Source organism: Manis javanica, chromosome 5, assembly GCF_040802235.1.
Source record: "Manis javanica isolate MJ-LG chromosome 5, MJ_LKY, whole genome shotgun sequence".
Classification (NCBI taxonomy): domain Eukaryota; kingdom Metazoa; phylum Chordata; class Mammalia; order Pholidota; family Manidae; genus Manis; species Manis javanica.
The window spans coordinates 84,102,351-84,386,977 of record NC_133160.1 but is presented as its reverse complement, the minus strand read 5'-3'; the positions used below and the strand labels follow the sequence as shown (position 1 = coordinate 84,386,977).

The following is a 284,627-nucleotide window of genomic DNA, read 5'->3' as shown; positions in this document are numbered from 1 at the left end:
ACTGTAATGGGGTATGTGGGGGGGACTTGGTGATGGGGGGAGTCTAGTAAACATAATGTTCCTCATGTAATTGTAGATTAATGATACCAAAATTAAAAAAATAAAAATGGATGGCAATAGGGGAAATTTGAAGAGTCTATGGATTCTGGATATTAAAGACTTACTGTTTTTGATGTGATAATACCATTGCTACATTTTTTTAAAGGAGTAATATTAGAAACACATACTGAAAGATTTATCAGTGAAATAGTAATGTCATAAGTATTTAAAAAACAAAATGAGTCTCTTGGAAACTAAAGGCAATATAGCAGGAGTGGAAAAATCGTGAAGTTATCTCCCAGGAAGCAAATCCAAAAAGGTGAGAAATAGGAAACTTTTTTCAGGTCTGGGAATCCAACATCCAAATATTAGTAGTTCTAGAAAGATAAAACTCACAGGAGGAAGTGACCAAGGAAATTATTCAACAAAATTTCCTAGAACTGAAGAACTTGAGTTCTTCCCTGAATATCCAGCTCAACAGATAAAAGGTGAACGCACAAAGCATAATGTTAGGAAATTTCGGAATACTGTTGCCCAGTGTTCTGAATTTGTTTGGAAATCCTACAAGCTTCCAAAGAGAAGAAGGAGAGCTCACAAAGAACCAGGAGGAAAAATGAAAATATCAGGAAAAACACCAACAGCTAGAAGAAAAATGGAACAATACCTTCAGAGCTCCAAAAGAAAAGCATTTCCAACCTAGTAATTGGAATTATCATACACCCTCTCTCAAAGAAATACTGGAGAGTGATGGTGAAGGGATATCCCAGGATGACTGCCATGTACCAGATCTAGGGGAACATCAGTCAGAAAGTTCCCCAAGAGGTTGGAAGACCCCTGGAGAGCTTTGTTAAGAAAAAGAAATTGATAGAACATCTGATGGGAATGACCATACTGAAAATGATTCAGACACCTGACAAAGAGTTTGGGGTTAAATCAGTGTTAATTACTAGAAAACTAAGTCATCAAAAAGGACACATTTATCATATCCTTTCTGTACACACTACATTTCAGGGTAATCAAATAATCTATGAGAGAAAGGTCGTACTGACAGAATTTCAGACGGAATATTGGCATTAAAAATCACTATTTTGAATATCTGATGAGGTGATTTATATATGCAATATACGCAATAATCATTAGTGGCTACTAAGTGTATTAGATAAAAGGTAATGTGATGGTTAATAGTATGTGTCAACTTGACTGGGCCACAGGGTGCCTAGATATTTGGTTAAACATTATTCTGGGTGTATCTGTGAGGACATTTCTGGATGGGATTAACATTTCAATCAGTAGACTAAGTAGACTGCCCTCCCTGATGGAGACGGGCCTCATTCCAAACAGTTGAAGGTCTGAGTAGAACAAAAAGATGACTCTTCTGCAAGTAAGAGGGAGCTTCTCCTGCCTTACTGTCTTGAGCTGAGACATTGTTCTTTTCCTGCCTTCAGACTCGAACTGCAGCTTTGGCTCTTGGGTCTTTCAGACAGGACTTGGACACAGACAGGAACTGCACCATTAGCCTCTCCTGGGTCTCCAACTTGTTGAATGTAGATCTTAGAACTTTTCAGCCTCTGTAATCATGTGAACCAGTTCCTTATAATAAATAAATATCTAGCTAGCTAGCTAGCTAGCTAGCTATCATCTATCATGTGTCTGTACAATGGTTCTGTTTCTCTGGAGAACCCTGACTAATACAGGTAGGAAAAGGAATTTTATAATGGAAGAATCAGGCTGACACCACCTGCATCCACTTATCAATCTTAGCATCTCTAAAACTGGGACACCAGATATCATGTACCTTAGAATGTGATATAATAAGAAATACTCAGCGGTAATTGTCTTAGTTTGGGTTGTTCAAGAACAGTCATGGAGAAAAGGATTCCAGTACAAGTCATTTACTTTGGAGGTGATCCCTGGGAACACCATTGGTGGAGTAGGAAAGCAATACAGGAAACAGGAAGGAAGTCAGTAAAGAGTGTGTTATCAGGCAGCCATTTGGGGTAACTGGAACTTAATCCCACTTGGGCACTCTGAGAAACTTTGTTGAACATGTGCTTCAGATTATATTGCCTGAGTATGTGTGTGTGTGTGTATTCAAGGACTACTGCCAGGGAGTGTTTATTCCCTGGTATTTTGGATTGTAATGCAGGTAGGTAGAGAGAGCACTGGTTCAAAAGAAAGCCCATGGAAGTATATTCACAGGTGGAAGTCAGAATGGCATGCTGTACAATAGTAAGGGCTGAAGGGCTATGGATAGAGCACCAGAGTGTTTGTTATAACCATCTATAAAGTATATATCATATAAGTATATATCATACTTAGTCATAATAATGTGAACTATAAATATAAACCTTAACAAAATTGCAGTATGACTAGATGAAGAAGTTGAGGGGATGAAAGGGATGTGTGTGTGTGTGTTGGTGATAGGAGAAGAAAGAGGGATAAATGTCCATTATCTACACTGAGAAACCAATAGATATGGCTTAAAACATAAAGACAAGAATAGCCATACACACCTATTTCCAGATATGGAGATATATACCAAGAGCTTAAAGACTTAAAAGTGGTTGTTGCATCTAGGAAAGGAGAGTTGGGTGAGAAGGGAATGATGACCAGTGATTTGCTCTTTATCTTAAAATTCCTTATAGAATTATTTGACTCGAAACTAGTTGGATATATAATTTTGACAGACATGTACAAAAAACTTCTTTTTTAAATAAGAGTGAATTAAAGGTCAAGTGAAATTAGCATGTGAGAACAATGCTTAAGATATTTGTCCTAAAAAAGGAAAAGAGAAATGACATATAGATGAAGGACAATACAGAATCAAGATGAGATATTTTAAAAAAGAAAGGAGAAGCAAGAGTAAATTTCATGCTGATGAGAATGATCCAATAGAGAGCGAGAAGATAACTGATCAATGGAGGTCCTTGAGGGTTGGAATCCAGAGTACAATTGATGATGGGCCTTTTATTGAGAGGTAGGCAGTTCTTGCAAAATAAAGTAAAAGTAGAAAATGACACAAATGCCAGCCAATTTGTATAGGTGGTGGGAAGATGAAGAAATTTTCACTGAGGGCTTTTACTGTCTCATTCAAGTATGAAGCAAGGTCTTCAGTGAGAAAAGACCATACTTTGAGAACTACTGCTCTAAATAATGAATGGGCATTCCTAGATATCTAGGAGTAATTTAACAAAGACACTGAGATACTGTCCTTCATAATTTAACTGTATGTTCCAAAAGTCATCAAAACTAAAAAGAACAAATTAAATATTTTAAGCTAAACTAAGGAGCTATAAAAATTTGGAAAGCCAGAGCAAAGTATATTATACCTTTTTGGTTATAGAGGTATTCTCAGTAGCATAGTAATAGTTAGGTAAGTAATCATGGTAATACTGTAAGTCACTTACTTTGGTAATATTGGGGCATCAGACTCAGAAATTCATCTAAGATAAACAGAATTAAAAAGATGCCACACAAGCTAGAGATTAATGGTCTCTAGGATCTTATTCACCCCTCACACTCGATATTGTTAAATTCCCACTAGCTGAGAAACTGGTGTGATGATTTAGAAGCAGACAGGGATATTTGATTTCCATTTGGAAGGAATCACGGCAGATTCTGGAAAATTCCATTAGTCCTACTCACTTCAGGACTCTAGAACTTGCCATAAGTCAGTCTGTAGAGAAAATTATCCCTCTAGTTAAGGCAGTTCCATTTCTCCACATTTTGCATGTGTGGAGAGAATATATAAAGATATGTAAAGGCACATCTAATCCACCAGGGGTATATGATTAAATAAAGAACAAGATAAGAGAAACAGAGCTGAAAGAATCCTTAAAACATCATTTATCAATTTCATCTAAAGGATTTCCTTTTTGTTCTTTCTTTCTCTAAGAAACAGCTCTCAAGTAGTGAATTTCATAAGACCAGTAAATTACTAAAAATTGTTATATTGTAAAATTATGGCTTATCCATAATTCAAAGGAGATCTTCACAGTGAATGGAAATAACTTGCTTGAATTCTGGGTTTTCTATTAATTATATGACCTCCAGTGAGTCACTTAACTTCTGGGTGAGTTGGTTGGATAAACTTATCTCAAAAGATTCTTTCAGTTCTAAAATTATTCTAGGTTCTTAATGTAAGTTTCATTTGTACCTGAAAATAATACTCAAAACCACAATTTATCTATAAGCACCTTACTATATGTAAAACGTTGTGTTGATAATTTCTACATGTTAAAATAGCTAAGCAGTAAATAATGGGAAGCAACACCAAACACAGCATATATTCTTTTCCCTAGATCTTTTAGCATAATTATGATGCAGTTCATCCATGTTGTTGTATTAATAGTTCATTTCATTTTATTGATTAGTATTCCCTTGTGCTTAAGATGTTGTTAAATTAACATTTGTTAAGTAGAGCACAGGGTGCTATATGGTGAACTGTGGCTCAACAACAGACTACAAGAAAACTGAAATAGAGAAGTTTATTACTTATAGGTCCTGGAAGATGTACATGGCGCACCTTGAGAGGCCACATGGGGAGGACAAGGCAGGGTGCAGAGAGTGAGAGAGGCAAGACCTGGGGCACGTGCCTTTATTAGGGTTCATAGGTATACTGTTCTTGGGTTCCCAAGCTAAGGCCAGGTTGGTCAATTCAAACCAAAAAGAGTAAGATTTTGGTAAGTTCCATGGGGGTCATGTAAGGGGATACAAGAGGGAAGTCCTGGGAGGCAGAGAGACTGTGGGTCACAAGGGCTATTGGGGAAATCATATCAGGAACATATGTTTGCTTGTGACTCTGGGGGCTGTTACCTAGGGCATGTGGTTGCAGAGGGGGGCTAGTGTCAGTTTAAGGCTCTCACAGGCCAAACAAAATGGGTATCAAGACAGCAATACCACGGAGTGGCTTAGCTAAACTCTCAACATATGGATATACTATAATTCATTTATTCATCTGTGGAGGGATATTTGGGTAATTTCTGTTTTGGGCTATTGCAGATAAAACTGCTGTGAACATTCATATGCAAATCTTTGGGTGGACATACACTTTCCTTTCTCCTGGGCAAATATCTAGGAGGGGAATGGCTGGGCATTCCTACCACATGGTGGGCATAATCAAATTTTTGAATGACTGCCAAAACCATTTTCCAAAGCGGTTATACAATTTTACATTCCTGCCAGCAGTGTATGAGAATTGTTGCTCCACACCCTTGCCAACATGTGCTGTGGTTGGTCTCTTTAATTTTAGTCATTGGAGGAGTATGCAACGGTATCTCATTTTGGTTTTAACTTGGACTTCTCTATTGACTAATGATGTTAAACATCTTTTCATATGCTCATTTGCTCTCTGTATATCTTCTTTGGTTAAAGTTCTGGTCAGATCTTTTGTCCATTTTCTAATTGAATTGTTTGCTCTCTTATTACTAAGTTCTGAAAATTCTCTGTTCCATCTCAAACATTTTATTTTTCACCTCTGAAAGTTTAATGTGGGTCTTTTAAAAAATATGTATTTTCCATTCCTCCATTTAGTGTGAGCTATCTTTCCCCTACCTGTTTAAATAGGTGAAATAACTATTTTAATGTCCTTATCTACTAATTCTATCATCTGTGTTTACATGTGTTTGTGTTGATTCATTTTTCTCATTATGGGTCATATTGTCCTTCTTTCCCACCCACCTTTCCTCCTTTTCATCAGACCCCTGATGTTGTGAATTTTACCTTTGAATGCTGCATATTTTTATATTCCTATAAATGATCTGGAGCTTTATTCTACATCACTTAAGTTACTTGGAAATAGTTTGATCCTTCCAAGATTTGTTTTTAGCATTATTAGGTGATACCAGAGTAGACTTTAGTCTGTGACTAATTGTGCCCCACCACTCAGAATATCATTTTAAGTATTTTTCCCAATACCAAGGTTTTCCACTCTGGCTACTGGGAACACAATCTATTTTCTGCGGGTTGTGAGCTCCGGGCATTTTTTTCCTTTGCTTCTCTCGAGTAATATTTTTCTCTGTCCTACATTAGTTTCCTGGCATGCCTTTGCTCAGGTGGACTATCTGCCATCTCTGGAGCTTTCTCTGTGGCAGCTCTCTCCTCTCAAGTACTCTGCCCTGACTCCCAGACTCCCAGCTCCCCTTTCCTAACTCAGGAGACCGCTGGTCTCTCTCTGGATTCCCCCTCCCTGCACTGTAGCCAGGAAACTCTCTCCAGATAGTAAGCTTTCTAGGGCTTTCCTCATTTATTTCCCCATGTCTCCAGGATCACTGCACTGCACTGCCTGGCATCCAATGTCTGTCAACCATTGTTTCATATAGTATTTTGCTGGTTTTTCTTCAGTGTTTCAGGTGGGAGAGTACATCCCCTCTCTGATACTTTTGATACCAGAGGTAGAAGTTGCTTCCTTATGTGGTTACCTTCATAGTAGTAACTTGTCTGCTTTTTTAAAAAAGTTCCACCATTGAAATGCACATCCCTAGACAGTGTAATTTAGTCATGACAATTTAAGAAGTATAATATGTTTTTTAAATGATTTTAATCTGTACATCTACTCCTCCATCCTTTTCATTTCCTTACAGTGCCACTAAAGGGGAATGATGTGCTGACCTAAGTAAACTCGGAAATGAGTAGAATCTGTAACTAAAAGCAAAAGGAACTGCACATAAGCCTGTACTAGTTGATACCTTTGAGGCTACAGGTTAACAATTCTGATGCAGCTGGACATGTATAACAGAATCAAACAAGGAAGTGGGTGGCACAAAGTAAGAACCAAGTTTCTCACTGTTGAAGTGGGATTCAGATAAGCAAGGAGTGGAGTTGGAAGAAGGCTAGAATGATTCATCTGGCAATAGATTGGAATTGGAGACATTAGTAAGAACTCATGTTTAACTTAATATAAATACAGATTATTAATTATAGAAATATATACAGAAGTGATACACACATATGTGTTTCTTTGTCAGTTGAGAGGGCTCAAAAGACAAAACACTCCAGTAGCCATGAGTACATTTAATGCCCAGATCTTTATCATTTTCTAATATCATTTCCAATGAAAGGAGCCAGTGTTTCTTGGAGAAATGGTTGGGTCTAGGACTAGAAAAAAAACATACAAAATGAGCCTGGAACATCTTAGTGTCAGAAAATCATGAAGTACAAAAAACAAAAGCAAAACAAAACCATAAAACATAACATTCATGCAGGTCTGTCAAAGGAACATAGAAACCAAATGTAAGAGATCCCAATTGACAAAGCTGGAACAATTTGAGCAACAAAAAAATAAAGTATTGAATTATCACTAGTAGGAAATATCTGTGAGCCCATATTGATATAAATAAGTGATTGAATAAATAAATAAATAAGTGAGGAGAGGAGACAAATATCCAAAGTAAAGGAATTCCCAGTAACATATAGATATTTGACTCTCAAAGATAGGGAGCATAAATCTCCACCCCTTAAACATGGGCTGTGCACACTTCCTTCCAAATAAGACATTATAGAAATGGAGATAAAAAAAAGTAACTTCACAGTGAAGAAACTTGATGAACCATACAACCACCAGGTAATCAGGATGAACATCAAAAGTGATAAATCATGTTGGTAGTATGTAGTCTTGATGTGATATATTGAAAATGACATCTTACCTCTGTGATCTTCCTCCAAAAACCCATAATCCCAGCCAAGTCATGAGGAAAACACCAAATTCCAATAGATGGGTAACCTACCACATGCCTGACCAGTACTCTTCAAAACTGTCTATGGGATACCTTAGTTAATGAGGTTTTATTCTAAAGATGGGGAAGGAAAGGGAAAGAGGGAGTGTTTTCAGCAGACATACAACCAGGATAATGAGGAAATAACACCCTAGGGATCCATATAATGGAAACTCATTCATTCTCTGCCTCTGCTTTTATTGCTCCTACCCCTACCAACTAACTGAATGATTTTCTCACAAACGGCCCAAGTGGTAGAATCTAATTTGGTCTGCCTACCACAATCCAATTTAGGCTATCCCTGTTGATAGAAGCTCTCATACCAGGATATCTTTTAAGTTGCTGGCCAGCCTAAAGATAGTTGCTTTGGGTCAGGTGCCCAACTGGAGTCTAATCACCTATGACCAGAGATTGGGTTCCGTAGTCTAAAATACAATAATTAATTCATTAGGAAGCCCTTAGATGGGGGTTATAGGTCAGGAAGAACCTCAGAATGACATACTCTTCTCTTACATAACAGACCTGGTTTTTCCAAAGTTTCTTCCATTGGACTTCAATTCTTTGTCAATGTGTGTTTTCTGAAAAAGTGTCCTGGGATAAATCTGATTCAATAAATATTTATAAGTGATTCCTAAGTGCCAAGCACAGTTCTATGTAGTATTTGGAAAAGGCAGGTTAAACAAAGTAAATTTCTATACAGTAAAATACTTGCTATTTTTAGCTAGCTGTTATAAGCTCAAGAGAAGGGCTATAGTTTCCACTGTCTCCAGATTTATAAAACTGGGTGTTCTTCCGAAAAGCATTGCTTAAGCCTCAGATTTTACAAAAGATACATCCTGAGAAACTCTCAAAATCACAATTCCACAATTGAGGATCCAAGAAATGAAGTTGTCAGCAAATACATGAGCTGCAGTGACTAGTCTGTACAAGGTACCTCCTCTCGCCTGATGAACCTCCCCCTCCTGGTATTCACACCCTGTGGAATCCTCTCTCACATTGAATCCAGCAAATCCTGTCACTGACTTTAGCAGAATGTGGCAGAAGTGACTGCCTGTCAGTTCTAGGCTTACACATGACCATTAAAGAAGTCTGGCTATCTTGCCTGAAAAACTAAGTGAAGAGGCCGTTTGGAGAGAAAGAGGCTCTGATACTACGTGGAAAAGACCAACGAATCCACCACAGGGAGAACCAGACCCGCAAATATCTGACCCCAGTAGAGCTCTCTCAGCCAGACCCATCATTCAATCCGTCCTACCTGAAGTAACAGACATGTGAGTGACAAAGCTGGACTACACATTCCAGTTTCAGTAGGGAAATAAACAAGCCATGACCAGATCTTACTCCACAGAACTGTGAGGCATGATAAAATAGTTGTTGTTTTAAGCCACTAACTTTTGAACTAGTTTGTTAGGCATAATAGGTAAATAAAAAGTACACAAACTGTTATGGAAAAATTGCATAAACTTAATGTATTGTCCCTAAATTATGTTTATAGATACATACTTGTTTCAGAAATGACCCATTTTAGAGGAAATACATTAGATATTTATTTATAAATACTTAAATCATTTCACTGGTTACTACAGTTTCTTTCATGTATTTTTTAAAATAACTGCTATATCAAAAAAAGTCAAAATCAAATAAAGGAAGCTATGAAATATTTAATCACAGAGAAACCAGCTTAATTGTGCATATTTCTTAAACAAAATTAAAATGCTTTCATACAATAAGGCACTAAGAAAAATTGGATTGAACTTGAGACATCCATTTGTTTATAACTGACAAATCTAATTTAAAAACACATCTACATCTACTCATTTAGGCTGCAACAAATATCAATAGCAATTAAGAAATTATAAATTGCTAACATAAAAACAAGATCCTAATTTCAGTCCGGGACTGTCACCCTTTATTTACAAGCTTGGGTATACTAATTACATACTCTACAGAAGGTAAAATGTTTTTTTCTCTCCTCCTCCTCTTTTCCTCTTCCATTCTGCCCACCCTTCCCTTCACCCCTAAACCTTTTCTCCCTGAATGTCCAGAATACTAAGTAGGTAACACTGGTCTGGGTTTTTGTCAAGTGAGATTCTGAGAAACCCCTGCATTCATTTCAGACAAGACAGTGAGAAGCCCCAGTGTTGCACTACTATGTTGGAATACCAAGACATCTTCCTCATTTTAGGACTTGCTGCTTTCTAGGTTGAGTAGTCTAGCAACAGAAGATGCACAGGATCCCAAATCAGCTCTCCACTCCTTACACGCTGTACTTTTGGTCAGCTATATTGGACACAGCTTTTAGATAATCACACAGAATTTAATCCATATAGTAAGTGAAACTCACAAAGCAGAATTGTAGAATAAGAATTTAAATATTTAGGAGTGTTTTTACTTTGGAATTATAGAAACACACCTCAAGATAATATGAAAAGACACACTAAATAACATACCCAATGAGATACAAAGTTAATGTTGTTAAAGGAAAAACTAGAAAAAAGGAAGGCACTGTGGAGCATCAGAGACAAAGGCTCTCCTCTTCAAACTGGCGTATCACAGTGTTTGCTATGTTCTAGATGTTTGTGTCCCCCAAATTCATATGTTGGCTGGCTACTCAGCTCCAAGGCCCCCCACCATGATGCGCAGCCTGCTGCACCTTCCTCCTGGCCAGCAGGTACCCGCTTGCAAACCGGCAGTCCCTGCCTTGGTGTCAGGCCAGGTAGGGGAAGGCCCCACCTACAGCAGCTACTAATCCAAAGCACAGACTTATACCTGTATGTTCAGCTGACTGGTTCTGACAATGGAGACAGGCACAGCAACTGGGAAGCAGGAAACAGCTCTTTCCTCCATCAGTGCCACTCCCCTGTGACCCCGGATATCACTCCAGGGGCTGAACAGCTCCAGAGAGTAGAGTTTCTGGGCACTAGAGGGCACCACATACAAATATGAAATATCAAACGAACCTGGTTCAAAGCAAAATCCCACAAACTCCAGAAAAATGGCCAAGTGAAACTATGCTCATCAATCTTCCTGAAAGAGAGTTCAAAATAAAAATTGTAAACACACTAATGGAAGTACATAAAAATATTCAAGAACTCAGGGGCAAATTTAGGATGGAGATTTAATCATTAAAAAATTCTCTATTTGAAATGAAAAATACAATGGAGGGATTTAAAAGCAGATTAGATGTAGGAGAAGAGAGAGTAAATGGAATAGAAAGTGAAGAAGAGAAATACAAAGAAGGAAATAAACAGAGAGAAAAAAGGATCTCAAAGAATGAAAGAATATTGAGAGAACTGTGTGACTAATCCAAACAGAACAATATTCACATTATGGGGATATCAGAAGAAGAAGAGAGAGATAAATGGATAGAAAGTGTCTTTGAGGAGGTAATTGCTGAAAAGTTCCCCAATCTGGGGAAGGAGATAGTCTCTCAGGCCATGGAGATCCACAGATCTCCCAACACAAGGGACCCAAGGAAGACAACATCAAGACATATAGTAATCAAAATGGCAAAGATCAAGGATAAGGACAGACTGTTAAAAGCAGCCAGAGAAAGAAATAAGATCACATACAAAGGAAAACCCATCAGGTTATCATCAGACTTCTCAACAGATACCTTATAGGCCAGAAGGGAGTAGCATGATATATTTAATGCAATGAAGCAGAAGGGGCTCAAACCAAGAATACTTTATCCGGTAAGATTATCACTTAAATTTGAAGGAGGGATTAAACAATTGCCAGATAAGCAAAAGCTGAGGGAATTTACCTCCCACAAACTGTCTCTACATTGTATTTTGGAGGAACTTCTATAGCTGGAAGTATTCCTAAGGTCACCAGAGGAAATGAAACCACAGTAAAGAAAGAACAATTAATTACTAAGCAGATGCAAAATCAAATCAACTACCCCCAAAGTCAGTCAAGGGATAGACAAAGAGTACTGAATATGATACCTAATGTATAAAGAATGGAAGAGGAAGAAAAAAGAACCTGTAAGTTGTGCTTGTAGTAGCATACTAAATGAGTTAAATTACACTGTTACATAGTAAGGGAATTACCCTGGAACCTTTGGCAGCCACAAATCTAAAGCCAGCAATGGCAGTAAGTACATACCTATCAATAATCACCCTAAATGTAAATGTCTGAATGCACCAATCAAAACATAGAGTCACTGAATGGATTAAAAAAACCAAGATCCATCTATATGCTGCCTACAAGAGACTCACGTCAAACCCAAAGACATACACAGACTAAAAGTGAAGGGATGGAAAAAGTTATTTCATGCAACTACAAGGGAGAATGAATTCAAAAAGACTGAAATTGTACCAACCAGCTTCTCAGACCACAAGTGTATGAAACTACAAATAAATTACACAAACAAAACAAAAAAGCCCACAAACACATGGAGGCTTAATAACATGCTCCTAAATAATCGATGAATCAATAACCAAATAAAAACAGAGATCAAGCAATATATGGTGACAAATGACAACAATAATTCAACACCGCAAAATCTGTGGGATGCCACAAAGGCCATGCTAAGAGGAAAGTATATTGCAATACAGGTCCACCTCAGGAAAAAGAACAATTCCATATGAAAGTCTAAACTCACAATTAACAAAACTAGAAAAAGAAGAACAAATGAGGCCTAAAGTCAGTAGAAGGAGGGACATAATAAAGATTAGAGCAGAAATAAATAAAATCAAAAATAATAAAACAATAGAAAGAATCAATGAAAGCAGAAGCTGGTTCTTTGAGAAAATAAACAAAATAGATAAATCCCTAGCCAGACTTATCAACAAAAAAAGAGAGTCTACACACATAAACTGAATCAAAAAGAAGAAAGGAAAAATCACTACAAACTCCACAGAAATACAAAGAATTGTTAGAGAATACTATGAAAAATTATATGCTAACAAACTCTGTAACCTAGAAGAAATGGACAACTTTCTGGAAAAATATAACCTTTCATGGATGACCCAGGAAGAAACACAAAATCTGAACAGACCAATTACCAGCAAGGGAATTGAATTGGTTATCAAAAAACTACATAAGAACCAAAGCTCTGGACCAGATGGCTTCACTGCTGAATTTTATCAAACATTTAGTAAAGACCTAATACCCATTCTCCTTGAAGTTTTCCAAAAAGTAGAAGAGGGGGTAATACTTCCAAACTCATTCTATGAGGCCAGCATCACTCTAATACCAAAACCAGACAAAGACATCACACAAAAAAAATTACAGACCAATATCCCTGATGAACATAGATGCATAAATACTCAACAAAATATTAGCAAACCAAATTCAAAAATATATCAAAAAGATCATCCATCATGATCAAGTAGGGTTTATTCCAAGGATGCTAGGATGGTACAATATTTGGAAATCCATCAGCATCATCCACCAGATCAACAAAAAAGGACAAAAATCACATGGTCATCTCCATAGATGCTGAAAAAGCATTTGACAAAATTCAGCATCCACTCATGATAAAAACTCTCAACAAAATGGGTATAGAGGGCAAGTACCTCAACATAATAAAGGCCATATATGACAAGCCCAAAGCCAACATCATCATACTTAACAGCAAGAAGCTGAAAGCTTTTTCTTTAAGATCAGGAACAAGACAAGGATGCCCACTCTCCCCACTTTTATTCAATGCATTTCTGGAGTTCCTAGCCATGGCAATCAGACAACACAAAGAAATAAAAGGCATCCAGACAGGTAAAGAAGAAGTTAAACTGTTACTGTTTACAGATGACATGATATTGTACATGATTAAAAACCCTAAAGAATCCACTCCAAAACTACTAGATCTAATATCTGAATTTAGCAAAGTTGCAGGATACAAAATTAATACACAGAAATCTATTTCATTCCTATACACTAATGATGAACTAGCCGAAAGAGCATTTAGGAAAACAATTCCATTCACAATTGCATCAGAAAGAATAAAATACCTAGAATAAACCTAACCAAGGAGGTGAAAAACTTATTCCCTGAAAACTACAAGACACTCTTAAGAGAAATTAAAGATACCAATAAATGAAAACACATTCCGTGCTCATGGATAGGAAGAATTAATATTGTCAAAATGGCCATCCTGCCTAAGGAAATCTGCAGATTCAATGCAATTCCTATCAAAATACCGAAAGCATTCTTCAACTAGAGCAAATAGTTCTAAAATTCATATGGAACCATAAAAGATCCCAAATAGCCAAAGCAATTCAGAAATGAAGAATAAAATAGGGGGGGATTATACTCCCCAACTTCAAGCTCTACTACAAAGCCACAGTAATCAAGATAATTTAGTACTGGCACAAGAACAGATCTGACAGGGCAATGGAACAGACTAGAGAGCTCAGATATAAACCCAAGCATATATGGTTAATTAATACATGATAAAGGAGCCATGGGCATACAATGGGGAAATGACAGCTTCTTCAACAGCTGGTATTGACAAAACTGGACAGCTACATGCAAAAGAATGAAACTGAATTACTGCCTAACCCCATATACAAAAGTAACCTGAAAATGAATCAAAGACCTAAATGTAAGTCATGAAATCATAAAACTCTTAAAAGAAAACATAGGCAAAAATCTCTTGAATATAAACATGAGCAACTTTTTCCTGAATGCATATCCTCAGACAAGGGAAACAAAAGCAGAAATGAACAAATAGGACTACATCAAGCTAAAAAGCTTCTGTACAGCAAAGGACACCATCAGCAGGACTAAAAGCCATTCTATGGTATGGGAGAGTATATTTGTAAATGACATATCCAACAAGGGGTTAACATCCAAACTATATAAAGAGCTCACACATCTCAACACCCAAAAGGCAAATAACCCGATTAAAAAATGGATGGAGTATATGAACATACAATTCTCCAAAGAAGAAATCCAGATGGCCAACAGACACATGAAAAGATGCTCCACATCGCTAATTATCAGGGAAATGCAAATTAAAACCACAATGAGATATCACTTCACACCATTTAGGATGGCCAGCATTGAAAAGACTAGGAATAACAAATGCTGGCAAGGATGTGGAGAAAGGGGAACCCTCCTACACTGTTGGTGGGAATGTAAACTAGTTCAACCATTGTGGAAAGCAATATCGAGGTTCCTCAAAAAACTAAAAATAGAAATACCATTTGACCAGGGAATTCCACTCCTAGGAATTTACCCAAAGAAAACAAGTTCTCAGATTCAGAAGGACATATGCACCCCTATGTTTATTGCAGCACTATTTACAATAGCCAAGATATGGAAGCAACCTAAGTGTCCATCAGTAGGTGAATGGATAAAGAAGAGGTGGTACATATACACAATAGAATATTATTCAGTCATAAGAAGAAAACAAGTCCTACCATTTGCAACAACATGGATGGAGCTAGAGGGTAATATGCTTAGTGAAATAAGCCAGGAAGAGAAAGACAAGTACCAAATGATTTCCCTCATTTGTGGAGTATAACAATGAAGCAAAACTGAAGGAACAAATCAGCAGCAGACTCACAGACTCCAAGAAGGGACTAGCAATTACCAAAGGAGAGGGGTGGGGGAGGGTTAGTGGGGAGGGAGGGAGAAGGTGATTGTGGGGTATTATGATTGTTGCACATGGTGTGTGTGGGGTCACGGTGAAGACAGTGTAGCACAGGAAAGACAAGTAGTGACTCTGTGGCATCTTACTACACTGATGGACAGTGACTGCAACAGGGTATGGGGTGAGACTTGATAATAAGGGTGAGTGTAGTAACCACATTGTTTTTCTTGTGAAACCTTCATAAGATTGTATATCAATGATACCTTAATGAAAAAAAGGAGGAAAAAACTAACATGAATAAAATCTTTGATAATTTTACTCCATTTTCTCTTTGTGTGTTACATACCTATATAAAAATAAGGCCAACTTTTTTTCATTTGGACATCAAGGTAGCAGTACTATAAATGTTTATTAAAGCAGAATTGTTAGGTGAAAATCTGTATTTTGTTTAACCAATAAGATAAGCGGAAAGTCTTTTGGTTGAAATCATTAAAGTGGATTTCAGCTGAAAATGACTTACTGGTTTAGGGAACTGAGAAGTCCAGGTGCAGTACAAGCTTCAAGCAGAGCTGATTCTAGATACTCAAGGGATATTTGCACTCTGTTTTTCTTTCCATCCTTTGGCTCTCCTCTCGTCTATATCCTCCTTACCTCAGGGAAGTTCTTACCAAGAGTATCGGTTTGGTTAGCAGCGTCTCCAGGTTTCTGTAGCAACCACAGCAGAAAGAGGAGAACCAGAGAGATGCGAGTGTGCCGCTAGGAAATGTCCTGGGCCTCAGCCTCACTGCTCGGTCTGGACAGTGTGCCTACCAATTCTAGAACAAATCAGAGCTGGGGAGGAAGGATAGTACGTTGTATGTTCTTACTGGCCAATCTGAGCCATAAGTCTTCTAGAATTTGGGCAGGAGTAGCAGAGCAGAGGATGTTATCCCATAAACACAGGAAAGATGGGGAAGGGATGATTCACTGAGGAAAGCTGGGAGTTCCTTTGCCAGTGTAAGGAAGAATAAATGAATACTTGGAAAGCAACATCTTCACATTAACCTGCTTAATTTTTTCTTTATTACAAAGATACACAACAAGGCGGCAGTGCTTGGTAGTTACTTGAATTCTGAATGAGACTTATCCAGTGAAAATTAAAATAGATTCCAGAAAAGTTTAAGTACTATGGAAATAACAAATAAGTCTCAAAATAATGTACCATCTGAGCAGCTGGTCAAAGAATCATACTACTGAAGTTTTAAAGGTGATTCCCTTTATGTGCCTCTTCTGGTTTATTACCACCTTTTGAGCACCCATTCCCTGTCTGGGCAATTTCCTGCCTTTGATCCACCCCCACGTGGCAGAAGCCAGAAAACTCACTCTCGCATGCTCTTTCACAGCCAGGTTGTAGGCACAGAACCTAGGCGCTCCCAATCGCACCCATGTGAGACGTCAAACCAGAATTGAGCTACGTGACAAGGCAAGGACTGCTAGAAATGCTTTATTTTTTTGGCAAAGGTAGCAGCTGAGATGTCATCTTTTGTGGTCAGAAGACAGAAGTCCTGGCATCTCATGTCCAGAGTGAGTGGCATGCACTACAGCATCTAATGTCTTTGGAGCCTTTACTGGTACAATCTTTCCACTGTGTCTTTGCACTGTCTTCCCTATCTAACTGTGTCCAAATTTCCTCTTCTTCTAAGGACATAAGACTTGGTGGATTAGGCTCCATCCTAATGATCTCATATTAACTTAGTTACCTTTTTTAAAACTTTATCTACAAATACAGTTCCATTCTGAGGTACTGTGGGTTAGACTTCAACATATGAATTGGGGGTGGGACATAACTCAGCCCAGAATAGTGCATAGTTGTACCAGTGGTTAGAAAAAGGACCAAGAGTTGAAGAAAAGAAATTTACCATTACAACCAAAGAAGCAGTCAATAAACACACTTTACAGATGAAGGCAGAGTGCTGTAATAATTTTACATGAAAGACAAATGTATGTACCAAAGTTCATCCAGAGGACAGCACATATGTAAAAGGGAAAAACTGAGTAACTGTTACATGAGTTCTTCAGGGCAAACACCAGATCCAGATAATAAAAATAATAAAATTTGGTCAAAATTATTGGGATAGTTGACTAAACAGTCTATCTAATGTTATATAGTGACTACAGTCTAAGTTCTGTACGTATTTTAGGAGGAAGAATAGTACATGGATTAAAAACATGGACATTGGAGCCAGACTCTTGGTTTAGACAAATAAGTTTTTCCACTTGTCAGTTTTGTAACCTTTCTGTACCTCATTTCTCTCATCTTTAAAATGAAATTATAAAGCCAAATATGTATTACATGCAAGGTATTTAAAATATCTGGCACTCACTAAGTCCCCAACAAATAGTAACTTTTATTATGTAAAACAAAAATCCTTCAAAACTTGTAAATGTAAAATACATTTCATTTTTACATTTCTCATCCAGTATTTTTAATGACCAATTGCACCATTTTCCTACACCCTCAAAGATTTGACTCTAATCCTTCTCCTCATCTGCTTTACTCTCCCTAAAGGATCCTGTGCATTTGCCGTTTTTCTATTTTCTATACTCATTCATTGCTGTCCTCACATGTACATATACACACATCTTTAGTGACTCCTTCTTTCTTTCCTTAATTTTAAAAACTGCTAAGTTACCTCAGGAAAGTCTCTCTTGATATGGGCTATAATTTCAAAGAGTCCAAATCTTAACTGCATTTTGAAATAATCTGTTTATATTAATACTAATTTTATGGGGCCAATTCTAAAGGTGCACACTAGATGGCACTATTCCTAAACTGTGCAGTTTTCTTAAATGGTTTTTAATTATGGTAAATGCTTAAAATCTCAGAATGGGAGTATATAATTCTTTAATTTCTACTATTTCTCATTTTTTATTGACATATAGTTGAATAATATCTTAAACATTTTTTATTTTTATTTAAAAATCAAATAAGTCTTCGGATCTCTCCATTACAGGAAATCTACGGTGGCACACTCGTGAAAATAAGGTATTTCTTTTCATGCATTGCATGATTACTAATCCTTACCACTAAAAAAAAAAATAGAATATCATTTTTCCCCTAAAATAACACAGATATAAGTTGTGTCTATTTATTAGCTATGCCATATTCTGTTTGTGGCATTTAACATAAATTTAGTTCTTTGTCTTAACTAATAAATGTTTACTTAATTTCAGAGATCCAGAAATGATATTTTACATGATATATGTAACGGAAGGATGCATACATTTTTTTCTTCTGGTGTATGTTTTCTTTATGGAAATTTGAGCTCAGCGACTGGAATGTAATAGCTGAGAATTTACTGATTGTGAGGATGAGGGAGAACAGAGGCATTTTCCTTGAAAAGGGGATTATATAAATCTGCCTAATTTTCCTTAGGAAATTAAAATGTTAGCTGGGACTTGATCTCTGGTAAAACTGTAAAATTTATTCAATAAAAATGCATTTTATCATAGTTAAGGAAAGGAGCTTTTAATACAAAGTTCATCTAGGACTCCAAAACAAAAATGGGCAAAGGCTATGAATAAAAACTAAAAATGCAAGAAGTCAATTATCACATGAAGGTTGAAAATCACAAGCATTAAAAGAAGCAAAAATTAAATGCCATTTTGTTAAAATATTTGCTTTCCCTCCTTCTAATGTTGAATATTAGAGAATAGTAACAGCTTGAGTTTAAACCCCAGCTCAGAAATCTATCTAGCTATGTGAACTTGGTCAAACTTTTTGGCCTTCCTCCAATATAGTTTCCTAATCTGCAAAATGGGCCAGTCTGGAAAAAGAGTTTTAAATGGGTTAATACAAATAAATTTCTTAAAAGAGCACCTCACTGAAATAATAGCACTTTGGGAATACCGGGCTAAATAAAATGCTTTGTTAAAATTTTTTCTAACAGAGTACCTAGCACATATGTGTTTATGTAACAGTTATGTTAGCACTATATAAATGTTACCTAGTATAACTATTATAACTTTACTTGTAGAATGAAGGTTTGAATACAGAATATTACAGAAATAAACAATGGAATTATTTAAAATACAGTGTAATTAAAGATAAGCAGGTAAGTCAAGACTAACATGAATAAACTGACTTGAAAAATAACCAAAAGGACTTTCTAGAAATATAATTGTTAAAATTTTACAAAAATAAGTAGGTTAAATAGGTTTTAAAGATGTATAGAAATAAATAGATATATCAATAATTATCATAAACATAAATGACCTAAACTCACTAATTAGCGACAGATTGTACAGTTACATAAATATTTTCTATTAAAGTATTGCTGATATACAATATATTATGTTGTTTGAAATACACAACACAGTGATTCAGCAGCTACCCATTTTATTAAATCTTTACCCCTTTAGTGCCATTACTATTTGTCAGCCTAGTAAGATGTTACAGAATCACTGACTATATTCTCCATGCTGTATTAGTCCCCATGACCAACTTATATTGTGATTGCAAATTACTGTGCCACTTTATTCAATTCACCTTTCACCTCCACCTGTCCCTATCTGCCCCCCACTTTGTAACCACCAGTTACTTCTCAGTGTCTATTAGTCTACTGCTATTTTGTTCCTTCTGTTTTGCTATGTTTTTATACTCCACGAATAAGTGAAATCATATGAAATGTGTCTTTCTCTGCCTGGCTTATTTCACTAAGCATAATACCTTCTAGATCCATCCATGTTATTGCAAATGAGAGGATTTATTTTCTTTTCATTGATGAATAATATTCCATTGTGTAAATGTACCACTTCTCCTTTATCCATTCATCTATTGATGGACACTTAGGTTGCTTCCATATCTTGGCTATTGCAAATATTGCAACAATAAAATAGGGGTGCATATGTCTTTTTGAATTAGGGATTTTGTTTTTTCAGGTAAATTCCTAGGAGTGGAATTACTGCATCATACTGTATTTCTGTTTTTAGTTTTTGAGGAACTGTATTGCTTTCCACAGCAGTTGCACCAATTTACATTCCCACCAACAGTGTAGAAGGATTCCCATTTCTCTGCATCCTCACTAGCATTTATTTTTTGTGTTGTGGATAGTGGCCATGCTAACTGTTGAATAAAAATGGTGATATCTCATTGTGGTTTTAATTTGCATTTCCCTAATGATCAGCTGTGTGGAGCATTTTTTCATGTGTCTGTTGGCCATTTGTGTTGTATCCAATTCTTCTTTGGAGAATTGTCTATTCAGGTCCTCTGCACATTTTTTAATTGGGTTATTTGTTTTTTGGGTGTTGAGGTATATGATTTCTTTATATATTTTGGATGTTAACCCTTGATGAGATGAGTCATTTGTGAATATGTTTCCCCATACTGTGGGATGCCTTTTTTGTTCTGCTGATGGTGTCCTTTACTTTACAGAAGCTTTTTAGGTTGATATAATCCACTTGTCCATTTTTTATTTTGTTTCCCTTGCCTGAGGAGATGTGTCCAGGAAAAAATTGCTCATGATTATATTATACTATAATCTAAGAGATTTTTGCCAAAGTTTTCTTGTATGAGTTTTATAGTTTCATGTCTTACATTCAGGTCTTTGATCCATTTTGAGTTTACTTTTGTGTATGGAGTTACACAATAATCCAGTTTTATTCTGACATATAGCTGTCCAGTTTTCCTAGTTGTTGAAGAGGCTGTCATTTCTCCATGGTATATTCATGGCTCCTTTATCATATATTAATTGAACATGTAAGTGTGGGTTTGTAGAGCTTTATATGAAGCATAATCCCCCCAGCTTTGTTCTTCTTTCTCAGGATTGTTTTGGCTCTTCAGGGCCTTTTGTGGTTCTGTGAGAATTTTAGAACTATCTGTTCTAGTTCATTGAAGAATGCTATTGGTATTTTGATGGGGATTGCATTGAATCTGTAAATTGCCTTGGGAAGGATGACCATTTTGGCTATCTTGATTATTCCTATCCATAAGCACAGGATAGATTTCCATTTATTGGTTTCTAATTTCTCTCATGTGTTTAGTTACGTATATTCCTGGGTATTTCATTCTTTTTGATGCAAATGTGAATGGAATTGTTTTCCTGATTTCTGTTTCTGCTAGTTCTTTGTTAGTATTCAGGAGCACAATAGCTTTCTGTGTATTAATTTTGTATCCTGCAACTTTGCTGGATTCAATTATTAGTTCTAATAGTTTTTTGATGGTGTCTTTAGGGTTTTCTATGTATAATAACATGTTATCTACAAATAATGACAGTTTAATTTCTTCCTTACCAATATCCTTGCCTTTTATCTCTTTGTGTTGTCTTATTGCTGTGGCTAGGACCACCAGTACTATGTTGAATAAAAATGGTGAGAGTGGGAGGAAGAGATTAAAGATGGTGGCGTGAGAAGAGAGACAGAGGGTTCCTCCTAAAACTGGATACAATTAGAAAATTTAATTGGCGCAACTAATTCTGAGAGAGCAACAGGAAAGAGGACAGCATCAGACTGCAAACACCTGGAGAAAAGAGCAGACCTCAGCGGGGTAAGAACCAGAGCTGTGGCTCCACAGGACCTGAGCCCTTCCCCCACCCCAGCTCACCAGCAGGAGGAAGAAAAATGGAGCAGGGAGGGAGTGGAAGGCTTGGGACTGCTGAATACCTAGCTCCAGAGATCTGCTCTGGGAGCACAAACCTACATGTCATGGTGCTTTCATGAGACTCGCATGACTACCAGGGTGGAAAGTTAATACAGGCAGAGTTCTCGGGGAGACAGATTCCAGCTGCTTGTGGAAAGCAGGGATCCATATCCCGCTGCTCTTGGACAAAAACATACCTGTTGGCTCGGCCCACTGGCTCAAGCAGTGGAGACAGGCACAGCAGCTGGGAGGTGAGGAACAGCTCTTTCCTCCCCCTGGGCACCAGTACTGCTCCCCAGTGACCCCCAACATTGCTTCAGGGGCTGAGCAGCTCCAGAGACTACAGCTTCTGGACACTAGAGGGTACCATACACAAACATGAAACACCAAAGGAACCTTGTCCAAAGTAAAATGATTAATACAACTCCCGAGAAAGATTTAAATGATATGGACCTCGTGACTTTTCCTGAAAGGGAGTTCAAAATAAAAATCATCAACATTCTAATGGAGGTACAGAAAGACATCCAAGAACTCAGGAATGAATTCAGGTCGGAGATCCAATCATTGAAGAGCACAATGGAGGGTATTAAAAGCAGGTTGGATACAGTGGAACTAGAGAAAAGGAATACAAAGAAGCTGAGGCACAGAGAGAAAAAAGGATCTCTAAGAATGAAAGGATATTGAGAGAACTGTGTGACCAATCCAAGCGGAACAATATTCTCATCATAGGGGTACCAGAAGAAGAAGAGAGAAAGGGATAGAAAGTGTCTCTGAAGAGGTAGTTGCTGAAAACTTCCCCAATCTGGGGAAGGACATAGTCTCTCAGGCCATGGAGATCCACAGATCTCCCAACACAAGGGACCCAAGGAAGATAACACCAAGACACATAGTAATTAAAATGGGAAAGATCAAGGATAAGGACAGACTGCTAAAAGCAGCCAGAGACAGAAATAAGATCACATACAAAGGAAAGCCCATCAGGCTAACATCAGACTTTTCAGCAGAAACCTTACAGGCCAGAAGGGATTGATATGATGTATTTAATGCAAGTAGAAGGGCCTGGAACCAAGATTACTTTATCCGGCAAGACTATCATTTAAATTTGAAGGGGGGATTAAACAATTTCCAGATAAGCAAAGGCTGAGAGAATTTACCTCCCACAAACCATCTCTACAGTCTATTTTGGAGGGACTGCTATAGATGGAAGTGTTCCTAAGGTTGAATAGCTGTCACCAGAGGTAATAAAACCACAGTGAAGAAAGTAGAACAGCTAATTATGAAGCAAATGCAAAATTAAATTAACTATCCTCAAAGTCAATCAAATGATAGACAAAAAGAGCAGAATTTGATACCTAATAGATAAAGAACGAAGGAGGAAGAAAAAGGAGGAGAAATAGAAAAGAATCTTTAGATTGTATTTGTAACAGCATACTGAGTTAAGTTAGACTCTTAGATAGTAAGGAAAGTAACCTGGAACCTTTGATAACCACGAATCTAAAGCCTGAAATGGCAATAAGTACATACCTTTCCATAATCACCCTAAATGTAAATGGACTGAATGCACCAATCAAAAGACATAGAGTCACTAAATGGATAAAAAAATAAGATCCATCTATATGCTGCTTACAAGAGACTCACCTTAAACCCAAAGACATGCACAGACTAAAAGTCAAGGGATGGAAAAAGCTATTTCATACAAACAATAGGGAGAAAAAAGCAGGTGTTGCAGTACTAGTGTCAGAAAAAATAAGCTTCAAAACAAAGAAAGAAACAAGAGATAAAGAAGGACATTACATAATGATAAAGGGGTCAATCCAACAAGAGGACATAACCATTATAAATATCAATGCCCCCAACACAGGAGCACCAGCATATGTGAAACAAATACTAACAGAACTAAAGGAGGTAATAGAATGCAATGCATTCATTTTAGGAGACTTCAACACACCATTCACTCCAAAGGAGAGATCCACCAGACAGAAAATAAGTAAGGACACAGAGGCACTGAACAACACAATAGAACAGATGGACCTAATAGACATCTATAGAACTCTAAACACAAAAGCAACAGGATACACATTCTTCTCAAGTGCACATGGAACAATCTCCAGAATAGACCATATACTAGGCCACAAAAAGAGCCTCAGCGAATTCAAAAAGATTGAAATTCTACCAACCAACTTTTCAGACCAAAAAGGTATAAAACTAGAAATAAATTGTACAAAGAAAGCAAGAAGGCTCACAAACACATGGAGGCTTAATAACACCCTCCTAAATAGTCAATGGATCAATGACCAAATTAAAATGGAGATCCAGCAATATATGGAAATAAATGACAACAACAACACAAACCCCAACTTCTGTGGGATGCAGCAAAAGCAGTCTTAAGAGGAAAGTATATAGCAATCCAGGCATATTTAAAGAAGGAAGGACAAACCCAAATGAATAGTCTAACATCACAGTTATCAAAATTGGAAAAAGAAGAACAAATGAGGCCTAAAGTCAGCAGAAAGAGGGACATAATAAAGACCAGACAAGAAATAAATAAAATTGAGAAGAATAAAACAATAGAAAAAAATCAATGAAACCAAGAGCTGGTTCTTTGAGAAAATAAACAAAATAGATAAGCCTCTAGCCAGACTTATTAAGAGAAAAAGAGGATCAACACACATCAACAGAATCAGAAACGAGAAAGGAAACATCACGACGGACCCAACAGAAATACAAAGAATTATTAGAGACTACTATGAAAACCTATATGCTAACAAGCTGGAAAACCTAGAAGAAGTGGACAACTTCCTAGAAAAATACAACCTTACAAGACTGACCAAGGAAGAAACACAAAATCTAAACAAACCAATTACCAGCAAAGAAATTGAAGCGGTAATCAAAAAACTACCCAAGAACAAAACCCTCGTGCCAGATGATTTACCTCAGAATTTTATCAGACATACAGAGAAAACATAATACCCATTCTCCTTAAAGTTTTCCAAAAAAATAGAAGAAGAGGGAACACTCCCAAACTCATTCTATGAAGCCAACATCACCCTAATACCAAAACCAGGCAAAGACCCCACCAAAAAAGAAAGTTTCAGACCAATATCCCTGATGAAGGTAGATGCAAAAATATTCAACAAAATATTAGCAAACCGAATTCAAAAATACATCAAAAGGATCATACACCATGACCAAGTGGGATTCATCCCAGGGATGAAAGGATGGTACAACATCCAAAAATCCATCAACATCATATACCACATAAACAAAAAGAAGGACAAAAACCACATGATCATCTCCATAGATGCTGAAAAAGCATTTGACAAAATTCAGCATCCTTTCATGATAAAAACTCTCAACAAAATGGGTACAGAGGGCAGGTACCTCAACATAATAAAGCCCATATATGATAAACCCACAGCCAGCATCATACTGAACAGTGAAAAGTTGAAAGCTTTTCCTCTGTGATCGAGAACAAGACAGGGATGCCCACTCTCCCCACTGTTATTCAACATAGTACTGGAGGTCCAAGTCATGGCAATTAGACAAAACAAAGAAATACAAGGAATCCAAATTGGTAAAGAAGAAGTCAAACTGTCACTATTTGCAGATGACATGATATTGTACATAAAAATCCCTAAAGACTCCACTCCAAAACTACTAGAACTGATATCAGAATACAGCAAAGTTGCAGGATACAAAAATAACACACAGAAAACTGTGGCTTTCCTATACACTGACAATAAACTAATAGAAAGAGAAGTCAGGAAAACAATTCCATTCACAATTGCACCAAAAAGAATAAAATACCTAGGAATAAACCTTACCAAAGAAGTGAAAGACCTATACCCTGAAAACTATAAGACACTCTTAAAAGAAATTAAAGAGGTCTCTAACAAATGGAAACTCATCCCGTGCTCTTGGCTAGGAAGAATTAATATTGTCAAAATGGCCATCCTGTCCAAAGCAATATACAGGTTTGATGCAATCCCTATCAAATTACAAACTACATTCTTCAACGAACTAGAACAAGTAGTTCAAAAATTCATATGGAAACACCAAAGACCCCGAATAGCCAAAGCAATCCTGAGAAGGAAGAATAAAGTGGTGGGGATCTTGCTCCCCAACTTCAAACTCTACTACAAAGCCACAGTAATCAAGACACTTTGGTACTGGCACAAGAACAGAGCCACAGACCAGTGGAACAGAATAGAGACTCCAGATATTAACCCAAACATTTATGGTCAATTAATATTTGATAAAGGAGCCATGGACATACAATGGGGAAATGACAGTCTCTTCAACAGATGGTGCTGGCAAAACTGGACAGCTACATGTAAGAGAATGAAACTGGGTCACTGTCTAACCCCATACATAAAATTTAATTAGAAATGGATCAAAGACCTGAATGTAAGTCATGAAACTATAAAACTCTTACGAAAAAAAACATAGGCAAAAATCTCTTTGACATAAACATGAGTGACTTCTTCATGAACATAACTCCCTGGGCAAGGGAAACAAAACCAAAAATGAACCAGTATGACTATATCAAGCTGAAAAGCTTCTGTACAGCAAAGGACACAATCAATAGAACAAAAAGGTACCCTACAGTATGGGAGAATATATTTGTAAATGACAGATCCGATAAAGGGTTGACATCCAAAATATATAAAGAGCTCATGTGCCTAAACAAAAAGCAAATAATCCAATTAAAAAATGGGCAGAGGAGCTGAATAGACAGTTCTCCAAAGAAGAAATTCAGATGGCCAACAGACACATGAAAAGATGCTCCACATCACTTGTCATCAGAGAAATGCAAATTAAAACCACAATGAGATATCACCTCACACCAGTTAGGATGGCCAACATCCAAAAGACAAACAACAACAAATGTTGGCAAGGATATAGAAAAAGGGAAACCTTCCTACACTGCTGGTGGGAATGTAAATTAGTTCAACCATTTTGGAAAACTATATGGAGGTTCCTCAAAAAACTCAAAATAGAAATACCATTTGACCCAGGAATTCCACTCCTAGGAATTTACCCTAAGAGAGCAGGAGCCCAGTTTGAGAAAGACATATGCACCACTATGTTTATCGTAGCACTATTTACAATAGCCGAGAAATGGAAGCAACCTAAGTGTCCATCAGTAGATGAATGTATAAAGAAGATGTAGTACATATACACAATAGTATATCACTCAGTCATAAGAAAATAACAGATCCTACCATTTGCAATTACATGGAAGGAGCTAGAGGGTATTATGCTCAGTGAAATAAGCCAGGTGGAGAAAGACAAGTACCAAACTCAGTCATAAGAAAATAACACATCCTACCATTTGCAATTACATGGAAGGAGCTAGAGGGTATTATGCTCAGTGAAATAAGCCAGGCGGAGAAAGACAAGTACCAAATGATTTCACTCATATGTGGAGTATAAGAACAAAGAAAAACTGAAGGAACAAAACAGCAGCAGAATCACAGAACCCAAGAATGGACTAATGGTTACCAAAGGGAAAGGGACTGGGCATGATGGGTGGGAAGGGAGGGATAAGGACAGGGAAAAAGAAAGGGGGGCCTTACAATTAGCATGTATAATGTGGGCGGGGGGCATAGGGAGGGCTGTGCAACACAGAGAAGACAAGTAGTGAGTCTACAGCATCTTACAATGCTGATGGACAGTGACTGTAAGGGGGTTTGTGGGGGGGCACTTGGTGAAGGGGGTAGTCTAGTAACCATAATGTTCTTCATGTAATTGTAGATTAACAATAATAAAGTGAATATAAAAAAATGGCGAGAGTGGTATCCTTGTCTTGTTATTAGATATTAGAGGAAATGCTTTGAGCTTTTCACTATTAAGTATGATGCTAGCTGTGAATTTGTCATATATGGCTTTTATTATATTGAGGTACATACCCTCTATATGCATTTTATTAGAAGTTTTTATCATGAATGGATGTTGAATTTTATCAAAGTCTTTTTCAGCATCTGTTAAGATGATCATGTGTTTTTTTATCCTTCCTTTTGTTAATGTGATATATGATGTTAATTGATTTGTGAATATTTTACCATCCCTGCATACCTAGAATAAATCCTACTTTGTCATGATGGATCATGTTCTTTATGTATTTTTTTATTTGGTTTGCTAATATTTTGTTGAGGATTTTTGCATCTATGTTCATGGTCTATAATATTCTTTTTTTGTGTGCTATCTTTGTCTGTTGTTGGTATTAGAATGATGTTGGCCTCTATGAATGACTTTGGAAGTATACCCTCCTCTTCTACTTTTTGGAATACTTTAAGTAGGATGGGTATTAGCTCTTCTTTAAATGTTTGGTAAAATTCAGCTGTGAAACCATCTGGATCAGGATTTTGTTTCCTGTAGCTTTTTATTACTAGTTTGATTTCATTGCTGGTAATTGCTCTATTCAGTTTTTCTGTTTCTTCATGGGTCAGTCTTAGAAGGTTGTATTTTTCTAGAAAGTTGCCCATTTCTTCTAGGTTGTCCAATTTATTGGCATATAATTTTTCATAGTACTCTAATATTCTTTGTATTTCTATGGTGTCCATTGTGATTATTCCTTCTTTGTTATGATTTTGTTTATATGATTGCACTTTTTTTTCTTGATAAGTCTGGCTATGGGTATATCTATTTTGTTTATTTTGTCAAAGAACCAGCTCTTCATTTCATTGATTTTTTTCTATTATTATATTCTTCTCTATTTTATTTATTTCTGCTCTGATTTTTATTATGTCCCTCCTTCTACCAACTTTGAGCTTCATTTGTTCTTCTTTTTCTAGTTTCTTTAATTGTGAGTTTAAACTCCTTATTTGGGATTGTTCTTGTTTTTTGAGGTAAGCCTGTACTGCTATGTACTGTACTTTCAGAACTGCCTTTGCTACATCCCACAGATTTGTGTTGTTGTGTTTTTGTTTTCATTTGTCTCCATGAATTGCTTGATTTCTGTTTTAATTTGGTCATTCATTCATTGATTATTTAGAAGCATGTAGTGCTTCTTATTGAGGTTCTTTTTGTGGCCTAGTATGTGATCTATTTTAGAAAACATTCCATGTACACTTGAGAAGATGAGTATCCTGCTGCTTTTGGCTGGAATGTTCTGTAGATCTCTGGTAGGCCCATCTGATCTAAAATATTGTTCAGTGCTTCTGTTTCCTTACTTATTTTCTGTCTGGTTGATCTATTAATGTGGGTGGTGTATTATAGTTTCTTAAAATGAATGTGCTGCAGTCTATATTTCTCCCTTTAATTTTGTTAGTATTTGTTTCACATATTTAGGTACTTCCATATTGGGTGCATAAATATTTATATTGGTGATATCCTCTTGTTGGACTGATCCTTTTATCATTATGTAATGTCTTTCTTTGTTTTGAAATCTATTTTTCCTTACATAAGTACTGCTTCTCCTGCTTCTTTCTCCCTATTATTTGCATGGAATATATTTTTCTATACCTTCACTTTTAGTCTGTGTATGTCTTTGGGTCTGAAATGAGTCTCTTGTAGGCAGCATATGGATGGGCCTGTTTTTTATCCACTCCACCACTCTTTGTGTTTTGATTGGTGCATTCAGTCCATTTATATTTAAGGTGATTATTGATAGATATGTACTTATTTTCATTGTATTGTTTTTGATTGGTGCATTCAGTCCATTTATATTTAAGTTGATTATTGATAGATATGTACTTGTCATTTTATTGTTTTCTGGCTTTTATAGCTTCTCTCTGCTCCTTTTTTTCCTCTCTTATACTCTTCTTTTGTTATTTGATGGATTTCTTTTATGTTGTGATTGGATTTCTACTTGTTTGTTTTTTACTGTATCTATTGTTGGCTTTAGTTTTGTGGTTACCAATGTTCCAGGATAGCTTCCTTACTATGTAACAGTCTATCTTAAATTGCTGATTGCTCTATTTCAAACACAATCTAAAGGTTCTTTCCTCTTCTTCTTCCTCCTCCATTTTATGTATTAAATGTCATTATCTGCACTTTTTTGGTATCCCTTAACTGATTTTATGAGTAGCTGATTTTGCTTCTTTTGTTTTGTTAATTTTGTACTGCTTGGTAATTAATTGGTCTTCTACCTTTACTGTGGGTTTATTTTCACTAGTGAAAGCTATTTAGCCTTAATAACATTTCCATCTGCACAGTCCCTTTAACATATCCTGTAAGGTTGGCTTAGTGGTGATGAATTCCTTCAATTTTTGTTTATCTGAAAATTGTTCAATCCCTGCTTCAAATTTAAGTGATAATCTTGCCAGGTAGAAGATTTTTGGGTAGAGGTCCTTCTGTTTCATTACATTAATATATTATTCCACCCTTTTCTGACCTATAAAGTTTCTGCTGAGAAGTCTGCTAATAGCCTGATGGGGTTTCTTTTTTCTCTCTGGCTGCTTTCAATACTCTCTCCTTATCTTTTATCTTTGCTCTCTTTAATTATTATATGTCTTGGTGTTTTTTTCTTGGGGTTCCTTTTGTTAGGAGCTCTCTGTGCTTTCTTGACCTTGAGTGTCTATTTCCTTCCCCAAATTAGGGAAGTTTTCAGCAATTACTTTCTCAGAGGGACTTTTTATCCCTTTGTCTCCCTTTTCTCCTTCTGGTACTCTTATTATGCAAATATTGTTCCATTTGGATTTGTTTCACAGCTCTCTTATTATTGTTTCATTCCTGGAGGTCCTTTTTTCTCTTTTCTTCAGCTTCATTGTTTTCCTGTTCCCCTAATTTCTCTTGATTCACAGTTTATTCAACCTGCAATAATCTACTCTTAAATCCCTCCATTGTATGTCTCATTAGATACTGTTTTCTCTGACTGGCTCCTTTTCAGATCTTCTATCTCTTTGTGGACATCCTCACTGAGATATTGAATATTTTCCTGTAGATCCATGAGCATGTTTATGACTTGTACTTTGAAATCTTTATCAAGAAGATTGGTGATCTCTGTTTCATTTAGCCCTCTTTCTGCAGTCTTGTCTTGTAGTTCTGTTTGGAACATACTCCTCTGCCTCCTCATTTGTTAGGATTTCTGTGTTTGTTCCTTTGTATTAGATGGCTCTGCTATGCTCTCTGGCCTATGGAGTAATAGCTTTATGAAGGAAGCATCCTCTGGTGCTCAGAAGCTCAAGACTCTTTACTCTCCAGTGTGGGAGCCCCAGCTGTTGATGTGCAGTGGGTGGGGCCACCTGTCTGGCTTCTGTAGTAGTCTGAGTTTGGTTGGGCAGTTTGCTTTGGCCATGCCTTTGTGATCAGCACAGAAGTCTCTTTGGGAATCGCTGTGGATGGGCCACCCTCTGTCTGGCCTACAGCAATGGTGGAGCTGCACGGTTAATGGGGTGGGTGGGCTGATGTATGGCTCTATCCAGGCCCAATGTGCAACACCAGGCTTGGACACCTGCAGGGAGGAAGGGACTCTTGGGGCTGGCTCTTGCAGATACGTCCCTGGTTGGGCTGAGGTGGAATTTAAAAAGCTGGAAGAGAGTCCCTCTGTCTACCAGGCAGCAAAGTGGGTTGTCTGCTAGCAGCACACACTGGGAGGAGCCTTAGGGCTGTGTTGCCAGTGAGATGGAGCGTCTGCGGTTCCTGAGAGTTCCCAACGTGTTCGGCTGAGGGAGGCCTGGAGAGGTCTTATCCACCTGCCCTTTCTCTTGAGAAGAGAGCTCTGTCCAACACTCTGGCACCCCTCCCACTGCTGAGAAGTCTTTCAGACTGCCCACTTTGTTTTTGTCTCAGGGGGACCAGTTGAGCATGCCTGTTCTCCACAATTGGCTAGAATCTCAGCCTCTCTGAGTGTTCCACCTGTCCTTGGTGTCCAACCCTGCTAAACACCAGAACTCCATGTAATGTGGGCTTATGCTCCTAGAGATCTCCAGAGCCAGGTGTTCAGGGTCCTGAGCTCCTACCCCCTTGCCACTCTGTTCCTCTTTCTCCTGCCTGTGGGCTGGGATTGGGGGAGGGCTGGGGGCCCACTGGATCATGGGTTTGCCACTTTACCCTTTCCTGTGAGGTCTTCTCTTCTTCTCCAGATGTAAGTAGTCTGTTCTGCAGTCTTTAGGCTATTTTCAGGTTTAGTTGTATTTGCTGTATTTTTGTATTTTACATGGTTTTGGGAGGAGGTTTCTGCCTTGCCTTCCTACTCCACCATCTTTTTCTCCCAGAAGTCATACAATTATATTTTTTAAAATACATCTAAATTCAATACTGGTTTAGAAGAGAGAGATATAAAACATATGGACATTTAAAGTTGAAAATAAAAGTAATTGGAAAATGTACTTGGCAGGTACTAACCAAAAGAAACCATGGTGGCATGTTAGTATTGACATAGGTTTTATGATTTTAAAAAACCCAAAACATTATTAAGGAAGTCTGAGCTCATCAAGAAGCTATAGCAATTTAAATTTTGTATGCATCTGATAATAGAGCCTTAAAAATATAAAGCAATAATTGATAGAATTATTGTAAGACATTAACAAATTTATCACATAATAGAAGCTTTAATATCTATTCACTAATTTTATTCAATAAGTGTTTTTGAGTGCCTGAACGCCAGGAACTCCATGCTAGGAAATAAAAATCTCAAGCTTTTGAAGTTTATATTACAATGAATGGAGAGAGAAAAACTACAAATAAATTCAATAAAACTCTAAAAATATACCCAGGATATCATGAATTCTGAGATTATAGAATGGATTATTTGCTACCATCTACCACTCAATTCCATAGGCAGAATGAAGGGTAGGAAAAGAACTTATCTTCTGAAGTTGGAGAATGTTGAAAAAGACACAGAGTGGAGGAGGGAGTGAGGCAGAAAAAATAGTAAAAAACCCAGAGGGAAAGTTGAGTTTGAATCCTGTTTGCTCAGTGGTGCTATCTAGCTAGGAATTTCCTGGAATCACTGATGTTTTTCTAAAACGCAGTCAGCTACAGACCCTGAGTCATTCCCATCAGTAGGTATGCTGGAGTGGACAATCACCACCAGATGGTGCCAAAATGCAGTGGGGACTCAGATGGAATTGGATTGCGAAGCAGCAGCACCAGATCTGTGCAGGCTCTTCCACTTACTTTATTAATCTCACACTGAAAGACAAGAAAAATAAAGACAAAAGGTTGGAAAGGAAGACAAAGGACTTCACTATTTCACAAATGATATGATAGTCTCTATTAGAAATCTAAAAGATACCTTATTAGAAATACTAAGAGTTTATCGTAAGAGCAATATGCAAAATTCAGTTGCATTTCTATAAAATTTAAATACTCAGCAAAGATGTCTATAACAACAAGCCCATAGAAAACATAATTTAAAAAGGAATTCCATTTAATAGTTCTAACATATGATATGTAAAATTAATCTAATAAAAGATGCGTAAGATCTATATAGAAAAAAACTACAAAACATTATAAAAAGATGCTCAGAATACTAAAGTAAATGGAGAAATGTGCTATGTTCATGGAAAGGAAAGCTGGATTAAAACACACACACACACATGTATGTTCTTCCTAAATTGACCTACAGAGCTAATGTAATTCCTATCAAAATATCAACAGAGGTCTTTGTGCACATGACAGCTGATTCTGATATTTATATAGAAAAGCAAGAATATCCAAGGCATTCCTCAACAGAAGGAGGAAGTTGGGCCAATTGGACATTGAAACTAATCATGAGCCATGATAATTAAGATAATGTTGTTTTGGAATGGGGCGTAGGGCCGGAGGATAGGGGTGGGGGCAAATGACGAATTGAACAAAAGAGAGTACCCAGAAAGATCCAAGAACATAAGGAAGCTTGACACATGACAGAGGTGGCAAAGCTGATCAGTGAAGCAAGTTCATATTGAGATCAAACAACAGGTGAGTCTCTACTGATAATAAATTACTAGGGAACAAGGAAAAGCTCCCCCTTCTAGTAGAATCTTTAATGAAGAAGAAAAATTGTCATTTAGCAACCATCATATAAATAATTGATTCCGAAAAAATTGTCACTAGATACCAAAACTATTGGGTCAAAATCTGAATAGGATAGTTACATATTCTCAAAGTATCTCTCCACAAATTATTTATTAATTACAAAGGGGGAAACAGTGCCTTTTGAATGAATAAACTTGAAAGAGATTACTTTAGCCAAGTAATCAAAGTTGACATCACCAGAAATGGAGAAAATTGATATTAAATGCTTCCTGAGCATTGCAATGAAAAGGACGCAACCTTACTTATATAGCATTCCTGCCAAAAATTCATGATTTAAATCTAATTATGAAGAAAGTCCCATGAAGAAAATCCACACTGAGGGACATTCTACAAGAAAATTGGCCTGAACTGTTAAAAAATTTCAAGATTCAGAAACAAATATAGTCTGAGGGACTATTCTAGATTAAGTGAGACTAAAGAGACAACTAAATATAATATTCAAATAAGCCTGAATTAGATCCTGTGGCAGTGGGTCCAGGTTAGGCGGAAAGGAGAGTGCAGTAGGATGGCTATAAAGCAATTTTTATTAGGATAACTGGTGAAATTTGAAATGAACTATATATATATTATGTATTAGTGTTAAATTTTCTGATTTTGATAACTGAATGACCTTGTTTTTAGAAAATATACACAAGGGCATGATATCTGCTATTTATTCTCAATTTAGACACAACAATAACAACATTCTTAAAGAAAGAGACAAGAAAACAAATGTGGCAAAATGATAACGATTGTTAAATTTGGTGAAGGGTATACAGGGATTTTTTTGTAAGGTTATTTAAGCTTTCAATAATTTTGAAATAAAAAGCTAATAGCAAGGAAATGATAAACACAAAACTGAAAACATGGTTATCTCTGGGAGTGAGAGGAGGCCAGAAGTTGGGAAAGGGGGGAAATTAGATGATAAGATTGTGGACATTCACGTTATTACTTAGCTTTAACAATTACATATACATTATATATTTTTGACATATCAAGTATTATATTTTAAAAGATAAGGGAAAAACAAAGAAAAAAGATAACAAGGCATGAATCCGATGTATCTAATGAGCTTGTGTATGAATGACCTGTGTACCCTTGAGTATGATTTTTTTCTTCTCAGAGGTTCAGTTTCCTCACCTACAAAAAGAAAATAAAAGATCTACTGTGTAGTTTTGTTGTAAAGTGCTTGGCCGTACATGCTTATTAAGTGGCAGCCGCTATTGTTATTTTTTTCTGATAGGACAGAGATAAGGGGAGTACACTTACAGTGGTAGGCTTGCTAAATGTGATAGAAGTTTAGAATGGGCTTTATGGCCAATTGGTAAGGAAATCATCTAGGAAGTAAAATAGAGTAAAAATTGGAAATCATAAAATTGTTACTGAGTCAGTGAACTTTGTGTACTTTTTCCTAGCTGCACTCCATAATTTGGACATAAGACTTGGAAAAAGAGCCCAGATATTTTTGTTGGAAGGTCTAGAGAAAGGTCAGTGAAGCAGAAAGGGCTGCTGAGAGTGGGGCAGATATAATCGGTCAGGACATACTGTGTCGGAAGTCCTGGATAAGCTTTCTCTTATCCAAAATTTTGAGAAGGGGTCCACTGTTTAGGGAGAGTGGAAGATACAAAATAATATGATTATTTAGGAGATTAATTAGAGACAGTGTATGAAAGCATACCTAGCAGAATTATGATTTTTCCGGTACAGGATAAGTTAATCCATTCCTACCTTTCTCCATCAAATAAAAAATAATTCTTACATGATGTATGCCTACCGGTTGGATAAATTCTGCAATAGTTTACTTAGTTTTTACATACTAACAGTTTTAAACAAATTACAAAAAAGCAACAAGGAGTAAAGAAGAAAATATGTATTGAGCAGCCACTTCATCCAAATGGATATATCAAGATATACAGCATACATATATCATTCTTAAACATAAAGATAAATACCAGAAAACATAGGGAAAGGATTAGAAATGGAGAAGTGAGACTGGGCACTAGAATGTGGGTCATTTTTTTAAAATTACGTTTGTTAAATCCCATTATTTTAATTATATAAGTGAAGAGTTTATCCATGGGTTTATATTCTGTGTTTTTCAACAAGTTTAAGCCCTTGATTGAATTTGATAAACCAAAACAAACAAAAAACAAAACAAATTATCAACAATCATGTATTCATTTAATATTATTTGGAGATCTGAATAAAGCAAATTTTGTGACTAAAAATAGTTTAAAGCAATGAGACAAAATGCTGTTTTGTTTTCAAAATAAACATGCCCCTCTTGCCTCTACTCCCGTATTAAGTAAGATCATGCCTCCCATCCTCATAAAGAACACAACTGTTCACTTTTTTTCATTTCCAGACTGAGGATCTTAGCGTGTCTCCTTATTTCAATCAATAAAATGTAATGCATTCAATCCAAAATCTTTTCTGCCTGGCTTTCAATCCCTGCTCTTCTCTCTCCTAGCCACCTACCTATGTCACCTTATTCTCCAGTACATCACAACAGGCCCCATCTGTTCAAGCTAGATGGATCTCTCAGAACCATGCATACCCTGGGCCATGCTGCTTTTATCTTTTGGGTCAAGCTAGTATCTGAATACCTAAATGTTACCTGAATACCTCTGTACCTGGTCAAGGCCTTCTTGTCCTTCAAAACCTGCTTCAGGATTGAGACATTTCTTATCATAATTCTGCTATTTTATCATCTTTGGAACTTTATCATTAAAATTTCAAAATACTTCTCACAGAGGAGAAAAAGAAGTGAATGAAAGTCATCCTTTATGACCTTCTCAGGCAAAAGGAAAATTTTAAGAACTGAAATTTAAAGAAATTCAAATATTGTGCTAAGTCTATTGGGCTGGCATAATACCAGCAATTTTCACAACATGGTGTGCTAGTGATTTTTTTCCAGCATTATAGCATTCTCTGTCAAAAAAGGACTGTCTTTTTGAGGAACCTAGTCCCCAAAATATGAACACATACAGAATTTGTCATTGTCTCTTTGAAGGGATAAATAGCAAATCAAAGCCAGCTCAAGATTAAGTCAATAAATATGATAAAAATGTATTTTTATATTGATCTTACCTGTTGATTATTTAAAGGTTACCATTTTTGTTGTATTTATTGCACAAAAAATATAATAATAATGCCAAAGAAAAAGGAAAAAAGTTATCTCTACTTCCACTACCCAAACTGTTCTTACTTTTTCATGTTCTCTTTCATTTCTTATCCCTATACATACATAATTTTACATACAAATCATTCTACTTTTTACTCTTGGTATTATGTTATAAATATTTTCATGTTGTAAAACCTTCTTGAATACATTTTAGTATTTTTGCAATAATCCATTAATATCTGTATAATAATTCATCTATTGCAGTACCATGATTATTTGTGTGTCTCTCAGTCAGTTATAATTCTTTGCAAATTTTTTAGTAAGCTGTGAGTAAATAGGCCCTCTCATACACTGGCAATACTTAGCAAATTTTAAATGCACAAGACCTCTGACCTAGCAAATATACCTCTCTTAGAATCCATCCTTAAGAGGTAATTACAGAAGTGTGTAAACATATATATTCTATTTGCTACACTAATAGTAAAAATTGGATATGATCTTAATTATCAACAATAGAGTGACAGCTAAATAAATTTTGGTATACTTATGTGTAACATATTATATGGTCATCAAAAATAATGAGCTAGTTTTGTTTGGGTTACTTGGAGGATATACATGATAAACTGATGAATGATGGGGCTGGATGGGAAAATAACTTTCAGATAAATAAAGCTAATTGTCAAAGGAAAAATACTATGCGTGGGTATTTATAATGAATATATACAGAGATGTTTGCACGTACATAAGAACTAGATCTGGAATAGAAATAGTAAAAATAAATTAAAAACTGCTAATTATCCTGCTAATTTAACTAAATCCAATTAGAATGAATTTGAATGGTCTAAATGATCTAGTTTTGCTGACTAGATTTTCCCTTAATAATATAGTCAATTTTTCTCTTCACTTTGCATCTGATAAACTTAGTACAGAGGTACTTGTTTATAAACTGAAGTGACATATTTCATGATTTCCCAGTAATGCTAATCCCTATAAAACAAATATTTGCTAAGATTATTTTTCAAATAGTTTCTCAAAATTTTGTACTCCTCAGAATATTTTTATTCACTAAATAAACATATTCTTGCTTATATTCTTGTGTGGGAGAGTTCTTTTTAAAACCACTCTAATTACCCATATATTTATTTTACAAGTGGGATTATAATTATTGTGGCTATATCATTTACCATGGAAAGAATACAGTGTTTTACTACAAAAGGTCACCAAAAGCCCTTTAATTCTGATATGTCTTACCCTTGAGTCATAAAAACAGGCTAGGATTATGAAGAAAAAAGATTAGAAGGCAATGTTTATAATCAGGCAAAATTATACCCTAAACTGCTACAAAAATAAGTCTTCTACTATGATTTTAGATACCTTAATTTAGCTTTGCTTTGCCTTTGAAGGCAAAAACTCCCTATACTTTAAACAGCTTGTAAATTTTAACTCTACTCTCTTATTGAATTTTTCAAATCCCAAAGCCACTATTTGTTGGGTTACAATAGCATTTGTAAGTGAGGCCCCTCACTAATTTTGTGTATGTACTTGCCAACTACCATTTCTAGAGCTAATTTCCATACTAGTGACCAAAGGGTAAGGTCATAATAAACCAAGCAGGTAGAACAAATGCAAGAGAACAACACTCTTCAAGATCGCTGTCTTTCTCATGTCTAAACTTTAAATGTGCTAAATAAAATGGAAAGGAGGAGAAGGTGGAGAAACTGTTTTTCTCTTGGCTTATAAAAGATTGCTCAAGTGTCTACATTAAATCTCAAAGGAAGCCTAGGTAATTAGCTATTAGTGCAGTGACTGCAAAATGAAAAAAAAGTAATCAGATAAATGTCAACATAGATTTCCAAAAATCTGACCCGTGTGTTTCTCAGCCCCAGTACACATTAGAATCACCTGGAAAGCTTTTAAATAATATTCTGTCTTAATGTCCTACCATGAGGCCTGAGCATTGTCATTTTTAAAAATCACCAAGAGGAGTTTAATGTATTGGAGGCGGAGGACCTGAATAGACATTTTTCCAAAGAAGACATGCAGATGACCAACAGACACATGAAAAGATGCTCAATATCACTAATCATCAGGGAAATGCAAATCAAGGCCACAATGAGATATCAACTCAAACCAGTCACAATGTCTGACATCAGTAAGACAATAAATAACAACTGTTGGCAAGGATGTGGAAAAAAGGGAACTGTTGTACACGGCTCACAGGATTGTAAATTGGTGCACCCACAATGGAAAGCAGTATGAACATTCCTCAAAAAACTAAAAATTGAAACACCATATGCCCCAGCAATTCTACTTCTGGGAATTTACCTGAAGAAAACAAAATCACTAGTTTGAGAAGATATGTGCACTCCTCTATTTATCACAGCATTATTTTCAATAGTCAAAAATACAGAAACAACCTAAATGTCCATCAATAGATGGATGGGTAAGAAGTCATACCTGTGTACAATGGAATATTGTATTACTCAGCTATAAAAAGGAATGGAATCTTTCCATTCACAACACAGATGGACCTAGAGGGTATTATACTATGTGAAATAAGACAGAGAAAGACAAATACCATATGATTTCCCTTATATGTGGAATCCAAAGAACAAAACGAATGAGCAAGCAAACTAACAAAATGGAAATACACTCACAGATGCTGAAAACAAACTGGTGGTAGCCATAGGGAGGTGGGTTGGGGATGGGTGGCACAGACGAAGGGGGAAAAGCTAGTGAGAATATCTGCTATCTCGATCTGTGTGAGGTTACATGAGCATATACACATGTCCAAATGCAACAAGCTGTACACTAGATCTGTGCTTTTTATTGTATGTATCTCAGTTTTAAAAATCATACTCCAAAGTTAAAGGAAATTATTTGTAGATTATTAAAAAAACTAATTAAAAAGTTAATTTGATCCTTTAAAAGAGCACTTTCACAAAAACTGAGAGGTTAATTTTAAAAAGCATAAACAATATCTTGGACTTTATTTGAATTTCCAAATAATAAATACTACTGCTGGCATTACAACCAACAGTAACATATATATATTGGTCTGATACCAAAGTTAGAGCTAATCATTATGTTTCATGAAGAAAATCTGTGGAGTACATATCACCCATTATACAATATTGATTAAAATACAAAAAGTTTTCTTTCCTCAGATTTAAAAGTAATCTCTATTCAAAGGCCACCTGTAAAAAACTCATTCTTTTTGAGAAACCTGTAGCATTTATATTTACTCTCCTTGCACTTGATTTCTTGAGAATTACAATGCTTTCCCAATTATGGGTTAGCTAAAGGAGTTCTTATCATCTAATAACTTTGGAATAGTCCACTACTCATATATATATAAGTTGTTTACTACCGTCAGCACTGCTAGTAGTAATAATGATTATGATGAGACAATTCCTTGAGCCCTATGATATGCTAGGTCCTTAATGTATACTAAACATTTTAAATTTTATCTTACTTAATCTTCACAATTAACTTATTTTTCATATTTTTAAGAATGAGAGGACTGAGGCAAAGAAAGATTTTAAAATTTTTCCAAAGTGACAGAATTAGAAAGTGGCAGAACTAAAAACAAATGTGTTCCTTTTTCTTTTCCTTTTTAATTTTTTTCCAATTTGGAGATCTAAGACATTCTAAAGTACAGAAAAGTCAAAAAGAATAAAAAGACTGCCCTGAAGGATAACTGTTGAAGAATTTTCAGTGTGTTTCCTACCCTTCTTTTTGCTGTGCCCTTACACCAGTGTCTGTGATCTTAATCACCAAGCTCTGCTACACCTATATGCTTCCCTCTGTGTGTATTCAAGTCTGCTCTTCTAGAGGTGCCCTGGTTATTCTCTGTCCCCCATACCTAGGCTCCAGTTAGAAGTGCGCACAAATGCCTAGGGAATTACATCTCCCTTCCTATCTGCCCATGGTCACCATTGCCTCTGCCCTGTTATTCCTTATCAAAAAACTGGTAGTGGAAAATAAGCAAAACCCAAATGATCAGACAAACCAAGGCTTTCTTCAAAACACACCAAAGTAACATGAAGAATCATTGAGAACCCATATCTCAGGTCTGAGTGTAGAGAAAGAGTGTTGAGTTACAAGTTGTCATCAACCCAAGTCTGTGGGAAATGGATCACATGCAAGATGGAATCTTTAAAGTTCAATAAGAATCTAATAAAGTATGCTTTAGCCTCTAATAAACACACATACACACAGAGCTTATAACTGTCTCTCTAGTGACTTTCTTCTTGAGTCAATATTTCTGAAACACAAATTTCAGCAAGTATAGATTGCTGTAACTTCTTTGAAGGGTATTTTGGAAGTAGCTGTAAGAATGTAAAGTATACTTACTCTTTAATCAGCAGTCTTATTTCTAGAAGTTTTTTCTTCACACCTACTCAAATAAGTACTTAAAAAGAATGTACCAGGACATTGTTAGAGCATTGTTCATAATTGAGAAAATCTAGAAACTGCTTGTGTGTCCATCAGTCAGGAACCATTGTAGGTGACACAGAAGCAGTACCTGCCCTTGTGACGTTTCATTCCAGCAGATGTCTAACTTACTGAGCAGTAGCCGTCTTGGTCTAAAGCACACTCTCTGAGTTTGCTTTCTGGAACCACTCCTTTGCTACCTCAGATACTATCACTGACAGATCATTAAATTAGCTTTCTTTAAAAATGCTGGCATAGCAGAAAAATCTAAATGGAGGACTAGCTAAGTTGGTTCATTATTTGTTTTGTTTAAATATTCCAAGAGAACCATAAAATAAATGCACCTTAAAAAACTTTTTTCTAAAGAAGCTCCTAAAATATGCTTTTCTCCTCCCAAAGGGGCAAGGAATTCACATCCTCTACCTTCTAGATTCTCTTGCAATGACAGAGGCAGCTGGCTATCCAAGTCAGATTTTAAAACACCAGACTCTGGGTCCTTCCAGAACTTCCCTGGCTTTTAGAAATTATGGAAGCATGTGTCAAAGAGTGAAATTTCTTCATAGTCTCTCTCCACAAGCAGAGAAGTTCTGGCATGAGGATTATAGTACAGCTATACACTGAACATCAAACATTTCAGAATGTGACTGTTGGGAAGGAAAATTTTTTCTCTGCCATTCAAAGCTTCTTCTGTCTGACCTAAGAATAAAATTGACATGAGACATGAGATTAGCAGGAGAAAATTAAATTAAATTTCATACATTTGGGGACCCTACATGTGTGACAGGTTCAAAGCAGAAAGGTTAAAGGAGGTATATGTGCCATCCTGAGCTAAGGAATGGGACAGGGGCCTGTGGCGTCAAAGGGGAGGAGGGCAATTCCAGGGCAATGAGAAAAGCAGGTGTTTGGTGACTAGATGTTTGCCCTGCCTTATGGGTGGCTCACTCAGATAAACTATTCTGGTGATAACTCTTATTTCTGGAAAGCCCCAGTTTAGATTTTGCTAGGTAATTAAGAGAAGAGCAAAATCTTCTCTTGAGTCCAAAGGGTCTCATGCTCTACATGAACAAAACATAGCTTTTGGAAGGGATTGTGCAACATCTATTATAAATCTTTCAATAGGGATTACAGCCAGCCATTGTGTGCACTTCCTAGAAATTGTCTACCCCTTTCACTAAAGGGGAAGATGGGAAAGATCAAATAAAAATCAATGTTTGACTATATATTTACTTTAAACAAATACATTATTATTACTGTATTTCGTATGGTAATCTATATGTAACAACCATAAGAATCATGCTAAAACTTTTAACAAAGGATAGAGAATATCCCATTTTAGACTAAGGCATTAACTATATGCAAATTGGATTCCCAGAGCTTGAAAACAATTTGTCCAGGACAGCCCCTAATATCTTACATCAACTATAAATTTCTATATCAAACCATTTCGATAGGGCAAAAGAACATGTCAGCATCACCAAATCTATTGTGTTACCACAAATTCAAAATAAGTGAAAATGTAGAATCTTAAGGTTGGAAGAGATCTTAAAATTTATCTGCTCAAACCATCCAACACTCTATAGCATTCCCACCAGTTAGTAGGCATATATTTGTTGAGCATATACTATGTCCCGAGTTCATAATAGGTGATTTTAGCCTATTCTGAGGAGAATGTCCACAAGGAGGAACTCCCCACCTCCCAAAGCTGCCCATTCCTCCTTGCACAGCTCTAACATTTAAGTGTGAGCTTACAGAAATACATCCTGTGAAACGGTGCTTACCATGTTTGCCACTGACCTCCCTACTGCAAAGAATCAGTGTCCTGTTTTTAATTCCATGTTGTTTGAAGTACCTGGAGCACTTGGCATTAGTGACCACACATTTTTTGAACTTCTGGTCTAATTTCATTCCACCATCACCTCCAAATTAGATCAGGTCCCCTACGTAGAACTATTATAGCTACCATTTATTTTTCCTACAGAACACTAATGAGAGTTAATGAATAAATGCTTAAGAGCATGGGCCTTGGGGCTAGACTTCCCAGATTCAAATCCTGCTCTAACATGTACTAGCCACATGACTTTCTGCAAGTTTTCTTTATATTTCAGCTTCCTCATCTATGAAATAAAGATAACAATGGTACCTACCTCACAGGTTATGAGTAGTAAATAAGTTAATATTTATAAAGTGATTACAACAATGTAACTAAAATACTAAGCATTATGTGTTTGTAAGTTAAATAGATTATTTGATTAAAATCTGTGGTCTCCACTAGATTATAAGTTCCCTGAGGATAAGAAATCACGTCTATTCTGCTTAACATTTTATGTCCACTCCTAGTTCTGTGTCTTTTTATGTAAAGGTGTTTGTTAAATGAATGAATAAGTGTATAAGCAAAGGAAGAATCAATGTAAATAGGATAGATCTTATTGTCTCATTAAGTGTGTACACCCCGAAGGAACATCCCACATCTGGCCCATAGTAGTCGCTGGCAAACACCTGCTCTAGACAATTTCCCTGGAATGTTCCCTCCTTCTTGACAGCACTCAACTCACTGCCCTTGGTGTCCTCTCAAATTTCACATTTCTGGTTACACAAGCTGGGCTTTGAGAAATACCTTTGATCCCTTCAGTCTTGGGAACCTGAATAGATAACCTCTTTCTAGCAGACTGAATGGGCTCCCTCCTTGGCATATAGTATGGCCACTTAATACCTCAGTTGGTATCCAATGGGTATCATAACCTTGACATGTCCAAAACTGAGTTTTGGATATTTTCTTCCAAACCCTCCAGTGGTCTTCCCAATCTACATTAACAGCAACCCCATTTTTCAAGGTCTTCAAGCCAAAATTTTGGTGTTATCCTAGACTCTCTTCTCTCCCTCCCTCCCTCTCTCTCTCCCCACCCCACATCCAGTCCCTAAGCAACTCCTCTTGGTTTAACCTTCAACATACATCCAGAATATCACAACTTCTTCTTCTATTGCTTGTCTATACCACTATTTGGTCTCATTTAGTTTCTTATAATGGTCTAACATGTAGTCAACCTTTCAAATCTCCCTTCCTTGGCTTATTTTTCTCCTTGGCATTTATTTCTAACAAACTATATATTATACTTATTTACCTTTTTTATTGTTCATCTGAGCTTAAGTGAGGCAGGAATTTTGGTTTATTTTGTTCACTGATGTATCCCCAAGCATTTAGAATGCTACCTGTATGGAGTAGACTCTCAGTAATATTAGTTGCAATAATGAATGATTCTTGTTTATCCTCCATCATCTAGGGTGTTTTTCTTACCTGCATGGTTGAGACTTGGTCCCAGGATAGTCCATGTTTAGCACCCAGAAATGGGAAAGAGAATAGAGGAATATACATGTAGTGTTTCAGGGTCTGAAATGGGAAATTACACACATCAGTTCCATTTATAGTCTATTAGGGCAACCTTACATACGTGGCCATATGTAGTTGTAAGGAGGTTTGGAAATAGCACTCCTAGCTTATAAACCATAGGCCCACCTACAACTCTATAATTTAGAAGGGTGGAACAGAATTTGGTGGACAGCTGGCATTCTCTACCTTACCTGTTATTTACATAGCTCATTTTATCCGGAATGACTACTCAACCCACTTTGGAATACCAGAAATAAATTACAGGTTGAAGGTAGACCAAGCTGTTCAACAGTGTGCAAACTCAGAAGACTATTTTATAAGCCATTGATCACCATTTTGCTCATTAAAGTATCGTTGAGGCAAATCCCATTTGAAATTGAAAGAATCTGCCATGTCCCAGTTATTCTTACTAATTGCTTTAGACAGAAACTGCCAAGAATACATGGGCCGTATCTTCAGACTTTTATTGTTTTATTGCTTAGTGCAACCTGCAAAAGCTATGCAAAAATAATATTGAGAACAAAGGGAAAGAGAAGTGTGGGTGAAAATCCCTGAGATTGTGTAATGAAAGAAATTTGTGACTGCATTTTCTATTCTTACCTCTTCAATTTCTAGAACTCCTAAAATAACAAAACAATGGACTAACTCTTCTTTTAATGGACCATAGGCATCTATGAAATGACCCCCAGACAACTGGATGATGTAGAAGCATGGGGTGTGGAAAACCTACAGTCCAAAGTTCAAGCATAGATCTTTGCAGGAAACATAATCTCAGGTATTGAAATTAATCAAAAGACTAGAAATAACATTATTGTGCTTTTTGTAAAATTTAAAACACTTAATCTTTTTAAGTCTTTTAAAATCACTTAATTGGAGTTAATTCCCACAGTTAGCAGATAGAATTTATGTTCTTTAGTGTCAAAATTGTAACATAACACAAAAAAGCATTTGTTAATGAGGCCTACTCTTTCAGCAAATAAAATGTATTAATACCTGAAAACAACCATGGTTCATATCAGAAAGGTTTATTATTGCCTCACTGCAAGAATTTATATTTTATGCAGTATGTTTGTTACTCTGCCAAAGAATCCAAAGAAATAATTTTAAATCGACTGCTTTTCCTCCACTTTTCACTGTATCCCATGAAGTGTATTTAAATAAAGGCAGCTGGTGGGAAAAAGTGAGAGGTGGGGCCTGTAAATTGTACACACAAAACTAATAAATGTCATAACTTCAAATACATCACCTTCTAGATATTTTCTTCAAGTCCCTTTTGAAGGGACTTTTTAGATAACCAACTAAATGTTGGATTTCTTTTGATTTTTAACTTATTAATATGTAAAATATTAACATCTAGGATATACAAAGTTAATTTTTAGTTATTATTTTAGAAGTTTCTTTTCCTGATTATAGCTATATAAGAAATCTCAGTTTATTGATACACCTTGATGCTCTCAGCATTTACTTTTTATTTTTAAGGGCATCACAACCTGTTTTGGGTAGATTATAAAGAATCTTTACATACAGTAAGACTCAAAACAACAGAAATTAAAGAGCATTTTCCATTTCAGTGATACTCTAATATATTTTAACTGTAACACCAAACAAAGCACCAACACAAACTGCAAAATCAGAAGCGATCTCTATGCAATGCTAAATAAAATGATTAGTGTGGGCAAACCCTTTACTTCTTTTTAGTACTCTTGAATATTAATTAATAAACCCTTGGAACTATACTTTTAGGGATCATTCATTCATTAAAATATTAGCAGGTTATCTAAATGGGTCCTTAAGTTTCTTAAAAACTAAGTAACTTCAAAGATAAGTTAATTTTGAAACAATTAAACATAATACAATGCACTTGTAATCATTTGGGCTCTGAATGGTAATCAGATTTACCTTCTTACCTCTGTGCCATTTTCACAGCTGAGAAGTGCTCATTTTCCTTGTACTCTTGTACAGAATTATCTGGGTTTTTAAAATGGGATTCAGTGGGCAATGAAGAATCAGTAGAATAATGAAATATTGATGTAACCCTTGGTCTGTAGTGGTTTTGTTTATATCACATCTTATGATTACAGAGACTAGTCTAGCTGGCTATATCCACTCTCCATGGCCCAAGACTAGCCTGGGGATATGAATGGCCTGACTGTGATGTCTAGACAACCACCTTCACAATACTTTGGCAAATGGGACTTGAGAAATATTTGTTCAAACATGTACAGTTTGATGGATCCAGTCCCCATCTGCTATTAGCTTTAGAATCATTTGTCTTTGTAGCCATACTTCTAGATGTTAAGTAGGTTATTACTATTTACCCATTTTTCTTAAGAGGAAAGGAAAATTATTTTCTTGTGAAATAAGCACATAATAGGTATGTGCTTAATTCATATTTACTCTTTTAGAACTGGACGCTGTCGGTCATCTTTTGAGCAGTGTGCAGAGTTCACTCACATACTCTGGGCATTCCTAGCACATTTTTGTTCTCATTCTCAATCTTCTGAAACAATTAGTCCATTGCCTCTCCCACCCATTCGGATTCAGTTTGTGGTTGTGATCTGTAATATTTACACAAAGCCAAGAATTTATTATTCTTCTGACCTAATACATCTGATCATATAACCCATCTGGTAGTCTGTAAATAATGCTTTAAGACAACAACTTCCATTTTAAATATTTGATGGTTGAACTCATAAAAACATAGCTTGAAATGATAACCCTTTTCTCTACTAAACCTTGAGGTTTCCCCTGGTTCACTGGGGTTATAGGTTTTGACACATATGGTATTTATACTTCCTACACACCAAATTTAAAAGAAAAAGAAATGACCTCCCAGGTGAAATGCAAAACATGGTGAATTACATACTTACAAAAAGCATCTTATGAGGTGTTTGCTCCTTGGGATTATTGTTAGGATCTTATCAAAAACAAAACCACAGCCCAGGCTTTCCAAATGTGGGCAGCACCACAGGCATTCTTTGCAGTGTTAAAGATTTTGTAGCTTGGTATATTTTGATTACTTTTTCCAAAGAAACATGTAGGCAAAATTTTTTTCTCAAGCCTAAGAGAAGTGTCCAGCAAGTGAGTTATTTAAACTCCCTGCCTACTTCTTGTACCTGGGAGTGGGAGGGAAGAGCTTGCAAAAAGAGGTTCTGTTAGGGCAAGATGTTGGGTGAACAACTGCCTTCAGAGTCACCTTTCAGCAGGGACGGTATCTGGCTCTGCCTTCCTGGATGTTTGCACATGTGTTGATGTTATTTGAGGTTGGAGGGAAATCCAATCTACATGAATTATTTGCCTGCATGATTGCATTCCTTTCTCACAACCTTGATAAAACACTGTCACCATCAGTGATGACCTACAAAATGTGTCCTGAAATGTGACCTTGTTTCTGTCATTGCACCAAGGTCACACTCCAATCCCTGTTCACTTTAAAGAGCTGCTGCTAAGAAGCACTATCATTCAGGTTGGCAGCTGGGCACACCCCCAATCCATCTGCCCACTATAGATCACTATGACACATGCTCTATCCTTAGGGTAAAATCACAAATGCTCAACCTGGCCTACAAACCCTGAGCGGCATGACCCTTGCCTACTTCCAGTTTCAACGTATAACCATCTCCACCTCAGGCACCACAGGACAACCACCCTGACTTTCTTTCAGTTCCTTGAAAGGGCCAAGCTTCTCCCACAAGACCTTTTCGGTTCCTTCAGTCCAGAATGCTTCCCATCTCCCCAGTGCTCAACCCCCACCCCACAAACTCTCTCTCTGTGCTATCTCCCACACCAGGCTTCATCTCATAGCTTAATGTCATTTACTCAACATATGGCCTTCCCCAACTCCAAACTTAAATGAGACTCAGCCATAAAAATGCCTACAGTTATTCTGTATTTCTCTTTTGCAACCCATATCACTATTTGAAATTATTTGTTTACTTTTGTAACTTTGTTTTAAAGTTTTTTCCCCTCACTAGGTTAAAAGCAAACTCCACCAAGGTAGTCTGAGTCTCTCACCACTGTAAATCTTGCCAACTAGCATATAGCAAACACTCAATAAATAATTACTAGTTGAAAGAATGAACTTCATTTCCACATTGCACGTCAAGAGGAAAAGTCTCAGAACATGGGGCAAACATTTTCCAGATTCTCACTAGCCTATGATGAAGTTTTTGAAAAGGGTCAAGATATGCCTTTTAATTTTCATGGGAGCCAGCTTAAACCCAGATATTGATATCCAGTCTTGGTCACTCAACCATCCTTCAGAAGAACAACTAGCTGTTTCCCTGCCTAGCAGGAGAAGGCTAGGTATAGGGAGTCACAAAGTCCCTGTGCCCTATAGTCAGAATATATTTGTATACTTCCTTCTGTTCTCTGCATGGATTGTATACTTTCCTCACTTTCTTATAGACACTTTCCTCCACTTGTACAATTAGAAGGCATTAAAGTATTCCCAATAACTGTATTTATGTCTTCAAATGTTGTTAGGTGGAGACAAGGAATGTTACATTTGCAATGTCTCAAATCAAATTGTCATATATTGTTAAGCCTAAACTCCAAGGAGACCACATTATATAATTGCCAGATCCAGTTCTTTATCTACAGAGTTCTCTAAATAGGAGATCACATTATATACATACCAAGTCCAATCCTTTATCTACACAGTTCTGTAACTAAGAGAGCTTAATGTGCATACCACTACTCTGTTGCAGGATAGCTGTTGCCTCAAGACCTTATGTAGCTAGGGACAAACATAGCTGGAGCATGTTCAAGCTAGCAGTGTCGCAAGGCTGATATTGAAAACATGGAACCCTATCTCTTTCCTTTTTCAAATTTCTGCCCATATCATAACCTGAGGAGAATGCTGCTCAGTTATAAGGAACACAACCTGTGAGAGCAACTTCATAGCCCTCTGTGGGCAGTCATCTGTGGAGATGAGCATAACCCTGGAACTGCTCCTATTAATAACTCCTAGTCCTCAGCAGGCACTGGGTCACACGTGCCCTGTCCACAGCTGGCTTCTGACCCATAGCTGTAGCCACACAAGAGATACCCCTTAGCATCCTGCAAGCCTAGTAGCAGTTACAAATAAATTATTTTTAGAAATTCTCACTCTAAGCCAGCTGACTTTACAGTTCTTGGGCCATTTGTTTTAAGTATAGTTCCCTTGCAGTTCCTAATAGGTCTTGGCCATACATAATTTATGGCTTCTATTTTAAAAGTGCTATCAGAAATCAATAAGAATATAAACACACCAGCTGTTATAAATGTCCTCACAGCAACTGTCATCTCGTGCCATGCTACTCTTTCATATACATAACTAGAACAATTGATGTCCTTTTTATGTCAGTTCTTTTGTTCAGGTTGAGTCACAGCTGAGTGAAGTATTAGCTAGTGTTCAGGAAGAATACTCAACCCTGGGACTTTTAACCCAGGATGAGTCAATTAAAGCATAGTTAGAATTCAGCAGTACTATAGGACAGTTGAGATTTCAATATACTAAAGACAGTATGGATTTTTGTTGGGATATTTTTCCAACCAGAAAATCTAATTAAGTTACTACCACGCAAGTCTTTTTTTTTTAGATTTTTTTATATATATATAAATTGAAGTCTTTGACTATGTTACATATATTTGGTAATTTAACATTACAATGTGTAATTGCTTTATTAATGTGTGACCAATACCTTCATTAAGTCATTCAGTAAACATTTATTAAATGCCTACTATGGGCCAGTAACCATGCCAAATACTGGTATTACCACAATGAGTAAGTCTCCACCCCTGCCTTCAAGGTGTTTTTGGTCTACTCCACATGCACATTTAAATTTGTCCCTAAACTTTGGACTGTAGGCAATAGGTTTCACTCATCTCTATGTTCTCAGGGGTATGTATACTGAGTGCCTGGCACACAGTAGGTACACAATAAATGCTTGTTGAATAAATTAGTAAATGGATAAACTAATAAATAATTAAGAAACAGAAGCTACTGAACAAATGTTTAATTAAGTATTTAAAGATCCAGGTCCCCTAGAGACCACCAGACCAAGAAGTAATATTCATTTTTCTCTCTTCTTTGAGTCTAGGAAACGGAAGAGACACTCTTTGCCGCCATTCCTACCATTTGACTCCCACCCAGCCTTCAGTCACTATTTTCCCATGAACACATTATGTCCCCTTGTTCTTTCATTTGTTCTATATATAAAGAAAATTGTCTGGAGTAGCATAAAGACTGGGGCATTTGATTAAATAAGCAGCTAATTAGCCAGGGCTTCCTTCCCTTCCATTTCCCAAAGCAAGTCACAGTCAGTTAATGTCAGATTTTGATTTAAGACTCTTTTAATTTATGCATTTCCTTCTGTGAATTTATTAAACCAAAACTGTACTTCAGGGGCTCCATAAATCAGGTGCATCCTCAGAAGTAGATGTAAAACAAAGATCAATCAACTCCTTGTATTAAAAATCCATGGTGTAAATGAACTCCACGTTTGAATGGGACACCTGATTAGTCTGGGGTTCTCTACCAACAATGACTGAGAGTCACCTTATCCCACTGAGTCTAGGAGAGCCTGTGTGACTGCTCATCAGGTCTCCAAAGATACTAAGGCACCCAGCTTTGAGCACCATTCCCTGGACCCTTTCCCAAAGAGTCTCAAGAAGAAATTGGGCTTTTTCAACTTAAACTGTGGGGAAAGTTCTAAGTAATGAAAAAGAATGGTCAACATAGAGTCACTTCTCTGATATAGATCATTAGCCTGGATATTTTTGTTTCTGAGTGTAAAGCAATCACAATTCACAAATCATATGACTATCAAGACTATAATAACTGTATGGAAAAAAAAATCTTCAAAGGGTTCTTTGATAAAAAAAATATTCATTCATTTAACTGAAAATGTACCTACAAAGTGGCAGGCAACAAATTAGGAGATAAAGGTGAATGTGACCCAGTTTCTGTCCTGGAGGGACTCACAGTTAAAAAGGAATAATTCCAAATAAATTAAGTGCTATGGAAGAATTTATACAAATTGCTCTCAAAGCAGAAAGATAAGAGCAACTTCTATTTCACACAAAGGTGGCTATGTTAGCTCAGTGCATAGGAGTGGAAGCTCTGAGGGCAAATTATCCCACCCCACAGCCCACCATCAAGCCTCATAAAGTATGAGCATCAAAAAAATGAGTTAATACAGGTCAAGTACTTGGTAAATACTTAACACTTGTTAGCTCCTCCCCACAAACTAAGATACCTGACTTGTTCTATCACTATTTGAAACACTACTTTGCCCCATGTGTAACTCCATTTTTTTCCTCATTATTGGATATTTATTCTCCTCCCCCAAGTCTTTACTAAAAATCTAACCACATACTATTGTTGTGCATTAACTGCTGAAAGTTGTTTCCAAGACTAATGAGGATATTTCCAAAAAAATAACAAATCAGGCTTGAAAAAGCCTAGGTCCCAAGGGCATGGCCAATTGGAAGTGGCCCTAAGTGCAACACCAGGGAGCACTCAAGTCTCCCAGCATCTAGGTAACCAGCTCTTTCAGTACACAGAGCTACACCATTGAGCCCCAGGAGAGACACAGGGACTCCAACTGGCAAATTTCAAGGCTGGATCCCAAGCAGTTTCAAAGACCTATCTAATACCAAAGCCAACTTGGGCTATATTTTGGGGATGGGGTGGGGGCATTTTCCCACTTCCTCATTTTCTATAGGGAGGGGGGAACTTTCTCAATTCCAGCCCTAGGAGAATAGAAAGGACTGGGAACCCTTCTGGATCCTGTTGACCACCCACCAATGCCCTCCCCAAGCAAGGAGGAATGATGTCTCTGATTGGTGATGTGTAGAAGAAGGATCAGAACTTATCTTCAGTTTCTTTTCCTCTATTTTAGATGACTGGTCTCAGGATATTATGGGTTGAATTGTGTCCCTCTAAAAAAGATAACGCTGAAGACATAACCCGCAGTATCTCTGAACCTGACCTTATTTGGAAATAGGGTCTTTACCAACATAATCAAGTTAAAATGAGATCATTAATGGGATCGTTACTCCAATGTGAATGATGTCTTTATAAAAGGGAACATTTAGACACAGATGGGCACACAGAGAGGGCAGGCCATGTGAAGAGACAGGGAGAATAGCATGTGACTATGGAGGCGGAGATGGGAATTATACTGCCACAGCCAAGGAACATCTCAGGCCTCCAGAAACCAGAAGGAGCAAGAAAGACCTTTCCCCTGCAGGTTTCAGGGGAGCATGGCCCCACCAACACCTTGATATCAGACTTCTAGTCTCCAGAACTAAGAGACAGTAAATTTCTGTTGTTCTAAGACACCTAGTTCGAGGTACTTTTTTACAGCAGCGCTAGTAAACTAATACTCAAAACAAACCCTTTCTCTGCTCACTCTGCTATAAATGACCTGCCCCTACAAAGAAAGCCTGCATGTCCATCTTAGCCTGTGACTGACAAGCTTGAATCAAATGGGGGTGAGGTGAGTAAGGCAGAGGGGGTGGGTCCTATTAGCAAACCCATTAGCAAGCCTCCTTCTCTAAACAGCTTTTATTGGTAATACAGCTAATAATCTGATTGGTGTCTTATTTTTCAACTGTTTCTGAATTTGAAGTAGTGAGACAGGCCTAATTTTCTAAGCTAAACTCTAAATGTAGGCTGAGGCACCTAGTTTACATGTATTAACTCATTTAACCTTCAGAACAGTCCTATCAGGGTGTGTCCTATTAAGCCCATTCCTTAGCCATGAAGAAATGAAGTAACTCACAGATGGAAAAGGAATCCTGGGACTGGGTTGTAGGTGGCCTGAAGCCAGAGTCTGTCCCTGTGGCCTCTGCAAAGGCTACATTTCAAGGAGCAAGCCATTAAATGGCTCTATTTAAAAGCATCCCATAGTCAAATACACGAAGAGAACCCTAGGTGAAAAAAAGTAAACTTTTATTTAATCTTTCCTGATTTTTCTCAGAGCTTTTACAACACAAATGCACCTTATGACTCTATTAACATAAGGAGTACAGCATTTGACACAGAGCAGTTTTGAATTATCTCTTGGGCCCAGTGTTCTGAGGAATACCACCTTAGGAGACTTTAAGAGAATATTTCGGGTGGGTGGTACTGTTTTTTTGAATACAGTTCTAGGATTTTAAAATTTTCTGTATGCCAATCAAAATCCTCAAAAATATCTTCATTTGAATTTTACACGGAGTTATGTATGTTTACATAGGTAAGGCAGGGCCTTGTGATACAGAGGCTGAAGCTGATGCATATTGAAGCCCTTGCAATACAAGACAGCTACACCAGAGGCACAACACAAGGTCAGCAGAAGGAAAGGTTCAGTCTCAGAGGAAAAAACAACAATTTCATAGAGGAGTTTGAGCAGGCCTTGAAGGATAGATGGAACTTCAAGCAATCATTCTGGATTGACTACTTTAAGTCTAAATCAGTTCTGCTCCAGGATGGGATCAGAAACCCTGGAGACTCTAGAAGTCTATAATGATCCTAGAATTTGCACTGGGGCATTATTCCTACAGCCAAGCAGAAATCACAAATTGGTAGCCCCTAGAAAGAATGTGACCAGAGGACTCCTGTCTGGCCAGCACAGTGTGGCTGGTGTGCATATACATGTATGTATGTTTGTATAAGTGAAGGTTTAATTTAATCCATGTATTTTTGGGTCCCACCATCACTCCCACTTTAACTACCTGTCTGGCCATGGAAGCATCAGTTTCTCCTCTTGGCTGGCATAACCACAGGCCATAGCTAAAGGATGCGACAGCTTCGCTCCCTGTCAACAGGTCAGTAAGATGAATAGTATCAGCGAGTTAGGTCCTTGATGGGGAATACTTACGAAACATCCCTCTGGAAGTGGTTGGCTGATTCTTTACAAGTTAGTTACCACAACCTCCTTCCAAAATAAATTCCCTATCCAGGATAGTGGCATATGTCTGTGCTTTAGCACTGCCTATAGCATTTGAATTCAGGAATTTGATAATGGATTATACTACATTAAACTCGGCAGATCTGTCATTCTCTTAAATATGCTGGGAAAAGGAGAAGCATAGGATACCAAGTAATTTAAAGCATAATCTTTAAAAATCATTAGATATTATCTGCAGGCCAGCTAAGTCATTTTCCCTAGGGACTTTGTATATTTGCTTTTGAAATATACTATGTTTGGTTATTCTTCTGTTCTAGTATGGTTGTCTCATTAATGTACAGAAAGCAAACACTGTACATTATCATTATAGGCATTTGAGTGCAAAAAAATTTATCCCTACCTACAATACTCTTTGTAGGGGTGTGACCACAAGAACTCTTTTATGCATCTTTATAAATGTGGTCATACAAGGTCTGGACAAAGATACCTACAGAAAGCTTTTGTGAGCCTCTTTTCTCTTCTTCTCAAGAGGGACAGAGATAGGAAATCATTCTTTTCACTCCCCAGATGGAATTCAGACCTCACAGCTTTAAGCTATGCTGCAAACAGAACTGGTTTTTCCTTCCGCTTGCACAGGCATTTTCCTGGTGAGGACCCTGTAATTCTGAGAGATCATAGGAATCTGCAGAACTGTGCCACAGAAACACCCCCAGCTATACACTTCCTAGCTTTCCTGCCTCTGAAGGCCTGGGCAGAGCAATGTGTCAGCTGACTGGCTCACAGGCTAGGCAGACACTCCTCTGCCTGTGCAGAAATGCTGTCTAAACCTTGCCTTCCTCTCCCTGTTCAGGAAACCGTGCTCCCGTGTACTGTGCTCAGAGAAGCGTACATTTAAATGTTTGTTAAGTGAATGGAGAGTGATGAGTTGAAATGGGTGGGGCAGGAAACTTAGCTTTTCAATATAAACCCTCCAGTATTTTAATTTATTATGGGAGTTTTATTACTTTTATTTTTTTTTAATGTTTAAATGCACCCTTGAATGTTTGGGCTGCCCAACCTTTGCTCCCCTTTGCAGGCAAAACTTCCCAAAAGAGCCTCCCACACTTCCCTTTTTCCCACATCTCCCCCTTTCACCTCCCACTCAATATATTTTTAAAAGTTACAATGTGTGACCGATTTTTATTCAGTATACACATACAGCTCTTAAATATTCAACTGTCACTAAAAGGCTTTACTGAGAATTAACACTCCTCTGCCAGTCCACCATCCTCTTCCCCAGCCCCTCCCAGGAGAAAAATCACTTTCAGCTTTTTTGTTGTTGCTACTATTTACATATTTTTAAATTATGGGATTATACTGCTGTTTCTTGATCTGTCTAAAGTGTTCTCTATACACTTCCTGTCATAAAAGACATACTCACACACATACTTCCCTGTCTTCTTCATCCTTTCAATATAGCCATACTGTAATTTTTGGATAAGTCAACAGTCATTTACATATTATAATCAGTAAGTATTCACTGTTCAACCCAAGTTGAACATTATAATTATTTCATACATTTTATTTTTTCTGACATTGAAATTTTTCTATTTCTTAACTTCCCATATGTCTACTATTTATTTTTTTTCTAAATGTCCTAATATATCTGTGGAACCTCTGCCAATAATTTTCCCCAAATGTTTGAACACATCAGGTCCGTTTTTCCCACAATGGCCCCTCCTAAAGCCCTCTGACTTTTGCTTCAGCTGAGGGAGGTTGGCTGCCATCTAGAGGCCTGGTGCCTGGCTCTTCTTCTCTGTTGGGATCCGCCTTTTATTAATCAGGGTGGGATAACTACTATTATCAACAAATCTCAAAATGTATGCAAAGACACAGTATTAACTTTTATTTCTTGCTCAGTGCCATAGCTGGAATTGTGTTCCCCCTAAATTCATATGTTGAAGCTTTAGCCCTAATGTGACTGCATTTGGAGACAGGGCTTTAAGGAGGTGACAAAGGTTAAATGAGGTGATAAGAGTGGGGTCCTAATTGGATAGGATTGGTGGCCTAATGAGAAGTGGAAAAGAGAAAGATCTCTCTCCCACATGTGAGAATACAGTGCAAAGGCAGCTATCAGGGCCAAGAAGAAGGCTTTCACTACATACTGTATATTCCAGCACTTTGATCTTACACTTCCAGCTTTCAGAACTGTGAGAAATAAATGTGGAGTCTGTGGTATATTGTCATAGCAGCCTGAGCAGGACTAAGGTAGTACCTTTTTATGGGGTAATTCTGAAAATATTAGTATCTGTCAGTCTTTTCTTAATTTAGGTTCTCCAAAGAAAGATCCTCCAATCTACAATCCATTCTGTTGACAGAATTCCAGGAATAGAGCAGGGGAAGGGAGTCCAAGAACTATAATTCAGTATGAAACTTTTCCTTTAATCCCCATCTTTATGACTCCAGGCCTTGTCCTGACCTTTCACTGGGCTTGGGGTCCCAAAGTCAAGAGTCTCTCTCTAATCAAACTCCTCCAGAGAATAAAACTCTCTGGGCAGTCTGGAGGCACATGACGATGTAGTCCTCTGACTGGGTCATGTAAGGAAATGGATCAGTGAACTCAATCATTGCATAAAAACTTTCAGCTGTTTTCATCCAGGCACATTCCCTCCACCTTCTGCAGCACCTGCTGAATCCAAGTGCAGAACATCTAAAGAGTTCTACATGGAAATCTGACTTGTTCTTCATCAAAATTCCTCAACCCTGCCATTGCCTGTGGGTACTAGGTGTATATCCCTTCATTCCGCCAAGTCAAGTCACCTTCTACTTCTCCGTATGCTTTCCATCTTCCAAAACTGTACTGACATTGTTTATCTACTGTTTTCTCATTTCCCATTAGTTTTGACCCTGTGGGTGATTATCTCCCATTAGTCCTCTTTTCTTATTTGGTGGAGACGTTTTAAGGTGCTGTTCCCCAGTATATTCTCAAGCCACTTTGGCAAACTCCATCTTAGTTTCCATCTCCCCAGAAAGGGTTTTTACCAAGGTTGGCAAAGATCTCCATTGTTGCCAACATGCCTTTCTATCCTCACCTTACCCAGCTGCATGGCGGGAGGTGACCCTGGTGACCCCCCTCTCCTTCACACAGCGCTCCTCTCCAGCCTCTTCTGGTTTTCTCCTACATTACTTGTTCTAATTATCTGCCTCCTTATTGGCTTCTCCATGTCTACCTGATGTCAAATGTTGGAGTTTCCAAGATATTAATATTGGAACTTTTCTTTTTCCTGAGTAATTTCATGCTTTTTCCATGGGTAATTTCATCCATTCTTATAGTTTTAACTACTGTCCAATCCCAGATTTTATTTCCAGTCCTCACCTTGCCTCTGAGCTACATCTATCCAACTGCCTATTGACATCTTCTACACATCTAGTAATTACTTTTACTTATTCAATCAATATTTATTGGGTACCTACAATTTTCCAGGGGATAATCTAGGTTCTTGGAATATATTAGTGTCAAATGTCTCTCATTCATGATGCTTATATTCCAGTGAGAGGAGACAAAGATTAACAATAACCTTGAAAAAGAGTCATAGTATAATAGAAAGTTATAGAAAAAAAAGAAAAATGGAGTGCTGGAGTTGGAAGAGCAGTTGTGATTTTAAACAGGGTGAACATAGACGTCACTGAGGTACTGAAATTTGGGCCAAGACTTGAAAGAGGAAAGGTCACGAAGATATGTATGGTATCTGTACGAAAAACATTCCAGGCAGAAGAAAGAGACACTACAAAGGCCTGAGGTGGGAGTGTGCCTGACATGTTCAAGGAACAGCCAGGAGGCCAGCGCAGCTGGAACAGAGTGAGCAAGGAGGCATGTAGATGAGCCAATGACTTTGGCCTTTACTCAGTAAAACGTGGAGTCACTGGATGACTCTGAGTTACAATTTTAAGGATTCTCTTGCTGTAGTGAATAGGTACTCTAATGGCATATTAGTGACTGTCTTGCCAATGGATTTCAGCCCAGGCAAGTTTACTATGGATTCAATGTGACCAAAGAAATTGATAGCAAAACATTCTTGGGGTGAAAGGGTTATACCCAACTTTATTTCCAGGTGGCAAGTCAGTCACCAGAATCCCATTCACTCAGAGCGAGTCTACATGCAGCAAGCCATTCTCTGCCTCTGGGCTCCTCTATCTGCACAGCCATCCTCCGGGTCTCTCTGCACAGTTGTCCCACACAGCCGTCCTCAGGGCTTCTGTCCTCGGTGCTGCCACCACTCCAGCCTCTGCTCTGCTCTTCTGCAGTCTTGCAGCCCTGCCACCATGTCACACCCAGAGCACTGGGCGGAGCTCTTTATATAGAGTCAACAGCCATGTATTGCCCACAGGTGTGCAGTGAGCTAGTCAACCAGGGCCAGGTGAGAATCCTGGCCACAGGAACTCTCATTTTATCCACAGTGACACAAAGAAGATCAAATGGGACCCTAGTGAACACATTTCAAACTTAACATATACAAAATTGAATTTTTAAATTTTCTCCCCTAAATCTATTCTTTCCTGCAGTCTTCCCTAGGTCAATAATTGACTCTGCACAGAAGCTAAGGCTAGGCACCTGTGAGTCATGCTTGTTTCCTCCTTTGCTATCACCTCCTCCCTAAATCCTCATAAATCCTATCCCTAATCTGTGAGCTCCTCCTCCTCTATAAACCATCATCCCTAGTCAACAACCATTGTCTCTTGCTTCAAAAAAAAAAAGATAGCAAACAAATCAGATAAGGTCCTGGCATCAAATCTGTGACAATTACTAGGGGTTCCTGCACTACAGCTCCCAACAGCTACAGGGACATATCTTCTGATGATTGGGGGACATCGCTTACTCAGTGACCCTCTTACCTTTGTATACCTCAAGTCACCACCCTCCAAAAAAGAAAAAATTTTTCCCATTAATTATTCAGTTTTCTTCTATTTTATAAAAAGTGTGCTGGGGGGGAATGCTGAATGATCTTTTAAAACAATTCATTGTGATGGAAACCACCAAAACAATACAAACATCAAAAGGAACAGCAATAAAATTTTCCATTTGGGGAGAGAGAAAAACACAACTATTAAAGCATTCCTTTGCCTTTCTTCTCTACCACCCAAGTTCTATTTGTACTGGACAAGGCCAAACAACATTTTTGCCTTGTTGGGAACTGCAGGGATATTTCCATTCTTCTGTTTTTTTTCCCAGACCACAGCAGTCCTCTTCTAGTTGGTTGCCTTCTGCTTTTCATCATAATCACATTGGATTTCTCTCCCTGTTTTTTCTAGAGAATGTCATTTGAGTGCATATTTCGGTGCCCCCAAGATGAAGAAAATTTTAGTTGAGCAAAATTTTTATCACTGACTATTACTCAGTGAAGCCAGGTTGCCCCAAGATAAAAAAGAATTCTTTCAGCCATGTTTTCATTTTGCTGGAACTATGCATCTACCTTTCGGTCATCGGTACTGTGGAAGACTTCATGGGAGCAGTGTTAAGGACCACCTGATTGAATGGTGGTCTCAATTTGCTTTGCTTCATTGACTGTTTCATTCATTTCTTAATGTTTCTGTAATTTGAAGCATTTCTATTCATGCAAAGGAAGAACAGTGTAGTGGTTCTGAAGCCAGATGCTTAGGTTTAAATTCCAGCTTGGCTGCTCCTTAGCTGTGTGACCCTGTCAGGTCACTTAGCCTTTATCCTTCAGTTTCCCTATACTTTTGCCATATAAGTTTGAGATACACCCAGTACACTCTAAGTGCAATGTAAAGGGCTAGGTGCTAGGTGTACTTTTGTTGCTAGGGATCAAATGATAGGCAGGACCATCTTACCCTATGGAGCTTTCTAGCTGTGAGACTTAAGCAAATGTTAACATAAACCTCAGTTTAATTATTTGTAATCAGGTGTCTCCCTCACCGGATTGCTGTGGGAATCACATAAGATATGCCAAGGAAAATGCTTAATGGGTGTGATGAATATTAAGCACTTAATGTGAGCTAATATTAACTAGCAAGAAAGGCAGATTATTAAACAGTCTACAGGATGTAATAACTTAGGATAGGAGGAGTTTAGGGTGTTACAGGAGAACCCCCTAGGATATCTATATTGAGTCCTGATAAATAAAGAGGAGTTAGGCAGCAGAAGAAGAGGAAGAAGATTCCCAGAAGAGGAAGCCTAGGAGCTTCACCAGTTTAAACAAATGAGAAATTTAACATAGTGAAGAGTGGGAGCTGGGAGTTGCAAAATTTTTAAATGGAGTGGTAGGCAAAAATTAGGTCATAATACACCTTTTCAACTGTACTTGGAGGGGTACTTTATCCTGACAAATGGGAGAAATGAGAAGCCATGTAATGGGCTCATGTAGAGGAGTGATAAAACCAGATATGGTATTTTCCAAAGAGCCTGACTGATGTCTGCAGAATACGGAATGGAGTGGAGGGGATAGAGGGGACCAGGACTGGGGGCAGGACATCAGCTGGGAAGCTGCTGCCAGATCTAGGTTCTCAGTGAAGGATGGAAGGTGTGGACCTGGGACAGCAGGGAGACAATGGGAAGGAGAGACCTGGTGTCCTTCCTCAGTGCTACTGCTTTGATGGGCACTCCACGTCTTCAGTTGGGAATTTTCTTTTTCATACATAGGCTGCACTGTGATGGTTTCTTTGGCTCACTTCCTGTTACCTGCAGAGAGGGGTATTATTTGTCCTGAAACTTCCCAAAATATCCTGCCACAGCAGCAGGTGCTGGAGGAAACTTCACCAGCGTTTGCTAGTTTGCGTGCCGCTCCCACAGAGAGAAGAATTCTTAATCCAGTATTGCTTGAGGCTCGTACCATTCATTTTGCATGCTGCCATCTGGAGCTTCCCCCAGATGGGTCATGTGACCGTGTGCTGCAGACATGATTAGGATTGCAGTTTTCCACCTAGAAAGTTAATGTTTACCGTGCCAGGATGAGAAGTGCAAGTACTTCTTCACAAAATAAAGTGAAGTACAAACTTCTTCACCGCCTGACTGCACTTAACAAACTAACTTCAGAGTAATTCCTTGGGAATAATTTAGGTGTTGGGCAGTGGGGAATGTGTAAACTAGCTCTTTCATAGGAGCCCAACCTACGCTGATCACCTAACTCACCATCAGAGTTCAATATGACTCGGCATAATCTGATACAGAGGTTGTGGGTTGTGATAAAATAAGCAAGCAATAAATATCTTATTCAAATAAAGAAAAGCCATTTTAGAGGTTATTGGCCTTTTTTTCTCCTAAGCCATTATGGGATTTGGGGAGGAGGAAGTGCATGGTTTGCTTTTGTTTCTGTTGTCATCTTTGCTCGTTAGAAACCCTAATCAGAATAGCCTCAAGCAAAATATTACATAAACGGGGTGAATTTGGACAGCACATTCCACTTTGTACCACTCTTTGCACTAGCAGTCTTCAATGCCTTCACCTGCTACTTCCTTGGAAGCAGGAGAATGAATGAACTAATTCACAATAAGACTTCAGTGTGTCTTAGTGTAAGGTGGACCCAGTACCAGGAAGCCAAAGTGACCTTAGACTCAGAAGGCCCCAGGAATTTGCTGAAAAACATGAATTTGGGGTCATGAAGATAACAAGAAGTGCAAGTCAAAACCAGTTCAGTTGAGGTCAGTGTCCAGTCTGGGAGCCAGGAACAGCAAGTCTTCCTCCCCTCCTCTCCTCCTGTAGTCCCCTGTGCAACTTGAACGTTTAACTTCACAAACCTTCTAACAGCCTAATGTCAGATTTTTAACTGCCACTGCCATAGTAAGCTTCACCCCCATGGTACTTAGGCAAAAATTCTCTTTGGCCAGAATTGGGCTAAGTCATATCACTTGGGACTGTGCCCACTCCAAAATAATAAACTTACAAATCCATCTCCCTGGAAACATTGGCCTAGTACCTACATTTCAAGTTCATGGTCTTTATGCTTTTCCTAGCTTTAGGGGCTCTGTAATCTAACTTGAATTCCATTCCTTCATTTGCTAAATTAAACTTATTAGGCTTCTATTTTATGCTAAACATTGTTGTTCTCAACATTGGCTGTACACTGGAATCATTCAGAAACCTTTAAAAAATACTATGCCTGGCATAAATCTGCAAAGAAGTAAAAAGCTAACCTTTTCAAACAATATGGCTTCTCTCTCACTTACCACTTTACATCTCCCTGTATGGCCCCGGAAGATGACTGGTTAGCCAGAGACGGGTAAGATTCCTCAAGGGAGGAACAACCTAAGACAGGCACAGTTGCAGGGGGGCCATCAGGTGAGAAATTGGGGATCAAAAGTGGTGAAGCTTAGAAGCTCACCCCCCCTGTTTTGGGAGAAATCTTCTGCATCCGTGGATGTTTTAATGCCTTTGTCTAGCTCGGATTAACACATAGTCTACAGGCACACACCTGATCATCTACAATTGCTCTCTTACAACACTAAACTATGTTTTCTACGTTTATCTTGCATCTACCTACCACTTCAGCATTTTATTAAAAATAAAAATAATAATAATAATAAAGGGAGAAATGTGGGATCCACATATAAATTAAGTATAAAAATCAAACGAATATGCATATTTGACCTGATTGTTTACAGTCCATAATGCGTGATCAAAACCGAAAGTTTCTGTGATGACTGCCCTTATACTGTTCACCATGTAAGAACTTATTCACTATGTAAGAATTTGTTCACCATGTAAGAACTTGTTCGTTATGCTTCAGAAGATTGGAGACTGACAAGAATTAGGCTTGAGATGGATTAATGATTGTGCATTGAGCATTGACTCCCCTATACAGAATTTTATTGTTAACAACCATTTGATCAATAAATATGAGAGATACCCTCTCAAAAAACAAACAAACAAACAAACAAAAAAACACAGCAGCTCAGATTTGGTCCCTGTGCCATAGTTGGCCTGTAGATTATGACACTTAATTAGAGTAGAATTGGCAGAATTATTTACAAGGCTAAAGGGTATCATGAAATTGTTAGATAACTGAGAGAATGTCTTGATAATTTTGCCATTGATCCTAGCATCTTCATTCTACTAAGAATGTCTACTAAGAAGAAGTCACTTCCTTTCTACTTTGGGACTTGAGCTGATGTTTTATTCTAGATTAAAGGATAGAAACTGACAAAAAAAAAATACTATGCCTGGGACCCACCAGAGATTCCAATTTAGTTGGTTCATGGAGCAGTTTAGGCATCAGGAATTTCTAATGCTCTCCAGGTGATGCTGATCCACAGGTAAAGTTAACGACCACTGCTCCAGATACTAGAGATACAGCAACGAACAAGACAAAAATGGCAGTGCTCATATTCTAAGTTCAAGTTCTGCCTGTCTTACTACCAGCTGCCTCAATTCTCTTGCCAGCTTATCCTTCTACTAAACTTGCTCTTCCATCTAACCACTCTCTACTCAAGCACCCAGGTGTCCTGGCACACCTGAGTTAAACATATAGCTCTGCTGATTGATTTCATTATAAATTTATAAGCTCCATTCTCAGCTTGGCTCTCAACACTGGCAAAATGTTTACTTATCTTTTGCCAGCTTCCTTTCTCATTTCTGATAGCAGATATTTCAAATCTTCATCTTTCTCTGAAGACCCTATATCAAGATCCTGCCTCTCTCACAACTCAACCTCTTATTTAACAAAGAAAACAGCAGACAGGATAGTGAACCATCAGCACTCCTGCCTTAGCATTTTATATCTTCTCTCCCTGTATCTCTAATTTCTCTCTCTGGCCAGATCCTTCTTTACTCCCTACAAACGTGCTCAGGCATCTGCCTGTTGAACTTGCTTACAATCAGTCTATTCCCTCTCCTTTCTTCCACTGACATTTCATGAAAGCCTTCTCTGTGCTTGCAGCCTCCACCTCCAGTTCTCCACTTAGTCCTCCTCTTCCTCTCCTCCTCAGTCCACTTTAACTCCTTAGTACTGGCAGTTGAAGAACTGCAATTTGGCTTCTACTGCTACCATTCCACTGCTGTGCTTTCCAAACTTTCCCATGTCATAGCAACTAGAGAAAATCATCACGTTTATTTGGTATTCTAAGGACAACAATTAAGCTCATTTTAGCCCCTCCCAAGTATGTGTGGATAAAATGAGGGTTCCTGTGGCCACGATTCTCACCTGGCCCTGGTAGCTTGCTCACTACACATGTGTGGGAAATACGTTGTTACTGACTCTCTATAAAGAGCTCCGCCCAGTGTTCTGGACACGGTGGCATGACTATATTGCTGAACCCTTGCAGGAGAGCAGAGATTGGAGTGGTGGCAGCACCGAGGACAGAGACTGAGACAACTGCAGGGGTAGGGAGGTCCAGAGGCAGAGACTAGCTTGCTGCATGCTGACTTGCTCTGAGTGGATGGGATTCTAGTGATTGACCTGCCACCATGGGTACAGAGTTGGGTATAAACCCTTTCACCCCAAGAATGTTCCATGGTCATTTTTCAGTGTCATTGAATCCACAGTGAACTTGCCTGGGACTGAAATCCATTGGCAAGACACCATGTCAGGTACTTAAGGGGCTTGTTTTTAGCTCCTCTGCAGTCATCCACAGCTCACCAGCCTACCTTGGTACGCCAGGTGGGATGCTCTGCACAGAACACCAGGACCTCACTGGCAAATGCAGTATCTGCTGTCTGTCCTCATCTGTTCATTGCAGAGTTTACTGATCATGGACATTTTTTGTTTAAAATGACCACAGTTTGGCCAAGGTAATGTGGAACTGGAGGCCAGGAAGTAAGTAGGTGGACAATGAGAAAAGCAGGCTGCTTTCCTTTCACATCTCCTTGATTCAAGGCCAGTTGTTTAGGAAAACTCTGCCAACAACAGGCACAGTCTGGGAGTCCGTGATAGATTATGGGGCCGGAGAAGGTCATTTGCAACAGGCAAGGGGCTCCAGAGTCTTAAATGACTAAGCATTTGGTAAATTGTGACACTTGAGAATTATTTTGTGTATTACTGTACCCCTAGAATGTTTTCACAAATTAATTTGAGACCATTTAGGGAGACTTTGCATTACAAACCTTAGGGTCATTATTGTTGCACATGTGGTTTAACGTTAGGATTGTCCAGGACATACATGCATACTGCTTACCTCTGGTGTTTGGCCTCTTTTTCTGCCAGTTGTTGCTCCCTGTAAAGGTAAAGTTTGACTTGACAAAAAGAACATTTTCCCACCAAACCAACAGGGAACAGAATGTTAACAACTTGGCTACAGTTAAGCTGTATAGCAGTTGGTGTGGTGGGAGGGGGTTTGGGAGAGTGATTGGTTAAGCTAAATTCTGAGGTCATTGGTCTCTGCAATTTGCCCAGTGATGCCTCCTCTCATCTGGGCTGAGAATGCTGGAGTTCACTGCCTTGAAAATACTCTACATAAACCCACTTGTCACATACTCCCAGTACTCTAAGTTGTGCTGGTGACCCTGTTTTTGCCCTTCCAGATGCATTCTCACCCTGCTCAGCCCTGTTCTCTAGCCGTGGACACTGAACCTTTAACAACTGCATCATCTGGGCTTCCTCACCCTTCAGCTTTGGGTTTTGGTCAGTCACCAGCAAGAAATCGGGGGCCAGGGAAGAGAGATCAGGCTCATTGTCCCCATTCCCTCCCCTCTTGCTGTGGTTCTGAGTGGCTACGCTCCTCCATGAAAGGCCACAGCTCCTGTCAGGAAGCCCCTTTTCACAGTGCTAGCTCTAATCTGCAGCTGGAACCGTCTTTCCCTCCCTTCCCCTATAGGCCTAGAGGTGGTAATGACTTCTTATGCTTCCTATGGTCCCTGCATGTTCCATCATTGTATCTTTGTACTGGTCTGACTATGCCTTTTACAAAGAGCCTGTATATTAAACACTTTTTAATTAAGCTCTGTTGGTTGGTCATCTTTTTCCTGCTAAGACCCTGACCATATGAGCATATGTATAGCCATTTGCCTGTTGTTCAGAATTTCAGTGACTACGAATTATATTATTAATTATAATTACTGTTATTATTCTGTTTCCTATTAACTTTTTCTTTTAATTTAGTTATCTATAACTTAAATTACCTAACAAGTTTCAGAGGATGTTATCGTAGGGATGGAGGGGCCATGGGACGTCAGCAGCCAGAAGCTGTTGACACTGGTAGAGACACAAAAGAAAATAGGACATTTTTATTGAAGTATCATTGATATACAGTCTTATATTGGTTTCAAGGATACACATAATGAACAACTATTAGCCATATTATTAAATCTTCACCCCCACTAGTGCAGTTAGCATCTGTCAACACAGGAAGATGTTACAGAACCATTGGCTGTATTCTCCATGCTGTACTGCCATCCCCGTGACTAACTTGTATAATGATGGAGAATTTTTGTTTCCCTCACCTGCCCCAACCCCTCCCCCATGGACACCACCAGTCACTTCTCAGTGTCTATATGTCTACTGCTGTTTTGTTCATCCTGGATTTTTTTTTTCCTATTTCACAAATAAGTGAAATCATGTGGTATTTGTCTTTCTCTGCCTGGCTTATTTCACTTAGCGTAATACCCTCTAGGTCCATCCATGTTATTGCAAATGGTAAGGTTTCTTTTTTACAGCTGAATAATATTCCACTGTGTATATGTACTATATATTCTTTATCCATTAATCAATTGATAAACATTTAGGTTTCTTCCACATCTTGCTATTATAAATAATATGGCGATAAACATAGGGGTGCATGTATCTTTTCAAATCGGGCATTTTGTTTTCTTTGGATAAATTCCTAGAAGTGGAATTATTGGGTTGTATGATGTTTCTATTTTTAGTTTTTTGAGGAACTTTCATACTGCTTTCCGCAGTGGCTGCACCAACTGATATTCCCACCAATGAGTTAATGACATATGAAACTACTCTGGATTCTTTTCACTAACAGTATTAGTATGAAAGCAATGTGTTATTTCATGTTGAATTTATAGATTGTAGATGATATATACTTTAAAGGCCACTATGTGAAAATACACCTAAGATTAGAGAGTTGAAGAAACTGAGAAGTCAAAGGTTTTCGTCCATGTTTACTCATTCCATGTCTCTTTATCCCTAATTATATTGAACTACTAGGAAGTTGTAAACAGGATTGATACAGTATTTATTACATGTTTGAGGTCATGGAATGGATACTTTCATATAGAAGGCACACCATTGTGAAATTATTACCTCCCTTTATTATAGGAAAGACTTGGATAAACAGATGGACTTTATACCTGTCTAATTTTAGCTCAAACTAAAATTAGACATTTTAGTTTGAACTAACAGCTGAAAAGTCAAGTCTGCATAAAGTTAGCATGTCCTCCAGTAATATCATGTTCCTTCACGTTTTAAATTGGAAAAAAAATCTTGTAATTGGCAATTCAAGTCCCACTCCTTTTAAGAAGGGCAAGTTGAAGTAAGGTGATACAGTCATATGCTGTGCCCTAATTGTGTGGAGGAAGATGTGTGTGCCCATTCTCGTTGGAATAGAACCAGGCAGAGCAATGAGAGACAGAGGCAGCTGATGAAGGAAGTGAGTGTTGCGTGGGAGGCTAGCAGGCTGTCCAGATGTGCCCTACAGGGAGTCACTTTCCTGGTGTGAGCACCCATCTGTAAAGTCTGGTCTTTAGTTTGGTAGGTTTAAAATTCAACTTCACCAGAATATCAAGGTGATTGACCTTTCAGAGACTGACTCACAAGAATTATAGTCACAGAACACTCTAAACATCAGAACATAGCTATTAAGCTTGTTAATGCATTCTCTTCCTATAGGCTAGTTGGGGCTGGTGACTGTCACACAGGAAAGACTGGAAGTAGGATGGTGGGGGATGACCCTCCCTATTGCAAAGGAGACTCTGTCTTTCTGGCAAGGCTGTTTAAAGCTACTTAAATCCCCTCTATTCTCCTTTCCTTCCTCCCTCTTACCCAACTCCAGACAGCCTTATAGTCCTGGTAACCCCTTCCAAGATGGCATGGTCTCTAATTGAAGATGATGGCTAATATTTCTTTAGGAGGCATGTAATTTGCTCAACTACATAGAAAAAAAAGGATAGAGAATTATTGCCTTAGGCTAAAATTTCCCAAATTTTGCTCAACATAAGAAACATCTTGGGCACTTACTTAAAATGGAGTCTAGCATCCCTCCCCTGAAGATTCTTCAGGCTATGCATAAGCTCCACATGATGACAATTCATAAGAAACTGGCAAGTTTAGGCTCTTGCTTCTGGGCAAATCCATCATGGAAGCAAATCAGGCCTCCTTTTTGCTGCTGCTGAATTTTCTAAGGCACCTATTCCACTACCAGCCAGGAGACCCTCAGAACTACGTCTGCCATTTCTCATGTGGTCCCAACACTTATTCCCTTATGGTGGAAGGGAAGTCATACAATAAAGACAAAGCAATCTCAGTGTTAGCCAGTCAAGTGTATACACAGACCCAGCCCTCACTTCTGATTCAAGTACTATATTTCAACCAACAACATTTCCCCAAGTGGTGGATGTTTGAGATTGTTCTCTCTAGATCATCAATTTATTTCCTTTCCATCCCTGCTACATCTATAGTGTTACACTATCCTACTTGACCCCCTGGTTTCTTACCACAGTAAGTAGCATGTGAACCACAAACCTCCACTCCTACCAGAACTCTCTTCCCCAAGAAAAGCTGTTCGGTACTTATAAACTAAATTGATCTTGCCTATTCTCAAAATTTGTCAAGATTTGTCGTTCATTATCAAGTATATCTAAGTGCAGGTGATTACGACTAAGTTAGTGGGTTTTGATCCTGAGGAAGGAAAAAGGGAGGAGCAGAGATCCTCATAATAATTTGGCCTCTGAATGGAACAGCTAATATTAAAAGAGACCATTTGCACAAGATTAACCTCCTCTTGACTTATCTCCTGAACTTTATTATGCTAAATAAGTATGTCTCCATTGCAACCTTGAGTTACATTACACAAGACCACTTTCTATTACCCTGGCTTTGAGAAAGGATAAGGCTCTCTGCTCTGGAAAAGGTAAGGGATGGATGGGTTTAGGGAGAAAACTTCCCCACCCTACTCACATCCCTATTTCATCTCTGGGTACTTATTTCCATAATACTCTATGGTTCCCCCCTCCCACCAACCAATCTCCTTGATCTACCCATCGCTCTCTAATCCTTCTCTTATATCCTCTGAAATCCCTACTTTATGACCGCAAACTCTCCTATTTGCTCAATCACATTTCTAAATATTCCCTATACTTTGGGGGCTTATACATCTAGGGACATCCTTTCTCTGAAACCTGCCAAGGCTGTCTAATTATCTTCTCACACTCTGTGTACCAGAGCTGTAAGTTTAAGTGTGTATCTCTTTGATTTATGGAGATACTTCTAGACTGAGATCATGCCAGGCTTTTGTGAAATGCCTTGCTCCTTTGAGGCATTCATGCCTTCTCTACCATCCTATTCCTTTCCTCATTCCAACTCGTTATTAACTGCTTGGCACCTGATCTACAGTCTCTCTTCTCCCTGTGGTCTGGCCATCATTCTGGGTGACTTCAGCATCTATGAGAATTACTCTTCTAATGCCCTGAACTCTTCTCTCTATTCCCTCCACCACACTCATTTACTCTCAGCCACATTTCAGGCCCTGCCATTGCCCTAACTGCTCAGATAAGTAGTCCATAAACCTCACCACCTGATCCCTTATGTTTTATTTTATTTATTTCTATTTAAAAAAATTTTTTTCTTAAGGTATGATTGATATAAACTCTTATGAAGGTTTCACATGAAAAAACAATGTGGTTAGCTACTACATGATCCTTTATGTTTTAAACTCGTCCATCTAATACCCCTGGTTCACACGTTCCACAACGTTGCCAGACCTCCAGGCCACTGACTCTTCCACTCTTCCCTTATCCGTCATTCCTGTCCTCTCTTTGCTTCTCTCCCTGACCCCCTTTCATTCCCTAGTGCATTGTTTCATTGACACCATCCTAGACTCCCTTCCCACTTTGCCCATCTGTTCCATCTACCACCCCCTTTTCTCTGCTCATGCCCAGGTGACTGAGTGTTGCCAGAGAAAGACTGTTGGTACCATGATAGCGCCAGCTTCAATTCAGTCTTTAATGCCCCCTGTCAAATTTATGAAGGTTCTCTACTTACTCTCCACTTCAGACTATTTCCATTCTTTCTAAAACCTCCCACCTATTTTACTTCCTTATTCATAGTTGATGTCATCTTGCGGCTGGCAGAGTGGGCCCCCAAAGATGTCCACACCCTAATCCCTGGAACCAGTGAATATATTATATTTCATGGCAAAATGGACTTTGCAGATATGATTAAGATTATGGGCTTTACAATAGAAAGAGTATCCTGAATTATCCAGGGGTCCCAATTTAATCACATGAGTCCTTAAAAAGGACTTTCTCTAGCTGAGGCAAAGAGAATGTGGCAGGAGGAGAAGTCAGAAAGATTCTAGGGTGAGAAGGATCAACATCTCGTTGCTGGCTCTGGGGTGGAAGCCTCTGGCTGCTAAGAGTGGTGCGCAGCTGGGAAAACAGAGACCTCCGTTTTGCAACTGGAAGAAACAGATTCTGCTAACAACCTGAATGGGTTTGGAGGCTTGCCAGGGCCTGCTGCTGAAGAGCCCAGCTAGCTAACACCTTGATTTGGGCCATGAAACGCAGAGCCGAGAAACCAGCAGAGAAGTCTTCTTCAGACTTCTCTGCGGGACTTCTGACCTACAGAACTGTGACCTAATGTATTTGGATTGTTTCAAGGCAGTAACAATTTGTTACTGATCATTTGTTATAGCAGCAATAGAAAACTTATGCCGACCTTCTAAATCACAGAAAAATGGAAGCAAGGAAAGGAACAATTTCAAATTTCTACAGACATAACTTTGTCACTCCCACACTTCTGCCTTTTCCCTTTGGTATTGGAGAAGCTGTTTCTTCTCATCTTCCAAGCCATTCCTTCCTAGTGCATTCTGGATACCGTCTCCTCTGACTTCTCCTGAACCTAGTCGCTGGTTATCCTCCACTTGTCCCTCTCTTCATTTCCTTCACTGACTCCTTCCAAGTAGCTCAATCAATTATAAGATAATGAACTTGAGAACATTTTCATCACCCCAGAAAGAAACCTATACTCATTAGCACCAACTCCTCACTCCCACCAACCCAAATTGTATTTTATAAAGTTATCCTGGTAAAAGCTTTAGCACCGCTTATAGCTCAGCACTCCAAGAAGCCAACTCACTGGCCCCCAGCTGACCCCAGCTCTTCCTTACCCACTCGATCAGGATTCCACTCCACCAGTGTTACTGAGTCCTTCTAGTGAGGCCGACAAAGACTCTGTGTCTCCAAATGCCAACAGACTTCTTCAGTTTTATTTAACTTGCTCTCTCCAGAGCATTTGGTACGGATGGCCATGCCACCTTTCTCAAAAAGCCTTTTACTCAGTATCCTCGACACAACACCCTCCTGGTTTGCTCCCTGTTGCTATAGTTATGCATTTTTTTTGTCTCACCTGTAGTATTCTCCCTTACAAATTGGGCTGTCCCCTGTACCTCTTCTCACTCTGTACTCCCTCTCTTGGCCATCTCATGTTTTCCTGTGGCTTTCTTATTATTTACATGCTGACTATTCTAAAATTTACATCTCCAGTGGAGCCTCTTCTTTGAGTTCCAGATTAGTATTATTAGCTGTCTACTTGACATCTTCATTTGAGCAAACCACTTCACAAACTTATATTTTAAATTCATCAATTTCCTTCACAATTGTATCTTGGCATTCCTTATCTTAGTAGGGGCACTACCATCCATCCAAGTGCTCAAGTCAACAAATTAAAAAAGTAGGAGTGACCTTTGACTCTATCTCCATTTCTAATCTACAAATTCTATTATACTTCAAATTCAGTCTACTTCTTACCTGCCCGTCACCACTCTTCCAACACAGACCACTGCCATTTTGCACCTAGATGCTATAAATCTGGTAATATACCCTCCCCCACCTTCCTCTGGTCCAGAAGTAGCATGGGCAATAATCTGAATAAAATGTGGCACACAGTACCTCTCATTTACCTTTTTGAATACTCCATATACTTTTATTTAATACATAGTATAGTAGTACTAACTAGAAAAAAAAGGTAGTCTAAGAGTTTTCATTAATAGAAAAATGTAAAAATACTATACTAAATCACATGGAGTTTAAGAATTCCACTACCAGATTTCAGAGAGACTAAGTATACAATTACACACATGCACAAACACATACTTTTTTTGGCACACCAAGGAGCCACTAATATGGTAATTGTGAGGAAAAAGTACATGATACAGTGCTATATTTTTAAAAACCCAAATAAGAATCCTATGTATGAGGCTATTGAAATTATCTGAAACAATAGAAATCTAAGGAAAGAAGATTAGATACCAAAATGCTAACGGTGGTTATATGTTTTTCTTTTCCATTTGCTCTATAATACAGTAATATTACCTTATTTTTAGATAAAGTTTAAATAAATAAACATGTTTTAAAAACGAAAAATAGAAGAGTATTGTTACATCGGAAGGGTTATATCCATGTAGATGTGCTTTAAGGAATGGTGGTCAAAATTATGAACTTTGGAACCAGAAGGTCCTGTTTTTATGCCCTGATGACGCCAGTTACCTGAGTGTGATGTCAGGAAAATGACAATCTCTCTTAACTTTGGCTACCTCAGATGTAAAGGAGGATACTGTGAGTACCTAACTCAGATGGTTGGTGAAAGGATTAAATAAAATAATCTAGGTAAAGCAATTTGCACAGTCCCTGGCATATAATAAGTACTCAATAAATGGTAGGTGTGTGCTCTCTGGATGGACCTGGCACAGGGTGAATATCTGACACCCCAAATCCAGGTGGTGAACAGCCTTAATCTCTAGTTGTTCTGGGTGTTAATGTCTTTCTAATAGACAGTAAACTTTTTTATGGTATGAACTCATATTCATGCCTTCTAAATTCTAATATTGCTTGTGTTGTTCTTTTTAATTTCAAAAGTGATGCAGGGTCATTTAAAAATAGTCCACAAATACAAGTTTCCCCCCACACTCTGCCCTTCTCTATCTCATTGTCAAAGGGTAATATATAGTTTGATTCTGGATTTTTCAGGCCTGGTGGTGTTTGCTTGACAAAAACGGTGTGTGTGTATTTGTGTGTTTTCCCTGTGTCTATGTTTTTCAGTTAACAAGGACAGATTTCTAAGTCAGAGACTATGGAAATATTTTATTCTTTTTTTTCATTGTCTACATAGTATCCCATATCATGGAGTTACTTGATAATTGGTTTGTTTTTAAAGCTTATTCCTTGGTTTATTTCTATATTTCACTCATTCAATAATTATTTGCCAGGCACTATGTTGGATCCTGGGAAAATTATAAAGAATGTTGCAGTAAACATTTTTTTTTTAAAGCAAACTTTCCCATTGCTCAGACATATATTTAGAAAATGCACATGGTGATTCTCAGGTAAACAACATGGTCACAAAATGGGAACCCAGGACACATTTGTTGCTTGAGTCAGTAACTTACCTACATCCAGAGCAGGAGTTATTCAAAGAGAAGTACTACTGATGTATGTTTTCCACCCTCATCAGTATGTTTTATCATTCCAAAGAAATATCTATAAAATTTGATTTACAGTACACACTGGTTTAGGATAACAAAAACTGACAAGAACACCCTTGTCAGCCCTTCCTCTCCTTTAGAGCATTCTGTCCTATTATTTTTGACTAATAAGGAAATTAGTAAACTTTGATACATTGTAAGAACAAAGGGTCCAGATAAAAATGTTTAAAAAAGAAATCACCTCTACCAAATGGTTTCCCTCATTTGTGGAATATAACAACGAAGCATAACTGAAGGAACAAAATGGCAGCAGACTCACCAACTCCAAAAAGGGACTAGCAGTTACCAAAGGGGAGGAGTGGAGGAAGGTGGGTGGGGAGGGAGGGAGAAGGGGATTGAGGAATACTATGATTAGTACACATGGTGTGGGGGGATCATGGGGAAGACAGTGTAGCACAGAGAAGACAAGAAGACTCTGTGGCATCTTACTACCCTGATGGACAGTGACTGCAATGGGGTATGGGGGAGGACACGATAATAAGGGTGAATGTAGTTACCACATTGTTTTTCATGTGAAACTTTTATGAGTATATATCAATAATACCTTAATTAAAAAATTGTATTAAAAAATCACCTCTTTCTATAAGAGCGACAAGTTACTTTTTCAAAACAAATTAAGATGAATTATTTGCTTTCTCATATATTGACAATGAATAGCATGGAACAACTGCAGGTAACTCGATCACATTATACTTTACATTTACTGGAGGATATTTAAGTGGTATATATAATAAAATCACCTAGTTCTGTATTTCACAGTATTTAAACTGAGGCACAATAGTAGCCACAAATTCAAAACTACCCATTTAACAGCCTCCCATACAGACAGTGGTCTTCCTATGATGCAGCTGCAGGATGTACATCATGCAAGAAGGCAGACAGGATGTCAAGCTTTTTGGGGTCTTTTTACTTCATTCTTCTACATAGTCCTAAAAGTCCATGCCATCATATTTTGAGATCTGTAGAAAATCTAATTCATATATCTATATCTATATCAATAATGTTCAAATATTGGTGTCATAGAGTAGGTTGTAGGTGGGATATTCACCCTAACTTGCCTGTGACTACACATTTGGATCTAATCCCTCTGTGTTACCCATAGACAGGACACCCAAGCTTCTGATTACATCTGTGATTGTCTATTAAAATCTGTTGGTTTGAATTTCCATTTACTTTGCCTGCATCCTACCAAACCAATCCATTTGGTATTGCCTTTTGAGGAAAATGCCTGGGCTTTGTAAAATTGGAAATCATCTCTTGAAAAGGAATAATAAATCTAAGGAAAATAAACTTCAATTGTTGGTGTTCTCTTCTGGGTTCTTAACTTTCTGTAGCTTTAAATGAGTGCATTTTCCAGAGCAAGGATTTTAAAACTTTGGCTAATTTCAGGAGCCTTTTCTTTTGGGGGAAACTTATATAGTTATACACTACAGTTGTCCCTTTCGGGAATGTAGTGTTTTTGTTTGCTTGTTTGTTTGTTTATGTTACTGTAATGTTTGATTACCACAGACATGTACATACATGATTTATGCACTAGACATCTAGAGATGCCTCTCAATTATTTTTATTATATGAAGTCACCTAAAAGCCAGTGCAAATCCTAAACATAATTATCTTGTTTGGAGGAACAAGTTAACATAAAATTTCTGTCAGTTTGGCCAAAGTCACTAAAGATTTGGCCAAATTCCCTCAGATTCATCCCAGTTAGAATCTGAAGCTGCCACCGTTTACTTTGAAAACTGCCCAGCAGGTGTATGAATAACAATTCCAAGAAATGTAGAGCTTTGATCATTTTTAAGACGGTAACACCCCTTCTAAAAACAGTTTCTGAGCTCATCAAAGAAACCACACACAGCCGCCTTGTGCTCCAAAAAGTACGGAGAAACCCAGTGTTCAGTAGAGCAAAGAACTGGTCTTTCACTGTTTATTTTGGTTACGGTTTCTTACCCTTAAAGAGAAGCAAATCAATTAGCAGGTCAAATGACATGGTGGTTAGACACTGAAGGGAAAGTATTATTAGTCTCATTATCTTGGAGCAGCCATCCAGCGCACACCTAGAGTTGCCACGGTGCCAGTGAGTAACCCTGCCAGGCAACCCCGTGAGGTTAGGAAAACTACCTCTCTGATTTGGGCCCGGGCACCACCCAGTGAGTAAGTGCGGGAGAGCCCAAGCCCTCTCACAGAGACCCAGAAAGCAGCCCCTGAATGAGGCGAGGTGCGGAGGTGAGGGGGCGCCTTTCCCAGTCCCACCCTTGAAAGTTGCTGGGAGTGGCACCCCGAGAACTTTCCCAGATTGATCTCTGTTACCGCTCAGGGAGGTCTGCTCGGGCCCTCAGCCTTCCGCCCTAATCCAATCGGGGCTGCCGGCCAAATCCCTCCTTCCCTGCACCTTTAAAGGCTGGGAGAGGGGAGGGTCGGCTGCGTTCTTCTTAAGAAGTCGCACCGGTTTTTCGAGCTTCGCTCCGCGCCCCGAGAGCCACGGCAGCGGGAGCGGGCGCTGCTGCCACCGGGCCCGCGGGTGAGTCACTGTTGGGAAATGGAGGGGGCGGGCGAGGGTGTGAGAGAACGAATGATGTCAGGGGCGCGCAGGGCGGCGGGCGGGGAGAGCGGCCGCGGGCCGGGTAAACACGGAGCGCCGCGCCCGGGCCGAGCGGGCGGGAGACCCGCCCTCGGCGCGCAGGGCCGTCCTCCGCCGCGCGAGCCCCGGCCGTGCTGCAGCGCCGCCGGGAGCGGCCTCGGGGGCGCGGCCGCGGGAAGGACCCGGAGAGCTGCTTCCCTGGAGGGCCCGCAGCGCGGGCGGGCGAGACCCCGAGCAAACTTTCTAGCGCCTTCGGCCCCTCGGTGGCTGCGGCGCCGGCGCCGTGCCCTAGCGGATCCCCGCGGGAGCCGGTGCCTTCGGCTGGAGCGGCCGGAACCCCGGCCCGGAGCGGTAAGGAGCGCCCGGAGGAGCTGGGGAGGCAGCCCGGCCGGCAAGCGGCGCGCTGGGCGAAGCGCGTGGAGGGGAAGGCGGGTGGCAAACAGGGACGTGGCTCTAATTCGCCCCGAGCGCCCCGCCCCAGGGCATCCTTGCTTGATTTTCCTAATAGAGGACGGATGTGCGGCTTAGTCTCCTTGCTCTGAGCAGTCATCCCATTCATTTGCAACCAGATTGGATAACTAGGTCCTGACGTTCAAAGGACCTAGGTTAATCTGTAGGTTGTCCAGAGCCACTCCGTAGGTCAGGGCTGAAGTTCAGGAGGGGGAGGATGGACTGCCTTTTTATTTTTTGAGAGGCACCTTCTGAGAATGGGTGAACAGTAATAGCCCAACTCTGGGCTCTGGGCTGCCAACACTGAAACCTTTCAACATTAGGCATTCCGGAGCTACTCCCCTTAAGGAAGGGAAGGCTTGGTTCTCAGAGCAAAGAGCCGGGAGTGACCTGTCTACCACTCTGAAATACGGATAATCGTTAATATACCCGCGGCTAACTCTTGAAACAACTCAAATGTTATGCCTGTAATCTTTTATTTTTATCATTCTTCGCCATTCGTCTATTTCATCCTACCTGCTCTAAAATAACCTTAAAATCATTTGACATGTTTGTTAAATTTTTTAAGAGATTCAACTGTTTAGCGTCTCATTTTGGGGGAATGGATTCTGAATTTAAACTTTACTTCAAATCCTTGGTTTCTGTCTTAGTCTCATCTATTTAACGGTAGGTTCTCAGTCACATTAAACACGCTAAACAGTAAAATGGGTTGGAGCTACTTAAGAGAGTATTAATGAGGACCAAGACGCAAAAGACCTATCTCCGTGCCTCACCACAAAGCAGACCCCAACAAATTGAAACTATTTAAATATAAATAATAATGTGTCCCAGCTGACTTACATAATAACCAATTAATTTCCACAAAATTTCCTACTTATAAACTTGGTGGGCCGAGGTTTAGCATGTGAAATTCTTTGGCAAGTTCCTTGGAGTGTGAAGTGATGTCCTCAGGAGGTTTCAGTGTGGGTACCTGGAAAGTTTTTTGCTCCCACCCTATATCAGGGGGATTGCCGTTCACTGTTTTAACAGAGCAGTGACTGAACGTGAAAAACCTGGGGTCTATAGGTAGACTGGATGTGTGGAAAACTCTTCAGTTTTACCCTTAACTTTGTTTCTTTTCTTAAAAATAAGCAATACAAAAATTTCCTTTTTATAGCCCTTTCCTTGGTTTGCTGTTAGTCTTCCTTCACAACAGTCTCTGGTTGAAGTTCTTTATACAAGTTAATATTTAATTTCATTTCTTTAGTTTCATTTTTAAGTAAAGCTGGTTTTAACTTAGGAATCTGGAGCAGAAACCCTGGGTACCTCTGGGTTGCTGCCTCCTGCTCTCAGTTTCTTGTTGCTCTCTGGGATTCTTAGAAGAGCCCTAGGAAATACTTGGGAGGACAGCAAGTATTTGTTCTGACATTATTCTAAACATTTGTTCTTATAAAAACTTTTAGGGTCAAAGGTCGCTAGGGATGTTTTCTAGGGTGATGTAGGAGGACGTTGGGTGCTGGAATCCAGGAAATCTGAGGCTTGCTGGGTAGTAACTTACTAGTTGTCTTACTCTGAATAAGTTACTTGAATCCTCTGGGATTCTTACAGGACTTTTAAACAAAATATAGGAGGAAAAAATAGAAGTAATCTTACATCTGTTAAACAACGGAATACATTTTTTGAGAACTTTTCTTTTTAGCAGAATGCTAATGCTACTTTGAAGTGAGATATTTTTAATTTTGTTTGTTTTTATTTGTTTTGGAACAGTTACTGAGAATTCTAGACAGTTTCAGACTAGAGTAGCCTGTCCACCTTTATCTCATTTTCTTGTGGGGGTGTTGAAACCTCTATCCCGAACTACTACAGTCAGACATTTATTTAGTTCATTCAGTTGATGAACATTTAGTAAGCAGCTATTATATTCAGCCACTCTTCTAGCTACTCTGATGCTGTCATGAAGGAGACACTGTAACTGCTCTTGAGGCTTACTGTCCAGTAACAAAAGCCCCTAGCCTTTGATTATGGAGAGGGAATAAGAGTTAAAAAGGAGGAGAGGGGTGGGGAGTTGGGAGGAAAGTCATTAGTCTACATAGACTGCCTCCCCCAGATGATGCAGGATCTAGTGACTTTCTAAGGGGTCTTAAACTCTTGAATTGGGACTCATAAATTCTTATGAGGCTGAATAATGTAGGTATGCCTTGCTTTATTTACCCAATGAAAATATGATGGACAAGTTTAGCCACTAAATTGAAGAGTTTTAAGTGAACCAGAGAAAACTTGTTTCAATGAAGTCTGAAAGATAAATTCAACTGAGTCAAAATTTATTTACTGTGAGCAAAGCAGTGTGGTAGGTTTTTAAGAGAATAAACACTGTGTGTGATTATTCCAATTTATTGTTTTTTTTCCCCATGTTACAAGTAGTATGTTACTTACGGAAATTTAGAAGTTACAGGTTAAACCAGGCATCACCTAGAAAGTTGATGTTACAGCCTCATTTTTTTTTCACATATAACACATGTGGACATATAACACAAAGTACTGACAAACATGTTTTGAGCTTACTGTGAGCCAGGCAATGTGCTCATTTCTTTATACACACAATCTCCTGTGATTCCCCACTCCAACCCAATGAGGCAGATACTATTATTATCCCCTTTTTATTGAGGAGAAAAGTGATCTAGGGAAATTAAATAACTTCCCTATAGTTGCACAGCTGGAAAGTTATTCTCTACAAAACTGTGTTCATTCTCTAAATACTATTTTCTAACTTACTTTTTTTCTCACTCAATTACGAACTTCTCTATATCACTAGAATATTCTCATAGAGTGTCTTTTATGGTTTTCTATTATATGGCTGGATTCTGACTTGACTAATCCTCTATTGTTGGACGGTTACATTGTTTATAGTTTTCAGTATTTTGAGCAACTCTGTGTTAAGTATCCTATCTATATTTATCTGCATATCCATGTCATTCTGTATTTTAAAAATTGAAATATAATGTTTAATTTAGCTGCTGTCTTTTTTTTTTTTACCATATTCAGAATTAGAAAACTTTCTCTGTTTTAAAATTTAAGAGTTTTAATTTCTGTGTTGCTTTAGTGTTTCTCGTAAGATTTCAGCAATAGGATCAACATTCTCTGTGGAGCTACACAATAGGCAGTAGCTCATTATTCAAGGGATTATTTAACGAAAACAGAACACAAGCTTTCTCAAGAGCTATCTGGGTTTGTATTATTGTTACTAGCAATAAAAGTAAACTGCTTTTGTGGGGAAATATAGCAGAATGGAACAGTGCTAATTTAGGTCTCTAAAAGAAATTACACTTCTACAGTCTCCGCCCTTAGTACCTACTAAGGAACACAGTTAAATTTTGAAGATATTACATTTAACAGATTTATTGCTAGGTTTAGAATAAGGTCCATCACTTATGAATAGGTCACCTTTTTTAAAACCTACACATTTGTTGTTTGATCTCTTAAAAAGCATGTAATTGGTAAGACATTTCTGGATTAGTTTAATGAAGGGGCAAGATATTTCTATTAGCTAACCTTCATTATTGTTATAAACCATTTCTTCATTTAAACATTCTCAGGTTTTGCTATAATATCATACCCTCTTTGTTACTTTGAGTCAAAATTTTAATTTTGCTTTGGGTTTATATTTCCATTTCCAATGCTAGTTTCTTTATTCTTACTGTTTTGATAAAGGATATTGTAATATGAGTGGTGGTCAATTCAACCTCTTCATACAGAAGCCCAGATAAGTTCGATTTATTAATTTCTAACAATGACTTGTAATTCAACGTGGAACGTGAAGAAGCAGTTGATAGAATTAAAGGATAAATAGGACAGCCATTTGCTGATTGGTGTTCCCTACTGCCAAACCCTAATTTGATGATTTGCTTAAAATTTAAAATTCAGACTTAGAACTTTGCATCTTAGTTTGGTAGTGTCACTAAAAATTTTCAGACCAAACTTGTATACAATCTTAGATTTTTTTTTTTAAGCATCAACTAATGGAGTGTTTCTCATAGTACATCTTTTCTTTCAATAAACCTCTTTATGCTATTCAAAAGAAAAAGCAAAACCACATACTAAAATTGTTAAAGAAGAGAAGGGGTGAAAGGAGATGAAAGGCAACAGGTTCAAAGCCAACATGTCAGAAAAGACAGCGACAGCCCACTACTGAAAGTCAAATCAAGAATAAGACTAGTTGGGCCCTTCAGGTAGGTGTCACTTCTCTGCCTGGTAGTGCCATGCTGAGGTTCGTCTGTAGTGACACATTTCAAGATCAGACGTCAGGGCTAGCCTCAGGCAAAATTAGGAAGCAGATGAAATACCCCCTTAGGACATCCTTAACTCTAAGTTTACCTGGCAGTACTTGCTTTATTCAAGAAAATGCTCAGTGAGTATCTGAACAGAGGCAAATTGCTATCCAACTGAAAAAGTGGAACTACAGGACTCACATTTATGAAAGTTGGAGGATGTATATCTACCCCTGAAATTTAATCACTTCTTTTAATTAAGATGATTAGAAATGCAAAATGCATGATAAGAACTAAACTTTTGAAGAGCTTTCCTGCAAATTGGAAGGGACTGAAGGTGGGCCAAGAACTGTAAAAAGAAAGGTGGGAATGTGCCAAAGGCAAATTCTGTGACCTTGGAGGCATGTACTTACTCCCAAGGCCTGCTGGAATTGGCTCCTCCCATTGGACCCTGGGTCAAGTGTGAGCCTGGAGGGGCCAGGCTGGCAGGGTGAAGCATATGTCAGAGGCCTCTCTGGCCTGCTCTGCTGGTGAGAAGCATCCTGGGAGGGTACCTCTTCACACCCCCACCACCTCGATGGGTTAGGATACTTTTCCTCACCTGGGAATTACTTTAATTAGATAGTTGATCTAACACCTAGAGAAAATGTGAAGGAATGACTTTTCATTTAGGGGTAGGGAAGAGGGTTGAAGAAAGAGTAAGTCTTTCTGGATCGTGAGCCACCTAACTCATTGCGGTACCATGGAGGCAGTCTCTAAGATAGCAGCCCATCTTCAAAGAGAAGCAGAGACCTTTCAGAAAAAGACTTACAGCAGCAGTTGAAAGTGAATTTAAGTCTCTGAAACAGAGACATCAGCTGCTCAAGTTCGTTCTCCAAGTTTCACCACACCCTGGAGCTAGGTAGTTTTGTAAAATCGCATTGTAAATAATATGGTAGATACTCTGTGATAGGTTCTAGTGAATATTAAATGAAGTACATGCTCTCTAAATCTTCAGACAGCCTTGCAAAATAGAGATTTGTGTTCTCTTCCCCTGGAGGTAGGGAAACAATTTAGAAAGGTTAATGCTTATGGCTGCAGAGCTGGTAGGAGGTGGAGCAGGGATTTAAGCCAGGGACAGCTGATTCTAGTGCCTATGCACTGCCCAATATCTCCCAGGGCATTCTGTCATCTCTCCTCTAGCTTCAGAGATATGGCCAGTTTTAGAGGATGTATTTCAATAGGGGATTTGTATGCTTATCGCCCCATCTCCTGGAATGCTCCTCTGGTCTGTACTGACTCGGGCATGAAGTCATGCCAGAGAGATGAATCCCTAAAGGATCAGTTCAGCCAGCTTGGACCTGAATCCCCACCACCACTGACCACTACTAGGTGACTCTGAATAACTACCTCAGGTGAGCCTCCATTCCCTGGCTGTAAAATGGAAACAAAGAGTACTTAATTCATATAATCACTTCATAAAGTATATAACTGTATGTGTGTAAAACATTGAGGGTAATATTGGCTCATGGTTAATACTCAGCGGCTTAGCTATCCATATTTTTTGCATATAAGCTGCACTTCTAATTTTGAAAACTAAGGGTTCAATCCTATTATCTCAAAAATGAAGTTTCTCATGCTTTCTCATGAAGATAGCTTGTTTTGTCTTTTTGTCACATCTTGCCTGTAATGGTAGGCTCTGGGTCCTATTCCTTACCTTCCCCTCCTCCTTTTCTTTGGGGTTAAAATAAAATTATGGAGTTGTTTCTATACTGCCACTGAATTTGAGAATTTTCATAAGAAGTATATATATATATCAGTTGTGAATGCTGAAAAGCTTTCCAGGCTGCAGTCGCAATATGCCAGCCCTCTGAGCAGATGCTGGTAGCGATAATGCAGCACAACTGCTACTGTCCCTTCCAAAGCTCGGCCTTCTGAGGAGTATTGTACCATGAGCACCACTGTCCCAGAAAATGCTGGGCCCATTAAGAATCACAGACCCTACTGTCCTCCCCAGTGCTGTGCATATTTCCTTAGGAGGCCCTGAGATAGTTTGTTTAACACAGCTGCTATTGTTTTCTGACATGTGCATTTGTTCAGCAAGTTGTTTAACCATCCAGTTATTACTACCCTGGTAGTTGCTACCAAACTTTAATAGCAACAAAGGGCATTGTTTTTGTTAGATTATATATGTATGTGTATATGATATCATATCTTCTATGGTGGATTAATTAGTACAAGAAGTACACTCCCTTGAAATATAGTTTGGCAAGTTATAAGCAGCAAGCAGGAACACTTAAAATTTTATTTACCAAATACTTAAAGCTTTTCACTCTGTACCAGGGTTCCTTGTGAGCACTTAGAACTTGATCGTTTACTTCTCTGAAAACACTCTGATATTATTACTCCCATCTTAAGGATCCCCATTTAAGACGCAGATAGGTTAAGTCAGTTCCTTGAGTTCACGCAGCTAGCATGAGGCAGAATTAAGTTTTGAAAGCACACAGTTTGGCTGTAGAGTACTGCACTGTTGGTTGTAGAATCTAATACGCATCTCACAGTGTTTGCCTCATTTTGTTCCTGCACATGCAGTTTTAGCAAACGAATCATCATACCTGTCCAAACATGCCATCAACTGGTTATGATTTACCATGTGAAGAATTAAGCTAGGTCATTAGGTCATGTATTTCAGTATTGCTCTTGAAAGATATTGATGCTTTATGTTCGATATGGTATTATCAAGCATTTCTCTCAAAAATTTTTGAGTGCCTAGTCAGGTGTGGGGTTGAGTCTGGAAAAGGAGCCGTGTGTTCCCCCTTCCCTAATTAGCCCACTCGGTTCAGCAAGAAAAGCTGCAGTCTTAGGCCTTCTACTCTTATTGATACTCATCTTTTAAATTTTAGTTTCACTTATTCTAATTTAAAAGAGTTAAGAATCCTTATTGGAGAAGAGTAGCTTGTACATGTGAGATTTCTTGGACTGATTTCTAATTACTGTTGGAGATAATAATGATAGGCAGAATAATGAATTCCAAAGATGTTCACACCCTAACCCCCAGAACCTGTGAATCTGTTATGTTGCACATACAGCAAGGGGGATTCAGGTTGTTAATCAGCTGATGTTAAGATAAAGAGACTATTCTGGTTAGCTGGTGGACCTTATGTAATCACACAGTCCTTATAAGGAGAAAAGGGAAGCAGAAGAGTCAGAACCAGAAAGCTGGCATTGTTTAAAGAACTCAGATGGCCCCTGCTGACTTTGGAGTTGGAAGGGGGCTGTGAGCCAAGGAATGCACTCAGTTGCCAGAGCTGGAAAAGGCAAGGATATAGATTCTTCCCTAGAACGAATTTCTCAGAAAGGAATGTCAATCCTGCTGACACTTTAATTTTAGCCCATTTGAGACACATTTCATGTTTCCAACCTCCAGAGCTTGTAAGAAAATAATTTGTGTGTTTTAAGCCATTAAATTGGTAGTAACTTGTTCCTGCAGCAACAGGAGACTAATATAGAAGTTACCAGAACAAACTGTGTTTTGATTTGTTCCTTATACCAGTCCAGGGAACAAACTACTTAACCTCATGATATTGTTATGGGCACATTAGGTGTTGCATGTGTTTACATTTGGGGGGGCTGTTTTATTTCACATGTCAAATTAACCACTTTGGGGGCAGAGGGAGTTAACTTGATGATTCTATACATTCTGATACCTAACAAGTATTTTTAAATGACTATACCAAGGTTTCAGCAAAAAGTCTTATTGATTCTGGAGCAAGTAGAGCCACCTCGGGCCTTTTTCATCAGTGCTGTCTAACAGAAATGGGGCTCTGCAGCCCACACGGTGGTCATCATAACCCTGCATTTGTTTGGGGTAAGATGATAGTCCCAAACTGGTGGTGATGATGCTGGTGGGGATCATCTCTTGAGTTTTTACTCCATATTCCCTTTAAAATTTTTAATTTGTTATTTGCTCTACTTGCCTAGCAATGTTATTATGAATTCTCTGATAGCAAGGGCACATTTATCCCAAACTGTAATGAACAAAACAAATAAAAGGTGATATTCATTGGCTCAGCTGTAGTAAGTACCTAGAGGGCTCTAGGCCTCCAGAGTAGATAATACCTTGAAATCAGAATATCATTTACTGAAATTAAAAATAACAAGATTTATCATAATGAATGGGGTTCGTTTTTGTCTGTTTTTTAATGCACTTCTCCAATAACAATCTTACATTGTGATTTGGAGACAAGCTTCTGTCAGTTAAGGGTCTCCCCTTTGTACAATGTAGAAATAGCAGCAGTGTAAGAAATAAAATCTTGGGAATTTTCCTGTTTTAAGAAATGAAGTGAGGGCTAATGTAGGTTTTAAAAATTTAATTGTATGATTATATATATAAATTATATGTAAATATATAATTTATGAATTTAAAATACAGGTTATAATTTAATTACATATTTAAAACATTTAAATTATATAACAAAATTTAATTTAAATATAATTTAATTATATATAATTGTAATGGGTGGAAAATTATCTGGATGGTATAAACATATAGCAGTTTCTAGGGGAGGAGAGGTATATACGTATATATAAGTGGGATTGATTTCCTCTTATAAATGTGAAGGTTTGGAAAAAAATTCAGATGTGGATGAAAGAAAGTTTTGGTCTGCATTCTAAAATTCTTTCAGAAGAGATTTTTTGAGGCCTGTACTTCTCTAGTCTAGAAACTTCTTGAACCCTGGCCATGTGGGTGCAGTACCTGCACAGGACTCTGACTTGCTTGTATTTCATACTCATCAAGCAGTTCTTGGTTAATAGTTTGTTTTTCCCTGCCAATATCTCCATGTAAATGGCCAAGCAAACAATCTTCACTAGTACCAGAAGGTATCTGTCCTGTCTCCTAACCATCACTGATAAATTATAGATTGGTATTTTCTATTGTATCTTTTCTAAGTATAAATCAGAGCTCCAGAGCTTATCTCTCCTGGGGGAACTGATGAAATAGTTTCTGAATTTACCAAGACCAGCCCCTGGACCAATGTGCTGACCTGTCCCCCAGGAGGTAACCATCCTTAAGAACCCAATGTTGTGCAGTAAAGATATTACATGAGCTACACATGATAGTCAGATATGTAATTCCATTTTTTCCAATAGCCACATTACAAAAAATAAAAATGAACAGGTGAAATTTACCTTAAGAACATATTTTATGTAACCCAATATATCACAATATCATTTAGTTATCAGTTATAATCGATATAAAAGTTCTTGAAATCTTTACATTTTTTTCTGAATCTTCAAAATCTGGTGTGTATCCTGCACTTAGAGCATATATCAGCTTGGATTAGACACATTTCAAGTACTTAATAGCTCTGACCAACCTTATCCTTAAACAATACCCTGCATGAATCTGAGAATAATCCCTTCATAGCTGCCATCCAATGACTGGTGTACTGTATTTAAAAACTGACTTATTTCATGGAGTCACTTTCGTAAGCACCAGAGAAAACTGGTCCTGGTCCCTTTTGCTAGAATGAGTGAACAGGGTGGATGGTACAGTGAAACGTCTCTCTAAGGTTATCTGTAATGTGAGTTTGTGAATTGTGATGCCAGGAGGTGTGTCTCAGCCTAAAAATGAAACATTTAAATTATTAGATTCATGCTTATATAGATGACTGTTCATATGTCTTTGTGAGCTATGACACAGTGTACAGCACCTGGCCTGATTCAGCCCTGGGGCCTCACCACATTTAACTACTCTCATCTGTCACCTCACTGTCTACCCATTTGTCCACCACCATCTTCATCCTGTCCTTGTACTGCTTATATGTCTAATGTTGTTTACCAATTTGTGCTCTTGTTCAATTGCTTATTGTGACCATTTGGGGAAAAGGCCACTGTAAAACCTACATCAGAGAAATCATTACTAGATATCAGATGTCAGCAGGCCAGGAACAGATAAGATTAGAATGTAGGAAGACACAGACACATTATGAGGAGGGAGGGAGGGAGCAGGGGAGGGGAGGAGCAGACAGGGGGCAAGTGGAGGGAAGGAAGGGGACAGTGTAGTTCTGTAGGGGGTGGGGGAGCATAGATAACTGAAGGGTTTAGGAAGGATTTCCTAGCAAAAACTCCCCCCAGCCACTAGGTAAACCGGTGTTCTCACCATGTTCTCGAGAAGATTGCTTTGGATTTCATAAATGTATTGCCTTATTCAAATCCCCACAAATGTTTATTCAAACTACACAGATGGCTGAGACAGTCCCAAGACCTCCTCAATGCCTTCTGAAATTGCTTAATGCATTCAACACAATTTTTGGATACTTGCTGTGTGCTAGACTTTATTTAATTCAGTGAACAATAGTTAAGGTTTCTACCCTCCCTAATGGAGATTGCCTGAGTTGATGTGTTGAGAGAGGAAAAGGGGCTATAAAGGGAGTCCAAGTGGATAATATGCAATTTAAACCAATAAAGAAAATTTCAGATTTGGAGCGTTTCTTTGAAATGAGAGTGACTGGCCAATCCTGCTCTAGCACAGTCAGGAAAGTTTGTGGGAAGAGGTCATACTTGCACTGAGATGTGAAGGGTGAGAAGGAGCCAGTAAAGGAAAGAGTATATGCATCAGCCTGGGGAAGGAAAGCACTGGGTTCCACAGGGAATGGCAGGGAGGCTGATGTGGCTGCAGTGACTGAGCAGGAGAGAAAGAGGTGAAAGAAGGTGGCGGGGCAGACAGGACAGACCAGGTTGTATAGGGCTTGAAGACTTTGAAAGGAGAAGGAGTCTTATTCCTAATGCAGTAAGGCATTGTGAAGTGATCTAAGGAGAGGGACATGATGTGATTACATGTGCAGCAGACTCTGCCTGCTGGGCGGGGAATGCGGGAGAAGGGAGGAAGAGTGGAAACAAGGAGATCAGTTATGACGCTATTGGCAGTCTGCTGCATAAGAACTGAGGTGGCCTGGAATGGGGTGGTGTTACTGGAGATGGAGAGCAGTGGACGGATTCAAGAGGTTGGAGACAGACTCCACAAGACTTATGGTTAGATTTGAATGTGTGACATGAGAGAGCAGGAGAAATCAAGCAGGACTCCTAGGGTTTTGGTGGGTGAGAGGGTTGTAAGGAGTGGAGTTTTTTTTGGCCATTGGTTAGTGTAGGTTGCCTGTTAGTCATACTAATGGAGGTTGAAGCAGAGTTGTCCACACAAATAGTATATAAATTATGGGGGATCTAGAATCACTTGGGTGTTTTGTAGGAAGAGAAGAGAGACAGAGATCAGGTCCTGAGCAATAGCAGAGTTAGTAGAGGAGTCCATGGAGTACCCAGCGAGGTAGGCGCCGACGGAACGGAGTGTTTTACAGCAGGACAGAGTCATCAGCTCTGCCCTCAGTTCTTGAAGAGTTGGGTAAGAGAACACAGGGCTGGTTGGGTTCCAGTGTGGAGGATTCCTGTAAGTGGTGATCTCATGGAATCCTTGTAGAGAAGTGATTTAAGGCAGAAGTGAAGTGACCTCCAGTGTGCCCTGCTGGGAGCTTTCCTCACTCCTCCCCTTCTCCGCTTCACCCCCTTCGGTGTCTCCTCTGTGCTGCAGATCACCTAGACCTTGCTCTGTCACTGGACTACCATATTGTCTTAATGGTTTTCTGTTGAAGTTATGTTCCTTCTAGTGAGCTTCTTTATAGCAAAATTTATACTTTTTAAAAATGTCATAGCATGGTGCAGGCACTCACATGTTTTCTGAGTTAAGAGTTGAGTACTTTCAAATAGTGCTTGTTTTGCATGTACTCTTTACCCCTGTGTTGTATCCGACAGAGGCCGATGAAGAGCCCAGGTTTCCTGATTCTCTGTCTGCTGCCCTCTGCCTTCTGCAGCCGCTGCCTTGCCTGGGCTGAGGCTGTTTTTTGCCCAGCTTTGCCCCCTTTTTCTCCCTCTCCCCCACCCCTCCTCTTCCTCTCGATCCTTCCTCACCTGCTCCTCCCTCTCCTCCCCTCTCCCCACCAGTTGCCAGAGGTTGATTTAGAAGCTTTGCTTAGCTCTGGTCTCAACTCTAGCACTCCCTTCTTGGACATTTCACTTGAACCCTGGAACTTTCTTGAGAGCCACATGAGGAAGCCTGTGGAAACCATCTCCCATCTATTTCAGAATCCTCCTCTCTCTCCCACCTGAGTTCTTTGGGTAATGTCATCTGCAGCTACTCCATACAGTTTGCTGTTTTAAAACTTTTACCCCCTTGTATACTAAAGTGTCTTAAAGGCATAGTAGCAACTGATTATAGCAACTTCAAAAGGGTTCTTTTTAGCAAGTTTTCCCTTTTGTGTGTTTGCATGGTTATTTTCCACCAAGTCTGTGCACAACTTTTTTCCCTCTACATTACTTCCACCAGCTTGTTTTTCACTTCATTATCCTATGTTTGTGACACTGCAATTACACTAGCCACTGTGGAGATGGTATTATGTGTATTGCTAATAATGGAGGATTATTCCTTTAGGTGGAACAGTAGAAGCAGGAGGATATAGATTTTGTTTTTGTACAAATGTTTCCTAGTAACAACAATAAGTGGTACTAGAGACTGTGGTGCAGAAATGTCTGTATGGGGTCAGCATACATTTTTAGTAAGATTGGCTTTTTTTTTATTAATGTGTCATTGATATACACTCTTATGAAGGTTTCACATGAAAAACAATGTGGTTACTATATTCACCCATATTATCATGTCCCCCCCATGCCCTATTGAAGTCATTGTCCACCAGTGTAGTAAGACGCCAGAGTCACTACTTGTCTTCTCTGTGCTACACTGTCTTTGCCATGACCTCTCAACACCATGTGTACTAAAGATAATACCCTTCAATCCCCATCTTCCTCCCTCCCGACCCACCTTCCCACACCCCTCCCCTTTGGTAACCATTGGTCCCCTCTTGGAGTTTGTGGGTCTACTGCTGTTTTGTTCCTATAGTTTTGCTTCATTGTTACACTCCACAAATGAGAGAAATCATTTGGTACTTGTCCTTCTCCACCTGACTTATTTCACTGAGCATAATACCCTTTAGCACCATCCATGTTGTTGCAAAATGATAGGATTTGTTTTTTTCTTATGGCTGAATAGTATTCCATTGTGTATATGTACCACCTCTTTTTTATCCATTCATCTACTGATGGACACTTAGGTTGTTTCCATATCTTGGCTTTTGTAAATACTGTTGTGATAAATATAGGGGTGCATATGTCTTTTTGAATCTGAGAACTTGTTTTCTTTGGGTAAATTCCTAAGAGTGGAATTCCCAGGTCAAATGGCATTTTTATTTTTAGTTTGTTGAGGAACCTCCATATTGCTTTCCCAATGGTTGAACTAATTTACATTCCCACCAGCAGTGTAGGAGGGTTCCCCTTTCTCCACATCCTAAGATTGGCTTTCTTAAAGAAAATACTGATTTAAGCTTCTAGTCCTCTTATAAAATAGACTTAAAATAGACTCAGTCCCTATTTAATACTTCACTATTCATTCTTTAATTTATGTCTTTTGTTTAATAGGATGTTGCCACATATGGACCAAATCTTTTGTGGACTTCTACAATCCATTTCTTAAAATCTTTTCTTTTTTAAACTTTACTAAAGGAGACACATTTTATATTGTTCATCTTTTGCTTTGTGAAATCTTGCAGTTTTCCATGAACTTTATAAAAATTAAGGTGATCATGTGTCCTGGTTTGCCCAGGACAGTCCCAGTGTATAGCTATTGTCCTGTGTAATTATTAAGATTCTTTCACTCTCAAAACTGGCCTCTTAGGATGCTTAGTTTGTATGGTCACCCTAACTAAAGACCATGTTTAACAGAAAACTGAGGGAATGCACTATTCTATATATTTTTTGTTTTAATCCACATAACTTTCATATATTGATAGGTAGATAGAGATATAGATGAATATATCTATGGATTATCTACACATATGCATATATATATACATGTGTATATGTATTATTTTTTCTTCTACCAACTAAACTTATAGTTTAGAACTTACTAAATGTCTTGATTTTATATATTTATATGTGTGTGTCTGTGTGTGTGTATGTATAAGTAGTTGCAAGTCAAAAGAACTTCTCATATTCCTGATACCTTCATGTCAAATTTTCATTAAGATTCATTTCACCGAAATAATGCCCGACCTGGCTGCTCCCGATGGGCAGGAACTATTTCCTGGGGGCAGTACTGTCCTCCAAACATTAATTGTTCTGGTTTGAAATAACTTCCCATATCTCATGTTTGATTTCCCTCTGCCCAGTACACATGCTCACCTCTTGTTCACATCAGGTCTTTCCTCTTGCATATGGAATAAGGATATGTCGCAGATTGTTCCAATGCCTTGTCTCTGTTAGCAGCTTAGTTACTGATACACCCAAAGGTAGAACAACAGCCACTGGAATAAGGAAGGAAAGGTCTTCTAAAATCTTGAACACCTTGAAGAATGAAAAGTGCCAGTTTTATATTCACTGTTACATTTTTAAAAAATACGTACATTCTTACCCTAACCCCTTCCCTTAATATCAAGTTTATTATTGGAAAAACTCTGAAAATCATACTAAGATTTTTGTAATTCATCAAAGATCCTTGGGAAGATTTCCAGCAGATTATCTTCTGGGTGCAAGGGGACTTTGAAGTGGTTTTAAAAGAAAGTAAGAGTCAGTGAATTACTGGTATTGGAGACAATTGTTTGGGGTTAATCTCTAGAAAAGGGTCCTGGCATACCCTTCAGTATGTTGGGAGAATATAAATTGGTGAACGGAAGGACTTGGCAAGAACCGGCCAGCCCCTGTCTTGTGCCAGTCTGGGTGCACTGCTGTAGACAGACATGGCCATTGCCTGCATGGAGCCCACCAACTTGCATGCAGACATGCAGTTAAAGCAAGGCAGCAAATAATGCAGTTAGACGCCACAAAAGTGAGTCAGTAGTGCAGAGAGATAATAAGAGAGCAGACTTACTTAAGTAGTGAGGAAAGGACTCCTTAGAGGAAGGAAAATTAAGGTCAGAAAGTGAAGGATGAGAAGATGCTGGCCATTTGCAGTTGTTAATCTAAGCAAAACACCCGTGATGGGGTATCAAGGTGAGACGCAAGTTAAGTGTCTGTTCAGGGTGATTTAGCCAATTAGCAAATAAGAGGCTCTCTCTGGGTTCCTCTTTCAGTGTTTCTCAACCTTTTTCATTCTTGCCTTTTTTCTAACTACTCCCTCCCCCCTCTGAAATTGTAATGCCTTTGGAGGACAACAAGCCATTTTTTCCACCAATTAGAGCCCCAGTGTTCCCCATTGAGTGTGCACGCTCTATCAATTATTGTCTGAGCAGGGGAGACAGGGTGGGCCACTCATTTGGGGGCAGTCCAAAATAGGCTTTTATTGCGTTTAACGTGGTGTGCTTGGATCTTCTACTGGATTGTAAGTTTCTTGAGGCCTAGACCATCTCTAATAGGGATCATAGTAATAATAGATGCCATTTACCCTAACACTTTTTTTTCCTTGAGGTTGGGAAGGGTGAAACAAAAATGCTGGAAGTAGAGCATGAAAAATCCTTAAGTGGCTTAGTCTCATTTTATATTTAGATGAAGAAACTAAGATTACTAGGAAGATTGGGAGTAATCAATTTCTTTAATCCAATCTGATGCTATTTCCAGGACACTCTTGGTAAGGACCAAATCCAGAAATATGGTAATTGTCAGTAGGAGGAGCTCAGATTTTCTTGTTTAGTCTGAAGATTTGGATGTGCACAAAGTTGTGATTTTAGGGAGATTAATTTGGCAGACTCTTCTAGTACTCTTTTATACATACCTAAGGACATGGATTTATCAGAATAGGTCATGTAATATATTAGGTTGGGGAAAATGCAAAGACTGTATTTGGAATTCACTGAAGGAAGCTATAATCTGGCTCTTTTTCTCTGTATCTGTTTCTGTGTGTTCATTCTGAGAGAGAGAAGTTTAGACCAAGCTAGCTACTACTTAACTGCGTAACATTCATGGAAACTGTAGAGAAGTGTACGTGTTTAAGTGAATGGTTTTACAGTTTCCTACTGAGCCAGAATGAGTTTTGGAGGTAGGCTAATCTATCAGATAGACTTAGAAGTTTGCAGTGGTTGCTTCCTTTTATTGTTTCTTCATCGACCACTAGTCACACGTATATCTGAATTTTTTTTCAAGATTCTTTATTCAGTGGTGTAAAAGTCATCTTCCCCTCCCCACCTTTATCTTCCTTTTTTTGTTGTTTTGTTTTTCTTCTTGAAAAGTCAGTAGTAGGTGAGCAAGAAGCAGGAAAACTATGAAACTATAGCCAGTTGGATGTAATTTATTAAAGTCCTTTCTAAATGGTTTAGTGGAAAAGACAAACAAAGGTAATAATATACGATGTTAGTCCCTACAGTTCATTTTTGCCTATTTACACAGGCTGTTAAGCCCCTGCCCTACTTTGCTGTCATCATTAAGAAAATAAGTCTTGATTTTTTGTTCTAAATGATGTAGATGCATTTTTAAAACACTATTAGGGTTGTATACATACTCAAATTTTTATACAAGTAATTAATTAGGTATTTTTAAATTCTAAGAATCTTTTAATTCCTTTCAACATAAAACCTAAAAGAAATACTGACAAAATGCTTTTTTGGTATCACTTGTCCCCAAAAACATTTTTAGTCATTTAAATGAGATTTGATTATATTTTAAAGAGAATTTGGATTGACTCTTTCTTTAACACATACAGCTTTAACACCCATAGAATTTAATACATATTGCTGTCTGATGAGCCAGCCTTATTATTAAATGATTGTTTATAAACCACAAGTGTTATTAATAGTTTCTAAATATTGTGTCTGGAGATGGAAATAGTGGAAGTAGAGTGGTGTCAGCTGTGAGTTGCCATGGACACAGTTGTCAATGAGAAGCAGAATAAGCTGAGTACGTACCAACACCAGGACATTGGAGACAAAGCCCTGGGGCTCAGAGTCTTAGGGTGGGCCTCCATCCTAAGGATGCTCTCCTTGGAAGAGCTTAAAGATCCCACACTCTTTGGGTTTGGACTGACCTGTCAGTCACCATGCAGAGGAGTGCTGCTTTACCAGCGGCGTTCAGGTGATCAGCCAGGCTCTGTGAGCAATTCTGAACTGTAGATGTAAGTTCACAGAAGCCTTAAGGAGACCTTTTGAAATTAAGATGGTATAATTTTAAATCACAGTATGAAATTTACATGGAATTTTTGTGAATGACACAAAAATACCTTTTGGGAACTGCCATTGTCCTGGACTCCAATTTCTGTCTTACTGGCAATTATACTTCAGGTTAGCTGTATCTTCTTAACTGAGAGCAAGGTTCTTGGTTAGGTTCCTTGAGGCAGGCAGCTTGGGAAGTCTCCACTTAGGGGGCTCCATTAAAGGTAGTCTTTGGCTCTGAGAATTGTTCTTAAGGGAGATCCTAAAGATGTGCTTTTGGAAGCAGAGCCAGTCTTCTCTTAAGTGGGGTTTCATCAGGGTACAGTTCTGCAAATGGCATGTCACAGATTTGTGCTAGTCTGTGCACTGAATTAAGCCTTTAATTTCAGCCAAGAGGTGTGTTCCGCCGTGTGGTGTGGAAAGCATTGCCCTCGTGTCAGATGGAGTGAATACATACGTAGAATATGAGAACCTGTGGGGCAATGGTAGAATTACGAATCTAAACCAGTTATACCACAAGATAGAGGGCTGCCCTGACCACTGAAGTTGCATCAACATCAAGCCTTGTTTAGAATGTGCTCTATGTTTCAAAGACTTAAGTGCTTTTGAATTATAAGGCAAATTTAGATCAGTGATTGTGTCTGCCCAAATTGTCATTGTTCTTAAAGGACATCACTTGAGGCGGGTGCTGTTTTGCCATTAATGTTCGAGTATTGCTTTATAACTTAAATCACAATATTTGGTGTCTATCTCATTTTTATTTTTGAAGAAAAATTATCGCTATCTTAAATAGAATGAGTTTATAGGTAATTTGGAGAACTTTTTTGAGTAATAGGCTATATTTTTTTGGAGCAGTTGAAGGTTTACAGAAAAGTTGAGAAGAAGGTACAGTTCCCTGTGCTGTACACCATCCCTGCTCTCCCCTATCACTAGCATCTTGCTTTAGTGTAGTATTTTTGTTACAATTGATGAGCCAATATTGATAGATTATTATTAACTAAAGCCCATAGTTTAGAGTTCCTCCTGCTGTATATTGTATGGGTTTTGACAAGTGTGTGATGTACCCAACATTACAGTATCATCTAGAATGGTTACACTGCTCTAAAAATCCTCAGTGCTTCACCTTTTCATCTCTCCCCCCAACACCTGGCAACCACTGATTTTTTTACTGTCTCTCCATTTTTTCTTTTCCAGAATCCCATATAGTTGGAATCATACTGTGCGTAGCCTTTCAGATTGGTTTCTTTTCTTAGCAATTTACTAAAGTTCCTCCATGATTTTGTGGCTTGAAATAGCTCAATTCTTTTAGTCACAGAATAGTATTCCATTGATACCTCATAATTGCTTTATCCATTCACTTATTGAAGGACATCTTGGTTGTCTCCAGTTTTTAATAATTATGAATGGACTTGCTATAAATATTTGTGTGCAGGTTTTGGTATGGACATAAGTTTTTAACTCCTTTGGGTTAATACCGAGGAGCCTGATTGCTGGGTCATGTGGTAAAAATGTTTAGTATTGTGAAAAACCACATACTGTCTTTCAAAGTAGCTGTACCATTTTGTGTTTCTACCAGCAACGAATGAGAGTTCCTGTTGCTCTGTGTCTTTACCAGGATTTGTTGTGTCAGTGTTCTACATTTTGGCCATTCTATTAGGCATGTAGTGGTATCTTCTTCTTTTAATTTGCATTTCTCTGGGACAAGTGATGTGAACCATCTTTTTATATGCTTAGTTACCATATTTGTATTTTCCTTAGTGAGATCTGTTCAGGTCTTTGAATTATTTATTAATTGGGTTGTTTGTTTTCTTATAGCTGAATTTTAAGAGTTCTTTGTGTATTTTAGGTAACAGTCCTTTAACAGATGTGACTTTTGCAAGTATTTTCTCCCAGTCTTTATAGTTTTGCATTTTACTTTTAGTTCTATGATTAATTTTTGGTTAATTTTTGTGAAAGGTGTAATATCTGTGTCTAGACTCATTTTTTGTATGAATGACCAGTTGCTACAGTACCATTTGTTGAAAGGCTATCTTGACTTCAAGATACTGTCTTTGCTACTTTGTCAAAGATCAGTCGACTTTATTTATGTGGGTCTATTTCTGGACTCTATTCTATTCCACTGACTCGTTGTCTATTCTTTCACCAATACTGCACTATCTTGATTATTGTAGCTTTATAGTAAAACTTGAAGTCTGGTAGCCTCAGTCTTCTGACTTTGTTCTTCTCCCTCAAAATAGAGTTGGCTATTCTGGGTCTTTTGCCTCTGTGTATCAGCTTTAGCATCAGTTTGTCAATATCCACAAGATAATTTCCTGGGGTTGATTGGGATTGCATTGATTCTATAGTTCAAGTTGAGCAGAAGTGACATCTGTCCATATTGAGTCTTCATATGTATGAACATGGAATATGTTTATTTGGTACTTTGATATCTTTCATAAGAGTTTTGTAGTTTTCCTCATGTAGATCTTGTACATATTTTGTTAGATTTATATCTAAGTGTTTCATTTTGGGGGTTGATAATGTAAATAGTGTTTTAAATTGTGTTTTAAATTAAAAATTCACTTGTTCATTGATAGCATATATGGGAGTGATTGACTTTTGTATAGTAACCTTGTGTCCTGCAACCTTGGAATAATTGCTTATTAGCTCCAGGAGTCTTTTTGTGAGTTCTTTTGGATCTTCTACTTAGAAGATCATGTTGTCTGTAAACAAAGACAATTTTATTTCTTCCTTCCCAGTTTATATACTTTTTATGTCCTTTCTTACTTTATTTCATTAGATAGGATTTCCAGTATGATGTTAAAAAGCAGTTGTGAGAGCAAACATCCTTGCCTTGTTCCTGGTATTAATGGTAAAGCTTGGAGCTTCTCAGCATTAAGCATGATGTTAGCTTAAATTTTTTGTATATGTTCAGTTGAGGAAGTTCCTTCCCCTCTATTCCTAGTTTAGTGAGAGTTTTTATCATGAATGTGTGCTGGATTTTGTCAGATGCTTTTTCTGCATCTATTGTTATATTCATGTGATTTTTGTTTAGCCTGTTAATGTGATGTATTACATTAATGGATTTTTGAATGTGCAATCAGCTTTCATACCTGGTGTAAATCTCACTTAGTCATGGTATATAATTCTTTTTATACATTGTTAGATTCAATTTGTTATTATTTTGTTGAAGATTTTTACATCTGTGTTCATGAGATATTGGTCTGAAGTTTTTTTATGTCTTGTAGTGTTTTTGTCTGGTTTTGGTATTAGGGTTAAATGAGTTAGGAAGTATTTCCTTTGCTTTTGTCTTCTGAGAGAGACTGAAGAGAGTGGGTATAATTTTTTCCTTAAATTTTTGGTAGAATTTACCAGTGAAGCCAACTGGGCCAAGTGCTTTCTCTTTTGGAAAGTTATTAATTGATTAAATTTAATAGATAAAGGCTTATTCAGATGTGTGAATTTTGGCATATTGTGTTTTTCAAGGAGTTGGTCCATTTCACTGAGGTTCAAGGTTAATCAAGTTTCTGGGCATACAGTTGTTCATAGTATTCCTTTATTATCCTTTTACAATGTTCATGGGATCTATAGGAACATCCTCTCTTTTATTTCTGATATTAGTAATTTGTATTCTCCCCCCCTTTTTTTTTTCTTAATCTGCCTAGAAGCTTCTTGATTTTATTGATCTTTTTGAAGGATTAACTTTTGGTTTCATTGATTTTTTTTTTTGAAGCATGGTTATATACAATCATATTGGTTTCAAGTATACAACACAGTAATTCAACAGTTACCCACATTATTAAGTCCTTACCCCAACTAGTGCAGTTACTATCTGTCAACATAGGAAGATGTTACAGAATCATTGGCTATATTCTCTATGCTGTACCAACTACCATCCCTGTGACTAACTTTTATTATGATTGAGAATTTTTGTGCCCCTTTATCCCCCTCACATGGGTAAGTCTAATACTATTTTGTTCATTGTTTTGTTTTTAGATTTCACAAATAAGTGAAGTCATGTGGTATTTGTCTTTCTCCACCTGGCTTATTTCACTTAGTATAATATCCCCTAGGTCCATCCATGTTGTTGCAAATGGCAGGATTTCTTTCTTTTTTATGGCTTAATAATATTCCATTGTGTGTACATGTACCACCTCTTCTTTATCCATTCAGCAATTGATGAACACTTTGGTTGCTTTCATATCTTGTGAATAATGCAGCAATAAACATATGGGTACATACATCTTTTTGAATCAGGGATTTTATTTTCTTTGATTAAATTCCTAGAAGTGGAACTACTGTGTCGTATGGTATTTCTATTTTAGTTTTTTGAGGAACCTCCATACTGCTTTCCACAGTGGCTGCACCAATTTACATTCCCACCAACAGTGTAAGAGAGTTCCCTTTTCTCCACATCCTTGTCAACACTTGTTATTTCTCGCCTTTTGGGTAGTGGCCAGTCTGACTGATGGGAGCTGATATCTCTCTGTGGTTTTGATTCGCATGTCCCTGATGATTAGTGATGTGGAGCATATTTTCATGTGCCTGTGGGCCATCTGTATTTCTTCTTTGGAAAAAATGTCTGTTCATTCCTCCACCCATTTCTTTATCTGGTTAGTTTTGTTTTGTTTTGTTTTGTTTTGGTGTTGAAGCATATGAGCTCTTTATATATGTTTTGGAAGTTAACCCCTTATTGGATAAATCACTTATGAATATATTCTCCTATTCTGTAGGTTGCTTTTTTGTTCTGTTGGTGGTGTCCCTTGCTGTACAGAAGCTTTTTAATTTGATGTAGTCACACTTACTTGTTCATTTTTTATTTTGTTTCCCTTGCCTGGGGATATGTGTCCAGAAAAAAAAAGCTCATGGTTATGTTCAAAGATTTTTGCTTGTGTTTTTTTCTAAGAGCTTTATGTATGGTCCTACATTTATGTCTTTAATCCATTTCAAGTTTATTTTTGTGTATGGAGTTAGACAGTAATCCAGTTTCATTCTCTTGCATATAACTGTCCAGTTTCCCACCACCAGTTATTGAAGAGACTGTCTTTTCCCCATTGTATATTTATGGCTCCTATATTCTATATTAATTGACCATATATGTATGGGTTTATATCTGGGCTCTCTATTCTGTTTCATTGATCTGTGGGTCCATTCTTGTGCCAGTACCATATTGCTTTGATTACTGGAACTTTGTAGTATAGCTTAAAGTCAGGGAGCATAATACTTCCAGCTTTATTCTCTCTCAGGATTGCTTAGGCTATTTGGGGTCTTTTGTGGTTCCATATGAATTTTAGGATTATTTGCTCTAGTTCACTGAAAAATGCCATTGGTATTTTGATAGGGATTCCACTGAGTCTGTAAATTACTTTGATAAGGATGGCCATTTTGACAATATTAATTCTTCTTATCCATGAGTATGGGATAGACTTCCATTTATTTGTGTCCTCTTTAATTTGTGTCATGAGTGTCATAGTTTTCAGAGTACAGGTCTCTTAACTCTTTGGTTAGGTTTATCCCTAGGTATTTTACTCTTTTTGATGCAGTTTTAAATAGAATTGTTTTCCTGATTTCTCCTTATGCTAGCTTGTTGTTAGTATATAAGAATGCAACAGAATTCTGTGTATTAATTTTTTATACTGCAACTTTGATGAATACAGTTATTAGTTCTACTAATAGCTTTTTGGTTAAGTCTTCAGGGTTTTCTATATATAGTATCATGTCTTCCTCAAATAGTGACATTTTAACTTCTTCCTTACCAATTTGGATGTTTTTTTATTTCTTTTATCTTGTCTGATTGCCATGGCTAGGACTTTAAGTACTATGTTGAATAAAAATGGTGAGAGTAGACATCCTTATCTTATTCCTGATACTAGAGGAAAAGCTTTCAGCATTTTGCCATTGAGTATGTTAGCTGTGGGTTGAGTTCTTGTTTTCAATTACATTTGTTTATACACTTTTATTACTTTTCTTCTACTTTCTTTGGATTTAATTTACTCCTCTTTTTCTGGTTTCCTAAAATATAAGCTTTGATTATTTTAGATCTTTTCTAATATATGCATTCATTGCTATAGCTTTTCCTCTAAGTACTGCTTTTGCACAAATTTTGATAAATTGTTTTCATTTTGATTTAGTTGAAAATATTTTAGCATTTCTCTTGATGTTTTTCATTTACCCAAGTCAGTGTTAATTAACAGTGTGTTGTTTAACCTCCAACTATTTTGAGATTTTCCAGCTATATTTGTTACTGATTTCTAGTTTAATTCTACTGTGGTCAGAGAGAGAGGTAACATTTATGATTTCTATTCTTTTAAACTTATTAGGGTGTGTTTTATGACCTAAGATATGGTCTTTCTTGGTGAATGTTCATGTGAACTTGACAAAAGTTGTATTCTACTGTTACTAGATATAGTCATCTACAGATATCAATTAGGTCCAGTTAATTGATTGTGTTTTGGGGCTCAACTATGTCCTTATTGATTTTCTGCCTGCTGGATCTGTTAAAGTGACTTTTAAAGATCACAACTAGTAATATCAGAAGCTAAACTAAAACTAGGGCTCCTGGCAGATGGTAACTATAAAATAAAAATTAAAAAACAGGTCTCCTGGTTGTAATAAAGTAATCTTTCCCATCTCTTTCCACCAGGAAGCCCCTTTGCTTCTTGTTTCATCATATTTCCCCACTGCTTTCATTAGAGAGTGGCTCACCAACTAATAACATTATTACAGTTTAACCAAAGTACCATAAAATACAAAATGAAAAATGGATGTGCCTATCCCCAATAGAGAGAATGTACATGCTTGCATTTCCTTTACACATTTTTGCTTGTTTAGAAATATAACGGAAACTGGGATTCCTTATTTTCTGTAAGGATGAATTAGAATTAATTCTTTACTTTTCCCTATAGCAAGCTCTAGACATGTTAGGGAGGTGGGGGAGAGGGGGAGAATCTCAAGTGTTCTTTTTCCATGTGCTAAAGTTCATCTTCTCTTGAAGGTGCCATGTTCTAATATTAGGGTGGCATCCAAGATGTCCAAAACCTGTGGATAGTACTCTGAATGAAAGAGAGTAGAATGGTCATTAATAATGACATTCATAATGTTTACTCCTTAAACTTTTCCTTCCTCCATGTGAGGTGTAGCCTCTGACCATGCATGACTTAGAAGCTCAAGGTAAAAGCATGTGGCTGACTTATTTCCTTGGTCAACATCACTATCCCATTTTGTGACAGCCCACTAGAGCCTGTGTGGTAACTCCAGTTCCACCAGCAGGACCTCTGGTTTACATGTTGATGCTCACTTCTGGCTCCTCCCACCAAAAATGTGTTCATTATCCCAGGCCTCTGGGTGCTTTGCTTCATCTTCCTTTATCTTGCTCAAGGTTCAGTTGCAAAAAGTTCTAGTAGCATGCACTTCATTTCACTTCCTTCTTTCTTCTTCCTCTTTTCCAGTTATTCCTGATACTTCAACTGTTCTTTTATTTATTTGCACACCAAATAACTCCTTGGAGTCTTGAGAGTTTACTTTCTTGACTATCATTTTGTTCTCTGAACATCATGCTTCTTCCAAGACCTAAAAGAAGTCCTTGAAAGATGTTGCTTGGGGGAAATAGAGGATTATGTCAATACGTCAATATGTAGTTTGCTTTGAAATTTCTTGGGAATGTTGGAGACCCGTTGGGTAAGCATGGCTGAGATGGGTTATGGTGCTCAAGGCAAACCAGGCAAACTCTTTATGAAAGAGTTAAAGCAAGTATAAATTATTCATTTTTTACAAAAACAAGTTTCTCACAAGAGAAGCAAACTGCTGATAACTAGTGAGGAGGCTAAACAACCTTGTAGAAATCTTAAGAGCAAGGACAGCAAAAGATTAGTAAGGAGAAAAAGAAAAACTAGAGGGAATGGTTACAGAACCAAGAGAATGGCTGAACCATTGACTACAGAACCACTGACTGGCTGGGCATCCAAAGGAGACTTCCTAAGCAAGAGCTGGAGAGTTAAAAACTTAGCTTTAGCTACATTATTCAGGTGTAGCTAGACTGCTCTTCTGTTAACCTACTCAGGTATATATATGCTGCAGGATCCTTGCTATTTTGATTATAATACTTACGCATATCTTGGGGAATTGCTCTCTGCCTGGCCAGAGGTGAACTCTCTGGTAACCACTTTCTAATAATACCCCCTTGCCAAATTTCTTCTATCTTAACTTATATTTATCCATGTCTACTTTCATTTTTATTTCTAGTTTAATTTTAATTTGAAAGGCAGTTACTTTATTTGAGCAAGAGTAATAATCACAGTAAATATGTACAATTTACTTTACTTCTATGAGCTCTATAATTTTGTTGTATTTAACTGGAGAGGCTAACCTCTTTGCTACTTGGTGGTACTTTACCACAAATATCATCTTGCTAAAAAGATAATTTTAAGTTTCCAGGACAGAATTTTTATTTACTTACCCCACACACAGTGACCAAAATGAAAAATCAGGTTTATTATTTTTATCCTTTGTACATAATGTTATTAAATAGTCACAGTAATTTTTTTTAAGACTGTTAATATGGTAGCCAATATTTGGAAATTTGTGTTGGGAGTATTACCCTCATTTTTAACTTTTTAACTATGTAACAACTCATGTTTATTTTAGAAAAATTTAAATCTGGATGGGCAAAAAGAAAATGAAAGTCATCTATAAATTCATCATCTGTCACTCTTTTGCAGTATCTTTCCAGCATTGTGTTTACACATGCAACTTTTTAAAAACAGGGTAATAGGGTCATAGACATATTATTTTGTACTCATGGATACATTCATGAACCTTTTGTCACTCCCCACTAAACGTGTGGTAAAGAAGTATTTCTGTATTCCATTGTATCAATGCATCCACCACAGTTTATTTAAGCAGTCCCTTATTGTTGGACATTTAGTTATTTCCAATTTTTCATTGCTATTAACAATCTCAGAAGCTCAGAGGTAAATCTTTGTTCACATTCTTAAGGGTGTTTGTAAAATGTAAGAAATGTATTTCACAATAGTCCTGGGGAGCAGATTGGTGATTTTGTTTTCGTTTTCTTCTTTTGGCTTTTGATTTTTAGTCAATTTAATATGTGAAAACCTGGTATCTCACTTTTTTGATTTAAATTTCTTTGCTCACCAATAAGGTTAAAAACCTTCTCACTTTCAGTGTTAAGGTATAAAGGGGTTATTTTCTTTTGCTGCAGAAGGTCTGAAAGCATTTATAAAAACTAAATAATTAAGTTTCTCTGTTACAATACTATATGACTTTCTTGTCATTGCTTATGACTTTTACTGTAAGCAGTTGAGGAGTTCAGATGTAACAATAATAACGTTGTGTCTTGAAGGAAAGAACTAGATTGGCAATTGTTTCTTCATAGAAAACCTAACAGAAAAACTGTAGGAAGCAGAGGTTGCAAGACACAGGGCTTCTTAATCTGTTGTTCAATCTTCCTTTCTGGGCTTTAAAAAAAAAAAGAAAGAACGACTCCTATTTCTGGGATGTTTTGAATGCACTCTGTATTAGGCTGAAGGAAGTACACAGTGACCTTTCAAGATAATTTTAAATTTAAGAGTCTATGACTAGAGAACACTATTTGAGTTCTCATACTACAGTTTTACTCCTAAGGCAGCATCTGCATTAGTGGGTCATCTCTCCCTCTCCTTTGACCTCCCTGTCTCATTTATATCTGCCATATGTGCTTCCAAGGACTTTGCTTCTGAAAATCTTCAAGGCATCAAACCTGTGGATTTTATAATATTAAAATGATTTCCTTCCTCCCTCCCACCTATATAGGATACTTCAGTGACTAATTTATCTTACAAGGAGCTTATGTGGGACTCCTCAGGAACACAGCTGGCTATCTTACAAAGAGAGACTTAGTCAGTGAACAAATACCCATTAACTATGTGCCAGGAAGATAGTAGAAAACCTGACAGATGTGGTCCCTTTCCTCACAGAGTTTGCAGTCTGACAGAAAAGAGACAAATAAATTTGTATCAATAATTGACTGAATAATTAAAATAAGCAAACTGCTATGATGGAGAAAGTATAGAGTAATGGGGAGCAGGTGAAGGGGGTCCTAATCCAGTCTGGAAGAGTCCAGAAAGTCTTGTCTAAGAAGTGATCCTTGTCCAAGGATGCATAGGGAGTAATTTTACAGGCCATTTCTTACTCTTCTTCCTGCAGAATGCTACACTTAGTTCCTGTGAACTGCAAGAGATTAATCTATTCCTGCTTGCTTTTTGGTGGCTTTAGCAATAGTTCTTAAGTATTAAAATAAAAATGCATGGCTATAGTTGAGTAACAACTTTAAGAATAATGCTATTTCATCTGAAGAAAAAAATCTTAAATAATTAGCCTTAAGAACTACATACTTTGCCTGATGGAATGAAAAGAAGTTGACAAATCACTGGGATGTCGGCTTATTCATAGGACTTGTGGAATAGCCATGAAAGTTCAGCAGCATTATGTCTTCCGTGTACAGTATGGGCTCTTCTGAAGGAACAAAAGTCCTTTTCTAGCTAAGATTTGCACTCTAATAACTGGTCTTTAAAATAAAAATCTACTTTCCAGCTTACACTGAAGTGTGCCTTAACCACAGTGGCTTTCGTAATTTGGAAAAGTTCCATGTTTTAACTGTTAAGTAGAGTCTGAGATGACTGTGACAAAAGGAATATTCTGACTTGTTTAATCCCCTGAGATGTTCATGGCTATTTTTTTGCCAGACAATGATTCTCAACTCCATTAGACTTAAAAACAGATACTTCTGGGGTAAGTCATTTTCAGTGCATCAGGTTACTTAGAGCTTTTTATATGGCTGTATTTTGGCCATCTCCTTATATTAAACAGTATGTTCCACAAATCTGAAACTGTCTCCTCTACAGCTCTTGTGAGAAGCATGGCTGAAAGAAATGGACATAAAGGATGTATTTCTTATGTAGTTGTGTCTCTGAAATGAGCCAGACCATCAGAGTTGCTTATTTGTATCACATTGCCTTGGCTCCCTACCAAAGAAACTCTCTATAGAGTTTTGTTCCAGAATATATTGAGGATACAATGAAAACCTATCATGTGGTGTCATACAATGTGCCGTTGCTCATTGCCTCTTGTGTGCAGACTCTAAGTGAGCATACTAGATGGAAGCATCAAGAAAACTTTCTCCCATGGGGACCCAAACAGTTTCCTACTCCCCTGTCTCCCAACCTATGCACATACAGATACAGAGACACACATGCACATTCCACGTTTGGGAAGTTTTGTTTCTTCTCTTTTGCTGTATCTACAAAAGAATTGAGAGCAAAAATGCAGCCCAGTTTTTGTCACATTGTTAGACCTAATGAGTACACTCTATAACCCATGGTCTTTTTGTCTCTATTTTAGTCATTTGACAAAAAATGAAAATTCATAATATGCAGGTGCTATTTCTAAGCTCTTTGTAAATTCCTTCAGTAATCTTAAAGATCCTAAGAAGTTGCTACTGTTATTCCCATTTGCAGATGAGGAAACTGAGGCACAGAGAGGTTAAGTATTGTGCCTGGAGTCACACACGTGCTGAATATGGAGCTTGGTTTCAGAATCCTTGTTTATACAGCAGCCCCATCCCCCAGCCTTGCTGCCTCGGCAGTAATTTCCTTATCAGAAGTGGGTGGGATGATATTTGGCCACAGGAAGTACTCTTTCCTCAAATATCCAGTGATCAAGAACCCCTATATTTACCTGACTCTCTGATGCAACATTACTCCCCTTATACTAGTCTTTTATTTTGTAAATCACATCAATTACCTTATTCCTTTATGAAGTTACACATGGTACATATATTTCAAATTAAAATAAATCATGAACTTCTGTGACACCTTATAAAATTGGTCTTAACATGACACTACATTAAGATCTGTACCAAAAGTTTTTGGATCAGTAAGCATGAATTTGCATTCTGTCATCTACCCCTTTGTACCCATTCTCCTTCTTGACAAGGGCATGCATATTGAGTTTAACTGGATGAAGCCATCTTGATTAGCTAGGTGATTGAGCAAACTCTAAGCTGATGATACTTTAGTATCATTAATAGTATGTTATGAACAGTTATCATTGTCCACAGACCTAAGTTATGGCCTCCAAGAGCAACTATCTGTTCTTCTTTAATTTGATTTTTGCTTACCACTGAAGAAATAAAATATTGCCCCGTTTTATGAGCTACTTTAACTTTCAGCCTCTCCCAGTTTGACACATTTGGCTTGTTTCTATATATCACTGTGTGTAGATACATGAAAAGCATTGAGCTTTTGGGTTGTGTCCTAGGGAAATCTTTGTTAGCTTGGTTCTTACTTTAGCAGATATTTATCTAAGTTAGTTTGACTCTTGACTTTATAAATAGGTAAGTAAATTGATCTTTATGATAGAGTAGCTCAAGTTGGCAGGTACAAAGGTTAGCCCATGAGATCAGTGATGAGTGTTAACACAGCAGCCAGTCACTAAAGCCTGGGACAGGCATACTTTGAGTCTGTATTTGTAAGCCTTTGATATTATGACCCCTTTGATCCATGTACTACCCTATTGAATATGAATATATAATAATTTCTTCTAATAGTACCTCAGTGTTCTAGAAATGTCTTAAATATGGGAAGCCTCTGAAGAATTTAAAGTAGGAGAGTAAATTTTTAGAAAGATCAATGTGGAATATTGGGGGCAGGGAGAGATTACTATAATTTAGTGGAAGTATCATGGGTCACATTGATGGGGATGGTGGGGGATGTCGAGAGAACTAAAGAGCTGGAGTTAGGTCCTAAGTGAAATGAGGCAAACATCCTCTGAGGATGGGGTGCTCTTTCCAAAAGGGTCAGCATGCCCCACCGAGAGTATTGTATGGTATCTGTAGTGTAAGACTACACTGCTTACCTGTTATTATGGGCATTACTGGAACATAGTATTTTTGACCAATTGTAGTTTATTTCATCTTTACATAGCGCTTCAGATATCCTTGTGTTCTTATAACACTTTTATTGAGATATAATTCAAGTACTATTAAATTCATTCTTATAAAGAGTACAATTGAGTGGTTTTTAGTATATTCATGGAGTTGTGCAACCATCACCACTAATTTTAGAACATTTACATCACCCCAAAAAAGAAACTTTATCTCCGTGAGCATTCACTCTCCATTCCCCAGTTCCGTTAATCTGCTCTGTCTCTATGGATTTGCCCATTCTCTATATCTCACACCTCGCAATATGTGGTCTTTTGCAACTGACTTCTTTCATTTACATAATATTGTCAAGGTTCATCCATATTGCAGGATGGATCATTACTTCATTCCTTTTCATTGCCAAGTAATGTTTTATTGTATGATATACCATCTTTTATTTATCTGTTCATCAGTTGATGGACAATTAGACTGTTTGCACTTTTTGGCTTTTATGGATAATGCTGCAGTGAACATTTGTGTACAAGTTTTTATGTGCACTCTCATATGGTTTTAGTAGTTAATATGTGAGGGCTAGTGTTTCCATTTTTCTTGGTGATATACCTAAGAGTGGCACATGCATTCTTCAGTCTCTTCCAACAGATGAGTATTTTGGTGAAAGTTGTATCTCAACTGACAATCAGTTTCTGGTTGCAGATGGGCATACATCCTGTAGCTATTAAGCATAGAATTTAATGTAATTTGTTGGGTGATTAAAAGATACATGTATCAACTACCAAATCGTGTGTGTGTGTGTGTGTGTGTGTGTGTGTGTGTGTGTGTGTGTGTGTGTGTGTTCGTGTGTTTGTGTGTTGATCTCAGTCTTTACTCTCAGGATATTTATATGGTGGTTCTATGAACTGTAGATCTCTGGAAAGTGGTGTATATTTTATTTCCACCCACAAGCCAAATTTCAGCTACTAAAAATTCATTATAAGAGGGAGAAAGACACATGAAAAGATGCTCCACATCGTTAATCATCAGAGAAATGCAAATTAAAACCACAGTGAGATATCACCTAACACAAGTTAGGATGGCCAACATCCAAAAGATAAACAACAACAAATGTTGGCGAGGATGTGGAGAAAGGGGAACCCTCCTACACTGCTGGTGGGAAGGTAAATTAATTCAACCATTGTGGAAAGCAGTATGGACGTTCCTCAAAAAACTCGAAATAGAAATACCATTTGACCCAGGAATTCCACTCCTAGCAATTTACCCTAAGATTGCAGGAGCCCAATTTCAAAAAGACATATGCACCCCTATATTTGTCACAGCACTATTTACAATAGCCAAGAAATTGAAGCAACCTAAATGTCCATCAGTAGATGAATAGATAAAGAAGAGGTGGTACATATACACAATGGAATACTATTCAGCCATAAGAAATAAAGAAATCTACCATTAGCAACAACATGGATGGAGCCAGAGGGTATTATGCTCAGTGAAATGAGCCAGATGGAGAAAGACAAGTACCAAATGATTTCACTCATCTGTGGAGTATAAGAACAAAGAAAAAACTGAAGGAACAAAACAGCAGCAGACTCACAGAACCCAAGAATGGACTAACGGTTACCAAAGGAAAAGGGATTGGGGAGGGTGAGTAGGAAGGGAGGCATAAGGGGGTAAAGGGGCATTATGATTAGCACACATAATGTAGGTGGGGGCATGGGGAAGGTGGTATAGCACAGAGAAGACAAGTAGTGACTCTATAGCATCTTCCTATGCTGATGGACAGTGACTGTAATGGGGCATGCAGTGGGGACTTGATAATGGGGAGAGTCTAGTAACCACAATGTTGCTCATGTGATTTTATATTAATGATACTAAAATTTTAAAAAAAGAGGAGAGAGAGAGATGAATAGGTGGAGTACAGAGGATTCTTAGGACAATGAAACTACTTGTTAGGGTACTTTAATGGTAGATATATGTCAGTACACATTTATCCAAACTCATAGATGCACAACACCAAGAGTGAACCCTAATGTAAACTATGGACTCTGGGTGATCACATGTAGGTTCACTGATTGTAACAAATGTACTACCCTGTGCAGGTTGACAGTGGGTGAGGCTAGACATATGCTGGGACAGGGAAGATGTGGAAAATCCTTACTTTCTGCTTAATTCTGCTATGAATCTAAAAAATAAAGTCTATTTTAAAAATGCATTTAAAGGTTGCAGCAGCTGTATGTATTTCAAAGGGAATCTTCCACCATTCTGCTTGAAGGTAACAGACTGTGCAAGGCACAGCAAGCTGGGTTTCCATAACACAAATTTGCCCTGTGTGTGGGCAGTCCCTCCGCCTGACCTGCGATGCCCTTGGTGATCTAGCCTCTGTCCTTCACTGCACTTGTCTACTCCTGCGTCACAGTGCTCCAGCAATGCTTGCCTTCCCATTCTTTAATCTAACTTGGCTTATTTCTGCCTCAGTTCCTTCGAACCAGCTGCTCCTTCGGCCTGGAGTGCTCTTCTTCAATGGCTACCCCTGCCCCTCATTATTAAGTCTTAACTTAAATAGCATCCCCTCAGAGAGGTTCCCTGACAGCTTGTTCTAAATCAGCCACACCAACCTTGCTCTGATTCTGACCTCTCTCAGTGGCATTTCTCACAGTGTTCTGACTTATCTACCTGTTTGTTCCCAAGTTAAAATGTGAGCATCATGAGGGAAGGGAATTGGCCCACCTTCATTGCTCCACCTCTGAACGGGGTCTGACAGGTATTAAATAAATGCTAGTGGAATGAATGGCCATGTTGCTCTTCTCCCCCAAAATGCCCACACCTGTTAGAGCTTCTGTTTTCCTGGTAACTCTTCCAGCAGGGCAATGTGAGAGTGCTTCATTTCACCCTCACCCCAAGAAAACATTAAAAAGCATCATTCTCATTTAAGCTCTCTTTCTGCCTTTTAGAGCTATCCTCCCCTGCACACACCACTCCTCGCAGGGTCTGAGACTGGCATGCTCCCTACTGGGAGCCAGGCTGGGACCCCCGCTGTCATCTTCAGACGGTAGGTTGGCCACTCCCAGGTGCTGTGTCATAGGTATAATTTGCATCAGCAGACGGTTCATCACCGACCAATTGTCCTGCAACTTCTCTACTGTCTTCTTCCCAGTGAAGACACTTCAGGGATGCCTTAACTCAGAATAAAAAACTTGTATTTCATGCTCAGGAGAGTTTTAGATTTCAAGCTGTTTCAGGTGAGTGGATGCTTCCTCACTCATTGGATTGTGTCTTACATGACAGCAAGAAAATAGAAGTAACACCAAAATTTCCTATCCTCTTTGCATTGCTGCCAATAAAGAACACTCCGCAACCTCCTCATGGGTGCATTAAGAATGATTTGTGGCACTCAAAACCTTCAAAGAAAAGTCAGCTGTGCCCCTACTCAGCTGCATTACTGAAATTATTACTGGAGGTTAGAGATGCTCACCAAGGAAGTAAGTTTTCTCTTTGATGATTGACATTTTACAATTCAGTGCAGTGTCTAGACTAATTTAATCTCATTTCAAGGATAATTTTATTCTTGAAAATAAAAATAACAGTTACATTTTTAATGCAAAATATCTTCTCTTTTCTATAGCTGTGGATACCTTAAAATGGGGGCTGTTGCACTCCTATGATTGTCATTCTTTTTCATCATCACTGATTAGTGTGATGTCTTCCTTAAAAGATTTCAGCCCTAAAATGAACTCTAGGGCCATGTAATCCAAAGTTAACTGAAAACAAATTTTTATGAATATATAAGTCATTGTTCAGCACAGCATTCTATAAGCTTATTTGTCTTCTGTTAAATTCAGAATAATTCTAGGAATGTTGTTAGGATTAGACCATGTATATTGGGTTACACTAGGAGTGACAACTACTTCTAAATAGCTGGCCACAGTGATTTCTCTCCCTTTGCCTGGTAATGTCTATTTCACTGCAACTGAATGAAGAATTCATTTATTCAGCAAATACTTACTGAATAATTTCTGTGTGCCAGGTGCTCTTTTCAGTGTTGTGAAGGCAGCAACAGAAACCTCCTGCTTGAGTGGAGCTTTTTTTTTTTTTTTTGGTATCATTAATATACAGTTACATGAGCAACATTGTGGTTACTAGACTCTCCCCATTATCAAGTCCCCACCACATACACCATTATAGTCACTGTTTATCAGGATAGTAAAATGCTCTAGAGTCACTACCTGTCTTCCCTGTGCTATACTGCCTTCCCTGTGCCCCCCACCCTGCTACATTATGTGTGCTAATCATAATGCCCCTTTTCCCCTTATCCCTCCCTTCCCACCCATCCTCCCCAGTTCCTTTCCCTTTGGTAACTGTTAGTCCATTCTTGGGTTCTGTGAGTCTGCTGCTGTTTTGTTCCTTCAGTTTTTTCTTTGTTCTTATACTCCACAGATGAGTGAAATCATTTAGTACTTGTCTTTCTCTGTCTGGCTTTTTTCACTGAGCAAAATACCCTCCTGCTCCATCCATGTTGTTGCTAATGGTAGGATTTGTTTTCTTCCCATGGCTGAATAGTATTCCATTGTGTATATGTACCACCTCTTCTTTATCCATTCATCTACTGATGGACACTTTGGTTGCTTCCATTTCTTGGCTATTGTAAATACTGCTGTGATAAATATAGGGGTGCATATGCCTTTTTGAAATTGGGCTCCTGCAATCTTAGGGTAAATTGCTAGGAGTGGAATTCCTGGGTCAAATGGTATTTCCAACTTGAATTTTTTGAGGAACCTCCATACTGCTTTCCACAATGGTTGAACTAATTAATTTACATTCCCACCAGCAGTGTAGGAGAGTTCCCCTTTCTCCACATCCTCGCCAACACTTGTTGTCTGTCTTTTGGATGGTGGCCATCCTTACTGGTGTGAGGTGATATCTCATGGTGGTTTTAATTTGCAATTCTCTGATGATTAGTGATGTGGAGCATCTTTTCATGTGTCTGTTGGCCATCTGAATTTCTTCTTTGGAGAACTGTCTGTTCAGCTCCTTTGCCCATTTTTTAATTAGATTATTTGCTTTTTGTTTGTTGAGGTGCATGAGCTCTTTTTATATTTTGGTTGTCAACCCCTTATCGGATCTGTCATTTATGATTATATTCTCCCATACTGTAGAATGCCTTTTTGTTCCACTAATGGTGCCCTTCACTAAACAGAAGTTCTTAGTTTGATATAGTCCCACTTGTTCATTTTTTCTTTTGTTTCCCTTGCCCGGGGAGATATGTTCACGAAGAAGTTGCTCATGTTTATATTTAAGAGAGTTTTGCCTATGTTTTTCTAAGAGTGTTATGGTTTCATGACTCACATTCATGTCTTTGATCCATTTCGAGTTTACTTTTGTATGGAGTTAGACAGTAATCCAGTTTCATTCTCCTACATGTGGATGTCCAGTTTTGCTAACACCAGCTGTTGAAGAGGCTGTCATTTCCCCATTGTATATCCATGGCTCCTTTATCATATATTAATTGACCATATATGCTTGGTTTAATATCTGGACTCTATATTGTGTTCCACAGGTCTGTGGGTCTGTTCTTGTGCCAGTACAAAATTGTCTTGATTACTGTGGCTTTGTAGTAGAGCTTGAAGTTGGGAAGCAAGATTCCCCCAGATTTATTCTTCCTTCTCAGGATTGCTTTGGCTCTTCGGGGCCTTTTGTGGTTCCGTATGCATTTTAGAACTGTTTGTTCCAATTCGTTGAAGAATGCTGTTGGTATTTTGATAGGTATTGCACTGAATTGGTCAATTTCTTTAGGCAGGATGTCCATTTTGACAATATTAATTCTTTCTACCCAACAGCATGGGATGAATTTCCACTTATTAGTGTCCTCCTTAATTTCTCTTAAGAGTGTCTTGTAGTTTTCAGGGTATAGGCCTTTCACTCCTTTGGTTAGGTTTATTACTAGGTATTTTATTCTTTTTGATGCAATTGTGAATGGAATTATTTTCCTGATTTTCTGCTAGTTCATCATTAGTGTATAGGTATGCAACAGATTTCTGTGTATTATGTATCCTGCAACTTTGATGAATTCAGATATTAGTTATAGTAGTTTTGGGGAGAATTCTCTAGGGTATTTTATGTACAATATCATGTCATCTGCAAACAGTGATAGTTTGACTTCTTCCTTACCAGTCTGGATGCCTTTTATTTCTTTGTGTTGTCTGATTGCCATTGCTAGGACCTACAGTACTATGTTGAACAGAAGTGGGGAGAGTGAGTATCATTGTCTTGTTCCTAATCTTAGAAGAAAAGCTTTCAGCTTCTCACTGTTAAGTATGATATTGGCTGTGGGTTTGTCATATATGGCCTTTATTATGTTGAGGTACTTGCCCTCTATACCCATTTTGTTGAGAGTTTTTGTCATGAATGGATGTTGAATTTTGTCAAATGCTTTTCAACATCTATGGAGATAATTGTGTGGTTTTTGTCCTTCTTTTTGTTGATGTGGTGGATAACATTGATGGATTTTCTAATGTTATACCATCCTTGCATCCCTGGGTTGAATTCCACTAGATCATGGTGTATGATCCTCTTGATGTATTTCTGAATTTGGTTTGCAAGCATTTTGTTGAATGCTAGCAATGCATCTATGTTCATCAGGGATATTGGTCTATAGTTTTCTTTTTTTGTGGTGTCTTTTCCTGGTTTTGGTATTAGAGTAATACTGGCTTCATAGAATGAGTTTGGAAGTATTCCCTCCTCTTCTGTCTTCTTGGAAAACTTTAAGGAGAATGGGTATTATATCTTCTCTAAATGTCTGATAAAATCCAGTGGTGAATCCATCTAGTCCAGGGATTTTGTTCTTGGGTAGTTTTTAAATTAGTATTTAATTTCATTGCCATAAGTGGTCTATTTAGATTTTCTGATTCTTCCTGGGTCAGTCTTGGAAGGTTGTAGTTTTCTAGAAAGCTGTCCATTTCTTCTAGGTTATCCAGTTTTTTAGCATATAATTTTTTATAGTATACTCTAATAATTTTTTTTATTTCTGTGGTGTCCATCATGATTTTTCTGTTCTCATTTCTAATTCTGTTTATGTGTGTAGATTCTCTTTTTTTCTTAAAAAGTCTGGCTAGGGTTTTATCTATTTTGTTTATTTTCTCAAAGAACCAGATGTTGGTTTCATTAATTTTTCTATTATTTTATTCTTCTTAATTTTATTTATTTCTTCTCTGATCTTTATTATGTCCCTCCTTTTACTGGCTTTGGGCCTTATTTTTTTCTTCTTTTTCCAGTTTCAATAATTGTGAATTTGGACTATTCATTTTGGGTTGTTCTTCCTTGTTTAAATAGGCCTGGATTGCTATATACTTTCCTCTTAGAACTGCCTTTGCTGCATCCAACAGAATTTGGGTCGTTGTGCTGTTGTTTTCATTTGTCTCCATGTATTGCTTGATCTCTGTTTTAATTTGGTCATTGATCCATTGATTATTTAGGAGTATGTTGTTAAGCCTCCATGTGTTTGTGGGCCTTTTTGTTTTCTTTGTACAATTTACTTCTAGTTTTATACCTTTGTCATCTGAGAAGTTGGTTGGTACAATTGCAATGTTTTTTAATTTACTGAAGCTCTTTTTGTGGCCTAGTATGTGGTCTATTCCTGAAAATGTTCCTTGTGCACTTGAGAAGAATGTGTATCCTGCTGCTTTTGGATCGCGTGTTCTGTAGATATCTGTTAAGTGCATCTGTTCTAGTGTGTTGTTCAGTGCCTCTGTGTTCTTACTTATTTTCTGTCTGGTGGATCTGTCCTTTGGACTGAGTGGTGTGTTGAAGTCTCCTAAAATGTATGCATTGCATTCTATTTCCTCCTTTAATTCTGTTAGTATTTGTTTCACATATGTCGGTGTTCCTGTGTTGAGTGCATAGATATTTATAATGGTTATATCCTCTTGTTGGACTGACCCCTTTATCATCACGTAATGTCCTTCTTTGTCTCTTGTGACTTTCTTTGTTTTGAAGTCTATTTTGTCTGATACAAGTACTGCAACTCCTACTTTTTTCTCCCTATTAGCTGCATGAAATATCTTTTTCCATCCCTTCACTTTTAGTCTGTATATGTCTTTGGGTTTGAAGTGAGTGTCATATAGGCAGCATACAGGTAGGTCTTGCTTTTTTATCAATGCTGTACATCTGTGTCTTTTGATTGGTGCATTTAGTCCATTTACATTTAGGGTGATCATTGATAAGTATGTACTTATTGCCATTTCAGGCTTTAGATTCGTGTTTACCAAAGATTCAAGGGCAATTTCTTTACTATCTAACCATTTCACTTACTATACTATTATAAACACAGTCTGATGATTATTTATTTCTCTCCCTTCTTTTTTCCCTCCTCCACTCTTTATATGTTAGGTGTTTTATTCTGTACTCTTTTGTGTTTCCCTTGACTGATTTTATGAATAGCTGATTTTATTCTGCATTTAGTTAGTATTTGGGTCATCTACTTTCTTTGCTGTGGTTTTATTTTCTCTGGTGACAGCTATTTAGCCTTAGGCATACTTTCATCTAGAGCAGTCGCTTTAAAATACACTGTAGATATGGTTTGTGGGAGGTAAATTCCCTCAACTTTTGCTTATCTGGGAATTGTTTAATCCCTCCTTCAAATTTAAATGATAGTCTTGCTGGATAGAGTATTCTTGATTCAAGGCCCTTCTGTTTCATTACGTTGAATATGTCATGCCATTCCCTTCTGGCCTTTAAGGTTTCTGCTGAGAAGTCTGATGATAGCTTGATGGGTTTTCCTTTGTAGGTGATCTTTTTTCTCTCTCTGGCTGCTTTTAATATTCTGTCCTCATCTTTGATCTTTGCCACTTTAATTATTGTATGTCTTGGTGTTGCCCTCCTTGGGTCCCTTGTGTAGGAGATCTGTGGACTTCCATGGCCTGAGATCCTATTTCCTTCCTCAGATTCAGGGAGTTTTCAGCAATTATTTCTTCAAAGACACTTTCTATCCTTTTTTCTCTAATTATTCTGGAGCCCCTATAATGCAAATATTGTTCTGTTTGGATTGGTCACACAGTTCTCTTAATGTTCTTTCATTCCTAGAGATCCTTTTTTCTCTCTCTGCCTCAGCTTCTCTGTATTCCTGTTTTCTGATTTCTATTCCATTAACAGCCTTTTCCACCTCATCCTGTCTGCTCTTAAATCCTTCCATTGTTTGTTTCATTTCTGTTATTTCCCTCCAGAATTCATCCCTTAGCTCTTGAATATTTCTCTCTAGCTCCATCAGCATGATTATGACTTTTATTTTGAATTCTTTTTCAGTAATATTGGTGATTTCAGTCTCATCAAGCCCTCTTTCTGTTGCTTGAGGGATTTTAGATTGAACAAGGTTCTTCTGCCTTTTCTTGGTGATGGCAGTGGTCGCTGGCGAGGGGCGCATTTGTCAGCTGGGACAACAAAGTCTCTTCCTGCTTGCCACTTGCCTTGCCTGTCCCTGCTATTTGTGCCATTTAACCACACACAGGAAGCAGCCTCTGGGTTAACCCCCAGGCTGCAATGGGCGGGTCTGCCCTCGGGATGGCCTATGGCACTTGCAGGGGTCACTGGTGAGTGGTGCATGTTCTACCACAATAACAAAGCCCCTTCATGCCTTCCAGACTCTGCACCCATTTCCACTGTCTGTGTCAGTCAACCATGTGCAGGGAGCAGCCTCTGGCTCTGGGCCAGTTAGCCCTGCTCAGGGAGAAGCTTCTGTGTTAAGCTGTGTGGTTGCTGTAGGCAGCACTGCTCTCCAGCTGATCTGCAGCAATGGCAGGGGCAGCCAGCTTTCTCTCAGGTGCTGGCAGGGATGAAGGAACGGCAGGCTGCTTATCACCGTGAGGGGCCTTGCAGCTACATTGCCACTCAGAGCGATAGGGTGACAGAAGTTCATTAAAGTTCTCAGCCTGCTGGGCTGAGTGTACCAGTACAGTTTTATCTGCCTCTTAAACCCAGTTTCTTTAAGAATTTTAAAGTCTCTTTTTTTCTTTTGTCCCAGGGCAGCTGGCTGTGAGAACCTGTTTGCAGTCTTAGTCTCAGATTTTACTTTTCTGCTCCTCTAATATCCAGAGCACCATGCAATGTGTGTCTGTGTTCCTGGGGCAGATTACTAGGGCTGGTTATTTATCAGTCTTGTGCTTCCACTCCCTCCCCGCTCTGATTCTTTTCCTCCCGCCAGTGAGCTGGGGTTGAGGGAGTGCTTGGATCCCGCCAGGTCATGGATCTGCACCTTATCCTTTTCACTGAGATGTTGGGTTCTTGCAGATGTAGCCTGGCTTGTGTACTGTATTTTCTGGTCACTGTTTTAGGAATAGTTGTATTTGCTGTACTGTCAAAATACATATGGTTTTGGGAGGAGATTGCAGCCACCCTACTCATGCCGCCATCTTTGGGTGATTCTATGGAGCTTTTAAGAAGCTCCCAAATATCCTCAACAAACAAATGGGAGAAGGGCACAGCAGAGAACCTGACTCACTCTCAGGTGTCCTGTTGAAACCCCCTTCAAGAGGACAGACAGACATGAGTTGAAAGGAGACAGTTGGGACCTGATTTGGAGAATAAGATAAAGCAATACTTTGGTGTAGTTTAATCACTGCAAAAATATAGAAGCTTATTAGAACAATAAAAAAATAGCAGGTTGATAAAACTTTGGGTTAAAAAGGATTATTTTTCAAGTATACCATTTTAATACTATTTTACTTTCAAGTTCACAGATTCTGCCCAATTTTGCCCCCACCATGCCCACCCTGCCTCTGTTGTCAGTGTCTAATGCATGCTTCCAGAGTTTCTCTGTATACAAAATATGAATATTTTGAATATATATGGAAATATATTGAAAATTTGCACAAAATATGAATTCATATTTGTCCCCTTCATAAAGTAACAGATAATAAACTGTTCTTCTGTGCAACGTATGTCTTTCTCCTAACAAATCAGTACTAAGAGAGCATCCTCGTTCTTTTTTTTTTTCAACAGTACAGAGTAGGCCATTGTATGGATGTACCACAATTTAAATAGTGACCTATTGATGGACATTTGGGCTATGGCCAATCCTTTGCCCTTAAACAATGCCACAATAAATAACTTTGTACACAGGTTGTTCTGCCTGTACAAAATTACTTGTGTATAAATTTGCAAAGTAGAATTACAGGTCATGAGGTGTATAAATAATTTTAATAGATATCTTGTCAAATTACCAGAAGGGTAATTTTCCCAGAGGGGTTTTGTCTTATTCTCACCACTGTTAGAAACTGTGAGAGTGGCTGATACCTGCATCTGGACTTCTTGCCCATCTGGTAGGTTAAATGGTTTTGAGAGCAATTTCAGTTTAGGGATATTATTTGTTCAGAACTTTCAGTGGTATTTTGTAAAAGAGAAGGCTCAGAAGAGTAAACAGAAATACAGTTCAGCTCTTTTCATTATGCAAAAGGATTACTAAAGGCCATCTTAGATCTTAATTATATAATTTAAGACAATGGTTGTCCATGTTTAAAATGCTGCATTTTAAATACTGAAAAATATAGAATAAAACTGCTTCTCTGCCTCATGATGTACCTAGGTGATCTGCTAAGAGTGAGACCTTTCTCCTACCATTTGGTTCTATATTATACCCAACTGAAGTAAGACAGTATACAAAAATGAGTTCACACAGCAGGCCTGGGACTGCTTTCCTTGGAAAGGTCCTCTTTCAAGGTTGGCCCTGGCTGGCATCTGGAAACAGATTTGGTAAGAGTTCCCACCATTCCCTGATAAGAGTGGCTCACCATACCTAAACTATTCATGCAAAAAATTTGATTTCTATTGAATACTTGTTTGCTTTCCAAATATGAAATTTGGGTACATACCTAGGAGAAGGTTTCTATGTGACCGGCTCCAATAAAAGCCTCAGACACTGAGTCAATAATGAGCTTCTTTGGTAGACAATATTTCCAGGTGTTATCAGAACTCTTTGCTGGGGAAATAAAGCACAGCCTGTATGACTCCACCAGGGAGGACCCTTGGAGGCTTGCCCCTGGTCTCCTCCACTTTACTCTGATGTGCCTTTTTCCTTTGCTGGTTTTCCTTTGTATCCTTTTGCTGTAACAAATCATAACCATGAATATGACTATATGCTGGGTCCTCTGAGTCTTCCTAGTGAATCACCAAACTAGGAGTGAGTTTGGGGACCCTGACTCAGAAAGATTTTAATGTGTCTGTAGTATTAGTGATGAGTAACACAGGTATTTTCAACATACAGTTAATTGACCTTTGACATTATATCTTAACTTGTAGTCTGTGTTCTACTTTAAAATCCTTCAGATTTCTGAACAGTGCTTTAACATTTACAGCTAACAGAGGCAACAAAAAGGCTGCTGGGTATTGGAGGGTTTTACAATTAGTGGTGAATCCACAATGGTTCATCTGTCCTCCTATATTCAGGTTTAAAAGTTTCCTGCTTTAATTTTCTATGATTTGATTGTTAGATAATTGGCTGTAAATTACTCAAATTCCTTTGAATCCATAGTCACAGAATTTTAGTTAATCTGATTTCTAATTATGTTCTGATTCAGAAGTTTATCTGCAAATAAATAGTTCTAGAAACTTCACTTAGAAGAGATCTATGTCCAAATAGGACATAAGGTCCAAAAATTGAAATAAAGGTTTATTTTTGCATAATTGTATTGCATTAGCTTCCCATTTTAAGTTTTCAGATACTCAAATGGAAAACTGATAAAAGTGTTAAACATAAAGATTTATTTCTTTAAGCTGCTTTTCCTAAACAAAATAGATGGCATCTAAGGACAACTATTCATATTTATATGGTTTATAAATATTAAATATAGTCCAGAGCAGTGGTTTTTATACTTTCAGTTAACCAGTCTATTTTTTATAATAACTAAGATTGAATGATATTGTGGCAGCCATTGTTCTTAGTGTTTTATACACAGTACTTCATTTAATTTTCATTGCAACCTTACGGGATAGCTACTAATAACTACATTTTGAGACATAGAAGGTTTAGCAATTGGCTAGAATATGGTAGAACTAGAATTCGAATTCAGGTAATCTCTTCTCATAGGCTGAGCTCTTAGCCACTCTGTTTTCCTGGGTTACATGGTAACATCTCACTGGTACCACAGAAAATTGGCTGCATGGCCATCCTGCCCAAAGCAATTTACATATTCAGTGCATTCATGGCATTTTTCAATGAATTAGAGCAAATAATCCTAAAATTTATATGGAACCATAAAAGACCCCAAATAGCCAAAGCAATCTTGAGAAAGAATAAAGCTGGGGGGGGTATCACACTCCCTAATTTCAAGCTATACTACAAAGCTATAGTAATTAAAACAGTATGGTACTGACACAAGAACAGACCCATAGATCAATGGAACAGAATAGAAAGCCCAGATATAAACCCACACATATGTGGTCAATTAATATACGACAAAGGAGCCATAAATATAAAATGGAAAAAAGACAGTCTCTTCAATAAATGGTGCTGGGAAAACTGGACAGCTATATGTAAGAGAATGAAATTAGATCACTGTCTTATACTATACACAAAAGTGAACTCAAAATGGATTAAAGACTTAAATGTAAGACAGGAAACCATAAAACTCTTAGAAGAAAACATAGGCAAGAATCTCATGAACATCATCATGAGAAATTTCTGGATACATCTCTCCAGGCAAGGGAAGCAAAAGCAAAAATAAACAAATGGGACTACATCAAACTAAAAAGCTTCTGCACAGCAAAGGAAACCCTCAATAAAACAAAAAGACAACTACCATATGGAAGGATATATTTTCAAATGATATATCCAATAAGGGGCTAACATTCAAAGTAGGTAAAGAACTCATACAATTCAACACCAAAAAAGTAATAATCCAATTAAAAAATGGGCAGAGGAACTGAACAGACATTTTTCTAAAGAAGACATACAAATAGCTAACAGACATGAGAAGAAATGCTCAATATCACTAATCACCAGGGAAATGTAAATCAAAACCACAATGAGGTATCGTCTTATACCAGTCAGAATGACCACCATCCGAAACACAAGAAATAACAAGTGTTGGTAAGGATGTGGATAAATGGGAACCCTCTTACACTGGTGGTAATAAATTGGTCCAGTCACTGTGGAAACAATATGGACATTCCTCAAAAAACTTAGCACTGTATGACCTAGCAATTCCACTTCTGAGAATTTACTCAAAGAAAACAAAATCACTAATTCAAAAAGACATATGTACATATATGTTCAGTGCAGCATTATATACAATAGTAAAGATATGGAACCAACCCAAATGCCCATTGATAGATGAATGGATAAAGAGGATGTGGTGTGAAACAACATGGTTGGGCCTAGAGGATATTATTCTAAGTGAAATAAGTCAGACAGAAAAGACAAATACCATATGATCTCACTTATATGTGGAATCTAAAAAGCAAACCAAAAAAAATAAAATAGATCCACAAATATGGACCACAGACTGTTGGTTACCATAAAAAAGGGGGTGGAGGATGGGTGAAGTAGGTGAAGGGCATAAAGAGGTACAAACTGCAAGTTGTAAAATAAGTTAGACATTTGAGTGGAAATACAACATAGAGAATATAACCAAAAATGTTGTAATATCTTAGTATTATAATTGGGTAACAACTTTTTGTGGCAAGCATCTAGTAACCAAAAAAAAAAGAACCTTGTACATTACCCTTGGGTAGAGGGATGACTTGATTGTTTTCTCTGCTGAGTATAAGAAATACTTATCTCCTTGGTTTCTAAGTGTCAGGAATCGTAATCATTATAAAACACTAAACTGAGCATATCACTCTCTGATCCCATTATCTTGAGGGCAAAATCCAAATATATAACAAGGCACTTCAAGGACCAGCCTTTACCCATTTCAGCCAAGCTGACTTTCCTTTTGTTCTCACACGTACAAACCATGTTTTCCTTTGCTCCATAAGGCCTTTGCACATACTGTTACTCTGCCTTCAGTAACCCCACCCCACCTTGCCTGATTCCTCATCATCCTTCAGTCTGAGTTGAGAGACCCTTTCTTCAGGAAGCCTTTCCTGAACTTCCTGACCTAGGGGGTGGGAGTGAGGTATGCCTTGGCAATATGTTCCTATAGAGTCTGGATTTTAACTATCCAGTTATCTGCCCCGCACCCCCATATTATAGTTATTTGTTTCCCCAGCTAGATGACAAACTCTGTGACAGCAGGGATAAGGTCTGTCCAGTTCACCTGCCCATAACACTCACATATCTAGATGAAAGTTAAATAAGGTTTCTAAATATGAGGCAAAAGAAGTGGTAACATAGCACAAATGCAAGCAACTGTGTTTGTTGTCAGAGATGAGGCTCTACTCCTGTATAATTACTGGAAATTTCCACAATTATATTATGGAAACACATATTCTTTTATTACTGAAACTTGTCTTAAGTGGGTAGTCAGCAACAAATTCATAAGCTTAAATCCTAAACTTTCTGCTGCCCATTTTTTCATTTCCCAAGACTAAACCCCATTTTGGGGAATCTGAAGAATGGAGCTTTGTATCCCCAGGAATATACACAAACTCAAACATTTTTTAGGGCTGAAGTGGGTTCACTTATCAACTATGAGCCTCACATTGGGAGAACCTGCTTTGGACATGGTTAAGAACTTAGAAATACTTTGGAGAGCAATTCACCCCCATACTGTTTGCCAGTAGTAATTGTAACCTTCAGTTAGCCAGTTCTAGGTAATGAGAGTATCCTTTTCTTAAATCTGCTATGGAGTTTGTCTGGTGGACTTCAAGAATTTTTTAGACCTGGAAAGATTTTTTTCCCCTAAAATATGCCTTTCAAAATGAAAGTATTTTTGAGAAGATGAAAGTTGTAACATATGTTTAAGATGAAAATATTTGCAAAGTAAATTTGTATACCCCTTTTATAGCTGTCAAGAGCAACATAAAGTTTATATCATTAGACTTTTTATGTCTAATATCTACAGGTAGATATCAGACATACTGGAACCCCTATGTTAGGATGAATATTATTTGATGAAGGGAAGAAAAAAGAAAACTTTCCAAATTGTATTTGTATCCTTCAGTCCATAAGCATTAAATAAATTTCGGATATAAGACTTTCCCCCTAAGAGTAGAGGTAACATTTGGGCACATACTTAGGTCTTGCTTTCTGTGTCTATATCAGGCATGGCTGAAAAGGACATAAACAGTATCTGGTATGTGTTTGTGTGGCTTTTCTTAAACCAGTCTTCTCCCTTTAAATACTTAGTGCATAAAGATAGCAAAGAAAAATGGTAGATCCATAGAATATTAGGGGAGTAATAATATTAGTGGAGAACTGACATGAAATGCAAGCTGAGCACATGCACTAACTTGAGTTTGAAGACAAAGATCAGCGAGGTGACCTTAGGCCAACTGTGCCATCTGTTTATATTCATGATGGCATCGGAGGGTGAACCTCCTTCAAGTCTGAAGTTACTTATATTGTGTTCATCAGTTCTTTCAGGTAAAAAGTTAAGTATTTAAGTGTACATTTTTTCTGGCCTCTAATGTGACCCACCAAGTGAGTCAACCCTCTGGTTGCCTGGAAAAAATTCTTTCTTGACTGTGAGGTCAGAATGAGTGACTCAGTGCTGTTAAGGAATGTTATATTAACTGAATTCATGAGACAGCTAGTTTTTGTAGGGATGGCAAGTAACTTCCATAATAGCATATAATTCCAATTCACTTTATATGTAAGAATCCTATAATTTCAAAGTTTTTCCTCAGGACTCAATAGGAATAATAATGTAGCCTATATTTCAGCTACCGGGATCTGTTGATTCTATGCACAACATACTACCTTTTGAACTCCCTGACTTAAGAATTGAAGGAACCTGTACTGTAGTGACGTGGGAAAGAACAGTGTGAAAGTTAAGCATGAAATCAGTAGTAGTCTAGTACTAGGAGGAGGTTGTGCTGAATAAATATCTGCCCTGTGTCTGCTCATACCTGTGCCTGAAATCACCTTCCTCCTGCCCAACACAGAGAGGTTACTAGGCAACAGGAGTGATTCAGACAATCTAAACACCTCACTACAGTGAAATGTCCTTCTGCAATATTTCTAGGAAATGGCCCTCTTTAGTCACTGGGGAGTGGTGTAAACATTCACACTGGCACTGAAGGCATCAGATGACCCAGAGCTAGCAGCCATGTAGGGAAGGTGGGGCCAGCTAATACTGGAAAGGAAGTCACTTGACAGAGCAAACACTGATTGTTACCTGCTGGTAACTATGGGGAGGAGGGGAGGGAAAGGTGAAATCTCTTCCTGGAAGGACTCATGGAAAGGAAATCCTTTGCTTTCAGTGGGAAAAAAGCATTCCTAAATGTAAAAAATTAGACCAAGACTTCAGAAAAATCACAACATAGCATGGGGGCTAGGAGCATGAACTCTGGAACCAGATTACTTGGATTCAAATCCCACCTCTGCCCACTTGCTAGATTTCTGTGGGTCACATGGAGGTGATAATGGTACCTACCCCATAAAGTGGTCGTGCTTATTAACATGTTAGTATTTGAGAAGCACCAAGTCCATTATCATAAGCCATCATGCCCTCTACCTTCTCTCCACACAATTCCCTAAGATGTGGGAACAGAATTGTGGAAAACGGAAGGAAAAGCCAAAGATAGGAGAGAGCTTTTCAAGGATTCATCTATTCTTTGATCATTTTAAAAACTGCAGTGATACAGGGAAGGCAGTACAGCACAGAGAAGACAAGTACTGACTGTCGCATCTTACTATGCTGATGGACAGTGACTGCAGTGGGGTATGGGGGGGGGGACTCGATAATATGGGTGAATGTAGTAACCACATTGTTTTTTTGTGAAACCTTCATAAGTGTATATCAATGATATCTTAATAGAAAAAAGGACTACATGATAGAAATTAGAATTATGGCATCTTACAACAACCCTCTCTAAGGTTTTCAGCATTACGTAGTCTGAAAGTTTTTGATATATTGAAAAACTACATCTGTATTATGCAGGAGTAGGGGTGCAGAGACTGCTTGGAGACTTCCAGGTTATCTGTAGTGTTCTGAAGCTATAAGTGGGTTTTTGCTTAATTGTTTTTTATACCTTATATCCCCCTTTTAATATAAGATACATTGTAACAAAAAATGCAATCACACAATGTAAACCACTGTTAAGTTGGCTGAAATTTGGGGGCCTTGTGTTACATAATGCAGACACATTATGACTTATTTAGAAAAAGGAAGGTACCTGAGGTTCTTTGGAGAAGAATGAGATACATTCAGAGTCTTTAAGCGTGTGAGCTGATATACTCAGTCACAGCCATTCTAGTGCCTCTGGGTGCTAGGCCCTGGGCTGGTGGCCAGCACACCGACACAAGTAAGACCAGGGCTGCCGTTGCACCTCCTCGCCCACCTTGCAAAAGCCCTGTGGAGGCCAAACAGTGCAAAACCCGTGCTGGGGGAACACAATGGGAGGATCGTAGATAAGGTGGAATCGCCCCAGCATTCAGTCCCACTCTGATCTTTTGAGAATTCTAATGCCCATTTAAAATTTGTTGTGGCTATTGATAATGTTTGGACTAACTCCTGCCCTTTGCAAGTAATGGTGTTTGTGACCTGAAGTGAGCAGAGTTAAGTAGGTAGATGGGGGATTAAAATGGACAGGACCTGGGGTGATTGTCCAGGAACAGAGGGCTTTTAAAACTGAGATGATAGTAAGATTTTATTTACCTTGTAAATAAACTCCCCAGATGGAATTTAATCTTTTCCTTTAAAGATGCCCCCCACCAACCCTAATGCTTTTGACATTTTTAAGATGTGCCTCTAACATAGAACCAGAATGTCATTGTGTGGTTTCAGTGGCTGCCAATCTCCTCTTATGTTTATTGCTACACATCATGCTACAGGAGATATGATAAAAGCAAAACTAAACTAAACTAAAAAACCCAAAATCAGAACATGAAAACTGCTAGGCTGTTATTTCAATTTTTTTTTAATATAGGGTTTTTTTATAGCACATGTATGTTTAAAAAAATTTCAAGTGATTATTTATAGTCAAATGCTTTTATTTATATAGGGTCATCGATGGAAATTGAATTTAATGGCAATAAGAATAAATATGGAATTATATCTTTTTAGCTTCCTGATGCTAATTGAACATTGTTATTATATTTCCTGACTACCTCTTGGCCTGATATTCAGGTTTAGAGAAAGTGCTTTTAATCATCCTGTTTTTCTAAACTTGCTTCACTCTGCAGAAAGCAGTTCTCTTCTTAGTTTGCTCCCAAGGATAGATCAGTGCTAAATTGAATAGAATAACTACTTCATAGATTTCTATTCACTACTGATTGTCGAGCTTGGTGTTTTTAAAGGCTATTTTTAAAAAAAAAAGACTACTCTACTTTTTGAAATTTTTATTTTTGGTTTTCATCTATATACCTAGACTTATAAAATTCCTGTCCAAGCTTTATATAAAACCAGTCTTTCTTTCCCCCCACATTTTATGGTTATTATTTGAATTTCATTTCATTTTTATTTCTATATGGTATACGGTTTTACTAAACTTCAAATGTTATTTCAGGGACTTCTCTCATTTTTAAATGTTTTCATTGCTCCTTGGCCTTTAATTGACTTCTGGTTGGAAAGGGCAGGGAAGTTACTTAATCAAAAATCCTTTGAGGAGAGGAGCCAGATTTTTCTTCTACCTTCCTTAGTACTTAAAGCCAAATTTTGCACAGATCGGAAGGCCAGAAATAATTCTGTCTTCTATGTTGGCTGTTCATTTATTTGCCTTACTTTGACCAATGAGTGTAACAGTTACTTCATATTTAAACCTCCAGTATCGCTTATCTTGAGTTTGGTCACTCTCATTCATTAAACTCAGAGCACAGTTTTTAAAATTGTCTTTATCTGCAGTTTCTATCCTACTTAAGATAAAATTTCTGTATCAAAAGTGAAATTAAATTCCAGATCCTTATTAGATATTTGATAGTTTTAACTTTTCTGTCCCCACATAATGTCTGTTTTTATTTTTCTTGTGTTTATAATATTGCATTGTTAAACCTTTACTTAAAAGCTTCCTGTGAGTCAAATATTTCATAGAAGACAGCACTGGGTTGATCAATTAAAAAAAAGTCCATCATGAATAGCACAATTAGAATTATACACATATGCATTATTTTGTTCTATTAGAAATGGAGAAGAATTCAAAGGCAAAAATCTTTAATTGAGTAATAAATCAGTCCTCACCCTTTTCTTGCAGATAAACCCAACAGAAGATATTATAATTTAGTACAATTAAGTCTCTTTTTGAAAGTTGACATTACAGGGAGACTAATTTAATTGTATGTATATTTCAAGTTAGGGCTGTAACATCCAATAGTTATTAGTGTATCAGGCTTTCTCAAGCAGGAACAATAATGTAAACTTGTCCAAAATACATTTTAGACATGTATTTTTTCTTGGAGTTAATTGATGCTGAGTGAAGACATGAAATAAAGAGATTTCAGTTGATACACGAATCTCTGAAAGGCAACAGTATACATGGTTTCTGATAGTTTTAGCTGTAAAATAATATGCTTATAGTGAACATATTTTTCAGTGCAGACTATACACCAGTGTAGGAAGGAAAAAAAATCTCATGTTCTAGCACTTGAACAGTCATTCTTAATATTTCAGTGTACTTGTGCTCCAACTTTTCTGTACATTTTTTACATACTTGAAATTATACGAAATAAAATACTTTTTTAAAAACAGAAAGACATTCTCCCAGTACTTGTATAGGTAAAATACCCCTTAGATGTTTCCTGATCATAAGAATGATTAATGTGGAAAATTAGCAAATACAATCTAGAATAAAGAAAAAGTTAAAACCACCCATACATTCATCAAGCAATATGAATATTTGGTATATTCAGACTTTTCTCTATATATATTTAAGATCTTTACACTGTTGAAATCATACTATTTCTTCATCATCTATTTGAAAATACTTTTGTATCTAGATACATGGTTGAATATACTTTCACCACAAAAAATAGCTGGAGAAAATAGGAAAGTACAAAAGAAAATAAAAATAATAGGTAAATCCTTCCACCAGCATTAATACCTGATACTCCTTTTGGTGTATTTATGAACTTGGTTTTATAAAATGCATACATTTACACTTTTTTAAATGTAAGAATGTGGTGTTGCTTTTAAACAGTAAGTTTAATGTATTTCATGGATGCTTCAAAATGTCTACTGTAGACATATACATGTATTCCGTGAATTTTAATGTATTTTATAAATGCATCTAAATGTCTCCCATGGACATTTAGATTATTTTAATGTTTCACCAAATATAATTTTGTATAATGTTTTTCTGTATGTAAGACATGTTCCAAAACAAATTCTCAGTAGTTGGGTTACTATGTCAAGAGGTATAAGCATTTTTGAAGCTCATCACATGCTTTAAAAGAGACAGATTTTCAAAATAAATGTACCAACTTATGATCCTAGCAGTAATTCATTGTAGTTTCTGTGATTCTTTCCAATTACAGCTTAATTTATATTTTAATGAACTTTGTTTCAAGGTAACTTTCTAGTGTTCTTATCCACAGTGACAATAGGGTAAGAAGCTTGTATGTTCACCTGTCAATGAGACATTCTGTAGGATCTTTTTATTGTTAGTAATGGGGGACACTTAGTCACAGGAATTCTTTTGCCTAAGATTTGTCAGAGGAGGTGTAAGGGACATCACCTCAAATAGAAAGTAAGGAAATGAGTTCTGGCTATGAAACCAACTTTTTCCACTGCCTCTATTTCCTTTCCTGCCCAGGCTCAACTCACCCCATGGATCTCCCCCAAAATATTATTCTCTGTACCCCTTATCTCTTCCTGTGTTTTCTCAGTGACACTTGAGGGTAGACCTCATGGGTTAGGCTCCTGAAATCGCCTGCCTTTAACACAAAGAATGTGACAAGGGAAAGATGACTTAATGTGCAAGAGAGCCGAGGCCTCGCGTGGACACCATGAGTGAATAAATAACCATACTTATAATGTACTTGCTGTATTATTTATATATAATTTATTTATATTTAATATCATTACATATTGTTTACATATAATAGCAGTTTCTGACTTTTTTTTATATTTCACATGCTAAATGAATTTTAATTGTTGTTGCTTACTATTGCTATGGTAGCAATGATTTAGTGTCCCCAGACTTCCAGCGCCCGGTCATTGTGGAACAGCACCTAGCCCTCATCCCTACCACAGTTCAGTTTTCCATTCAGATACTGGGGGCTCTCCTGGTTTTGATGACAAGGACTGATGCTCGCTTCTAGCGCCTCTCTGCACTCCCCAAGCTATAGGCCCCCCTGTCAGAGCACGTGTCTTACTTTGGGCATCTAAGAACCATTTAAGTGCAGCTCTCATGTCTCTGCTTTTCCATGTTTATTCTCTTTTAAAGCTTCCTTGTAAAACTTTTATTCTTATTCTGCTATCCCTTTTTTTTCCCCCCCCAAACTCTTTTCCCACTTTTTCTAGTCTCCTTGAGGGACAGCTTGGGTATGTTGGAATTAAGTTTCTCATGTTACAGTATTCCTAAAAGAAATTAAAATAAGAGCTGTGTATCCTGTTCTAGCTTTTTGCTTAAGGGAAACAGGCAATTGGCTAAGGATCACTATATAATTTTTGATGAGCAAACATCCATTTTATGATCATTATTATACCAACAGCCACCTGTGCTTTGTGGTGGAGTGTTCGGGCTCCGTACAGAGGACGTTGTAGTAGAGTAGCAACAAAAAACACATTTGCTTATTAGAAACTTTTCTTTGCAACTCTGAAGAAATGCAGTTGATCGCAAAAGGAAATAAGAGTCTTGACTGAGCTGTTCTCCCCGTTTTGAGAGAAATGAGTCAAAACATTTTGATACACACACAACTGAAGGTTCCTGGATCATTTGTTCTTGCTAAAGACATTGGGATTTAGTTCTAAACCTCATCTCCCCTAGCAGAGCATATGTCTGATGACAATCATTCAGAATATCTACTCAGTCACTAATATTTCCTAAAACAATATTTAAATACTATGATGTAAAACAAAATTTCTTTAGTTCCTTCAAATGTAATTTTTTAAATATGCAAACTTGTAAAAATTATAGAAATGGACACTTTGTGGCAGTTTTTCTTTTCCTCAATCTGTTAGGATAAGTGGAAATTCAATAGACAAATGTACTTATATTTCAGATTCTAATATAACAGTCACTTGCATTCATTAAAATTGTTAAAATAACACTGTTAGAATCAGGATTTTAATTTTAGATTACTCTTATTGCCTTTCCCCCATGTGGGCCATCTCTTGTGTTGGGGTATCTGGATCCTTCTTTATAGACCCAACTTTAGGAAACATAAATTATCATTATTAGATTATTTGTGGAAACCAAAGTCTAGATTAGGAGCATTGGGCAAAAAAGTGCTTTTGAGAAACAAATAATTTATTTAAATACAATTTAGTATAAATTCTGAGAGAAATTACAGCCGAATATAGTGACCTTAATGGCTTTGGAGAAGGTATTACTTTTTATAGCCTCATACCATTTGAAAGCAATGGCTTACTCATTCAGCCAGTAGTGAAAAAGAACATTTTTGTAGTTGGCATAAAAAAATGAGAAATGTCTGTGGAGACCTCCTGGTCTTCCAGGAACTCTTCTTGTTTTTTTCTTCTCTAAAGTGAAAACCATGCTCTGTCTTGGGGAATCCAGGTGGGCCGCAGCACAGGACTTTAAATCACAGAGTTGTGCAGCCTTCCTGCACTCTACGAACCTTTGTCCTCTACCAAGGCCTGTGTAACACCACACCTAAATGCAACAAGCAGATGAGATTAACCTGCTGATGGTGCCTTCTTCATAAATTTTTATTGTTTAATATTTGCTATAAGGAAGTGCTTCCCTGAGTGTCTCAGTGTATTAAGCTAGTTCTTTAACTTGTTTAGTTGGCACAGAGCACCAAACAGAAATAGGAGAACCAGTAACCCACTGTATTTTAAATGCATATAAAATGTCTAATTCAGACTTTAGACCTCTATGAGGAACTGCGTTTAGCGTGTGTCTGGGTGTCACTCCAGCGGCAGCACTGGGGCTGAGGAAGCTTCCCCGGCTGAAGCCTCTGCCCTCTGCTGTAAGCACAGCCATACTAACCGTGCACCTGGCTCACAGGGTCTCTCCCTCCTGTCATCTTGCCTTTGCCTCCACACTGGAGCAGGATTATTGAACTCCTTTCCATCGATTCTTGCTTAAAGAAGATTTCACTCAAATCTCAAAACAAAGTGGTAATACTCTCTTTTAATGCTCTAGTAAATAGCAAGCAAAGTTTCAAGATATCACTTTTAAATTCCCATTTCAGTAACTTCCTAAACATTTTTCCATGCAAACATTTTTTGAAATTGAAGAAAATATACACATAGTTTGGTCACCACATAGTCTGGTCACCACATAGTCCAGAGAAATCAATGGGTATGTTTCTAAACAATCTAAAGTTCAGGGAATAAAGGAGCTTTATGAAAGTAGGTAATTATTTTTTAAGGAACTTCTTATTTCATCTCCTGGTTTTCCTAGAATAAAATATTATGCTTTCAGATCTAAAAGAATTTTTTTGTTGATGAGGAAACATACTGTTGACTACAATTACTTAGAATAAGATCTCTAATATCATTTTGAAAATGGTATGTGGTTTGCAGAGTATGTATAATGTTAAGCTGTCAGACCCAGCTTCCGTTTTTCTCTTTCTTAGACTGGCAACTGCTCTTAGGAGAAAACATAAGCTCCAATATCAGGCTTAAATATCATTTAAAAATGTTAAATGGAGTGTTTTCTATGGTTTCCAGAAACCTCTCACTTGAAAAGGTAATCTGTATAGGCTCCTGGTTCAGAGTAATAAGTATAAAAACCTAAGGGAATCAGTTTCTAGGTATATAAATCTTTGGGGTATACAAGGAAAGCTAGGAATGTAGAAGCAGATAATTATCAGTGTTGTTCAGTTAGGCTGTTAGATTTAACTTGCTGATAAAGCTCCCAGGGAGTTTATACCAAACAAGTGCTGGCTGCTTTTGTTTGACCATTAAACATGCAGCAGGTCGTGCTAGTTTCCTGGGAAGATTCTAGTGACCAAGCATCTATCCTGTAAGGTTTCTCAGGTAAGAGTACAAATGTCTGGGGTTTTTTTTTTTTTGTTCTTTTAATTTATTAATTTATTTTTTTTATTAATCTACAATTATATGAAGAACATTATGTTTACTAGGCTCCCCCCTTCACCAAGTCCCCCCCACATACCCCATTACAGTCACTGTCCATCAGTGTAGTAAGATGTTGTAGAATCACTACTTGTCTTCTCTGTGTTAAAATTACAGGGGATTTCTTTTGCTCACCTGCTAAAACAGATAAGCATTTTAACACAAACACAAGCCTTCAACTCAACTTCTTCTAGTAGGTCATGGTTGTATTTTACATCATTGGCTGTAAGTGCAGAAAGGAGGAGTGGGAAGTAGAAAATTCAGGCCTAATTCTTCTGCTAAACACAGAAAACACTAAGACAAAGGAGGAAGAAATCACCAGGGGAGTCCTCCTCCCCACCTCCATCCTCCAGAATTTTCTCTAAGCTTTCCTGGAAATATCGGGAATGGAAGGGGAACAAGGTATGGGTTAAGTATAAGCCAGCCTTTGGGAATAATGCATGATGTGTCCCCTGCTCCACCCCTTAATTCTGAGAACCTCTGATGTATATCCCAAAGGAAATTTAAAGGATTATGTTAGATATTCCATAGTCTTTGACCTTGTTTCCAGCCCTCTTTCACCTTCAGATTCCCAGTCAGCTGGTAGGTCTGTCGTTCTACCTGTTTAACCTACCTAATGTGTCTGTCTGGTCTGCCTCTCTATCACTCACTCACTCACACCATTCATTTATGCATTCCTGCACCTCACCGCATGTTCCACACTGTCCCACAGAGCACTGACTTGTCTTTCCTGTGGTTCACCCATCTACAATTCTTCAGCTCCCATGGAGAGCTGCTGTCCCTTTACCCCCTGGGCAGCACTTTTGTCTTTCCAAAATACACTGGAATCAGAGCTGATCACTGGAATTCTCCAGCCAGCAATAAGAAGTTTAGCAGTTAAGAAATAGAAGCCAAGTTTTAAAACATCCAATGGAACATTTTGCAAGTCTAATTTTAGTTAAGGAACTTTACTCTATCAAACTTAGTCAAGTCAGACAAAGTTGATACAGGCCAAGTACTATTCCACCCTCTCATTATGCTGCACTGTGAAATCCTACCAGTCCCACAATTTTTGTTTTTCAAATTTGCCTCAGGCTAATATTTGCTCTGTGTAAATAAGTATTCATTTCAACAGGTATTAAAATATCTACCTCACCACAGTGACTGAATATTTTTAGTGAGAAAGAAAACAGATGATCTTTTTTTCTTATAATCCAGCTCTTAGTAAATTTTGATGACTTCTACTAGAGAAAATCCATCTATCTTTGGTCACTTCATATTTGTGTAGTTACAAGGTTTTTTTTGGAGCATAGTTTTACACAGATTTTGTTAAACAGTCTGCTTTTCATTGGCTGGTTCTCTGATCTTGTCTGTAGAAAATTTAGAAATGTAAGTTATTTCAGAATCACCGCTAAAGAGGTGAGAAGCATTCAGCTGTCAAGTACTACACTGTAAAGAGATGAGTGAGCCTGGGACATGGTCACAGAGCTTGGGATAGTCCTTGGTTTTCTAGTTTTTCAGAAACAACTTATCCCAATAGGCTGTGTCTTTTTTTAATAGCTTGATGGAATTATAACTTACATACCATCACTTGTTTTAAGGGTACAATGAAATGATTTTTAGTAAACAAAGAACTGTGCAACCATCATTATTAATTTTAGAACATTTCCATCATACCCCCAAAAAATTTCCAGCCTATTTACAGTCACTCTCCATTCCCACCTGCAGCCCCAGGCTACAGGGTACAGAATTAATGTTTTCCAATCTACTTTAACATGCAATAGTAAATAAGTACCAGAAACCCAAATGTCTGCCCTTTACCCAAGTACATCTCTCCCAAAGTTCAGAAGTAGTCACTGGTAGCTGCTTTTTCAATTCTAAATCTTTCACATTTAGGGAAAAAAAACTTTTTCCCAATCCATTCTTAAAATAGTTATCACCAAACTATCTCAGAAGCCTGCCCATTTCCCTAAGTTAAATCTGTCACACCTATACAGATGTGGGACCTAGTCGGAGTATAAAAACATAATGGTCCAGTGAGGACTCTTTCCCATGTGACTTCTGGGGGGAAAATATCTCATGAAATATACATGGTAATGTTTAGTAAGCAGTGGATCTTTTCAGTTTTCAAGAACTTGTTAGTAAACATATTAAACAAATTTCATGGGTACTTCTAAATAGAATCCCCTGACACGTAAGGTGACCTTGTATCTGTAAGCATTTTAGATTTTTATTAGCAAGGTAAGTTCTAAGACTTTTAATAAGGAAAAGATAAGGTGTGTTGGTCTGAAAAAACTGTATGGGTATGAAATTTCTTAGCTGAACTGATCCTATTAACATGAAGTGATATACTTATAAATGTAATATGGTGGTTTATTAGTAACAGTACCTACAATTAATGGCAGATACAGGTAACAGGAAATACTTTAACAGGCTTCTTCTCCCCACCCCCACAAGCAGGGTGATTATATATTAATTTTTTTCTAAGTTTATATGAATTTTTGCAAAATTACAAAGATAAAAAAGTATAATGTTATCTAGAGGACTTTCCTCTTTCTCTCTCTCTCTTTTTTAAAGTTACATTTGTCTCTTAATCTTTTTCACTGACTACTGTTGACCTAAGTGTAGTGTGCCATCAAGAGCAGGGACTCCAGAGGTCCGATTCCTGGCTCAGCTCTGGACTCTGCTACTTGTCTGTCTGAACTTGGGCATCTCACTTCATCTCAATTTAAACCATTTCCTAGGGTTGTTATGAGGGTTAATTAGACAACTCACAAAACACAGTACTTGTCCCATAAATAACATTTGCTGAGAACTATGATTTTGTGGCTGTTTTTTTCTTAGTTTGACTTTACAAGGGCTTTGGGGCAACAGCTGCCTTTTCTTTTTAAGGTCTGAGAAAGCTTTTGTGTCTGTTAAGGAACTTACCAAGGGTTTGTTTCCAGTGATTTTTCAACAATAAGATTTTTTTCAAGACCTAGTTTTTCTTAAACCCTTAAGCTCAATGTATAAATTTATTTTATTCATAATTCCAACTTGCAAATGTTAGGAACACATTTTCTTTGATCAATGTTTAACTTCTACAAAAGATTACATCTTTTTAAACATTAAAATCCATATACAAACTTAGATAAGTCTACTTAATTTTTAAACTATATTTATATATGTAAGACATCTAACCTCCTTAATCACTGCAGAAGCACAAGCAGGCCAACATACAATCTGGCTAGCAAAGCATTTCGAAGCCCTTCGACAGGGCTCGTGTCTATGCTCCATCTCCACTGCAGGATATGCACAGTGAGCCTCAGGTCAGGACTGCTGTAGAAGATGTGTCATGAGTTTCACACTTGTCCCTTTTCATATAGGGTTGAATATCTGCCATGGCCCCTTCCCTGTTTTTTTAAATCATGACCTCTGATATAAATTATTGAGCTCCTATATCTCCTATTCAGATCTAAGTTTGTACATAATTGAATACTGCATCCTTCTTATGTAGTATTTGCATACTTGTCTTGCAGTTTTGTAGTTAATATATCAAAACATAGTAAGGTAATAGAAATTTATTTACCTAATCCCCTGTTGTTGGCTATTAGCTTATGTCCAGTCTCATAAATAGCTGTATTGAAAGCATGCTTGTAAAAGTATTTTGTTTATGTCCTATTTCCTTTGGATAAATTCATAAAACAGAATAACTAGGTGCCATTACCCCAATATTAGTTACATAATGTAATCTACCTACTGCTGTAGACCTGCTGCTGCTCCCATTTTTACTGCCTGCTGAACTTCAGAATGATTTTACCAGATTACAAGAAAAATTCTATTGGGATTACTAAGAGAAAATGACTAAGGCTATATATTGAAATGGTGGTATCAAACTCTATATAGTATAATAGAGGTGACAGAAATAAAACAAAGAGGCAAAATGATGTATTTTATTGTAATTGACAAAGAGATTCTAATGTTCCTTAAGGGATGACAAGAGGAGCAAGAGTGGAAGACTTTTTGTTAGTGATGCTAGAACACATCACAAAGCTCACAGTGATAATGGCACAGAAAGAAGGTAGCTGTATAACTTTCTATTCTGACTATTGAATACTTTCTCCCCCACAAATCAAGAGGACAGAATTTTACCAAATGCCTTTTTTACTTCACTCAAGATGATCGTACCTCTTCTTTCTACATATGGGTAATGGGAAATCATTTCCTAATTTGAAATCTTCCTTGCATTTCTGGATAAGTCACACTTGGTTCAAAAAAATACTAACAGAATAGTATCGGTGTACTAAAAGTTTCAGAGTTTTGCACTCATCTTCAAAGGAAGATTAGTCTATAGAAATCTTTAACTTTAAAAATATTATCTAAGAACTTCTAGTACTTGCAGCATAAGAGGATTTGGAAAGCCTTCCATCTGCTTTGTGCTCTGGTATGGTACCCTAAACAAGTGATGTAATGGATTGCCATCCACTGAAAGGCATGATTGTGGCTGTTCTCACTCTCCAGATACTTACTGGTAAGAAAGGATTACCACATGCATGAGTATGTTGTAATCATCATCTTGATGACAAACACTGAGTCCCAAGATTGGTTGACACATGATGAATGTGCTTTGTATATTTAATCTTCTTAATGAAATCCCAGGGAAAATATCAATCCTGCCACTAATGACAATAAAGTGCCCTTACTCCCAGGAGCACAAAGCTCTTCACGATTAATTATTTCAGTCATCCTCACCATCGTCCCATGAGGTGAGTGGCAGAGTGCTTCTGCTTAAAAAAAAAATAACTAATTGGATTTTCTCCTGTTCTATATTCTATGTTCTAGAACTGGGAGGCTACCTTATAAAGACCATCTGTATGTCTGCTGGTGGACCTGGGTTTCAAAGTCATGAGCTGCTGTCACATATGAACAGGCTAGGAGCACATATGGAGTAGAAACATTGGAGGGAGTTTGGATGGTAGCTCATCAAGATGCCCTGAGCAGGTTGGCCTAGAGTAGCACAGAGGCAAAGCCTGAGCCAGGGCTCTGGTGCCTCTGTTGAAGTGCTAATAATCCATGGTGCTAAATGTTTCTTTTTGAAAATATCTCACTGAGGCACCTCTTCCCTGTACGTACTCTTCCTCCAACCTTGCACTAGAGTACTACAGAGAGTATCTGCCCATCCTGTCTTCCAGAGAGGGGCACTGGGCCCTTCTCATCCTTCTCTCATGTATTAGTTAGTGGCTGGTAGCTCTTCACAAGGACAAGAGAAAGGTGAGATGTCTGAGATTCTCACTTAATACCTCTTAGCCAGCCTCGACCCTCCAGTGACCCTGTTTCTCTCCAGCCAGCTTCCCTCAGGCTGTTGCTTCCCTAGAAATGGGCAGGGTCTCTGTGGACCCATCTTGTCCAGGGAGCAGGGATCCGACTGAAGCTACATCTGGTCTAGCGATTCCTCATCCTTCTTCCCTTTACAGCGTGCCACCCAGTCTTCTCCAACAGTGTCGTCCATTCAGTTCTGTCTTCAGTTGGACTATAAGCTCTTGGGGTGAATATTCTGGCCCCGTGTTTGGGTTCTTTTTAACCCCCTTTAATTGCTCCTGCATATCCCCCAGTGCTGGGGTGTTTAGATGCACAATAAACACTTGTGGTTAATCTGTTTTCCTCATAACTGTCAAGTAGTGCCTGTAGATACTGACTGCACCATTTTAACTTCTTTTCCTTTTTCTTTTATTAAATAAAGGCTTAGCTGTCACCACATCGAGTTTTTCCTCCTCTTTTTTTCCTGAAGTTACCCTGAAAGGAAGAACTTCAAAATGTGAAGAATTATGCTTAAGTTGTGCAGTGTACTCAGGGTGGGGACTAATTACAAGGTTTAAAAACCTTTTTAGGTGGGTAGTTTCTGTACCATGACTAAAATATTGCTTTCCTAAATTGAGAACAGCTGTGGCCATGTTGCCAGCAAGTATAAAAGAGTTAGTGACGGTGCTCTGTGTCATGAAGAAGTCTTTGCTCTCTGGAGCTGGTGGATCTTTAAGCCAAAGGCACCCCTTCCTCATCGGTGTCGTGGTGGGTAAGTGCCCTGAGCTGCCCCTCTGGGGGCCAGTTTCTGTTGTTTGGTACAGAAATTGTACTGGCTGCATCAAAATGGCGTCAGTTACTAATTTACTATGTCAGTTGTTGTAAATTATCTTTCAAGTAACAGGGAGAATCTGTTGCCTAAAGGAGATGTCGCTAAGGCTTTGTGTATCTTCTCACTGTGTTATTTTGAAGGCTGTCAGTGTGCATGTATATAGTGTGCATCTCTGACTACAAAAGGTGGGGCTACTTCAAATACCTTGAATGTGTGGTTCTTGAATCTGTTCTGAAAAATGGTCACTAAAATAGACTCCAGTTTTTTAATGAGAAAATATAAAATTGACTGTTTTGACAAATGCAGAGAGTAACAATTATTCAGTGCATGTAAGCAACTTGTCACTGTTTTTTATTGTTTCTTTAAGCTTCATAGAAACGATGCATGCAGCCTGAGGAAGGAATGGTGTGCTCTCTGGGGAGGTTCTGGCTTATCATGACTTCATGGTTAGCAATGAGTAATCATGTCTGATAAACTGTTTGCAAGGTTGTGTCCTGACTTTTATTTCAAAAAAATTTAAAAGGAATTGATTATTAAAATGTTCCTATTTTCACTGACATCAGCTCAAAGAAAGGGACAAGCATTCCAAGATAAAACAATTCAATATTTTACAAATAAACTCTGTCTCAGCAGTTTTAACTATGTTCTGACAATGTATTTATAAAAGAAATAACTTTGGTATTTGTTTCCTTATTTTGATAATGTTTTTGTGTTAGATGGTTGACAGTTGAACAAGCACAGATCTGAATATAGTTTTGTTTTGTTTTTACAGGTGGGATAGTAACATCTATGGGGAAAAGAAAACAGCTTTCTTTCCTGGAAGTGGTGAATGTACAGCAGATCACTGCGTGGGAGGAACAGCAATCAGATGACCACCTTCTACTTCTGTGCTAGCAAACAGAATCAGTTGTAAGAGTCCATGTTGAACTTGGAAGCATTAAAAAAAGTTAAATTCCCACAAAGAACAAGAACTTTACCATCTCCTTTTTGATCTCAAGACTGGGGAGACAATGGATGTCATAGAGACAGCAAAACTTGAAGAACATATGGAAAATCAAACCAGTGATCCTACAAACACTTACACAAGACCTGCTGAAACTGTTGAAGAAGAAAACAAAAATGGCAACGGGAAACCAAAGAGCTTATCCAATGGGTTGCGAAAGGGCACCAAAAAGTACCCAGACTACATCCAAATTGCTATGCCCACTGACTCGAGGAACAAATTTCCCCTCGAGTGGTGGAAAACAGGCATTGCCTTCGTGTACGCTCTCTTCAACCTCGTTCTGACCACTGTCATGATCACAGTTGTACATGAGAGAGTCCCTCCCAAGGAGCTCAGCCCTCCGCTCCCAGACAAGTTTTTTGATTACATTGATCGGGTGAAATGGGCATTTTCTGTATCAGAAATAAATGGGATTATATTAGTTGGATTATGGATCACCCAGTGGCTGTTTCTGAGATACAAGTAAGTCTAATTTTGGGGGGCTTGCCATTAGCTTGTATTTCAGTGAGTAGATGTGTAAATGAAATTACCTTTCTCAGTTTTATCTGATAAATTCAGTCTTATCCAGGCATTTAGCAAAAGAAGTAATAGAAAAGTCCACTACATTAAGTAAATCCAGTGACTAGTCAGTAAGCAATTTTGGAGCAACCGCATGAAAGTAGCATCTATGTAGGGAAGTGCAGAAGTACCACGGTGGGTGATTCAGAGTTTATGAATTTAAGGTGCAGTTTCTGATTTCAAGCAATTTAGTGCTGTGGTATTTGCATGATAAATCAAGAGGTTGGAAAGGAATAACATTCACTTCATCATGCTTGTGTTATTTTAGGCTTCTGACAAGTGGGGAATGGAGGAGGCCAGGAAGCTTCTCTCGCCGTTTCTCATGATGGGATGACTATATTATAGGTCTGTGGTCAATAGCATGCTTTGAGGGTTGCTTATAAGGAGTTCTCAAGTTTTACATTTCTTTTTCTTTTGCCTTTGAGCAATGCAGTCCCAAGAGTTTAAGAACCTGAATTTAGAAATGGGTCTGTGCGGTTTAGGTTTTAGATTTCTAAAGAAACAGTGTCCTCTGGTATCCCTGTGGCACCACAAAGGAGCCCTTAGTTCCTGGTTTCATTCTCTCCATTTGGAATTGGAGGACTCAGGAAATAGCAAGCCAGGTACTTTAGCTTTGACACTTAAAAATAGGACATAGCTCTGAAGTAGTTATTTTGGCTTCCTTGTGAAGTCTGACCCCTAGTTCATAGCAAATTAGCCTCCTCAACTTTTCTTTTCACTCCCTTCATCATTAAGATGCCTGTTTTCTACTAAGATTCTAGTAATTAATCACTAAAATATAAGTTTGGTCAAAACATTGCCCATAAGCTGCAGCTTTTGAAAATGTATGCTTAGTTGATAGAATGCAAAACTTCAAACAGGATTTCAGCATTTAAATCAATCTTATCATCACTAAAGAGTTCCCCAAATGTATGTTTGCAATTTTGAAAACTTATTCCATAAACCAAAGTCATTCCTAAGCATATTCCTTAATACATGTAAGTAAAAGACATAGCTATCAATTCTTCAATTTAGAAGAGCTTTTTGCTGCTGATGTAGTTAGTTATGGCGTGCTTTATGCTAAAAGGAAACAATGTATTTGTTGAACCTTAATGCTTCCTTTTTAGCATCTGGAATTGACACTGAATATAAGAGAGGCTGCTTGGGCCAAAGATGTTTGCTTTCTCCTTTAATTTAGAGCAAAGTTTCATTCACATAGGTGTGAAAGAGAAATTTTCCAGGGTCTGGTAAGTAGTTGGCCTCCACCCTGAAGTACAGTCCTGACTTATTTGAATCATTGTCTAGAGAATTGTTACCTGCCTATCCATTACCTTGGATTTTATCATTGTAGCAAGCCTTTGAAAGAAATGCTTTGCAATAGATAAATACTTTCATCTACTAGTCTAGGTGATGTTCCATTCTATATTTTGACCCCAGAAACACTGGAATATTTATAAAATATTCCAGGAGACAAGCAGCTAAAATTTTATTTGTTCATAGTTCTTTAAATTAGAAATCCCAACAGTTACCTGAATTAGACCTTGATCCATGTCAGACCATAGCCTTGTAGAAGACTTAAACTATGCCACATGCCTCAAACTGCTGTTTTTCTAGAACTCTCTGATCAATATTAGTTTTAAAAGTTTTGAGAGCTCTGAAAATGGGAGACCTAGAGTAATGTAGTTTAGGCACTAAGGAAGTTATTACCAGTAATTTGAGGGGCTTTATGGACCCCCCCCATCTCTCAATCCCCAAAGCCCTGAGTTTAGAGACCCACCCCTTAACTACACAACAAAATAAGTTGTCGTCTTCAATTGGAAGCAAGGACATTCAAAACCCTTGGTGCCATTCAGCCACCTAAGAGGCAAACAGACAGGGCCTCTCCCTTTGGAGGACAGTGTGCGCAAGCCAACTGCTGGGAACCACTGCCTTAACTGAGGATTCAGGTGGTGCAGGACAGGGACCAATGTTTTCAAGACAACAATCTCCACCAAAAAATATCAAGTGAAAAAGGACTTGTGGGATTTTTGTTTGGCATTTTTTTATCAAGATTGAATAAAATAAGGGAAAACCAATCAGTTTACACTTGGACATCTTCAAAATGCAATTCTCAAAAAATCTGTATAGTTGTAGACAAAATAGTTCATGCCCAAGTTGTCAAAATACTTTTGGATGGTCCCCAAATAAACCCTTCTTATATAACTCAGGTTAAATGAGTTGCCCCATTTCCCTATGTGTCCAATTATGTAATATCACCTAAGCTCATTAGTTAATTCCTCTGTGACCATGGCTCGCTTATACCTTGATATGTTCTCAAGAGAGGGTTTTGTTAATGCGGTGAGTTGGCTGAAAACGTAGAAAGATTCATTGAATTCTCAGGCAAAGAGTGACCCTTTTAGAAGTAGTTACCTAGAACCCTTCATCTACTTTAACTTCCCCACTCCCCACAAATTCAGTCCTTCTGGGCCACATCCCACCTAGAATTTTGGCAGTATATGAATCTTTGTTTCTGAAAACTGCATGGCAATCTCTCCATGGAATTGTGGGGGTGAACAGCTTACATAAAAGCTTTAAACTGTGAAACTGTCGTCTGTTAATGCCATTCTATATTAATTATTCTTCTGTTAAACATTTGTTTTCTGTTGTATTAATAACAGGAACAACCAATAAACTTGTCTCTTCCCATCCCTATTTTTTCCTTTAGGTCAATAGTGGGGCGCAGATTCTTTTTTATCATTGGGACTTTATACCTGTATCGCTGTATTACAATGTATGTCACCACTCTCCCTGTGCCAGGAATGCATTTCCAGTGCGCTCCAAAGGTAAGCAACTCTGAACTACCTACCACTGGGAGGAAACCAAGAAAACGGTTACTGTTATGCATTCTTCTAGACACGTTCTTATGTGTTAACTGAAATCTAGCATATTTTCTGTTTTTCTTTAGATTTGGGGGGAAGAATTAAAATGTGTTCATACAGTATTTTTATGCATCAAAAATTTATTATTTGCTAATTATGCGTTATAATGGGACATTGAACTCCTTGCTTTTTTTTGCCTTCTCCTATGCTTACCCATTCCTGCATTCATTCTACAAGTATTAAGCTCCTGTTTTGTACCAGGCACTGTAGTAACAGCAATGACTGCAACAAAGTCCTTCTTCTGCTAGAGCTTGTGTTCTATCAAGGGATAACAACTGATAAGTAAATTCCTAACATGTCACATAAGCCAGATGTCTCTCAAGTGAAGAATAGTAAAGCTGAGTAAGGGTGCAGGGGACTCTGAGGGTTGGTACTACTTTGTAGAGGGATCAGCGAGGCTTCTGTAATAACTTCTGCCCAATAAAGTATTTGGGCAGGACCCAAGAGGAGGGAGTGAGGCATGTGGATGGGGTGAGGGCTGTTGGCCAAGGAACAACTTAGCTATGGTAGGTGCAAGAAAGAGCAGGGAGTCCAGTGTGGCTCAACAGAGCTGTGAAGAGCTGAGGTGGTGCCTTGGGGGGTCTTTGGGGCCCACTGGAGGAGCTTGAACCTTGCTGGTGGCAGTGAAAGTGAGGAGAAGCCATTCAATGCAGGTTGTATTTTGAACATAGGGCCAATGGGATGTGCTGATAAGTTGGATAGGGTTTTAAGAGAAAGAAATCAAGGATGACCCCAAAGTTTATAAGAATTGGAAAGAATGGCCTTTTGCTGGAATATAACGTGAGAATGGATGCTGAAACTATTTTAGGCAGGATTTACATTTTCTCCAGGTGGATGGAGTCACTTCTCAAGAGAGCTATTAGTCATCTTAGACCCCAGTATGCCCTGGTTTGTAAAAAAGGAAACTTACAAATTATGTGCTTTCTGGAGAAGGGAATGAAATCTAACATCATATTTTACTGAATACTAATCAGAAGTCCACAGTAGGAGGAAATAGAATTGTGTTCTGAAGAAGTCAACATTCTTCCTCACCAAATACAGGTGTGGTTTGGAAAAGCTTTAATTTTCCAAAGCCATCAAAGCAGAAAGTATCTGTAATTAAAACAGTGTACATATTGAGTTTAAACATTAGCTGATTTTGAGAGAAACTAATTTAAGACATGGGAGACATGCAAAAGCATAATAAATACTTTAAGGGGTTATTGCTATGTGTTAAATGAAGAAATGGGCACAGAAAAGAGGCCAAGACCATCCTAGTAATAAATGAGGTTTGTGGGATGAATTGCTATGATTACAGAAAGAAAGTAAATTAAAGATTATCGTCTGTGGAAGAGTTGCCGTTTTCTCAAGCTGCATCAGTAAATGTGCCCCCTGGAAAACCAAGCTACAGATACAGTGGAAGCTCTGGTCGCATCCTTACTAATCAGCTCCCATGTCCAGTTGTCAAGACCTCTTCCTGAAGCATAAGCAGGCAGTAGGTGCCTGAATTACTGTTCAGAAAAACAAGCGCAAATCACTTTGTTTGACTAGAGGTGATGTGGTGCTAGTGAGCGGGAGTCAGAATTGTGTTCTAAATGTGGTTCCGCCACCAGCTTTGAGTGCTCCTTAAATTCTCTGTGGTTTTAGGCTATTAGACGATCTACCTGTCGCCTTTGCTGCTGACTCTGTAGGATGCCCTTCAGACCTACAAGCAATGATAGAACTGTGTGTCCTGAAGCAACTCGCTTTGGGACCGTGTCAATCTACTTATGATGCCTAGTACTGCTCACTGCTCCCTGGATGACCAGAGCCACAAGTGTTGGGCCCCCGGCGAAATGCTTTGCCCTCGCAGTTTCCCAGTGGCCCTCTCCCTTGTCTATCTATGGTTTACTTTAAGTCCTTTGCTTATAATTTGCTTCAACCCACCAACCCAAGCTTTGGTTTGCAGTCACAAAATGTGTGTCCTGAAAAGTGTTTAAATAAAATTTTGGCCTATTTATTAGGACTCACGTAAAATGATTTAGCTTTTAAAACCTATTTTGCCACATACAGGAATGGGGTATTAGGCAGGGATAGTTCCTTTCCCTTTCCTAGAAAAGCTCCTTCTCCCCACAGCCATGCATGTCTAAAGGACTTCTCTTCTGAACTGAAGGGACTGTGTGGCGGGTAACATTTCTGGTTTGGCAGGAGCTGAGTTAGGCTCTCTTTTGCTTTATTTATTTTTGGGGAACTGGTATATGGGGGTCACTTTCTGAGGAGCCCTCAAGAACACACAGCCCCTGTCTGCTTTGGCTCTTAGGGTTGATTCTTCCCCTCAGTTCTCGATCTTCAGTTCCATGTCCAGTAAGGAACTAGAGGCCTTAGTGGTGCGTGATGGGGGTCCTAATGAACTAGAACAGAAACAGAAAAACAGCCATTAATCCCACTGTATGATCCCTCCTTCCCCAGGTTTCTTTCTAGCCTCTTTTTTTTCCTTCCTTTCTCACTGTTCTGTTTAGCATACTCCACGTGATCTGACATCTTAGGATAACAGTGACAGAACTAAATAATAAGTCCTGAGAAAAGGACAAGAAGGGACAGTCCTTCCTCTGTTGTGCAAAGGCATATTGAATCAAATGTGGTGCGATTCTCCACTCATTAGCACTGCTGAAAGATGGAGGGAAGAGAATGTGTGGCGATATTTTAGCTCCTCATTTGTTTATACTTCTGGATCCATTTAATCCTGAAGTAAAGGGGCTGATGGCTTTAAGCGTTTGTGTCCCTAGAAAATCAGAGCATTGAGTTGGGTTGTGTGACTGGATAAAAAAGTTATCACAGTTTTGAAATGAAAAATAGTGTGTTCTTTTAAGCTGGGAACACAATGGTTGGACAGAGCATATGTACCTTTTTACTTGATCTCAGTGTTGACAGTTCACACCGACTGCATGACAAGAAATTCCTGAAGGACTGCGGTTGATCTGATAAAGCACATGGCATCAGTAAATGATAAAGCACATGGCTAGATTCTATCCTCCTCACCAACAGCAGGTCACATTATCTTACACAGTGTGCAGTCCACCTCTACCAAGGTGCACCTGACGTGAGTGCCGCCACTCTGTCACCCGTACTTACCTTTCTCAGGTTTGGATCCTTAACTGCCTTTCAGATCTTCTTTTCAAGGCAAGATTACCTATTACTTGGCATGTTTAATTTAAGGACAGTCGACCCTTAATAAAACACGTATGTTCTCCTGGTTTGGCACCTGGGCTTGCCCATGGCAGACTTTTGAGGAAGGTTAAGTTTCTCAGCCTACCCTCTAACCCTGCTCTACTTAATTTTCTCTTGCAGAGCCTTATTCCCAGCTATCAACCAGTCATGGTGCATTTGCCTTTTTACAAACATCACCGAATACTGGACAGCTTTCCAGATTCATAAGATTATTTTTTTGTAATTGGGAAAGTTTTAGACTCCCCAGTAGTGATGTTTAAGGCATAGAATCCTGCCCCCAATTCCTGTCATACTGGGTAGAATGGTTTTCCACTTGTCTTGGAGGCTGACTCAATATCTTCACTCCTAGACTCTCCTCCCATCCATCTGCACACGTTTTAACTGCCCTTCACCCCCATGCATCCACTTGGACAAGACACTACCCATCTTCACCACCAGTTAACCACTATCATGGCTGGACTGGCTATGCTTCGGGGCTGGTTCCCCAAAAGGATCATCACCGAGTATGAAAGGCAGCATGTCGTACAACTGTTTCCCCAGGTCCCAGATGAATTGTCATTCATAGTCTGTCTATATTTCTCTTCTCATGTGTACTGTTACTTTACCTTATTTTTGAGAATCACTGTTTCATTTTCTAAGCCTGTTTACTTGATCCTAGACTGAGGTGAAACTCTCCATCCAGCCCTTCAACATTTCAGTATTTCTATTTTCCATGCTTACCATTTTTACCAATACAGTTCACTACTTCTTCCTGAATGCTTAAGTTTTAATGGGATGTGAACTTTTGACTATTGCTTCAAACTCCTGTCCTAGCCCACCATTGTTTCCCATGTTGTCACAGTAGCTTCTGGGGGCTTCTATATCCTTGTCTGAAAGAGTTCATTTCTGACTCTCTACTTTTCCTGATCAAAGCTACTCATTTTTAAAGCTGCCAGTACATCCCTAATGCATCATTTTCAAGTCTATCTAAATAAATTATTTAATGTGTTGCAGCTCCCCCTTTAACTGTAAATGTTTTAACTGGATTTTAATACAGTTACATGCACATTTCAGTCTTCCCACTTAGCACATGATACAAATATACTTTAGAATATTAGTAATGTGGTATTAGCTGAATCAAATATTAACCATCCAAAATCCTGACTTCCCCCTACATAGAGGAAAGTAGCTTTGATCTTTTTAGTGCATAGCTGTGATGAAGTCATTGGTTATTAATATTTTTAAAAGCTTTGTCCAAGGACACACAACCACCAAAACATATTATTAGTAACATACTGAATAATTTAAAATGTCACTAAAACTCACCAATACAATGAATAAAACATAGTTTGAGGAGCTTCCTCCTTGGATTCTTGTTGATTTTTTTTAATTAAAAAGGAAAAGAAAACACAACCTGCTGACTTTTCTAAGTATCACACAAGTTAGGCCAAAACATGGTTTTATTAGCTTGTTAATTTTCTTCCTGATCTTCTATGTAATTTAGCTCAACGGAGACTCCCAGGCAAAAGTACAACGGATTCTGCGGTTGATTTCTGGTGGTGGATTGTCCATTACTGGATCGCATATTCTGTGTGGAGACTTCCTCTTCAGTGGTCACACAGTTGTGCTGACACTTACTTACTTGTTCATCAAAGAATGTAAGTGGTAACTCATTCCTTCTTTACTGACTACTGTAACCGGAGGGATCCCTAGGCCCTGACACTGATGGGAGCCTTTATTCTACTGGAATTGCTAGCTGTGAAAGAGACGGATGCGTGCACGCACGTGTGTGTGTGAAATCATTTCAACCGGTCATGTGTGATTTGAACACTGAAAACTTAAAACAGCCCTGCTTCTAGCTGTTAGCATACGTCCAAAATGTCTGCCTCCTCGGCTAGAACTTCTCAAGGTATGGGAGGCTGTTTCAGTGCTGCAACTAAGAAAAATTATTGCTATTGCAAAAAGAATCAGTGTGCTTGAAAGCCAAGTGTAAATCACTTTTGTGTGAAACTTCCATTCCGTCATTCCAAATCATTTGATGTTTTCCCCCTTTTAAAAAGTTTCCTTGTCCCACTTTATTCCAATTTCATGATTTTCCAGCCAGCTGCCTCTGTGCTTTAATAGACATCCTCATGTTTTGCCAATACTGATCATTTTCTTTGTAAGAAGCAGCATGGAGGCAGGAATGGGAAGTATCTTTCCATGTTTATACACTTAATTCATATTACACAAAATCCTTGTATTCCAGCAGCTTTCATGGCTGGAATAATTTCTTCATTGTGGGGCTGTATTTGCTTTTAGCTGCCTCACAGACCCCATTCTTGGAGATTTCTATGGTTTTATATAATTAGGCACATTATCTCAAAATCCTTCCTAAACAGTGATTCTTCCCCCGCCATTTTTGCAGACCTTGTCAGTATTAACCTTCATCTTAAGTTTCAGGATACCCCATGCCAGTGTTTTTAGACACTTATGTCAATTTTCTTCATGTACATAGCATATTATCAAGGGGTCTTCTGGCAGAAACCACCAGAAGGAGGCTTCCCCCTCCCTCCTCATGCCTCTTCCATCTTCTCTTGGCCTGTCATTAATCCAAACAGGTTTAGCCTCATGTAATGGCAGTATGGACATCAGGGTTTATCTTTCAGTGGTGCAGAAGTGAATTCTTGCCCCATAGCTTGCCTGGGATTTTAGGTTTAGCTTTTGCTTTGAGGAAAATATGACAAAGAGTTGAGATTCTCTGCAATAGATGAAGCAAAATCCTTTGGGGGGATGGTAAGGATTGTATGGCTTCTGAGTTGTTTCGTTTGTAAATGCCACATACGAACTCAGAGTAGGGAAGATGTGTTAAGCGGGCAGCCGTCATCATACTTGACTGAGGGAAAGGGCTCTCCAACCCTTTGTCCTTATCTCCACTGTCACAAGTCTGAGAGGCCTGGTGAGGAGGAACCGAGGCCGTCTGTTGCACCAATAACAGAGAATACTCAGTTACGTTTCAACCACTACATTTCTAACACCTACTTCTAGGTTCTAGGGAGCAGGTGGAGGGATTTATTATGATTCTGAGTCTAACTTTCACTGAAGAAAGTTCCATCTGTGAAACATCATTTTCCAGTCCACGGGTGCATTTGAGTGGTAGGATCTTTCTCACCTGAGGATCATGAGAAGCTCATAGAAGATGTGGGTGAGAAGGAGCAGCTGCATGTCAAACCACAGCCACTGTGGTTTGAAAACCACAAAGTAATGAAGAGAAAACACCCCAGAAAACTGAGAGTTAGTTTTATAAAATAACTGAAGATTTAAAATAATAAATGGATATAAACTCTGTGCCAGACACTATTCTAAGCCCTTGATACAAATTAACTCATTTATTCCTGCAACCACTCCATGAGAGAAGCACTATTTCCCCATTTTTCAGAGAGGACACTTCAGCATAGAGAAAGTGAGTAACAGAACTAGTCCCCGTTAGTAATTGAAGGGCAGGGTATTCAGACTCCCAGCCAGCAGACTCCAGAGATTCTGCTATTCATTTATTGGCTCTGTTTAGTTTTGGAAATGCACATTGTCTGATCTTACAGAATCGCTAAGGAACAATTCTGGGTATATTTCTCATTATTGTTCTTCTACCTCAGCAACAGCAGGACAACTTGTGATTACTCTTACCTTCAAAAAGGCTATGCAGTACATGGAGATATTTTCTTCCCAAGACATGATTTTAGCTTGAGGTTTTTAAAATTTGTAAGTTGACATATTCCAGGGAAAGAATTACATTCTGCATTTCCCAATTTTTGGTGAGAAGTAAAATGGCAAATCTATAATGCTTAATGCAAACTCAACTTTAGAGCCAGTCTAGTACATAAACAAGGCAGTCCATGTTTATGCCATTTCCTATGCAATTAGGAAAAACAGTCACATTCTAAATTATACCGTGTGTTATTGGTCTGACTAAGAAGTGGTTCCAGAGGCTTCTTTGAACAGTCTGCATCTAGAACTAGATATATCATTTATATATTTTTTGCTTTCCTGCCTTTGATCTGTTAGGACTCTTCCCTTGTTTGCTCTGTTGTTATGCATGGATTTGAATTTAGTCATTAGGGCAGATGAAAACTTGGGACCAGGATGTTTTTTGGGTTAGCAAGAGGGCTTTACCCAGTCATGCAAATATTATCACTGGGGCCCAGGTTCCTTATAAAATCAGCCCAGCTATTGGTACCAAATGTCTTACTAATTGAGGAGGAGGAAAAAAAAATTTTTTTTTTAACCTGGTCGCCACACAAATCCCACTGTCATTCAGTGACAGCTTGGGCTAGGATCACACACAGATAGTAGAGTTAATGAGTATTTGTAATGTCATCTTTTAGCCTGATGTTACCCTTATAGGAAGATTGAGAGAGCAGAAAAGATTACCATTTTGCCATTTCTATTTCAAAATAGTTTATATTGAATCTTTTGTCGGGGGGCAGCCAGTGTTCTCAATTAAAGAGCAGTGGTCTCCATGTGGTAGCATAATAACGAATACATTTTTATGCATGAGCAGTGCTAGTGCTTCCAGCTATTCCTAAAACCTCACTTTGAATTCTACAAGTAGTATAATGATCATTCAGGCCATCTCTTTACCTTATCTACTTCAGTTTTGCTTCTTGTTGATAAACAAATACAAAATAGTTCTGGTTTGTCCAAGCATTTTGAAATTCTAAGGTAAACACTGGATGAAGTATAAGCAATGGAAGTTGGGTTGGTGTGAGACTTTAGGGAAGGGTGAGGTCTGTAGTACTGAAGAATGCACATTTAGTGAAATCTCCAGATTTCTAATGTTCAACTTTTAACATTCTGAGGAACTTAGTGGCAGGGTGAACCAATTGAAATGTAATAAGGAACACAATCAAAATTAGAAAATCAGACTTTCAAATGCAAATACCAACTTATTATTCTACTGTTCCACTTGGAACCTAAAGAGCAACAGTTTTTCTACCAAAAAAAATTTTTATTTGAATGATACCTGATTTGGTACTTCATCTAAAGTTCTGAAAATGGATCCTTCTACTATTCAACCATTCTTCCACACTTGAAAGCAAATATCAGTATGAATGTATTTGAGGAGCTAAATATGAAAATTTGTTAGATTAGCTTTTATTGTGAGCTAAATAAAGCTTTAACGTAGGAAAAATAAATAATTATTAAAGAAACAGAAGAGTTACGGTGATTAACTCTTGTTCGCTTTATACCTATATTGTTAACACTTGTGTGCGAAGGTTGTGGGGTGCATGATCATGTGTAACCTGGCAAGGTCTCTATTTTTTTTCATAGCTGACTAACATCATGACCTTCTTACTGGCCTGAGTAGGAAGGCTAAAATCCATAAATGATTGGGCAAGCGTCCTAAGCTTTATATAGGGAGTGCTTGATAGTTGCTATTGGCAGTAACAGTATAAAATTGCTGAGAATGAAAATATTGCTAGCCACAATGCCAGTTTTCTCTCTTTGGATAAATCAGGTTATATAAACTCTGATTATTACTACTGCTTTCTCATTTTCCCCCCATTCACATTGGCAACTACCTTTTCTTTTGACCCCGACTGTTTTTCTCTCTAGTGGGGTCTTTTAGGTGAACCAATGTGAGCCCATTCCCACCAACCTAATAAACAATTCTGTTCTCTTCTGTATTAGACAGCCTAGCAGTGGGCAAGACCTAGAGAATTTAGTGTTTCCAGCCTTCCCAACAAGTGACTATTAGACCTGCTACCAGGGTTCCCCCTCTCCTGTCCTGGACTGTTCACAGTGACTCATTTTGAGTTATCTGTTTTCTCCTTCCGGTGACTTCCTGACCTTAGGTTATCCTACTATGAGTACATCTCAGGGAGTCTTATTAATGCTGTAATTTTTCTACTGTCCAGATTCGCCTCGTCACTTCTGGTGGTATCATTTAATCTGCTGGCTACTGAGTGCTGCCGGGATCATCTGCATTCTTGTAGCACATGAACACTATACTGTTGATGTGATCACTGCTTATTATATCACAACACGGCTGTTTTGGTGGTACCATTCAATGGCCAATGAAAAGGTGAGAGCAGTGAAATTATCCTTGGATAGTTTCTTTTCTTTAAATGCAGAGGACCCCTTTTCATACAGTGGGTTTAAGGTAGCCTAATGGGAAAAATTGCTGTGGTTTAGGTGACTTAAACTTATGTCCCTTACTGCTTCTTAAAGTAAATTCACTTAAACTTGTGTCCTTTATTGCTTCTTAAAATAAAGAATGTCACAAACACAAATGACATTTAAGGATAAAAATGCTGCATAATCATAGAGCCTGGTGTTTTATTAATTCAACTAATTTATATCAGAATTGAAGAAGTATAAATGCTAAATTAAAATTTAGGAACCTTCTCTGTAGAACTATTGTGATGCAGTTAGGTAAGACATACTCCCTTGCCCCCAAAGAACTTGGTTTTGAGAAAAACGTAGCAACTATTTTAAAAGCCAGGCAGAATATGTAGCTTATGAATTCCTGGCCTTGGAACATCGTCTGTGCTGCGGTGCTCTCCAGCTTCTCTTTTTATCCCTGCTTGTTTGTTTCTGCTGCCTCCTGTTCCCAGATGACCATTTTTTCCTTCTCCCATTCATTTTGAAAGAGCTAATTCAAATGCCACCTTTTCTGGGAAGCCTTCCCTGACTCCTGCCCTCTAGTCCCCGAATGGAATGATTCCTCCCCTTCTCTGTGTTTCCTAGACTGGTGTGTGTCCTTGGTATGACAGAGGGAGTCTGCACACCATGACCTCCTTATCTTTGGATAGGTTTTCCATATTGTCTGACGCATATAATGTTTGGAGAATTTGTGAGCAATTGAATATGTCATTCCCAAAGGATCTAAACTCGATTCCCATTTGGCAGTACCCACTAATAGATGCCCCTCCTATGGATTACTTTGTCTTTGTAGCTCTGTTTCCTATTTTGTAGTCTCCTCTTTCCGTCTTCCTTCTTGCCCTTCCATCCAGATGTCTGCTGACACCACTGAACCCGGACTTTCATCTTTCCTCTCAAATATGCTTGACCTTGTATGCTCACTTTTCACTTTTCATCTTCTCTGCCCGTTCATCTGACCACTCACACATCCTGAAAGCTGTCACTCCTGGGTAGCTCTCACATCCGTTCCCGAGTCCCCACTCTTACTGGAATTGCAGGCAGAAGACATTGCATGAGCCACAAAGAGGGAAAGTGAGGGGAGGGTGTCTGGTGTCAGAGTCAAGTCAGAGTTGGGGGAGACACAAAGACAACTGCTGCCTTGTGATCTGGATTCTGCTGCTTTCTCTGCTTTGCTGCAATGAATGATAGTTTAATTAAGAAGAAAAAATAGGATGCAAATCATGAAAAATGTCTCATTTTCCTTTTTTCCTACTTTTTACAGAACTTGAAGGTCTCTTCACAGACTAATTTCTTGTCTCGAGCATGGTGGTTCCCCATCTTTTATTTTTTTGAAAAAAATGTACAAGGGTCAATTCCTTGCTGCTTCTCCTGGCCACTCTCCTGGCCTCCTGGCTGCTTTAAATCGTCATGCAAAAAATATTCACGGGTTCAGAAGATCGGTGAAGATAATGAGAAATCCACCTGAGGGGCAAATCAAAGGCACAAGCTCTTATACCAAAACAGTTAACGCTGTAACCAAAGGTATAGTTTTGTGTTTTTATTTTAGGAGAACTGAGTGGTAAATGAAGAAGTGGACCAAATTTTGTGTAAATGATTAGAAAGATGAATGAAGTATTACCCTTGGACTGTTTTTTTATTCATCCTGAGAAAGGTATATTCTCCTGCAGCTCTTCATTCATTGGTGACAAGCCTCTGCCTGGGATTTTACTAATGAACTTGTTAAAGAGGTGCCAAAGAAAATATTACTCCTTTCCTTATTCTTCACTAAAGCCCTCCACAGAATTTTTTCAGGATTTTTTTTTCCTCTGGGGTCAGAAGAATTTGTTAATGTTTTAAATAAAATATGTGGATATATACAGCTACTATGTAAATATGATAACCTAATGCTGAGAGTGGTTTTAGCCTTAGGCTTGTTAGTGAGGGGAGCCTGTGGGTTATGAGTAAACTTACAGGTGAACTTTGTTTCTCCCCCATCACAGGGAAGGTCGGGGTCGGGGCTGGCAACGGGCACTGCTGCTACCACCCAATGCACTATGTTTCACTTTTACTTTTCTTTACTTAATTGATAATTTTATATATTTAAAAAAATACAATAATCTAAAATATGGAAGTATTTGACAATAACCCCCTGGGTTTTACACGTGTGTAAATATTTCACTTTAAAATCTCAATGACAGACACCCAGGAAACATGGGGCTCTTGTTGTGAAGGAGTGGCCCTTGGGTACACCCTTCCAGGCTGTGTGCCTGGTGAATATGTGTCTGGTACCCCCAGGGCGGTGTTCCGAGAGCACACAAAGGTGAACGGACCTCTTACCACTTGAGGAACAAGCCTTCGTGTTTCCCTCAGGTCCTGCCTTGTGGGAAATCTGTTTTGGAGCTGCTAATTGGAGCTCAGAAATACAATTGGTCACATTTCAGTGAAAACAATTACTTTCTAATTACATTGTACTTTATGGAAAAACTAAGAGGGAGTCCAAAAGTTTAGTGTATCCTTGCCTTTTAGCAGGAGACTCAGCTTCTTATACATGGCCCTAAGGACATATGCCACATTAAGTAATTTTAATTTAACGCTGAAGTTATACCGTGGTGCTGCACTATAATCTGTTGGAATCAGTGTGTTAAATGGATCATAGCTACTCAGTAAGGGGAATAATTGTTTCTAAAGTTCTTTGAGGTGATGAAAAAAAAAAAAGCTGGATTTTAAAACATCTGATGAGTTTTAATGCTGTCAGATTTTGTGCATTAATTAATGCTGTTGAATCTTTTGGATAATTCTTGGCTTAATTTCTTAAGACTTACAGTAACCTTTGAAAAGGAGCGTTACAAAATCAACACTAGGCCAGGAGGTGGAGAGGTCAATGGCGTGAGTGGAGGTAGTTACCTTTATATTGGTGAAAATTCCACCCCACCCCCACCCCCCACCCCCGCTTAGAATGAAAAACAGTCCTAAATTTGTCATTATAGTCAGCCTTGATTCTGTACACAAAATCGGCCTTTAAATTGCTTGAGAGAAGCAGAAAACACATCTGTTCAGAAGGACATTATCCTTTGGTGCTAAAATTTTGTGTATGTTTTCTTTACGGCTCTTCCTCTGTAATAGAAGAATCATGAAAGGAAAGGTGTTTGAATCCAAAGGCAGGAAAAAAGACTCTCTCATCTGGTTATTTAAAACAAGAATTGAAACCCTAAACATCCTTGGCAGGCTTTGAAATGCAAGGAGTCTTTCCAGTATTTATTATTAAATAAGCTAATAAGAAGCAAATCTCTAGTTTACCTGATATGCGTAGCCATATTTGTACGTAACTTCCACTCATTTTCCCTTACTAAATATTAACATTTATGACAGAACAAGGTGTTCTGTTTGAAACACAGATTTTAAATTCCTGCTGCATGACTGTGAGGAAGAGCACCTGACACTGAAGCCTGCGCTTTGCTCTCCTAACCTTGGTGTACCCCTTGAGCCTCTAATTCAGATAAAAGAGCCTAACATACCTTAGAGCCTTATTCATCTGTATCTTGGATAGCCCTCTTTTCCTTAAATTAAATAAGGAAAAGTGTTGAAGCTTTAGAAATCATGGTGTATGGATTGTTGGAGACTCTTGAAACAATAACCCTTGCGTTTTAGTCAAGAAATGCAGTTTTTAAAAAAATATACCATCACCTTTTAAAGACATCTATGACCCTATGACCCTTCATGTGTGGACACTGCTGCTCCTGTGTTCTTTACCTGTATATGTCATAGCTGTCTAATAGATGCTGAGGAAGCATGTGGTTTGAAAATAAGGAGGGAAAATACAGAAGTTTCAAGATGCTAACATAAAAGACAGAGTGAAACTCATTTACAGATAGGAAAGCAAACAAAGTTTAACCCAACATGCCACTTTGGGACATAAAACATAAACAATTGTGATCTTGCCTTTGAAACAGTATATTTTTGGAGCTCCTTTTCCTGGCTAATTAAGATACAAGTTCTTCTCCATTACCCTTGTTTTTGTAAACCAGTGCTCCTGTTAGAAGCTTATCTTGTAATTTAGTCCTTCTGTGCAATATCTATAACATAATTCTTATTAATTATGCCACATTTTTTTTTCTAAATTCTTTCAATGGAATTTAATTCTTGTCAGATTCAGTTTTTTTTAGCTCTCCCACTAGCTCTGAAAATAAATTATTCTTCCCCAGTTCCACTCGAAGTAATTTTAATTTTTTTATTTAATTTACTGGCATCTTGGAAAACAAGTTTTGCTGTGCAAGGCAGGCTGTTTTGAGCGAGCCCAAGCCCAGTCAGGTTCCCCAACGATCTTGCTCAAGGCTCTTTGTTGTATACCAGTGCCCCCTTGTGGAAATATGTGATATGACTTGAAGCAAAAGCCACTTTTTAAAGTGTATTTTCAAGTTTTTAAAAGGCAATTGTTCTTTATTATTTGTGCCAGTAATCTGAAAGAATTATTTCAAAGATATTTTAAACTTTTCCCAAAGGGAAAAGTGCTTAGATCCCAGAGAGTTGGAATTCTAATCTTTTATCTTTTCATCAAAGAAAATTTGCAGACCATTTCACCTCTCACTATCACAATTATTAATGTCTCCCTTCCTAACACCTTCACTTTGTTTACTTTGAAACACTAAGTTGGCTGTCTTTCTAATATTTTTTATTTTTACATTCTAGAAGTCATGTTTCTTTGTTAATTGAGAGTTCATGTCTTCTTACTCCTTAAATATTTTGGAAATTTCTTTTTTTAATTATTTTTTGTTGTTTTTGTTTTGCACTGTAAAACTGATTTAAAAATTAAGCCGGTCTTAACACACTCATTTCTGTAGTGTGAGTAAGTGTGAGAAGGAATTTCTTAATAAATGAGTTTACATGTTTAAATCAAGCTTATTATAAGTAGTATGCCATGTATTGAAGGCTTTTCTATTTGTATGTATAAAGATTTCTGGTATTTTTTTTTAATGTCATTGTGTTGCAATATAATTTAACTCCTTTGATTTACTTGCTAAAAATATTTTTTCTGTTAAGAAGGGCTCTTGACTTCAATACTGAAAATCATGTCAAAGGTACCCAAAGTTTTTATACAGATATACACCATATCAAAATCTGATTTATGTTGTTAATCATCAATCTATGTTGTGTTCTAAATGAATATGAATGAGAATAGTTCTTTATTATGGAATTATTTAAAACTGTCCTTTAAAGGAGAAAGAAGGAACTATAAACATAAGCTAATCTAGTTGCCAAGTTGGAATTCATTATTTAATTTACCTCCTATGCAATGATTAATGCTGCAAAATGTATGCTTTTGTTACAGTATATTCAACAAAGGAAATATTATTACACGGTTTGAGAGGTAGCCAATTGCATTCTTTCAGAAATTTACTATACTGTTTCAATGTGTTAAGTGCCTTGTTGTAAAGTAAAATTTTAAGTCTAAAATCCATTATTTTCCTGACATATATTTTTCATTATGATCTATACTGTATGCTATTGTAATAGTTTTATTAAATGCTTACCTTTTAATCAAATATGTAAATTTTGAAAGCTCTCTTCTCCTACCCACCAGTACCTTAATCATTGATTGATCTGTTGGGATTTGAGTTCAGGTTCTACTTTTTTTAAGAGAGGAAGTTATCTTTGTTTAGAAATATGGTTTCCATGCCTCTGCTTTTGTGGTTGTGTTTATAAAAACATTTGAGAAGGAATTTAGGAGTGTAACTATAGTTTATACTTCTAAAATGCCATTTTACACTTATATTTTAAGTGCCTAATTGTTAGTTAACACTAATTTATGTTTCTATTCTAAAGAGGTATGTGTACTTGGTTTCTAATCTCTTTGGCTTTGCTTAAAAAAAAAAAAAAGCACGAGCCTATACTTTGTATTTACCCAATAAACCACAGTGACATTGGCAGTCTTTCAAAATTAGCATTACCATTTGTTTCAGTTTTTTAAGTGTGTTATTTTCTGTAAAGATTTTACATTTTTATTTAAAGTACTTATTAAAAACACAAGAGGATTATTTTCTTCAAGCACTATCTTAAAAATAAGGTGATAATCTTCAGTTAGCAGAACTGTCAAAAAACTGGAGTGTGTTATTTTTTCCTGCCCTTGGGTTTAGGTGAGAAATAACTCAGTAATATAAGGTCATTCTTGGAGACGAAAAAAATCAGTTACACACTCCATGATTCTGATTCACATTATTCACAAAGACAAAATCATTACTACTTCAAGGAAAGTAGAGTCTTTTGTGTTGCTCAGTTCTGAAAAAAACGTCATCCTCTTGCCTTCACAACCGGGGCACTCGGGTAACGTCCCCCACTGGGCTTCAGTAGTCATTGCTATAATGTAAGGCAGTGAGTTGTTTTTGGACCCCAATGAAGGACGAAGGCCTGACCCCCAAAGACAAATTTAGTAAAAGCAATTTAATGACGTGAGGGAGTAGGATATGATAATATGGTTCAAAGACTAAGTGGTTGGATAGAGTCCAGGTGTTTTCTTTGGAGTATCTGGAAATGATATAGATTAGAATGATCTTTCTGCCACTTCCACTCTGGCCTTGGATAAAAATCTTGTCACAATGAAGGTTACACCTTCTGATTTGAAACACTGTCAGGCTAGTTTTGCTGTTCACAGGCTCGAAGACCCTTATCTAGAATGTATGTTATCTAGAACAGTTAATGTGACCCTTCCCAAATCTTAGCATCTAACATTTCATTTTCTTCTAATAAAACATATAAGAATATCAGAAGCATAATACCAGAGTACTTGTCTATCACTTGGAATCATAATGGATTATGCACTGCTGTGTGTCTATAATGTGTACATAATTTATATGTAGCACATACAATGAGGCATAGCATTTTACAGTTTTTGTGCTTGACTTACATTCTTTAATCTTTACAAAACCCTGTGAAAAGTAGGCAAGGAAAGAGATGGTGACCCCATTCTGTGAGATGAAAGGTTTGTGAGTGTTAGAGCTGGGACTGGAGTTTCCTCTTCCGTGTTGCCACCTCCCATCACCCATGGTCACCATCACGATTTGGTAGAGGTTCTGTTGTTTGTTTTTGTGGGGAGTTTATTCCCTCATCAGCCAATTAGTTTGTTAAGAGGAAAACTGGTGCTGGGAATAGGTTCTTTGTCAAAAGCTACTGATTTTTTCTTACAGTTGCAATTTACTGCATCTCAGAGAGGAGAAGAGTTACAATGCCTCCAATGCAAAATGGCCTTGAAAGCAACAGAATTCCCAAGCGTTTGGCCTCACAGACTTCAGTTAGATTAAGTGAACTCATTGCTAGTGTCACTTACTAAAGAGTACATTACTGTGCTCTGAAGTTTTGCACAGGTTAACACGGGGTGCGGGGGACACACCAAAGTGCATAGAGCTTTGTCTGTAAACATGTCTCCCTCGGGGAATATTCCCGAAGGCCTGTCAAAAGGAGGGAAGATGTGATGACTTGCTTTCAAAGGACAGCAAAGCTCTGAGGAAATGAATGGCATCTTGGGAATCACTGCAGTCTAGGTTGGGCTCTGCAAAGGACCAAAGGGGCACCACAGCAACGTTTCGTCCTGCCATGAGCTGGTGAGTTCCCTGTGCTAAAAATCTGTCCAAACCAGCGTGTATGCTTGCTTCTGGCCAGGTTTTGGGAACACTTTAGTGCTTATATCCAAGCATTTATCTCTTCTACGTTAAAGGACATTTCTGTTTGGGTAAAGAAAAAAAGCCACTCATTTTGAGAAGCATTCATGTATCAGGCACTGCTCAGTGGTTTGCTCTTAAGGCTCACAGCACTCATGCATGGAAGTCTGGTCCCGCTGCTTTGACAGTGGCAGCGGCTCAGACTGGAAAGGTAAACACAGGCAAGGAGCAAAGCTCGGCACACAAATCCCAATCCTGGAATGCCAAACGAAGCCCGTAATTTGCCTTCTGCACCAATGTAATAGAAGAGTCACCCCGTGTATGAAGAATTCAAGGAAAGAAGAAAACTTCTTGCAGAAATTTCTTGACAACCAAGTTTTGTGTTGTTGTGAACAAAGTTGAGGAGTACCTGAGACTGATCCTGGTACAAGTCTGTGACGCACTTTTCAGTAACTGATGTGGGGAATGCAGCAAGCCCCACTGCTCCCACCATCCCTCTGCTTTCCTTGCACACCTGCCTGAGGCCAATGGCAGAGGGGCTCGGGGCCTGTGAGGAGAACATGCCCCCAAAGCACACACTGGCCTTTGCTAGGAGGAGATGGCACTTTTCCTTCTTTCTTTTTTTTATTATTGTTATTTTTTATTTGGTATCATTAATATACAATTACATGAGCAACACTGTGGTTACTAGAATTCCCCCATTATCAAGCCCCCACCACATACCCCATTACAGTCACTGTCCATCAGCATAGTAAGATGCTACAGAGTCACTACTTGTCTTCTCTGTGCTATACTGCCTTCCCCGTGCCCCCACCCCTACGTTATGTGTGCTAATCATAATGCCCCTTACTCCCCTTATCCCTCCCTTCCCACCCACCCTCACCAGTCCCCCTCCTTTTGTAACTGTTAGTCCATTCTTGGGTTCTGTGATTCTGCTACTGTTTTGTTCCTTCAGTTTTTGCTTTGTTATTATACTCCACAGATGAGTGAAATCATTTGGTACTTGTCTTTCTCTGCCTGGCTTATTCCACTGAACATACTACTCTCTAGCTCCATCCATGGTGTTGCAAATAGTAGGACTTGTTTTCTTCTTATGGCTGAATAATATTCCATTGTGTATATGTACTATATCTTCTTTATCCATTCATCTACTGATGGACACTTAGGATGCTTCTATTTCTCGGCTGTTTTAAATAGTGCTGTGATAAACATAGGGGTGCATATGTCTTTTTCAAACTGGGTTCTTGCATTCTTAGGGTAAACTCCAAAGAGTGAAATTCCTGGGTCAAATAGTATTACTTTTTAGTTTTTTGAGGAACCTCCATACTGCTTTCCACAATGGTTGAACTAATTTACATTCCCAACAGCAGTGTAGGAGGGTTCCCCTTTCTGCACATCCTCTCCAGCATTTGTTGTTGTTTGTCTTTTGGATGGTGGCCATCCTAACTGGTGTGATGTGATATCTCATTGTGGTTTTAATTTGCATTTCTTTGATGATTAGCAATGCGGAGCCTCTTTTCATGTGCCTGTTGTCCATCTGAATTGCTTCTTTGGAGATCTTCTGCCCATTTTTTAATTGGATTATTTACTTTTTGTTTGTGGAGGTGCATGAGCTCTTTGTATATTTTGGATGTCAAGCCTTTATCGGATATGTCATTTATGAATATATTCTCCCATACTGTAGAATGCCATTTTGTTCTGATGGTGTTCTTTGCTGTACAGAAGCTTTTTAGTTTGATATAGTCCCACCTGTTCATTTTTGCTTTTGTTGCCCAGGGAGATACATTCATGAAGAAGTTGCTCATGTTTATATTCAAGAGAGTTTTACCTATGTTTTCTTCTAAGAGTTTTAAGGTTTCATGACTTACATTTCAGGTCTTTGATCCATTTCGAGTTTACTTTTGTGTATGGATTTAGACAGTAATCCAGTTTCATTCTCCTATATGTAGCTGTCCAGTTTTGCCAACACCAGCTGTTGAAGAAGCTGTCATTTCCCCATTGTATATGCATGGCTCCTTTTTCATATATTAATTGACATATGCTTATGTTAATATCTGGACTCTCTATTCTGTTCCACTGGTCTGTGGCTCTGTTCTTGTGCCAGTACCAAATTGCCTTGATTACTGTGCCTTTGTAGTAGAGCTTGAAGTTGGGAAGCAAGATCCCATCCCCTCTGCTTTATTCTTCCTTCTCAGGATTACTTTGGCTATTCAGGGTCTTTGGTGGTTCCATATGAATTTTAGAACTATTTGTTCCAGTTCATTGACGAATGTTGTTGGTATTTTGATAGGGACTGCATTGACTCTGTATATTGCTTTTGGTAGGATGGCCATTTTGACAAAATTAATTCTTCCTACCCAAGAGCATGGGATGAGTTTCTACTTATTAGTATCCTCTTTAATTTCTCTTAAGAGTGTCTTGTAGTTTTCAGAGTATAGGCCTTTCACTTCCTTGGTTAGGTTTATTCCTAGGTATTTTATTCTTTCTGATGCAATTGTGAATGGAATTGTTTTCTTGATTTCTCTCTCTGCTAGTTCATCATTAGTATATAAGAATGCAACAGATTTCTGTGTATTAATTTTGTATCCTGCAACTTTGCTGAATTCAAATATTAGTTCTAGCAGTTTTGGAGTGGATTCCTTAGGTTTTTTTTATGTACAATATCATGTCATCTGCAAACAGTGACAGTTTGGCTTCTTCCTTACCAGTCTGAATGCCTTTTATTTCTTTGTGTTGTCTGATTGCTGTGGCTAGGACCTCCAGTACTATGTTGAATAAAAGTGGGAGAGTGGGCATCCTTGTCTTTTTCCCCATTTTAGGGGAAAAGCTTTCAGCTTCTTGCTGTTAAGTATGATGTTGGCTGTGGGTTTGTCATATATGGCCTTTATTATGTTGAGGTACTTGCCCTCTATACCCATTTTGTGGAGAGTTTTTATCATGAATAGTTGTTGAATTTTGTTGAATGCTTTTTCAGCATCTATGGAGATGATCATGTGGTTTTTGTCTTTCTTTTTGTTGATGTGGTAGATGATGTTGATGAATTTTTGAATGTTGTACCATCCTTCCATCCCTCAGATGAATCCCACTTGGTCATGGTGTATGCTTCTCTTGATGTATTTTTGAATTCAGTTTGATAATATTTTGTTGAGTATTTTTGCATCTATGTTCATCAGGGATATTGGTGTGTAATTTTCTTTTTTGGTGGGGTCTTTGCCTGGTTTTGGTATTAGGGTGATGCTGGCTTCATAGAATGAGTTTGGGAGTATTCCCTCCTCTTCTATTTTTTGGAAAACTTTAAGTAGGATGGGTATTATGTCTTCTCTAAATGTCTGATAAAATTCAGAAGATGGTACTTTTCAACATACTTTTGAATGCTGTATTATATCTGGTCAGTTCCCCGGGTCACAGCTTGACGGGAGTGTTTTACATTAGATACTGGGAGAAAGACAGTTCCCAGGTGTCTTACTCAGTTGGGCAACTTTAACAAAATACCATTAACTGGACAGTGTGAACAACAGACATTACATTTCTCACAGTTCTGGAGGTTGGTCAGGAAGTCAGCGGTCTGGATGCCCATGTGGTCAGGTTCTGGGAGGCCACTCTTCCAGGGTTCCTCCCATGTCAAGGGTGGTCAGTGGGGGTTGAGGAGAGAGCGAGCTCTCTGTTCTCTCTCCTTTTAAGGACACTAATCCCATCATGGGGGTCCCACCTACAAGATCTCATCTAAATGTAATTACCTCCCAAAGACCTCACCTTCTAATAACATCTTACTGGGGCCAGGGCTTCCACTCATGGATTTGGTGTGGAGGTGTGGGGACTGTGAACATGTAGTCTATAACACCTGGGTTTCTTAATTTTATATAAATACATCTTTACTAAGCAAAATGTACTGCTTAGAGTACAAAGTCTTAAATTTTTTGGGTCCTGTGGCTCTTCTAATCTGCAAGCCGTATCTCCTGGTAGCACTTGGCCGCTGCTTTCCATCAATGGGGCCCTCTGTCCTGGTCAGGCTGCTCACATCTCCATCCTGCATGCTACAGTGCTAAGTCCCAGGTGTGATGTGCTCCCACCCAGAAGGAGAATAACACTGGGGCCCTGTGCTGTCTGGGTTTGAAACTCAGCTCTTGTACTTCTGGCTGTATCAGCATGACCTTAAACAAGCTCCTGACCTCTCTGTGCCTTAGTTTCTTTATCTGTAGAATGGAAAAATAATAGTCCAAGTCTCATAGAGTTGGTGGGAGGACTAAATGAACGATAACCTTGTTATAACACATGTCCAATAAGTGTTGCCTGTTCAATTCATAAATAATTAGGTACCATGGTTCTAGCACTGATACTATTCATGTATATCCAGATCTTGCCTGTCCTGAGAGTTCAGCTGAAATCTCAACTCCGGAAAGTTTTACCTTACTTCTTTTGTATTCCTCCCGAAAATATACAAACAAACTAATTGTCAAAGTGTGAGATACAATCACTGCTTTTTAAAGTTCCTTGAGAAAAGGAATTGTTTTAGTATTCATTTCAGTGTCTAATAAAGTTCTTATCACATACAAGATACTCAGCATATATTTGTGGAATGAATTTTTTTTAAATGTCTTCTTGTGTATTTGGATTATTAACAGAATTAATGAAGATCTGATGAAAAAAGCAATTGGCCATCATGCCACTAGATAATCTACTATTAAAATAATGGAGGCATTTACCAAACCATCAGCTGTTTATAACCTGAAAATGTTTCAGTAGCCATTATATCACACATATGTTGTAATATTTTGGCTAACAATATGGATTGAAATATAAAGGCTGAAGTGGAAAATCCAAAGGCTTTGAACTTAGCACCTGGGTTTTATTCCTAAATCAGTTGCTTCCCAACCATTGTACATTTGACAAGTTACTTTATTGTAATGAATCGTCATGTCCTCTCTCTAAAATAAGGGGAAAGAAACCTACCTCCCAATATCATGGTAAGGATTAGAAATAATCTGTGGTAAAGTGCTTGATACTACCTGTCTCATATTAACTTGTATTAAATCTAATCAGAAAATAAATTCGTGAGATTTTTAGATGTTATTAATTTTATTGTAATAAATTTGAGACTATTTAAATTGTAAGAATTTAAAAATGAAACATTTTCTACTCAATGCAACATAAAAATATTTGTTGTACAACCTTTTGAATATTAGTTGAGAACATTAGGTCATTAAGTTTATGTTTCCAAAGGCCCCACTCTGACTGCCTTCCCCACATTTTGTACACTAATCAGATACATGAATTGTTTTGCTGTATCTCAAAATATCCAGAAAAGTGAGTGATGAATTGGTAACACAGAATTATTTTTATCTAATTAAATAATAACCATTCAATAATGTAATCTATGGCTCATCTTGGCTCTGCTGCCCTTGACCATGGAATTAAAAGTGATCACTTTATCCTAGTCATAAGTAGCCACAGCTAGTTCATCACTGTTAGGTCATATGTCTGGTACAATGTTGTACTACTAACAAAGTTACTAGACTTCACCAGTAACTAATCTAGTAAGCTAACTTTTAAATAACTTAAATAACTTGGCCTATAAATTGGGGAGATCACCAAAGTTTGGATAATCCCCAAAGGTCTTAAATTATATCAAAGGGTGTTAAGCTTGAAAGCAGAAAAAGTCATTAGACAATATTTTGCTATACAGTAGTCTTCCCAAGAGAAGTGATTAGAAATCTGCTGCTGGAGTTATTTAAAACAGAATTACCCAAACATAAAATTCCACAAAAATATGGAAACAAGACAACACATTCTTAACCAGTGGAGCAAAGAAGAAATCACACGGGAAATTTGAAAATAGCTTGAGACAAATGACAATGAAAACACAGTATATCAGAACTTATGGAATACAGTGAAAGCCATGCTAAGAGGGACACATTTTTTAATTGAAGTATCATTGATATACAATCTTATGAAGGTTTCACATGAAAACATTGTGGTTTCAATATTCACCCATGTTATCAAGTCCCCATCTCCAATTGCAGTCATAATAACATAGTAAGATGCTATAGAGTCATTACTTGTCTTCTCCATGCTGTACTGCCTTCCCCATGACCTACCTATATTGTAAGAGGGTTTGTAATATTTAACAATATTACAAGAAGTAGAAAAAGGTATCCAAGTTGTGAGTGCTAATTATACTGCCCTTTAATCCCCTTCCCCCTCCCTCCACATCTACCCTTCCAATCCCTTCCCTTTGGTAACTGTTAATCCCTTGGCATCTGTGAGTCCAGTGCTATTTTCTTCCTTCAAAGAAAGAAAGTTCCTTCCCAACAAAGAAAATTCCTTGACCAGATGACTTCACTGGTAAATTCTACCAAATATTTAAAGAAGAGTCAACACAAATCTTTTTCAAACTCTTTCAGAAAGTTAAAGAGGTGGAAAAACTTCCTAATTTATTCTATGAGGCCAGGATTACCCTGACACGAAAGCCAGACAAAAATACTACCAAAATAAAAAAAAAAACAAGACCAGTATCTCTATGAATACTGACACAAAACCCTCCCACAAAATACTAGCAAAACCAAACTGAGCAACATACTAAAAGGATTATAAATCCCACCATAACCAAGACGATTTCATCCTGAAATGCAAGGGTGGTTTAACATGAGAATCAATTAACATAATACACTACATTAACAGAATGAAGAGTAAAACCAACACAATCACTTCAACTGATGTAGAAAAAACAATGACAAAATTTAACACCTTTTCATAATAAAAACTCTCAACAAACTAAGAAAAAAACTACTTCAATATAATAACTGTTGTATATGAAAAATTAACAGCTAATATTACACTCAGTGCATTTCTTCTAAATCACTGTTGGAAGTTCTAGTCTAGCCAGCATAACTAGGCAAGAAATAGAAAGAAAAGGTATCCAGATTGGAAAGGAGGTAGTAAGATTAACTCTGTTCAAAGATCTGGCCTTATACGTAGAAACCGTAAAGATGCCACAAACAAAACTGTTAGATCTAATAAATGAATTCAGCAAAGTTGCAAGACATAAAATCAACACAAAAATCAGTTGTATTTTTATATATAACAATGAACAATCTGAAAGGGAGATTAAGAAAATTCCATTTATAACAACATCAAAAAGAATAAAATAGGAATATGTAATGTAACCAAGGAGTTAAAAGACTTGTGTACTAAAAATTACAAAACACTAGTAAAAGAAATGAAGAAGACCTAAATTAATTGGAAGATAGCCCATGTTCATGGATTGGAAGACAACATTGTTAAGATGACAATACTACCCAAAGTGTTTTACAGATTCAGTTAAAAATCTCAGTGGTGGTTTTTACAAAAATAGAGAATCCCATCCAGAAGTTCATATGGAACGCCAGGGACCAAATAAATAGCAAAATTATTTGCCAATGTAATCAAATTTGCCAGAGTAGCCAAAGCAATCTTTAAAAAGAAAAAATAGTTGGAGACTCACACTTCCTGGTTTCAAAACTTATATAAATATACAGTATCAAAACAGTTTGGTACTGGCATAAGCATAGACATATAGACTGATGGAATAGAATAGAAAACCCAGAAATAAAGCCCCACATATACTTATGTCAGCTGGTTTTCAACAAAAGCCAAGACCATTTAATGGGGAAAGGACACTATTTTCAACAAATTGTGCTGAGAAAACTGGATATCTACAAGCAAGAGATGAAGCTGGACCTTTACTGTGTACCACATATGAAAATTAACTTTAAAAAATGGATCAAAGACCTAAATTCAGGAGCTTAAACTATAAAACTCTCAGAGGAAAATAGAGGTGAAAGTCTTCATGATCCTGCATCAGGCAATGATTTCTTCATCATGATACCAAAGCCCAGGCAATACAAGAACAAATAAATAAATTGGATTTAAAAACCTTTGTACATGAAAGGACAATAACATGGAAGTGAAAAGACAATCACAAAATGGGAGAAAGTATTTGCAAATCATATATCTGATAAGGGATTATATCCAGAGTGTATAAAGAACTACATCTGAAGAACAGACAACCCAATTTAAAAATGGGCAAAGGATTTGAGTAGACATTTCTGTAAAGAATATATAAAAATGACCAATAAGCACATGAAAAGAGGCTCAGTATCATTAGTCATTAGGAAATGTAAATGCCACTTCATATCTATTAGGATGGCTATTATGGAAAAAAGACAGATATCAATTATGGAAAAAAACACAGAAACTACAGTTGTTGGTGAGAATATAGAGAAATTGGAATCCTCATCATTACTGGTATGGAAAGGATGTACATTATGGAAAAAGTTGGTGATTCCTAAAAAAAAAATAAGCCCAGGTTACTATGATTCAGCAATTCGACCCGTACATATATACCCAAGAGAAAAGCTAGGGCTAAACAGACATTTGTACACACATGTTCATAGCAGCATTATTCCCAGTAGCCAAAAGTGTAAGCAACCCAAATGTCCATCAACGGAGGAATGGATAAGAAAAATGTGGTACAGATACACAATGAAATATTATTTAGCCATAAAAAGGAATGAAATTTTGACATATGCTACATTAATGAAACTTGAAAATATTATGTAATGTGAAATAAACCAGACACAAAATTACAAATACTGCATGATTACACTCACATGAGCTGTTTAGAAGAGGCAGTACAGAGAGACAGAAAATAGAATAGACATTACCAGGGGCTGGATGAGATGAATTAATGTTTAATGGGTGCACGGTTTCTGTTTGGGATGATAAAAAACGTTCTGGAAATAGATAATAGTGATAGTTAAACAATATTCTGAATGTACTTAATGCTGCTGAATTCTATACTTAAAAATGGTTACAATGACAGATGGACCTAATAGACATCTACAGAACTCTACACCCAAAAGCAACAGGATACACATTCTTCTCAAGTGCACATGGAACATTTTCCAGAATAGACCACATATTAGGCCACAAAAAGAGCCTCAGTAAATTCAAAAAGATTGAAATTCTACCAACCAACTTCTCGGACAACAAAGGGGTAAAACTAGAAATAAACTGTACAAAGAAAGCAAAAAGGCTCACAAACACATGGAGGCTTAACAACATGCTCCTAAATAATCAATGGATCAATGACAAAATTAAAATGGAGATCCAGCAATATATGGAAACAAATGACAACAACAACACAAAGCCCCAACTTCTGTGGGATGCAGCAAAAGCAGTGCTAAGAGGAAAGTATATAGCGATCCAGGCACACTTGAAGAAGGAAGAACAATCCCAAATGAATAGTCTAAAGTCACAATTATTGAAATTGGAAAAAGAAGAACAAATAAGGCCTAAAGTCAGCAGAAGGAGGGACATAATAAAGATCAGAGAAGAAATAAATAAAATTGAGAAGAATAAAACAATAGCAAAAATCAATGAAACCAAGAGCTGGTTCTTTGAGAAAATAAACAAAATAGATAAGCCCCTAGCCAGACTTATAAAGAGAAAAAGAGAATGAACACACATCAACAGAATCAGAAATGAGAAAGGAAAAATCACGACGGACCCCACAGAAATACAAAGAATTACTAGATAATACTATGAAAACCTATATACTAACAAGCTGGAAAACCTAGAAGGAATGGACAACTTCCTAGAAAAATAAAAACTTCCAAGACTGACCAAGGAAGAAACAGAAAATCTAAATAGACCAATTACCATCAATGAAATGGAAGCAGTAATCAAAAAACTACCTAAGAGCAAAACCCCCAGGCCAGATGGATTTACTGCAGAAATTTATCAGACATACAGAGAAGATATAATACCCATTCTCCTTAAACTTTTCCAAAAAATTGAAGAGGAGGGAATACTCCCAAACTCATTCTATGAAGCCAACATCACCCTAATACCAAAACCATGCAAAGACCCCACCAAAAAAGAAAATTACACACCAATATCCCTGATGAACACAGATGCAAAAATACTCAACAAAATATTAGCAAACTGAATTCAAAAATACATCAAGAGGAGCATACACCATGACCAAGTGGGATTCATCCCAGGGATGCAACGATGGTACAACATTCGAAAATCCATCAACATCATCCACCATATCAACAAAAAGAAGGACAAAAACCACATGATCATCTCCATAGATGCTGAAAAATCATTCAACAAAATTCAACATCCATTCATGATAAAAACTCTCAACAAAATGGGTATAGAGGGCAAGTACCTCAACATAATAAAGGCCATATATGATAAACCTACAGCCAACATCATACTGAACAGCGAGAAGCTGAAAGCTTTTCCTCTAAGATCAGAAACAAGACAGGGATGCCCACTCTCCCCACGGTTATTCAACATAGTACTGGAGGTCCTAGCCATGGCAGTCAGACAAAACAAAGAAATACAAGGAATCCAGAAGTTAAACTGTCACTATTTGCAGATGACATGATATTGTACATTAAAAAACCCTAAAGACTCCACTCCAAAACTACTAGAACTAATATTGGAATTCAGCAAAGTTGCAGGATACAAAATTAATACACAGAAATCTGTTTCTTTCCTATATACTAACAATGAACTGACAGAAAGAGAAATTAGGAAAACAATTCCATTCACAATTGCATCAAAAAGAATAAAATACCTAGGTATGAACCTAACCAAGGAAGTGAAAGGCCTATAGCCCGAAAACTGCAAGACACTCTTAAGAGAAATTAAAGAGGACACTAACAAATGGAAACTCATCCCATGCTCTTGGGTAGGAAGAATTAATTTTGTCAAAATGGCCATCCTGCCTAAAGCAATCTACAGATGTAATGCAATCCCTATCAAATTACCAACAGCATTCTTCAACAAACTGGAACAAATAGTTCTAAAATTCATATGGAACCACCAAAGACCCTGAATAGCCAAAGTAATCCTGAGAAGGAAGAGTAAGTGGGGGATATCTCGCTCCCCAACTTCAAGCTCTACTACAAGGCACAGTAATCAAGACAATTTGGAACCGGCCCAAGAACAGACCCACAGAGTAATGGAACAAAATAGAGACTCCAGACATTAACCCAAACATATATGGTCAATTAATATATGATAAAGGAGCCATGGACATACAATGGGGAAATGACAGCTTCTTCAACAGATGGTGCTGGCAAAACTGGAGAGCCACATGCAAGAGAACTAAACTGGATCATTGTCTAGCCCATACACAAAAATAAATTCAAAATGAATCAAAGGCCTGAATATAAGTCATGAAACCATAAAACTCTTAGAAAAAAACATAGGCAAAAAATCTCTTGGACATAAACATGAACAACTTCTTCATGAACATATCTCCCCAGGCAAGGGAAACAAAAGCAAAAATGAAATGGGACTATATCAAGCTGAAAAGTTTCTGTACAGCAAAGGACACCATCAATAGAACAAAAAGGCATTCCTACTGTATGGGAGAATATATTCATAAATGACAGATCCGATAAGGGGTTGACATTCAAAATATATAAACAGCTCATGCAGCTCAACAAACAAAAAGCAAATAATCCAATTAAAAAATGGGCAGAGGAGCTGAATAGACAGTTCTCCAAAGAAGAAATTCAAATGGCCAACAGATACATGAAAAGATGCTCCACATTGCTAGTCATCAGAGAAATGCAAATTCAAACCACAATGAGATATCACCTCACACCAGTAAGGATCGCCACCATCCAAAAGACAAACAACAACAAATGTTGGCGAGGTTGTAGAGAAAGGGGAACCCTCCTGCACTGCTGGTGGGAATGTAAATTAGTTCAACCACTCAAAATAGAAATACCATTTGACCCAGGAATTCCACTTCCAGGAATTTACCGTAAGAATGCAGCAGCCCAGTTTGAAAAAGACAGATGCACCCCTATATTTATCGCAGCACTATTTACAATAGCCAAGAAATGGATGCAACCTAAGTGTCCATCAGTAGATGAATGGATAAAGAAGAGGTGGTACATATACACAATGGAATATTATTCAGCCGTAAGAAGAAAACAAATCCTACCATTTGCAACAACATAGATGGAGCTAGAGGGTATTATGCTCAGTGAAATAAGCCAGGTGGAGAAAGACAAGTACCAAATGATTTCACTCATCTGTGGAGTATAAGAATAAAGAAAAAGCTGAAGGAACAAAACAGCAGCAGAATCACAGAACCAAGAATGGACTAACAGTTACCAAAGGGAAAGGGACTGGGGAGGATGGATGGGAAGGGAGGGATAAGAGGGGAGGAAGAAAGGGGGCATTAAGATTAGCATGTATAATGTGGGTGGAGGCACGGGAAGGGCTGTGCAACAGAGAAGACAAGTAGTGATTCTGCAGCATCTTACTACACTGATGGACAGTGACTGTGTGGGGTTTCTGGGGGGACTTGGTGAACGTGGGAGTCTAGTAAACATAATGTTCCTCATGTAATTGTAGATTAATGATACCAAAAAAAATGGTTACAATGGTAAATTTTATGTCATATAAATTTTACAATAAGTAAAAAGCAGCCCCCTCCAATACTTATTCCAGCACTATTTTTAATATAAACTGGAAATATCCTACATGTTTATTAACAAAATATTTGAGTAGTAAGTTGTTACGTAACTGTTTTGGTCTCAATGACCTTGGTTTCACCTCTGCTCCTTTACAGAGCAGCCAAAATAATTCCAGTGAAATAAAGCCAGACTATGGTATTCTTTTCAAAAATGCTTCGATGGTTGACCATCTTGCTCAGAGAAAAGCCAAAGTCCCCACCATGTCCTCCAAGTGTACCTCTTTAATTTCATCTCTTTCCACACTTCCCCTTGTCCTCTTCACTACAGCCACACAGCCTCCTAGCCTCCTAGCCTCCTAGTTACTGGAAAACCCCCAGCACACTTCAGAGTCAGGGCCTTTGTATTTGCTGTGTCCCCTGCTGGGATGCTCTTCCCCCAAGATACCTGCAAACCCACCATCAGGTGATGAGCTGTCTATTCAAAAGAGGCATTCCCTGAACGCCTTATATAAAATAGCACCCCTTCCCCCTTCCCTCTCTCCCTCTCTCTCACACACACAGATAGCAATCCTGCTATCCTGTTTATGTGCCTTATTTCCTCCATAGCATTTATTATAAACTGACATGTAATACATTTGCTCATCTTTTATCTTCTTTCTTCCACTAGAAAGAAAGCCCTTGAGGGCCAAGCTCTTTGCTTTGTTCATATAGTATTCCCAGCTTCTGGGAACAATTCAGGACACGCGGTGTTCATTAAATATTTATCAAATGAACAAATGCATTCAATGAAATAACAAACAGCTGTTAAGAAAGGATGAGGCAGCACAATACTGACACAGCAAAACTCTCAAAATACACATGAAAAGAGCAGGTCAGTGAACCAAAAGCATAGTGTGAGGCAATTTTGTTGGGGATGGGAGGATCTATGCAAGCATATAAGAAATCTGAAATGATACATTCCCACTTTTAACAGATGTTGTATCTGGAAGGTAGAAAGGCAAAGTGTGTATGTGTGTATGATGTACGTATGTGATGGGGAGGATACTTGGTTTTATGTGGCAGTAGCCGTAGTACCAATTCTGTTTGTTGGTAGTTAACCTACTAAAACAATCAAAGATGTATATATCACAGTATTGTTCATAATATCAACAACAACAGAAAATGGACAAACGGTATTGGTCAGATAAATTTTAAAATGTTCGTGAACAACGGAGTAGATTCTCTTTAAATCCAGAGGTCAGCAAATAATAGCCTGCCTGTTAGATCCAGCTACTATCTTTTTTAATGAGTAAAGTTTTTAAAAAAATGTAGAGCCATCACCATTCATCTACGTGTTGCCTATGGCTGCTTTCCTGCTCCCATTGCAAAGCTGTGTAGTGTGACAGAGACTACATGGCCTGCAAAGCCTAAAATATTTACTATTTGGCCCTTTACAGGAACATGTTGCTGAACTCTTGGAATACAGTTTGTTGGAAAAAATGGAAAATATTAATGATATATACTTTGTTCACATACTAATGAGTAGGTGAATACTGTAAATAGAAATATTTATAAAGACTTAAAATATAGATATGGGGGTGGGGGGGAGACCGGAAGGATGCACACAAAAGTGTTATGAATTACCTTAGTGGAAACAATTAAAAGGTGCTTAGTATTTCTTCTTTTAAAGTTCCCTGAATTTTCAAATTTTCTGCAAAAAGTATGTATTACTCTTTTTAAAATCAGAATAAAAGGCTGACTTTAAAATATCTGGTTTGCTTCAAATGTATTCTTGCCTAAAGGAAGGAATAGGTAACCTTTCAATATCCTTCCTAAAATGTGATTCTTCATGAGACAAAGTTAGGTTTCATTTTTTAGCAGAGAGCCAAGCATACCGGCACCAGGAAGTAACAGCCCTTTGTCAGTTTTATTGAGGCAACTGGCTCATACTTTACCTTGTAAACACATTTAATTTTTTCATATTTTATTGTCTAAGCCTGTTATTAATAAAGGGCCAAGTTCAAAGTCCTGACAGTCTGCTTGAGAGGGTGAAGGTTAAAGACTGAGGAATCTTAGAGCACTTGTGTCACAGCTCCCTCCTTTTACTGTAAGAAGAAAACCAGAGTCTGCAAGGCTAACAGTTTGTCCAAGGCAACCCACTGAGATTTGGGCTGAGCCCTTGGTGTTTCCTACAAGGACTTCTGCATAAGAAATGGAAGTACAGGAGGAAGAAGAAAGAACAACAGGGATTTGGGCAATGCTTAGACTTACGTAAAAATCAAAAGTCAGTAATCAGTAATCAATAAAAATCATGGCCAGGTTAAGATAAGAGTATATTTATTTTTTAAGAAGAATGTTACTGTTTAACCACTTTCTCTTCTATTCCTCTTTATTTACATACTAAATTACTAGTCACTGTTATAGTAACAATGTATCATGTAAACATTACTGCTGGCATTCAGGATAGGTAGCTAAGTTTTCTTACTTCACCATGTCTTTTTCTCCCAAGATACTGGATTTTATTTTTTTAATTTATTTTACTGATATATAATTTACCTAGAGTGAAATGCACAGTTCAGTTTTGATAAAAGCCTATACCCAGATAACCAACACTGCAATCAAGCTATAAAACATTTCCACTATTCCACAAAAATTTCTCATGTCCTTTTCCAGTCAATCCTACCCTGTGTTCTCATTTCTTCACCACAGGTTTGTTATGCCTGTTCTAGACCTTCATATTAAATACAATCACTTCGTATGTACTCTTTTGTGTCTGATTTTTTCACTGAGCATGTTTCTTGAGAATCATCTTATGGTGGCATGCATCATAACTTACTATTTTTGTATTGCTGAATAGTAGTCTATTTAAACATATACCACAGAGTTCCCTTCACCTCTCTTTTGTTGAAGGACACCAAGACTGTTTCCAGTTTGGGCATGAAAGAAAAAATGTGTTCTAGTTCTGACACTACTTTGTCCAAATAAAAAGTTTTGGGAATTGGATTTTAATAGTTTTGAGATTCTTCCTTCCACTGATAGATTTTTCAAGGACCACCTTTCCTTCGTCTCCTCTGCAGGACACACTTGCAACTGGAGGGGAAGGAAGTGGGTCATACTGAGGACTGGCAAGTTTATTTGTACATAGGCATAAAGGCTGCATGTTGAAAACAAGTTAAATCCTTGCCATCATCACCATCTAATTTTGGAAAGGGTGGGTAAAGCTGCAAGGACAGCTGAAGTGCCAAGCTACCGAGTTTAAAGCATTATCAGGGCCCCATGATCATTGTTATAATTACAGCTTGTGTTTACTGAGCCTCAACTAAGTGCTAGACATTGTGTTAATTACTTTATCTAATCCTTCTGCTTAATGTAGGTACATGTATTATGTCAACTGCAGGAAGGGCACATAGATGATCAGAGTACATTAAGAAGTACATACACACTATACATAGAAGATGAGTGAGTATTATTAAACAGATCATAGGAACTTAAAGAAAATGAAGGGGTTTTTAAATGGCTAGTGGAGCTGTACAACTAAATAGTACAAATAACAGTTCTACTTCCTCTTCTCATCAGCATTTTGCAAACACTTTAAGCTATAAGCTCTCTCTGTTCATGCTCACTGACTCTGGACCGGTGTAGTGTGTGGCATTAACTCCTAACGGAATTTAAAACCAGCTGGTCAATTGTAGTTTTACAAGTAGAGAAACTTAACACCACTCTTGATAACAATAAGTACTTAGATATTTTGGATATACTATTACCAGCAATTCTGGCCAAAAGCCCTGTACAGCAAGGATTTCAGCGGGAAAGTGAGTGTTTTAAAAGTCTTTGAGGACTCCATAAAAAGTTATGTTTCCCCTTGTCTTTCTTTCTGTCTCTCCCCACCCCAGAGATCTTTCAGCATTCTTTTCCTTTACTGCTACTGATGAGTGTTTTATTCACCTGTTTAACATAGGAAGGCTAAAGCAGAATGTATTTCTCTTTCTGGAAAGAAAGCCCTTAATATAATGTGGGGAACTTCATCAGCATGGGTGAGCTATGTGGCCTCATGTTTAAAATAGTTTATCCATAGTGCTCTGAACAATGTAACTTCTCATATTAGTTTGGGAGGGCTGCCATAACAAAGTACTACAGACTGGGTAGCTTAAACAACAGAAATTAATTTTCTCACAGTTCTAGAGTCAGGAAGTCTAAGGTTCAAGAGCATGGCAAAAATTGTGTTAGAACAAAATAAACTTGAAATTTAGCATATCCTACTGGCATCCCTTGCTTATAGAAAAAATTTCTAATTACTGCATGGTGTTCAAACTTTTAGTATGTGGAGAAGAATGAAAAGGATCAGAAATCAGGAAACAAACAGATGTGTTCATTATGATCAGTTAAGTTGATTCGTATGAAACTGACCTCCTAGTAAATAAAAATGGTCTAATACAGACAATTCTGTGCGTCAACCTAACAAAAAAGAGAAATCAGAGGATTTCGCCTGTAGAAGATGGAAAGCGAATGCACAGAAGCCATTACCACGGAAGATGAAAGGACTTTGCCTTAAAAGTACTGTTCAGTTCATACTTAACATCTCAATCTCAACATTTTAGATCTGGCCTCATACCAATAATAATATTGTCATTCCTTGTCACCCGGTTATTTATATTTTTTATATTATTAGCTACTTAAATCTTTCAAGCCGATTCTTTTTATCTATTTCTGGATGAGGTCTTCTGCTTTACCCAGGCTGCACGCTAAAAGGGAAGCTGAGCCCTCACTCTCCGCCTGAAAGAGGTTTGCCCGCCTATGGCAAGTTCTAAGGGCTCTACTCCCCTACACGATCCGTCCCATAGGGCCCCTCTCCGCCCATCTTTTCCCAGCGTGGCTTCCTACACCTACAAATTCTGCACTTTGCTTTCTCATCATCCTGCTATCTGGTTCGAGGAAAGGGTCCTTTCTTCCTCCGAAACCCCACATGGATAAAGACTTTAAACTCTGCTACCATGGGGTGGGACGGAGCCCCACTCTCCCAGATCATGGTGGAGATGCTGCTGTTGGGCTGAGTCCTGTCAGGTTTACACACTCAACTGACAATCCAGTGACACGGCAGTCAGAGAGAGGCAAGGATGTATCTCAAGCATCTTTGTTTCGGAGGCAGTCACTGCCGACCCCCAACCAGATGAGGGGCGCAGCACCACCTCGGAATCAAACTTGCAGACCGCGCACCGGGCTTGGTGCCCGGTCCGCCTCTGCGCAGCTGCGAGCGCGTCCCGGTTTGGGCTCGGGCGTCGCTGATTGGAGTGGGGGAGAAGGCGGCGGGCGGAGGAGGGGGGCTCAGCCAATCCGGGGCGCCCTGGGCTGTCCTCTTCCCCGCCCTGCACCTTCCAGGGGCGTTGGCAGCCGGGCGCCGCTATTAGTGCGGCGAGAGGCCCGCGGGACGCGGACGCCGACGCACAGGTCATGGCCTCCTGGGTGCCGCCGCAGCCCGCCTCCGAGGCCTCGCCCTGGCCTCTGCACTTGGTGCGCGCGCCCCCGGGGCTGCTGCGGCTGGACCCCACCGGCGGCGCGCTGCTGCTGCTCGGCCTCGCCGCACTGCTCGGCTGGAGCTGGCTGCGGCGGCGCCAGGCGAGGGGCATCCCCCCCGGGCCCAAACCCTGGCCCGTGGTGGGCAACTTCGGCTTCGTGCTGCTGCCGCCGTTCCTCCGACGGAGGAGCTGGCCGTACCAACGCTGGGGGCGCTCGCCAGGGGATGTCTCGGCCGTGGGCATGCAGGTGCTCCTGTCCGACCTGGCCAAAGTATACGGCAACATCTTCAGCTTCTACATCGGCCACTACCTGGTCGTGGTCCTCAACGACTTCCACAGCGTGCGCGAGGCGCTGGTGCAGCAGGCCGAGGTCTTCAGCGACCGCCCGCGGGTGCCGCTTGTCTCCCTTATAGCCAAGGAGAAGGGTGAGCGGGACGGCGACGGGATGCGGGGGCGCGGGGGCTGCGCGTCCGCGCCCCTGCCAGCCGCAGACGCCCAGCCAGCCCCTACTGAACCCAACGCCGACGGGGTGGGGCGGGGGGCGGGGCGCGGCGCCTCCCGTTCCCCGTGCCTTTGACGTCCCGTCGAGCTGTGATGGACGCGTGACTCGTTCATGTACCAGGATTGGAAGTTGGGAACCCACTGCAAAGTTGAGGAAAAGAATGGGGTCGGAGTGCGGGGAGGGCAGCTAGGTGTGAAGCTCGGTTCCAACTTTCCGAGGGTATTCTGGCCTTTTGTGAGCAGAGTCTCACTTCCCAGGCTGTCTCTTGGGAGAAACTTTGGCCATGTTAAAAAGAGGGAGCGATATTCTTTTCACCTGGGTTTTGAGTGGAAGCGTTTAAGAAGATATTTTCCCCTAAAACAGCCCAGAAAACACATTGGAAACCTTTTGGCAATCCGAATACACTGGGTTTGTCGCCTCTGTGATTCTGGCTTAGGGAAATCTAAACTGGGCAGGTTTGAGGGCTGGGAAACGTACTATCCGCTGCAATAGAACATTACACTTCGCTCTTTTTTCTTTCCTTTCCTCTCTTTTCCTTTCCTTTTCTTTCGTTTTTGCCCTTTGTTTATCTGTCTTGCGTTTGTCTTACTGGTGGGCATAGGTCCCAGACTTTTTGCCTGAGTCACTCCTAAGTATCAGTCAGGGGTTAATTTAAATGTCTTTCCCTTGGGGAGCTTTTTCTCACTACTTCTCCAAGTAAACTAGGCTCCCTTGTTAGAGCACTTTTCCTTCACCGCACTTATCAGGAGGTAGACCACATAATTTTTTGTAACCCTCTGGCCTGTATATAGGTCTTCAGCACTACACTGACCTCTAGAACAGTAATTCCTTGTCCTATCTGGCACATAGTAGGAGCTTAATTGATATTTATTAAATAAATGAACTGCTACTTTCTGTCCCTGGAATGTGGCATAAAGAGATCCATGCTTTTTAGAATCTCACATTAAGTCAGAGTTTTGCAACAGTAATAATAATCATAATATTTTTAATGTCCCACTGAAATACAAATGTAACAATTCATACCTCACCCTCTCCATGCCTTCAAATATGCTGCTTTTTCTCCCTGAATTCTCTTCCCCTCATGACTGCCTGGAGAACTGCCTGTTTTTCTTTTCTCTTAAAAAAAAAAATGTGGTGAAATACACATAAAATGTACCACCTTAATCATTTTTAAGTGTACAGTTTGTGGCATTAAGTCATTTACATTGTTTGGAAGACATCTACCATTATCTCCAGAACTGTTTTCATCTTGCAAAATTGAAACTTTGTACCCATTAAACAAACATTTAAAAAAACTCATTCCTCCCTCTCTCTAGCCCCTGGTAGCCACCATTCTATTTTCTGTCTCTCTGCTGGGTACTTCACAAGTGGAATCATACAATATTAGTCCTTCTGTGACTGATGTATTGCACTTAGCATAATGTTTGTAGGTTCATCCATGTTGTAGAATGTGAGAACTGCCTTCCATTTTAAGACTAAATTCTAGTCTGTTGCATGTACACACATTTTGTTTAGCCATTTGTCCCCAGATGGATACTTGCATACTTCCACCTTTTGGTTATTGTGAAAAATACTGCTATGAATATAGTACACATACAAATATCATTTTAATTCTCTCAATTATTTTAGGTATATATCTGGAAGTAGAGTTGCTTGGTCATATGGTAATTCTATATTTAATTTTTTGAGTAACTGTCATACTGTTTTCCACAGTGGCTGTGCCATTTTATATTCCCACCAGCTGTGAGCAAGGTTCCAATCTCTCCACATCCTCACAAACACTCATTATTTTGTCATCTTCATACCTGCTTAAATGTCACCTTTCCAAGAATGTGTTCCCTGACATACTTCTTTACCCCCAGGCAGAGGTGGGCAACCCTTATCTCTGTGATACCACTGTTTCATTTTAACCCATCTCTCACCCCCTTTGAGTCAATCCACAGGTCATTTCAGTTCCTTCAGATAGGTGTTCTGCATCCATCCACTTCTCTCTGTCCTCCATTGTCAGCATCCTCACCCAGACCACCATCTGGTACCTCAGAAGCCTCTTAACCAGCCTGCTTGCTTCTGCTTCAATATTTTATCCACCCAGCAGCCAAACAGATTGCTTTCAAGAACCCATGAGTCACACCATGTTGCTCCCCAGCTGAAATGAATTGCTTCCAATTCCATACTTGACCTAATATGCTTGGAAGGATCTGGCCCCAGCTCATCTTTCTAACTTTATCTCTTCCCACTCTCTCTTTACTTGTGCATTTCAGCCTGCTCTAGACCCACTAAGTTGACTCCTGCCACATTTGTGATGCCTTAGTCTACTGGTTTGTCATCCTTGGACCTGGAGTAGCTTTTCACTTGGCTGATTCCTTGTCATCCCTCAGACCAGTTGTCACCTTTCAATTGCCCAATATCACAGCTTGTTTTCTCTCTCACACATTTTACTCATTAAACACTTGGAAAGTATTTATCCTATTACCTACTCCACCTACCACTGGAATGTGACCACCATGAGGGCAAAGCTTTGGTAAACCTAGCTCACTACTATGGCCCCACTAATTGGCATAGAGTGGGTTATGAAGACATGTTTGATGACTTGCATACAAGCATCTGTTGATGCACTTACCAGATTATATTATAATTTGTGTTGTGTGTCTGTCTTTTCCTCTAGATTTTTAAAGGTAGGAATTAATTTTCTTCTTCGAGCTCCTTCCTGGTGGGTATATAGTTTGCTCAAGTATCTGTAAAAAGGCAGTTTGTAAGTATTGGTACATCCATCACAGCTTATTATTAGATCCCTCTTTATCCAGGGAAAGACAGGGATCCTGGGATAACTTGGGGCTTCAGTTTCTCAGATGAAGCATTTATTCCCCCAAGAGACAGGGTTTTTTTAGGTGGTGTTGCTCTCCTGTTTTGATGGATGTGTGTTGGGCGAATAAGCTATGAAAGAATTGAGAGAAATTTCTGTGGCTGGTGAAGGTTGTTGACAAGGGAAGGTAAAGCAAGGACTGTGCGTCACAAAGAAAATGCTTATGGATTTAACTGGAAGTAGAGAACAGATCCTCTGAGTAGGAAAACGTAGATAATTGAAGATGTTTTTTAATGGATATTCAAGCGTGAAAAATAAAAAGGGAGAATGTGAGTTTATTTCAAGATGCCTATCAAGGATGAGAAACAGATGAGTTCTGAGTAGACTTCACAGATCAAGAAATGGAGAGCATGATCAACCTGAGGAAGAGAGGCCATGGGAACTAAAGGCTGAGCTGCTCGGCTTGGCAGAACCTGAGGAGCGCCAAGCCACCTTTGGCTGCTGCTGCCAATGGCAAATTGTAAAACATGAAATTGTCCAGAAACAGGGTATGTAGACTATAAGAGAAAGAGAAATAATATTAGGAATTAGAGGCCAATAACATTATTAAATACTTATTCCAAGATATTTTTAAAGAATTCTGCTGCTAAAGCTGGTGAGACTAGCAGCAGAGAGGGGAATGTGTCAAACAGTCATGTGTGTAGAGAAGCTAGCAGTAGCTGACTTAACACATTGCCAAAAAGTTCTAAAATGTGGGAAGGTTGTATATTCTATTTGAGTATTTCAAAATATCATGCTTAGGTAAGTTGATGTTCTTTTTAAACCAACAAAAACTGTATTAAGCTAGATAGGCCATAAAGACAGTCTACATCAGCTATGCTCATCATACCCATTACTCCGTCCAATTTTTTTTCCTGAGCAGAAATAGAAAATGAAGTTACAAAGTCAGGGCCAGGCTACCAAAGGAGTGCTTCACTCTAAATGTGCTCTATTTCTCCTAAAAGCATTCTAGGCATCACATTTTTATTATGAAATATTTCAAATACAAAGTTCAGAGAGCAATATAAACCCACTTATCCACCAGTCAGATTTGCTTCAGATCTGTAAGCACATAGCTTTATTTGGTATTTTTTTTTAACTTGCATATATCATATATTTAAAGTATCTTTCTACTTACAGTTTTTGCTTTTTATCTATTTCCTAGTTGATAGAAATTAGATCATTTTTTATTTGAGAGATTGCTAGAGACTTGGAGCAAGAATCAAAGCAAATAAAGCCATAAAAATGGAAGGCAACAGGAAATTTTGAAGAAGTTTAAAAATAAAGACTGGAACAGTATTGAGTACCTCAAAGAGGAACAAGATGCAAAATTAAATTAGGAAATGAAGATAGAAAATGAAAGTATCTGGATAACTTGAAAATGTAAGAGAAAAACAAGATAACTGAATGTTGCAATAAATGGAGGAAAGTAGATTATTTGAAATAGTTATGTACTCATATGAAGAAGGTCTGTATTTCCACTAAGCAACACTCCTGTGACCCTATGTAAGGAAAGGGCAAATGTAATCAGTGGATAGCACTTCTTCTGCTTCAGGAGGAAGAAAATGTATATGTGATAAATGTAAAATTGAGTCCAGTTTAATGTGTTTTAAATATTTTTATTTTAATAATATATGTTTATTGTAAAACATAAAACAGGAAAAAGAAAAAAAGGATTTCTTTCTTTTCAAAGAAAATTGGAAACCACTCATGAGCAATATTGTTTTGAGATAGCTGTCAATGACATTTTTAAGTAATCACCTTTGTTTTTGTCTAACTGGCTGCTGTAATAGTACTATAGAGTGGGTGGCCTGTAAACAACAGTTTATTTCTGCTCTGAAGGCTGGAAAATCAAATATCAAGGCACCAGTAAATTTGCAGATTTGCCATCCATGGAGGGTTCCCAAATAATTGTCTGTAAGCTCACATGGCTGAAGTGGCCAAGGGAGCTCTCGCAGGCCCCTTTTATGAAGGCACTAATTCCATCCGTGAGGGCTTTACCCTCATGACCTAACTTCCAACTACTGTCACATTGGGCATTTTGGATTTAACATATGAATTTGCAGGGGATGCAAACAGTCAGCCTGTGGCAATCTTCCAGTATTTTTTCTATATATATGTGTATTTTTTAAAATGTATTTGCTTCCTTAAAATGGAGTCACATTTTCACACTTTTTAATCATGTTTTTATCATTTAAGTGTTGTGAATGTATCTCCATATTAGTAAATATTCTCCTGCAGAGTTCTTAAAAGCTGCACAATTGAGCCTTCATTTGGTTTGAGGTAGGTTTTTGCTTCAACTCTCTAGCACTGGTTCCTCTGGCAAGAGCACCCCTTCTTCTGAGGGACCCCACACACACGCACACACACTCTTTTTACCCATCATCCTGGGTTGGAACAGGACATACCATGTCTTTCTAAAGAACTCTCCTCGCTGGCCACCATAATCAGCCAAGGGATGGACCCCCGATCATAGGTGGCTTGATCTAAATCTCATGTCTTTGTAAGAGTGGTTAGTTTGTGGGCTGGGCACAGAACTCAAGAATTCTAACTACAGATCTTCCCTCATGTAGTTTTGGTGTAAGAATTTATACTCGTGGCATAGCTTGGAAACCTCAAGCCAAAAAATAAACTTAAAGTGCTCTAACTTGGTATTACCATGGGGTAACTGACTCAAGCATTTGAGTCCTTCCCCAGCATTGTTGGGGGAAGGACTCAGGATACTTTGTTGGGGGAAGACCTGGAGGATACAGTTCTCTCTGGTGGTCAAAATGAGAGAATGGGCACCTCAAGAGAGTTCCTGATTCTTGGAAAAGCTGTTTTGCAGCAGGAAAGTATTAAATCAGGCACAAAAAAAGACGAATAGGTACAAGGATAAAAAGGTTGTGGCATTTAGTTTTCTCTGAGGTGGTGACACCAGGCCTTCCTGTTTTTTTGGTTCCACAGACTAATTGACCTTTTTCTTGAGGGCATATTTTTTGTCATTCCCAACTGACAGTGTCCTGCTTTTTGCTTTGGAGCCATTTTAATTTTTCCATGTATGTTCTTTGAAATTAAGTATTTGTGTACATCCATGAATACCTTGCTTTTCAGGATGAAGAATGGAGAAAATGTCAACTGCAGGCTCTACCTGACCCTCCACCAAACACCCCTGAGGACCTGAGCTGTTTTGCTCCCTGACATGGGTGTTTGCGAGGCTTGGAACCCTGAGACTGTTCATTCTACCCTTGCCTGTTGTCCCTGGCATTCTTGGGCACTGTCTCTTTGTCATACCTGTCAGCTTGTCACACACCCCAGTGCTAAAATATTAGCCACTTTGGAGAAGGTTCCCTCCATTTCCTTGCCTTGTCTAAACCTGATTTCCCCTTCAAGATAATTAGCCCTTCTTCAAATACTGTCTTTAACTTTGCTCATGTTCTTTGTCTAAAATGTGCCTTCATACACATCCTTATTTACAAATGATGTGTGAGCCCAGATGTCCTCTCTACTGGAAAGTGCTGCCTTCCCTCAGCGGATGTGTTGCTCTTTCCTGTATCTACATTGCAACTTGAGTTGCAACCCCAACATACTGTACTCAATACAGTACATCCCAATAATACAACGTTCAGTGTAATCCAACATAAAACGTTCAATTTCATACATCCTCTGGTTGCATGTCAACTATGCAATTTCAGTACAACCCAACATACAACATTCAATGCAAGCTGCAATTTTCACTTAGTCCAGCATACACAGGATATTGGGATTGCTGGTCCGATTCCTCGCAAGACTGTAGGCATCTTGAGAACAGGTCTATGCCTTTTAAACCTGTATGCCTTTAGTATCTGACACATAGGGGACTTAAATATTGGAAAAACTGATAGAAAAAGAGCATTTTGCTAGGTAAAACCCTTCCAAAATACAAATGTGTAGTTTAAAAGATGGTGAGTAAACGATACAGACTGAGGGCCTAACAGAAGAAAAATAAAGTTCCTTGAGAAATAGGACAAAGAAGAGATGCTATATGTGATTATCTTAAATTAGACAGTAGTTAAGGTTAGTATCAAATCCTGAAGTTAGAGTGAGAGATCATTTCTTTCCAAGGACAGAGAGGGAGGCCCATCAACACTTGGCCTTTGAATACTGAACATGGCAAAATCCTCAGCAGTGGTTAAATACAGGAAGAGCGGCTAAGCTGTGGTTGCCTAGGAAGTCACTTATGGAGCTTTGTTAAACTAACGGAGAGTTCTGATTTCATGCATGGGTGAGACATTTCCGTTCCTTCATTTTAACAATCACAAAGCCAACCAGAGGTAATTTTAACAGAACATATGCTCCATCCATGAGGAAATCAATCTACAGTCCTGCAGCCAACATCTCAAGATAGGATAGGCATTGTCAGGTGACTTTATGGAGTGGAGGATGACCCCTGCTAGGTGTCTGCGATGGAGGTATTGGTGGGATACGAGACAGCTTACCCTGCAGTGGGGGGTACTTGTGGGATATGAGACAGCTTACCCTGCAGAGTCCTAGGAAGGCTCAGGAATTGCCGCTAACAGTGATCACAGGAGATGGGCAAGCCAGTGGGCTGAAAACAGTAATGTGAAATGCATATGAAGTACAGTTAGACCACTTTCTTATCACCATCACCATACCTACAGAAAACAGAAAGTGTATGCTCTGGAGAACCTTGGATTTTAGTGACCCCTTCGCCAGAGAGGTAGAATTGGGGGCAGGGAGATAGGGCCTTGCACCACACAAGATGAAAAGTTGCCTCTAGATAAAGAGAGGACTCCTGCAGAGCATCACTCTGAGTGAAAGTATGAATTAGCCAAAGAACACTCTACAACCTGGCCACCAGCAAAAAGAAAACAAAGAACTTTGTCTTGGCCTGGATCCTGGGAGAGAAAATGTCCTCCGCCCAACTCCAGTCTCTGTTACAACTCTGCCATTTTAGTGCAAAAGCAGCCATAGACTATAGGTAAATGAATTATAATGGCTCATTAACTGGCTGTGTCCTAGTTCAATTTTATAGACACTAAAATTTGAATTTCATATGATTTTCACATATCACAAACTATTTTTCTGGTGTTTTTCAACCATTTAAAGATGTCAAAACTAGTTTTAGCTTTCTGACCATGCAAAAAGAGGCACTAGGCTGGATTTGACCTGTAGTTTGCTGACCACCATACTAGGGTTGAAGTAAGCCTGTTAAAAATGTAAGGGTGTGCATTCATCTTGTATCTCTCAATGCAAAAGAAGGCATGAAAGGAAGGGGGTTGGGAAATAAGCAGCAGGACAAATAGAAAGTTCAAAATAATATGTTAGAAATAAATGAGTAATTATACTAAATGTACATAGACTAAACTTACTGGCTAAAAGACAGATTGCCAGAATGGATTTTTTAAAAATCCAAATGTATGTTGTTTTAAAAGAGACATTCCTTCACCACCAAAAAGAGACTTATCTCAAACATAAATGTACATTAAAGTTCAAGGGAAAAGAAAGGAAAAGTTTATGCCAAGAAAACACTTAGAAAAGTTGATGTATTTTTGACAAAATATACTTGAAGTCAAACTTCATTATTAAGAATAAGGAGGGTATTACATGATGATAAAAGGAAACTGTTTTTTGAACAGAAAGATATAATTCTACCCTTGAATGACCCTAACAAAGTTGTCTAGCATATATATGTGCCAAGCAATGTAGATAGAACCTTATACCCAACAACTGCTTAGAAAAAAATTCTTCTCAACTTTATTTGGAAATTTTATTAAAATTGATCACAGGCTAAAATTAAGCCTCATTATGTCAAAAATCAGTATAAGACAAATTAACCTAGGTGGAAAAAAAGAATCATAATAGAAAAATACTTTAAACTTAAAACCATAATGAATTACATAGAAATAATACTTGTGGACTGCAGCTAAAGTAGTACCCAGTGGCAAATGTAGAGCCTTAAATTATTTATTGGAATAAAGTTCTGAAAATTGATGAAATAAGTGACCAACTTATACATCCAGAAAATAATAAAAGAGAACCTTAAAGGAATAAAGGAACATCTCATTATAATTTTAATCATATTCTCAGAGAGAGAATACACCCTGGCTTATTTTAGGAGGAGAGTATATGTAGACAAGCACATTGAGAAAGGATGTATAGGCCACTTTAATTTGTGAAGATGACTTTTTTAGAAAACATACTGGGAAACCAAATTCAACAATCTTTTGTTTCTTTTTTTAAAAAACAAAAACATTATAACCAAAGTTGAATTTATTCTTGGATGGTAAGTAAATCCAATTATCATAAAGAGGGCAATTTTCAAAATATGAATTAAATGCAATTCTAACCAAAATCCCAAGACCTTTTTAAAAAAAAATATTAGAACTTGACATGTTGATTTTAAGGTTTCATGAAAGAATAAATAGCCAAGAATTATCAAAAACACTTTTGAAAAAGAACAAGAGTGGGGCAGGGGGTGCTTCTGTATTAGATATTAAGACTTAATACAAAATCAATTTATGTCTTATTATAAGGTAACAGTAATGAAGACAATGTGCTATAAGCAAATAGACCAATATTGCTGCCTAGAAAACCTGCAAACCAACCTGCCTGTGTATGGAAAACATGTGACAGAGGCAGTACTGTACATCCGTAATGAGAAGGAGGGGCTCCTGCATAAACAGGGCTTGAACAAAGGTTGTCCAAATGGGGAGGAAAACTTGGATTCCTGCTTCACAGGAGTAGGAATACCTAACATTGATATAAATTTGGTGTACATTATAGAGACCTAAATGTGAAAAAGCAAAAATTTTAAATTTTACAAGAAAATAGAAAATGTGTTTATGACCTCAGGATAGAAAAGGGTTCTAAAATAAAACATGCAGCCCAAATCATGAAGAAAAAGATGGATGAATGCACCTATCTTTATATTTAAGACTTCTGTTTATCAAACAATAGCATTTAAATAGTGAAAAAACAGTTCACATCCTGGGAGAAGATATTTGCTATGCACCTAGAATATAAGAGAAAAAAGTACACAGTGAATAAGCGCAAATTACAGAATAGGAAACCTGGTCAATAACCTTATGAGAAGCTGTTCAACTGCCTGGTCTGACAGGCAGACGTCAATGTTGAGGAGTACCAAGTTATGGCAACAATTTGAAACTAATGAAGATATTCATTTACTTCTGGTGGGTGCATTTTTTAGTATACTCTCCACTTTGGAGAGTAATTTAGAAATGTTTAGTCACACTGAGGATGTATTTTATGAGCTCATCAGTCCACTCTTAGGAATATCATCAAAATTCTGAGGGAGTGGAAAAGGTAGAATAAATACATTTTCTAAAAAATCTTTAGAAATTTGCCTCTCATGTATCCCTTCTCAGGAAACTAATAGAGGATTTTTCTTAGCAAAATAAGGGAGTAAAATAAGAAAAAGGAAGGCAGAATCCAGGAAATGGGTTCAACACAGGAAAGTCTTAAGAAAATTCCTAAGTAATTACAAGTGGAAGCCAGGGAACACCTCAACAGAAGGCCTAGAAAGCAACCACTGCAGATTTGAGCAGACATGTGGAAGATTCCAGAGAGGAAAATGGAACTGATAAGTTATCTGATAACATTTGACCACATGGATGTTTATTTTTAGAGGCTTCTCATAGAAACGTTAAAGACTGAGAAGATTTAACCACAGGGAATGTCTTTATTTCATTTCCAGCTATATTCATAGCATGCTGGTGCTTGGCAAATAGGAGGCATTCAGAAATATGTGTTGAATAAAGTAAAGCATGTCCTCGAAGGTAGCAGAAATGAAGTAGATTAAAAATGGGAAAGGAGGAGAACTAGCTGAAAGAGTAAAGCACACCGTGGAAAACAGGAAGATAAAATAGATGACAGGAAATGAGGAAATATTTTAGAACAATTTCATACAACATCTGGAAGCAATTCGGTTGGGTCTGATGGTGGAAGATGTATAACATAAGTGAGAATCATATAAGGTATAGTTGTAGATGATCTGGAGTTCAAATGTTTTAAAATCAGGTCTCTTGACAACAACAAATATTATTTGATTCCAGATTCCAAATTTGATTCCAAATTTGATGGCCAGTGTTCTAATCCATTTGGGCTGTTGACTTATTCAGCTAATAGTTAACATGTTTCTCCTTCCTACCCAGTCCGATGCTAAAAACTGGGATTTTAATGGTGAGGACAATCAAATATTGTCCCTGCCATCATATGCAGACTGTTACTATACTTAACCTCTGTTCAAATGTTTAGAATATGGGAATATCCAGTTGGAAATATTTTTTAAGCCTGGATTCACTCTTAGGAAATAAAAGGTTTTAAAATTTACACAAACTCTAGAAAACAAACTGTTTTTCATTTCACCAGAAGTTACTATCTGTAAGTTTTATAGCAGATCTCCCTACTCTTATTGAATATGATTTTTATTATTAGAAACACATTACTGTCTTGATAAATTTTGCTAGTCATTCTTTTTGGCTGGTGATCTTTGCATATATATGAACTTTGAGAAATGACTTGAGAAATACAGAATACACTTCATAATAGGTCCTGTCCAGTAGTACCAGGGATTGTTCTCTCTCACCTCTGTTCTTGGTGTCCTTCTATAGGGATCGTATTTGCACATTATGGTCCAGTCTGGAGACAACAGAGGAAGTTCTCTCATTCAACTCTTCGTCATTTTGGCCTGGGAAAGCTTAGCTTGGAACCCAAGATTACTGAGGAATTCAAATATGTGAAAGAGGAAATGCAGAAGCATGGAACAGAGCCCTTCAGCCCTTTCCCCCTTGTGCACAATGCTGTCTCCAACATCATTTGTTCCATGTGCTTTGGCCAGCGCTTTGATTACACCAATAATGACTTTAAGAAGCTACTTGATTTTATGTCACGAGCATTAGAAATTTGTCTAAACACCCAGGTCCTCCTGGTCAACATATGCTCCTGGCTTTATTACCTTCCATTTGGACCATTTAGGGAATTAAGACAAATTGTAAAGGATATTACCATCTTCCTTAAAAAAATCATAAAAGACCATCGAGAGTCTCTGGATGTCAAGAACCCTCAGGACTTCATCGACATGTACCTTCTTCACATAGAGGAGGAGAGGAAAAATGGTAACAAGAGTAGTTTTAATGAAGATTACTTATTTTATCTCATTGGGGATCTCTTCATTGCTGGGACTGATACCACAACGAACTCTTTGCTTTGGTGCCTTCTGTACATGGCACTGAACCCTGACATACAAGGTAATTAATAGATGTTTCCTTTATTCATGGCAAAACCAGGTTACTTAAATCAGGTTCGGCAACCTTGGCGATCCTGTGGCTTCTAACACTGAGTAATGTCTTCAGGTTGGAAAACAAAATGGAAATACTTGTATTTCATAGGACTTGGTAAGATGTTAACAGTGAAACTCCAACTTTCTGGACAATAGGATTAATGTCTTACATGCTTGCCCCTGCTTTAACTCTCTACAGGTCTGATTCTGTGTGAAATCTGTAATGGAAGATGAAGTTTTAGAGAAGAATTACATTTTAGAGCTGAAGGGATCATCTGAGCTCATGGATCTCACTTTGAAAATGGAGAACAGTGTCCCAGAGAAGTTCTGAGACTTTCACAAGGTCCACAGCTAGTCCCACCATATCAGTACAATAGGTAGTGAATGTCAGCCATTCATAGTGGAAGAATACAGGGGAGGATAATTTCTGTTACTCCTGTAATAACTTGTATATCAAACTTAGTGACTAAAACAACACAGATTTTTTATCTTATAGTTCTATACATTGGAAGTCTGATGCATGTCCCAGGGGGCTAACATCAAGATGTTGGCAGGGCTGCACTCCTTTCTGGAAGCTCTGGAGGAGAATCCATTTCCAGCTTCCTTGGCTCCTGGCCCCCCCTCTGCATGTTCAAAGCCAGCAGTGTTGCAGCCCTCTGACCATTCTTTAATCCTATCTCCCACTGACTCTAAACTCAACATGGGAAAGTCCTCCAATTTTAAACCCATGTACTTAGATGGGCGCACCCAGAAAATCCAGGATCATCTCAAGCCCTTAATTTAATCACATCTACAAAGCCTCTTTTGCTATGTAAAGTAGCATATTCACCAGCTCCAGGGGATTAGAGTTTAGAAGGCTTTGAAGGCCATTTTCTGCCTACTATTGATAGGATTGTGCCTACCTATATTAGTTAACTATTGCTGAGTAACACATTATCCCAAAATTTCGCAGCTTTAAACAATCATCACATATTATCTCACACAATTTCTGAGGATCAGGAATCTAGGAGTGGCTTGGCCTATGATTGAGGATTTCTCATGAAGTTGTAGTCAGGAGACTGGCTGGGTCTTCAGTCATCTTTACACTTAACTGGGACTGAAGGCTCCACTCCTGAGATGGCTCATCCACATGACTATTGGACACAGCCTTTAGTGCTTGGGCCTTTCCCGAGAGCTGCTTGACCTAGCAGCTGCCTTCCTCCAGAGTGAGTGAGCCGGTAGACAGTGCATGACCGAGACAGGAGCTACATGTTTTATAATCTAAGCCTAGAACCGATATACCACTGCTTCTCCCTTATTCTACTGGCCACACGGACCAACTCATTACAGAACGGAAGGGGACTGCGTGAGGATGTGAACACTGAGGCAGGGACTGTTGGGGCCGTGGTAGGCTACCACACCCTGTCACGTATGAAAGCTTAGAGAGTCAATCCAGCATTCCAATGAGAGAATGATTTCCAGTGCTTTTGCCTTTGCCCCGGTGTTCTGCTGTCCTCTTTCAAATTCAGAGGGTACAGGGTCCCTGGGACTGGTTGCCTGCACTTAGAATATCTACCCAGTGCTTCACTTCACTGGGGCTGAGTCAGAACTGTACTGCTCACTTACCTGCTGTGTGTACGAAGTGCTGGGAAGTGTGTGTACAAAGGCAGTCTCAGTTCCCTCCCAGTTTATCTTCTAGCCTATTCTTTCTTATTCTTTACTCTTTTTTTCATATAGAAAAGGTTCATGAAGAAATTGAAAGGGTCATTGGTGCTGACCGAGCCCCTTCCCTCACTGACAAGGCCCAGATGCCCTACACAGAAGCCACCATCATGGAGGTGCAGAGGCTGACTGTGGTGGTGCCTCTCTCCATTCCTCATATGACCTCAGAGAAAACAGGCAAGTCCAGGGGCTCCCTCCTTGAGCCCACGTGAGGGCAGCCCAGCTCCTTAACCCAGAGGAGCTGACATGAGGGCTTGGTGACCACTGCCTAGCTTGGTCCTTCTGAGGGTTGGCATTGTGTGATGGGTACTCAGGTACCAGGGGGCGCCTCAGCCCTGCTGTCTGTTGCTCCTTGTACTGGCCTTCCAGCACAGCTTGTTTTGTAAAAAGCTCTCTAGACTTCAGAGCAAGATAGTTAGACTAGTCAGACAAACCCTGCCACCATTTAACGTGGCTGTACTGACTACAAAACTCAGAATTAACAAAAGCACCCCTCAGTCCTCTTCTTAGAGATCAGAAGAACTATCTAAATATGGAATTGAGAATTTTAACTGGGAATTATCCTACTTCAGTTTTTACAGTTTTGTGATGGAAGCATAAATATTAAAGAATTAGAAGAGTCCATCTCATCCTAAGGGCACCTTTTTCAATCTCTCACCTACAGAAAAATGTGTCCATTTGTTCAAGTCCTTAACATACAGGCACTCTGCAAACATCCCTCCTAACAAGGGGTCCACCTCCTCTAGAGACAGCCCATGATGTGAATCCCATGGTTAAATCTAGTTATAAGACAGTTATGGGAGGCAGTCACTTAAAAATGACTATAAATACTTAATTTCTTTGGTGCAAATTAGGACACTCTGTGCAACATCTTTGGGGTGTTGTTTAAGGGGCACATGAACTTGTCAGCCAGTAAGAGCCAGTGTTGAATTCCCTGTACATCCCTTTACCATAGTTTACCTTCCTCATCATACATACTGTTGAGTGGACATAAAAGATTCCATAAACTGTGCAGTTTTATACAAGTAATAGGAATATGCAATTCTTTGGGAATGTTTACGTGGAATGCCCTGTGATTTCTGTTTTGGTGTTTCCCCTTAATTGGGATGATCTTATGACTTGATTTAATTCATTAACTCAACATCTGTCAGAGCATGCCCTGTCTCATGCTGGGTCTTGGGATGGTGACAAAGGAAGGATGCCAGTTGGTAAGGTCTTGCCCCTAACCCTCAAGTGCCTCCAAATTTAGTCTCTAGCAAATTAAGAAGCTACGTATGTAACTAGATTTTTTTCAGATAGTGATGTTTATGAAGAACTGTTAGTAAAAGCATGTTGAATGACACTGTGTTTGTTTGTTTCAGTGCTCCAAGGGTATACCATTCCCAAAGGCACAGTGATATTACCCAACCTTTGGTCAGTACATAGAGACCCCGCCATCTGGGAGAAACCAGACGATTTCAACCCTAATCGATTTCTGGATGATCAAGGACAACTTATTAAAAAAGAAACATTTATTCCTTTTGGGATAGGTCAGTTAAACTTTTATTTTGTTAATGGCATAATTAAAAAAGAAGTAGAACTAAAAGAACCTTTATATTTCATAATATTGTTTCAAAAATGTTTTTGGCGAGCTAGCATCAAAGAGATAAATGATTTAGGTAATGCATCTCCACGATGTTCATTACAGATTTTAAAAGCAAAATGAAAGCAATTGCTTTTAAATCTTTAAATATGACTAGAAATCTCCCTTTCTGAGTTGCCCAGGTGATTGTTTGAGTCCCAGAGAAGTGTTGGGGTTAAGAGCACTTACGACCTCCTGCTGGGCTGGGGCTTGAGGGGGCAGGTTCCCCCATCTCCCCGGGCCCTCTTCAGGCTCCTGGATTAGGACATGTAGGATTCCTAGAGAAGAGGAGTACTCAAGAGAGCCGTATCTGACTTATTTTCTCCTTAATCTTCCAGGTAAGAATGAAGGAAAAGATACAGGGCAGCCTGCCAATTTGGATCTGTCTCTAGTTCCTATATAGGATGAAACAGATTTTTTTTAAGGAAATTAGTAAATATTTTATTAATGGAATAATAAATAGGTGAAAGACAATGACAACCATATGTGTCCATCAATGCACAGAGCAGCTAAGTTCCTAAAAATGGAGTTCATATAAAACAAAATTCACAATTTCAGAGCCCATTTACCCTGTCCTATTTCTGGCTTTTCACTACAAACACAGATATATTCTTACAATATATAATTTTAGGTATAAGGCTTAGGTTTTGGAAGAAGATGAGCAATTACAGTCAAAGAGAAATTCTGTGGAAAAATATATGTTCAGATCCTCTGCCCATTTTTCAATAAAATCATTTGGCTTTTGTTATTTTGTATTTTGAAATAGATTTTTATGAGTAGGAGTTAAAATGTAAACTTGATCATTTGATATATGTGGCAATTTTATTTTTAAACTTCCTGTATCTGCTTAAAACACTTAATCTAGATGTTTCACATAAATTTGTCCTTTTTGAAATAGGAAAAGGGATGGTATTATAATCTTCACTTTTTCCCTGATCTCATTTTTAGGGAAGCGGGTATGCATGGGAGAGCAACTGGCAAAGATGGAATTATTCCTGATGTTTGTGAGCCTAATGCAGAGTTTCACATTTGCTTTACCTAAGGATTCTAAGAAGCCCAGCCTGATTGGAAGATATGGTCTAACTTTAGCCCCACCACCATTTAATATAGTCGTTTCAAAGAGAAAGAACATCTCCAAGAAGGGAATGTAAATACATTTCCTTCCAAACAGATCCTTCCTTCCTTCTGTCAACAGACAACAGATCCAGCAACACAGCGCATCCAAGTTAGGCTCTAATTAGATACTGGAAAGAGGGTAGAGCAGGAGTTTTCATCTTGGGAGGATTTCTCAGCAGGACACCTCTGTCGTTTTAGCAACCCATGTCTGTGACTTAGGGGATGGGGACTAAAGTACTGGGTTGGGAAGCAAGAGGTCTGGATTTTATTCCCACTGGCAACTACCAATGAGCATTTCTTCTCATCTTACAGTGCCTCTGTGATTGTGTGTGTAAAATGAGGCTAACAAAACTTGCCTTCTCTCTGTCAGTGCTAATGAAGGTCACATGTCCCCTATCTTCTCTGACATCACCCAAACACTGTTAAGTTCTGGAAACACATTCAGGAATAGAAGGAAGACCTACTTGTGTAAGACCTGGGACAACATGGGAACGGTTTCAGACTTGAATACTTTGTCAGAGAAGAATGTGGCCATAGGTTACAATGACTTAGAGTTTTCTCAGTACAGATCCTATGTCAGTTTTAGGGGGCTTGTTTTGTTATTGTTATCTTTATGATTTGAGTTTTTACTTTTTGTAGACATGGAATAAGTAGATTCTTGTCCATTATGCTAAGGAAAGGTTATAGTTTGAATTTATATGTATACCTTCTATTTCAAGGTTCAAGGCCTGAACCGTAGGCCTGGCTGAAGAAGTGGCTTCCTGGCAGAATTCCTTTCTGCTAGTTGACTTGCAAATATGTAGCTCTATCTTTTGACTTGAGCCCTGAATAGTGAGCTCAGGAGTTTTAATACTGGGATTCATCAGGAAAGGATTCAAACTGTACCAAACATTCCTTTTCTATTCTGTCTTCTACTAGCCCTAATGTGTCTCATCACTGAACACTCTCAGACAGGAAGGCATTTCTATTCTTTTTAAGAGAACTAAATTGTTCCTTAATAAAGAAGGTCCCTCTAGAAGAGTAGTTCTCAAAAAAAGGTAATGGCCGCTTTCAGGGGGTATTTGGAAATATACAGGTGCATCTTTGGTTATCACCCGTTTGCTGCCCTGAGGCCAGGATGCTAGATGTCTTGAGTAGCCGCTTACAGTGAAGAAGTGTCCTGCCTAGTATGCTAGTATATCCCCCATCAAGAACATGCTCCAGAGAATGATTTGCCCTTTTATTCTCCCACAGTATCCTCGTATGGAAGTAATCATGATATAATATGAGCATCTGTACTTTTGAGCCTTTCCTCATGCTGGTACCATACTTAATGTTTTACTTGTATGCTCATATAATTCTTCAAGAAACTATTAAGAGGATGCTGTTTTGTAGCTGATGAAGCTGAGGCTTAGAGAAGGAAGGTAAGGCACATAGTTAAAAAAGTACTGCTGTTCATTTCAAACCTACCAGTGTTTGCGACTGGGGAGTTCTTTCTGAACCACTTCTCAGCATTGCCATTATCCCATAGCACTCTACTGCTCTGCATTTTCATTACAGAGCAATGATATACAGGCTAATCTTTAGGTGCCTTATGGATTTTTGTTAATTAAAGAAGAAAAATGAGTAAGTTTTTTCAACATTCCTAACCAATGTGTAGCTTGAAAAAACTGAGATTACATTGAAATCAGATGGTTATTTTCAATAAAATGCCTCAAATTGTATCATTTTAAAAACATCTTTATATGGTAAATCGCTGAAAGGATTCTTAATGCTTTCCTGTACATGTTGACATTTTACAATTTTATACTTAATGACTTATTTTAAATGTAAAAATAATACTCCTTTGTTTTATAATTCATAAATCTGCCTGATAACTAATTTTTAGTCCTCATCTTTAGCATAATATTTGATGCTTTTATTAAACTTTTTGGTTTAACTGAGATAATGTCATGTCTGGTTTCTTGTTTCTTGTTTTAACTGCTAAATAAAATTTTGTTTTACCAGATGTCAAATTAGGAAACACCAGAGGGTATGGGCCTCCAAAAAGAGAAAGATGGCCACAATATAATATAAGCATGGCTTTAGACAGGAGGATAATTCTTTTAAAATTGTAGTCCTGATGCCACAGAAATACAAAGAATTATTAGAGAATACTGTGAAAAATTATATGCTAATAAACTGGATAACCTAGAAGAAATGGACAACTTTCTAGAAAAATATAACCTTCCAAGACTGATCCAGGAAGAAACAGAAAATTTGAACATACCAATTACCAGCAACAAAATAGAATTGTTAATCAAAACACTACCTAAGAACAAAAGCTCCAAAGCAGATGAATTTATCGCTGAATTTTATCAAACATTTAGAGAAGACCTAATATCCACCATGAAAGTTTTTCAAAAAGTAGAAGAGGAGAGAATACTCCCAAACTCATTCTATGAGACAGCATCACTCTAATACCAAAGCAGGGCAAAGACACCACAAAAAAAAGAAAGTTACAGACCAATATCCCTGATGAACATAGATGCAAAAATACTCAATATTAGCAAACTGAATTCAAAAACTCATCAAAAAGATAATCCATCATGATCAAGTAGGATTTATTCTGGGGATGCAAGGATGGTACAATATTTGAAAATCCATCAACATCATCTGCTGTATCAACAAAAAAGGACAAAAATCACATGATCATCTCAATAGATGCTGAAAAGCATTTGAAAAAATTCAGCATCCATTCATGATATGATAAAAACTCTCAACAAAATGGGTATAGAGGGCAAGTACCTCAACATAATAAAAGCCATATACACAAATTTACAGCCAAGATCATACTTAGCAGCAAAAAGCTGAAATCTTTTCTTCTAAGACTGGGAACAAGGCAAGGATGCCCAGTCTCCCCACTTTTATTCAACATAGTACTGGGGGTCCTAGCCACAGCAATCTGACAACACAAAGGAATAAAAGGCATCCAGATTGGCAAGGAAGAAGTTAAACTGTCACTGTTTGCAGATGAGATGATGTTGTACATAAAACCCCTAAAGAATCCACCCCAAAACTACTAGAAGTAATAACTGAATTCAGCAAAGTTGCAGGATACAAAATCAATACACAGAAATCAGTTGCATTCCTACATTCTAACAATGAACTAGCAGAAAGAGAAATCAGGAAAATGATTCCATTCACAATTGCATCAAAAAGAATAAAATACCTAGGTATAAACCTAACCAAGGAGGTGAAAGACCTATACCCTGAAAACTACAAGACACTCACGAGAGAAATTAAAGAAGACACCAATAAATGGAGATACATCCTGTGCTCATGGATAGGAAGAATTAATATTGTCAAAATGGCCATCCTGCCTAAAGCAACCTACAGAGTCAATGTAATTCCTATCAAAATACCAACAGCACACTTCAATGAACTAGAACAAATAGTTCTAAAATTCATACAGAACCACAAAAGACCCAAATAGCCAAAGCAATCCTGAGAAGGAAGAATAAAGCTGGGCGCTTTATGCTCCCCAACTTCAAACTCTACTACAAATCCAGAGTAATCGGAACCATTTGGTACTGGCACAAGAACAGACCCTTAGATCAACAGAACAGAATACAAAGCCCCGATATAAACTCACATATATGGCCAATTAATAAACAATAAAGGAGCCATGGATATACACTGGGGAAATGACAGCCTCTTCATCAAATGCTGTTGGCAAAACTGGACAGCTACATGTAAGAATAAAACTGGATTACTGCTTAACTCCATACACAAAAGTAAACTCAAAATGGATCAAAGACCTGAATGTAAGATATAAAACCATAAAACTCTCCAACAGTCCATAGGCAAAAATCTTCTGAATATAAACATGAGCAACTTTTTCCTGAACGCATCTCCTCGGGGAAGGGAAACAAAGTAAAAATGAACAAGTGGGACTACATCAAGCTAAAAAGTTTCTGTACAACAAAGGACACCATTGGTAGAACAAAAGGGCATCCTACAGAATGGGAGAATATAATCATAACGACATATGCAATAAGGGGTTAACATCTAGAACATACAAAGAGCTCACGCACCTCAACACCCAAAAAACATAACCCAATTAAAAAATGGGCAGAGGGTCTGAACAGACACTACTCCAAAGAAAAAATTCAGATGGCCAACAGGCACAAGAAAAGATGTTCCACATTGCTAATTATCAGGGAAATGCAAATTAAAATCACAATGAGGTTTCAACCTCACACTAGTTAGGATGGCCAACATCCAAAAGACAAGGAACAACAAATGCTGGTAATGATGTGGAGAAAGAGGAACCCTCCTACACTATTGGTGGGAATGTACATTAGTTCAATCATTGTGGAAAGCAGTATGGAGCTTCCTCAAAAAACTAAAAATAGAAATACCATTTGACCCAAGAATTCCACTCCTAGGAATTTACCCTAAGAGTGCAGGATCCCAGTATGAAAAAGACATATGGAACCCTATGTTTACTGCAGCACTATTTACAATAGCCTAGATATGGAAGCAATGCAGGTGTCCATCAGTAGATGAATGGATAAAGAAGATGTGGTATATATACACAATGGAATACTATTCAGTCATAAGAATGAAACAAATCCTACCATTTGCAACAACATGGATGGAGCTGGAGGACATTATGCTCAGTGAAATAAGCCAGGGAAAGACAAGTAACAAATGATTTCACTCATTTGTGGGGTATAGTAATGAAGCAAAACTGAAGCTTAACAAAAGAGCAGCAGACTCAGACTCCAGGAAGGGACTAGTGTGGAGGGTGGATGGGAAGGGAGGGAAAAAGGGATTAAGGGTCATTGTGATTTGAACACATAATGTAGGTGGCTCCAGGGAAGGCAAGTACAGCATGGAGAAGACTAGTAGTGACTCTATCGCATCTTACTATGCTGATGGACACTGACTGCAATGGGGTGTTGGGGAGGGACTCAATAATAAGGGTGAATGTTGTCATCAGTATGTTTTTCATGTGAAACCTTCATAAGATTGTGTATCAATGATACCTTAATAAAAAAAATTTATAGTCCTGAGAGCATGGTTATTCTCAGGACTGTGTCACAATCCAAGTTTCTTATTTCCCATGTCAAAGCCCAGCTTTATTTGAGGGGGTGCTGAATCTGCACAAGCCCACTGTGGCAAAGTATTCAGTGCTTGCCTCTCTTGCTCTTTTCAGCTGTAGAAGAGTTTATTACCTCAACTTGTGCCTTTTGCCTACAGAGAAGCCCCTGTTGGCTCTTTTTCCTGGCCAAATCTTCCTCCTGCTGGTCACAGCTCAGATGTACCTCTTGGGGAGGTCCTCCACCAAAGGTCTAGTATATCTAAAGTTCTTTATTGAGAACTCTGCTATAGACAGAATGTTTGTGTCCCCACAAAATTCATGTATTGAGATCTAATCCCCAATGTGATGGTGTTTGGAGGTGAGAACTTTGGGAGGTGATTACATCATGATGATGAAGCTTTCATGAATGGGAACAGTGCCCTTACAGAAGAGACCCCAGAAAGATCCCTGGCTCCTCTACCCTGTGAGAATACAATGTGAAGACAGCCATCCATGGACCAACACCAGACACTGAATCTGCCTATGCTTTGATTTTGGACTTTTAGTCTACAGAACTGTAAGAAATAAATTTCTGTGATTTGGAAGATACTCAGTCTATTGTAGTTTTGTTATTGCATCCCAAATGGACAATCTGTTATCTCATCAACCAGAGACCTTCTCACTGTCGACAGTCACCCTGTTTATTTACACCTATAGTTTCCACCATCTCTTCTGCCTTGGACGAGAGGTGCCCTTTGATGCACATGTTTTTAATCTTGATGAAGTCCAACTTGTCTCTGTTTACTTTTTTGCCTGCGCCTTTGGTGACATATCCAAGAAATCATTGTCAAATCCAATGTCATGAAGCTTTTCTCCTGTCTTCTTCAAACAGTTTTATAATTTTGGTTTTAAGTTTAGGTCTTTGATCCACGTTGAGTGAATATTTGTATACTGTATAAGGTAAGAATCTAACTTCATTCTTTTGCATGTGGATACACAGTTTTTCAAGCACCATTTGTTGAAAATACTGTTTTTTCTCCCATTAAATGGTCTTGGTACACTTACCCAAAATCACTTGACTATATTTGAAGATTTACTTTGGGGTCAATACTATCTTTTAAAATAATGAATCACTAACCAGTTTTGTACTGACACCAGAATACTGAGATGAAGCAATGCAATGAAATAGCATAAACACACATTCTTTAGTGTATAAATGGCATCATGCTATGAGGCAATAGGAAATAATATCTTAAAAACAGTACTAGAGCAATTGCTTAATTATTTATAAAATTAAAGTAACATCTTTTCCCTCTTTTCCTATATCCAAATTAATCCCAAGAGTTAGGTCTAAAAAATAAAAATAATGTATCTGTATGTATCTACCTATGAAACATTGGATATGGGAATGGTGAGTTACTTTTCCAAGCATAAATAAGTAATGGACTCAATCAAAAAAATAAAGCAGAACAGATTTGATGATTTAAAATTGAAAACTCCTGTCCTCTAAAATGATAGGCGGCGAATCATGAACAATTGTTTCAGCCTTGACAAAAATTTAATGTCCTTAATATATTAAGTGCTTATAATTCCATGAGTAGTAGAATACCCCAATTTTAAAAAGAAGCAAAAGATACAATTTTTGAAAATATAAATGGCCAATGTATGAAATAATGTTTAAATGCAACTAAAACAGAAAGATAGCATTCTTTACTCATTGAATTTTAAACATACTTTTCAAAAGGAAAGTACCAAGTATTGATAAGGGAGAAGGATTCATGTTCCTGTTGGCAATTTAGACTGGAGCTATGTTTCTGGAGAAAATTTGAGAACATGCACAAAGATTTTTAAAGTATTCATTCCTAAATATAGAGTGATATCCTAGATTGGATGCTGGAACAGAAAAAGTAGTGGATCCCAATAAAATCTGAGTTTAATAGTCTGTACAAAGGCTGATTTCTTCATTTTTCACAAGTGTGCCATAGTTATGTAGATATCAAAATTAGGGGAAACTGAGTAAAAGGAATATGTGGACTTTGCAACATCTTTGCAATTCTTCTGTAAATCAAAAATCATTCCAAAAGAATTTTTTTAATGCAAGTACAGGTGCAATACTGAATCATAAGACCAAATCTATATTGTCATCTAAATTGGTCATCTAAATGATCAACTATATATATCCCAGGTATATTTGGTCTTCATCCACAGTTCCTGAAAAAAACTTCACTCTTAAAGGTGAAATGGGTGTCTTGTCATGTTAATGAGAGATTTGGACCCCACCCAAGGGCAGGGGTTGCAGGCTGAATCAGCCAATGGCCAAAAAGTTGATCATGACTGCAATGAGGCCCTCATAAACCACCCCCACCCCCACCCCCTGGAAGAGTTTATCACTCAATTGGATCCTGTTTTCTCTGTCAAGAGTTTCTACACTTGGGGAACCAGAAAGCTCCCACATGCCACCAAGCCAGGCCCCAAGCTCCAGGAGAATAGAAGCTCCTTTATTTGGGACCTCTCATTTGGTTGTTAACTTGTATACTTCACTGTATCCTTTATTAAACTGGTAAACAGTAAGTGTTTTCCTGAGTTCTGTGAGCTTCTCTAGCAAATTAATCCAACCTAAGGGTGAGGTCACCGGAACCTCCAATCTGTGCCCAGTAGGTCAGAAACACAGGTAACTGCCTGAGGCTTGCAACTAACTTCTGGAGTCAGGGGCAGAGGTCAGTGTTTTAGGACAGAGCCCTTAATCTGGGGAATCTGATGCTACCTCCAGGCAGAAAGCTTCAGAATTGAATTGAGTTCTTGAACTCTCTGCTGGTGTTCGAGAATAGCTTGGTGTTATGCATGGGAAGACCCCCGCCAACACACACACACACTGGAATTGGGGCCAGGAACCCGAAAGGAATTATACTACTACTACTGCTTTGTATGATACTATCATTGTTGTATATATGAAAAAACATATCTCAACAGGCATACTTTCTCTAACTGTACTTCACTTTATCGTGCTTTACAGATACTCTATTTTTTACAAATTGAAGGTTTGTGGTAACACTGCATCAGGCAAGTCTGTTGGCACCATTTTTCCAACAGTATTTCCTCACTTCATGTCTCTATGTCACATTTTGGTAATTCTCACAATATTTCAAATCTTTTCATTATTATATTTGCTATGATGCCTGTGATCAGTGATCTTTGGTGTTATTATTGTAAATGTTTTGGGGCACCATGACCTCTGCTCATATGATGGTAAAACCAATAAATGTATGACTGCTCCACTGATCAGCATTCTCCTGTCTCTCTCTCTCTCTCCTTGGGCCTCCCTGTTCCCAGAGACACAACAATACTGAAATTAGACTAATCAATAACTCTACAATGGCCTCTGAGTGTTTAAGTTAAAGGAACAGTTGCATGGCTCTCACTTTACATCGAAGGGTAGAAATGATTAAGCTTAGTGAGGACGGCATATTGAAAGCCCAGATAGGACAAAATCTAGGCCTCTTGTGCCAAACAGCCAAGTTGTGAATGCAAAGGAAAAGTTCTTGAAGGAGATTGAAAGTGCCACTCCAGTGAATACATGAATGGTAAGAAAGTGAAACAGCCTTATTGCTGAGGTAGAGAGAGTTTTAGTGATCTGGATGGAAGATCAAACCAGCCACAACCTTATGCCAAAGCCTAATCCAGAGCAAGACCCTAACTCTTCAATTCAATGAAGGCTAAGAAGCAAAGAAGCTGCAGAAGAAGAGTTTAAAGCTACCAGAGGTTGGCTCATGAGGTTTAATGGAAAAGTGATAGAAAAGGGTGTGTGTGTAGGGGGGGGGGGTCTTCCCATGCATAACACCCGTAATAGAAAAGTATAAGGTGAAGAAGTCTGCTTGAGAAGCTGCAGCAAGTTATCCAGAAGTTCTAGCTCAGATCATTAACGCATGTGGCTGCAGTCAACAACAGATGTTCAATGTAGACAAAACAGCCTTCTGTTGGAAGATGCCATCTAGAGAGAAGTCAATGCCTGGCTTCAAAGTTTCAAAGGACAGGCTGACTCTCTTGTTAGGGGAATGCAGCTAGTGACTTTCAGTTGAAGCCAGTGATTACTGTCCATTCTGAAAATCCTAGGGCCCTTAAGAATTTTGCTAAATCTACTCTGCCTGTTCTGTATGTGTGGAACAATGAAGCCTAGGTAATGGTACCTCTATTTATAACATGGTTTACTGTCTTTAAGCCCACTGTTAAGACCTTACTGCTCAGAAAAAAATATTCCTTTCAAAACATGACTGTTTATTGACAATGCACCTGGTCACCCAAGAGCTCTAATGTCTGCTAACACAATGTCCATTCTGCAGCCCATGGATCAAGGAGGCATTTTGACTTTCAAGCCTTATTTGAGAAACACATTCGTAAGGCTATAGCTGCCATAGATAGTTATTCCTGTGATGGATCTGGGCAGTCAACTGGATCCTTATGGAAAAGATTCACCATTCTAGATGTCATTAAGAACATTGGTGATTCATGGGGAAAAGTCAAAATATCAAAATTTCACAGGAGTTTGGAAGTTGTTGATTCCAACCCCCATGGATGACTTTGAGGGGTTCAAGACTGCAGATGAGCTGGAAAAGCAGACCTAGAATTAGAAGTGGAACCTGAAGATGTGACTGAATTGTTGCAATCTCATTATAAAATTTGAATGGATGATGAGTTGCTTCTAATAGGAGAGCAAAGAAAGTGGTTTCTTGAGGTAGAATCTACTCCTGGGAAGATGCTGAAGATTGTTGAAATGACAACAAAGGATTTAGAATATGACATAAACTTAGTTGATAAAGCAGAGGCAGGGTTTGAGAGAAAAACCCCAGTTTTGAAAGTTCTACTGTGGCTGAAATGCTTTCACTCAGAATCACATATTACAGAGTAATCTGTGAAAGGAAGAGTAAATCAATGTGTCAAGCTTCATTGTTTTCTAATTTTAGGAAATTGCTGCAGCCAGTCCACCCTTCAGCAACCACCACCCTCAGCAGCTATCAATATTGAAGCAAGACTCTCCACCAGCTAAAAAATTATGAGTCACTGAAAGCTCAGATAATAGTCAGCATATTTTTAGCAATAAAACACTTTTAAACTGAAGTCACGTATTTTTTTTTAGACATCAGCTATTGCATACTTAACAGACTACAGTATGTGTAAACCTAACTTTTATAATCACTAGGGAACCAAAAAATTCATTTGACTTGCTTTATTGGAGTGGTCTGTCACCAAACCTACAGTATCTCTAGGGTATGCCTGTACATGAATATGTAATGTCTGCCCGATTACAAATTGCTCACCTGAAAGCAAATGAGTTATGACTGTGATTTCCTGCAGTATAGAGCCTATTTGGTTCAAAATACTTTACTATTAATCTATAAAATGATAGCTTCTATAGCTTTTAACAAAGCACACTGAGCATTTTTCATTTCAACTTAGTCTAAAATGATAGGCTAGGGCTTTAATACTACAGAATTTTAAAGCTGCAAGGAAGTTTAGAGATTATCTAATTTAGTCTTCTAATAGACGAGGAGATAGAGGCATCAGAAATGAAATGGCCAGCCCAAGGTTCTTGGATCCAGAGCTAGAACCTACATGTTCTTATGCCTGGTTTGATTCCATCATTTTGTCAAGGCAAACTGACAAGAAGAGGCCAGATTTTAAGGACTTACCTGAAAGGTAGGCTCAAAGGTAGGATTCCTACTTCCTGTTGTTGCAAGCACCTAAGCTAAGTGGCACTGTTTTTAAATAGTCATCTATTTTAAACTATTGACTTATTCTTTTATATGTTCAGTGGTTAGTATATCACCAAGCACTGTTAAACTTTCAGCTGAATGAATCAATTTAGCCTAAATGAAAAGCTGTGCTTTTAGTTCCTTCCCTGTACACTTAAGGGTAAAAAAAAAGAGCCTATGTAAGTTTCTTTAAAAATAAAAAGTGCTACCACCGTCTGGTTTTGTGTATGGAAAAAAGCTCTTTGCTGCCCCATTGTGGAAGAATAAAGATCTATGTATTAAAAATCTTAACTGGCAAGAGTTACATTGGAAGTTTTATTTTCTTTGGGGCCTGCGATTAGTTTAACACCATTTAGCTATATAAGCAGTATGTTCTTTTTACTGCTAATAAGAAATGTAATTGTATGGAAAACAACGAGGGCTTACCTCTTTCAGGAACCATCCATGAGGTACATAGAGTTAACAGAAACTCCTAAGGGCCTGGAGCTCCACCTGGTGGTGATACTAGCCTTCCTGACGGGTGAGGTGGTATCTCATTGTGGCCTTGATTTGCATTTCCCTGATGACTAGTTATGTTGAGCATCATTTCATTTGTCTGCTATTCATCTGTATATCTTCTTTGAAAAAATGCATATTCAGGTCCTCTGCCCATTTTTTAATTGGATTATTTGTTTTTTGATGTTGAGTTATATGATTTCTTTATATATTTTGGATATTAACCCTTTATTAGATGCATCATTTGCAACTATGGTCTCCAATTCAGTAGGTTGCCTTTTTGTTTTGTTATGGTTTCCTTTGCTGTGCAGAAACTTTTTAGTTGGATGTAGTCCCATCTGTTTGTTTTTGCTTTTGTTTGCCTTTCCTGGGAAGATGTTCCCAGAAAAAATTGTTAAAGCTGATGTCCAAGAATTTACTATGTTTTCTTTTAGGAGCTTGATATTTTTGGTCTTACAATTTAGGTCTTTGATACATTTTGAATTTCTTTTTTTTTTATTAAGGTAATATTAATATAAACTCTTATGAAGGTTTCACATGAAAAAACAATGTGGTTACTACATTTACCCATGTTATCAAGTCCCCACCCATATGCCAATGCAGTCACTGTCCATCAGTGCAGAAAGATGCCACAGATCCACTATGTGCCTTCTCTGTGCTACACTGTTTTCCCCGTGATCCCCCACACCATGTGTACTAAACATAATACCCCTCAATCCCCTTCTCCCTCCCTCCCAACCCACCCTCCCCCCACCTCCCCTTTGGTAACCACTAGTTCATTCTTGGAGTCTGTGAGTCTGCTGCTCTTTTGTTCCTTCAGTTTTGCTTCATTATTATACTCCACAAATGAGGGAAATTATTTTAGCACTTCTCTTTCTCTGCCTGCCTTATTTCACTGAGCATAATGTCCTCCAGCCCCATCCATGTTGTTGCAAATGGTAGGATTTGTTTCTTTCTTATGGCTGAATAGTATTCCATTGTGTATATGTACCACATCTTTATTCATTCATCTACTGATGGACACTTAGGTTGCTTCCATATCTTGGCTACTATAAATAATGCTGCAATAAACATAGGGGTGCATATGTCTTTTTGATCTGAGAAGTTGTATTTTTTGGGTAAATTCGAAGGAGTGGAATTCCTGGGTCAAATGGTATTTCTATTTTTAGTTTTTTAAGGAACCTCCATATTGCTTTCCACAATGGTTGAACTAGCTTCCATTCCCATCAGCAGTGTAGGAGGGTTCCCCTTTCTCTGCATCCTCACCAGCATTTGTTGTTCTTAGTCTTTTCAATGCTGGCCATCCTTACTGGTGTGAGGTGATATCTCATTGTGGTTTTAATTTGCATTTCCCTGATGATTAGTGATGTGGAGCATCTTTTCATGTGTCTGTTGGCCATCTGAATTTCTTATTTGGAGAGTTGTCTCTTCATATTCTCTCCCCATTTTTTAATCAGGTTATTTGCTTTTTGGGTGTCGATGCATGTGAGTTCTTTATTTATTTTGGATGTTAACCCCTTGTCAGATATGTCATTTACAAATATATTCTCCCATACTGTAGGATGCCTTTTTGTTCTCTTGATGGTGTCCTTTTCCATACAGCTTTTTAGTTTTATGTACTCCCACATGTTCATTTTTGCTTTTGTTTCCCTCACTTGAGGAGATGTATTCAGGAAGAAATTGGTCATGTTTATATTCAAGAGATGTTTGCCTATGTTGTCTTCTAAGAGTTTTATGATTTCATGACTTACATTCAGGTTTTTGATCCATTTCGAGTTTACTTTCATGTATGGGGTTAACAATAATCCAGTTTCATTCTCTTACATGTAGCTGTCCAGTTTTGCCAACATCAGTTGTTGAAAAGGCTGTCATTTCCCCATTGTATGTCCATGGTTCCTACATCGTATATTGATTGACCATATATGCTTTGGCTTTTATCTGAGCTCTCTAGTCTGCTCCATTGGTCTATTGTTCTGTTTTTGTGCCAGTATCAAATTATCTTGATTACTGTGGCTTTGTAGTAGAGCTTGGGAGCATAATGCCCCCTGCTTTATTCTTCCTTCTCTGGATTGCTTTGGCTATTCAGGGTCTTTGGTGGTTCCATATGAATTTTAGAACAATTTGCTCCAGTCCATTGAAGAATGCTGTTGGTATTTTGACAGGAATTGCATTGAATCTGAAGATTGCTTTAGGCAATGGCCATTTTGACAATATTAATTCTTCCTATCCATGAGCAGGGGATGTGTTTCCATTTATTGGTATCTTCTTTAATTTCTCTCATGAGTGTCTTGTAGTTTTCAGACTACAGGTCTTTCACTTCCTTGATTAGGTTTATTCCTAGGTATTTTATTCTTTCTGATGCAATTGTGAATGGAATTGTTTTCTTGATTTCTCTCTCTGCTAGTTCATCATTAGTGTATACGAAAGCAACAGATTTCTGTACTAATTTTGTATCCTGCAACTTTGCTGAACTCAGATATTAGATCTAGTAGTTTTGGAGTGGATTCTTTAGGATTTTTTGTGTACAATATCATGTCATCTGCAAACAGTGGCAGTTTAACTTCTTCCTTACCAATCTGGATGCCCTTTATTTCATTGTGTTGTCTAATTGTGGTGAGGACCTCCAGTACTATGTTGAATAAAAGTGGAGGGAGTGGGCGTCCTTGTCTTGTTCCTGATCTTAAAGGAAAGTCTTTCAGCCTCTCACTGTTCAGTATGATGTTGGCTGTGGGTTTGTCATATATGGCCTTTATTATATTGAGGTACTTGCCCTCTTTATCCATTTTGTTGAGGCTTTTTATCATGAATGGATGTTGAATTTTTGTCGAGTGCTTTTCCAGCATGTATGGAGATGATCATGTGGTTTTTGTCCTTCTTTTTGTTGATGTGATGGATGATGTTGACGGATTTTCAAATATTGTACCATCCTTGCATCCCTGGAATAAATCCTACTTGATCACATTGGATGATATTTTTTATATATTTTTAATTTGGTTTGCTACTATTTTGTTGAGTATTTTTACATCTATGTTCATCAGTGATATTGGTATGTAATTTTCTTTTTTTGTGGTGTCTTTGCCTGATTTTGGTATTAGAGTGATGCTGGTCTCATAGAATGAGTTTGGGAGTATTCCCTCCTCTACTTTTTGGAAAACTTTAAGGAGGATGGGTATTAGGTCTTTACTAAATGTTTGATAAAATTCAGCGGTGAAGCCATCTGGTACTTGAGTTTTGTTCTTAGGTAGTTTTTTGATTACCAATTCAATTTCATTGCTGGTAACTGGTCTGTTTCAATTTCTGTTTCTTTTCGGGTCAGCCTTGGAAGGTTGTATTTTCCTAGAAAGTTGTCCTTTTCTTCTAGGTTATCCAGTTTGTTAGCATATAATTTTTCATAGTATTCTCTAATAATTATTTGTATTTCTGTGGTATCTGTAGTGATTTTTCCTCTCTCAATTCTGATTCTCTTTATGTGTATTGACTCTCTTTTTTTCTTGGTAAGTCTGGCTAGGGGGTTATCTTGTTTGTTTATTTTCTCAAAGAACCAGCTCTTGCTTTCATTGATTCTTTCTATTGTTTAATTCTTCTTAATTTTATTTCTTTCTGCTCTAATCTTTATTATGTCCCTCCTTCTACTGACTTTGGGCCTCATTTTTTGTTCTTCTTTTTCTAATTTTGTTAATTGTGAGTTTGGACTGTTCATATGGGATTGTTCTTCTTTCCTGAGGTAGGCCTGTATTGCAATATACTTTCCTCTTGGCATGGCCATGGCTGCGTCCCACAGATTTTGCGGTGTTGAATTATTGTTGTCATTTGTCTCCACATATTGCTTGATCTCTGTTTTTATTTGGTCATTGATCCACTGGTTATTTAGGAGCATGTTGTGAAGCCTCCATGTGTTTGTGGGATTTTTCATTTTCTTTGCGTAATTTATTTCTAGATACATTCCTTTGTATCTAGAAACTAGTTGGTACAATTTCAATCTTTGTGAGTTTACTGAGGCTCTTTTTGTGGCCTAGTATATGATCTATTCTTGAAAATGTTCCACATGCACTTGAGAAGAATGTGTATTCTGCTGCTTTTGGGTCTAGAGTTCAGCAGTTGTCTGTTAGGTCCATCTTTTCTAATGTGTTGTTCAGTGCCTCTGTCTCCTTACTTATTTTCTGTCTGGTTGATCTGTCCTTTGGAGTGAGTGAAGTGTTGAAGTCTCCTAGAATGAGTGGATTACATTCTACTTCCCCTTTTAATTCTGTTAGTGTTTGTTTCACATATGTAGGCGCTCCTGTGTTGGGTGCATAGATATTTATAATGGTTATATCTTCTTGTTGGATTGACCCCTTTATCATTATGTAATGTCCTTCTTTGTCTCTTGTGACTTTCTTTGTTTTCAAGTCTATTTTGTCTGATACAAGTACTGCAACTCCTGCTTTTTTCTCCCTATTAGTTGCATGAAATATCTTTTTCCATCCCCTCACTTTTAGTCTGTGTATGTCTTTGGGTTCAAAGTGAGTCTCTTGTAGGCAACATATAGATGGGTCTTGTTTTTTTTTATCCATTCAGTGACTCTCTGTCTTTTGATTGGTGCATTCAGACCATTTACATTTAGGGTGATTATTGATAGATATGTAACACTGCAGACTTTAGATTCGTGGTCACCAAAGGTTCAAGGTTAACTTCCTTACTATCTAAGAATCTAACTTAACTCACTTAGTATGCTATTACAAACACAATCTAAAGGTTCTTTTTTTCTCCTTCTTTTTTTTCCTCCTCCATTATTTACATATGAGGTATCATATTCTGTGCTCTTTGTCTATCCTTTGATTGACTTTGGGGGAAGTTTATTTAATTTTGCACTTGCTTACTCATTAACTGTTCTACTTTCTTTACTGTGGTTTTATTACCTCTTGTGACAGCTATTAAACCTTAGGAACACTTCCATCTATAGCAGTCCCTCCAAAATACACTGAAGAGATGGTTTGTGGGAGGTAAATTCTCTCAGCTTTTGCTTATATGGAAATTGTTTAATTCCTCCTTCAAATTTAAATGATAGTCTTACCAGATAAAATATTCTTGGTTGGAGGCCCTTCTGCTTCATTGCATTAAATACATCATGCCACTCCCTTCTGGCCTGTAAGGTTTCTGCTGAGAAGTCTGATGATAGCCTGATGGGGTTTCCTTTGTATGTGATCTTATTTTTCTCTCTGGCTGCTTTTAATAGTCTGTCCTTATCATTGATCTTTACCATTTTAATTAGTATATGTCTTGGTGTTGTCTTCCTTAGGTCCCTTGTGTTGGGAGATCTGTGCACCTCCATGGCCTGAGAGACTATTTCTTTCCCCAGATTGGGGAAGTTTTCAGCAATTACCTCCTCAAAGACACTTTCCATCCCTTTTTCTCTCTCTTCTTCTGGTACCCCATAATACAAATATTGTTCTATTTGGGTTGGTCACACAGTTCTCTCAATATTCTTTCATTCTTAAAGATCCTTTTTTCTCTCTGTGCCTCAGCTGCTTTGTATTCCTCTTCTCTAATTTCTGTTTCATTTATCGTCTCCTCCACTGTATCTAATCTGCTTTTAAAACCTTCCATTGTATGTTTCATTTCTGATACTATGTTCCATAATGATTGGATCTCCAACCAGAATTCATTCCTGAGTTCTTGAATGTTTTTCTATACCTCCATGAGAATGTTTATGATTTTTGTTTTGAAATCTCTTTTAGGAAGATTCATGAGTTCAGTTTCATTTGACTCTTTCTCTGGTGTATGTATGATTTTGCTTTGAACCAGGTTCCTTTGACATTTTGTATTTGTATGTGGTGCTCTCTAGTGCTCAGAAGCTCTACTCTCTGGAGCTGCTCAGCCCCTGGAGCAATGTAGGGGTCACAGGAGAGCAGTGTTGGTGCCTGGGGGGAGAAAACAGTTGTTTCCTGCTTCCCAACTCCTATGCATGTCTCTACTGCTAGAACCAGTGGGACAAGCACACAGGTATACACCTGTATGCTTTGCGTTTGTAGCTGCTATAAGCAGGGCTTCCCTCTGGGTGGCCTAACACCAGGGCAGGGTTTGCCGGTTTGTGAGCCAGGTGTGGGCTAGCCAGGAGAAAGGTGCAGTAAGCTGCATAACATGGAGGGGGACCTTGGAACTGCATAGCCAACCAGGGGGCTGGAGTGCCTGAAGATCTGAAAGTTCCCAACCTTCTGGGCAGAATGCACCCAGACAATTTTGTCTACCTGTCCTCTCTCCTGAGAAGTAAGCTCTGTGCAATCCTTGCCCCTTTAGCAGCCCTCTTGCTGTTAAGAAGTCTCTCAGACCACCCACCTTTCTTTTGTCCCAGAGCATCCAGACGTAGATCACTGTTTTCCACAAGCAGCTGGAATCTCAGTCTCTCTAGGTATTCTGCCTGTCTTAGCTTTCCAACCCCACTAATCACCAGAGCACCATGCAATGTAGGTTTGTGCTCCCAGAGCATATCTCCAGGGTTAGGTGTGCAGCAGTCCCAGGCCTCCACTCCCTCCCAGCTCCATTTTGCTCCCTCCTGCCAGTGAGCTGGGGTGGGGGAAGGGCTTGGATCCTGCCAGGCCATGGCTTTGATACATTACCCTGTTCTGTGAGGTTTATTCTTTTCTCCAGATGTAAGCAGTCTGGTGCAACTGTCTTTCCTGTTGCTCTTTCAGGATTAGTAGTATTAATTATATTTTCATAGTATATGTGGTTTTAGTAGGAGGCCTCTGTCTCACCTCTTATGCCGCCATATTTAATCTATCTTGAATTTCTTTTTTATATGGTGTAAGAAAGTGGTCTAGGATAAAATATCTTTAACATTTAATTTGAACACTCTGTTTGAGATAAAGGATAATTGAAATGATTTTATCTAGAAACCAAGATGAAATTCTTACCAAAGTATTTCAAAATGTAAGCAAATAATAGTGATCTAAATTGAACACATTTCAATACCATACTTAGTTTTCATCTTTTTTTCTTTTTATTATGGACACTAGGAAATAAATGCAGAAGTTGGGGGCAAATCTTATTTCATCTACACCCAACCCATCTATATTCTGCACTGATTTCTTGTGAAGCAAATCTCAGACATATGACATGAACAAATATGTCTTGCAGGAATGGCTCAAATCGAGTCATAATCACATTTTAAAGAAATGTTGAGAAAAAGTACAAATATTTTGACAAAACCATCTAAGAAAATATTTCAGAGGGTCAAATCAAACAGACCAGAAAACATGGTTAAACTATTTGCAATTCTCAAACATGTTTACAAAATTATGAATGTAACAATTCATAAGAATGCTATTAAATGACATAAAAATGTTATAGTTCCTTCTTATTCATATTTACTACTCAGCTATTTCTTTGAGTTTCTCTTAAAAGAAAAAATTTCCACAAGGAATATACTTGTTTGGTATTTCTAATTCTAAAAGGTGACTCTAAACAGAAATCCCACCAGGGGGAATTTTGTTCTCTCACCATTTCCTATTTGGCAGCATTTGTCCTCATCATATTTTTTCCAAGCTGAGCTTGTTTAGCAACCCTCTTCCCACCTGCTGCACAAAGACTGTGGTGAGTCATCAATTATTATCATTTTTGAAAGATATCTTCCAAGGATATTTAACTTTTCTTGTATACGAACACAATGCTCATGGAGAAGCTAGTGCCTAAACATAAAAATAAAAACAAATTAACTAAAACCCCAATAAAACTTTTATTAAAATGAGAGAGACAGAGAAAGAGCAACTAAATGCCATACCTGTCTGTAGACTGGAATTAATACTAGGAGGAAAAAAAAATCTGTAGGGGGCATTATTGGGTCAATTAACTAAACTGGAATACCCGTTACCAAATAGACAGAAATGTTGTAATAATACTAAATTTACTAAAGTTAATAAGTACTGGGGTTATATAAGAGAATCACCCAATTCTTAGGCAGGACCATGTTAAGTATAACTTACCCTCAATGGTTTAGCAATAGAAATAGATACAGATAATAGATAAGATAAAACAAATGATAAAGCAAATGTGTAAAATGTTAACAATAGGTACATATGAGTAAGGGGTATATGGTTTTTTTTGTAATATTCTTTCTTTTAATTAACACATCATTGCTATACAATCTTATGAAGGTTTCACATGAGCAACATTGTGGTTAATACATTCACCCACATTATCAAGTCCCACACATACATCCCATTGCAGTCACTGTCCATCAGCGTAGTAAGATGCTACAGTTACTACTTGTCTTCGTTGTGCTATACTGCCTTCCCTGTGTCCCCCCTACATTATGTGTGCTCATCACAATGTCCCTTAATCCCCTTCTTCCTCCCTTCCCATCCATCCTCCTGATCCCCTTTACCTTTGGTAACCATTAGTCCCTTCTTGGAGTCTGTCAGTCTGCTGCTGTTTTGTTCCTTCAGTTTTCTTTGCACTACTCTTTTTTTATGTATTAATTTATTAATCTATTTATTTATTTATTTATTTATTTATTTATTTTGTTATCATTAATCAACAATTACATGCAGAACATTATGTTTTCTAGACTCCCCCCTACACCAAGTCCCCCTACCCCACATTCCCCATTATAATCACTGTCCATCAGCATAGTAAGATGCTATAGAATCACTACTTGTCTTCTCTGTGCTGTACAGCCCTCCCCATGCCCCCCCCATTATACATGTTAATCGAAATGCCCCCTTTCTTTTTCCCTGCCCTTATCCCTCCCTTCCCACCCATCCTCCCCTGTCCCTTTCCCTTTGGTAACTGTTAGTCCATTCTTGGGTTCTGTGATTCTCCTGCCATTTTGTTCCTTCAGTTTTTCTTTGTTCTTATACTCCACACATGAGTGAAATCATTTGGTACTTGTCTTTCTCTGCCTGGCTTATTCCACTGAACATACTACTCTCTAGCTCCATCCATGGTGTTGCAAATGGTAGGACTTGTTTTCTTCTTATAGCTGAATAATATTCCATTGTGTAGATGTACTACATCTTCTTTATCCATTCATCTACTGATGGACACTTAGGTTGCTTCCATTTCTTGGCTATTATAAATAGTGCTGCGATAAACATAGGGGTGCATCTGTCTTTTACAAACTGGGCTGCTGCATTCTTAGGGTAAATTCCTAGAAGTGGAATTCCTGGGTCAAATGGTATTTCTATTTTGAGCTTTTTGAGGAACCTCCATATTGCTTTCCACAATGACTGAACTAATTTACATTCCCACCAGCAGTGTAGGAGGGTTCCCCTTTCTCCACAGCCTCACCAACATTTGTTGTTGTTTGTCTTTTGGATGGTGGAGATCCTTATGGTGTGAGGTGGTTATCTCTTTGTGGTTTTAATTTGCATTTCCCTGATGACTAATGATGTGGAGCATCTTTTCATGTGCCTGTTGGCCATCCGAATTTCTTCTTCGGAGAAGTGTCTGTTCAGCTCCTCTCCCCATTTTTTAATTGGATTATTTGCTTTTTGTTTGTTGAGGTATGTGAGCTCTTTATATATTTTGGATGTCAACCCTTTATCGGATCTGTCATTTACGAATATATATTCTCCCATACAGTAGGGCTCCTTTTTGTTCTATTGATGGTGTCCTTTGCTGTACAGAAGCTTTTCAGCTTGATATAGCAAAACAGGCAGACAGGGCAAGTATCTCAACATAATAAAGGCCATATATGATAAACCCACAGCCAACATCATACTGAACAGTGAGAAGCTGAAAGCTTTTCCTCTGAGATCAGGTACAAGACAGGGATGCCCACTCTCCCCACTGTTATTCAACATAGTGCTGGAGGTCCTAACTATGGCAATTAGACAAAACAAAGAAATACGAGGAATCCAAATTGGTAAAGAAGAAGTTAAACTGTCACTATTTGCAGATGACATGATATTCTTTGCACTCTTCTTATTCTTGCAAATTTTCTCTAAGTTTTTAATTATTTCTAATAAAAAATGTTAATGTAATTGTGTTCATGACTCTCAAAAAAAGGTCCACCCTGACCTGGTCCCTGCCTCCCTTTTCAGTCTTGTCTTCATTCACCCAGTGCTGGTTATTGTCCATTGATTGTATTTTCAGACCACTCTCTATTCTCTGTTCCTTCCCAGTGTACATATACATTTTTCTCTGTCTGGAATGTCCTTATAACTCTTTCTCTGCTTGAAAACCTTCTAATTATCCTCATTGCTTGGCTGTAACATCTCTATCATGATGAAAGTCATTTAGCATACTGGTTAAGAGCAGTAGCATTGCGCTCCTTGAGACCAGGGCTCAAGAAAAGGCTCTATACCTCCCACCTACCACACATCAGGCCAGTTATTTTCCTCTCTAAGCCTCCGTTGTCCCATAGGTAAAATGAGGATAGAAATAGTGACATACCTCATAAGACTGATGGGAGTGGGTGAGAAAATACATGTGAAATGCTTACCACAGAGTCTGGCAAATTGAGCATTCATTAAATGTTGCTTGTTACATTTGTGATACCCTGTCCCCTCACAGCCAGCCACCTCCACAACTCCTCACATTTCCCTCTGGAAAGTACTTAAAACACTGCTGCCATGACTTATTTCTATGCCTATTTCTCCTATTGCATTATGAGCCTTTGATGAGCAAAGACCACATTCTAGTCATCTCTGATTTTTCCAGCACCTAGAACAATATGTTTCTTGATCACATAAAGCAATAAAGAACTTATTTGTTATTTCTAAACTCAATCAATTTTAATTTTAAAAGTAAAACAAAGAGTCACTATCAGCTGTCTTTAAATACCTGGCTCTGAAAGTGCCTGAGAAAAATAGTTAATCAAAACATAATTTAGCCTTTATCTTATTTGTAAATAAGTTGGCAATTGGATCTTTATGACAGATAATTTAGAAGTTAGGAAAAGCAACTTTGGATCTTTACTGCTAGAATTTAAGGTACTCATAAAGGAGTAGAAGGAAATAGATGAGTTTATAATGTTGGGGCCTGGACTTAGAATTCAAACTTTGGTCTTTATGCTGTGGATAACATTCTTAAAAGAGGGGAGTTTAGTGATCCAATTTATAACCTGAGAATCAGTTTGAGAAGAATGTGAAGTATGAACTAGAGTGAAGAGACATTAGCAACAGGGAATGGGAGCACCCTCTACACAGGAGATGTGGGCTAAAATAAAATGCCAATAATTAGGGACAGACTGAGGTGGGGGATGAGGGAGGAAGCCATTTCTAAGGCGGAATCAGTGGCATTTGATCAATTAGAATGTGATGGTGAGGTGGAAGAAGAATGCTCTTACTGGGGGTCAGCATGAGCTGCGAAAGCTAATGCAAGAAGAGGTAGAAGGCATTTGGGAAATGAAAGATTTAAATTTTGATGTTACACTTGACAAAGCTGAGGGATTTCCAAGTAGAGGTGATCAGAAGACAATTAAAAATGGATATTTGTGTTTGAGTAACGTGAGTCTACATGACAGAAATCAGGATGGTATAAAACACAGCTTTTAGAGTCTTCAGGTATGAACGTTGGGGATCACTATGTGAAACTTGCAGCTCTGGGGTTAATTAGTAAGGATGTCTAAATAAATTAATCTGTTTAACTTTTATGATAACATTAGTCTAATAGTGAAAACTCCAAATTTAGACATATATAATGTTTACTGGAGACCAATACCATTTTTTTTTTCCATCTAGCAGCAAGAGCACTTTCTAAGTACCATGAAATTATGAAAGGAGCAGGAGACTTGAGGTCAAAGTGGGTCCACATCTCAGCCTGGTCGGTTATTAGGTGAGTTACATTTAAGAAATGAGTTAACTACTCAGAACCCTGGTTTCTTCACCTGTAGAGGAGGATAGCAGTGGTAGCATCAGGGTTGTTATGAAGTGAGGCAAAACAGCATAGCAGTCAAGAACATAAGCCCTGAAAACAGACTGTCCTGGGTTTGAATTCTGCCTGTGCCATTCATTGAAACTGTGTAACCTCAACTAAGTTTCTGATCCCCTCCCAGCCTCAGTTTCCTTACCTGTAAAAGAGGGGTACCATTAGTACCTTTCCAAGCAGGCTTATTATGAGTACTTAATGAATTTTGCAAGCAGAGGAGAAAATAAAGGTAGAGAGCAGCTGGTATTGGGATGACTTACTGGTAGCACGATAAAAGCCAAAACATATATTTTAAAGTTTACCATGATAGATTTTTTTCTAAAAGCTCCTAAAAATAACTTGTAAAATATGGTTCAGTGGTACTAGAGATTTTGCCTTGTATGTTTTGTAAGTCATTCTGAGAGCATCTTTCAGTAGGCTATGCACACACATGACTGTGCCCTTCTCAAACTAGCTATGTCTTGATTTTGCAAATTTTTGTGTAATTATTTCCTGGAAAACATTGCTGACAAGCATGGCAATGTCAACTCTCATTAATTTTGCAGTAGGTGAGCTTTTGGTTGAATTTTCTGGGCTTTGCTATTGTGCCACCCTGGGCAGCAATAGTTTCTGGTGTTCTGCCATATGAAATCTAAGAATTGCTCAACCAAACAGGACAGGCAGCACTTATTTTTCACACTTTTCCCAGGAAGCCAGAAACCATTAATTTCCCACAAATAGAAAGAAAATTCCAACTTAGTTAATGAATCCTGTCTCCATTAGTGCTCCTGATTGTAAACAGACCCTGTCCTTTGGTGGATTTCTGATGCACAATGGCAGGAAGACTGAGTGTCTGCTCACCCACCGCCTGTCTACTTGACAGCGCAGGGTGACTAGAAAGGCTTTGATACTTTCTGTCCATTGGTGCCTTGCTGGTGGCAAAGCATCTACTGCACTTCCTGCTTCTGCCACTCTCAGAGCCCACAGCCATGTTTGTTTTCAAATAATGCTTCTTTGGCATCTATTTTTTAAGTATTACAATTACCCATTTATGAGATGAAAATAAAAGCAATCATCACTTACTCCATTCTCAGGCCAGTCCTTTCCTTCGATGTCTTTGAGTTGGCTCAGTGACTAGGGTCATGCCTCCCAGTACACCACTTTCAGCAGACAGAAATGAAGGACGACCCCAAGAACAAGCAAAAGATGCAAGTGAAGTACCACAGAACTCGTTAGTGGGCACCTTAAAGCCCAAGGCCACACTTGGGAAAAGACTGGCTGTCCGGGCAAAAGAAGAATGATTCTATTGTAACGGTCATGTGATCAGGACTGGGCGGGAGTAGGGGGCAGGGTGGCCCTTCTGCTTCAGAAGGCTGTAAACTGGGCTTAGACTCTCAGCATGAAACAGCTGGAAAGGTAACTATCCAACATTTTTTTTTTTTACAGGGACTCTGGAGTCTAGGGAGGTTAAGTGTCTGCAGACAGTATTACTACACACCAGTGACAGAGCCAGGCCTTGTAACTCTCCCTCCATTGATCCTTTCTATAGGGTCCCCTTTAGATAATACAACCTCAGATCTGAGAATCATGAAAAATATGGCAGTGGTTATTCTTTCTTTCCTGAGGAAAACATCACAAATCTGAAAACGTAGCACACTTGGCATTGTTTTACTTTACACACATTTTAATAAAGTGTTCATTGTGACAACACTCTTATTGGAATACGTTTGGCCTTGCATTACACACAACTTGTGAGAACTAACAGTTAAAATCCACTGAAGGAATCATGTGTGCATCCTTCTAGTCTACCATCCTAACTTCACCTCTCACCACACTTAATTCCTCTTTTTCCTCTGGAAATATTTTCTTACAGTTCTACCCCTGCATGTGCTATTTCCTCTGCCCAGTATTCTCTTTTCTTTATAAATGGATTCATTCTTTCAGCTACTAGGTTTCTCTGTAATAGTCTCCATTTCTAGTCCTATAGGTTTTTGCATTTGCTACATTCTAGTATTCAAAGGGCTTTAATAACCCTTTGAGGAGGAATGTTAACACTGCCTCCTCAGCCAGTATTGATTTTCTTAGTATTGTCCCAAACCTAACAGCGAGCTCAGGACCAGCACTTCTCCTATATTTTTATGGAATTAAATATAAAAATGAAATCAAAGCAAATGAATGGTAGACGCGGCATTTACCATGATGGTTATTCTGACAGGAGAGGCTGACTTTTGTTTGGATGGTGAGTTTGTGGGTCCTTATTATATATTCAAAAATAAAGTAAATTAAAAAATTCTGTATCACTAAGGTACGGTAACTAACATTTATTCACAACATTGACAAGATTGGCCTAGTTGATAACATTTGTCTCCATGACTTGAGAGACATTCCTTTCCCATACTTTTTACCTGTTACTTCACAGAAGTTGCTGTTAGACCTTTAACTATTCACACGACCACTTAAAGATCTAACACTGAAGTGGGTTAACTAAAGGTCAACGCCCTTTCCCTTCTCCGGGCCTGATCTTTGCATCGGATCTCATGGTCACTAGACAAGTGTTATGGCGTGAGCAGTTTGTTTCCTTCCGTCTTGGCAGAAACAATCAATATCCAGAGGATTAAAATGATGACCAAAGCCAAATGAAACGTATTCAGCGCCGAGATATGCACAAGCACCAAAGGCGAGGATTTAACAAGGCAACGCCTACACTTCGGCGTAGCAGGGCCTCGGGGCTTTTCCGAGGAAGGGCCGACAGGCAGTCGGACCACGGAGAGCCGGGCGCCGCGCCGCCGCAAGTTCGCTCGCCGCCAGCCCGCGGCTTGCAGCCCACGTGGGCCCGGAAGCTGCGCGCGGACGGTCCGACCCCGCCTCCGCCGCCCGGGTACTAGGAGAGGCGGGCCGCGAGTCCCCGCCCCGGCCCCGATGACGCCGCGGCGACGCCGGGAGCGTGGGGCGGCAGGGCTTGCTGGGCCTCCGCGCGCACAACCCTCCTCGCCGCTCGCGCCTGTCCCCGCCGAGCCTTCGCTGCCGGGTTGTGTCTCTGCCTCCGTCTCCGCACCATGGCTTTCGTGACCAGGCAGTTCCTGCGCTCCGTGTCCTCCTCGGCCTCAGCCTCGGCCTCGGCGAAGAAAATCATTGTCAAGCACGTGACGGTCATCGGCGGCGGGCTGATGGGCGCGGGCATTGCGCAGGTGAGCCGCCGGGTGGGCAGCGCGCTAAGCCCGCTTGCTGCCCGCGCTGGGTGCAAGCGCCGGCCGGCGCCACCCGCGTCCCAGGGACGCCGGTGGAATTTCCTCCTCTTCCCTACCCCTTGTAGCCGAAATGCCTGGACTTGGCCCGTGAGTCTTCACTCCCCCAACGAACGAGTGTCTTTGGGCCGCGCCTCAGTTAACTCGTTTTTAAATTCCAGCAGCCCCCAGGGCCCGATGAAGGCTCTGTGGAGAGCGCTGGGGAATGCACTTTGGAATCGGCGGTGGATAGTATCCGTGTACAAGACTGAGGAATAACGTGCTCCGTTGCTCCTCGGCTTAAACCAAATTTGCTTCCAGAGACCCAGACTGCGATGTTTTAATTTTATAATAATTCTGCCGTCTTTATCAGAGCTGTTTTCTGCTCTTCTAATTGGTCTTCTCTCTTACCCCAATATGTTCCCTCTACTTGCTAGGTTACAAAAAGTATGTAGTAGTCAGCACTTCTGTAGCACTTTGTGAAATTACCCATTCAGAGCCTGTGTGGCGTTGTGACTCCGCCCACTGCAGCCGGAGGCGAGGTATAACTTTGACCTTTAACTTACTGCCCTTTGTGCAGAGATCTGTGAATCTTAGGCGCTGGGGAGAGTGGAAGAGGAGATGAAGTGTCTGAGCCCTCGGAGGGGTCTCTAATCTGCATTTTAAGGACTCGGCCCGTTTCAGCTAAGGTGTGGTTCTGGGTCAGTTATGTGATTGATTACTTTGGATACTGTGATACTTGCATTTTATTTATTTTTAGTGATTACATTCCAGTTTATACTGGAGAGCCGTGATTCTCATATTTTAGCTGATTATATTCTTCAGATTTCAGCCCTTTGCAACCTGCACTTTGGGGCAGCAAGTTATCTACTTTTTCTTAGGGGAGTATTCAAGTGCAGGGGCTGCAGTCATAAAAGAGTTGAATATTTTTAGTCTTTCCAACCTAATCCCCACTTCCATGCATTCTTTAAAAAAAGGGTTTTACTATTACAATGTATCTTAATTTCTCCTCCCTGCAAATTTTTTTTTTACAACATATTAGATTGCATTTTCTCCTAATATCTATATTTCATTAACCGTTATCTGTTTGACTTCTTACAGTCTCCCATGTCTCTCTTCTGAGGTGATGTTTTTGGACATATACTACCCATTTTGTTGTGTGGATGCTCTGGCTGCTAGGTATGGTATCCCCATGATCTATGTTATACAGGAGGAGTAAGGCCATTTACCCTGAAAGTTTCATGTATTATAGTACATAATACTCAGGGAAAGTTTGACTTGAGCGCACTTGTATCCCACTGCTGCACCAAAATCTCCCAAGGCTGTGAGAGTGAGATTGTGGTGGGCAGGTATAAAATAATTGTATTTGTTTAAAAACATGTGCACACAACATCTTGATGACCATATATTAGAGCCTTAAGCCTCCAATAGCAATATAGGAGATCAGTCTAGAAACTATTGTGGGTGATACCTTGAAGACATCTGTGGAAGAGGATTCGAAACTAAGTAGAAAGCATCACCTTAGCTTTTGTACAAAATCAGATTGCTCAGTTCTTGAAATGCTGTTTCCATTGGATACCATAAAAAAAGGGCACTGTGTTGCGTGAAGTGGCACAGGGTAGTACCTAAATCATGGGTATGGCCCTGGAGCTTTCATCTGAGAAAGAAAGAGAGGAGAAATGATTGACATTGATGGGAACACAGACATGTGGATCAAAGTTGAGCCAAGGAGTGCCTTTTTAAACTTATGGTGGAGAAAGAGAGTTACTGTTACTGGAACTCTTACTGCAGAAGTTGATAATGACTGGAAATCTAAATAGTCATAAGGGGTAGTTTTAACAAGGTTAACTAGTTTAACAAGTAATAACAAGGTTTAAAAGAGCCTCAGCTACTTTAGGTGACAACTCTTATCCTGTGGGGGGAATCATACTCTCTTGCAAAGTATCTCTGTGTACCACTGTCAGCCAGCTGGTTGGTTTCAGTGATGTTTACAGTGGGTTAGCTGATCTGATTGGCATTGCCCTGCAGCATGCAGCTCTCGGCGTTATCACCTCATGCATTATGCTCTTTGACCCACGACTTTTGGCACAGGGCAAATCTGTTTTGTATTGAGTGCCACTGACAAGTTGATGTGTTTGAATATAGATTGGCTCCAGTTCAGGATGGGGGATTGGATGGCTCATATGTTGGCTCTGCCTCATGTTGGCTGTATTAACATGGGAATTACTAACCTCTGTGCCTCAGTTTACTCATCTCTAAATAGTAGTCCTAGCCTTGTTAGGAGTATGGAGAGGATTGAATGAATTAGCCCGTGTCAAGCTCTTAGCACGGTGTCTGGCACCTAATAAGAGCTCATAGAATGTTAGTGCCTTACAGTTACTCTCCGCTTTGCTGGTACCCATATCCTTTTACATGCACTCCTACCTCTGATCATTGCTGCCGAGCTAGGTCTGTAATAGATAGAGAATATTGGTCATGGTTCTCTTCCGTCTTGTTTAATCTTGAATGCAAATGCCAGTTGATACTACGGTTTGTTTGTTCAGGGACCTCTGAAAAGAGTGAGGGCACTTTTTATCATCTCCACATTGCAAATCATCAGTAAAGCCTTAAAAACACAAACTAGAAGCACAAACTAGCATGTAAGTCACGCATTTATCTTCACTCTCCTGAACTCTTTAGCAAGTAGTTTTCATTTTAATCAAGATGTAGTTCTGTTTACAATTTTGATTTTTAAAGAACTTGTCATTTTGCCATATGTTCCAGTTCATACTGAGTAAGGTGAAAAAAATCTAAATGAATTTTGTCAGAGCCTGACATTTCTCAAGCAATTAAGCAATTTAAGAGAAGTGAGGTCTGTGCTTAATTACATTTGATCAGAGCACAGGCCATTTGTACATTTGTATCCTCCAAGAGTATCTACTTTGCCTGATACTTCTTTTGTTTGTTTTAAATTAAGAGAAAAAAATCCCTTACACTGCAGGTTAATATTTAAGTAAGGTTAACTTGTTTGTGTATTTGCCCATTATACACATCTGTCATGGTTCTGATGACTAATTTATGCTCAGCCAGATACTTAGGCCAGCTGAGAGGCTGCTGATAGCATTAAATGACCCTTGAGTGTGGAACAGGTTGTTTTTTGCATTATAAGGAGGGAAAAAGGGAAGAAAGCGACCATGCATTTCATTAGTTTATAGAATGAGTTCTTTCTAAGCTTTGCTTGGACCATTGCTTTTTTTCATTTGAGGAGTCCAGAGAGCTGGTAGCTTTCACTGCTAACTGGTGTGCAGGCTCCCTGGGAATGGCTGGGTTCTTCTCACCTAAAGCTTTTTTTTTTGGTCTCTCTAAAAATAAAAAAGTGCACATTACTCCTGGGGAGAGCACCTTAGGCTGTTAGAACAAGGAAGGGGGCGTGCGGGGGAGCGCAGTGTGCTGCAGATGAACGTCCCCCTGACATTTGTGTTACTTTGTGATGTTTGATGAGGACTCAGGTGGACCCAGGAGCTGCTTTCCTCCCCAGCCACTGAGTTTGTTCACCCATCTTTCTCCCAGCTCCAGCTCTGCATTTTCTGATGCTGAATTGAAGAGTGATCAAATTGCTTTGTATTGTTTAGCTTTATAATTTTCTGTGCCACAGTAAGTACATCTCTGTTGAAGTTTGCTCTAAAACAGTGCAGTGCCCTAAGTTTCAGGATCACAGAAGTCACCCGCCTGTAGGCGCTCCTTTTGACCTTTTCTTAGGGAGGGTATATATGTAGCTTCCTCCTCAAGGGTGTGGGTTGTGCCCGTCAGGACGTCTTCCCTCATTTCCTGTGTCGCTTTCACCTCCTGGGCTTTTCTCTGATCTTCATGAGGTACTGGGATGGTAAAAGCCAGCCTCTGTCAGCGCACCTTCTGGTCACTGGGCTTGCCGGGGAGGGTGGCTGCAGATCCTGTAGACGAGGCAAGGCTGACAGGTGATAAAAGAGTGCCGTGGAAGAAGCCTAGACATTGTAAAGCGGAGATGGCACCTCAGTCTGGGGTGGGGTTTCTCTCCTGTGTCGTAGGTCCAGCCTTGTTGCCTGCCCCTTGCCTGAGTCTCTGCTTTCTTTTCCTCCCCCATCTCTGTTCTCCCCATATCTGCCTGAGGCACACCTAGCTAGCTCACTGCCTAGCTGTGCTGGGACCACAGGAGGACAGCTCTGCTGCTCTCTATTCCTTGACTCCCCCTGGGTTATGCTCATGATGTGTGCATAGTTTCTGATGAGTGGCCGTCTAATGCTTGAAAGTGAGCAGGCTGTGAGGGGCCTTCTGGAGCCCAGTCCTGTGTGTTCTGGCTGTAGGGGCCTTGGGCCAGTCACTTATCCTCTCTCCACCTCTTTCCTTATCTGGGAATGATAACCACCCCTCTACCCATCCCCCGCCCCCAGTGTTGTGAGAGTTAAGTGAGCTAAGTGCTTAGAGCCGTCTTTGCATGTTCTGTGGTGACTGTTCAGTAAATGTTAGCTGCTTTTTATGTAGATCCATCAGATAAATCTGGTGAAGACTTATTTTAGATTCTCTTAGCTGTCTTTGAAGATATTTGAAAGAGATATAGGAGTTCCAACAATTTTAAAGATTTTAAGATTAATTGTGTGGGTTGTTAAAGATAATCTTAGTGCTCTGTTTACTTGTTTTGGGGTACTACAATGAGTTCATACTCATAAAACATGACTGGCACTTAAAAAACTCTACAAATGTGACATTTTATTCTATTCAGAATACTTTGATTCTGTGTCCCTTCATGTGACCATTATAAGCAGAGATGGTACTTGGGGTTAAGGGTCAGAGGCAGAGCTGGGGCTGGAATGCTGGTCTCCCCACTCCTCCTGTTCTGCTGGCTAGACATCCCTGAGGCTGAGATAACCACATGACTGCCCTCACCTCTGGCCTCTGCTGTATTGTGGAGAGAACTGTGGCCTCCATGGACAAGGGGATCCTTGTGGTTATCTGGAATCAACAGATATCAGCTTGACTTTTTGTCAGCTGTAGACTCAAGGTTAGGGTCACAGGCCGGGCATCTCTATCTGTGTGTTCACTGCCATCTTTCAATCCATAATAGCCTCACACTCACTTGCCAAGACTTAATGAATTCATGGTGTCCCCTCCCTCTGCACCCTCCATCTTTCCCAGAGAATTTCCTTCCTCTTATCCCATTGTTTTCTCCAGCCACATGCACTGTGAAGGTGGGGTCATGGTCAGAGTGTCCTCCTGCTGCAAAAGGCTCTGAAGCTTTCCACCCTGAGGAGCTCTCTTTCCCTAGCTTTTTACTTTGTAATTCCTGAACCAGGCATTGATACCTGAGTTGTGGAAGCCTTGTATTTTTAATTGGTCCTTTTCAGCAAAAACCCACTCATCCTAACAACTCATCATGCCATCTTTATCTTCCTAGATAGCAGTTTGGATTTGTAGCTCTCCTCCAGTCAGAAGGCATCCATCGTGGCACCATCTTTGAGAGGTTCTTAAAAATAACTAGAATTGGTTGATGCCATTGACATGTCCAGTTAGCTGCTCTCCTTTGTGAATTGGTGGGAGAGGGAGGGGAGAGTCCTGCAAGACAAGTTACTTTCTCTATGTTACCAAGCCCTGATGTTTATGGATATTTTTTTAAAAGATTATGTATTGAACAGACTTCTTGTTGAAAAATAGAGGCACATTTACCTGGCTTTTTAGAAATACTTTTTGAAATACAAAAATGTCAGTCCAAAAAAAGAGCCCAGCGAATGAACTTAACTATTTTGAGAACAAAACAGCTGGTTGTGGTGGCTGAAAGTCCCAGCGGAATGCCTTTTTCTGATTGAAGTTAGTGACGACAGCTTGTGTTGTTGGCAGAGTTCATGGTCTTGCACAACCGGAGATAATAATAAAGCCAGAATTGCCAGCTCTGAGAGATGCAGTTGATTTATGATTTTCTTCCTCCATGGATTAAATCATGAGAACCCAGGGTAGGTCTTGATGTGAAGGCACAGTGGCCTGTGGGGCACAGTCAGTGTGGGGAGCACTAACTCAGTGCATTTAACTGGGGACCTGAAGGCAGTGAGTATTCGGGTGTAGCAGATAGTCCACACAACTCTGCAGTCACTGTGAGAATGTCATATTGATGAAACACAGCACTCCTTGTAGTGTAGGCGCACTTGGGACACATCACCAGACCAGTTGAAGTAATTCTCACAAATTCACCATTCAGGTTATGCTTCAGAGCAGCTGCTTCAAATCTGGTGATATGTTTGCAAAAATATGTAAGTCGGCTGAGCTTCTGCTTGGCTTGTTTACTTGTGGCTGGAGTACTCAGGGGCTTTGACAAGTATGCTATTTACTTGGCCTATTTATATAGCTCTTAAGCACCCTAATCTAAAAATATTTCTCTCTGGCTAAGCTTGCCTTCCACCAAGGCTAGAGAACTCATAGAGCTGAGGACATAGCCTTCAAATAAAATTCTTTCCATTGCAGACTGCTTGTCCTCAAGGTCTTACAGTGTGTAGGTCACTGTAATATAAAACAAAATTCTCAACAGGTTGACTTAAATCATGCTTATGCAAGTGAAAGTGCCCGAAAGAGTCCCCCTTATTTATTGCAAAAATAACAGATGTCTATGGGAGGAGGAAAAAAAGAATTTTCTTTCTTTGGTCCACTCATCCACCTCCATCTCCTTCTCAGGAAGGTGGAAATAACATGGGTGGTATTGTTGCATGATTCAAGAAGAATGACTGTGATTGGTTTCCTTGATCCCAGACACTTGAAGTTCTTTTCTAAGTAAGGATTTTAACATGAGGGGAGGCCCTCAGCTACACTGGTGAAAAGAGCCCCTGATATTTAGGAGACCTAATCTCACCTTGGCTTCCACCAGATACATGCATGCCAGTTTGCATTTCCTGAGGGCACCACAGCCAGGTCAGGTCTAGGTACATTGCAGCCAAAGATGAATGCTGATTAGTTCAAAGCCTACAGTAGGGGAGTAAAGGAGATGGCACTTAAGCAGATAATCACAACACACTGTTGGGTGCAGTGGTAAGGGCATGCCAGGGGGATTACAGGAGCACAGGGAGATTACCTCACCTGGATTTAGAGGATCTTGGGGTGTAAGGTCTGGAAGTTGTCTACCTTAGTATCTGGAGGCAATATTCAGGCATGGCGAATCAGGTGAAGTTGGAGAGAAGGCGTGGACAGTGCAAAGGCCTGGAGGTGAGAGGCAGTAGTAGGTGGAGTTGGAGTGTCAGGCAACAGTGAGCCTGTCTGAAATAGAGGTGACGCTCCATTCTGGAAGGCCTTCCATGCCATATGTAGAAACTTATGTTTTATTCTGTGGTCACGGGAGCCATTGAAGAGTTTAATAGAATAAGTTACATAGACAGAAGTACTTTTTACAGAATTATAGTTTTAAATAGAATACTAGTGACTATATGTGATCCTACATGAATATTTTTTCTGCTTGAGTTCCTCTTTTCTCAGTAAAATAAAAGTGTTATATTGGGTTAGATCAAAGGTGTTTTTTTTTTAATTGTGGTAAAACATGCATACATAACACAAAATTTATCATTTTAGCCATTTTTAAGTACAGATATCCCCCACTTCTTGGAAATCTGAGTTTTGTCACTTCGCTTTTACAAAAGACCTACATTAATGTACCTGTTTTTGCTAGCTGAAAGAAATTGGGAAAGGATATTTGCTTTTATCAAAAGTGAAAAACCCGAAGTGTGTTCAGCATTTGTTTTGCACTGAGCCTTTATAGAGGCCATGGCACCCTGAGCAGCAGGAGTGGCTCCACTAGGCTTCTTCCCTGGAGCATCTCACACTCAGCATTTCAGCATGAAGCTGCCAGAGCTTTGAACTGTGTGAGCATCTGTGCTGTGTCTCAATTTATGTTGTGCATCCATTTGTAAAATGTGTTACAAGGTATGAGAAAAGCCTGAGAGAACTTCTTTTTGGGTCTGGGTGCTCAGCAATTTTTCCTTATGAATTGGTGGTATTGCCTCTTTATGCCATTTTGGCTTACAAACATTTTATCGGAACACTACTTTCTATTGTGGGGGAAGCCTCATACAGTTAAGTGGCATTTAAGTCCATGCACATTTTTGTGAAACCATCACAACCACCTATCTCCAGAACCCATCTTACAAAACTGAGACTCTGTAAGTATTAAACAATAACTTCTCATCTTCCGTCCCCCTGCCATGGAACCACTACTTTCTGTCTCTATGAATTTGACTATTTTAGGTACACGATGTAAGTGGAATCATACAGTATTCTTCCTTTTGTGACTGATGTATTTCATTTAACATAATATTTTAAGGTTCATCTGTGTTGGAGTGTGTGACAGTTGCCTTCCTCTTTAAGACTGAGTGCTGCTGCATTCATTTGTATACCACATTTTGTGTATCCATTCATCAATCAAGGGTCACTTGGGTTGCTTTTACTTTTTGGTTACTGTTAATGCTGCTGCTATGGCGTGAGCAGTTTTTTGTATTAATTTTGTATCCCACAACTTTGCTGAATTCAGATATTAGCTCTAGTAGTTTTGGGGTGGATTCTTTAGGGTTTTTTATGTACAATATCATGTCATCTGCAAACAGGGACAATTTAACTTCCTCCTTGCCAAACTGAATTACATAAGACTAACAGAAACTGTTAGAGTCCTTGCTTTCAGCCCTTTTGGTTATACACCTAGAAGTAGAATTGCTAATCATATGTAATTATTTTTAATTTTCTAAGAAATCGTCATAATGCTTTCCATAGTGGCTGCACTATTTTACATTTCCCATCAGCAATGTGCAAGGGTTCCAGTTTCTCCATAACCTTGTCAACAGTTATTTTCTACTATTTTTTTTATAATATCCATCCTAATGGATGTGAATTGATCAGAGGTTTTTACACTATGCTCTGATGGACTTTAAGAGTTTTACGAATTTCCTTGGTGCATCCCAAATGCCCCTTCTTCTGTTTTCTATATTGCTCTTCTGTATGGATTCTTGTGAAGAAGGATTTCATTGTTAAAAAGCTGTCACACACTGAATGATCTCTAGAGTAACTTCCTACTCTAAAAATCAGTGGTCTTGATTATCTGTAGCTAGTAAACCTGAACAATAAATGATTTTGCTGATCTCTGACTTTGCAATAGTTGAGACACTAAGATGTCTCATTTTTTTTCATCTGGTAATTGACTAAAGGCTCTAGTTATCAGCTCTCTTTTTTTCTTAATATCCTTTTCAAACTTATAATATGATTTTTTCATAATTCCAAAACAAAACCAATCATGATTTCTTGAGAACTTACTCTTAAAATAATGTACAAATTGAGGCTTTTGAAAAATAGATCTATTATTAATGTGTTCTTTTCATGAAAATTAAGTGTCTCCCATGTCCTGGGCATTGGGGCAGGTGAAAGGTAGTATGTGGTTGCTGCTCTTGAGGAACTCACTGGTCAGAAGAAATACAGGTATGAACAACTGTAATAAAGGCACAGATTCCACCTTTTGTCACTTCTAGGATGTGACCTGATACAGATGAAAGTTTGGGTGGTTTAAATACCTTAAGGTAGGGCTTATAATCCTTAGATATGATGTGACATATGGAATATATTTTATAGGAAGAAAAAGAGACATTAAAAAATGTTGTAGTTGGGGATCATGAAAATGAGAAACCAAGTCAGAATGACGTTTAATGCAGAGGGCTTAGGCTTCCTTGGAGACTAAGCACCAAGTTAGCGCTCCCATGCGTTTTTTTTTTTTAATTTTTTATTAAGGTATGATTGATACACTCTTATGAAGGTTTCACATGAAAAAACAATGTGGTTACTACATTTACCCATGTTATCAAGTCCCCACTGTGCCTTCTCTGTGCTACACTGTTCTCCGTGTGATTCCCCACACCATGTGTACTAAACATAATACCCCTCAATCCCCTTCTTCCTCCCTCCCACACCCCTCCCCTTTGGTAACCACTAGTCCCTTCTTGGAGTCTCTGAGTCTGCCGCTATTTTGTTCCTTCAGTTTTGCTCCATTGTTATACTCCACAAATGAGGGAAATCATTTGGCATTTGTCTTTCTCCACCTGGCTTATTTCACTGAGCATAATGTCCTTCAGCCCCATCCATGTTGTTGCAAATGGTAGGATTTGTTTCTTTCTTATGGCAAAATAATATTCCATTGTGTTTATGTACCACATCTTCTTTATTCATTCATCTACTGTTGGACACTTAGGTTGCTTCCATATCTTGGCTATTGTAAAAAGTGCTGCGGTAAACATAGGGGTGCATATGTCTTTTTGATCTGAGAAGTTGTATTCTTTGGGTAAATTTGAAGGAGTGGAATTCCTGGGTCAAATGGTATTTCTATTTTTAGTTTTTTGAGGAACCTCCATATTGCTTTCCACAATGGTTGAACTAATTTACATTCCCACCAGCAGTGTAAGAGGGTTCCCCTTTCTCCGCATCCTTGCCAGCATTTGTTCTTAGTCTTTTCAATACTGGTCATCCTTACTGGTGTGAGGTGATATCTCATTGTGGTTTTAATTTGCATTTCCCTGAGAATTAGTGATGTGGGGCATCTTTTCATGTGCCTGTTGTCCATCTCAGTTTCTTCTTTGGAGAACTGTCTCTTCATCCTCTGCCCATTTTTTAATCGGGTTATTTGCTTTTTGAGTGTTGAGGCATGTAAGTTCTTTATATATTTTGGATGTTAACCCCTTGTCGGATATGTCATTTACAAATATATTCTCCCATACTGTAGAATGCCTTTTTGTTCTCTTGATGGTGTCCTTTGCTGTACAGAAACTTTTTAGTTTGATGTAGTCCCATGTGTTTGTTTTTGCTTTTGTTTCCCTTGCTGGAGGAGATGCATTCAGGAAGAAGTTGCTCATGTTTATATTCAAGAGATGTTTGCCTATGTTGTCTTCTAAGACTTTTATGATTTCATGACTTACATTCAGGTCTTTGATCCATTTTGAGTTTACTTTTGTATATGGGGTTAGAAAATAATCCAGTTTCATTCTCTTGCATGTAGCTGTCCAGTTTTGCCAACACCAGCTGTTGAAGAGGCTGTCATTTCCCCATTGTATATCCATGGCTCCTTTATCGTATATTAATTGACCATATATGCTTCGGTTTATATCTGGGCTCTCTGGTCTGTTCCATTGTTCTATGGGTCTGTTCTAGTGCCAGTACCAAATTGTCTTGATTACTGTGGCTTTGTAGTAGAGCTTGAAGTTAGGGAGCGTAATGCCCGCAGCTTTATTCTTCCTTCTCAGAATTGCTTTGGCTATTCGAGGTCTTTTGTGGTTCCATATGAATTTTAGACCGATTTTCTCTAGTTCATTGAAGAATGCTGTTGGTATTTTGATAGGAATTGCATTGAATCTGTAGATTGCTTTAGGCAGGATGGCCATTTTGACAATATTAATTCTTCCTAGTCATGAGCACGGGGTATGTTTCCATTTACTGGTATCTTCTTTAATTTCTCTTAAGAGTATCTTGTAGTTTTCAGGGTATAGGTCTTTCACTTCCTTGGTTAGGTTTATTCCTAGGTATTTTATTCTTTTTGATGCAGTTGTGAATGGAATTGTTTTCCTGGTTTCTCTCTCTGCTAGTTCATTGTTAATGTATAGGAATGCCACAGATTTCTGTGTATTAATTTTGTATCCCACAACTTTGCTGAATTCAGATATTAGCTCTAGTAGTTTTGGAGTGGATTCTTTAGGGTTTTTTATGTACAATATCATGTCATCTGCAAACAGGGACAGTTTAACTTCCTCCTTGCCAAACTGGATGCCTTTTATTTCTTTGTGTTGTCTGATTGCTGTGGCTAGGACCTCCAGTACTAAGTTGAATAGAAGTGGGGAAAGTGGGCATTCTTGTCTTGTTCCCGATCTTAAAGGAAAAGCTTTCAGCTTCTCGCTGTTGAGTATGATGTTGGCTGTGGGTTTGTCATATATGGCCTTTATTATGTTGAGGTACTTGCCCTCGATACCCATTTTGTTGAGAGTTTTTATCATGAATGGATATTGAACTTTCAGCATATATGGATATGATCATGTGGTTTTTGTCCTTTTTGTTGATGTGGTGGATGATGTTGATGGATTTTCAAATGTCGTACCATCCTTGCATCCCTGGAATAAATTCTGCTTCATTATGATGGATGATCTTTTTGATGTATTTTTGAATTTGGTTTGCTAATATTTTGTTGAGTATTTTTGCATCTATGTTCGTCAGGGATTTTGTCTGTAATTTTCTTTTTTTGTGGTGTCTTTGCTTGGTTTTGGTATTAGAATGATGCTGGCCTCATAGAATGAGTTTGGAAGTATTTCCTCTCCTTTCACTCTTTGGAAAACTTTAAGGAGGATGGATATTAAGTCTTCACTAAATGTTTGATAAAATTCAGCAGTAAAACCATCTGGTCCAGGAGTTTTGTTCTTAGGTAGTTTTTTGATTACCAGTTCAATTTCATTGTTGGTAATTGGTCTATTCAGATTTTCTTTTTCTTCCTTGGCAAGCCTTGAAAGGTTGTATTTTCTAGCAAGTTATCCATTTCTTCTAGGTTACCCAGTTTGTTAGCATATAATTTTTCATAGTATTCTCTCATAATTCTTTGTATTTCTGTGGTATCTGTAGTGATTTTTCCTTTCTCATTTCTGATTCTGTTTATGTGTGTAAACTCTCTTTTTTTCTTGATAAGTCTGGCTAGGTGTTTATTTATTTTGTTTATTTTCTTGAAGAACCAGCTCTTGCTTTCATTGATTTATTGTTTTATTCTTCTTGATATTATTTATTTCTGCTCTAATCTTTATTATGTCCCTCCTTCTACTGACTTTGGGCCTCATTTGTTCATCTTTTTCTAGTTTCATTAATTGTGAGTTTAGACTGCTTATATGGGATTGTTCTTCTTTCCTGAGGTAGGCCTGTATTGCAATATACTTTCCTCTTAGCACGGCCTTGGCTGCGTCCCACAGATTTTTGCGGTGTTGAATTATTGTTGTCATTTGTCTCCACATATTGTATGATTTCTGTTTTTATTTGTTCATTGATCCACTGGTTATTTAGGAGCATGTTGTGAAGCCTCCATGTGTTTGTGGGATTTTTCATTTTCTTCATGTAATTAATTTCTAGATTCATACCTTTGTGGTTTGAGAAACTGGTTGGTACAATTTCAATCTTTGTGAGTTTACTGAGGCTCTTTTTGTGGCTTTGAATGTAGAGTTCTGTAGATGTCTGTTAGGTCCATCTTTTCTAATGTGTTGTTCAGGGCCTCTGTGTCCTTACTTATTTTCTGTCTGGTTGATCTGTCCTTTGGAGTGAGTGGAGTGTTGAAGTCTCCTAGAATTAATGCATTGCATTCTACTTCTCCTTGTAATTCTGTTAGTATTTGTTTCACATATGTAGGTGCTCCTGTGTTGGGTGCATAGATATTTACAATGGTTATATCCTCTTGTTGGATTGACCCCTTTATCATTATGTAATGTCCTTCTTTGTCTCTTGTGACTTTCTTTGTTTTGAAGTCTATTTTGTCTGATGCAAGTACTGCAACTCCTCCTGCTTTTTTCTCCCTATGAGTTGCATAAAGTATCTTTTTCCATCCCTTCAATTTCAGTCTGTGTATGTCTTTGGGTTTAAAGTGAGTTTTTTTGTAGGCAGCATATCGATGGGACTTGTTTTATTATCCATTCAGTGACTCTGTGTCTTTTGATTGGTGCATTCAGACCATTTACATTTAGGGTGATTATCGATAGATATGTACTTATTGCCATCACAGACTTTAGATTCATGGTTACCAAAGATTCAAGGTTAACTTCCTTACTATCTAAGAGTCTAACTTAACTCACTTAATATGCTATTATAAACACAGTCTAAAGGTTCTTTTCTTTTTCTCCTCCTTTTTCTTCCTCCTTCATTCTTTATATATTAGGTATCATATTCTGTACTCTTTGTCCCTTGGTTGACTTTGGGGATAATTTAATTTTGCATTTGCTTAGTAATTAGCTGTTCTACTTTCTTTACTGTGGTTTTATTACCTCTGGTGACAGCTATTCAACCTTAGGAACACTTCCATCTATAGCAGTCCCTCCAAAATAGACTGTAGAGATGGTTTGTCGCTTATCTACAAATTGTTTAATCCCTCTTTCAAATTTAAATGATAATCTTATCAGATAAAGTAATCTTGGTTTCAGGCCCTTCTGCTTCATTGCATTAAATACATCATGCCACTCCTTTCTGATCTGTAAGTTTTCTGCTGAGAAGTCTGATGTTAGCCTGATGGCTTTCCTTGTATGTGATCTTATTTCTCTTTCTGGCTGCTTTTAATAGTCTGTCCTTATCCTTGATCTTTGCCATTTTAATTACTATATGTCTTGGTGTTGTCTTCCTTGCGTCCCTTGTGTTGGGAGATCTGTGCACCTCCATGGCCTGAGATACTATCTCCTTCCCCAGATTGGGGAAGTTTTCAGCAGTTACCTCCTCAAAGACACTTTCTATCCCTTTCTCTCTCTCTTCTTCTCTGGTATTCCTATAATGCAAATATTGTTCCCTTTTGATTGATCACACAGTTCCTTCAATATTCTTTCATTCTTAGAGATCCTTTTTTCTCTCTGTGCCTCAGCTTCTTTGCATTCCTCTTCTCTAGTTTCAATTTCATTTATCCTCTCCTCCACCATATCCAATCTGCTTTTAATACCCTGCATTGTGCTCTTCAACAATTGGATCTCCAACCAGAATTCATTCCTGAGTTCTTGAATATCTTTCTGTACCTCCATGAGCATGTTAATGATTTTTATTGAACTCCCTTTCAAGAAGAGTCATGAGGTACATGTCATTTAAATCTTTCTCGGGAGGTGTATTAATAATTTTACTCTGGACCAAGTTCCTTTGACGTTTCATATTTGTATATGGCGCCCTCTAGTGTCCAGAAGCTCTACTCTGGAGCTGCTCAGCCCCGAAGCAATGTCAAGGGTCACGGGGGAGCGGTATTGGTGCTTGGGGAGAGGAAAGAGCTGTTTCCTGCTTCCCAACTGCTATGCCTGTCTCCACTGCCTGAACCAGTGGACCGAGCACACAGGTAAGAGCTTTTGTCCCAGAGCAGCTGGATATGGATCTCTGCTTTCCCCAAGTGGCTGGAATCTCAGTCTCTCCAGGAATTCTGCCTGTCTTAGCTTTCCAACTCCGTAATCATGAGAGTATCATGAAAGCACCATGAAATGTAGGTTTGTGCTCCCAGAGCAGATATCCAGAGTTAGGTATTCAGCAGTCCCAGGCCCCTACTCCCTCCCCACTCTGTTTCTCTTCCTCCCACCAGTGAGCTGGGGTGGGGGAAGGGCTTGGGTCCCACTGGGCCACAGCTTTGGTACATTACCCTGTTCTGTGAGGTCTGCTCTTTTCTCCAGGTGTGTGCAGTCTGGCACAGTCCTCTTTCCTGTTGCTCTCTCAGGGTTCGTTGTATTAATTATGTTTTCATATTATATGCGGTTTTAGGAGGAAGCCTCTGTCTTACCTCATGCTGCCATCTTTAATCCATGCACATTGCCCTGCGCTTTTATTAAGTTACAGTAAGTAAAAAGACAGGAATCGATTAATGATTATAGGATGAGTTTTTTCATCAAGCTAAATAATTGCAAACTAATCACCTCTTAAAGTTTCTCTTATGTCTCATTAAGTCATCTGGCCATGTGAGTCTTAACAATTGCAAGCTAATCACCACTTATAAGTTTCTCTTATGTCTCGTCAAGTCATCCGGCCATGTGAGTCTCACAATTTGCCTCAGAAAGGATCACGAGAACTGTTCCACAGTCCCTGTCACACCGCTCATGACTCGCACCAGATTCCAAGATGCAGCACCTATTGTTCTTCTCTCCTAGATTAGTGTCAGCTATAGATTACGCTTAAGCAGGAACTAAATTACAGCAAGGTTAACTGCTGGGGTATCTACATTTCCCCCTTTTTGTTTAGCTTGCATCTTTTGTAGCATTAGTGAGAAGATTGCTGATGGCTGCTGAGCACATTGACATTTTTGGGCAGCTCTTCTCCAGATTATACAAAACACAAATAACAAGCATAATACAATTGTTGTAAGTGTAGCAATAAATCCACTAAATATTTTTAGGTGTTGGATTGGGTTCAATTACTTATTCCACCTGCAATACTTTCCAGTAAATTAGAACCACTTAATACCTGTAATTGTTTCTGGAAAGTATCAGTAATATGCTGTTGAAGGTCTAATATTTCTTAAGTCATATTGCCATGATTTAATAAATGCCTTTTAACATTGTTCCATGGAAAATAAGTATAATTATAAGGTACAGGAGTAATACAAAACCCAGTTGTATTCCAATCACATTTCATAGAAATTGGATGTTGCAAACTAACAATTTGATCTCCTAGCATAATCACTGCTTGTTGCACATCAGTCAATTGTGCATTAATTTCACTATCTATTTGTCTTTGGGTGGACCACAATTTCGATGAATAAGAATGCCAATTATTAACAAAGTCCACAGTCTGAATACTTTGCTGAAGTGCAACTCCAGTGGTTGTGGCAGTTGCGGTTATAGCTATTATTCCCAGGACAGCTGCAATGATTAATTCAATCATTCATTTAGTTCTTTTCCAAAGATTGTCAATAGTAAATTGGAGAAGCATCATGCTTGGAGAATCTTGCCACTTTTGGTGTAGTCGAACTGGAAGCCAGAGACCTGTTCTAGCCTTAAGAATATAAAGACTATCTTTTCTGGAAAAAGGAACAGAGTTGTTAATACAAGTATAGAATGAACAATTTACACAGGAGACAGAATATCCAGACCAACTCCATGCTCTGTGACCAATCATAATTAAAAAGGGCAATCTGACACAGGCTGTAATATAATGACTTTTGTTTTTAGTAAAACTCGGTTGACTATGTTTTGTAAAACTGTTATTCCAAATATGGCCTTTCCAAGCTGTGAGACCCTGTAGAGTGGAGGGAATTGTCCATAAGTCATATTGCAGGGGCCCAAAAGGTAAATGTGGGGCAGGAAGGGACATTCCACCTCCATGCCAATAAATGGTTCCATTAGAAAATGTATAAATGGTGTACTTTGTGCCATTAATATATTTATGCCATCTCAGGTCATGCCCTTGTCCTCTGGTCTGGGTGGAACCTTGAGGGCTCTAATCAGTGACACTTCCATAGGAAGTACTAAGTAATACCCAACCTGTTTCTCCTCAACAATTCATCCAGTGCACCCATTCACTGATTCTTGCAGCTATTGGCTGGGTGCATGGGCAAATCAGGGGGATGATTTGTTATGTCATTTGTATTAATTACTTTGTGGAATCTGAATGCTTGAAGAAGGAATAATTTTTTCTTTGATTCTTTACAGTTGTCATTTTTAACAATGGATAGCCATGCAGCTGGTTGTATTTTGAAGCAGTGGTTTTCATGTCCAATACAAATGGGTATCCACTCTACTCCCACTATATAGTTCTCAATTTTCATGCTCTCTTCTCCTGGCCTTAAGGGGCCACAAGTGTCATAAGGATCAGGAGTCCAGCTGGAATCATTAACATATATTGGGACCGTTTCAGAGAGCCAGTGAATAGCTTGATTGATCGGGAGGTTAGGCATATAAGCCCAACAAGAATAATTAGTGCCAGTGGCAGAACTTACCCCCAGGGTGACCACAGCAGTCACAGCCAGGAGCAAATTTGAAGTGCTGTGTGCCTGTCTGGTCTGTTGTACAATTTTTTCATCTTCCTGTGTCATCTTTTTTAGTTGTCCTCATGTTGGGGGATTCATTTTTCGAGTTCTTGGTAATGGAGCCTGAACTCTGGATCCTCCAGTAGTCATGGCTCTCATCGATGGAAGGTTCAACATCAACTCGAGGCCTTTTACTCATTTTCTGGGTTTTATCTTTTTAGCTGGATCCACACAGTTTCCTGTTTCTGTAATGACACAAGTATACCCTTGACCCCACCTTTGAACCATCCCTGATTCCCATTCTCCCATATCATTTTTATAAAAAACAGGCTGATTTATTTCACGGGACTTTTCCTGTACCCAATGTCTGTTGGCTGCTGATGAACCCTTATCATTTAAATTCAAAAAATTCAGGGTAAATAATGCCCTATGTATTCTCATATGGAGAGTTTCTATGCCACCAAAATAGGAGAGGCAAATGTATATATTGTACTACATATATGTATATGAAATTTATACTTACTGGGAGTTTTGGTTGGGCTGCAGAGGAGTGTGCCAGAACCGCCCTAGGTTTGTATTTGTGGTAACAGCAACTTAAGACTCTGAAGAAGTGGACCATGCAACAACTCTTGAAAAGGTTTCTAGGTATTGAGTTCTTCATGAAAGGCTGGTGTTCTTCAACTTTTGCATGTATAATTTATCTTTTATCTTTCACATCTGGAATTTCTCTTAATATTTGTTGGCAAATGACCTTTATTCTGAAATGTGTGATATTTTTTTACATGAAATAGCCTGTGGCCAGATTGTTTTGACTTACCTGCTGTGTTCATATCCTGGGGATTATATAGCCCGGCAGCCATTGGTAGCTGGTAGCTAATGGCTCACACCAGTTCCGTACTCTGTTATTTCTTTCAGTATTTGGAGTCCTGAATCAGCTGTATCTTTAAATCAGCAGAGGTGCACAAGAGTGCCCATGTATGATAGAGGTTGGAAGAGGTTTCACTAACGGAGAGAAAACCTCTGTGTGGGAGTATGAAGGGTGAGTTGGATTGCTTGAAGCAGCAGTGAAGGAGGAGCTTCCTGATGGAGGAAACTGCCTGGCCAGGGAGGAGAAGCCATGAAATAGTACAGAGAGGGGAGAAGTGTGGTGTGGCCAGAGGGAATGCTGGCTCAGGTTACTATAGCCAGAACATTTGGTATTTAGCAGGTATTTTTTGGATAACCACCATGTGCAAGGCATGTGATAAGTACTAGGAGATACAAGACCAAATCAGCTTCTGCCATTAAGGGATTTAAATCTAAAAGCAGAGATTTCTAGACAAATGTCCAAATGACAGTTCACTTTGATATAAAGTAGCATAATAAGAGCAGTAAAAATCTAGGTCAGAGGTTTCAAAACGGAGAAGAGTGCATTCATCTGTAAAAGGGCTCCGTAGGAAAGGGTAGCATTTGGAATGGGCCTTGAATAATGGGTAGACTTTCTTTGGACAATACTTAAGGGTTGAGGTTAAGAAAAAAAGTGTTGTCCAGCAAACTGTGACCCCCAGAATAGTGCTACCGTTAATGAAGGTATTAAGGAGGCCTGATTTTAGGGTCATGATGATGACTGTGGCTCAGGACAGAATATGTTGATTTCAGACATAGTTGGAATTATGAGAATGATTGAGATTACAGGAGGAAAGGACACAGAGGCAGAAGAGTGTTGTAAACAACTTTGAAAGATACCTTTGTTTAGAGGCTGAGAAGATTAAGATGAGTCATTATGGCTAAAAAGAGCAGAGATAAATCGGAGAGTTTCGAAAATGAAGCCCTAGTTGGAAGTGTGCAGGACTGTGGAAAAGCAGATGAAGCCAAAGAACAAGCATTGGCTTTAGCCATTAGAAGACCATTGGTAAGGTATCTGTAGTTTCATACAGCAGTGGTGGTGGGGGAAGCCATGTTGCTAGGGTTTAGATGTTTCATGGCTTGGGAGAAAGTGGGAGCGCCAGGTATAGGGATTAGAGTAGCAGCTAACAAGCATTGTGCACCTTCTACGTGCTCGGCATTAGTCTAAGCACTTTAAGTGCATTAGCTTCTGTGATTCTCACAGTAATCCTGTGAGATGGTCACTGTCATTATCCCTTATCACAGATCAGGAAACCATGGCAAGAGAGGCTGCACACCTTGCCCGAAGTCAGGCAGGACATGGCTAAGCCAGGGTTTAAACCTGGGAAGTCCAGTTCTAGAACTTGTGTTCCACATACCACTCTGCCACCGGTAACTGAAGGACTTTGGTGGTGAAGCAAAGGTCAGCTAAGGTGGTTAGGGAAGTTGGTGGGTTCCCCCTTACCCCTTTCTTTTTTTTTTTTTAATTTTATTTTGGTATCATTAATCTACAATTACATGAAGGACATTATGTTTACTAGGCTCCCCCTTCACCAACTCCCCCCCACATCCCTGTTCACAGTCACTGTCCATCAACATAGTAAGATGCTGTAAAATCACTACTTGTCTTCTCTGTGTTGCACAGCCCTCCCCGTGTCCCCCCCACACACTATACATGCTAATCGTAATGCCCCCTTTCTTTTTTTCCCACCCTTATCCCTCCCTTCCCACCTGTCCTCCCAGTCACTTTCCCTTTGGTAACTATTTGTCCATTCTTGGGTTCTGTGCTTCTGCTGCTATTTTGTTCCTTCAGTTTTCTTTTGTTCTTATACTCCACATATGAGTGAAATCATTTGGTACTTGTCTTTCTCCGCCTGGCTTATTGCACTGAGCATAATACCCTCTAGCTCCATCCATGTTGTTGCGAATGGTAGGATTTGTTTTTTTCTTATGGCTGAGTAATATTCCATTGTGTATATGTACCACATCTTCTTTATCCATTCATCTACTGATGGACATTTAGGTTGCTTCCATATCTTGGCTATTGTAAATAGTACAGCGATAAACATAGGGGTGCATCTGTCTTTTTCAAACTGGAGTGCTGCATTCTTGGGGTAAATTCCTAGAAGTAGAATTCCTGGGTCAAATGGTATTTCTATTTTGAGCATTTTGAGGACCCTCCATACTGCTTTCCACAATGGTTGAACTAATTTACACTCCCACCAGCAGTGTAGGAGGGTTCCCCTTTCTCCACAGCCTCACCAACATTTGTTGTTGTTTGTCTTTTGGATGGTGGCGATCCTTACTGGTGTGAGGTGATATCTCATTGTGGTTTTAATTTGCATTTCTCTGATGACAAGCGATATGGAACATCTTTTCATGTGTCTTTTGGCCCTCTGAATTTCTTCTTTAGAGAACTCTATTCAGCTCCTCTGCCCATTTTTTAATTGGATTATTTGCTTTTTGTTTGTTGAGGTGTGTGAGCTTTTTATATATTTTGGATGTCAACCCTTTATTGGATCTGTCATTTATGAATATATTCTCCCCTACTGTAGGATAATTTTTGTTGTATTGATGGTGTCCTTTGCTGTACAGAAGCTTTTCAGCTTGATATAGTCCCATTAGTTCATTTTTGCTTTTGTTTCCCTTGCCCGGGGAGATATGTTCAAGAAGAGGTCACTCATGTTTATGTCTAAGAGATTTTTACCCATGTTTTTTTCTAAGAGTTTTATGGTTTCATGACTTACATTCAAGTCTTTGATCCATTTCGAATTTACTTTTGTGTATGGGGTTAGACAGTGATCCAGTTTCATTCTCTTACATGCAGCTGTCCAGTTTTACCAGCACCATCTGTTGAAGAGACTGTCATTTCCCCATTGTATGTCCATGGCTCCTTTATCAAATATTAGTTGACCATATATGTTTGGGTTAATGTTTGGAGTCTGTTCCATTGGTCTGTGGCTCTGTACTTGTGCCAGTACCAAATTGTCTTGATTACTGTGGCTTTGTAGTAGAGCTTGAAGTTGGGGAGCAAGATCCACCCAACTTTATTCTTCCATCTCAGGATTGCTTTGGCTATTTGGGGTCTTTGGTGTTTCCATATGAATTTTTGAACTATCTGCTCCAGTTCATTGAAGAATGCTGTTAATTTGATCGGAATTGCATCGAATTTGTACATTGTTTTGGGCAGGATGGCCATTTTGATGATATTAATTCTTCCTAGCCAGGAGCATGGGATGAGTTTCCATTTGTTAGTGACCTCTTTAATTTCTCTTAAGAGTGTCTTATAGTTTTCAGGGTATAGGTCTTTCACTTCCTTGGTTAGGTTTATTCCTAGGTATTTTATTCTTTTTGATGCTATTGTGAATGGAATTGTCTTCCTGATTTCTCTTTCTGTTGGTTCATTGTTAGTGTATAGGAAAGCCACAGATTTCTGTGCAACTTTGCTAAAATTCCAATATTAGTTCTCGTAGTTTCGGAGTGGAGTCTTTAGGGTTTTTTATGTACAGTATCATGTCATCTGCAAATAGTGACAGTTTAACTTCTTCTTTACCAATCTGGATTCCTTGTATTTCCTTGTTTTGTCTGATTACCGTGGCTAGGACCTCCAGTCCTATGTTGAATAACAGTGGGGAGAGTGGGCATCCCTGTTTTGTTCCCGATCTCAGAGGAAAAGCTTTCAGCTTCTCGCTGTTCAGTATGATGTTGGCTGTGGGTTTATCATATATGGCCTTTATTATGTTGAGGTACTTGCCCTCTATACCCATTTTGTTGAGAGTTTTTATCATGATTGGATGTTGAATTTTATCAAATGCTTTTTCAGCATGTATGGAGATGATCATGTGGTTTTTGTCTTTCTTTTTGTTGATGTGGTGGATGATGTTGATGGATTTTCGAATGTTGTACCATTCTTGCATCCCTGAGATGAATCCCACTTGGTCATGGTGTATGATCCTCTTGATGTATTTTTGAATTCAGTGTGCTAATATTTTGTTGAGTATTTTTGCATCTACGTTCATCAGGGATATTGGTCTGTAGTTTTCTTTTTTGGTGGGGTCTTTGCCTGGTTTTGGTATTAGGGTGATGTTGGCTTCATAGAATGAGTTTGGGAGTATTCCCTCCTCTTCTATTGTTTGCAAAACTTTAAGGAGAATGGGTATTATGTCTTCTCTGTATGTCTGATAAAATTCCGAGGTAAATCCATCTGGCCCAGGGGTTTTGTTCTTTGGTAGTTTTTTGATTACCACTTCAATTTCGTTGCTGGTAATTGGTCTGTTTAGATTTTCTATTTCTTTCTGGGTCAGTCTTGGAAGGTTGTATTTTTCTAGGAAGTTCTCCATTTCTCCTAGGTTTTCCAGCTGGTTAGCGTATAGGTTTTCATATTACTCTCTAATAATTCTTTGTATTTCTGTGGGGTCCGTCTTGATTTTTCCTTTCTCGTTTCTGATTCTTTTGATTTGTGTTGACTCTCTTCTCCTCTTAATAAGTCTGGCTAGAGGCTTATCTATTTTGTTTATTTTCTCGAAGAACCAGCTCTTGGTTTCATTGATTTTTGCTATTGTTTTATTCTTTTCAATTTTATTTATTTCTTCTCTGATCTTTATTATGTCCCTTCTTCTGCTGACTTTAGGCCTCATTTGTTCTTCTTTTTCCAATTTCAATAATTGTTACATATTCATTTGGGATTGTTCTTCCTTCTTCAAGTGTGCCTGTATTGCTATATACTTTCCTCTTAAGACTGCTTTCGCTGCGTCCCACAGAAGTTGGGGCTTTGTGTTGTTGTTGTCATTTGTTTCTATATATTCCTTGATCTCTATTTTGATTTGTTCATTGATCCATTGATTATTTAGGAGCGTGTTGTTAAACCTCCATGTGTTTGTGAGCCTTTTTGCTTTCTTTGTACAGTTTATTTCTAGTTTTATGCCTTTGTGGTCTGAAAAGTTGGTTGGTAGGATTTCAATCTTTTGGAATTTGCTGAGGCTCTTTTTGTGGCCTAGTATTTGGTCTGTTCTGGAGAATGTTCCATGTTCACTTGAGAAGAATGTGTGTCCTGTTGCTTTTGGATGTAGAGTTCTGTAGATGTCTATTAGGTCCATCTGTTCTAGTGTGTTGTTCAGTGCCTTTGTGTCCTTACTTATTTTCTGTCTGGTGGATCTGTCCTTTGGAGTGAGTGGTGTGTTGAAGTCTCCCAAAATGAATGCATTGCATTCTGTTTCCTCCTTTAATTCTGTTAGTATTTGTTTCACAAATGTTGGTGCTCCTGTATTGGGTGCATATATATTTATGATGGTTATATCCTCTTGTTGGACTGAGCCCTTTATCATTATGTAATGTCCTTCTTTATCTTTTGTTACTTTCTTTATTTTGAAGTCTATTTTGTCTGATACTAGTATTGCAACACCTGCTTTTTTCTCTCTGTTGTTTGCATGAAATATCTTTTTCCATCCCTTGACTTTAAGTCTGTGCATGTCTTTGGGTTTGAGGTGAGTCTCTTGTTAGCAGCATATGGATGGGTCTTGCTTTTTTATCCATTCTATTACTCTGTGTCTTTTGATTGATGCATTCAGTCCATTTACATTTAGGGTGATTATGGAAAGGTATGTACTTATTGCCATTGCAGGCTTTAAGTTTGTGGTTACCAAAGGTTCAAGGTTAGCTTCTTTACTATCTTACTGTCTAACTTAACTCACTTATTGAGCTATTATAAACACGGTCTGATGATTGTTTATTTCTCTCCCTTCTTAGTCCTCCTCCTTCCTTCTTCATATGTTGGGTGTTTTGTTCTGTACTCTTTTTAGGAGTGCTCCCATCTAGAGCAGTCCCTGTAAGATGCCCTGTAGAGGTGGTTTGTGGGAGGCAAATTCCCTCAACTTTTGCTTGTCTGGGAATTGTTTAATCCCTCCTTCATATTTAAATGATAATCATGCTGGATACAGTAATCTTGGTTCGAGGCCCTTCTGTTTCTTTGCATTAAGGATATCAAGCCATTCTCTTCTGGCCTGTAGGGTTTCTGTTGAGAAGTCTGATGATAGCCTGATGGGTTTTCCTTTGTAGGTGACCTTTTTTTTCTCTCTGGCTGCCTTTAATACTCTGTCCTTGTCTTTAATCTTTGCCATTTTAATTATTATGTGTCTTGGTGTTGTCCTCCTTGGATCCTTTGTCATGGGAGTTCTGTGTACCTCTGTGGTCTGAGAGGCCATTTCCTCCCCTAGTTTGGGGAAGTTTTCAGCAATTATTTCTTCAAAGACACTTTCTATCCCTTTTTCTCTCTCTTCTTCTTCTGGTACCCCTATAATGCAGATATTGTTCCATTTCGATTGGTCACTCAGTTCTCTTAAAATTCTTTCATTCCTGGAGATCCTTTTATCTCTCTGTGCATCAGCTTCTCTGCATTCCTGTTCTCTGTTTTCTAGTCCATCAATGGTCTCTTGCATCTCGTCCATTCTGTTTTGAAGTCCTTCCAGAGATTGTTTTATTTCTGTATTCTCCCTCCTTAGTTCTTGCATATTTCTCTGCAAGTCCATCAGCATAGTTATGACTTTTGTTTTGGATTCTTTTTCAGGAAGACTGGTTAAATCTATCTCCCCAGGTTCCTTCTCAGAGGAAGATGTAGAAGATGTTGAAGCTGTCTGGGTTAGTCTTGTCTGGATCAAATTTTTTGCCTTTTCATGTTGGTAGGTGCAATGATGAGCTATTGACTCGTCTGTCAGCTGGCAGAGCCAAGACTTTCCACTTGCTCCTGGCCTTTCTTTACTGGGACAACTGTGACCCCTAGTGGCTTGTGTTGGGCAATTGTGTGTAGACTGGGTCTCTGTATCTTGCCCGGCTGGTATCGGGGAAGCTCCCTTGCTGAGGGCGTGGCCAGCCTCAGGCTGCTGCTCTGCTATGGCGGGGCCCGGGCGGGGTAATGCACGGGGGGCTGTTTGGCTGTTTACCTCTGTGAGGGGTCTCAGAGCTGTTGCCCAGAGGGTTAGTGTGCTCGGATTTCCCTGGAATTTCCAACTGCTGGACTGTGACCTGGGATGCTTCCGTCCAGCTGTGGGGTCCCTGTCCCTTTAAGACTTTCAGAACACTCGCTTTTCTTTGTCACAGGGGTGCCGGCTTTGGGACCCGCTTACAGGTCTTACTGTCCTGCTTCCCTAGTTTACAGCCCTCCACGCATGCACTGTGTCTGTGCTCTGGTGCAGATGGCTGGGGCTGGGTGTTTAGCAGTCCTGGGCTCCCTCTCCTTCCCTGCTCCGACTCCTCTCCTCCTGCCGGGAGCTGGGGTGAGGGGCCTCGGGTCCCTCCGGGCTGTGGCTTGTATCTTACCCCTTTCACCAGGCGCTGGGTTCTCGCAGGTGTGGATGTAGTCTGGCTGTTGTCCTGTGTCTTCTGGTCTCTCTTTTAGGGATAGTTGTATTTGTTGTAGTTTCAAAAATATATGTTTTTGGGAGGAGATTCCCACTGTCCTACTCACACTGCCATCTTGGCTCCACCTCCTCCCTTTCTTTTTAAATGAAGATAGAGCGCATCCTGTTTGTAAAAATGAAAGGACACAGAAGAGAAAACCTGAACATGAAAACCAGAAAAGGAACGAGTCTTGGAATCAGAAGATGTGAGAACAAGAGCAAAATGAAATTATTTATGTTACAGGGCTGTACCTGGATCCAGTATTAGGCCTCAGACCCTTGAGGTCTGAGGAAGAAGAGGAAGAGAGTTGCCTAGAATAAGAATGGGAAGCTATCGTGATATGCCAGTCACTATTCTCCATGTTTACCATGTATTAACTCATTTATCCTCCAACGACCCTGTCACTACATTTTTATAGATAAGGAGATGGCCCATAGAAGTTACAGAATGTTTCCTGTCTCACAGTTGGCAGAGGGGCTGGAGTCTGACCCTTGCCCAGCTCAGAACTGTCTCCACCCAGCCATGCCTTTCGGGATCAAGAAGCGGCAGCACAGAGGTCTGGATGCAGACTGCCCTAGCTTCAAATCCTGGTCACATGCAGACTTACACCTTGTTTATTGTTATAACGGCTCTACCAAAGGCTATTAGGAAGATCAAAGAGGTAATTTATGAGGAATGAAAACTCTCTGAGAGCAGGGGTCTGTTCTGTTTATCACCTTATCCCAGAGCAATGAAGGAGTGAAGGTAGAGATGTGCCCAGCCTGGCCACTTTAAGTGGTAGCTCCACTCCCCTGCCAGGGGAGCACAGGTGTGGGACACAGGGTCACGTTTTTTCTGTGTGACCTTTGATTAGAAGAAGAAAGCATCTTCTAATTTCCATTTTTTACCCAGGCTGTTCAAAGGCTCCCTCACTGTCCAGATAGTGTATATACCCCAGTACAATTACTTGGCTTCCAAGGAAAACACAGCACTTCTTGCTCTGTTCTTTGCCTTCAAACCAGTATATAACTAAAAGCCTGAGTGCTTGAGAGCCTTGTGAATTTATTTGAGAGGAATAACTGGAGACCATAATCATGAACCACCGTATCATAGGAAAGAAGTGGCCTCACCAGCATTTGGTGGCAGTTCTTACAAGAAAGGACTGAAGAAAGAAGTTAGATGGGAAAGAGGTTTAACATCAAAAAGAAGCTGAAGGAATTTGTGCAGTATAGCTGTAGGAATTATGAGTTACACTTTGAGACCTGGGTATGCAGTGAGGGAAGGAACGTGAACCCACTGAGACTGTTTGTTACACTTTTACGAGGTGAAACAAACATCTGTTACGGGTTGGGAGAGAAGCTTGGAGGCTGGAAACCAGTTGGGAGGCATTTGCTGGTGAAGTAATGAACCCCTGAACTGGAGTGTTACTAAGTGGAACTGAAAGGGGAATATTGAACAGTCCCTAGGCTATGTTTCAATTCAATTTTTCTCTTTTTTTTTGATACTGTAAACAGCATGAACACCTTTCTTAACATTTGATCTTATGGTTACCAGAAAGGTTAGATGAGGTTGTAAGTTTGGGGAGAGGAAGTCCCGGGGCAAAATACCTCTAAAAACCGAAATCAGTCAATGGGAGAAACAAAGTTTAAAACCCGTTTATTGCTTACAAACTGCAGTTGAGGGCCATCTTTCTCTTCCTCTCTGGAAGAAGCAAGCAAGCAAGAAAGCCAGCCAGCCCTCCCCTCCCTTTAAACTGTCAGGTTCAGACACACCCTTGGGTTGCCCAGGTAATTACCCATTGACATGGAGATGAACCTCTCTCCACTCCTGAGGATATGCAAAGAACTAAAGCCAGGCGAGATATTCTGGAAATGTTAGTTTTACCCACAAGGCCAATGTTTTTCAAACTAGAGTCTTTGAGCTTATTTTGAGGATCAAAAAGTTCTTTAAGAAATTTTAAAATTAGTGGTTTCCTTTCATTCAGAATCCTAAAAATTTTTAAGCATATTCTGGATGATATCAACGTTTATTTTATCACCAATGAGATCTGAGGCACCATGAACAATGATAGTATGTACATTTATGTTCATATTATTTGTGCCAAGTGAAGTCACAGTGCCTCCTCCAAGAATGTTTTGCCATAGGCTAAAGAAAGAAAAATGGTGGAGAATGGAGCAGTTACTGGCAGGTGATAATGTAAGAGCTGTGAATACGGAAGAAATGACCGTCCCAGGCGCTAGCACCACCGTACTCATATTGTAGACCCATGTATTACATGGATCCTATCTTTAGATGAATAATAATAGCTATAGGCATAGTGGTAACTTTAATGAACTGCCCTGTTCCCAAATGTCAAAAATAACCATGTATTTGTTTATTGCAGGTTTTAGTAGCACAATTATCTCATCTTCTAAGAAAACAAACCTATAGATCTGTAAAGTGACACTTGGAAAATTGGTTAAATAAAATTAAATGAGATATGATAGTCCTGATGGTCTGGCATATGGGAAGTACTCTAAACTGTAGCCATCACTTGGGAATGGCAAACCTCCATGGACTGTTTTCAGTTCAATGTGTAGTTTTTCAAAGGATTTCTTCTCTTGGAGGTTTAGGATCACCCCCACCCTACCCCACCCCACCTCTGTGCCCTAGACTAGAGCCACTTGACCAAGAGCCACTTCTAGGGAAGGGACAGGAGCATAACCAGGAAACAAGCCCAAGGCCTGACCTTCAAGGCAGGAATTAAGAAGCAAGTTTTCTTTAGGGGAGATGTAGCAGGACCCTGATGATCAAGAGTCTCAAGCAGAAGCTGGGCCTGGTGGGGCCTGACATTTCCTTGGGGAGTTTAGGGAGGACGAAGAGAAAAGGAGTCTTCTGGATATTTTTTTCTGGATAATGTCTGGAACTTTCTCATGGACAGAGGGCAGCACAAAGAAATTGGAACCTTACAGGTTTAGGGACAGAAATTTGCTGGCCTCTGGGTGGTTTGAGAAGATAATTGGCAACCCAGGAGAGATGGGGGTAGGGGTAGGTGAAGATATCAGGGCTGACAGGTTTTTTATTTTAGAACAGTGCTTTGGTATATAGACTGTGCATTAGCAACATCTGGGGTGTTCTTAAAAATTTTAATGCATAGGTGCCCCTCACCCTAAATGAATCAGAACATCTGCAGGTGGGGTCTGGATGTTAGTTTCCCAGATTCTAATCTGCATTCAGATTTAAGCACGGAGCTTAGAGCATCAGAATCACTGGGAAGGCTTGTTAAAACTGTGGCCCCAACCCAGAGTTTCTGATTTCATTGAATCTGCTGTGGAGTCTGAGAATTTGCATTTCTTGCTTCCTTCGTTTTCTCCTGTGGGTAAAATTGCAATACTTCCAGAATCTCTCTTGCCTGGTCTTAGTGCATCTCCATATCAATAGGTAATTACAAGGCAGAGCAAGGGCATATCTGGACTGGAGAGGTTGGATGGGGTCCCTTTTTGCAGCTGGGTAGCAAGAGACATGGGCAAGCAAAAGTGGATGAATACTTTTATCAATAAACAGGTTTCTCCCACTTTATTTCTCCCTTTGACTGATTTTGTTTTCCAAGGTATTTTGTCCCGGGGTGGGAACATTCCACCACACCCCTGCCCCCTCCGAGTTACATCTCTCTTCTCTTCTCTCTTCCCCTCCCCTCTTTTTCCTTCTTTTTTTTTTGCAACAGGAAATTCTTCTCTTTATTATTATTATTTGTACTGAGGTACATAACAATAAAATGCACAAACAGCATACAGCTCAGTGAATTTTTATGTGTGTATACACTCATGTAACTGTCACCCAGATCAAGATATCAAATATTCTTATTTTTTCTCCCTTCACTTATTTCATCCCCCCAGCATCTTCTTCTGTGGAAACCATCAGTCTGTTATTTATGTTGATAAGTTTGTTTCTGTTTTGTTTATTCATTTTTTTGTTTTTTAGGCTCTACACATAAGTGGAATCATATGGTATTTGCCTTTCTCTGACTTATTTCAGTTAGCCTAATACCCTCTAGGTCCATCTGTGTTGTCACAAACAGCAAGATTGCATTCTTTTTTATGGCTGAGTAATACTCCATTGTATATATGTAGTACATCTTCTCTGTTCATCTGTTGATGGACACTTACATTGCCTCCATATCTTGGCTATTGTAAATAATGCTGTGATAAACATAGGGGTATGTTTGTCTTTCTAAATTAGGGTTTTGTTTTGTTTGGGTAAATTCTCAGAAGTGGAATTACTGGGTCATATAGTATTTCTATTTTTTGTGTTTTGAGGAATCTTTATACTATTTTCTACAAAGGCTGTACCGTTTTACAATCCCACCAGTAGTGTATGAGGGTTCCCTTTTCCCCACATCCTCACTGACATTTGTTACTTGTTATTTCTTCTCTTGTTGATACTAGTAACTCTGAATGGAGTGAGATGATATCTCATTGTCATTTGCTTTGCATTTCTCTGATTAGTGATGTAAAGCATGTCTTCATGTCTGTTGGCCATCTGTACTATATGTCTTTTTTTGAAAAAATGTGTGTTCAGGTCCTCTGTCCATTCTTTAATCAGAGTATTTGTTTTTTGGTTGCATGGATTATTTATATAATTTGGATATTAGCCCCTTATCAGATATATCACTTGCAGATATAGTCTCCCATACAGTAGATTGCCTTCTGTAGTTTTTTTCTCTTACTTGATTATTTGGTTCAGTGAGGAGTTTTTGAACTGAAAGGTCAGTGCTTTCCTTCTCTTTAAATTGAGGCTCATACAATAAAATGCACAAATCTTAGTGTACAGCTTGATGAATTTTGACATGTGTATACACTCATTGCCATGATCAAGATACAAAACATTCTAATTTTTTTCCCGTTCACCTATTTCACCCATCCCTCCTCTCTCCTCTCTCCTCTCCTGTGGCAATCACCAGTCTCTTCTCTGTGTTTTTGAGTCTGATTCAGTTTTGTTTGTTCATTTGTTTTGTGTTTTAGATTTCCACACACAAGTGAAATCATATAGTAGTCATCTTTCTCTGACTTAAGTCACTTAGTATAAATACCCTCTAGGTCTGTCTGTGTGGTCACAAGTGGCAAGATTTCTTTGTTTTCTGTGGCTCAGTTATGTTCTATTGTATATATGCGCCACATATTTTTATCCATTCATCTATTAATGGACATTTAGGTTGTTTCCATTATGTTAGCTATTGTAAATAATGCAGTGATAAACAGAGGTGTGCATGTATCTTTGGATTAGTGATCTTGTTTTCTTCAAGTAATTCCCAGAAGTGGAATTGTTGGATCATAGGGTGTTTCTCTTTTTAGTTTTTTCAGGAACCTGCATGCATACTGCTTTCCATAGTGGCTGCACAACTTACATTCCCACCAGCGGTGTAGGAGGGTTTGCTTTTCTCCACATCCTCATCAGCATTTGTTATTTCTTGTCTTTTGGATAGTGGCTGTTCTGACTGGTGTGAGGTGATTATGGTTTTAATTGGCATTTCCCTGGTGATTAATGATGTGGAGCATCTTTCCATGTGTCTGTTTCCATATGTCTTCTTTAGAAAAATGTCTATATAGGTCCTCTGCCCATTTCTTAACTGGATTATTTGTTTTTTTGGTGTTGAGTTGTATGAGTTCTTTATGTATTTTGGATATTAGCCTCTATCAGATACGTTTGAAAATATCTTCTCCCATACAATTGGTTGCTTTTTCATTTTGTCAACTAACTTTGCTGTGCAGAAGCTTTTTAGTTTGATGTAGTCCCACTTGTTTATTTTTTATCTTGTTTCTCTGGCCTGGGGATATACCCAGAAAACCTGCATCTCTAGAGTCCCCAGGTGTGATACAGCTGGTCCAGAATACACAGCTGGAGATCCCCTCTCTGAGAGCCACCAGGTGATTAGGGCATCTCTTGAGTCTTTAATGCTAAATGGAAACTGTCATTTTTCTGGACAGTTGTTCTTGTTTGTCAAGTCATTTTTGCTGTGAATACAACTGTATTTTATTGAACTGAAGGCTGCTTTTATTGTTCGACTTCGTAACCAGGGAACCTTGGACAAATTATTTAACCCCTTTAAGTACTAGTTTTCCCTCATCTAGGTAATCAAATGGTGATGCCAATTTTATAAGGACTGTTGAGGTGTATTAGGACTTCAGCACAGAGAAGAATGGATGTGTAGTTATTGAGGAGGAATTTTTATTGTTATCATCAAGTCCATAATAGTTACTGAGTAAAGCGTGGGAGAAAGAATACAAAAAATCAATAACTTTTACAGAATCAGTAATTCTGTAAAATGGTGTCTTATCATTGTATCTTGAAAGCTGGTTGTCTCAGCAAATAAAGCAACCTTTCTTGTATTCCTCTAACTAGATTACAAGAATACAATTTCTGGAGCTGGGTGTCTTGAAATTTTAACCCTGACTTCACAACTTAATAGCTGATTGATCTTGGTTGAGTGAACCTCTCTTAATTCCCTTTCCTTTGCAAAACAGAGATGATACTTTCTTTAACAGTGTTGTTGGATTGATCATAGTCTTGGAAAATACCAATTATATGCCTGGTGTATATTAAGTGCTCTGTAAATGGCTTTTTCCTTTTTAAAGGCTTATTTTCTTTCTGTTAATTGTGGGTAGATAGAGCCTGGTACTTCTATGAGGTCTACCAACTCTGAGGGATCTCATGGGAGAAATAGACTAGTGTATTAATACTTCAGAAAGAAGAAAATCTGTCCTTTCAGTGGTCTGTGGCTGCCTAGCCATTCTTAAGGCTGCCTCAGCTTGCTGGGTCAGTCTGGGGTGAGAGTCATGCAGCTGTCAGGTCTGACATGGATTGCATGGGCAAGGAACAGCCTGCTCTCTGGATTCACCAGGAGGAGAGGAATACCAACCTTGTTTGGAGTAGATTAATAGAATCAGAGAACATTGGACTCATCCCTTGGGAATTTTATTAAGCGTCTAATATATACCAGGCAGTGGACTAGATGTGATTTGTTCATTCATTTATTCAACAAATACACCAATGAGTGTTCACTGTGGTCGAGGCACTGGGGTTTGCAAGACAAATAGAGCATGAAGTTGTCTTTAAGATGTTGCTGACCTTATGTATGTCTGCCAGAAAAGACTGTAAGGACCTTGGGCGTTAGGTTAGGTTGCTCTTTGCAGGTGGTATAATGAAAGTGCTGCTGTAACTTGAAATCACTTGAAGTTGTGCTTTGATGTTTATTGCTAGGCAAGAAACTATATGGTGACACTCTTTCACCTGTATTTTCTCCACTCAGACTTCACCATTATCCACTTTGGGTTTAAACAGAAATGTCTTCTCTATGACTGGAACACCTACACTGTAAGATTTCCTTCATGTTTTCTTGACACTTTGTGAGTAACCAGTAAAGAAAAGCTGAAATAGAAAATGTTTATAAGCAAATACAAAAACAAAAAATCTGACAAGGACAACCATTTAGAGTATACAAGACCAGAAATAACCAGTTCAGGTATTTTGGAAAGTCCAAAATTGTAGAAAATGCTCTAGTCATTTGAGGTAGGGAGAGAGACTGAGCTAAGTTCCCCCAAGAGCAGTCTCTCGCAGAACAGGCACTGTGGGGCTGAGGGGAACTTTGCAGAAGGAGAATGTGCTCAGTGACACTGGGGCAGATGTGTCTTCCTCCCTGTTAGGTTTGGTCCCTCCTTGTACCTCCTGTGTCTTCTGGTTTAGATGGGAAAATAAACGATTTACACACTCAGGCATCTTGACATGGTCATTTGACACACATACTTTGCTCTCCTGGAATGTTGCCTCAGGAGCCTTGATTTAAGAGCTGTTTTTTGGCCAGTGTCTACGTATACATGTTGTCTCTAGTTGCTCGTTGAGACACCAGGTTGAAGCAAGGCCATGACCTAACTGCCCAGTGTCGTCTTGAGGGGGCCAGGAGGTGTGGCTGGGAGAGTTTATCAGGGCACTTTGTGCAGTAATGGAGTGTCAGGATTTAGGCTGAAAATGCTTTGGGCCATGGTTTTTCCAGGTTGGATTTAGTGTTTTAATAATGTGCACATCTTTCTTGGTTTACTTGAGTATTTGAGGGTGCTTCCTCTGTAGGTGTGGTTCTGCTTGCAGTTTAAAAGAAGTACTTATGCTTGTCTCAAAGCATTATGGCTTCTCTGTGACATGCCCCAAAATGCCCAGCCACTATCACGATCAAACATGACTGCAGTAACTTGAAAGTGATTTCCATAGAAAAGCTGCACTGTCACCTCTCTCACCAGCCCCCTTCCGCCTCTTTAGCATTAATACGTTATTCCTTTGGCAGCTGGCCCATTCTAGGTGTACTCCTCTTACACAGCCTTGACAGGATTCTTCACCATGGCTGTTTTTATTTTATTTGATGTCCTATGTATGCAGTCTTATATTGTCGTCATTGTTTTTTCCTGTTTTCTCGGTGATATTATAAGGTCCCTAAGCTAAAGGACACTGCCCTCATTGTCTTTCTTTGTCTTTGTTCCCTGTAGCTTTGGTGCTGTCTTTGCTAAATGTCCTTGAATTTTCTTCCCCAACTCCTTGAGAACTATGAAAGCCTGCGTGATGCCTGCTAGAGGTGAGGTGGGGCAGCAGATTGGAACCTAGGCAGGTGGGAGTCTGAGGGATCCTGTTGGCCTATTCACAGGATGATTTAGGTCAGAGGTTAAGAGGAACAAAGTGAAAATCACTAGGTCGCTCCAGAGGGACCTGTCACACAGAAGAGCCAAAACAAAAATGAAAGATCCTCAAGCCAGCACCTCTGTTTGTCTCCACCTTGGAAATGACGGACTCCGTCGGTGGTCATCACACCTCCCTTCAGCTATTGCTCCCCAGGGGTGCCTGTCTGAAAGCAGGTCAGTTTCATCACTAGCTGCAGGTGGAATTTCAGATTTATTTTCTTAGTTTCTGTGTTGGGGTTCCTCACCAAGTTGTTCCCACTCTCCCCACTTTGGTGATTTTACTCACAGGACCCAGAATACTTGTGGCTGTAATTTATTACAGCAAAAGGATACAAAACAAAATCAGCAAAGGGAAAAGGCATATGGGGTGAAGTCTGGAGGAGACCAGGGGCAAGCTTCCAGAGTCCTCTCCCAGTGGAGTCACATAGGATATGCCTAATTCCTCCAGCAGCAATTTGTGACAGCACATGTGAAATGTCGTCTACCAGGGATGCTCATTACAGACCCAGAGTTCAGGGTTTTTGCTATGGCTGGTCACATAGGCACCCTCTGCCTGGCAAGGATGGAAATTCCTGACTCCGTCAACCACATTGCACAAACAATGTAGGCACGGTCAGCCTTCTTACCAGGGGATGGTGGGAACCCTGTCGAAATCTATGTTTCTAGACACAGGCTGAGGGCCTTTCTTCAGGTAATAGTCTCAGGCCTGCTGTGTTGTGCTTTAACAGTTTCTAAATTTGTTTTTGCCTTCTTACTTCAAATTTATTGATTTGGGGATGGGAATTTGTGTCAAATGATTCAAGATGCTGCAGGATGGGCTCGGTCTGTTGTTATTAGGGGAGAAACCCCGGTCTGCATGGACAGGTGTCTGCTTTCTGGCTGTCGTTTCACTTTGACCATTGCTGGCTTGCAGCCCATGTTTCTGCTGACAGGGCAGGTTTGCTGCGGCCTCTGTCCTCTCATCAAGGTAACTCATGCCCCGTTACTCCTATCAGCCTGCTGGGGTTGGCAGACACCCTAGTGTTGGCGGCGTTTCCTCTCTGTCATTCCCAGGCGGGCTTGGGGCTCTGGGTGCACTGGTGCTGCCTGCCTCCAGGTGCACAGACTCAGGCTTGCAGCTCCAGGAGCAGCTTTCTCAGGGAGAAGCCATAGATGCTGTTGTAACTAACTTCAGTGTGAAACCTGCCTTGTCTTTTTAAAACAGTGTTTTTTGGGAACTTTGCCTTTGGGATTTGAACTTCTTTGTCTTTGAGATTTGCTCTTCTGTTTCTTGTTCTCTTTGGTTTTCAGCTTTGAGTTTTAGTTGCCTGGTTCCAAGGATGTCGTATCATCATGGTGGTTCTGAACTACATACTACTGTCATCTCTGGGCAGGTTTATTCCAGTGTCTTGCCAATGGGTTTCAGCCCCAGGCAAGTTCACTATGGATTCAATGTGACCAAAGAAATGAGAGTAGAACGTTCTTGGGGTGAAAGAGTTATACCCAACTTTATTCCCACGGTGGCAGGTCAATCACTAGAATCCTGCCCATTCAGAGCGAGTCTGCATGCAGCAGGCCAGTCTCTGCCTCTGGGCCTTTCTGCCCCCGCAGCCGTCTCAGTCTCTGACCTCGTGTCTGCTCTCCTACAGCCTTGCAGCCATGCCACCATGTTGCACCAAGCACTGGGCAGGGCTCTTCATATAGAGTCAAAAATGACACATTGCCCACACGTGTATAGTGACCTAGCCAACCAAGGCCAGTGAGAATCCTGGCCACAGGAACCTTCACTTTATCCACATCCTATCCTGTGCACACAAGTTCTAAAGCAGTGCAGGGGTCTTGAACCTGAGGGCATCGCAGTTGTGCTGGCGTCCTGCACACATGTTTGTATTAGGTCACACATGTGCTCCTGTGGCTTGGACTGTGCACTATACCTACCTGTCATGTGACTTGCTGACCTGATAGTACGGCCAAGTACCCCATGGTCCTTGCCAAAGCTTCTGGCAAATTGTGATGACATACGGACTGACTTCTTACTGATGGTGGCTAAACTAAGCTGGCTCCATGCAAACTTGGGGCAGCTTCACTAAACATACTCTCAGAATTCAACCAGATAGGCATGTGGAAGGAAGGAGAATTGCCCTCCTAAATGGGCTGATTGGCAAACACCTATTTTTATGGGAGTCTTGTCACTAAATAGCTCTTGGGGACAAGAGTCTTTCTGACATGTTTATTAGAGTTTAAAGTTTTACCTGTTGCTGTCATAAGGACTACAGAGGGGATGAGTTGAGGGGTAGAGCTGTACAAGATGCTCCTTTTTTTCCTTAGAAAAAAGATAGTGAGTGGGGAGTGAGCCATTTGTGCATGGGCTGTTAAGTGGCAGCTCCCTTGCTGGACAGCGCAGTAAGGGAGGTGGTTATAGCGCAGCCTTCAGAGCCTCGATCCACCCGTTCTGCTGCCTATATCCATTGTGTGACCGTGAGCACACTTCTTAACCTTATAAGGTTCTTTTGAGAATTTATTTTCATCCAAGTAAATGGTTTAGAGCAGTGCCTAGTAAGAAGTATGTGTTTAGTTAATGTTAGCTCCTTTATCATTTTACTCAGTATTTTGAATAGAGTGGTGGTAGAGTTATGGAATATGAAACTCTACTTGTCTTTTTTTTTTAACTTTTTATTGTCTTTTTTTGTTTGTTCTAGGTTGCTGCAGAAACTGGCCACACAGTAGTGTTGGTGGACCAGACAGAGAACATTCTGGCAAAATCTAGAAAGGTAATTGAAGAAAGCCTTACGAAAGTGGCCAAGAAGAAGTTTTCAGAAAACCACAAGGTAATTTCTCGTTATTGATGTCCTCAAGACCAGTCCTCTGGCCACATTGCATTTTTGATGGACTTCTGGCTTTTGCTTGCTTTTTCATTGTTTGTGTAAAACTCATTTCCTCATAACTTTAGACCAATATATTAACATAATCACTGAACATTCTATAGGGACTGATCATAAAACAGGAGAAGTAAATAACCATATGCTCTTGGATATGACGTTGAGGAGAAAGCAGCTGCAGGTGGGGATCTCACTCTGTCCACTGTGAATTGGGGATTAAAGAACACCTATTTGGTTATAATGATGGAAGAGAAAGAAATGGGAAGATAATTTTTGTATTTGCAAGTTAAAAAAGAGGTTGACATAATAAACGTTGGGATGGAAAATTTTGATAGCTTAGATAATATGCCCATTTATAATGTTCCTACTAGAGAGGAAAATACAGAATAAATCATTCTTACTTTCCAGGAGCAGAATAGGTTCAAGAACTTGAGGAATGTAGTGGGAAATGGTTTACTGGCTTTTTCTCCCTGGACCTTCACAGTTAATTAGAAATATTGTAGAAGTCACCCACATGAAATTCTGCTTACTTTTGTCATCTTGTTAAAGTTGCTTAAGATTAATTTCTTTGGGGCTTAGATGGAATTTCACTGTATATACAGGCCAGGGATGCAAATAGTTTTTGTTGTTTTCCACCTCAGATTTCCATAATAGTGTGTTCTAGTTGTCTTTTTACATTTTTAGTATGGTAAAATACATAACATATGTAGCATAAAATTTGCCATTTTAACCATTTTTAAGGGCACAGTTTAGTGACTTTATATTCATGCTGTTGTACAACCATCACCACTCTTTCCAAAATTCATTGTCCCAAACAGGAATTCTATGCCTATTAAGCAATAAATCTCCATCCTCCTCCCAGCCTTTGGTAACCTCTAGACTCTTTTCTGTCTCTGAATTTGCCTGCTCTGGGGATCTCGTGTAAGTGGAGTCATACAACATTTCTTTTTTTGACTGATTTATTTCATTTGGTATAAGATCTTCAGAGTTTATCTAGATTGTAGCATGTATCAGAACTTCATTCCTTTTTAGTGAATGAATAATATTCCACTGTATGTATGTACCACATTTTGTTTATCCATTCACCTACCGGTGGACATGGGTAGTTTTCACCTTTTGGTATCCCATGACCATAGCATTGGTATACTATCTGTTCAGTGTTGTATATTGAAGAATTGAAAGAGTTCTTCCAGGTGTATACCCAGAAGTAGAATTGCTGGGTCATATGACAATCCTGTGTTTAGGTGTTTGAGGAACCTCCAAACTGTTTTCCATAGTGGTCGCACCATTTTATATTCCTCCAAGCACTAATTTCTCCACATCCTGACTAGTTCATTATTTTCTGTTTTTTCCCCCATGAAAACCATCAGAGGAGATGTGAACTGGTATCTTGTGGTTTTGACTTGCATTTTCTTAATATCTAATTACCTTTTAAAAATCAGAGGGACAAAGGTGGAGATAATTGTACCCTCTCCCTGAAAAAACCCAAACAATTAACATCACAGACAAATTAAGATCTCTGCTACTGGCCCCATACTATTGACTGATACAGGGCATGCTGTGATGCGGATCCAGGCAGGTAAAGTCCAAAGCCCTGAGCCGAGAGTCGGCATGTGTCACCCGTTTTCTGGGCCCTGCCCTGAGGGTTAAAACAGCGTGCCTGTGTTCAAGATGCTCAGCTGCTGACTGACCACTCCGCAGGGGTCTAGCCTCCTGATGTTTCTCCCCTCTGCCGGGGACATGCTTGGAGGAGGGAGGAGTCAGCCTCCACCTGTGAGACTGACCAGCTGTGACCAGTGCGGGAGCCAGGAGCTGCGGGTGGCTGCAGAGTGCCTGGAAGTGTGGCTAGTCTGAACTTAGTTATGCTGTAAGTGTGAAGCATATCGGATTTCAAAGACAATAGAAAAAGAAGAATGTAAAACACCTTTTTATAATATAAATTACATGTTGAAATGATAATATCTGATATATTAGGTTAAATAAAATTAATTTTGCCTGTTTCTTTTTCCTTTTTAAAATGCAACCAAAGGGATATTTATAATCACCTCTTATCTCACATTTTATTTCTATTGAACAGCTCTGGTGGTAGTTTTATTCCATGATAATTTTGGATACTTGCTTATGTTGACCATTTTGATGCCCCATGGGCAAATTACATCTTGAAAATTAAATGGCAGTAGGCACTGTTTGCTTCTGTCCTACCGAGGCCTCTCTTGGGAAACCTGGAGTCACAAATGAGGAAGATGAGGGGAAAAAGGGCCTGCAAGCTCTTTGAGGGCAGAGGTTGTGTCTGGCATGTTTTTCAAACACCACGTGATGGGGAATGACTATCTGAGGAATGACAGCTCCGTTTGGCATTCTTTCCCTCTCTCTTACCCATACTCAGTTCTTCTCTGCCTCCTATTAGAGGGGAATAGTCATCACCACCTCTCAGACTAATGGATGGTACTGAACTGAGCTTTACGCTTTTCTGGAAGGACCATGAGAAGCTTCATCGAGCAGTGCAGGGCTGTCTGTTCATTCCGAGAACAGATGCAGCAGGCCGAGACAGGTGCCATGAACAGGCAGTTCAGTAGCTAGAATGGAGCTGGCTAAGAGCGTGAAAGATTACAACCTCTACATGATAATGACAGTTGACCAACAGAGGCCGATTCTTGTGCTGGTGTCTAGAAGTACATTGAGATGCCACTGTCCCTAAGCAGAAAGGTACGGAGTTTTATTTCTTAGAACTTGAGGGTGCATTCCAGCTGTGCCTGGGCTGTGTTGGCCTGCCCCACTCTCCTCTTGCCATCTGCCTTGGCAGCATATCCCACAGTTTTCTGATGAGCCCAGTGAGCAGTTTTTCTCCTTCCTTCCATTGCGTCAGGCTGCTGATGAATTTGTGGAGAAGACGCTGAGCAGCATTTCGACCAGCACGGATGCAGCGTCTGTAGTTCACAGCACAGACCTGGTAGTGGAGGCCATCGTGGAGAATCTGAAGGTGAAGAATGAGCTCTTCAAGAGGCTGGACAAGTTTGCCGCTGAGTACGTGACCCCTTGGTGTTCCTACAGGGCTGGAGGGCTCCCTGTTGGGCTTAGGCTTCTCTCCCAGGAAGGAGTCTTCTGACATAAGCCCACTTCTCTTTCTACAAGCCCACAGCTGTTTCCAGAAGACCCAGCACTGTTTCCCTTTCCCTCCATCCCAGTTGCTTCCCAGGGCTTGTGTCGCCCCCATATGATCCCTGTCTCCAAATGACGGTGGGACTAACCACCGTGAAATGGAAGGTCCAGGGACAGGCTTCTGCCTCCTGCAGCCTCAGGGCTGTGGGTGCTCCTTGGCCAGATGGTGGAGGTGGCTTGGGAGTGTTCTTAAATGTCTTTTGAGGAGCCTCAGTAGTTTTGTGTCCCTCTTTTTTGGGTGAACAAACTATAGTGTAATTGAGGGGATTGCCTCTCTGCACAAAGTTTGCCAGGACTCTCCTGTTGGGAGCTTTATCTGGGTTAAATCAGAATGCTCTTGGAATCATTAAAGGAGCATCGAGTTCCTACCAGGCTTCCTGGCCGAAGGTGGCAGAGGCCAGCCAGCCCCATGGAGGTCAGGCGCCTGGGTCCCCAATGCTCAAACCTGTGTCCGCTGTGCCAGTAAGCTTGAGTGCACTTGGAGCTCCTGTTCTCGGAGGCTGGAGCATTCAGTTGTGTTTGACTCAGCTTTGGTGATGGTGACGTCTGACTAATTGTTTCCTGCTCTCCCTGGGGCTTGCTTGGCCACACTTCACCCTTCTTGGTTAGAAATGAAAGTCAGAACAAGGTTGTGTGACAAACGTGACTCTTTGGCAGCCGCCAGTGAGCAGCAGCAGAGAGGGACACCTGCATCCCAGTGTGCGGGCTGCCGGCCCTCAGGGCTCTGTGGCCTGGTATCTGAAGAGGCTCTGGCCCTGACAAAGAGAAGGGACTGTCTTTCTGCCACTTATACATCACTCTGCTGACAACCGTGCTCATGTTCTTAACACTGGCATTTAGGGGTGGTAGAAACATCAGATAGAAACAGAAGACTCCCTTCTGTTGGTGTTAGGGGTGTTGACTCCCAAGTCAGCAGGGAGCCCCTTAAGGTGGTAAAATGCTAGCCCCAGGAAGGGAGTTTAGGCAGGCAGTTTGGCCTTTATTGAAATGTTCGGGCACTCCCCACTGACAGGGACAGGTCTGAGTGCCCTCTTGTGTCAGCATCCAGTAATTGAAGGACTGTTAGGGCAGTCAGGTGGACTGGGGACAGCTGCCGGCCCCACTACTTCGCTGTCTGACCTTGAACCAGTCAGGAAGCATTTCTGGCCCTCAGTTTTGTCATCTGTAATTGAGTTGAGCCATTACGGGTAAATAATTTCCAAGACCTTCCCAGTTCTGACTTTCTAGGTTTCCCTAGTAATCTAGGGGGTAGTAGTACCTGTTGCCCAGGGTGGTTTAGGAGATTAATTCAGCTCACATTTCCTGAGTGCCTGCTGTGTGTCAGGCACTCCGCTAGGCTCTTTCACTTAAGTGTGTGTGAACCAGGTGTGACGTGCAAGAGGGCATGCCGTAGTAGGCACACTGTAGATGTGACTTGGCTTCTGGCCATCAGCCCTCCTTCTCCACACTCATTTTCACTTTAGATCCCCACCTTTATTGATCGCCTGCTAAGTTTTTTGTTTTTTTAAGCCACTTGATTAGGTAAAACTTCACTATATAGTGGAAACCCTGAAGAAACAGCTGCACCTGGAGGAAATGTGACTTCCTGGCTGCAGCGTAAGGAGAGCGGATGGGGAGTGTGGCTCAGGACCCAGCCAGCCAAGCTGAGGCCTGGCTCTGCCCTCTGGACGAGGCATGGACTCTACAGCGCACCACAATCCCCATCAGCGCCTTTCGTTCAAGGCCAGGGGGCATTGCTAGTAGTCATTGTGCTTGTGCTGCTGATCTGCTACTAGTACATTTAAGAGTAGTTTATTGGGTACCTGAGTATCAGAAAGAGAAAAACAAAATGGTCCAAGGGAGTCAGATGTTTGAAGGAAAACATGAGGGTATACTTTTTTTGTGGAAGATCAGACAATCTGTATGTTTAATATGTCATACATTGTGTCTGTGTTGAAAGAAGTCAGTGTAAGACACTGTAAGGAGCCAGGGTCAGCCTGGCTCACTGGAAGAGATGGAGGCAGAGGTCTGTTGGGAGGAGGTTTTTCCTTCCCTCTAGGAAAATGTGTGCAGGGAGTGCCGGGCTTGGAGGCGCTCAGGACTAGGCTCTGAGGTAACATCATCCTCTGCTAAAGCAGCCCTCCAGTCAGTGTGCCTTTGATCCCCCTCTCAGATGTCCTACCAGGAGGAGCCACGTGTGGAGGGTGTAGCCGCCCTGCCAGCATGCCATGGCCCTCAGTTGACCCCACAGGCCGTGGTGTAGGTGTGTGGCAGCGCAGCAGTGGCAGTGCGCCTGGTGTCACTACAGACCTTCTCTCATCACCTGGAATGGGTGATGGTCCATGTTACTTCCCCTTTTCACCAAAAAGCAAGAAACTTTGAAAAGGAGAGTTTTAAAACTTTAAAAATGTTATTTTCTTTAAAAAAAATGGCTCCTTTACTTGGCTCTTAAATTGTCTCACTTGGAAGTTGTTTGAGAAAGGTGGGCACTCTCCTCAACTGAGGACCTTAGGGACCGTCCCTGGGCGGCCAGACGTCCTGCCACACCTGCTTCTCTGTTCACCTCACTCTTCTCTCCCCTTTCCCAGCTAGTTTCTTCTCCCTGCTCATCTTCTTCTCCTGCCCCTTGCTCCTGATCTCAGGCAGATTGTAATACTGCCTTTTGGGTACACAGGAACCCCCAAATCTGGTCATGAGGACACACTCCCCTTCCTGCGTGCTGACCAGGCCATTGTCGTATTAGCTGTAGGCAGTTGTGTATACTTATCCACAAGGTGGCGCTGTGAGAAAGCCTGAAGTCGTGTTCATCCTTGTTTAAAGATTGCCTATTAGGCTTTTGGCACCCGACTTTACTGTGGACTTAAAAAAATTAATTTGGTTAAGTCAGTATGGACATTTTTAAATTAATTATTTAATAGTTTATACACACAAAAAGAAGGTGGTACTGCTTTTTAAAAAATATTTTGTAACCAGAATACCTTCAATTACATTTATCTTGCATATTCATGTATCCTTCCTTCCCCAAATCCACTGGTGTAACCTTAAAACTTCTTTTGAACCATATTGGTTTCCCTTTGTTTTCATTTTAATCCCCATTCAATGGGAAAGTAAAGCTTTTCACTCGAGGGAAAAAGATCTTTGTTCATATTTATTTCACATGTTTCATGTTGGGGATTCAGGTATCCCTTTAGTTTTCTGTTTGAGTGTCTGTGATGTATCCTTTCTTTCATTAGTCTTTCTCAGAGTTCCATTTTGTGGCTGAGGTTGGTTAAGTAGCTGCCTCCTTATATTCCATGTAAAATGAGAATTAACTGATCCAAGTGGGAGAAATTTTGCTCCCTTAAATTGTGGTGATACTGGTAACAAATATACCTTTGGAAAAGATAACTTTTAAGTTGCTTAATTTAAAATTTCAGAACTTGAATGAAACAGGGGACTTGATTTGAGCCTTAAATGAAGATGTGTCTTCAACCTGACTTCCTCCAGGACTCAGGATAGGAGGTCTGGGCAGTAAGCAGTTGGCTTGCGCATTGCACCCAAGAGTGGTACTGACTGTTTCCAGAGGTGGGACTCATTGCGATCCTCCACCATCTTTCTCTCCACAGACACACAATCTTTGCCAGCAACACTTCCTCTTTGCAGATCACAAGCATAGCCAATGCCACCACCAGACAGGACCGATTCGCCGGGCTCCATTTCTTCAACCCGGTGCCCTTGATGAAGCTTGTGGAGGTCAGTAGGTACCTGCTTGTGCGTGTCTGTCCACTCTGCCAGCTCTCATCGTGCCAGTCCTGCCACTTTGAGTTGGGCCCTTTCTGCTCCTTGGAATTGCACTGGGTGGATTTTAATGGGAGGGTAAAAGTTTGTATTTGTGCTTATGTTTCTCTAGCCACCATCTGTCCTTTGAGAGCCACAGGAAGAAAGTGCACTTTATATCTAGAAAGGCCCGTTTGCTTTGTTTCTTTGCAGCCCTGTGTTCTGGTCCAACAGGGCTGTTAACTTTGTGGAATGTCTTTACCTATCTGTGCCATAGCTGGTGGGCAGTGCGGAGCGAGGCGTCAGACTGGGCAGGCAGCACTAGAGAGCGAGCCCTGGCTTGATGACACCACAAGGGGCGAGCCACACGTGATCATATTGTCTCCCTGAGGTCAGTGTGCTCCCAGCTGGAACTAGAAGTTTACTCCATAGCCTGATTCTACACAGGAGCCACTGTATCACCTCGTCCACCATTCCTGGGTTGAATTCCAGCCCAGGTAACAGGGCCTTAGTATTATTCACAGATGAGGCCCATCTCCCATGTGTTATGATCACAGTGTCAAAGCAGCTCCTGGAACCTGGAACGTCCTCACTGCAGCCCATGAGGTGGATGGGAGTGGCCAGGGTGGCTGCCCATAGTGGTCCTGTTGGCTTGCTGCTGCTTGCTGGCTTGGAGACGTGGGTATGAGGGAGACGAGTCATAATAGACAATCTGTGCCTGAAATGTGGCAACTTGAGTTTTACAGGGGGCTAATTACAGGGTCTGAGGAGCAGCCACTATTAAAGCAGCTTTTATTCTGAGGTTGAGGAGTTACTGCCTTGCGAACTGTGGGGGATCGTGGGAGGTGTGGAGCCAGACGGACCTCTGGGGAGGGCGCAGCAGGATTTGTTTTCTCCACTGCTGCTTCTCCTCCAAGTCCTTGCCCTCCTTTATCTCCTCACTGACTGCCCCCTCTTCTGCCCTCCCCAGCATAAGCGTTGACTTCTAGTTTAATCATGACTGTAGACAGCTCTGACCCATCCAGTGATAGGAATTTATTTGTTCTGTTAACATTGCTCCTTAGCATCTTCTAATTTATTCCCAGTCCCTAAGGCTGTTTTTGGAGAAGTTGACGGATGAAGGGGAGGAGTGTGGGAAATAGAAGAAACAGCAGTTGTCTTTAGGCAGAAGAGAGCAAAGTGGGATGCACTTGGCAACATTTCAGTACTTACGCATTAGTTACTTTCTGTAGTTGCTGTATCGTATATATGTGTTTGAGAGATAAAGATGTATTTTATAGATATACTTCAAACTCTAATAATGTTTTCAATTGCATTTATCTGATAATATCCATCTGTGTCTTTGGAAATGTAGCATTTGGTTGTTAACAGCTAATGCTTAGTAAATGTTAACTGTTTTCTAGAAAATGTTGTCTTAAAGTGCTCTTCTCTGTTCAATTTTTATTGCTTAATTCAAGCATTCGCATAGGTGTCTCATGGTGAGCACCAAAAATGAATCACAAGTTGAGCGGCTCTTTTTCTTGGGACTGGGCTCATTTATATATGTATATATATATATATATATTTTTTTTCTTCAGACTTTATGTTGGAACTATAAGAATATCTGTAGCACAATTGCTGTTTGTTGAATAAATGAATAAATATGCATCCCTCCTGTTAAAACACCTTTACTAGTGACTCCATTAAACCAACCAATTATTTTAAAAGTCTGTAATTAGCGTCCTCTACCCTAGCTCTGTCTCTGTGGTCCTGGTGAAGCCCTTTTTTCACTTGCTTTAGAATAAATAACTCTTGGATTGCCATTTGATTTGCAACACCTACATAGCAGTTTCTGGTCTATCTCATCTCATCCCATTCGTCATCCCCACCTTCATGGTGCTTTTTCACGTTGCTACTCATTTATTTCCCTTAGTGTCATAACATTCCACCACACCCCACGCTGTGAACACAGTAAAACACTGTAGTAGATAATAATTCTCTCCATTTATGTAGCACTTTTCATCCTGCAGAGACCCTGGCTCATTAAGCCATGCAGTCCTCCTACAGGAGGGAGGATGTGTCAGGTTTCATTATCCCCATTTTATAGAAGAGAGGTGAGGCATGGAGGGTTGATGTGACTTGCCTGAGCTTAAATAAAGGGTCTGATATAGCAGCAAGCCTGTTTGCTTTGACTCTCATGGAAGTTCCTGAGCTGGTATTTAAATTATGTATATATATTTTTAAGTTGACATTCAGCTCGGTCTCCATTTCCATTATCTAATTCTGACAGGTGAATTCTCTAAATACTTCCCTAGGGCCAGCTGCCAGGCATGGTGCTTGGCCTGTCTCCTGTGGGGCCCAGCAGGCCACTGTCAGTGGGGGAGCAGTTGCACCCCAAGGTCAGAGGGCTGTGGGGCCTTCCTGAGGTGCCTGCCAGGTGGCAGGCCCCAGCCGTAGGCCCCTGTTTACTGGAAAGAAAAGCCTTCCTCTGTGGGCTGATTGAAGAGAACCACTGGGTTTTGGAGCATCTGTGCCAGGAGAGTGAGGGAGGGGCATCCTCACCTCAGAGTCTTAGAGGCCTGTGACATTGGCAAACCACTCAGGTTGCTCGGGGCTCCTTCTCCTCATCTGTATAAGAGGAGGTGGGTCTCTGTGCAGAGTACTTCAAGGGCAGACACCATAGTCTAGTAGTAGGCTTCAGTCATCGCCCTGAAGTCCGTAACAACAGCAAAGTAAAACACTAACAAAAGCCAGCATTTACTGAGCACTTCATACCTCCTAGGAGCTGTGCTGAATGCTTTACCTCCTGATCTTGCTCCATTCTCACCCAACTCCATGAAGTGGGTAGAGAGATTTCAATGCTATTTCACTTTTAAGAAACATGCCCAGGGTCACAAAGCCAATAAATGGTGCAGCTGGGATTTGAACCCAGTTCTGCGCAGTGTAGGTAAACGGTTCTGCACATGTACACACATTTATATTTTAAACCTTGATTTTGTACATTCTCTAGAACTCCACTGTCTTAAAATGGACACTTTGTTTCTGGCTTCAGATCCCTGTATTCTGAAACTGAATCTGTTTTTGCCTCCTCTGTGTATATGTTTGGTCAGTGTCATCTTGAACTGTTGTATTGAACTTGCTGACTCTCTGGTCAAAATTCTGCTTTGCATATTTCCAGGTCATTAAAACACCAATGACCAGCCAGAAGACATTTGAGTCTCTGACAGACTTCAGCAAAAGCCTGGGAAAGCATCCTGTTTCTTGTAAGGTAGAGTATGGGCGGCTTGGTGAGGCGGTGATTTTCCTTGGACCCTGGCTTCTGGATGGAATTCTTCCGCAGTAGAATGACAGAAGACTGGCACATTGGCTGCGGGCCTGTCTGTGGGCTGTGAATAGCAAGCAGCACATCCCTTCTAGTTGGCCAGCCAGGAAACCAGATGCCTAAGCCATGCCCAAGGCCATCGGGAGGAGAGTCTGAGATCCGAATGGAGCCCAGGGCTTCAGCTGAATAGAAAACTCTAGACCTCACTGGGTGGTGGCTTTGTGTGCTGATGAGTGAGTGGCTGTGTGCCCATAAGTGGTTTCTGTTACCTCCTCAGCTTTAGCTTCTGCTGGGCCCTTGGGGGCCGGAGCCTGTGCGTCTAGCACAGCCTGGTGGACATGTGTGCCCTGGATGGAACACCAGGCTTCCCTAAGGGAGAAGCCCTGCGGCGGCTGGGGAGTGAGGCGAGCAGGAGCCTCCTCCCCATGCGGCCGATGATTTGGTCTTTCAGTGAGAAGCATGGCCAGTGTCCATTGGCCTCTGGCCTTTTTTTCCCTTCAGATGCCCAGTTATTATATGTAAAATAATTGTCACCAGCTGTTTTTTTGATTACCTCTGGTCTCTCTGTTTGCTTTAGTTCCTCTTTAGTTCCCCCCAAACGTGGGGTTACACGTCTGTGCATCTGGGCAGTTTTTGTAAAGGGTCAGTCACGTCACAAATGCCCCACCATCACAGACTTTCACAAATTGGTCATCTACCTTTTTTGACTGTCACCTTTTTTATCATTGCAATTCTTTTCAGAGCATACTTTGCTTTTCTAAAATACTCTCAAGTTTGAATTCACCGTGTTGTATTAACCCATGAAAACTCCTGTTGTTCATGAAGCATTTGAATATGTCATGAGTCAGTGTGGATCTCAGTAGCTGGACAGAGCGGACTTACATGTGCCAATCCCTCCAGTCCAGGAGTGTAATGTTACTAGAAGTCTTATTTTCTTAGTATTCATTTCTTGTTTGTTTAGTTGTATGGTTTTAAATTGCCTGGATTTTTTAAAAATCTTATTAATAACCAGATGTTACAGTTGCACTTTCTTACTGGTTCATGCTTTGTTTGTGGCAGAAGGTAGCAGTAGCATTAGAAGGAACACCCATGTCTAGCAAATCAAAAGCTAGGTGTGAAAATGGAAGTGCAGGATGAGCCAGTGGTTTAGCTTCAGCAGTGTGACCATTAGCTCATAGCTCATTAGCTCCATTGGGGCAGCCACAGCAGGAGCTAGGAGCTCTGGGGTCTGGTAGAGTGCCCATGTTCTGTCCTCCAGAACTCTCCCCTAGTAGTGCTTTTGGGGAGCCTTTTGGGTCAGTTTTCAGGCTCTTGGTGTGGTGTCCAGGCAGTATAAGGCAACCTGGTAGAATGAGGGTTAGCAAACTATGTGTAATTGGTCTGACTGCAGCTATTCTAGGGTGTATGTTCTTTGTTGCATTGTCTTGATTCTGCAGCTGTCGTGGGAACTCAGCACAGACAGCACCTGGGAGCAGGGTGGCTGTGCTGCAGTAAAACCACGGAAACCGGCCGTGGGCTGTGGTGGGCATGCAGGATTACAGTTTACCAATACCCAACATAGCAGAGTGACATGAAGCACCGGAATGTGTCTGTATTTATTAAAGACTATCTCTTTATGTTCCACCAGTATTGTGAGAGTATAAGTCTGGGCACCCTTAGTAGCATTGAATACTATTAGAATGGGGAGAAAACCCTTTGTCAGTGACCTTGTTGGCAAAATGCTCTTTTGTTCTAATGAGTATTTTTTTGATTACTAGTGAGTTTAAAAAATACTTAATAAGTTTTAGCACTATTTCCTTACCTCTATTAGCTCTTTATGTAGGTGATATTAACTCTATATAAAAATTCCATATAATCGGAGCAAACATTTTTCCCAGACTACTTTCTGATTTCTAACTTTGTATGTGGTGCCCTTCATATACTCTAACCTGAGTTGCAGTGATAAACTTTTTGAGGTTGAAAAGCATTTTTGCCCTAGTTATAATGTCAGCATCATTCCATTAAATATAATCTTGGTTAAACTGATAAAGTTCTTTTGTCCATCTTCCTTCCTGTGAAGATAGGGTAGGGCATGGTTTCAGCTTGTCCAAAGTGAAAGGAGGTACAGCTCTCATGGCCTCATTGCCCAGCGCATCACCTGTGGCGTGCGTCAGGTCAGCCTTGGGTAGTGTGGGCGGCTGGCCATCTGCACTGGAGACATTTATGGAATGCCTCATGTACGCTGGCAGTGGGACACAAGGAAGATCGCAACCGTTTGTTAAAAGAAGGGGCGCTGTTTAATCAGTGGAAATCGGTTCATATTAAATACCACCAAAAAAATGACCAATGTGGCCTGTTCCATGGGCCCCTGGAAGAGATTGGTAGATAGATTCCAGGTCCCACGGGGCCTCCAGGAGAGGTGGTAAGCATGTTAACAAGGTGGGAAATGGGTGACCAGGGCGTGTAGCACAAACAGTTGTCCAGGGTGGAGACTCTCAGTGGTGTGCCACGGAAGGCCAGCAGTCTACCAGGGTATCTGCTTGTCTGCCTGGCACCTGTCCCCAACTCGACCCTCCTGCCCTGGGCGCTGGGGCATGAGAAAATCCTGAGTAGCCCAAGAATGGCTCCTGGAAGGTCGTGCTCCTGTGAGGGTTGCTCAAGGCAGAGTGTTACTTTTTCTAGATTCCTGACAGGAATGTGGAGAGGAGAGGAGAGAAGAGGAGGGAAGTGGCTACTGTTCAGTGCTGGATTATGTGCCCAGCATTTTCTGTGGCTTCTGATTGTCTTCACCTGTGAGGCACACATGATTACTTCCATTTACAGATGATGAAACTGCGTTTCAGGATGACACGGTTTCAGGGAGTATTAGAATTGGGCCCAGATCTGCCTGTCCTCAAAGCCAGGCTCTTTCTAATGACCCCTCTGCCTTGATCTGCCTTTATTTCAGGATCTGTGCTGTTGGGCCATCTGGGTTTGATTTTTCTTTTTCTTTTTAAGTACTGTCATTGTTGGATAAGTTGCCATGTAACATAGAAGTAAGGCTGTGCTGATACTTTGAAACAGATTTTGAAAATGTATAGCTTAATAAATGTGGATAAGATAGCACAGGGCGAGAAGGGGCGGTCTAACGACTTCCTAAAAGAGAAAGTGCAATGAAAATTCACTTGTCTTTTATTTTTTTCTCCTAAAACAGGACACTCCTGGGTTTATTGTGAATCGTCTTGTGGTGCCATACCTCATGGAAGCAATCAGGCTATTTGAACGAGGTAGCTGTCCTGACCCAGACCGGGAGCAGGTTCTGTGGGAGGGGCCAGGCCATGCAGAGTCCAGAAGGAACTTCTGTTTGCTAGCTGTGTGAATCGGCCTCGCCCACCCTGGGCCCTGGGCCTTTGTCACTGCGTTCCCAGATCCCCCTGGATTCTCTGTGAGGCCTCTGAGATGTGGTTTTGGGATCCCCCACTGCAGTCCCAGCCAAAGCCATTACGTGGCCAACCATATTTACATCTGGATCTTGCTTTTGATTAAAAGGTTTACTGCTTAAAATAATATAGTAATGTAAAACCTAGTGGTGTAGGAGACCTTTTAAGTTCCTTAAGGCTCTAAAATTTGTGACAGTATGACAGATGATAGGAAATAAGCAACAAGATGATCTCTAACAGCCCTTCCTATCCTTTCTAAATGATGCCATGATGCTTTTCTGTTGTTTTAACCTTCAGAATGGTCTAAAACGCTTTTCTTAATATTTATTGATTGACAAAGAATTAATTCCCCTGTTGTAGAAAATATAACACCTGGAACATGGTCCAGGGTTATAAAGTGACATGCAGCCTCCTGCTTACCTTCCCTACCACATTTCTGGAAATGTAACTATCATGTCTGCTTCAGAGTCAAACAGGCCTTAATAGGACTTGATAAAAAGCAAGTATAATTGTTTTCAATTACTTTATTCAGAAATGCTCGCTCCTGAGAATGTCATCTTTTAAACAAAACATTTACACCAGCTCTTCTGGAGAGATGAAAGAACATTTGCTTCCTTAAAATCTGCTTTAAATATTAAAACTCTTCTCTCTGTTTTATGGATGCATTTGCCTCACTTTTGCTCCAAGATCAAACCAACATTTCTGTGTTTATCAACAAATATATCTAATGACACCTCAAAGAAAGTGTGAAGCATTTTGCCTTACCTTGAAAGGCAGGTTTTGGGGTATTTTTTAAGCAATGTTTTAGAATGTAGCATTCAGGTGATCCACCTCTGAATGTTTTTTTTTCTCACTGAAACATACTGTCACTTTGATATATTTCAAATGTACCATGCATCTGATGGTCAGTTGAAAGCCATTTTCTTGTCTTCTTCTCCCCTCCCCTCCACAGTGGTCCTTTCTAAACAGGTTCCCTTTGTCACCAGCCAGATGTGAGGTACAGCTGAAAAGAGGGCTCTGAAACACTCTGAGACGGCCCTTGGCACTGCCTCTGCAGGCAGCAGGAGAGCCCCTTTGCCTCTTCCCACAGCCTTCTGGGCCTGGGGGCCAGAGCATCTGCCTCTTGAGTTGCTGGGTGTCAGGCCTGGGGTAGGTGCTGTTTTCCAGCAAGCCACACTGTGTTATGGACTTTATGTCACCCCTCAGGCTTCTTACCATGTTGCTTCTACCCCCTTGCTGCTCACCTCCTCAGCCAAGCGCAGAGGGGCACGTGGATGCACACCTGCCACTGTCTTCATTTGCTGCTCTGAGCAGCTGGCTGAACTGCATCTGTTCTACACTGAAACCTGAAGCTGTCTGACTGCTTCCTCTCTTGCCTGCTGGGTCTGTTCATTTGTCACTTGTGGTGCTTCCTGTCATCCCGGCTCTCCCTGTGGCGGGCATCCCGCCTCAGTGAGGCTCCTTCAGGCAGCATCAGCATTCACGGTACCTCACGTCTTTCATTAGCGAGGCTTCTCCACGTGCTTACTGAAAAATAGCATGTTGTCCAGGAAGGTGAAGAGACACTGTATACTCTCTCTGTCCCTGCAGCTGGAGAGTCTCTGTGTCCAGCAACGGAGTCATGCAGGGAAGACACCCTGTGACTTTGTTTAGCGCAGCCTTCCCCAAATTCATTGGGGAGAACTTCTCTGTAAACATGGTCTTGGTCAGCTCAGGCTGCTGTACAAAAATAGCATAGATGGGTGGCGTATAAATGACGGGTATTTATCTCTCACAGTTCTGGAGGCTGAAAGCACCTGGTGGCAGGTCCTCTGCCTCTGGTTGTGTCCTCACGTGGTGGAGGGCAGAGCACAAGCTCTCTGGTGAGTCTGAGAAGGTCTCTAATTCCCAGGGGACTCCAGCCTCATGACCTCATCTAATCGTGATCATCTCCCAAAGGCCCATCTCCTGATACCATCACATCCGAGGGCAGGACTTCAACATAGGGGTTTGGGGAAATGCAGACATCCAGTCCATAACAAATGTACAGACACAGCTGGGGTGTGAGTGCCCCACGCGCATGGCTTGCCAAAATGATCTGTTGGAGGCTGTGTTGTGTTGCAGGCTCTTAGAAGGTTATATGGGGCCTTAGAGCAGAGAATCGTCTCAGTCGCTATTCACTTGAGCCTCATGGGCAACTGAGAAGCTGTCAGAATGCCTTTGGCCCCCAACCTGTGCTCCTGGCCAAAGCGCTGTGGTGTGTAGTAGCCCCTCACCACTGCTGTCTGATGTGCTGAGCTGTGTGGCTCCTGTGCTGGGCCTTCTTTACCAGCGCCCTTTAGCTTCTCGCCCTTTCTGTGGCCTCATTCACACTGTAATTGAGGCCTGCCTGGTGCCATCGGTCACCTTCATCCCTGTGGGCAGAGCTTGCTTTCTAGACCATTGATCAGGTTGGTGCCCAGTGGCCAGCAGCTGCACGCGCAAGCGCCCACCCTAAGAGGTCACCATCGGCTCTGGTGGGGTGGTTGGGGCCACATGGCTGCTCCATGCGGGGGGGCTGTGCCTGGGCAGACCCTTGGGGTGTTAGGAGCTGTCCCCTCGGTCACTGTATGACATCCTGCTCACACTGCTGTTCCCTGAGAATACATTTTTTTTATGCCTTGCTGGAGAACCTCTCTCCAAACAGCCTGCCCCTGCTGTCAGCGCCACATGCCTTACTCCCACCTTTCTCACAGGGCCCTGCCTGAGTGTCCTCAGTGCTCCAGTGGGACGGAATCCATCATGACTGCCTGTGCCGGCTCTCCCTCGGGGTGTTGCCACCCCCTCCCCTGTGGCCTGTTTCTCCTCTCCCACTATGCTTGTTTTCTGTTGCAGGGCCTGGGTCCTCATCCCCCTACAGTGCCTGTGTAGGGCAGGCATTCCGTGGCTGTTGATGAGTGAAGGACAGTGGCGGTGCCATCTCTGACCTTGGTGCTGGCACCCTCCTTGGCTTTGATACCAAGCACGGTTGGTAGGTGGTGCCAATGAGCCAGCAGAAGAAATGTCTCTGGGCAGGTTCTGGCCCCTGCCGCGCAGGAGGTCCCAGAGGCCACTAAGGAAGCTTTCCTTTGCTGCTAGGGAGGGGCTTTTGCTTGAGAGGAGAGGGCATCCCATGAAGCTCTGAAGGCTGATGCAGAGTTTTGTGTGCACATGTGTTCCCTCTGTCAGATTCTCAGTGAAGTGCTTGACCCTAAAGAAGTTTAAGAATTATTAGTCTAAAACATGATAGCATATTTAACTCGCGCTTGGCATACCAGTCTTTGTATGTGTATTTTATTTCTCTACTTTCGGCCTCTTTTTCTTGGTATTAACTCAGAAAAGAATTTTTAGAGCTGCTGACTTTGTAAAACTTTAGTTTTTTCCCTTAGACGTGCTGTATGTTCATATTACTTTTTAATGTAGTCCTCAAGTGAGTCTCTAAATCTGAATCGCAGAATTGCCTCTAAGGGTCATTATCTGACCTTGAATATAGATTTGATTAAATGGTTTTAGGTAAGTTGGAACTATTATGCCAAGAGATTTCTGTCCCCAGGAGCCTATATTCTAGTGAGGGCGACACCCGTAGTAAATGAACCAATGGATAACAAGTTAGGTTGTGATAACTAGTGATGGAGAAAGATAAAGTGTAGGGAATGGCAAGAGCCCTAGCCTGGAGTTCAGATAGTTGCTGGTTTGAGTGCAGGAAGGAAGGGGAGGCACTCTGAAGAGGTGACACAGGAGCAGAGAGGCCTGCAGGGAAGAAGGGGTTGAGCCGCACAGACGTTTGTGAATTAGAAGGCGCCAAGCACTGGGGGCAGCATCAGGTGCTGAGCCATGAGAGAGGCATGTGCTGGGCTGTCATTCCAGCATTCCAGCTCTAACACAATAGAAGCTCTGAGGTCTCATGTCCTCTGAGTAGAAGCCACTTAGCTGCCATGTTCCTGCTCATTCTTCCCTTTGCACATGCTGTTCCCTCTACCTGGATTACCTTTCCCTTCCCATTTTTCCTGTATGATTCTCTTCATCCTTCAGGACCCAGGCCTCAGTGGTTATGATGAAATCAGGCAGTGTGAGTGAATTTCTCCATGTTTGCCCACACACAGCTCTGTGAATCTCCATGAATCTTCAGCACTTGTTATGATGAGATATTTCATTTACATTTCTGAGTCCTCCCAGTATAGCGTGAGTACTGGAGTGTTTTCCTGTTTTTCTTTGATCATTCCAAGTCTCTGGTGCTTGATGTGTAACAGATATACAGGCATCCTTCATTTTATGGTACTTCATTTTAATTTACTTTATAGATACTGCGTTTCTTACAAAGTGAAGGTTTGTGGCAATACTGCATCGAATAAGTCTGTTGGCACCACTTTTCCAACAGCAGTTGCTCACTTCATGTCTCTGTGTCACATTTTGGTAATTCTCACAATTTCAAACTTTTTCATTGTATTTGTTATGTCTCTGATCAGTGATCTTTCATGTTACTATTGTAATTGCTTTGGGACACTGTGAATTGTTCCCAGATAAGATGGTGAACTAAACTGATCAATGTCATGTTTATTCTGACTGTTTCACTGACCAGCCAGTCTCTGTCTTTCTCCCTCTCCTTGGATCTCCCTGTTCCCTGAGATATAACAAAAGTGAAATTAGGCCAATTAATAACCCTACAATGACCTCTAAGTGTTTAAGTGAAAGGAAGCAGCTTATGTCTCTCACTTTAAATCGAAAGCTAAAAATGGTTAAGTGTAGGGAGGAAAGCATGTCAAAAGCTGAGATAGGCTGGAAGCTGGGCCTCTTAAGCCAAACAGCCAAGTTGGGAATGCAAAGGAAACGTTAGAGGAAATGAAAAGTGCTGCTCTGGTGGACACGTGAATTCACAAGAAGTGAAACAGCCATTTTGCTGAGATGGAGAAAGTTTGAGTTGTTTGAATAGAAGGTCAAACCAGCCACAGCATCCCTTAAACCAAAGCCTAATCTGGAGCAAGGCCCTAACTCTCTTCAATTCTGTGAAGGCTGAGGAGTGAGGAAACGCAGTAGAAGAGTGTGTAGCTAGCAGAGGTTGGCTCACGAGGTTTAAGGGAAGAAGCCATGTTAGTAACAAAAGTGCAAGGGGAGGCAGCGGTTGCTGCTGGAGAAGCTGCAGCAGGTCATCCAGAAGGTCTACTCAGATCATTAACAAAAGTGGCTACAGTCAACAACATATGTTCAGTGTAGACAAAATAGCCTTCTACTGGAAGGAAAGGACGTCCAGGACTTTCATAGCTAGAGCGGAGAAGTCAATGCCTGGTTTCAAAGCTTCAGAGAAGTTGATTCTCTTACTAGGGCTAATGCAGCTGGTGACTTTAAGTTGAAGCCAGTGCACATTGACCATTCTGAAAATCATAGAGCCCTTAAGAATTATGCTGAATCTATTCTGCCTGTGCTGTATCAGTGGAACAACAAAGTCTGGATGAGAACACATCTATTTACAAAATGATTTACTAAATATTTTAAGCACACTGTTGAGACCTACTGCATAGAAAAAGGGTTCCTTTCAAAATATTACTGCTCATTGACAGTACACGTGATCACCCAAGAGCTCTGATGGAGGTGAACAAGATGAGTGTTCTCATATCTGCTAACAACATCCATTCTGCAGCCCATGTATCAAGGAGGCATTTTGACTTTCAAGTCTTATTTGAGAAACATTTGTAAGGCTATAGCTGCCATAGATAGTGATTTCTCTGATGGATCTGGGCAGAGTCAATTGAAATCCTATGGAAAGGATTTGCCATTCTAGACGCTATTAAGAACACTTGTGATTCATGGGAAGAGGTCAAACTTCACAAGAAGTTTGTTAATTGCAACCCTTGTGGCTGACTTTGAGGGGTTTAATACTTCAGTGGAAGAAGTAATTTGGTGAAATAGCAAGAGAACTAGAATGAGAAGTGGAGCCTGAAGATGGCTGAATTGCTGCAATCTCAGGATAAAACTTGAATGGATGAGGGGTTGCTTCTATGGATGAGCAAAGAAAGTGGTTACTTGAGGTAGAATCCACCTCTGGGAAGATGCTGTGAAGATTGTTGAAATGACAACAAAGGATTTAGAATATGACATAGACTTAGTTAATAAAGCAGAGGCAGGGTTTGAGAGGACTGACTTCAGTTTTGAAAGAATTTCTACTCTGGTGGAATGTTTTCACACAGAATCTGTATGCCACAGATAAATTGTTCATGAAGAGAAGAGTCCATTGATGCAAGAACTTCATTGTCTTAGTTCAAGCAATTGCTACAACCACCACCCTCATCAGTCAGCAGCCACCAACATGGAAGCAGGACCCTTCCTAGCAAAAAAATAATCCTCTAAGGCTCAGATGATGGTTAGCATAACGTAGCAATAAAATATTAGGTATGTACATTGTTTTTTTAGATATACCACTATTGCATTCTTAACAGACTACAGTGTAAACATAACTTTTATATGCACTGGGAGACCAGAAAGTCCAGCTGACTCCTCTCCTGTGGTCCTGCTTGATTCTGGTGGTCTGGAGCCATAGTGGCAGCACATGCCTGCGGCTGAGTGGGTGGAGGAGGCCACCTGATAAAGCTAAGAGCCATAATCATTTTTGCTCTCTTTGCTTTCTTATGGCTTGAGACTCAAAACATAATTCTTTAGTAGCTTCTGGTTGACTAATTACTAATGATTCACCCATAAAAAACAATGGGTTGGCATTTTATTCACCTTGAACTGTCTGGAAATACTTCAGCATTTAGCACCTCATATGGTTTTAAAAAATATAGTGCCTATAGATGTTAAAGTAATTCCTGTTCCTCATGCCTAAAAATCTGAAATATTTAGGTATGAAGCCCTTCCTGAGTATTTTAACATTTTTTCCCTTTTTACTTGGCTTTTGTATAATTAGCCATTTCTTTATGCTTTGAAACAAAATTTTATATAGCCGTTAGTTACAGACTATTCCCATTCCTGATTTTGGAGAAAGGAGACAGGTTCTCTGTAAATGCCCTTGTGGCTCAAGGGCAATGGGCACAGGTAAAGTTTCAGGGAGAATGCACACTGGCTTTTGTGTCAGTCTACTTAAGGCAGGTTCATAACTGCCTAGTGATCCTAAGTCAGGTTTGGACTTTTCTTTAAACATCTGGACTAAAGTGTTGATGTGTGTGATTTCAAAGGAATACTCATTACTTGTAAAACCAAGAAACAGAAGAAAAATACGCACTAAAATTAGAAACATAAAACTTAATTCTTTTTATAAAAAAATACATTTATCCATAAAATATATGATCTAGCTTTAAGTAATATTTTAGTACATTATTCCAGAGTTGGAAAATCCCAACCCATTAAAAAGTAACTAATGTGTCCAGGCCACTGGGGCCACACCTCCATAAACAAGGCAGTGGTGCCCTAGAATTCATCTCAGAATAGCTTGGTGGAATAGCTTTGAAATATTGCAACCCATTTGGTATGTTTCTCTGGGATGAAATCTTACCCATGCGAGAAATCCTGACTCCAGATGTTTTTTGAATGTGTGAATAGGCAGAACTCTAGATTCTGTGACTAACCACATGACAAGGACGACTGTGGGAGAGACGGTGGTGACTCAGTGTTGCCCTCCTCTCCTCAGGTGACGCCTCCAAGGAGGACATCGACACCGCCATAAAGCTGGGAGTCGGCTACCCTATGGGCCCGTTTGAGCTGCTTGATTACGTAGGGCTGGATACCACAAAGTTCATCATAGACGGTAAGGATGGACTTCTCTGTTGACTTCCTTTCCTTGAGTTGAGGTAGTCTCTCTCACCTATGGTTACAATGCCTACTGAAGACGATTATAAGGGGTCTTAGTAGACCTTCCAAAGTCCCGCTCCACCTGCTTAAAGATTCCATTTAATAGGTGGCAGGAGAAGGAAAATGTGACTGCCTAGTGTCTCCTCACAAGGCAACTTTTTTATTTTGAACCTCATTTTGAAATAACTATAGATTCACAGGAGATATGGAATACAGATAGGTCCTGTATGCCCCTGTGGTGGTTTCCCCAGTGGTTCCATCTTTCACAAGCACGGTACAATAGCAAAACCAGGAACTGTCATTGGGACAGTTGTAATTCTGTCACAAATGCTGATGAGTGACCTCCACTGCAGTCAGGATACACAGCCATTCAAAAAAACTGCCTGTTTTACTGTGGTGGGCACGGAAGACATGGTAACAATAATTACTAAAGGTGGACTACTGAACTTGAATGTAGCTCATGCTACCAGGTTTCAGAAAGAACACATTATTGGGGAGGAGCGAGGAGGTGTCTACTTGAAGCACGAGCTTTTGAATTTTATGAGTATGCAAAATACCAGTGGCATCAACTTCAGATTTTTAATATGTTCTGGAAGTTGTTTCTGTGTGCCACTGAGGGGGTCCCACCAGCGGGTGAATGGTTCTGTTTGTTTTTGGACCTGCAGCATCTGTGGTTTCCAGGAACGGATTGGATCAACAGGAGGCCCTGGTAGGGCCGGGCCTCGAGTGTGCAATGGGTAGTGGACACCTGTCGAGGACTGTGGCCAAGTTGGCCCAGTCTGCCTTCTGTCCCTGCTGTGTGGCCTGAGTGGCACTGTGTCCGAGGGGGCTCTCCCACATCACAGTGGGGACCCTTTTTGCTAAGCTCTACCTCTAAATTTGCCCTGGGAATGCTGAGATGTAAAAGTAACCCCAGCATTTCATCCAAGCTTTTCCCTTCTCTCTGTAGGATGGCATGAAATGGATGTGAAGAACCCCTTGTTCCACCCCAGCCCATCCTTGAATAAGCTGGTAGCAGAGAATAAGCTTGGCAAGAAGACTGGAGAAGGATATTACAAACACAAATGACACACAGCTTCCCTGGCCCTGGGCAGAGCCCGTAAGCAGACACCAGCAGCCCCCAAGTGCCCAAGGGAAGGCTCTTTGGTCAGACCTCCTCTCACACAGCACAGTCTGTTGGACGTGCATTTTGATTATAATGTACCTAAAGTAATTACACCACTATTATTACAATAATAGCAGATTCCTCCACTGAGAACTAATTCCCTTTAATCTGCTCATTTCTGTGTATTTTCTAAAAAGCTTTATATCCTGGGTGCCTTGACGCATACATTTGTTTTGGACATTGTAGCCTGAATTCATTCTCTCGTAAAGGGGAAAGTGCTGTGTTCGTCACTGCCACCTGGGTGACTCGTGAGCCATTGACACTCTGTGGCGTGTGGGACATGCTGCGGCCCTTCTGAGACCACTGGCTGCCTGCAGCTTCAAGCCTCACCCTGCGTTATGGGCTCGCCTTACAGTGTTGTATCTTTATCCAGCCCAGGCTGCTGGATTGGTGGAAATATCTCTGTGCTCGCTTTGCAGGAAGAGGTTTCATTCACATCCAAAATCTGAATGAGCTCAGCTGTCTCTTTTTTTTGTGAGAAATCATTGCTGCAAACTGCTGAAAATTGACTCTAATAAAAATGCAATCTTTTAATCTGAAAATTTGAATTGAAATAAACATATAATTTAAAATCGAATAAGCTGAAATGGTCATAAAAGTAATAATAATTCAAGCACAAACTATGCCCCATCTCCTTTGGCCTGTTGTTATTTTTTAAAGTGGCAGCGGTGGGGAAGGGAGGCAGGAGAAGCGTTTGTGTGTAACCCGCCTGCAGCTGTCACTCCAGATTTCTTACCAGTAAAGCAAAAAGGCACAGAAAACAATTTTTAAGGAACATCTGTTTCTTCTTTGCCAACAAAGAGAAACAGCATAACATAAGCTTCTTTTAATCATTGGCTTGGGAAAGTGTCTCCCAAGATAGAATTTTGAAGCTGGAAAGACATCAGAAACTCTGCGGCCCAGTGGCCTCATTAAGAGAGCACTTAAGTGATGTGTCCAAGGTCACCAGAAATTTTGTAGCAGAGCCAGGACTAGAAGTAGGTTTGATGATAAAATTAAATACAAAATAGCAAATCTGAACATCTCAAATCCAAACTTTCAAACAGGGCTGTCCCCAAAATAGGCACCCTTGTTTGGCATCCTGGGTCACAGATTAATGGTTGAGTTTTTTTCTTCCCTTCCTTCCATGATTAATTTTTATTACTAATAAAATTTTATTTTATTTTGAGTCTAGCGTAATGGGAAAATAAATAAGTGCACACATACATTTCTAGCATACATGGAACTTGGTTAGGAAACTTTTAGGTTATTACAAAACGTTCTCTAATGAAGGAAAAGGAAGCACCTGTGATTCCATCAGTGAAGGTTTGCAGTCGCCTGTCCCTCTCAGGCTGGCTCTTGACCTTTGACACGAGTCCTGGGTTCCTTCTCACTCAGACTGGAGTGCCTGGAGGACCTGGGCCCTTGTCCTGGGAATGACCGGGTTCTTTCTTGACTACCAAGTTCCAGGAGAGAGAGAGCTCAGCGATGTGGCTGCCAGCCTGCGGGGAAGTGAGGGTTGGGGCCACCCTGGGCTTTTTCTGGCTGAGTTTTTTAAATGCATTTGTAACCTACAACAAGTCGAAGGCCTGACCTCTGAACATTGTTGAGTCACTTTCATTTTTTTTTTCCATGCATCACATTTGGGAAGAGGAAGAAATCGTGATCATCCTCCTCTTAAACACAGGGAGTAGGAGCAGCTTTCTGGGTCCCATGCTCTGGCCTCTGCCTTGGGCTGTACAGCTGCTTCCCACCAGGCCCCGCGGAGGGTAAGGCGGGTCTCCTCAGCCAGTTCTCCACTTCCAAATAAGGACCAGCTGCTGCTGTTCACGGTGTTTGCAAACAGCCCAAGATCCCTGAGGGCTTAGCTGTGTTCTTCAGTGTGTGGCTGCACTTGTTCAGGAAAGGACGATCCAGGCCTGACTGGCCACGATTCCTCCCGTCCCTGATTTCTCCGTAGCAGCCAGGGATCTTTTTTATTGGATTTTGCAAGTAACTACCAGGTTTTAGGTCAAGAGAACACTTCCACCTTTTCTCTTCCACCTGTACTCCCCCTTGGTGGTATTTTTATTCCTATGTCTTTGTAAACTGAATTGTGGCCTTTTCATGTCCATAAGATTCACTATTAATAAGTTTCTTAGGGGCAAATGGTTGGCTAACTTCTTTTGTCGTCAGTTGTGTATTTCCTGTAGGTGGCATAGCACAGGGTGGCGGGGTGGGTAGACCCTGGAACTCAGAAACTTGAGAATAAAAATCTGATATAAAATGATTGCCACCTCGGTGCTATTACAGAGTTTTCTGACTCTAACATGTCAGCTTTCAGAAGCTCATTTGAAACTCCACCACTTATGGTTGGAGAGGGTGGTAGTCACAGCTTATGCAACATAAGCTAATTACACTTGGTTTGCAATTCCACTTTTCACACATTTGAAACAAGCTTTTGTCTATCCCACCTTGATTTTAATACCTTCACATTTCTACAGTCTTGCCAATGGGTTTCAGCCCCCAGCAAGTTCACTATGGATTCAACGTGACCAAAGAAATAGCAAAATGTTCTTGGGGTGAAAGGGTTATACCCAACTTTATTTCCAGGTGGCAGGTCAGTCACTACAATCCTGTTCACTCAGAGCAAGTCTGCATGCAACAAGCCGGTCTCTGCCTCTGGGCCTCTCTGCACAGCCATCCTCTGGGCCTCTGTCCTCGGCACTGCCTCCACTCCAGCCTCTGCTCTGCTCTCCTGCAGCCTTGCAGCTCTGCCACCATATCACGTGCAGAGTACTGGGCAGAGCTCTTTATGTAGAGTCAACAGCCATGTATTGCCCACAGGTTTGAAGTGAGCTACTCAGCCAGGGCC

General features: G+C 39.3%; 3 protein-coding genes and 1 long non-coding RNA gene across 5 annotated transcripts; all 4 read left to right on the top strand.

The window, feature by feature from the left end:
- Positions 1-76,343: 76,343 nt before the first annotated feature.
- SGMS2 (sphingomyelin synthase 2) lies at positions 76,344-164,972 on the top strand. Of its 2 annotated transcripts, none has more exons than XM_037020147.2 (6): positions 76,344-76,833; positions 139,798-140,490; positions 143,270-143,387; positions 148,153-148,306; positions 152,543-152,709; positions 154,051-164,972. In XM_037020147.2, exons 2-6 carry the CDS (start codon positions 140,036-140,038, stop codon positions 154,252-154,254), a joined length of 1,098 nt encoding a protein of 365 aa, XP_036876042.2. In that variant the 5' UTR covers positions 76,344-76,833; positions 139,798-140,035; the 3' UTR covers positions 154,255-164,972. The 2 variants fall into 2 exon arrangements, with proteins under 2 accessions (XP_036876042.2, XP_036876041.2); XM_037020146.2 differs by lacking the exon at positions 76,344-76,833 and adding an exon at positions 76,920-77,244.
- A 13,278-nt stretch (positions 164,973-178,250) lies between these two features.
- Positions 178,251-197,388, top strand: CYP2U1 (cytochrome P450 family 2 subfamily U member 1). The gene is made up of 5 exons (XM_017666929.3): positions 178,251-178,824; positions 190,356-190,991; positions 192,740-192,901; positions 194,086-194,253; positions 195,294-197,388. Exons 1-5 carry the CDS (start codon positions 178,335-178,337, stop codon positions 195,494-195,496), a joined length of 1,659 nt encoding a protein of 552 aa, XP_017522418.3. The 5' UTR covers positions 178,251-178,334; the 3' UTR covers positions 195,497-197,388.
- Positions 197,389-221,489: 24,101 nt separating this feature from the next.
- Positions 221,490-282,374, top strand: HADH (hydroxyacyl-CoA dehydrogenase). The gene is made up of 8 exons (XM_037020148.2): positions 221,490-221,767; positions 259,081-259,209; positions 262,127-262,284; positions 266,004-266,130; positions 269,312-269,401; positions 272,628-272,700; positions 280,469-280,585; positions 281,579-282,374. Exons 1-8 carry the CDS (start codon positions 221,636-221,638, stop codon positions 281,695-281,697), a joined length of 945 nt encoding a protein of 314 aa, XP_036876043.2. The 5' UTR covers positions 221,490-221,635; the 3' UTR covers positions 281,698-282,374.
- LOC118972719 (uncharacterized) lies at positions 221,774-259,064 on the top strand. Its single transcript, XR_005061793.2, has 3 exons — positions 221,774-222,492; positions 222,905-222,982; positions 256,214-259,064. It is a non-coding gene; the product is annotated as an uncharacterized lncRNA (long non-coding RNA).
- Positions 282,375-284,627: the final 2,253 nt, after the last annotated feature.

Excerpts from the sequence above, each read along its gene's own strand:
- SGMS2 (XM_037020147.2), top strand. The coding sequence starts at position 140,036 with ATGGATGTCATAGAGACAGCAAAACTTGAAGAACATATGGAAAATCAA. Across the intron at positions 140,491-143,269 it reads TGGCTGTTTCTGAGATACAA|GTCAATAGTGGGGCGCAGAT; the intron begins GTAAGTCTAATT and ends TTTTTCCTTTAG. Across the intron at positions 152,710-154,050 it reads ATTCAATGGCCAATGAAAAG|AACTTGAAGGTCTCTTCACA; the intron begins GTGAGAGCAGTG and ends TACTTTTTACAG.
- CYP2U1 (XM_017666929.3), top strand. The coding sequence starts at position 178,335 with ATGGCCTCCTGGGTGCCGCCGCAGCCCGCCTCCGAGGCCTCGCCCTGG. Across the intron at positions 178,825-190,355 it reads CCTTATAGCCAAGGAGAAGG|GGATCGTATTTGCACATTAT; the intron begins GTGAGCGGGACG and ends GTCCTTCTATAG. Across the intron at positions 192,902-194,085 it reads TATGACCTCAGAGAAAACAG|TGCTCCAAGGGTATACCATT; the intron begins GCAAGTCCAGGG and ends TGTTTGTTTCAG.
- HADH (XM_037020148.2), top strand. The coding sequence starts at position 221,636 with ATGGCTTTCGTGACCAGGCAGTTCCTGCGCTCCGTGTCCTCCTCGGCC. Across the intron at positions 262,285-266,003 it reads CTGGACAAGTTTGCCGCTGA|ACACACAATCTTTGCCAGCA; the intron begins GTACGTGACCCC and ends TTCTCTCCACAG. Across the intron at positions 280,586-281,578 it reads CACAAAGTTCATCATAGACG|GATGGCATGAAATGGATGTG; the intron begins GTAAGGATGGAC and ends TTCTCTCTGTAG.